We start from the raw sequence: 288,358 nt of genomic DNA on the forward strand, positions 1-288,358 counted from the left end.
CTTTTTCTCTATACAGTACTTTGGCTAGAAACCTGCAGCTCTTATCCCCATTATTGAGATTTTTTAAAAAGTTTTTTAAAACTGTTGCTCACTCTGTGGAAGCCATATATTATGCTCATGTTGGAGAACGCAGAGGAACAGATCAGGACTGTCTCAAAAAAAGATGAGCCTTAGGCATTGCACAAGTGTTCTGCAATTTCCCTTGCTGTGGTTCTGCTTTAACCCTATTAGCCAATTAGCATGTTTATAATTTGGTGACAGATCTTTAGTCTTCCTAGTGGCTTACATGCCTATTGGCTCACATTGGCAAGCCTCATACTTCTAATCCCCGGGGTCTTCTCTCCCAAGGCAGCTTTTCACCTTCTGCCTCTCTCCAAGTCTCTGGTTAACTGCAGGCAAATCATTATGCCCTTATTATCCTCTACACAGCCTTGTGCATGTTACAGTCGCATCCAGTATGGATGTGAGCAAAGTTCAGACACTGAGTATGGGTGAATAAGAAACTGAGCAGTAATTAGCTCCATATCTTGACAGCTTTGAGCCAGCAGGGAGAGTATATAGGTGCAAAGTTTTGCACAAAAAAGACAGTGCAAACCAACATGTTTTTTCAGCAATTGAGGTAAATCTGTATTTGGACTTCTTATGAGCATACTGTGAGACCGCTAGATCAAAAGGAAAGTTAGCTACTACTTCAGCTCTTTTTTTTTAAAGGGAAATATGGTTTACATTAAAAATTCTTCATTTCACCACTTACTTCATACAGACATGGGATTCTAAGAACAAAGGTTTGAAAACTGATCTGTAATATGTTGTCAGAAAATGCGTGGATTGCAAGGTTCTGTTCTAGAAATGCAAATGTCTTGGAGGATGCAAAACTTTGTTCTGAAGTGGAGCATCTACTACTTTACAAATATCAAAATACGCATACATTCTATTACGAATACTGTAGCTGGCTCTTGATATACCAGCAACAGTTGCACTGTGATATAAATTTTATGAATTCTCCTCCTCTTACTGCACATCCTGATGTCTGGGGACCATGATAATAAGAAATGTGAGCATTTTGTAATGGAAAGAAAAAAAACAAGACCAGGATATTAGAAATTTAGTGTTGCCAGGTAACAACAGGCAGTAAACATTCTCTTCATGTGACAGCAAACATTTTGTACTCAAGTCCTAGTCTGAGACCTACATCCTTTGTTCTTTTCGTTGAACAAGTACAGCAGATAAATTTCTGATAGAACCCTGTAGGATCTGCAGTGGAGGGAGCTACTGTACCTTCTTCTCTTCTACCCTCTCCTCATGTGCAAAGTCCTTGGCATTTAAGCAGTAAACCATGGAGATTGCCTCTCCTCCTGCACTGAAGCACAGCCAACCTGAACATCCTTTTATTTTGTTAGGGAGGGGAGTGAGGGACAAACTCTCATTGAAGTCAGAAGGTAATTCAGTTTTCAGGTCATGTTTTCTGTCCTTGGGATTTCATTGCTTGTAAAGCATCTGAAGTAACTGAAAATTTGGGAACGTGACTATACCTCAGCTGTCCAATCTAGCATTCTCAGCTTCAATGAAAATGTTATTGGAATAATTAATCTTTAAAAAAATTGTTTCACTTGTCTTGTTTAAAGGAATCTAATGTATTTTCATTGCTTGTAGTTCAGAGAGTAGCAATACAATTGGAATCAAAAATGTTAATGAAATTTTCTGATTCAGTTTCACTTCTAACATCTCAACTATTCCCTGGGAAAATATAGTAGGATACCACAATATTGTCTAATCTCAGTGATTTTTATTGAGCCTAGTAGATTTGTTCTTTCACTTAAATCCTAGCTCTTGTAGTCATGGTATTAAATGATGATCATATTTTTAAACAAGTAAGTGTGTAGTCCTTGGGACTACATAGGAAAAGAAAATCAAAAGGAGAGGAGACTCAAAACCAAAGGCAAACATTAGAAGGCTCAAATTGTAATGGTGTTGGAAGTGCCATTTTTAGTTAATTGTACACCATTCAAATCAGTCTCATAACTTCATGTATCTTCAATTGCCTACAATGGTGTTTCCTCACAGAAATGAGCTCTGACTCCTCAACTTTAATGGCAACAGTTTAGGATCTTGTATCCAAATGGCTATACAATTTTTATAGCATTGTCATATGGAGGAAAGCCAAATCTATGAGAATAACAATGACAAAAATATATATATTAAAAAAAAAAAAAAAAAGCAAAAGGAACTTTGATTTGCCCCTATGCTTTTCTTTCTTGGCTAGCTTCAAGATCATTCCCAGTGACTTAGAGAAGGGTCTGGATCTTGCTATCTAACCAGAGTCTCCCAGAAGATTGCCACAGCAGGACATTGTTGCAGCCCAAAACACCTAGTACTGAAGTGTGCCCAATCAAGCTACATGTAACCCTTGTAACATCAGTGAACATACTTGGCAAATTGGATGAGTTGACAGAACAGTCTGAAACAGCCCCATTTTCTGGAAGCAGTTTGTGACATAAGTGACATATAGTTTGGGGAACTGTATATTTATATATATAAATCTGCCAAGATTTTTCATTTTATGTCTCCTTGACACCTGTTTTAATTTCCAAAACATGCAGCTATTTGGCTTCTAAGTTACCTAAGCTACCATTAGGACAACAGTAAAAAAATTAGCTGCTTATTTCAATCTGTATTTAGTGCCTTCAGTCATACACCTGTGTCTTGTCACGTTTTTCCAGGCATATGTTGACAAGATACTTAGGAATCTAAAACAGAGATACAGGTGGTATTCTTGAAGGTATCTGAAGAAATTAGGCACCTGACACTTTCTGAAGTGGCCTTCTCTTACAGCTAGTGATATCACAGTAAAAACTTTCCATTTCTGGGCTGTAGGAAGGTGGAAGCCCAGAACAACAGGTGTTCTATGTGATGAAAAAAGGTGTCAACTGAGATACTTCAAATGGAAATATGGTAAAAATGGATTCTCATCAATAAAATCAGTTTGATGAATCTCTTCACTTTCCCTTGCAAATTCCAACCTGGTAAAAGGACAACCTAGATCTTAAGAATTCCACTTGTCCCACTGCCATGCTAATTTGTGCCATGCTTATTTGATTTCTTTCCTTTGGTCTCAGCTTGCATCCAGATCTAGAAACCTAATAACTATCTGTAATCAAAATGAACTGGAAACATATGGTTCACTGAATGTCTTAGTTTGGTTTCAGAATGTCTTGTTTACAGAATCAAAAGTACTTTTATGGCATAGGTCACATGATCAGTCTTAGAGACCATACCATTTTTTGTTCTTGAGAGCAACCAAAAAAACTTTCCAAAGTTGCATCTTCACCATGTTTCAGAGCAAAAAGTCTAAGAAAATCATCTGAGGTTGTGGGTTTTTTGTGTTTGGGTCTTTTTTTTCCTGTTTTATATATATACATATATATACACACACATATATAATGATGCTGTCTGAATTCATTCCAAATGAATTCTTTCATCAGTTTGGTCTTAATATAACAAATTCTTAAACTTTCAAAATCCTTCAAAGCAAATGTCTTAAAAGCTACTTCAGCACAGGCAGGAGCATAACCTAGACTTATCCTGCTCAGTTTTGAACATTACAAATCAAGTTATTATTTGATTTGAGATGCTGGTGCTGGTGATCTTGAAATGCTGAAGGCTATATCGTGGCTCTGGCTAAAAACTCTGCCATAATAGGAACTGTGTCTATTGAATTTGGCTCAATGATTTTACATTTTACAGGTTCTAGGAAGATAAATTCATATAGTCCTTGCATGTGACCAGCACAAACCTTCATTAAAACATTTCCCAGTACCAAAAGTCAAGGATGTATTTGCCAGAAATGCATCTTTGATATTTAGAGAAAAGCTGATATTTGTACTATCACTTGCTGAAGGCCAAAGTCAAGTTATACTTTGAAAGAGGCACCTAGTAACTTGGTAAATGCAAATTACATCATTTGCAAAACTGATCACTGAGTGTTAATAGTTTTCAGTTTTTCTACCAAGAAAAGCTTTTTTCAAGCATCTTTTACTAACCACTCATGTCTTGTATTAAACCTACTAAACACAAGATACTGGAACTTGTCTAATCAGTATTTAACATCTCCACTGATGTTGATGGAAACTGATAGTGAAGGACACCTAGCTCTTCACTATAATCAGAGAACTTTATCAACTTAATCAAATAACTTTATCACTCAAATTAATAAATTCAAGTTGCAGAATATTCTTGAATTGTAATTAAAAACAAGCAAATGCATACATCTTGTACACAGAAAGATCACACCAAATCATTGTTAAAGCTAGATATAAATGCTTTGAGTAGTATCATACAAGAATTCAGACCTGACATCAGAAAGATAAAATGCTTTTGATATCGATAACACTGAATAACACTTTTAAAAATCCTTTTATGTTAAAATTCTGAGTTGGAGTACAAGTTGCTGAATTCACTCTTCTTACATAGTATTTAAGCAGTATGATCCAATGGTTATCCCCATAGTTGTGCTTCTTAGATAAAATCATAAATAAGATGCTCTTTTTTTTTTCCCTTGAGAAATTGAGACTGCTGTATTCTGTTTTTATCTGAACAATCACAACTGGCAATTTTCTTCAGTTAAAAACACATATCACAGAAGATTAGTCCTATACCATCAACAGACTGACTTGGAAAACATAAATATATATTGTATTTATGAATAATGTGTATATATACACTTCATATTCACAATAAAGAATCAGAACAATTTTATTGAAATTACTTTTTTAGAAAGCCTTCTGTTGTGGCTTCATGTCCACATAAAGCATTGAGAATTTCCAACTGTACCATGTGAAAGAGGGTTTATTAAAACTAAAGAAAATATACTGGCAAAATACAGGGGAATATGCTTTTTTTTTTTTTTTAACATACATTTTGAGATCTGCAGTTTTCACCAGTTATAGCTTGCAAGTTACGAGAACTGAAATAATTATCTAGACTCGGTGTTTCCTCTCAGCAGGCTGCTGCAAGCAGAGTTCACTCCCAGAAGAAACTATTGGCAAATTATTCTCGAGGTGATGATTGATGAGATGACTTATGCTGTCAAAGACACGATCTTTTGTACGAACCTTCAAAAAAATGATGCAAGAAGATAGATTAAGCAGCAAAATACCTTTTCCCTTAACTTTACACCAAGTTCTCTAAGAATGAAATGGGACAACTGATCATGTGTTAGACACTGATTGCTCTTCCATCAGAAACAACAGAAGTCTCTGTTTTGTCTATGACACTTCTAGTCTCTATCTATGGGCCGGTATACTGTTATTACACCTGATGAAGAGGTCTGCTTGAAAAGTTTCTATACAACATTTTGCTTTGCTATAAGATGGACTTTTAGCTCAAGTTTTCTTCTTCAAGAAATTAAAGGCTCCTTTCAAGAGCTTTCACTTTTTTTTTTTCTTTTTTTTTTTTCTTCTTTTTTTTTCTGGCAACATCAGAATCTCTCTGTGCACTTTAGTATCTCCGCCTTTTTCCTCAACAAAGAAGGTACCAAAAAACACCGTTAGCTTCCACTGGAAAATTCCCTTTCCCTGAAGGTGACTAAACACTACTGCTATTTGACTTGGGCTTATATTCAAACCAAGATACTTTCAATCCTTCCAACTCAAATTAGAGCTTTCTCACCATCAGCAGCACACATCATCCTCACTAGTGTTCAAACTCTAATCCTAACCCAGTAGAAAGTTTGCAATCCTTACCTTTAGCATGCCTCATCTGAACAAGTGCTTTTTTTTTTGAGCTGGATCAGAATAGAAGCATCAGGACAGTTAACTCTGCTCTCAAAACAGACCTTGAGGGGTTGTAACATGCTGCTAGATAATCTGTGTGTGAAGTGGCTATTAGGCACACTTTGTATGAGCTAGCTTTTACAGATTATCACTCTGAGGCCATGCAGAGAAGCACAAGCTGAGGCCTGCCACACACAGGCATTTTATGGATGACTGTGACAAATCATAAACAAAGCTGCTAGGAGCTGTGTTGGGACCCCACAGTTCATACAGACAGCTCAACTAACCTAAATATAGTTCATTACTGAGTAGTGCCTCCCAGGTCAGCCATACCTGCCACAACGCAGAAGAAATACTTGGAGAGCCCTGCCAAGGTGTGCAGAAACCATCTCTGGCCTTGGTACTCCCTGCCAGCCACAGGAGTAACAGATACACAACTATCATCAGGCCTCCATCCCTCCTGGCTTCAAATCTCTGCACCTGCCACACCATATAGCAGCATATTCCTTGCAGAAAGTAGCCTATAGTGATTATTTTTAAGAAAGAATTAGGGGGTCCTACTGCAGGATTCAGACAGCACCTACCAACATTTTAAAGGAGGCTACTCCTACTGTTAAAGCCCAGGCCAGAAGCTGGCATATAAAAGCGTTAAAAACAGTCTTTGACTGCCCTCATGTGTCAAAAGTAAGTAAGTAGGCCAGAGAGTGCTATGGTTATTCTGGTTAGAGTCTACAAGACTCAAGCACAATTCTCTTGGGTCTTCCTTCTGCAAGTTTCTCAGCTGAAATGGATGCCAACAGGCCATCTCCTTCCCAGGAGTTTCTCATTTACTTTGTGGCTTTTAATGCTGTTCTTTATAGCATAAGAGGAGTTGCCAGTCACCAGCTACCAGGAGCCAAGATTAATGTACACCAGTGCTCACTGAAGCCTGCCTCAGCCTCCCTGGAAGTGCAACAGGACAGCTAGAGAAACAAGAAGTTCTTGGCACTCACTGTGCTGCTGCTGGGAGGCTTCATCAGTTAAAGGAGTCTGTGCAACAAAGTGATGGTGTAGTTTTGTTATCCCATCTGTCTCCTAGCTTTCAGAGTTGGAAAACTTCATGGGTTGGGGGACTTGGTCTTGGTCCTCAAAACTGCTGGCACAAAGACTGGTTAAACTTGCATGGCCACCAGCAGCTAGAAGATTAAATAAGGACTTAGCTACACTTTTGAGTAAGACAATACTGCAGTGGCCAAAGCTGGGTAACCTCATCCCTAGGCTTCCTGCAGTTTACTTAAGTCAAGCAGGATGTCTTCACCTACCCCTACAATGTGCAGAATTCATGCAGTAGATCTTCGCCTAGGCATTAGGAGAGAAATGGATGTAACTGGCACCTCCAGGAGCCTGTCATACAATCAGTTGCAAATAAGATTAAATACTCTGAGAAAATACAGTTAGAAACCTCCCGTATTACTGAGTCATACTTACAGTTCCTTCTGGATCCACTAAAAGAAGGTGTTTGGCTTGTCCATTTTGCATGCCTGTCAACACGTAAGAACCTGCATTTGTGGTACTCTTTCTCACAAGGAAGTCTCCACATTTCTTTAACAGCTGTTCAGCTTCTTTCCTACTCATCTCTCCTTGATACCATGGCTCTATACTCAGCTCTTCTGTTGTAGTCCAGTCAGCAGCTCTACATAAGAGAGGACTAGTACATTCAACAGAAGTCAATTTACTGAGCACAGGCTGAGATGTTTGGTTCTTGAGGGCATCTTCAAATGATTCTGGTTGTGGAAATAAAACAAGTGCAAGATTATTCAGAGGTAAATCATATTGCAAAACAATGATATTCCAGTCATTTTAAACTGTACTTATTTTGTGTTCCAGCAGCTTCTCTTTATCTTTAGGAAAAAAAAAAAAAGAGAGAGAGAGAGAGAGCTGTGGTGCTGGGCCTACTGATTTATGTCATATACTAAGACCAAGGAGTGTAATATGTTAAAATAGTATGTGACATGCAGAAAAATAGTGACAAAAATCAAGTGAACCTTGGCAGGAGCTTTTGAAACATACTGATTTTTTTCAGAAATGGCCATTGTCAACAGTTGTATTTATATAACCTGGTACAGAGCAAAGCTGTCCTTTTGCCTTACCAGTTACATCATTCAGTCTCATTTCAAATAAATTGCATAATACTGGTGCCCAAAGTCAATATAATCATATCTGTTCCATCATCAAGCAACATACCCATTTAACAGTTATCCATTACTGAGTCTCCAGCCTACTGGTATCTCTAGAAAGATTCAGTCACAATGATTACTCTGCCTCTTCCAAGCCTCAGCTTAGGGAGGGGACTTTGTGACACAGAGGCAGACTGGCACCTGTAGTGTGATTTACCTCAGTGAAATCAGCCTTTGAGAAACAATATTTTAAATTTCAGCTGAATCTTTAATCACAGAATCACAGAATCACAGAATTGTAGGGGTTGGAAAGGACCTCTAGAGATCATCGAGACCAACCCCCCTGCCAAAGCAGGTTCCCTACACCAGGTCGCACAGGTAGGCGTCCAGGCGAGACTTGAATATCTCCAGAGAAGGAGACTCCACAACCTCCCTGGGCAGCCTGTTCCAGTGCTCCGTCACCCTCACCGTGAAGAAGTTCTTACGCACATTCGTGTGAAACTTCCTATGCTGCAGCTTATGTCCGTTTCCCCTCGTCCTGTCTCCACTTACCACCGAAAAGAGACTGGCCTCAACACTATGGCCGCCACACCTCAGATATTTATAAACCTGGATCAGGTCCCCTCTCAGTCATCTTTTCTCAAGGCTAAACAGACCCAGTTCACTTAGCCTTTCTTCATAGGGGAGATGCTCCAGGCCCTCCACCATCTTTGTGGCCCTCTGCTGGACTCTTTCCAAGAGATCCCTGTCTTTTTTGTACTGGGGAGCCCAGAACTGGACACAGTACTCCAGATGAGGCCTTACCAGGGCAGAGTAGAGGGGGAGGACTACCTCCCTCGGCCTGCTGGACACGCCCTTCTTAATGCACCCCAGAATGCCATTGGCCTTTTTGGCTACGAGGGCACACTGCTGGCTCATGGCCAACCTGTCGTCCACCAGGACGCCCAGGTCCCTCTCTGCAGAGCTCCTCTCCAGCAGCTCATCCCCCAGCCTGTATTGGTGCATGCAATTATTCCTCCCTAGGTGTAAGACCCTACACTTGCTTTTGTTGAACCTCATCCGGTTTCTTACTGCCCAGCTCTCCAGCCTGTCCAGGTCTCGCTGAATGGCAGCACAGCCTTCAGGCGTGTCAGCCAATCCTCCCAACTTCATATCATCAGCAAACTTGCTGAGGGTGGCCACTATCCCCTCATCAAGGTCATTGATGAAGACGTTGAACAACACCGGACCCAGCACAGACCCCTGGGGGACACCACTGGTCACAGGTCTCCAGCCAGACTCTGCACCACCAACGACGACCCTCTGCGCTCTGCCAGTCAGCCAGTTCTCAACCCACCTCACTGTCCACTCATCTATCCCACACTTCCTCAGCTTTGTTATAAGGATGTCGTGGGAGACAATATCAAATGCCTTTCTAAAATCAAGGTAGACTACATCTACCGCTCTTCCCCCATCCACCCAGCATGTGACAGCATCATAGAAGGCCACCAAGTTGGTCAAGCACGACCTCCCCTTGGTGAACCCATGCTGACTACTCCTGATAACCTCCTTTTCTCCCAGTTGTCTGGAGATGGTATCCAGCACAAACTGTTCCATCACCTTTCCAGGGACAGAGGTGAGGCTGACAGGCCTATAATTACCCGGATCTTCCTTCTTGCCCTTTTTGAAGACCGGAGTGACACTGGCTATCCTCCAGTCTTCAGGGACCTCCCCTGTTATCCAAGACCTCTCAAAAATGACGAAGAGCGGTTCAGCAATGACCTCCGCCAGCTCCCTCAGCACACATGGATAGCTAGGTAGGAATTGTAGTCCTACCCAGAGGAAGAGATAACATACTCTTGTGATTTCCCACTCAGATTCCATGCTGCATACAGTTTTTGCTGTATACATTGGCTTTTTATTAACACATACTTAGGGCAGGCAAGGAGGTAGTTCTCCAGCCATTCACTCACTTTCTTGCATGACGAGGTCCATGACTAAATTTCCTTCTGACACAGATAGCCATGATGCTATGGACAACAAAAGTTTCAGCTCAGATTAACAAAGATCTAGTATAAACTAGCTTCAAGACTTTGGTCAACTGCATCTTTAATCATGTCAGATATGAAACCCCTGTGATTTCTAAAATTTATCTTAAGTTCTCTGGAACATTAAAATTCCATCTGGACAATTCTATAATTATTTGTATGCAGAATTAACGCAAAATATATTGATTTTCCTGTTAGAAAGGGAATGAAAAGAAAGGAAGCTTACTCATGTCGAACAGATCCTTTCCTGCGCTGCTCTCTTTGGTACTATCTGTGTTTCCACTGATGTCACTTTCAGCATCTGCCTGAAGTGCCAATAGTGTCTCCATATTTATATGCTGTGTGTTCACATATGTTGGCATCTCTGCTGTTGCGGTTGCTTCTGATTTCCCTTTTGGCATACTATAAATATCTAGGGATCCCAGAAAATTTAAGAGATTTTTTTTTTCTTCTTACTTTTTTTATTTTACAGAACAGTGTTGTTAGAAAGATCAGATGATAAAATCACAACCCATCATCATAGGTTTAAAATTCACTGGAATGGGAGCTGGAAAGATAGTAACTGATGCACCTTGTAGGAAAAATGCTGATGAGTGGACAGAACTGTGTTTCAATGAATTTAAATTATTCAAGAAGGAAGGGAATTCTTTGTAAATAAAGACTGTGAGCTTCAAAACTAATATTCAGCTGGGGACTTGTGAGGAAAGGAAATTAAACAAAATCCCCAAATTGCTGCACATTAACAGCAGATAACATATTCCAGCATTTGAAAACAGAGTCCCCAGAAACACCCCAAAGCTGTCACTTATGGATGGATGGGGTAAAATTTGATACAGACATTTTGATGTGATCTCCTTATAATTTACAGGCAACAGAAAATTACACAGTATTTGTTACTTTTAGAACACAAATCATGTGCAAACACATGCATTATTCCATATTTTAAAATAGCTGCTGACTTTAGGCCCTTCCTTTGGAAACTCCATCTTGCATATTCTCATGGATCAGATTTTCCAAAAAGACGAAACAGCCTGTCTTTAAATACTACACAGTTTAAGACATGGCAAGCCAGATAGCTGAAAGTTTGGGCCAAATCCATGTATGAGTTGTTCTGCAAAATATACATTTTTATAAAACTGTACATTAAATAATTTATCCAGAGGCATTTATCATATGCTTTACACTGATATCATCAATAAATTCTTATCAAAAGGAAGTCAGTGAGTGCATTTCATTGCCTTAAGGCTTCAAGGCATCAGACTGCCACATGTTTTGCACATCCAAGATGTCTTGCAGTATTAAAGATAAAACTAGCAAGTCTCACCTTGCTTAACAGTCTCCTGATGCCAGTCTTCATTGAATTTGTCTCCTAATTGACGATTCTGGTAATAGACTTTCTCTGTTCTCATTCCTGCTGCAAACTAGAATGGACACATGTGCAAAGAAAATCTTTAAAACACTGTGGTATATTATGAGTGGTTTGGACAATTCCCTCGGTTGTATTCTGTGTACTCCCATTCTTTATTTCTGATTTATTATTGTGCCAAAACATATATCTCAGAAATGTGTGTAGGAGTAAATATATTACTGGTGACCTTCATGAAAACTTCACTCCTTCCTGCTTTTATTAATTTCAAATGACGCTTCAGAGCATTTGCCTCCACAGGCAGCCCTAACATCCTATGTGAAAAGAAACTACACGTAGGATCAATGGACACCTCAAGCACTCTCCAAAGTTGAAAAACTCACATTGTTACTGGAGTACTCACTCAGGTATTGGTAGGAGAATCTTTTCTGAAGACAGGGCCCTTAGAGATTTCAGCAGAATTGGGCAGGATCTAAAACACTTACATAGCTATGTAGGTACTGCAGTTAAACTTCCAACCACAATGCTGGCAGAAATATCTTAGCTGGCTTCATTTCAGTGAAGATGAAAGATCTACGTATGAATCTGTCTGAATACTAACTGCTGCTGAGTTATTAACATAAGTAACTTAGCAATGACTACGCTAGACTGTTCAAAAGCCTCTGTATCATTATTTTTCCAGTTAGTGTGTACTCATTTCATATTGAGACAGATGTGGTGTTTACAAATACAGTAATCCTGAATGGGTTTATCTTCCTTGAACCTACATAATTTTTTAACACCACAAAGAATTAATCTCTCTTTGCCTTCAAAATGCCTAATCTGTTGTCTCCTAGATCTTCACTGATCATTCAAAATTGAACTAGCCACACATTTATGTACCCACTTTAAAAGACTTTTTTTCAGATCCATCTGTGAGAAAGCAGAGATGCAATTGCACTGACCTGAGCTGTGTCTGCAGCAGTGGGAATCTTTGCTTTGAGTCTGGCATCAATGAAGCCACCAGAAGGAGGCATTTTATTTGGGATATTATTATAATAGGGATGTTCTGCTGCTGCACTCTCTTCCTCCATCAATGGCTCATCAAAACTCTGCATCCTATAAGAAAATGAGTGCTTCATTTTATCCTTCACTCACAAAGCATTTACAGATACTTGCAGCATGTTAAAACTGCTTGTCAGGGAATCACTTCTGCATCTTATTTGGAAAACTCAGATACCATTATAAGTCAGGAAGGAATGATGGATTGTGCAGCAGACTCTTCCTTGGACAAATTTGCTTTAATTTTTTTAAAACTCCCTTTGCAATGGGTGAAATTCCTTAGTCTCAGTAAGCGATGTTTTTACTTACCTTCAACAATCAGTATAAACTGCATTAGCAAAATACATGATTTAATTTCAAATATCCTACGGTATCCTTTGTTGTATTATTACTTCATTGATTGACTAAGCTCTAAATCACTGTCTTTAATTTTACCTACTCTAGCACCAGTAAATCTTCAAAGTTATCCCAGTAACTCTGGAATAACTTCATGAAATCAAGAGATTGAATCTGTGATTTCAGTCGGAATTTAACATTTTTTACATCACTAGTCACACTGGAAGCCCAGCAACTCTAGTTCACTTCATCTAAATTGACAGAGTGACTATGAGAGTAACAACAATAAGGAAATGTCACAAATTACACTCATTTTTAGCCATCCAGATCTGTATATAAACAGAGAATACATGATCATTTTAGTTATTGTACTATGGAATCCAGATTTACCCCATTTTTTTAAAATGGTTGTGTTCCTTTCATATTAATTAGGCAAACCCTGATTTGCCAATTTAGCAGAACTCTATTTCTGAAGCATGTAAATCCTTTTCCTCTTCAGCTATTTTTTCTACAGCACATTTTAATAAATAAATAGAAAGTAGTAGATTCTTTAGCAGTCTTCTGTAATCATATTCACCTATTATGGAAAGTAGATATCTTAGAGGGGCACTGCAAGTATTGCTTAAATCGAAGCTCAAATGCTTGTCCAATGGTGCTGATAACATCCTGGGCAAGGCCATCACAGCATTCCAGTATATGGCAAGCTACAAGAAAAAGATTAACACATAGAAATTGTTACTTATATTAGAGTGCATGCAGTGCAGCAGGGATTCGCTGACCTGTGACAAAGCATCTACATGTCAGGCATAGTTGCCCTATTCATGGTATGCTTATTTCAATAAACCCTAAAGCAAGCACAGTGAATTTCACACAATGGAATATTTAAAGGTTAAATAAAATTACTATGGCTTATATCTGTAATAGGTGAGAGCACAAATCAGGTCCACAATGTTAACAGGTCCGTAAAGACTGTAAACCTCCTAAAAACTCATCTGTAATTACCTGAAGATAACTGCAAGAAAATTCTGAGGTTTAAGTTGAGTTTATATAGACATTAGTAAATATTAATAACAACACCAACTATAAAATACTTAACCACTCCATATTTCGTTTTCACTAATTTTATCTCACTTTAGTTTTATCCCAGACTCCCATGACTACAGTGTTGGAATGGAAGGATAAAGGCTTTTAAGGAAGGACAGGCAAGGGAGGTAAAGCGGAGGTGTCACACTCTATGTCAATGACAAGCTGGAGCACACAGAGTTCTGTCCAGGGATGAACGAGGAGCTGACTGAGAATTCATGGGTAAGAATTAAAAGGAAGAAAGGGTTGCTGACATTATACTGGGGGCCTGCTACAGGTCACCTGGCCAGGAGAAGCAAGCAAATGAAGCCTTCTACTAAGACAGTTAACCTCTCATTCACAAACCTTGTCTTCATGGGGGCCTTCAACAACTCTGATATCATTTGGAGGGACAAAACAGAAGGACCTAAGCAATCCAGGAGGTCTCCTAGAGTGTGTTGATGGTAAGTTTGTTTTCCAAGTGATAAAGGAATCAAAAAGGAGATGTGCTATGCTGGACCTCACTCTTGTCAATAAGAAGAAGCCTGTGGGGAATGTGAAGCTGAAAGGCAGCCTTGGCTGCAGTGACCATGAAATTCAAGACTTCAAGATCCTTAGAACAGTAAGGAGAGCACACAGTGAGCTCAGTATCCTGGACTTCAGCTGAGGAGACTTGGCCTTTTCAAGGATCTGCTTGGTTAAGTACTGTTGGGTACTTACTTCCCTCAAGGGTAGAGCCCTTGAAGGAAGAGGGGACCAAGAAAGCTGGCTAATATTCAATTATCATCTCTTCTCTATCCAAGAGCAATGTATCCCAGCAAAGAAGTCAGGCAAAATGCTAGGAGGACTGCATGAATGAACAAGGAGTTCCTAGCCAAATTCAAACACAAAAAGAGAGCCTACAGAGGATAGAAACAAGAATAGGTAACATGGGAAGAAAACAGAGATATTGTCCAAGCAGCCAGAAATTAAGTCAGGAAAGCTAAGGCCCAGACAGAATTGAATCTGGCCAGGGAATCAAGAGCAAAATGCAAGGATAGCAAGGCTATTCTAATAATATCTAATAATTTTTGTTCAATTGCAGCAATTGAGAGGAGTATCCAAAGACTGTGAAGAAGCAATCACTCCTATCTTAAAGAAGGATGAGAAGGATGACCCAGAGAACTAAAGGCCAGTCAGCCGCACCTTGGTCCCTGGGAAGATAATGGATCCAGTTAATTATGGAAATGACTTCCAGACACAGGAAGGAGAAGATTAGCAGTAATCAGCACAGATTCATCAAGAGGACACCACGTCTGGCCAAAATGCTAAGCTTCTAGTATAAAATCACAAGTCGGCTGGATGAGGGAGGAGGGGTACGTATTGTCTTCCTGGACTTCAGAAAGACTTTCAGCACTGTCCCATATAGTTTCTTCTCATAGAGAAGCTGTTGAAGTATGGGCTGGATGAGCAGGCAATGAAGCAGATTAAAAGCCGGCTGAACAGCTGGACACAGGTGGTAGTGGTCAGAGGTGCAAAATCTAGTTGGAGCACCCCAGGAGTCGATATTGGATCCAGTCCTGCTTAGTATCATCTTTAACAATCTGGACAATGGAGTAGAGTGCACCCTCAGTATGACCTCAAGGATGACACAAAACTGGTGACTGAGTAACTAAGTCAACAGAGGGGACAAGCAGTCATCCAGAGGGACCTTGATAGGATGAAAGGGTAGTCTGACAAGATAGGATGAAAGGGTAGTCTGACAAGAGCCTCAAAAAGTTCAACAAGTAAAGTACAGAGTCCTGCACATGGGGAGGAAGAGCCCCGTGCACTAGTACATGCTGGACACCACCCAGCTGGAAGGCTGGTAGAAGAGTAGTAACTATGATCCTGGACCCTGATATCCATGTAATACAAAGGAATGGAACATTTTCCAATGTATCTCTATGGAGTGAGACACTCCCAGCAAACTGCAGTGTCACTGGGGAGCACAGAACCAGGACCCCAGTTAATTCCATCCACGACATCTTTCGAGGTCTCTGTTACATAGGCGGTGAGGAGAGTGGCACAGAATTGTAGAACCACAGAATCACAGAGTTGGAAGGGACGTCTAGAAATAATCAAGTCCAGCCCTCTGCTACAGTATATTCCTCAGAACACAATACACAAGAAAGCATGCAGGTGGATTTTTAATATCTCCAGGGAAGGAGACTCCACAAACTCTCTGGGCAGCCTCATTCATTGCTCTGTCACCCTTAACAAAGTTTTTTCTCATGTTTATATGGAGCTTCCTGTGTTCCAGTTTATGCCCACTGCCCCTTGTTTTGTCACTGGGCATTGCTGAAAATAGACTGGCTCTATCCATTTGACTCTTACCCTTGAGCTACTCATTAAATATTGTTAAGATCTCCTTTCAGTCTTCTTTTGTCCAGACTGAATAGGTCTCTCAGCCTTTCCTCATAAAGGAGATGCACCAGGCCACTCGTCATCTTTGTGACCACCTCTCTCTCTCCAGAAGTTCATTGTCTTTCTTGAACTGAGGAGCCCATAACAGGACACAGTACTCTAGGATGTGGCCTCAACTTGCTCCACCTGACGGCCATGCTCTTTTTGATGCACCATGGAATACCACTGGCTTTCTTGTCCACAAGGGCACATTGCTAGTACATGGTCAAACTATTGGTTAGCAACACTAGCTTTGTTCCCAGAGGAGATCAAGAAACATCTATCAGCTGATTAAGCATGTAAGTCAGTCCTAGTCTCAGATAGGAGGATATCTCAGAGGTATCACCTTATGTGGCAACATAAATGAGTGAACTCACAAAGATTCCACTTAACAGACTAGGAATGTAGAAGAGCTGGAAGCAAAAGATCTGAACAAGCAACATCTCTCTAACATTATTAAAATCTCGAGCAAATTCATCTTCCATACTCAGTGCTGGACAGGAACAGTCTACTGGCTACAGTCTGGATTGGATTTGAGACTCTGGCTCTTTTCCAAGCACTCCATAGTACCATGAGATGTCCTACCTGGCTACTTTAATAATTTGAATATAAATTCTTTACTTGAAAAACTGTACTTTAGGGTATGCTCAGTTCCCAGCTCAGTGGAATCAAAAGCTTTGGATGCCAATGTCCTACAAACGCATGATCATGACAGTTTTGCATAAATCTAGTTAAAGCAATGTAGAGAGATTCAGAAAGTCTAACAACGGCTTCCCAGTGGCGGTCTGTTTGACAAACTTCATAAAAGACCAGATTAAAGAGTAAACAAACCTGCAGTCATGTGGATAAATGCTAAAGCTGTTGTAGCAGATTCTGAGCTCATCATGAGTGCTGCTCTGCTAAACAAATTCAGAGATGCAGTCTTCTCACCTTACAGCATTTGCTCTCTCTTCTAGCAGATTAAAGCAATACCTAATTCAGGGAAAATGGCCGTAACTTCACACTGAACATGGATCTGTCAGCCAAAACCAGGAACCTCCATGTATTCAAAGACAGAGTCTGATAAAGCTAGCATCAGGATATTTGCTCTTTATAGTCTCTGCAACAGTGCTAGTGATGGTGAACAATCAGCCCCAGATAAGCTGCAGACATATCTCCTTGAAAGTGGACTCAGAGTAGTTAAGTCAAAGAAAGCTACAATTTTTGCACTCTGTAAGTAGTAGCGCATTTAAAGAGCCCACACTGCTCACTGCTAAACCTGTCTGGAACTGAAATAAAGCATGAGTCACTAAGTAATTTCAGTGGGTGACACAATGAGTAACCTGTTTCCTTGGATACATGAATGGAGGTAGGAAATGTGCTTCTTATAAAAGAATGAGAAGGTTTGGGTCACACAGACATGATTTTTTGTGTATATTACAGTGGAAGACGAATAGACCTTAGCTAGCCAGATGCAGAATATAAAGCATGCAGAAAGCTTTTCCAGCCTTGGGAAGAAATTAGTTTAATGGACGTGCAAGCTGTGACACAGCACTAGCCCTAGTGTCAGTAAGAGGAGCAGTAACAATTTTGAGAGATACAGGAGTAAATTTGAACTCCTTTCTGAAGTGATTTGCAGACAACTCAAAGGCTGTCCAGTGATGGTGAAAGACAGCAACTTGGATCCCTTGCTAAATTATACTTTTTAAAAATGCTAAGCACATGCAAAGTCACTGATTTACAAGCTTCTAATGTATATATATATATACTGTTGGGGAAACCTCTTACAGAAGGCTGTAACTCAAAAGAGTTAAAGATCATAGAATCATGGAATTGTTCAGGTTGGAAAAGATCTTGAAGATCATCAAGTCCAACTGCAACCTAACCATACTACCATAAATCTAACAACCCATCACTAAATCATGTCCCTGAGCACCACATCCAAACGGTTTTTAAACCCCTCCAGGGATGGTGACTCAACTTCCTCCCTGGAGAGCCTATTGCAGTGCTTAACCACCCTTTTTGTAAAGAAGTTTTTCCTAATATCCAATCTAAACCTCCCCTGGCACAAGTTGAGGCCATTTCCCCTTGTCCTGTCACCTGTCACCAGTGAGAAGAGACCAACCCCGCTCTTGTTGGGTTACCTTTCAGGTATTTGAAGAGAGCAATAAGGTCTCCCCTCAGCCTCCTCATCCCCAGACTAAACAGCCCCAGTTCGTTCAGTCAGTCCTCATATGGTATATTCTTCAAGCACTTCCAAGCCTTGCTGCCCTTCTTTGGACCTACTCCAGCACCTCAATGTCCTTTCTGTACTGAGGTGCCCAAAACTGAACAAGAACTCAAGATCACTGCATGAAAGTATTTCACCTGAGATAACAGTGCTCCATGGCAGTGGAAAGGGCTAATTTAAAAGGGCTCTATTATAGATTGCTGAGACTAATACTAGACTACTCCAAAAAATAACAGATATCATCTACATTTTTAATATAAAGCAGAAAAGGAGGAACAAATTATTTGAAGGATGGAGGACATGAACAGCTGGGGACCTACAGAATCCATTCAGACAAATTTTTCCTGAAAATTGACAAGTGACTTGGTATAAATGCACTACAAGGAAACAATATCAGGTACTTTGATTATTTCTTAATCTAGAATAGACTAGCATAACACAACTATGACAGGAATTTAAGTGTAAATGCATTTGAGTTAGATATAAGGTCCAGAGTCCATAAAGCAGTTTTTATATAAAATCCATTCACAGAGGAAAACAGAATGCAGGTTTTCTCCAGACCCTACAGTGCACATATCTGTCCTTAGCATGGGAAATTACCAGGTAAACCATTACATTGCCTCTGAGATCTCTGGAACCAAGTTCAGCAGAACAGTACTGCTAAAGGAGAGAGAGTGAAGTCCTGCTGTGCATCATATAGCCTCCAGTCTGATGCCTGAGCCTTGCAACAGAGAGGTACACCAGATTAAAACATAACAAGCATGATGAGGAACTATCTCCCTACCTCCTACTCCTCCAAAGATGTCTGGGTTCTTCATTAATATTTAGCATATTTATGTTTTTAGCAGATGTACTGAGTTAATGCTGTCAAATCTGGACATTTCTGAACAAGGACACAACAGATTGCTGAAATATCTAGGATAAGTAAAGGTCACAAAATACGGAAGGTATCAAATTAGTTGTGCTGATGGTAGCAGTTCCAGAGCTGGAGTAAAAGTATCTAAATTCTGTAGAAATCCTGTTGAAAATCTTTGGACATGCTTTGGAGCTAGTCTTTTTCCTCTATGAATCTATGATAATAAATAGATTCTCAGGAACATTATACAATATTCTGCATCCAGCACTAAGACCTAGTGATGCCTTCTGCATTACAAACAGGAATGTTTTATGTATCTATTATTACACACTGTAATTCACACTTTTTATAATTTGCTATTATATTTGAGACTGTACCAGATCTCAGTCTTTGAACACAATCAGCAACAGGTTCTCTATTCCTGACTTTTCACTGACAAAGAAATAGAACCTGGAATCTGCATTAATAAAACTTCACAGAGAAAGAAGATTTACAGCCTCCAGCAAGCTGGTTCAAAAGCTCACACTTGGTAAAGATATCTGACTCTATCAGGAAGAATATGTCATATACTGAGCTCTGACAGATTCAGCCTCTTAATCACAAGAGTTAATCAGAGGACTGCTTCTTGCATCTTGATTGAGGCTAGGTATGAGTCAGCTGTTGACTAGAAGCTTGTGCAGACAGGCTTTTGATTTAAAAGATGAAGAAAATCTGAGTGAAATTTAGAAATAAACTACAGAAAAGGCCTGCTCCAGGTTTCAGAACCAACATGCATATGACTGTTCTTTATTGCTACACAATTGTTCCATTATTCTGTCCAAGGCAATGTTTTATTGGGCTACATTTTTTTCTGGGAACAAAAGAAGTCTGAATTACATAATAAATAGTCCATGTTTCTCCAGGGAAAATAGATGCCAAACAGACATTTCTAACTTACCTCTCCGATTAACAGGATCCTTAGCTACATATGCAACATAGTCAGTTGTATCCTGAAAAAAAGTTAGCAATATTGAATGCCAAAAAATTTGCACAGATTAAATCAAATTATCGCAGTCCAGAGTACATAATCCTGTGAGCATGAGCTCAATATGACATGTTTTGTTCTCCAGTTATGCACTACTTAAAATGAATAAAAACACTAAGTGTTTTGGTATGATGATCTATGCCAGCATAACTTAAAAATCTCTTTCAAGGTTCTTGAAAATCAATTAAACAAATCTAGTAAAATGTGGATAAGGGCTAATTTGGAGGGGAATAGAAATTTCAAGTCCTCATCTTTCAAGTACCCAGAGAGTTTGTTTCAGAATACGAATAAGCAATGGGGTCCGTGACAGAAAAAGTAGGACTGACGGCCCTCAGAAATATTGAGCAGTGTAGTTCATTCATGGGTAACAAGAGGGTGTATTTACATTAGTGGCTACAATTACATACAGCACAGAGGTGATCAACCATGGCTAGGCTGTCACAAGCAATCTTCCAGGACAGTCTCCTGCCCACAGGCAGTTCTTAACCATCCCCATTCCCACAAGCCAGGTGGATCTTCTGAAAAGAGTTCATGTCCTCTTTTAGGATATTTTTTCTGCACTCCTATCACCTTCACACACTGTATATCTTCACGCAGATGAAGGAGAAAGGACAGTGCTCCCAGGAAATGTGAGGTCTGCTGGCACATCTGGAAAATGCCAGGTATTCCTGATGTAATCAGGAAGTTTGGGTTAAATCCAGCATCTCCTAACATGCCTGGCTAGTGATGTATATCTAAAACTAATTGAGACATATATAGGATATATACTAATCCAATACAGTTGACTATTATACCAAGATCTTATGTCATAACAAACATCAATATACAATTAAATGACAGATTTCTTTAATTTAGCTCCCCCTGAAACAAGCACATATACACCCCTACCAAATCACTGCTACCTGTATATACAATTTCCTTCCTAAGGAGAGGATAGGGGAAACGATGAAGTACATTCATGGTTTTGATGACAGATGAATAGTCATATCACTTAATGCTCTATTGAAAGACACTCAGGCACAGTGCTAATGAAGTTGGTCTGTTAAAAAAAAAAAAAGAAGAACAGAAAAGTGCAGACCAGCCCTAGCATTTTTTCTAGTAATTTCTTAAGCACCCAGTGACACAGTGTCTGGGCAACAACTTGGAAGTAATGATGCATATTAGTCAGCAAGGGGGGAAGTAGTTAAGTCCATAATAGCAAAAAAAATAGGGACAAAGTAAAGGCCTGAGAGTTGTCTCACAGTTGCTCATATTTGCCTGCAGTGGTTTCCCATGCAATGCCCTGAAACTATTCAAAGGGACAGCACATGCTGGGCACCAATCCCAGAAGACCACTGGAAGGGAAGGGAGTAGATCTGCAGGTGCAAATTGCATTGTGCTGTTTGGTTTTGGGGTCTTAAAGCAGACCACAAGTCATTTTGTTTATTAATACAGACATAGTTAATAGACATATTTATGCCTGAGTAAATCTTAGATTTACCTCACAGCATTTCTGCGTGTGAGTATGAGAGACTGGAACCACCTACTCTTTATTTTTTCTAAAGCCTCTTCAGACACAAACTATGATGAACCAGTAAAGACAATAGGTGAGCACATTTAAAAGTGAATAAATTATAAGGGTCTCATCAAAAGGGTATGCTTTCAGAGGCATCAGCTGGGCAGAAACTGATAAACTGCTGTCCTCAAGACCTCTGACAGACTTGCCTCTGAAATCTCAACAGGCAACACCAAAGGCAAATGTCTTGTCTAGCAGTCTGGAAACAACCATCTGAATAAGTATGGATGAAAAAAGTTTACTGTATTATAAGGAGGGACTAAAGATCACTAAACCAGAACAAACACAGTTTTAGAAGTAAATGACTGACTCATTGCAAAGAGGAATATTGCAAATATGTATGTGGTATTCAAGAAGTTCTACAAGACCAAGGAACACATTATATAACACATATATTTTCAGTTATGAAGGTAATTAACACTTAGAGAGTAGAAGGAAAGTTGCAAAGGAAATAGCTAGGAAAAACGTGTGACAGAAAACCTGAGCAGAAAAAATGGATGGGTTGAGGAGTAGCGGCAAACTCACTTCTGGATAAATCAAACTTCAAAATTCAGTATAAGGGAAGTATTCCCTGGAGTAGTTCAGGCACAGATCTGAGCTTCTCATGTTTTGTGCAGTATGGCCTTTCTCCCTACATCTGAAATCTTATAGAATGAGACGAGTGTACGGACTAGGACTCAACTGCGCTTGGGGGATAAATTTTGTTGACAGCAATCTTCAAGCAAGTGGACATAATTAAAGGGCTGATGAAAGTTTTGTCTGAATAACTCACAGGTAGGTTAAATAAAGCCCCCCTTTATCACATCCCTAACATTCGCCTTCTCTCCCGTGCTCTCGTGACAAAGGAACCACCAAGAGTTGTCATGGGGTTATCCCTAGATATAAGTCCGTGACAGGGGGGCACAGGCCCCTGGAAAAAGGAAAAAAAAAAAAAGAAGGAAACTAACAGTTTGTCACGCGACCCTGCCTCCCCCGGCTGCGTGCGCTCTGGGAGAGGGGGAAGGGCAGAGAGCTTGTTAACAAAGAGAAAACACAATGGCAACGATCTGAGGAGGAACGGTAATTTACTAAATTAACCAAATCAAGCAAAATGAGAGCGACAAGAGCACCCAAAGCGCGAGTCAAACCACAAAACCACCGTGGTTTTTCCGCGGCAAGCTGAGACGGCTGATTGGGGGCCGGAAAGAGAAGCGGCCCCTGGCGTTCTCTGGAGCTCCACCTCACTTCCTCTTCCCACCAGGTCCTCCAGGGATGCCGCCCCTCCCCTCCCATCAGGATACTCGAAATGCCCATAAAAGGCAGTAAATAGGACCAAAACATTAACTCTTTAACTGCCACTGGTCCACATGATGTTCTGATGTGGAATACTGGCAACAAAATATCACCAAACCACAACATTTATGAGCCAGCTTTTGATTTAAAGTTGTGTCATATTCTAGCCCCCTGAGATGAGCCTGCACAGTGTCACACCTACCCCCTCCACCTCCAGAATGAGATCATATGAGTGGTCATACTGAGAAAGTAGTGTTACAATTTCACTGTCTCTCAAAGGCTCTCTCACACCGTACCATCCGATTTCTCTGGTAGCTCACTGACTCAGTAGTATGATTTTCTCTTCAAAACATTTGGAAGAGCTTGTTTACTCCAAATTCAGTCTCTACTGCTGTTCTCTTCTTCGGTAAATCACTCTATCAGTAGCAGTGTGCAACTTAGCATTTGAGATGGCAGATGGGGAGCAAAGAATCTTCTTATGGAGGCAGAGATCTGTGCTAATCACTCCTCTGCCCACTTCAGTAATTGTTCATTTACAGCATCCATTGCAATCTGTTGTATTTGAAAGCTGCTGTTAATCCATTTTTTGTTCCTCAAATTATTATGATATGGTGTCCTTTTCCTTCCTGGAACTTAACTGAGCTCAGCAGAGCTATTCAAAGATTGAAGTTTGCCCTTATGTTTACCAAGGATAGTAAAATGAACAGAGGAAATGTCACCAGTCTTCAACTTAACAGTTTAACTGAGAAATAACTTACAAAGGCAGGCTGTAAGTCACCTTACCTGTAATCTATGACAGATAAATTGTTTAAGATAATATGACAGAGCAAAAACTAGGTTCATACAGTTAGTCTAGGCTTAAAAGATCTCATATTCCTAAGGTTATGAAGAAAGCACCGTGCTCTTTTACAGTTCTTTCACTTCTTTGTAGATGAGAAATATCTTTAGAGCTCATTTATTATGCCTTCGGATGGGCCACTCATAAAGACAGGGTAAAGCACAACCAAAGTTTGCCCTTCGATCTAAAATGAATCAAATGCGTAGGTGTATCTGAAAACTGCAAAATTACAAAGAAAGTTCTAGCCTTTTCTAAAAGCCAGTCTTCAAACTGCCTGCGTGTAATGAGTATACCTGAAGGCACTACTTAACATACTCTTTTCACTGTATTCTTCAAGACAAGAAGGAAAAAAAACAAACGTACACCTGCAATATAACTGTATATTACTGCAAAGAAGACAAAATAAAAGACTTTCAGGATGAAAATTCACACAGTACCTATTTGCCTATCCTACAATGAAAAATGGAGCTCCACTTACCAGTTTTTATATGAATGCTTGCAGCCATTTAATACTTTTCCTTTCAGTCATTCAAAGTGCAGGATTTATGAGTGCCTGACAGTAGTTTCCCTCAAAAAGAGTTCGATGGCAACAATCAAGAAGAATTCATGAAACAAGAAGAGGGAGCTGTGGTGGTTGTATTTTTCTTTCAGAAAGCTATACAATAAATTTTGTCACACAGTTCTGAAAGCATTATCTGTGTGGGAGAAAGCTTTAAAATGAATGCTTACCGGATCACCTCCAGATGCAAAAGAGATAGACTGCATATGGTGATTTGCTATGATCTGTATCAAAAGATCAAAAGAATGAAGTGCAAGTCAGTAGGATTTTTTTACACAGTTTACCCTTTTTTGGGACTGAAAATCCAAAACCAAGATAAATATAAATAAAAATAAGCTGTGTTGTATCTACAAAGGAGTGCATCTGTAAAGTGAGAATGTAAACAAACTCAAGGTTGAATGTATTCATTCTGATATTCTTTGGAACCTGTCAGGGCACAGCAAAATTGTTAAATGTTCTTAGAACTCCAATAAATCATATGGATTTCTCATACAGAGCCTGCACGAGAATTTTTAATCTGCTAAAGTTCACTTTCTTTATCTTTAATGATGAATGGAGCAAAGGGTCCCTTTCATCAAAATATTTTCCTGCTGATGACATACTGGTGAAATTGATGACATCATGCCAACCTGCACATCAGCTAAAGTTCCTAATATTCCTTCCAATAGCTCTGTATCGTTTTATGTTGCAAACATAAATGTTTTAAATATGCAAACGGGATTTTCAATCTAGCTGCAATCTAGCATCATGGTCAAAATTTCAGGCATACTCCAGGGGTTTGAAATGACTAAATTCAATTTGTTTATGTACAATCTGAACTAATAAGATATTTCACTGAAGAGATGAATGTAGTGAACCTCTAATACGAGGATAACAGCTCTGCTGCACTGCTGTCCTGAGATTTAATTTATTAGATCTTTTAATATAAAATCATGTAAGAACCAAGAAAGAAAAGGTCATTTGAGAGAAATTTTCTCTTGGTCATTTTATTCATAGAATTCATACCAAAGTATTTCATACCAAAGTATTCATCTGTTTTAGGACAGGCCTCTTACTCAGTGCCTCGGACATTTAGATCCCTCAGTTGGAGAAGGAACCATAAATTTAAGAAAACCATTTTTGGTGTTTTTTTTGGGGGGGGAGGAGGGGAAGGGAGCAGGTAGAGGAGGTAGGGAAAGAATGACTCAGTAAAAAATATACTGTGATGTCTTTATTCATCCTGAATTTTAAAGATCTGAACTAGCAACCATCCTTCCTTAAAAAGAAAAACTCACCAAGTCAGATAGAATCAACACAGACAACTCAAAGTGCTTATTTCATACATAGAACATTACCTTTTTAATACTCCTCCTTTTGCACAGCAGCCTCAGGATATATTCTTAATTTTTAAGCTTTCAGTGCAGAACCACCACTCTGTATTCAGCGGTGAGAATTTCTATATCTTTTTTTTTCCATAAAAAGGAAGTGAACTTAACAATGAAAGTGAACTAATAGGTATTTTCTGCACCTGGTATTGTGCAAACATCTCATTCTACATCATTAAAAAGAAAAATTAAGATTGCCTCAAAAATATTTTTTCAAATTTTAAGGAAATGTAAGACTTTTTTTTTTTTCTTCAAATTCAATAGTTAAAACATTTTAGATTAGTTTGAGGCAAACTAAATTTTTTCCCCAGTAACAAAATATTGAAAGGAATGTCAAATAATTGGTATCTTGCCCTAATTTAAATGAAGGAGTTTGGCACATTGTTTGGAAAAACCTCAGCCTACCCAGATCTGCACTTTAAACAAATAGAATGAAACAAAAAAAAAAAAAACGAACAGGTTCCATATGCCTTTGCTTAGCATGGTCTTGTGCAGAGACATTCTTGTGCAGAGACATAAGTCACTGCTTGCCTGACACCCAAGAGCCTGCAACATCATTTTTCTTTCATTTCACCTCCTCTGGGAAAAAGATGCCCACAGCCATATTCCTGGGTGAAGCCTCCAAGGGCAGAGCCATGCTTATTTTCAAATCAAATGCTCAGCACAAACAAGAGGCAATAATTAAACTGGATCTCTGAGAAACCAGATGTTTCTCAGGCTGGGAGCATCCAGAACAGTAATGATGTGGGAGAAACAAAAAGTTTTGTCAACTCCTTTTTTTTTTTTTTAGCTCACTGGTTATCACTTCATCACTCACAGAGAAAAATCAAAGCATTTGGGGGAGGATCCTTTTCAGGGATATAACATTTAATTACATTTCTACTCTGATGTCGGCTGAAAACAAAGTCACTTTCAGGATCTGGACTTTTTTAATAGATGTAATATATTATAAAAAGGTAAATAGATGTAAAATAAATAGATCAAGTTCCCAAGTTCTGACTGTGGGCAACTGTCCTCATGAAAAACATCACTTTATCTATTGAATAATAAGGCTCCAAAATACTGCAAGCAACCATAACACTGCACTCATAGTCTCAGTGCTCGTTGTAGAAGATTACAATGCTTTTGAAATGGAGAATAAGAATCACTGAAAATATAATCACTGAAAATATAATAATGAACAGCAGGCTTTTTAACACACAATGTGTATATTCATTTTCTTCTATAATCCTGAAGCTCCTGAAGACAGCAAAAACATTTTTTCTCCCCCATCTGGGCAGAAAGTTGTGTGCCTTATCACAGTATGGGGCTCCCTGCAAATAGCATAGCAGAGACTACACAAGCCTGTCTGCTTTCTCTATACCCTGAGCAAGGATTTTTCTCATTTCATACATCATTCACGGACCAATGCAGTGATTCTCCAATGTCTGTAGGGTACCTTCAGCACAGAGAAGAAGAAATGGGCTGCCTGAAAAAGGTCTTTTGAAAAGACTAACATTTCACTGCACTGCAAAATACCTCCAGCTATATTTTTAGCAGCACTTCAGAAACAGATTGCCCTTCAAGGCTCTAAGAGGGAAGAATGAGAAAAAAAATCAGGGTTGCACATTCCGTCCTTTAGTGACCGCACCTCTCTGAACACTCTGAATGCTTTGAGTGCCTAACAAGAACTTCTATAGCCAGTGAATGTCTTTTCAAATTATAGGTCTGTTAAGAGCAAAACCTCAAGCATGGTAAGGAGAAAATCAAATCTGTGTTGAATGCTCCAGCATAATATGTCTCCTAATATGATTTATATTCTATTTTCATTCACTTTATTAACAATGTTGACTAATAACACCTTGATCCAGTACTTTGGTAGACTACGAACAACTGCACAATAGGCTGTTTGCCAAAAGACTCACAAATTAATATGCTACTTATACTCACCTGTTTCATATCGGGAGTCATAAGGTTTAAGCTTGCAGTAGAAATATTCAGCATTATGCTCACTCCTGCAAACTGAAGATTGCTCTTTCCCAAGATGCTGGACAGAACTTTGTTCGGTGTCTGTGGGAGGAGAAAAAGCATATTTTTGTTCTATTTACTTGGGCGACCTTTCTTGTAGATAGGGTTATCCCAAACAATAAAGTTTCTAAAAAGTCGCTAACCTTTGAAAGATCACTTCATCAGAACAGCTATTTTCCTCTCTAGATAGTATCTAATTTGTACTATTACTACTAATAGTGATTACAAGTTAGGTAGGTATACCCTGATGCCTGATCAAAGCGTAACCTAAGAGGTTATCTCAGAGCAGTTACATAGTTCACAAACTCCCCACCTCTGGCAGCTCACACAGCTTTCTTGTCTAGGTAGACGCAGCCTGAAAAGCAGGCTGCCCAGAAACAGCAGACCAAACCATGCACTCACTGCAGATATATAGCTGCACGTGCATGTTGGTAATAAGGTTATGAAAGCAGAGCTGTGACTGAAGGCAGTGTTCCTCTGCCAATGTATTTGACATACAGCGCCTGCAAGGTTGGTAAGCTTTGTCTCTACCAAACTGGCCAATTTTGTACTCTTCCTTAAAGCTTAAATTCATTGTCAACTTTTTCCTTTCTGTTTGATTGATTAAAAACACACTGACTACTTATTACTTACATGCAACATTTGTGCTTCATGGGTTTTAATTCATAATGTTACAGAGACAGTATTTTCACTAGAAGCTTTCTAAAACAAGCTCTTTTGGCTATTTTTATTTCTTTTTTAAACCCTTCCCAGCTAATGCCTGATGATCCCCACTTAACAGTGCCACTGTTCTCAAAAAGCCTCCCCAACCAAATCAGTAACCAGTAGAGGCAAAACCATGGAAGTTACACCCTGACAACAGATAACTTGTCTTTAACATTTTGCTGATATTCTGTTGCTGGGCAAAATTTCTTCTCAACCAGTAGATTTATTTTAAGAACAGTATTTCTTTTCCACAACTGATAAGTGACACTACTTACACTCACACTTGTAAGTGGCACTACTTCTAAACATAGCAAGTAAACAGCAAGGTGTCTCACTCGGCATGTAAGACTCTTATATTTTGCATGATAGAACACTTACAAAAAAGGCATTTTGCCTTTTTTGGTTTAGAAACAAAGGCTGGAGAACCTAAAACTGCCAGTGATATAAATTTCCTGGAGAAAACAAGAATCACAACTTCAATTCTGAGACAATTTCCAATTATGCTGTCACAGATGTGGTTCCATTGCCTTATTCTGGGAATATTCCCTAATGCAGAAGCAGAATTCAGTCTCTCTGTTCTGTGGGGACTGCACAGATGGCCAGGCAGTGGCAAGCAGGCAGACCTCGCTTTCACCTGCCTGTTCTGCATCCAGAAACACACACAAGTGTTACAATTAATTTCATTCTGCACTCTCTCCCTGAGGCTTAGCGTTGAATCCCAACTTTGCTCATGGGCGTGTAGAGGAGCGTTCGCTGCTGCAGGAGCCAAGTCGAAGCCTCCTCCATTCATTGTTTGCAGATCCTAATTCCTTCTACACACGTAAGAATTGAAGTATAGTAATCAGTGTGCTAGACCAATGCTGCTCAGGAAAGAGCATGTGAAACAGGAAATTGCTGGGCACATGCTTTCAATTTCCAGAAACCAGCAATTTTCAAACTCTTTAAATGTCACCAGAGGAGCTATGCTCCTTAAACAGAACTAGTCACTTTCAAAATAATGTATACTTTTGAACTCTTCTGTAGTTTCCAGTATGGACTTTCACAATTCACTCATGTATTGAATGAAAAGGCATCCCATTTTGTTTGGTTTTAATCTTTCACCTGCAAATCTACAAAAGAAAACACACACACAAAAATGGATTTTCTACAGTAGGAACAACCTTCAGTCAGTTTCTGAGATGTACTCCTACTTCAAGATTCCTGTAAAAGAAGATTCTGACAAAAAGAGAGAGGCAGCATACAATGTGTGAAAAGAGCAAATACTTTAAATGTTAATGATCTTCAATTCTCAAAGCTGCTTTAATTTTCCTGCCTGCTGTGCCTGGTCTCCTTGGTGTTGAACTAAGAAAAAACAGTCAACTTCATTACAAGAAGGGGAGAATACCTTTCGTTTCTTGGAGGCCCCTTTGGCACCAGGCACAGCTTCACAAACACGACTGATTGCTTCCCTGAAAAGACAGAAAAAAGGTTTATGGCAAATGAACATGTGGGTTTCTTCATTGTACTTCTGAAATGCACTAGAAAAGACAGTATCTCTGCTCACATGTGAGGACAGTTAGCGAGTCAGTGAGCTTTCCTCACCAATAACAGAGCCACTATTCTGATTTGGACCATTTCAGAGTAAACCAGAAGGCAACAAGCATCCAGCATTAATGCAAGGAGAAATGCAAGGAGAAAACTGCAAAGGATAAAAGTATTTTCTCACACTATTAAAAAGATCTTTCATCGCTTTAAATTAGAATATTTATTTTAATACTTTCTTCCATTTCTCATTTCCATATCTTACTAGGCCACGAGGAATCAGAACACAATACATGCATTTAATTAACGTTGCTTTACACCTTTATTTTAATACTTTCCTGTAAAACAAGGGTTAGTAACAATTCTTTATCTCACTACACACTTCTTCAGACACAGCAAAAAAACTTTTTTGGCTTCAGACAATACTGCAATATTCTTGGTAATACGCATGGTGTACAAAGTGTGTTTTGACACAATTTTAACTGATAATGTATTCAATATGCGCTAAGTAATTTATTTGTGACCATATTTTTGCTATTGTAATCAAAATTAGTGCCCTAAACACTTTTCCTCCATTTTCTTCATTCTTATCACCTTATACCGCATTAAGTGAAAGAAAATCATGTTGAAAATGAACTTGCATGAGGAGAGTAACCATGTACTAGTAATTTTTTTTCAAATTGTACAGCAACAACAAATCCTTTATATGCTTTCAGTACTTAACAAACAATTACAAAAATGGTCAATCATCTGGCTGTTGTTTAAAATGTGCTACTGTGCATATCCAGACATTTCTGTGACAATTATCTACAGTGCTAACTGTACTATTAATAGACCTGCACCACTGACACTGCAATACAGAATTGTTGCACGGAGTACAGTAAAGCTGACTGCAAATTTTGTCTATTTAAATATAAATTGGGAATAATAGTTCATTGTCTTTAGACCTAAAATCTTGCAAAAAGTGTGTATTTTATGCAAAAAATATATGGAACGAAATACAATTAACTGTGAAATAAAGAACAGTCAAAATACTCAAAGCATAGAAACACAATCTTGATAAGAATATGTATTATTTTAATTTTGTGCCATATGCAGGATGTTTTTTCAACAACACATTAAGTGAATGCATAGGATCAACAAGAGAGTCTAGAGAGAAACATCATATATGTTTCAGCATTCAATTTGTAACAGCTCAGCAAATGTCACAGATTTACCTATACATACTTAGTAATTAATATGTAGGTGTGCGTGGGTTGGTTTTACTTAGGGCAGGCCCAAAGTTCAAGTCATCTGAAAGAACTGCATGATATTTTGGGAGGAGAGTAGGTAGTAACAAGCCTTGCAGCAGGTTTAAAATCGTGCCATTCTGAAGCAAGATCTAATGAAACAAATAATCAAAAAGCTTTCAAATCCTTTCTTCAGGTCTAGAGGAGAGCTTGTGTTTTCTTCAGGTCTAGAGGAGAGCTTGTTTTTTCTCCCAGCTACATCTAATAAAATTGCCTCTCACTACAAATTCTGTCTTGTCTATGTCCTTATACCATCACAGCTGCAATAGCGCTCCATTTCACAGTACAGTACTCGTTCCTACATTCAACACAGCACTTCTTTGAACCCAAACAAATCTTTTAGTTAAAGTAGCTACTAACTTTTCTCACATGAAAGGTAAAAAAGTTTGTTTAAATAAGCAGCTCTGATATATCTTAGAAGTAGAGCACAGCAAGTATCACAAATGCTTATTGCCACAAGATACTCAGACGTAGGCTACTTCTGAAAATGTAATGACGAAAAATAAATTTTCTTCTTCTCTGCCAGAAAAGATTTTCTTAGTATTACACAAAACCAGCAGACATTATTTTATACAGAGGCCTTTATCTTGTTACCAAACTCAACATTGTTGTTTTCCATCTCCTTCTTATACTGTACTGGACCTTTTGAAGGCAATGTGGCAGGAAGCCCAAGACTCTCAGATCCACACCTCGTCCTTCTCCCACTGCAAACTGCTGTCACAGATGCACCACCAGAACTTCATCCTCTTTGTCCCCATCCTTACTGTTATCAATGGCACAATGGACACAGTGAGATTCCTCTTAAGTTTTGCCTATTACAAAAAGGCTTTGCATTTTAGATTCAGTGTGCTTGATAGATGAATTTGTCCATAATTTCCTTTCTCCTCCTATTGCCTCCCTCATTTTCTATCTTTTGCAGCAATGTGAAGTGAGCAGGAAGAAAAGGAAATTTTCTGGTCATTTTTTGGCCTGGCCAAAACTGTTTACAAGTGAATGCATAGGATCAACAACAACAACAAATCCTTTATATACTTTCAGTACTTAATAAACGATTACAAAAATGTGCTGGTGCAGGGTTGGGGTTTGTAATATTTCTGGTACTGCCTTTTGTGTTTGGCATCTCCAAGTTAACAGGCATAAAGCACATAACTCAACAGACCAATCTGACTCAAGGACCTTGTTGATCAAAACCATGGCTTGATTGTGCAACAGAAAATGAATCAGCTCTAGAGGGGCTGGAGACAGCAGGGCAGCCTTGGTTTCTGTGGACCAGTTGGGAAAGCATAGAACAGCTGAAAAGCCAGGGTACACATCCTCCTATTCAATAACAAAGCACTATAGATTTTACTGGAACAGTCCTTCCTTTCAGTAAAATACTTCAGTTTTATTGAACTCAGTGTTCCCAAATGCGTGAGTGCTGGAAGTGGAAGGAAGACCTCAGAAAGGTGACAGCACATTGAGATGCATGTCAGGTAAGCAAGTAATTTGAACTGAAATTTGACAATTTGTTTAAAGTCCATTTTTAAAAACACTGTGAATACTAAATCTACTCAAACAATTGCAAGGTTTGAGTTAATGCTTTTGGTAAAAATACTGGGAACTTCAGAAAATATATTATTAAATAAATTGCTTAGGTGAGATCAGTGAAGTGTGGCAACAGTCCTTTATGTACCTATAACAAAAGGTTCAGTACTTTTCTGCCAGGGTTACAGAGAAGTGTTACAGATGAAAACAAGAAGAAAAAGGGCAGGTGAATATCTGCCACGACATAGACATGCACTTTTCTGGGGGAGAGGGTGAAGGTTCCTGGATCTCTATTCAGAATATTCTAAATCATCTTTTGGGGTCTTTACACGGAAAGTCATCTAAAGACATCTTAAAGGCCTTCTTTTAGCTTACATTGCCAAGCAGTACAGGGGAGACAGTGTTCCTCTTTTAAGCTTAATAGATTTGCAAATGCCTAGCGTTAGTACCTGAACCACAAATATGCCCAGAAATAGAAACAGCTGCTAGGCTGAGAGTGCAATTAGCTGATGTGCATACAAATCCTTGCTTATGGAACGCAAAAGGAGAAATTCTGAATGCCTGGCTGAACAGCTACATGGACTTTGCAAAAGTTGGATGTGACTTGATTTTCCTTCTGGTAGGAGTTATTTGACAGAGGCAGACAATACATCTTTCTACGCCACATGCCATTTTAATCACTGGGCAGAGACTAACACCAGTGTTAATACTGATATCTTCTAAAATTAGCTACTGTGCTGTCTGCATGAGGAACCAAATGCTGAGCTCCAAATCTGTCCAAGGGTATTTCCTATTCTGCAGGTGGTCATACTGTGGAGTCACTTTCTTGGCACAAAACTTGTTTTGCATTTTGGAAATATTTTCAACATACAAATATATCCAGTGAAAAATTACCTGTGTGCATTTCCCCAGACTGACATATTCTACCTTGAAATGACTCAATATCTCTCTCAGAAAAAAAAAAAAACATTTTATAATGCTTATAATTAAAAAGGCTAATGCCCTGATATTTTTCATTGCTTTAGTAATATTTTTCTCTGACAGTCATACAAAATAGCCCATTCAGGCAGCTCAAATCTATTCCTCTGTTAAACACCATGTTTTAACCATGTTAAAATACCCTCCTGTCTTATGATTTGAATGATTTTTTTTTTGGCTGAGATGCTTGTTATTGTTGCTTTTATAATTAATACAATTTAATGAGTAAAAAAAAAAAACAAACACAACAATTCTGGAAATCGTAATTCAAGGAAATGATGGCACATAAAATTGAGCAGATTTTTCAACATATGCGGAAGAAGAAGAATAACCACCTCCAGTATTAAGCCTAACAACTTTGACTGGATTTTAGTCTGAAATATTTTTTATGACTAGACTAATAAACTACCAATATTCTCTCATTAATTTCATCTAGAATCTTTTAATTCCCAGCTTTATAATTGCCACCTCCAAAGGCTAGGGCTTCACAAGTTTAAAATTAGACATCAAAAGATGGGACTTATTTAATGCAAGCATGACATATCTTCGAGAACTGTACTTAAGGCTCCCAGTTATGTCTTCACAGTGTTACATTCCTGCCAATCTTCTTTTAATAATCTGTAAATCAGATGTACCAGTATCCGCTGAGGAGATACAAAGTCTATGCTAAATATAAAAATGACTTGCATCTGGAAGAAAAAAAAAAAACAGAGAGCAAAGAGCACTCTCAGAAATCTGTTTAATAATTGAAATATTACTTGTTTATTTGCAAAACAGGTAAAATGACTGAGTGCTGACTAAAGTAGCATAGGGGACAGGCACAGACTCTGAAGAGTAGACCAAGACATTACAGTTTACAGAACTTGAAATGCCAGCAGACGATAGGTGATGTAAGGCTGAAAAAGCAGCTAATGAAAACAGAGTGCAGAATACAAAACAAAGAACAGGGTTCAGGCACAGGGTGGATACCACAACTCATAGTATGGGGAGCACCCTCGGGGATCCACAGGACACAACTGCCACTCTAATGTGTCCCTGGTCACTGGTGGCACAAAGGCAGGAGGGTCTGGTTGAGTGAGATCAGGCTGGCCAAAAAGCTGCAGTCAAATGGTAGAGCAAGCAGCAAGCAATTTGCCCTCCTCTTCCCCTCAGTATGTTTCTTGAAATCAAGTCTTTTTACCTGCCGAAAATCCATGATGAGAAAATGAAAGAAAGCTGGTCAAATTCATTTTTATTACACTGGATAAAATTCATAGGCTGTCTTCAGCAACCATTACAGTACAGAATGTCGTTACATACACAGCATGCAACTTATCCAGTGGAAATTCAGGCAGGGCAACATGGCTATTGGTTATTTTAGTTCACCTACATCTTCACTGTGAGACTAACATTAATTTGCTAACAGAAGCTTTTTTTATGGTTTTAATGTAAAAAAAAAAAAAAAGTTATCCATCCATTTGCTTTATGACAGCATGCGTAATCTAACTTTAAGGGACATTTGAGGCAATTTTAATGCATTACCTTCTTCTATCACGTTTCAGAAACTTGCTCTGTTCCATTCATCACTAGCAGATATTCAACTGCTTTCGATGATATCTCCTAAGACAGTGGTTCTGAACAATGCCCTGGTTTTTAGAAAGGCACAGTGAAACTGCTTCTCCACACATCTTATCTCTTCACTCTGCATGCACACACTGTAAGCTTAGCGCTTAGAAAACTGGAGTAACCATTGTAATTTTTAACTTACAGTTTTGTCAAATGTATGTTACCAACAGGTGACACCAAAAAGGCTACTGAGAATATGGTCATATATAAGCAATTGAATATTGTTTTGTCTTTGATAATCTTGGTCCTAAATCTGGGGTACCTTTCAAAAAAAGCTCTCGAAACAGTTTACAGCTTCGAGAATATAAAAAACCTTGATTCTGAATGCATACCTACAAAAACCTTTCCTTTTCCACAACCTTCCATCTGGCAGGAATAAGACCAAAAAAAAAAAAGAGAAGAAAGAAAAAAGAGAAAAAGATGTACTTGGAGGCTTAAACTGTTAGATAGCTCCAATCCTTTCACTTTTGTGATCTCCAGGCCTTCTTCTATTCAACCTGGTCTCTAGCTGTTTATTCTGATAGTTGTCAGGGAGAGGGACAGGATCTGAGAAGGGATCACAATAACCTCCACACTGGCTCCAGCCAGGTCATTTAGCATAGCATCCTCTCAAAAAACAGCCTGTAGCAGACATTTCAAAGGAACGCATAGCAAGCCTTACAAAAATAAAATTTAAAAAATTGGTCTGAAGAATATTTTCCTTTGCTCCTAATTGGTTTGACATCTAAAACAGGATTTTGGAAATAAAAAAGGAGTCTTGGAAGATATCTATTAGAATATAAACATTCTAACATTGTGTTTTCATGCAATCATGCAATCTTATAAGATTTATGACATTTTACAAATATACAAGATGTATCTGCCTAAAAGGTCTACTTGATGTTGATGAAGTGTCGGGCATGACAAGACATGTCACTTGAAAGGCATAAATTTCTCTGTGTAATCAGACCACTTGGTGATATTAACAAAATTTGAGGGTATGTTAAGACACTCTGCTATAACTGTAACTGCTTCCTTGAACGTTTAGCTTCAGATTCTTCGGCTTTCCAATCATCTGAGGGCTCTTTCTCATGAAGGCAAGTGGAGAGGGAGAGCTCAATTAATTACTCTCACTCAGACTTTGCATTGCCATGCATTAGTCAAATGAATCCAAAAACCAGTTTTTCCCCAGAAGTAACACATCAAAATGAAAGATATAAATATTAGGCATACAGAACCCTTTTTATTCTAGTCTGCTTCTGTGCTGCTGACAACTAAAGAAGCAAATGTAAATTATTCCCTGACATATTCAGCCACTTCAGCCATCACTGCCTCCCTTAATGACCTGTTGTCTGAATTATAAGGATGACTCCTCCCACCTCCAGGAGTCCTGCTTCCAGGTAAAGCAGCAGTGGCCAGCAACCTTCCTTCCCAGGGCTTTGGCCCCACGGTAAATGTGCCCACAGAAAGCAGACCACTGTTGTTCCCAGCTCTGCCCTGTGAAGCCATGTACCCAGGATGCTGTGCTCTGTGTTTCCATGTAAACCAGCCCTTCACTACTGCCCCACACCCAGAGCCCAAACAGCAAAAAGGAGGGGCAGACGACATGCAACTTCTACACCAGAGGGCTTGATATCAAGAAAGCTGAGCTCAAAACTCTCTGAAGATGATACATGATAGCTACTGTCATCCAAAATCCAAGAAGAAAACTCTCTAACTCCTGTGTGGTGTTAGAAAGTGGCATTTCTTTATTCCTCACGATGCGCATCGGGCAACTTGACAAGAAAGCCTACGTTCTCAGAGTTCAGGTTCTATATTTATACAGTGAAGACATACATATGCAGTACTTTGGCATACATATTCACTCTTTTTCGAGAGCATATAGATACGTGCTAATGTCCCTTTGGGAATGCTCAGTAGTATTCAGGGTGGTCAAGTGCCCACCTACTTCTTCCCTTTTTTCACCATCAACTTCATCACTGAACCCTTTGACTCACTTTCATTCACTTTTCTCCAGTTTGGAAGATTTCCATTGCTTATTAGACCACAGTGAAACACTTTTTAAAAACAATGTATGTGGAACCTGAGGAAAAAATGTCCCTGCATGTTTTGAGGCGAAAGATAAAAGCATTCTATTGTGACTCCAGTACTTCTCATAAGGCAAAATCATTGAGGCAGAAAATAAGAAAATTCTATTATGTCCCCAGTGCAGAATTATTGAGGAAAAAACAAGACTGTTCACCCAATAAAGCTGAAATGGAAAGTTTTAGAATTATCACTTATGGATTCTTTTTGCTAAACTTAGTTTATATCGATTCTTAAACTAATGTACTAATCCATATTGCTATGCAAACCAACCTATGTCACTATCCATCCTCTGAAAACACAGTGGAAGCATCTTCCTTTCCAGTGTCATTTTTCACTGATGCTTGTTGATATCGAATTTCTGAAAGTACACAAATACATTTGAAGGAAACACTTTATGAACCGATTTTTATTCATGTGGTCTAGCATTGAACTCGAAACAAACTCAGAAATATGGATTTGCATTCTCACCACTTCAAAATATTGGGATACTGTCATCAATGACTTTGATTTTCACTCTTAATGAAGATGGGTTAATGCGCAAGATATGTGGAGGAATCTCTTCCAAACCATTCAGCACAACATAGCTGCAGAGAAGATAAGAATATGTTCAATGCTGGTATGAAATACTTCGCTCCCCTGTTCTACTTGTTATTGATACTGCTTGCAATTTATTTAGTATGCAATGTGTTTTGCACTGCAAGGACAGGCATAGTTTTCTGAAGCTGCATGCAAACCTAGCCAATTGCATTTGATTAGGTATCAGTGAACATGCAGCGTTGTAGCCCAGATATTGCTGTACAATAAACAGTGCATGCAACATTATTCTAATTCAATCCAGTGCATAATTACGCTCATGCAAATAACAAGCAGTGAAAACTTATTACACTATAACAGATTTAACAGTAAGCTTACAAATACTAGATGAATTGCGAATTCCTTACCTGATCTTTGCTTTCTAAAAAGCCTGAGGGAACAAATGGTGGGGTCACAAAAGCTTGAAGGCACAATGCACCTTTCTCTGTTGATGGTGACAGGTTTCAGATGAATGACTTCTTGACACCTGCACCTGTTAGCTGAGCATTCTCGCCTTTAAGTCCTCTTTTTTCCTCCTCTAGGTCTAAAATTAAATGCTTCTGTTCATCTTGTTCCTTAAGAAAGTCATCTTGACCTTACAAGTATTACAGGAATTGTCACCTGATTATTAATGATGTACCATGCAGATCCAGATGGCTTTTATTTTTCATTACGTTAAACTACTGACCCTTGGCTTGCACTTCCATTTATTTGCTCAAAAGTACATTACATTCATTATAGAAAAGAATGAATGCCGCACAACTTGTTAGTACACTATTCAAGCTTTCCCATAATTAAAGAATTTTAAAACTTTAAACATGCAGTGATAAAAAATATTTTATAAATTGTACTAAGCTATTCATTTTTCAAAATCCAAAATTAGGATGACCAATATGGGAACACGTGAGTACCTGGAGTGGCATGAGAGAGATAAGGTTGCATTCTTTGGCTCCCCGCCTCTCCCCTCCTCCCCTTTTCTGGGCCGTTGCTAGGAGGGGTGACTCAACCCTCCTCAGCATCCCTCACTGTAGCGCCTGTCATTCCCTTTGTTCGCTCTACACCCCCTTATCTAGTTCATAATTAAGTGAATGCTGTTCTGAAACAATTCTAAATAAATGTGTTCCACATCAATTCCCCCCTTTTCTCTAATCTAGCAATCTTCGCGTTGTTAGATGATACCATTCTCTCCTAAGGATTTATGAAAATACACCCTGCTTTCCATCTTTTAGCGAATTTTTTGCTGTTTCCTCGTCTCATAATTTTCACCTGGTTGTTTAGACATACACAAGAAACAACGTAACATATGAATATTCCAGAAAGAGTAGGACTATGCAAGTCATGAAGAGTTGCTTTAGCCAGGCAAAGTTCGGTAACCAACTGGTTAATTTGTTCCACAGTTCTGTAAATCCGAATTAAGTATCGTAGTTGTATACTGAATTTAGATCCCTTTTTTCCTATTGTCACAATCTTATTTGCACATCTACGCCTAACTCCTGCTCCACCCCATATGTCCAAATGATGGAGGGAATCCCATACTGAGGGAGTTCCATTCCTCCATCTCTTGGCAAGGCTGTAGATATCCAACAGTCAGTGAAGTTTAGGCTAGCCACAACTCCTTCAGTGATGTTTAAGTATGTATTTTCATACCAGGCTAAAGCAAATCGTATATAATACATGCAACTTATAAAACACATTCTAAACATATTGTCTCTTAATCCTTAGTTTCAGCGGTCTGGCCTTCTCAATAGTCCACTGGGATTGAGATGTCTTCTCAACTTGTGTGTAGCGGATCTATGATGCTTGTTCTTTTATCTTCACTATATATATGATGTTCTGGAACCCCAAATCTTGGTATTATCTCTTGTAACGATATTTTAGTTACTTCCTGCACTTTCTTTGTCCTGCAAGAGAAAGCCTCTGGCTAACCTGAAAAGGTGTCTTTTAATACCAGTATATGCCTATACCCCCTTTTCTTGGGAGTTCAGATAAATCAATTTGCCATTGTTGTTCAGGATAATTTCCCTTCCCTATTTGTCCCAATGGGACCCTGGGGCCCATTCTAGGATTAAACAAATCTCACATGCTGTGTTACCTGTTTAATGGTGGTGTATAAATGTATAAATTCTAAGCCACAATTTGTTGGCTCAGGTATTTATACAGGGCCTCCAGTGAGTTTTCCTTTGCTCAGCCATGATTATGGCCCATAACAGGGAGATGGGAACTATTATTTTGTTCTCAACCCTAACCCACCCTCCTTTTCCAACCTGCCCTCCTAAGTCCTTTATCAATTTTTGGTCCTCTCTTGAATATCTTGGTTTACCTTCAATTTGAATTTTTCTGTCTGGAACCAAAGCCTGCACCTCTTTGTCCTTCGCTTCTGCCACTCTTTGTTTCTCGCTCATCTAATGCATTGCCCATTTCTTTGGTTGTTTCTCCCTTCCGGTGGGCTTTACAATACATCATAGCCACCTTCTCAGGTAGTTGTACTGCTTCTAGTGCAACTGCTACTGTTCTTCCCAGTTTCTTTCTTTCATTACAATCCCTGTTTCTTTATACTCTCCAAGCCCCCTCAATTAATTTATCCAGGTCCTATATTTCGCTTCCTTTAATCTGTATTTCATTGGGAGGAAATAAAGACATTCTTACTCTGGTTAGCGAAAGACCTTGAGAGGTGTAAATAAGTTTGGCAGACATGGAGGAAGAAAATCGAAAGATTGTAACTATTTATGTCAGACAGTACCTCTTGACATAATCACCAGACATCTAGCTTGTACACCTGGCATGGGTGTGAGCAGATGCTATAAAGGTCAAACTGACCAGGGGCAAGCCCCAACAAACCTGAGGTTTCTGATAGAAGTGAGTGGCAAGGAACCATGGGTCCATGTGTGACAAAGGAGCAGAAGGCAGATTGCCAAATGATGAAAAACCCCATCAATTACGTATGGATCTCACTTTACGTCCCAGCCAGAAACAAACATGGGAGACAACCTGCGCAGAAGGAGGTGAGCAACAACACTGAGCTGCATTTCACACAGGAACGGTTCCATGGCAAGCTGGGAGTGGTGGGCGGCACATTGCTGAGTGGCTGCTGACAGAGTACTGCACCGAGATGGGAGTCCCTGTTGGCTCCTTCCTCATCAGGGAGAGTGAGACATTTGTTGGAGACTACGTTCTGTCCTTCTGGTGTAATGGAAGGGTGCAGCATTGCTGCATCCACTGGAGGCAGGACGCAGGCATCCCCAGGTTGTTCCTGACTGACAACTTGGTGTTTGACAGCCTGTTCAATCTCATCACCTATTACGAGGAGACACCACTGAGGTACAACAGGTTTAAAATGAGGCTGAAAGACCCAGTTCCTCAGTCTAACACCCACAACAGCAAAGACTGGTACCAACCTTACCAGAACCCAAGCTGAGCCTGTGCTGATGTGGGTGCCATAGGACGGCACAAAGGGGACGAGCCAAGCTCCAGCACCATCTCCTTCAGAGCAAGGTGGAAGATCCAGCACTGCTGCATGCAGCAGGAGAGTCATGTTTAATAAGGCACTTGAAGAAGTGCATATTGTTCAAGTTCATCACAAGCAATAAAAGTGTTCTGCACTAACAACAGAGTCGATGTCTAATTGCCACGGTTAAACCTTGTTCTTATTTGCCTTCCTCAACCTGTATGAGGATCTTTGGGCAGGATTTCAAAAGGGCATAGAGGGGTTTTACCAGTATTCCATAGTTGTATATCTATAGGCGGCACCACCTCATCATCCCTAGGAAAGTCTGGAGCTCCTTAGTTGTTTGAGGTTCCAGAGTCCGGCAAATTGCTTCCTTCCTTGTTGTTCCTAGGGTTCAGAATCCAGAAGCGATTTCATAATGCAGATAGGTTACTTGTGGTCATGCCCCCTAGGCTTTCTGTGGAGAAACGATAACCATTAAGTCTGAGAAAGTTTAGTAGACTAATTGTCCTTGTTGCACACCTCCTTTGTTTCAGTAGCTATCAGAAGGTCATTCACGTACTGTAACAGGGTTCCTTGTCCTGGGGCTGTATCCATTGCTCCAGGTCTTTGGCAACTTGGTTCCCAAAAAGAGTGGGGCTAATTTTGAACCCTTGGGGAATCAGGATTCTCACACACACAAGGCAGACATTAGCTGACTTTCGGGCCTCAATGGTAGACCAAAGAAGGCATCTTTTAGGACCAGAATGGTAAACCATGCCTATTCCCCTGATAATTTTGTGAGCAGCATATATGGGTTTGCTACCATTGGTTATAAATCCTCCACTATTCTATTGATAGTCCTTAAATCTTGTACTATCTAGTAGCTCCTGTCTGGTTTTCTAACTGGGAGGATGGGTGAGTTTTGACTCACATTCCACTAACAACCCAAATTTCTGAAAATGATCACTTATTGGTTGGATTCCTTTATTGTCTTTGCATTTGTGGGGGTACTGTTAATCCAAAACAGCTGGGCTCCCTGCTTTATTCTCATTGCTATTGGTGCTGTATTCTTAGGCCTATGTGGGTTTTTTACTGCCCACACCCCAGGATAAACTTGATTACTTGCTTCATCTGGGATTCTGGTCCCAGCAGGGGTAGTGATCAGTGCTAAACTAAGTATCTTTTTAAATTGATCTTCTTTTACCTTAAATTCCAATTTTCTTTTCCTAAACTTTAATTCAGCTTCCAGTTGTTCTAGTAGATCTTGCCCTAGTAAAGACTTTGGTGAATTTGGCATGTGCAAAATTTGTGTATCCCTACCTGTTTATCTATACTAAATTATAAAGGCTTAAGAAAGTAAGCCTTCTCACCTTGGACAATGGCTTCCTTTACGGTTACAAATTCATCACTTACTGAGTTAGAGAAGTATTTAACACTGAACAAGTTGCTCCAGTGTCTACTAAAAATTCCACACTTTGCTGCAATTCCTTCCCTAATTTAATTTTCTCCAATCTTAACTGTTATTGCATCTGTTTCCAAATCCAGTGCTGCTTTTTGCACTAACTGCTTTTCTGTTCAATAGGGGCGGAATGCTCCTGGGCCCTTCTAACCCCCCCCCCAAGCTCTTCTTGAGGACGTGTTTGGGTCCTAGAGCTCTGCCTTAGTGCAGCAACAGCAATAGCTACTATATCTCAACCCCTCCCCTCCAGAGGCTTCCCATGCTAACACTGGGATATCAAGTTTCCTCGGTCTCTGCAGGTGAAGGTGATTCTTGTTTCCTGTGTGTCCTGTGTCTCCTGCCTTTGCAAAAACAACCTTAACTGCAAAATGGTATTATAATTCAGAGTGCCATTTAAAGCCATTTTTCACCACCTCCCAGCCATTAATTACAATATTTAATTAAAGACTTCTTGCTCACAGGGCCCCTAGGCTCTCCAGCAATATCTTGAGTAGGGTTTGCCTGGGAACTTCCTTTCCCCATGCTCCCCTGTACTGAACTTTATTGATTCTTTGTTCCCAAAAGTCCACCCCCTATAGCTAGTATATTAGTTTGACCAAGTACATATTCCTCTTTAAAGGCCAGTCCACAACCCCAACCGAAATGCCAGTTTCCTCTATCCCACTGTAATTCCTGGACAGTATTACAGTCAACCCTCTGGTAATAATTACAGGATTGCAACCATTTTCAGGATGAAATAAACATCCAGTTATACTCGATACCCACATTCACACCACTCACACCTTTGATCAAATATTTAGCATTCACAGTATATGGCAGCTTCTTATAAAGTCTCCTTTGCTGGGAAATGGAGTCTGCCTATTTCCTCAGGGCACGGGAACACCGAATCACCGAATTCCCTGGAATTATATTGTAAATGGAATTCCACAAATAATTTTATAACAGAAACTAAACAATTACAAAGATAACAATGACAAACACAGTTGTTACTAAAACCAGTTTGAACACTTAACCCGTTACATAGGTCCTACCAGGCCCCCTCCTGGCAGCTAACTGCAAATGCCCCCCCACTGTCTGGTCACTTTAAACTACAGATCTGGCACATGTTTATGGTCACGTTTTTTCCAGAGTATTACAAAGCTTACATTCCCGAGCACATTATAGCCTCACTCTCGGGATGCCTCGTGAGTTATACATGAGAGTTCTCGGAATTCTCGAGATACCTCCCTAAGTGGGACCCCCTTCCCGACGGGTGTGCTCCCACACCGATCACGATCACTCAACTATTAGCAGTGGATCCACCCTCAGGGGGAGCACCCTCGCTCCTCTATTCCTGTTTAGGACGTCTCCTTACGACTTATGGGTCCTCTGCACCTGCAGTATACCTGGTCTGTGTCCAGGTTTCTTTCTCTGCTCCGCGGTGCCGGGTCCGGGTGAGGGAGCCTTTCTGAGAATCCTCGGGGCACACCTAAAGGGTCCCCGTCCCAGTCAGCCCTGCAGATTAGCCAACTCTTCTGGCTGGCTCATCAAATTGACTTGCGGAATCAAACTCTATAACCACAAAGTAGTTATATATCAGGTACATTTATTCAGCACTATGCACACACGCTGGGTGCAAGTGGGGTAGCCCCTTCTCGCCTGCACACCACAAAGTGACAGTTAAGGATGTTTATAGAGACAAGTTATACATATGCAAGAATAGGAGGGGATATTACAGTTGCTTCCAAGAAATTAATCATAGATTATTCTGATATTACAATTAGAATAGGAGGGGCTATTACAATTGATTCCAAAAAGTTAGGCATAGATTATTGTGATATTACTATTAGAATAGGAGTGGATATTACAATTGATTCCAAGAACTTATTATCATATTTTCCACTCCTAGCTGTTAAGCCCAATTGCTGACTTATCGTGACTTGCAGGTTTTATTTCCCCCTGTAGTGGAATTCCTAGGTCATAGCCTGAACCACCCTGAACCAATATATGAGCACATGAGGCCTGGAGCAGCATGAGAGAGATAAGGCTACATTCTTCGGCTCTCATTCTTTGGCTCCCCCCCCAGCTCCGCTTCTCCAAGCTGTAGCTAGGAAGGGTGAGTCAACCCCCCTCTATATCCCTCTCTATAGCGCCCATCATTGCCTTTGTTCGCTCTACATTCCCTTACCTAGTTCACAATTAAGCGAATGCCATTCTGAAACAATTCTCAAGAAATATTTTCCACGCAAGGATAAAAATACCTTTTGTCAGGCACCACCAAATTTGTAAAAAATCTCACGATGATGAGTATGACAAGTGAAAGTGTTTGCTCACTGCTTTCACACCAAGATAAATGTGTATCTACAAGTTTAACATTTTAATTTACAAAAAATGTGAAAACGTGGAAAAGAAAATCCAAGTCATAAGTTAGACACAACGGCACTAGATGTTATGGATTGGTGGTAACTGTAATTCACCCCATGATTATGACAGGAAAAAACCCTTATCTGTTGATACCTTGGCTTCAATCCTGTTCCTGGTGTTGAAATTACCATTTATGATTTGGCAAAATAGTCCATGCATTCATATTGACATGTATTCTCTCCTAATGTGTTAACTATAAAGGATGGAATTTTCAAAGTCATAAATACATCTTTTCTCATTTTCCTCCTATATAATATGGATGTCTAATCAATTAGCTAAGTGGAAATGGTAGCCAGATTTTTAATTAATTGCTAAATGTTCACCAGTGATGCAAGAGCCACATGACAAGCACTAATTCCCTTTTTCACAGAGTTATCAGGAAGTGAGACTAATGGTTCCCCAAAATAATGCCCAGTATTTGCAGAAGGGCCAGTGACTACACAACTCAATCACACAATGACTGAGCCAGTTTGGTTTTTTTTTTTCTATGAATTGGTGCTACTCATCTTTCCTAGAGGATCTGTTCCTGCTCTGAGCCAGCAGAAAGATAACTTGATATATAAAATATGATGTACAAAATAACCAAGAGATAGGGAGGGGAAAAAAAAAAAAAAGCAAATATAGGATTCTTAAAGATTGATGTCCTTTGCTGGAGTTCTGCAATACAGAGGAAGAGCAAAGACAAGAAAGCAAGCAGGTGCAGGTAGATGCTTCACCTGAGAGTGAGTGTTTTGTATATGTCAAGCACAATGCACACCAGTTAGGAAAAAGTATATCCAGGTTTCCACACACACCAGATAACTTGGGTTATCTTTTCTGAATTACTTTTACGCTGTTTGGCAAATAGTGCATGATACCAGAAATAAGATTGGCCCAACATGGATCAGTTTCCTCTGTGATTGGTTTTGCAAAGTCTAGGAAAAAAACAGCATTATATTGAACAGTTATGATAGAAGCTTATATCCATAAAGTAGGTTTGAATTATGAAGTAGTGGGTCAGAAAAGAATCAAAGCTGCTAGGAAGTCTCTTTCTCCAGATACTGAAAAAAGCACAGAGAATTTCACATCACCCCTCACACAGAGGGCCTCCTAGTGCAGCCGCAGGGAGCCGAGAACGCGTGGAGCCCAGTGATGCCCTGCCACAGCCATATCACAAGTGCAGCTCTTGGCTGGCAGCAGGCCACAGGGAAGGGCCTTCTACTTTGACAAGAACCAAGGGAATCATTCAGAGCAGTTAGTGCAGGCAGAGGTAAACTGAAACAATTATCACTCCCGAATAGAAGTAGCTTTCAGGTACTTCCACTTTATTTGTGATTAAAGGGTTGAACAGAGTTACAGGTGTCTCTTTGAGAGGGAACTGGTGCTTGTGATATGAAAATATCAGCTATAATAATTCAAAACATACCTTCAAACCTATGTTACGCTTCTTAGTGCACACAAGCAAGCCAGCTGGCAAATGTGAGTTTTAATAATTCCTTAATAGCAATTAGTATTAACTAATTAAAAAATAGGCTCGTGCATGAGATGCTACATGATAAATCCTGATCAGACTGTTTCCTGCAGGTACTTAAGACATGACATGAGGATTTCTGGAGCCAGAGGAATTAATTAAATGCAAGTTAAGGTGCTAGATTCTGATTCCAATTCCAACTAAAGATTCCAACTTTAAAATAAGTTTTAGCTAGGAATAGTATGATCAGAATGATGAATTAGAAAGTTCTTGTTATTTTATGAATCAGAAAATAGCAAATGCTAAACAAGAAGCAAACCATGAAAACAGAGCTTCCTGCTTGAAAAAATATCCTATGCACTAGATGTGGTCAAGGGAAGATAAGCCAACAGTATGTCCAGCATGTAGTCAAATATGCTGTAACATAACAGAAAAAAATGTGATTCAAAGTCTGTTTCACAATGAAAGCCAGAAAGTATTTTGTATTTAAAGAGTTGTAAGACACAATACTTTGTGCAAATGACACTGGGTTCAGGTCAACAGTATAATTAAGTTTATGCATAAGTATATGCTTAAGTATCAAAAGCAGAGTTGTGCCTATAAGCAAAATAATAAGAAAATTGGAATGCTGTTTCAATGGAGGCATAAAGTGTAAAGAGACTGTACAAAAAAAAAAAAAAAAGCTGAACTCCATCTTCAGTTATGAAATATAGAAAAATAACTGATCACAGTAAATCATCTAAATTCCAAGTGATCATCACAGATGTACCATAACATTGGAACTGTAAGTCTGCCTGGACATACAGTCATTTTAGAAGTTCACTGTTGCAAATAACACAGAAATGTACACTACGAGTTTAAAACAACACATAAGAAAATTCTCAGATGCCACCATTGTCTACATTGTCTGAAATTCAGAATTCTACCATTAATCTCTCCTTGTGTTTTTATGTTCCTCATCAAATCAGTGTCTTGACAAGTAAATAATAAAGATAAACTTAGCTACCTATAGTATGACCATGCTTTGTGAAAGACTGTCAGCAGCTGTGACTATGGTCATCTGAAATGTGATCCCAGTGCTAGAAGATGGCAACACTACAGTTCTCTGCATCAATGACCTCAGCTTTTCAAGTGAAAATATCTTAAAAATGCTATTTGCTACTATTCTCAAAATATATCTTAGAAATGAAGTGTTTTATGGTCACTTCTTAAGACACTATACTACCTTTAAAAAAATACCAGGATAGGTTTCAAAGAAGAATTGTAATGAGAGTCTAATATAATCTTGTTGTTTGTTACGTGTTGTCTGGAAAAGAATATGTCCATTCATTTTTTTTAGCTCCCTAGACTAATTTGGACAAATGCCTTGTAGACTTGTATACAGATTATAGACAAACACATTCTCATTCTTGCTAGCTTAAATGTTATGAAAGTGCTAGCTAGCTAAGTGCCTTTTGGGGCAGCATCTTTTAAAAAACAGACTAAAATTTTCTAAAGCACATAAAATTAAAAAAAATTAAAACAAAAAAGAGAAAGAAAAGGAATATATCCCTTAGACTCCACTGGAGCTGTATTAATACTAGGTGTGATGTTTGCTTTTTTGAAGGCAAAAAAAAAAAAAAGCAGATTTAAGATATCCATAAAATATTTACTATATGTCTTGTCTTGCTATTTTCATATCCCTTCCTCTCTGTGATCACAATTCACACTTTATTTTAAATATATACTTGTATAAAGTCTTACCTTGTAATTTGTGTTCTAGTATTGAAGTCAAGAGATCTCATTGAACGCAAGACTTCTATACACCCCAAGTACTGCAAGGAAAAAGAAACAGTTGAAAAACATGTAATTATTCTTCATTTCTAAGATAAAATACTCACTGAAAGGCACTGTATAATTTGTATTTTTTACATTCCGTGAATCCTACGTGTCAGGTAGATTTTTGTGATTATGCTCTTGTATAACACAGATTTATTCCATAAACACTTAATTTCACTTAAGTCTCAAGTCTGATTCAACATCTCTCTATAAGTTTAATTTAATGCCAATAATATATGTTGTTCGTAATGTGCTGACTTTTAGTTTTTCATTTTCCATGTTTTATTGTACATACAACGCTATTCAAATAAAAAATTACATTAACGAAAAAAGTAAGTGCAGAAAAACAAATTCAACTACTGTTAGTGGGGGAAAACAAAAAAAAATTGTGGCAGGGAGGTTGAGAACAGCATCAGCAATCCAAAGATTTCTTAATGATCACCTCAGGAATAGGTGGGGTTTTCCTTAGTATTTTCATTAATGGCAACAGTATAAAGATACAGGAAAATCTTAAGAAAATACACCAATAATAAATGCAGGGAGACGGCTTCAACAAAATTATTCTAGAGAGAAGGGATATGAAGGCCGGCTAATATTTAGGAAAAGACCAGACTTATTGGAGCACATTTCTGCCCTGCAACTCTTCAAAAAACAGGGAGTAAGTTGGAAAACATGTTCAAATGTAACAGTAACTGTTATAGGAGTGAGAAAATCTCAGGTGAATTCTGAACTTGCTTCCAAAAGCAGGGATAATTTGCACATGATAAAGCTTACAGCTACAGCTGCAGATCTCAACAGGTATTTAGTAGAATGGCTTTGTACAAATGAGTTTATAACAGGCATATCCAATGGCAGCATCACTGCATGTACTGTATGCACTGGCTTTTGAAAGTTAGGGGAAGCTGGGGTGAGTTTTTAGATAACTAACTTGATAATGCTATTCTAGCATATTTCCAATCTGCAGTGTAATCAAACCTATTTAGACACAAAACTGGTGCAAAAACCAAGTGAGGTCAGCATTTTGTGTCTACTTAGGACTTTTTCAGTCTACTGAAAAAAAAGGTTTTATTTTATTAGTAGGATCTTCAACAGTGCTTTTTCTATAGAAACATATATATTACAAAGTATTTACAAGCTGAGGAAATTACTTTTTTGTTTTCAGATGTCAATTATTATTTATTAAATGTTATGAAGTTGTTACAACACAAAATAAAACAAACTAGAATATCAAACAACTCACATTCATTAAATTGCTCAAATTTGGATTATAATTGCCTGCAGTTTCTGGGAAGGCTTATTTCAAGATCAATTTTATTATTATTATTACTATTCTGCAATATTATCCTAGGTTTTCACAAAGTTTCTAAAATCCTTGTGGAAAATATCTTCTTGATAGAGATATGGCACACAGAGCTTTCAAAATAAGGGTAATGCCCTCAGGCTTGTTAGACTTATCAATCTTGAAACAGTGAAAAAAAAGGTAACCTCCTGTATCTCACTGAAGTAGCTTCTTTTTTTAAGTAAATTTCTCCCTAAGCACTTAAAGCATCCAAAAATATTGTCATGTTCTGATGAGAGAAGTTAAGCTATTAATTCTATTTTTAAGTATCTCACAGGATTATTTGATTTTCTTGAAGATGAAGTTCATTATACATCAATTGAGATAATCAGCTGAAGTCAGTTAAGCCAATATACAGAAATTAATCATTTTGGTTTAGTTCTGTGATTCTTTTAAAGATAAATATTCCCAAGTATTTATTCCATACAGCATATTTTTTTAAAAATTAAGTATGTTGAAAACTGGTAAAACTATTCAAAGACATTACAGTGACTGTTCCTTACTAAAATACTTGTTTTTTTCAACACATTCCATTTAGGCCGCCTGATACCAAAAGACTCTTGAATTGTACTTGTTCCTTCACATGTTTGTATTTGCCACAAGTTTTTTTAAAGCTCAGGAATTGCAGAAATTTTGAGGACTAAGTCAAACACTTTAGAAGTAAACTCTGAAAGGTAGTTTCACAAGTACATGCAGGCGTGCAAATAAATACACGAACACATATTCACACATGTATTGAAATAAACACACAAGCAATTAGACAAATATCCATAAACAGAAGGCGTGCAGTTAGACTGCTTTTGAGTCATACTACCTGATCTGCATTAATGAAAGGAGAGACAAAACCAGACTGAAGGAAAGTCAGATGGAAAAATTATCTTGTACTTGTTTTATGTATAGCATGGAAACAGCTGAACACAACATAGTAAGGCTTGCAATTTTCCTGACTGATCAAGGCAAAGATGGCAATTGATTTTCTTGGATAAAAGATGTGAACACTTAATCACCTTGGCATGTTTTCAAGTAATAAAATTACTAAAAAAACTGACATTCAAAAGGCCCAAAGGCCAACTACAGGGACATATAACTCACCTACTGCTATGCTTCAATTATTCCCAAAGACCAACACTGTTCTCTAAAAATATCCATTTGAAGTACATCCTGACAAGGATCCACAGAAAGGAGACATACAACCAAGATAGCAAGTAAATAAATTATTCATTTATTTCAACAAATACATATCCTGTTTAAAAAGAAATGCTATCTTTTGTTTTAGGCATTCCATGAAACATTTAAAATATAGTTATAAAGCAGTCCACTTCTAAGAAAGCTCCTATTCACCCAACACTTAATGCACATTCTAACCAATTGGCTACTGTGCGTCATGATAGAATCCCACTAGCATCCTCCCTCTCATGCTCAATAAACAAATACACCAAATGCAGCTCACCTTGAAGTAGGAAAATTTGGGAGCACCAAGCTCTCTCAGATAATGTTCTGCCTTCTGTCTAGTTTCTCATATTTGAATGAGAATATTCCAGCTTGTATACCTTCACTGAATGGTACTGCAGCCTAAGGTGACATCCTTCAGAGGAATGAACGCCTCCCCATTCAGAGGTTTTAGAAGCATAACCAACACTCTGCATTCTAACCACTGCCTTGCAGGACAATGATGTAAATCCCATAGCATGGTGTCACATTTTCCTGGAATCATGTCTTCTACTACAGAGTTTCAAAAATCTTGGCTAGTCATCATTTTTTCAGGTAAGCATAATACATTCCAGGTTTTTAGTTTATCCCATCGGCAAAGATTTTTTCCAAATTCCCTGAAGTTTCTCTGTCTTCTCTATGTCACTCAGAAAATTCTTGTTTAACAACTAAATTTTTTTTTTCTGTACTCAGGGCAAGAAAGGGTACAGAGTTCTTCACCATGTGTCAGAAACAGACAGTTCAACAAATGAGGGTTGAGTGTGTTCATGTGCGTGCAATGAAGACGAAAGGCAAAAGAGCGAAGTCACCGTCAGAGTTATCTTTTTCCTAGAACATGAAATCTTGCTCAGTGTTTTCTCATAATGAGCTCATTCAAAACACCAATTTACAAGAAGAAATCTTTCACTTTTTGTGTCAGAAGCTAGGAGTAGCAACAGCAATAAACATTTTTATAAAAATACGGCAACACTTAGGCACATATAGCACTGCAGCAGTCCAGCCTGGGAACAACAAATGTTTAAATGGCAGGTGTATGGGTACCACTGACTAACAGATTAGTATCTGCCCAAAGGATGGGTAGCATTAAGATACACCTATCATCAGCTCTCAGACAAAATAAGAAAACCTGATCCCTGAACCTAAACTATCAGAATCTCATTAGTTCACCAAAGCTGCATACTTATTCACAGCAAATTAAAAATGGTTTCAAATCTGTGTTTCCAGCAACCTGCTATAAATCTGAGCAGCTCACAGCACTGCAGATTACACCTGCAACACACATGGCCTCGTGCAAGGTATATAAAGGATAACATGGTTATGTCAGCAAACAGACACACACTTGGCAGTTGGCCATAAATTAGCCAGTGCCTTCAAACAGTAAAGTATCTGAAATCTGTTCAAGCATTGCACAAATGCTGATAATAGGCTAGGGACCCAATGAAAAACAGAGGCATCACTCTGTGATTCTCCATGGTGTATATAGACCTAATTTTTGAAAATAGAAAGCTCTGAAACATATTGAAAGGTGCTACTCTGTAATAAGTTGGACAATTTGTCACCCTCGGGCTCAGATTGTGCATTTACTTGTGAAGTATACAAAAAAGAACACTTTTTTACTTGCCACATCTATTTCTCATGTGTATTTAGAGTAATATCCTGACATTTTCATGATTTTTTTTTTTACTTGTTAGGTGAAGTAATAACAAAAAAAAAAAGAAAAAAAAAGTAGCAGTTAAGAGCTGACTATTGCTAATTAAGCTCAGCTGATGACTCCTTATTTCAAAAGGATAGCTTTTATGTCAAATTCAGACTATCTTGCTTCAATTACAGCATACATTTATTTCTTCATCAAAACAACCAATTGTTGACATTTCAGGTGTTGTCATTAACAGCCTAATAGGTTTGGGAAAAGGACACTACGAGTTCCAAAATCTTCTATAAGATTTACAATTTATAAGCTTGCCTTCCTTCCTAAGCCCTATCAAGACTGAAATCTAGATGCACACTAACAAGCAGAGTATAATACAAAAATAGTGACAGTTTCAAGTTAATAAACTTGTCCATGCATAACTGAGAACTCATTCATAGATCTGTATTGCAAAAATTCATATTGATGCAAGAAAAGAAGAAAACCAAACAAAAACAAAAGCAATCCAGATCCTAAGTAGAGAGTTCAGAGTTAACCACTCTCAAAGTAATTTTTGTCTTTGGCAAAATAATAAGGAGGAATCAACTTGAATCCTTGTGACATCACTTTTTACCATGTTCCTAGCTTAACTGAATTTATAATACCTACGTATTAAATTAATGAAAAGAAAAAAAGGAATTGCAATCAAAAGGTCTTTCCATTAATACAATAATACTAAGTAAAAGAAGAAGTAATAAAACATCCAAAATACTTCATAACCTTTTAAAATTTTGCTTTAACTTAACATTTACTGCCTTGAGTACCTACTGATTGGAGTAAGGCACCTCAAATTGTTTGCACGAAGAGAGGATAGTTTATCATAATATACATTTGCACTTCCACTTCATAAGGACATTGTACCTTAGTTGCATGTATACCAACAAACTACACAGTACCCTATAGGAGAAAATCTACTAATTCTGTGAAGACAGTGGAATCTTAGAAGAAAATCCATAAAATAATAATCTTTACTGGCTGTTGCCTATCTTCTGAATGCTACATTTTACTCATCCACAGACAGAGGCAGCTGGAATCATCTGTCTGAAGGAACATGGGAGTAAAGCAGATCTTGCAATTTTTTTAAGGCAAAATGGATAGAGTTCTACCTAGCATTTGAAATACATAGTTGTGTGTTATGTTACCTAAAACAAAGTGGCACGTGGCAGGAGAACATATCCTACCACATCTGCAGGAGGAAAGTTAATTGCTCAGCATTTTTGAAGACAAATCTATCCAGTTCAGGCTGACTATTTAAGGACCCTTTGTACCCTTTGATTTGACATAGTGTTCACACTTCTGTGTCAGGCTAGGACATTGGAAAGGAGATACTGAAGATCTGGAAGCATGGTTCTATGCCCAGATAGCTAGGTTAATCTTCTTTTCAATATATGAAAGAGTGGTTCCTTCCTGATCACAACAAATAATCAATGCAAAGAAAAATGGATTTTCTGAGTTGGTTGTGGTGTTTCGTTTTTTTTTTAAATTTGTAATACTTATGAACCCCAAATTACCTTCACGTATTTGTAAAGCAAAATAAAAAGAAAGAAAGAAGAGTATGCTAAGAAACAGTGAAGATGAATTGCCCTCAAGCCCAGCAAAGTTCCCCAGGATCTTCCTCTTAAGCACAGTTATCTTAACTGAAATCATTTGCCAATGTATTTAGCTTTTAGCCACAGATAACATTGACAGGTATTTGTAGTTCTTACGTATATTTGGATAAAATTTTGTTTCTAATTTAATGATATATGGCACGCTTATATTGTAGCTTAAGAACCATAAACCTCTACCCAGTTAACAGAAAGAGCCATTCAAACCAGGTAAATAGTTCCTTTAGTTAGGTTAAGGGCGGGGGTAGCCTTTACTCAGTTTGAACAAAAGGATCACTTTAGAAGGAGGGTTTTTATGAAGATATCTCCACATAGATAGGCTGAAGCTGTGCCATAAATGTTTCAGCACTACTGCAGACAAAAGTTAGAATAAGAGCTGGCATAATAATCAATGATGAGTACTGAAAACCATGGAAAGCTCTTAAGGCTAAATTTATGCTTGAAAACTTTTAAAAACAGTGTTACTGCATTCATACTGAAGAAGAGTATATATATAGGGACTTCATCCACGTGATACTAGGAGCTCAGCAGCTGGGCTGGAGCCTTGGTCCCTGCAGGATCTGGACCCGGTCAGCTACTGCACTGAAGCATCAGACCTACTCTGAAACCAAACCAGAACACAGTATCATAAGGAAGTTTTCCTCTGTATCAGCAAAAAGCCAGCATTTTCTGAAGATCTGTACTCTCAATATGCAATAACCACTTTATTTAAAAACAAAAACAAACAAACAAAACTTTAGTGTCTGCTAAGAGGGTGTTTGCCAAACCTCAGGAAAACCTCCTTCTTGTAAGTGAAGAATAGGTGTGCACTGTCCTGCTACTGCCTTGTCCCAGTTCCAGCACCATGGATGTCTGCAGACACCCCTTTTCTGCAGTTGTTGCTGATAAAGCAAGGTGCCTCCTGGGAAATGGAGCTGCTTTTGGCAAACATGAGCTACCATCTTCTGAAGAGACAGCAGAGCAGTGAGAAGAAGGGCTCACAATGTACACAGCCATTCAGAGTTATGTCAGAGCATCTAGATATTTTAAGCAGAAGGGTGGAATAGAAGATTAGTTCTGTGATATTTCTAACATAGGGTGAGTTACAATATTAGAAAAAGCTGTGGGCAGAAGGAAAACTGAATAGAGAAAAATAAATTTGTGTGAGCAGCAGTTACAGAGCCTTCAAATCAGCTGTTGGAGATTTTCAGTTTCTCTGGAAGTTTGGGATATAAATATTTGTCTACAAATCCTCTACTTAGCTATCAATTAACACACATTAAAATCTTACCTAAGACTAATGTTATACTGTACATGCACATCATAAAGTAGCATAAATCAATCTTATAGTCTGTTATTTGAAATTTCATCAATCTTTTGTGTAAGAAGATACACTTATAGTGACACATTTCAGATATTCCTATATATATAGCCATTTTCTGAACTCCCAAACTAATCCTCTCCTGCAATTATCTCCAAAATCTAATGACTGCACTGAGCCTTAGGATGACCTCAGAGATGTACTGAGCCACATGTGCAGCTAGTGAGGGCTGAGGTCCCTTGTCCTTGCACTTCTGTGAAGCCCTGCCACACCTAGTGTTATTTTCTTCCCTTCCCCTATGGCAAGGCTCATTTTCAGAGCTGCCTCTGAGGGTACCTGGTGCCTGTCATCCACCAGCACATGTTGAGGAAAATGATCTGCATCACTGCCCTGCGCTTCCCACGTATCTGCATAATGGTGCACCTGCTTCCTGCAGAGCTCAGCAGTGTTGAAGAAATGATACATGGGCAGCATCACTCTGTATGAGGGAAAGGCCCTAAATGACATTGTCAGAATCTAACACTAAAAATGTGTCATAACATATGCTGCCATGAGAAATAGAGAAACGTTCTTCTAATTATCATAGTTGCAAAACACTTTCATAAGAGACTGCAGGGAAATAAAACTTTCTCTGTGTATCTGTGCCTTGATATATTTTGATTCACTGCCACCAAGCAGTAACAGTGTTTGTTTGGCATCTAGAATACAAAATAATAAAAAGGTCACATTTTAAAAATTTCACTGCATGACAATAAGTCACTGTGTATTTGCTAGATGCCTAGCTTTAATCATGTAAATCCCTTTACAAAGAGTTTCTTGACGACTTTCATAAAGACATTCAGTCATATAAGTAAGGGGATACTGACTTCCAGCAGGATTCTGAGATGAAAAACAGAACAATGTGCTTCACATTTAGTCAATACAGAGAGACTGTGAAACTTCATCTAAATAAATTCTTAAGTCTGATCTACTGCTAGATGTGCCAGCTTCTAAACAAAAGCAGGCAACTTTTTTTTTTGTTTCATATTTTTGCTTAAGTGTTATATAAAGATAAATGTTATATAAATATAATCCATCTTAACATATTAAAAAATCCTTTTAATTTATATGAGTGTATATATAGATGCACATAGAAATCCTATATATTGACTACATGTTTGCAGAAATATGCAATACCATTGTTCTTAAGAATATTTATCAAGTATCATTAAGTCTGAAAAAAACACTTTTTTTTCTCCTTTCTGAAAAACAGTTTATAGGTAAATGCCATTTTAATATTTTGTGGGCGGCTGCATAAATATACTAGCTTTTAGCATATTAGCTGTGTATATCTATATGTATATATCTGTATCTATGGTCTTGAATGTTTTTGTGTATTTGTCAACACTGAAAAAAATGGAAATTTGTTATCTTTCTCCCCCTACAGAGATTAAAAAAAAAAAAAAAAATCTGTAGAGGCCCTCCTTATTAGCTGGGGATTCACATAAACAGAGAGGCCTTGAAGAAAATATGAACACTCTGAATGTCTACAATTCTTTTTGAAAGTGAGTCACAGAGAGAGAGCACCATTTGGCAAAGAAATGGCACTTTTGTGCCACTATTATCAGGGCAGAAGGACAGAAGGTAGAACAGTACTGAGCAATTGATTCTACATTTGTTAACATAATTCCCAATGCATGGCTAAGATTTTATGTGATTAAAAATTATCACTTGCTGAGGGAAATGTTGTCTGAAGTTAATCTGTGCATCAATGTACAATATTTTCTCCATGCTTCCAAGTATAGTTTTCCTCTGTTCCTAAAATATATCTTCTCTTGATTTTAAGAAAATAAACTTTTCCTACCGATTTTTTTTGTACTATTCCTGTATCAGAGTTGTAGACATGAGTAGCCCTAGAAATCATCACGCAGCATTTTATCAATAATTAAAAAAACAAAAACAAAAGGCTATCTCCTAAATCTCTGTGCAAAAAAGAAAATCAATGCCAATCTGGATACATTCATAATTATCATAAGATATTAATAGTGGTTTACATTTGTCCCCCGTGAAGACATTCTGTCAGCATCTCACACTCAAGCCATAGGATAATGATTCAGAACTCCATTAAAAAAAGACTAAGGATTCAGCTAGGGAAAGAAAAATATATTTTATCTTATCTTGAAATGCAATTTCTTAAGTCAACTCTAAAGTCTCATTTCTTGCTAGTAAGGAGAAAAATAGCACAGGGAAGCACATTTTCCATCTGTTGACTTTCTAATTTCCATCTCAAACAGTACTGAAAACAACCATCTTCAAAAAAAAAAAACCTTTTTCTTATTTCTTACGAGTAATATACAAAAGAAGACTGCCAACATTTTGCTCAAAAATACTCATACAATGCAGATGCTAAATGGAATGGACTTTCACGAGATTCCACATTAAAAATATCAGTACTTTTATATGAACAATATTTCTTTTTGTTCGTATTTTGCAAACATACATTTTTGCATGCAAAAACTTGGAAATGCTAGAATCAGAAATGCATACATTAGGCATCTACCATTTTATACGTAAACATGTTTTGCATACTGCCAATTTTTTTTTTTTTGTATACTTTACAGGTTTTAGTGAAAAAAGAGGTTGCATGTAGTTTAGTTCTATACCTTTCAAATGTAACTTTCAAGGCACATAATAGAGAGAATGCAATTGCTGCAGTGTGACATTAACCAAAGTGAATGCCTGTAATATGCACAACAGTGTCACAAATGAAATGCTTCATTTTCTCAGGTACATACTGAAAATGAGTGAACACCTTCCAGACAGTTTACTTGCTACCTTGAATATTCACTAAGATGTCTTTCCTTTTAAATCTCCATGCAGATTAGCTCTAGCAGCTTGTGCTCTGCACCAAATTTCATCTAACACAAATGTGCAAAACTTCTGCAGCCAAAACTTTATGCTTCAAAACCTGAAAATTATAATTAGAACTTTAAAATCATAAATATGGAGACTGTAGATATATCCATGTTTTGAAGAACATACATCAGCTTAGACATTAAGTAGAACTGCTTGATGAATTCTACTTATTACAGCAAAGATCCAGAAGACGGGTGCATTTCCACTAAGCTGGATATAAATCTGAGATAAGATTCTGAAAAACTGCTATGTTTTCAAAATTGTATATTTGAAGGTGTGATTCCGGAAATATTCTTTATATTAATTCAAAATAGAGAGAGGGAGAGTCCTTTCTTATATAAATACTACAGGCTTTCATCACAGGAGTTAATATATGTTTTTCCTGAATCTTGGTCAATCTTCAGCTTTCTTGCATTTAATTTCTCGTGTTTCCTGAAAGAGTGCCCAAAATACGGCCCAGCATGCACAACAGAAAAGAGAAGGTTAGAGGTATCACAGACCAGACGTAAAGCACTATAAATCTCTATAGGCAGCAGGGAGGCCTTGAGGACTCCTGGAAAGCCAATGGGTATGATAAGTCCTGGCAGAGCAGAGCAGCGGCTGGAGGCCACCAGCCTTGCAAGGACACATTCCTACAGTCCCTCTGTGGCACAGAGCAGCCCTGCTCCTTCACAGGAGGATATATCCTAAAAGAGAGAGAGGGGATGATTCTATTTACTTACTGGTCTCTGACTATTTCATGACTATAAAATTAATTTAAAAAAATTTGAAAAATTAGTAAAAGCTATATCTTTCAACAATTGGGGTTTGAATTTTTTGTTCTAGAGTAGGGTTGCTATACATAACTATTGCTGTAACAAATGAATGTCAATAAACAGTGTAAAATCCACAAGTAATTTATACTACATCCCTAAAAGCATTCTAAATAGCCTCAACCTTCTCTTAGCTTGAAAAGTCTGTTGCGTCAACATCTACAGGCTGAGCAAGCCTGATCCATCAAAAAAACATCCATACAGAGTACCAACTCTGAGCATCTGAAATATGTATCTAATTTTTCTTTGAAACATTTTTAGTTATGTGTTTGATAGGAAATCCTTTCTTTCTTCCAGCTGTGTCAGGCACTATGTGCCAGGTGATCTTTTCTGACAATGATTACAAGGGTCACAGCGTCATAGCAGACAGACCACAGTGACTCAAATGCAAGGTCTGCATTCCTGGGCAAAGATGTATCTCTGTCTATCCAAAATTTTTACTATAATTACAGCCATAAATGTGCTCCATTTAAAAGAGCATTTGCCTACTCTTCTTGCTCAGCTAGGGATTTGGCAGCCTGGAAATCAGACTACCAAGGGTAGTTTATTTGCTTGCACCTGTACTTGACACTTGGAAATGAAGGATAGTCCCCATACTGCATGGTAATGGTGGCATTTCTAAAACATTTAAATTCTAGGAAAATTAAGGATACTTTTTCAATGCCCTGTGGATTACAAAAGAAACTTGTTTTTAAGCAAAGAGACAGCTCTGTTTCCAGCAATTTCTTCATCAGAATCACACTGTGTCAAATGCCACTCAGGATATTGGTGTCAGCGAGGCCTGTCCTCATATCATTTCAGTGCTAACAAGAGCTAAACATGGGAATAAAGGACAGTTAGTGCCACAGCAACTCCAGAAGGACATAAATGGTGCTGAGCAATCCCCTGGACACCGTATCTTCTTTTCAGTCTTGTCCCTGTTCTTTCTGGTATTAGTCAACTAGTGTAACTAATTTCAGGATCAGTTTTTTTTTTTTTTTTTTTTAAAGATCAAAATGGCTGTGCCAGTAAATATAATATGATGGTGCTCTGGGAAAAGAGGCCAGGCAGTTTTTTTTTTTTTCTATCTGCCTCATGTTATTTTCTTTCTATCTCCCTGCAATTTGTTTATCTTTACTTTTAAAAAAATTATTATTTCTGCTTGCTACCCTTCTCTAGTTTTGTTTGTCTTCTCTTCTACCCATATTTTAAAGCTTTCAGCTGCAACTTGACTTGTCTGAGTCAATCTTTTCAGGGCCCAAGGAAAATTTATTTGAAAAAAATCTATGGAATAAATATCACTTGTTAAGCAAACATGCTAGATTAGCCTTATGAAATTGTCCCCATCCTTCTCCATAAACACATGACACCTGGGATATGGCTGCATCCTTGTTGCCATTGCAATGGCCAGGTTCTGCCCCAGAGCAGCCCAGTACAGACAGGGACAGTGCTGCACTGAAAGCTATTGTAAGTGCACAGAATCACATAAAACAGGAGTACATCAGGACAGTCCAGAAACACAAGCAAGCAATGACTTTTTCTTCTATGACTATGGAATTTGCCTCCTTTGCTTGCTTCACACTGCCTCAGCATCTGCCTCCAGGAAAGTTGCCTGTCTGGGGCTGTCCCAGGGCAGATCTACACTTTTCCCATTGCAAACACGAAGAAAATCTAATACTAATACCTTGTGTACTCACTTGAACTTCCTACAATAATTGAAGCCAATCTGGAGCTGGTGTGCTAATGGAAACAACATTTCTTGATAGGTTACAAGGCTGGGGGACAAAAGAGTGCCCAGTAGCCAGGACAGGTGCCTTTCTATTAGCTGAAAAGAAAGGTGTGGATTTTCCCTGAAGATTCTGATTCATCCATGCGTTTTCTTTACAGAGGAAAATATTTAAATTGGGCACATGGTACTCTTAAAATAACCATTATTTGAAGATAAGTAAAGAAAACTACAATCCAACTTCTAAGGGAAAACAAAGAAAGAATTCTGTCTGTAGTTTTGCCTCCTAAAAGGATTAGGTAAGTTTATCTGTGGACTTTAAAACAGTATCAGTTTCATTTTAAAAAAGGATGTCATTCTCACTTAAACTATTGAAATCAAAATGAACAGTGGCCAAACTCTGTCCCTTACAAAACAACCTTAGGTGCAGAAATTATACCATTCTACAAATACCCCAGCTGTTCTGCAGACCAGATATTCTTTCAGTGTTGATTCTTTCACTACTGAAATCATCAGGTGCTTTCTCTGAAAGCTGCACAAAAGCAAAGAAATAATACTTGATTCATGTCATTAAAATAATAATATTGACTGTATGATTTCTGTTTGAGGGTTTGATTTAACTTCTGTGGGAAACTTTTCAAATCAGTTCACACTACAACAAAGCCAGATGTGGGAAGCTCAGCATGGGATTCTGGAGAGAATAACAGGCATCATTTTTCATAGTTCAAGCAACAGCAAAGCAAATGTGAAAGATACTAACTGATTGCAAAATAATATAACATGCTGGCAGGAATCAACTGCTAAAACCAGTACTGTCTTTATCACTTTTTTCTTCTTTCTCTCCTTACAAAATTCGTGCATGCAGCATTAACAGCCAAGAGACAAGCCGGTCTTGTAAGTCTTTGAGCTCTGGCTAGTACTGTTTGGGTACTACGTAGAGGAGAGCAGAATCTCAACTAAAGGGTCTTCATTCAGTGCTATTATCACAATTTGCCTGAAATGCAAAATCCACATTTTAAGTATGTAAACTGTTTGGGACTGTTTTCCTTGTTATTAGAATAATATGCACAAAATCCTACTGACTAGGATTTCAGGCCATAAAATATCAGTGATAAACTACTACAACTGCAACTTGACTGATAGAAGCAGAATTCAAAAATAAAAAAATGAAACAAAAAAACCATTTCATTAATTTTTCCGTAAGAAAGAATGATAAATCTAGCATCAATTAGAAAGGAAACTAAAAATCCTTGCTGTAACGTTAATGTTCTTAAAAAATGAATAAAAAGGTAAAATGAAAATTGTACATTTGGTTATAAATTTGACTTTATGTCTATTTAAAGGAGTAAGAGGAAACAATAAACCTTCTTCATTTTTTTTCTTATGGTACACAAAGTACCTTTCAAACAGGTAAAAGGAGACTACATGACAAAACCATGAAATACAGTATCTTACTGCTGCTGTAGGCCAGCAGCAAAACCCAATTCTTGTTAGAAAAGATGGAAGAAAAATGGCATGTATGTCACAGTTTCTGCCATGTAAGCTCCATGTAAGGTTGTACTGTGCAGACTGTGTTAGCCACTAAAGAAGAAAGTGATGTTGTAAACTTGGTACCTACTCACAGAGGACTGCTGAAAGTTATATTAGCCCTGCACATACGCTGAAGGGAATACTATAATGAAGTAGAAAAAGATGCAATAGATTCATATAACTCAGTAATTCACTTCATCCTTAAGCACACACTTTCAGCATAAGGAAGTAGTTATTTCAATGAGAATATTCTTTCAGGAATGTTAAGATGTAAATCACTGTTAACCCATCCCAAGACATGAAAGTGTTAAAATATTATAGAAATAATAATGTTAAAGAATAATACTGAGGCATTAAGTCTAGCTACTTTGTCTTAATAACCTAATTTGCTTTTCACTGAAATATTATTTGCAAGGTTTGTGTAGCTTCTTTAAGATGAAGTCCTTTCTCCTTCCTCCCTATTAGATATTACCTTTGCAACTCCTTTTTTTCAATATAAGATTTACCCACGCTTTTTCTATGCCACTATCTTGTTTTCAAGGCTCTTTCAGAAATATTAAACATAATTTTAACATCATATTTCAGTGTTTTGGCTCTATTTAGTTTTGAACTGCTGAAAAATGGAATTTTAAACTCATCATCACAGTTTTACTGCAATGTCCATCCACAAATTATCTAAAGGCAGATATATATTTGCCTCTTATCATGACTGTTGATTATACTCTTAGTTCAATCAACTAAAACCCAGAAAATCTATGCCATTAGTCAGTTAAACTCATCAGTAGATATTTGTCACTGGAAATAAATATATTTCGTTGAAACATTCAACTGTTGTTACATTTCAGAAGTTAACATTTTTTAATTTTACGTATTTGACTCTCTGACAACATGGACATTTAAAATCACTCTGTCAGTCTCCCTATGGAAAAAACAGTAAGCTTATCAATTAGTTTTATCATCACAAACTATTTTATTTTTTTCCATAAATCCATTATTTGTTAAACTGTTGAATGGTACTTTTAAGTAAAGTATCAGTACCTTACCACTTTATGTCTCTGGTTTTAGCTATGGACAAAGTCTGATTTGTTACACAAATGATTGTTTTTTCTTGAAGAAATTTTCCACTTAAATTAACGTACAAAAATTCAATGCAAAATCCACAGGAAGAAAAAATAAATAAATAGAGAATGTGCCACTAGTTCAATGGCAGAAAATAATTCCATTGCAGCAGACCATGGAAATCAGAACACAGTTCCTGTTTACCATAACTCTACACTCCTTTTCAAGAATTACCATTACACTGCCCATTTACAAAATGGCTAAGGAAAAACAGGAATGAGCATGCCAGAAAATGGTTGGAGAAAACAGAAGAAGGCTCTCCAGAAGTTTTGGAGAACAGAAACTTATCAAGAGAGTGTCATGAAAGTGTTACATTTGTCATACCTGCATGTAGTAATTTATTTCTCTTACTTCAAGAGATTCCAATATGATTTACCTAGCTGCCTAGCATTGATTATTTACCCTGTCCCACAGATTATTTTCACTGAATATGGAAAATGTAATCCAGTGTACATTTGCACAAAAAAAAAAAAAAAGATAAAAGCTTTGCTGGTTAACAACAAATCTAATTTTTGTCTCACTTAACTAATTGCATATGACTTTTGCTTCTGCAAAGCATATGACAATAATTAAACATGGTGCCCGTCCCCCAAATAATCAATATAGCCTTGAGATATCCAAGGAATGCTTCTCTTCAGTGTACATTATCTATCTATTGATTTGGTGGTCTGAATGCATAAAAGCCTTGGGAACTAACAGGGTTTATGATGCAGGAACTGCACTTCTTATCTATATGAATGCTGCAGTTGCTGAGAGAAATTCTGAGAAACTTAATGAACAGACAAATTATGGCTAAATGAGAACAGGTTTATTTTAATTCATTCATTAACCATTGATATTATGGCAAAGAGTACAAAATATAAAATATCACCCTGTTGTAATAGAAACAATATTTCATTAAAAATAGATTCTATAAATTCTAATGACAGGAAAAAAACACCAGTAGTGTAAGTTGTATAAAGTGCTAATGATTTATTTTGAAATTCTAATATTCATAATATTTAGAAATATACTTTCACATATTGGAAATCAGCTAATTAAAGTTCTTGTTCTAGTATCAGTACTAGATAGAGGTTGATGATTAAATGAAAGTTGGCTCACATATAACTGTAACTTTCTTTTCAACTCAAAACATAAATTCAATCAGTGAAAATCATAGAAAATAATAATGTGTTTGATTTCAGGTAAAATAAAAAGAAGCTGTGAATTCTCATAGTGACTGTCTGCCTACTTACAGTGCCCAAAGAAGAAAAAATAAATAAAACAGCTGAGTTTCCTGACCTAACCAGAGAACGTTAAACAATTTTGTGCCAACTAGAGTATTTCTTGTGCAGAAGGGTCTCCACAGAATTACATTAGGATTAATGGGACATTTTTATCGAGATGCTTTCAAACAGTAAGAGAGAAGCATTTTATAACCCAAAGGGTAACACTGTCTCTCTTTTCCTTTTGTAGTCGCTGTAAATGTCATAACAGTCAGGAAGTGCTATTTTAGATTACCAGTGCTCTGAATTGGCCAACTTACTTCATCTACCATTGCTTGCAAAACTTACCACTAGCAGAAAGACATGAAAGCTGCCTCCCAGTGTTCCAAAGGTTAAATATGCTTTTGATAATGAGACTTGAGAAATACTGTTAAGAGTTAAGTAACAAGGCTGTAATTCACTTTTAAAGCATCCTGATACAAAATCATGCTTTGTATAGCAAACAAAACATTTGCCCCCAAAATAAGGGGAGATTTGTAATCTTATTAACAGTCTGCTACAGTTTAACATCATGCAAAAGCCTCTCGGCAAAGAAGAGTGACTGAAGAGCGAATTGCAGATGTTATTTTTACACTTATGCTCGAAGGCATAACCTGTATCATACCTGACTGCAAAACTACACAGCACATAACCTATTCTCTGAGGATCTAATTTAACAGATCATTTCAAAATACTTTCAAAGCATACCAAAATATTACCCTGCAAACTTGTGATTTGCTGCTATTGACATGCAGTATCAGTGAACTGAAAAGAGCAATAACATTAAAAGTGACTGAATTCTCATTACATAAAACAAGCATTTTCCTGCTCTACCCATAACAGTATTTCTATTTGTGGAACATGATCAGAATTATGATCTGTGCCTTGTACTTTCACATTAAAAGCACACTTGCCTTTAAAGGTATTTTCAATCTGAAATATCGTGCAGGATAGATGGTTGTTCATACATCAGGGTGTATTTCTTTCCTACTGTAAATTGCACCAGATATGTTGGAAGCCTATGCATCCAAGATATATACAATATACTAGATAACTCTGAAAACCTAAATTAGGAAGATGGGTGGGAACAACCAACACAATAGTAAGAAAAACAGCTGTTTGCTTAAAAACAATATTTTTACCCAGCTGCAGAATGTTATCTGACAAGAAGTATATTTGCAGGTTTGAGCTGGTATAAGTAATTAACACTGCTTTCCAACACTGCCTTTCTGCATTTACATACCATGCATTATGCACAAAAAAAGGAGCATACAAATAGAGATCCTTTCAGCCCATCTAGCCTGCCATCAAACCAGCACAGAATTTTTCATTGATAAAAAGAAGAGAATGGAAGAAATCAGACCAACCTTCACAGTGTACGTCACACCAGGTCCCAGGATCTTCTCACTCCAGTGCAGCCATCCTTGAGAAGGTTTATCGACAATGCTGCTCCTTTGATTCCAGTCTTCATCTCCTGGGCGCATTTCCTCTGACTGTGTTTTTCTCCCCATATTCATCTTGCTCACGTCCTGCTGAGAACACGAAGTGGCAGAGACAAGGTTACATGTGTTGTCAAAAGCTTCTGCTGCTGAGCTAGAAGCACTCGAGCTTCCCTGTAACTTGGAGACCGCAAGCTCCTTCACTGCAGAGGACAGGTTTTTGATACCCAAAAGGCTGCCTGTATTGGAGAATTTCAAGTGGGACACTTTATGGATGAGGGTACACAGAGTGGTGGGTCCATCTTCTTGATCCTTGCGGAGAACCTCTGGAGTGACCAGGTACGAAGGTGCTGCTGAAGTTGTAGCAACTGCTGAGACCTTGCTGTTCATGGACAAATTGTGAATAAGATCATCAACTGATGTCACTGAATCATTCCTGAAGCGGTTATACTTGGTACGTTGAAGCATGCCCTTCTATCTAGTTTTCTGCATATGTTCTGGCAAATGTGATGCCAATGCAGGAGATGCCCGTGCTAACATAGCAGGCGATTCATAGCAACACAGGCAGAGAACAAGATTTTGAGGTAAAAAAGCAAACAATATAAGGAAGAACAAAAAATATATAATTTTAAGATATTTCTTGTGGTTCCACTTTAAGGTTAGGTGAAGTAACAGTTTTCTATAACAGAGATCACAGTCCTGCTTAGAGCTGCCAACTCGCTCACAGCAGAAGCATGACTCACACAAATGAGAAGGACCCTTTTCAACAAAAGGCTCAGTGAGCACTGCAAATCACTTCCTGTAGCAAAAAAAAAATAAAAATAAAAATAAATAAAAAAATAAAAAACCCACCCACTTACAGCACACTAGCACCAATCAATTCTCAAATTTCCTTATCCTCTCTTCTCAAACAGATATTTCCTTCTAACACTTTATTCCACCCTCCCCCCTCCACTCCTTTTCATACCAAAGGCAATTACCTTTAAAAAGAATTAACAGCCTTTATAAAACACCACACTTTATTCTTCTGTTTAACTGTTCTTTCACCTCACATATTTGTGAATCTATAAAGAAGATACAATTAGAAAGCAAATATCTAGATAATATATACACATATACATTCCCTTCTCTTTCCACAAGCAAAACACAGATACCTTAAAGGGTTTTCAGAATACCTTTAAGCATTTCAAAAACAGATGACAGAAATAAAGAAAATACACTATTTTCCTTCACAAAAAGCAGTCTAGCAGATTTTACAAGCTTTTGTGTCAATGCTATTTCTCACATAAATTCTCACTTCCAATTTTTTACAGAGAAAGCAATCCTTCTCCCCTACCTCACAGCAACCTTATGTTTTAATGCAGGATTATATAAAGTACCGATGTGTGAAGTGAGTATTTTTCTGATGTCCAATAACAGGCATAAGAGATGCTTTTTCTTTCATCACTGATATTCACTCTGAAGAAAAAATGTGAAATAGATATGCCATTCCCTAGAATATTTGCTGTAATTCCGAAAAACTGAGAAGTGCAAGGGGAATAGTCAAAAGTCCATGCATCATTTCACTATTGTCCTGCAGTGAAGAATATAAGAATACACCAATTCTTATTAAGCATAAATATCAACCACAAGCACTTGACCGGGGGAGGAGAAAAACATGAAGAAATCAGTTACTTCATTTTTCTCTCTTTTTTGTTCTTTTTAAAATGCAGAGTGTATACAGCATTGTGAAATACAGTGCTCACCACAAGCCACACAGCTCTTTTCTATAAACCGACCTTCTTTTCAAAACATCTTTTAGACATACAAAAATGCAGTATATAGCATTCTTCTTTGAACAGACGAATAACTGCAGAAAATTTTAAAGGAAAAGTCCTGCGGTATTCCTTCTCTCTCCCTTAATAAAGGCTACAGTATTCGAATACAACAAAACAGCTTAAATACAGTTACTTAATTACTATATTTATGCCATTAAATTAAATCAGCACCTCTTATCCCCGCAGTGATGAATAATGACAGTGTCAGTGTTTCTAGTGATCTGTGGAATAGCCTCTCACCATCACACTGCCAACCTGCTACAGCATCCTCACAGTATTTGTTCCTCTCTTCATCCTCCTAGCATAGCAACAGCAAATATGCATATCATAGCCTAATTTTACTTGTCTCAATTGCCCAGAAAACCCTATCACTCCCAAATGGCTCTCTTCATTAGAAGCCGCTAGCAAAACTGCAAAATGTGAATGAGAGTGTGTGAATGGAAGGGCTGGCTAGCAACCTCACATTTCTGTGAATGAAGCAAGGCCTCGCAGCCTCTACCAGGCAATCCCTTGGGTACTCACCAGGCCAGCCAATACCAGCCGGCTTTGATGACTCATTCAGCAAAGACTTGCTAAATAGTGGAAGATCCCATTGCGAACACAGGTGGCATCTTTCCTGCAGTAGCACGAGAAAACAAAGCTTTTGTCAAGAGTGAGTGACAGCACATTGTAAAGCCACTATAGGGGAGAGAGTGTCGCAGGAGAAATGCAAGGGTTATGTGGGATAGAGGTGGCAGGGGAGGAAAAATGAGGAGCCAGGGCTGGGGTCTTCCTGAGCTGTTGGTTTGGCTGATTCATTTGCATCCAGAGTGGGAACGTGAATGTGCACGTTTTGTTTGATGTTTAACTGCTCTGCCTGTGTGCCAGCAGATTCACAGATTTTAGAGGTCTGCATTCTTAAGTCTATAAGGAAAAAAAAAAATTGCTTGAAAAGAAAAAAATAAAATAATAGCAGATATTTATTTGCACTATTAGCACAGTAGATATTTTAAGATGTTGTGATTATCAGGCCAGTAAGAGAGAAGCAGAGGGAAGAGTTATTTCACTTCCCATACCCACAGCAGCAGGATGCAATTCTGACATTGTCATAGAAATGCTATTTAGATTTCCAACAGACTCTGAACTCTCCTGGAAATATGACATTTAATGCTGTTGCAGAACAGAGCAGTAATAGCTACTGACTCCCTAAGGGCTTGAAGTCTGATCTGATGGGAAATGGTTTCCTTTGAAAATCTGTCCCAAAACTAGAAAAAGTGAACATCTGAAAATTTAGGCTATAGTAATTCTTGGAACCAGAAAATGTAGAAGATGTTGCCTTGCAGGCAGCACACCCAAAACTCACTCAAGGAAAAAATAAAAGTAGGAGAACTCGTAATGGCCTTAAAATGCAATTAAAATTAGAATTCAGTCACTTCTTCTGTATTGTCAGGTCATTATAAGGTCTCTTCTGACTACATGCCCATAGTTTGCACACATATAATACCATGCTAGCCTGCAACCTTTATTATTATTATCATCATTACCAGAGCACTCGCAACAGTAAGGCATTCAGTGCACAATTTCCCTCTAATCCATCTGCAGCCATGGTAGGTCAGCTAGTAAAGTGAATCCAAGTTAAAACATGAGCCTTTTTGTTGTTCTGTTTGCAGGGATGCGAGCCAGACACTAGCACCAATGGCCATGGAACAGTGAGTCCATGGTGGACTCAGTAATAAAATGGCAAGTGGAACTTCAGTGTTGATAAATGCAAAATAATATACAGCCCTAGCAATATACACATAATAAGGGGAAGTAGCCACCTCTGACCAAGTACAGAATTTCTTAGGAACTACCATTAATTCTGGTATCTCTGATTGCTCCTTCTTGCAGTGCAGACACTGTTTCACATTGTTGTTTCTCTTTCCCTTTCAGACGGCTCTCAAATGCCGGTTTCTTCCTATATCTTAATGACCTCTACAGCCCGTATTTCAGAAGCAACAAAGAGGAGGGAAAAAAGATAATTTCAAAAATGAAAAGGGAGAAATTTCTTTTTCTTTTTTTTTTTTTTTTGTTTTTTTTTTGTTTCTATTGTTGGGTTAAGGCTTAAAGGATTACATTTCTCCAAATGCAAAGGAAGGAGGCACTGTTGATGCAGGAGATGTTGTGATCACCACAGAGGGAAGCACAGGCAGAACCAGAGTGTTCCACTACTTTCTGGTGGAAGCCCTCCTGAATGCAAAACAGTGACTTCCAGTGAGTGACCCATATTTAAAGAAACATTAATCATTTCAGAATGAGCAATAAAATCCTAGTACCACATTGTGGTAAATATGTACAGTAAGCAGCTAACTTGGGTGATGTTAAAATTGTGCGGAAAGGACATTTGCATTTCTGACCAGTGGTGGAAAAACTGATTTTGGACTAAATTTTAAAAATGATGTGCATGACAACGATTTTGGAGGAAACATACTCCGAAGTAATTTAGAGAAACACTGAGAATGTCAAACAACTTTGAATACAGATTTGCCATGAGTTTTGATTGCAACACCCACAAAGCAGACATGAGGGCTATTGTAGCTGATCTTCCTCTTTACAAAAAGTCCTAGATAATCAATGCTGTTATGTTGCAGCATTAAATCATCAGCATATAGGATTATATTTTTTCACCTTGTAATCTGGTAGGCACAAGGGTTAATGCTCTGTTTTAGTAAATCATCTTGCAGACTATTTAATATCACAAGTGATTGATTACTCACATTAAAACATAGCATTTCAACAGTCCAATGGTTTCTAATGTTCTGTGAGGATACTTAGTCTCCTGATTTGTTAATTGAGAGAGGAAAATACCAGCTTTCATCCTCTGAGCAAGATATTTTCCGGAAACATCTAACTGTATATTCACCAGGCTTTAAGCAGCTTTATATATGTGAGGGAAGCTGAGATGACATGGTTATAGACAAGCAAGTAACATTACAACAAGCAGCAGAGCATTATGATCTAAACTTCTTAAGTAGGTATGTAGCTATTATAGGTAAAGAAATGATTCTACTTAATTTTGATATATCTATTCTGTTTGTACATATTTAATACATCAGCAGCTGTCCTTCTCCCTATCTCTGGCATACCTGCATATAGAGGGTGATTTTAAGGAACACTTTCACAGAGCTGACAGGAATATCCAAAGGAACCAAAATTTTCATCGGCGTCATTAAAAAGAGCCATGACTGCTACAAAACAGTCTGCAGGAAAAGAAATAGTAAAGGCTCTTATCACTTTGAGTCTTTCACTTACTGGCTGTTTGAGGCAGACCTCAGCTTCTGTAAGACTATGCAAAAAAATAAAAATAAAAACAAACTGAACAGTCAAACAAACAAAGCATGAGGTCTATTGCAAAGTCTGCAGTTCTGCTGTAAAAAAAAAAAAAAAAAAAAAAGCAAGAACAACAAAACCCCCCAACAACTATTTTAAAAAATTCTAGTTGGTTTATTTCAACACAAACCACAACAAAAAATCAGTTTTGCTGTTTCTGTGGCAATCTTATTGCTAAGGATTAGCTGTGAGAGTAAATTAGAACATTATCTGCAGTTGTGCAAGTTATTTCTCTGGAAAACCTCATTGTTGGAAATATAACTGTTTAAAAGCAATGATTACTATTTACTAACATTCAACTTCTACCTTAATCTGAAATAGTCCAATTTAAATTAAGGTTCAACATATGCGAAAAATTTCTGTGCGAATGTGCAGGTTTGAAGCCAGAAGCTGACCCTAAACAAGATTGTTTTGGGTTGCTTGAAAATACTGGAACACTTTTGCCTTGAGACACTTTCATTCTGTGACATATGACATGGAATAGTTGGTAGAGAATGAAACTTGCAACTCTCCATGCTGCATCAGTGTGGCTCCTGTTGGCCTACAGCTGAAAGTCAGCACACAGTAAAAGTTCAGTATGAATCTGGATCTTATTACCAAATCTGACTGTGGTTCTATGGCTTCATGAGGCAGGGAAGTCCATCACAATCTGCAAATTAGCACTAGGTCAACCTTGTAACACTGAACCTGCTCTTAAGAACACAGATTTTTATAGTAAACTTTTTTCTATGCTGTCACCTGAGGTGAGAATGGAAATCAACTGCAGCAGTAGGGGCTGTGCCTTCTGAGCACAACCTCAAGTGCAGCTGTATCTATTTGGGCTATGAACAATGTGGATTCTCCTCTCTGCCTCCCCCATCTCACTTGTACCAAAGGACATTTCTACCCTCTCAACAACCTCTGTAGATCCATTGCTGCCAGTATTCATTTAAAAACTATCACTTGTTTTACTTCCAGTTGAGCTACAATACTTTTTTGCTATTCATTTTTTTCTTCTTTTTTTTCCTTTTCTTTCTCTCTTGCTGTACTTTGGCTGCTTCACAGGAAACTTCTAGACAACCTCATGCGAGTGTTTTACATGAAGCGATGTACCTGAACAGCCTCCCTCCCTCGACTAACCAAGCTGGAGGCACAAGGAGCTCTGCAGAATCATTTCAGACCAATGTTCCTACAGAGTGACTGCAGGGACTACAGACTGAGTTCATGTGCCACACTTCAGCTGAAACACCACACCAGACCTGGAGCCTGTCTCCCAGAGAAAGACCGCTCAGCCATGTTTTCTTCCACCTCCAAGAGCTACTGCATGGCTAACAAACTGTGTAGCCCTGTGCAAGATACCACGAGAGCCATAACTGTCTCTCTAATGCTGTGATGCTCCAGTATCGATGGAAATGACAGTTCTCTTTGGCATATACACGTAATCATTCAAGTATTTCTCCCTGCTGTTACAGGTGACACATGAATGAAAGATGAGAATAAGGATTGTATCATGTATGAAGATATGAAAGCTGTCGTTCAAATAAACGAAACCTGGAAGTTAGAAAGCAAGATGGCAGTTGTAACACTGAAATTTGCTGATGCTAATGATGCAATCCATTTATGAATCAGAAAATTAGATAAATCTTTATCTGTCTGAGGCAGGATTTTTATTTTAAACAATTAGGAAGATTCACAGGAAAAAGTAAACAGCAACATCTTTTACAAACAAATGATGCAAGAACTCCTACTGGTGAAGAATTATGTGAATATGGCATGTAGGCTCTTGTTCACTGCTGGCAAAACGCATAGCTAATGCTAGTGATTGCTGAAAAATACTGCTTTATAACTGAGAGCTTGTACTATCAAATAGAGCTATTGTGTTCTTTGAATCTGTTGTAATTTCCATAGAAATAAATAGGAGGCATTACATTTGGAGTGACCAACTTTTCACACATACAACATATAAAACAATCAAAGCACTAGCATAACTTACATAAAGGTCCTGACCCCAAAACTTTCTCCGTATAAACAGGTCCTCATATTTGTCTGAAATTGTTCAGTGAAAATCACACTGCTCCTTTTTGTATTCTTTGTATAAGTGGTAACTGCCTTGTCTTTGCTGGTAATTTTCCATTAAAAATGATGAACTTTCTTAATGCTGTGTGTTCCCCTCCTCTTACCAAAAAGATACAATCAAAATGATACGGACAGAAAAACAAGGAATAGTATAAACAAGTGCCTTTGCCTTGTATTGTACATCTGATCAAAATCCTGGAGGTTTGCATAGACATTTGGTAGCAGTTGCAAGAGCTGCTTAGCCTGCTTTCACACTTTTCATGGACTTGTCATCACCTTTGCTGTGTTGGCATAAAACATGTGCTATGACACCTGTCTGAAGAATTACACAGAAAAATACAGTTATTTTTTTCCAGACAGAACAAGATCTAGACATTGTTTCACTAATTGAAAACTGAAAATTTCACTAATTGAAAAACTGAACTGAGGGCAGAGCAAATCTAGGAATAAGTTGTGTGCAGTGCAGAGATGAAATGTACTAATTGCACAGGCCAGGACAAATGCCTGATTATCTATTCTCACCCTGAAATACAATTCACCAGCTTGTGCCATTGAATTATACAGGTTTTCTTGGCAAACAAGATGTTATGCAGTGTGCTGTATTTACCGTGAAGATATCACTGATCACTGCTTTTACTGAAAGAATTCTAACAGTTCTGAAGCAGAGAATAACCAGCAGTGGAGGGTTACTGGCAGCAGCACTCATCCCAGCAAATTGAGAATGTGGGATACTTCTGCATTATTTGTACAAAGCTGGTATGAGACGCTGTACCTTCTCACGATAATGCTTCTTGTTACCTGGCCTGAAGTGATTATAAAGTTCTTTCTGGATACAGTAATGTAGAAGAGGAAGCCATAGAAACATGTGTATGTGCACACGCGCACCTGTGTGGACACATGTACTTATGTCTTAAAGATGTATTTTCTCAGCTAGATTGTTCACCTTTTATATATTTAAGATTATTTATATAACAATGTGAATGAGAAATAGGGTGGCCAACCTGCAAAAGGTCTGAAGAATAACCAGGGGTGAATGGTAGAATTTAAACAGCTGAGAAGTGTTCAAAGGGTAATTTAAAGGAACTGAAGTTAAAAAACACTGCAGTAATGTGAGGAAAGACAGGAACTAGTAATGCAGCTGTGAATGGGAAGACTGAGAAACTCAGACTTAAGCCCCATGCGTTGAAGCAGACCAGACAGAAGGAAAGCATACTTCACTCTCTAAAGGACTCCAAGATTTAAAACGTTGAGAGTGGATGGAGATGAAAATGTGCATAGTGCTCTGCTATCTTCCCTAACATTTTATATATTTCTTTGGAGCAGCAAAAGTATACAGCGACTCTCTATCTAGGAATACTCAGAAAATCTATTTTGTATGCTCAAACAGTACAAGCCTCTGAGAACAATTAATGACATGAGAAAGGATGGAAGTTACTGGTATTCTTAGGCTCAGCAGCTCTCCAAGGGACCTTGGCTATATGAATAACAGAATCACAAAATCACAGAACAGTTTCAGTTGTAAGGAACCTTAAAGACCATTTAGCTCTAAGCTCTCTGCTGTGGGCTAGTGCCAAGATGAACAAAAGAGAAGTGCCACTGGCAGAGACACAGACTGCAGCCCCCACTTCCAGAAGAGAGAAAGAAAAAAGGGACACTGAAGATACCATATGGTCTAAGAAGGCTTGTAAGAGCAGTAAGTATAGCAGAAGGAAAACTGCTATACAATCAGACTTATTGCCTCCTGGAAGCAATAGAGCTGTTCTCTTTGAGTAGTTAAACCCATTGCAGCAGCAGCACATCTGAGTGTTTAACTGAACACTACTATTACAGTCAACATGTAGGCATTGCACAAATGTTGTCTGCTGTTGTTATTAATTTAACTGTGGCAGAAAAGAGTAAGGATGAAATTACTACATATCACTGAAGCAACCTGCTAGGTCTCTTCTATAATGGTTATTATTGGCCTCCATGAATGGCTGTTATCTTTAGTATGACTAGGAGCACTTCATCTCTCTAGCAACACCAAAGCAATGCCATAGCTATGCTTTGTTCTACCAGTGCTGCTTATCTAAGCAAGTGCAAGAAATTACCCAATAATGACACAATTTTTATATCATATTGTGTAAATACCAAAAGTCTGCTTTTGCACAGCATGTGATCAACATATGCCTGAACAGCTTATCTAAACTGCCAGAAATCTGTTGACTAGATGTAAGCATTAGAATTGTCATGTGGCTATGAAGTCTTTACAATTGAACTAAAAATTGGCATCAGATAATGATAAAATAAGTCAACTGCACAAAATTATGTATCAAAATAAATACACACGTCTACTTCCTGTGACTCAAATGTCACTGATCAGACCATCAGAGTGACAGTCAAATTAAAGAAAAGGAAGATTTTAGATGTTTTTAGTATAGTGATATGTATGCAGATGTTACAATTCATAGCTTGGCACGTTTTTTACCCTGCCGGTAACATTTTAATTTTGTTTTAACATTTTGGGGCAAAACAAAAGCTTTCAAAAAGAAGTAAAAGAAGATTCTACTAGAAAAAAAAAAATCTTCATGTATGCAAAAAAAAAAAAACCAAAAACACACACACAAAAACATCTATACTATGTCCTTGTAATACTTTGGCAGGCATAGAGCCTGTCATGTTCACGCAGAGTCATTCCCCATGATAAACATGAAACACCCGCCCTCTGCTGTCCAGGATGCAAAAGAAGCAGGAGGGTGCTTCTCCTTTCCACAGCACGCACAAACTCCTTAAGCGTTAGTACCCAAGATCAGCTAAATCAGCATCCTGAAAAGCACACCTAAAAGAGGATATTAGGAGAATGAAAATTTTACATCTAAGACCTGGAAAGGTCACGTAATAGCAGAAAGAATTGAGTGTGGTCCATCTGAAAGTAATCTTGTTTAAGACAGCAGCAATGTCCAGCCTTTCACGTCTGTTCAGCAGCATTTTGCACTGATGAGCACACATTATCTCTGCAGTAAATATATGAAACAGTATTGATTTCTGCTCAGATTTTCGTGCTTTTGAAAGAAAGCAGTCAGTCTATAAAATATCATCAACAGATAAAGTGGTATTCAGCCCAGAGGGGTTCCTCTGCAGCAGAAATGATCATAGAATCATTCAAGAAAAAGGAGCCAGACGTGATTCACAATAAAAAACTATGAGGCATAAGAAATGTAGAGAGAACCATATGATTCACCTTTATGTCATTTTAAATTATGTCTCCAAATTATCTTGTATCTATAACTCAGCAGAAAGGGTGCTGATAAATCAGCAAAACAAAAGGATGACTAAAAAAGAGGCATGCTCCTCGTAACACAGATTGTAAATGTCAAAAATACAGAGGCAAAAGAGCCTAACTTTCTATTCCCAACAACTGTTTTCCCATTTACAATTGAGTAATCTATACTTCAAGATAAAAATTCAAACTTCTCAGTACAGCAGAAGTCCAGAATCTTATGAATAAATAAACTGTACAGTGAAGTAGCAGAATATGGCAGCATCAGAGATCTTGCTGGAATTTAATAATATGGATATATTCCTCAAGAACAGTTAAGTATCTTTTGAGAAAGCTATTAATTTTCGAAATCATCATTTGCTTGTTTTGAAAAAAAAACTCTGGCCAGAGTAAATTAAAATTAGTTGCTAAAAACTAGCACAAAAATGTCCTTTAATTTTGAACAATCAAATCAAATTAACATCCAATATTTCTTAGCTTGCTTTCCAGTCTCTGGCTATCTTTGTAGCAATTCAGTAACTCTGTAAGTCTATCTGTGTTCAATCAACCATCAGCCAGTTTTAGCCAAGTACAACAAAGTGGACAAAGATGTCAGGTAATAACATATTCATAGAGTAGGCAGCCAGGGAAAAAGGGGACATTCTGCCCACTCCCACAGAGAAAAGCACATAGCGGTATGCGACAGCCCTATTCAGAATCAAAGTAAAAAAGTAAATTTTATATAATAAAATCTAAATAAATAATCAAACAAAATAAATTTAGATTATATGTAAGTAAGTAATTAAAATTATGTCTAGCTAGGAGACAGTCTTTTAGACAAACTACACAAGGGAGACTCTGTAAATGCCTCCGCTCATAGAAACAGCTTTAATTGAATGTTTAAAGCTATCTGCAAAGCCAGTCACAGGATCATCATAAAAACAGATACTCATCCAAAGAAGTAAAATATTTTTCCAAGGCCTGTTCTTCCACAACACCTTTCTTTTGTAGTTCATGCTTTTGATAAACACACTTTACATGTTTTTATGGGAAATTTATCAGTACTGTGAAGACTCACAGACTGTGCCCAAAATATTTGTAACATAAACATGTTAGCAACAGTTGTTTTGCAGTCACTGTGTTAGAGTAAAAAGACCTTGTATTATGCCACAAAGTTGTGTCTACACTTAGGAGTAAAAACTGATTTTATAATGTGAGTTTGGAGCTTCAGCTTTTTTTTTTTTTTCTTCCTGAAATCCTGAATTTGTTCAGATGCCCTTAAGCTATCTCACAAAGTAAAGCAACCTGCTTTTAACCCTTCTTGTAGATATTTATGAGGATCACTTGGCAGTACCTCAACATACCATTGTACTTCAGTACACTTGTTTTCATTATGGTTATTTTAATTAATATTCTTCATGCTAACACTCAAAAATTTAAAATCTGTGTTTGCCAAATTCCACATACTGAAATAATTAGAACTGGTTCAGTTCATCTGTCAAAGATCTATTCCATCATAATTATGATTACTATCTCTGATTAGAATACAAAACTCAGGATTTCTCAGAATTTTGGCAAATTCCAACCATTACTCCAGCTGTCCACGTGCCCATTTCAACAGCATTAAATATGACACCATAAAATTAGGAGTTTACCAATAGGCTTGAATAGTTACAGTCAATAATTCCTAGAACAAAGGCAAAAAGGAATCACCTAATACCTTCTCTGATCTTTCACATAAAACATCTTCACTGAGTTAGTTCTTTACTGTTACTGGACTACTGTGTATTTTCAAGAAAAATAGTTATTTTTGATGAATTCAAAGAATTGTCACAGCTCTGGGTAAGTTGCTACCATAATCAATTATTCAGTTGTTTACTGCTTGTAAGCAGAAACAAAAAAAACATGTCAAATTATACTTAGGAGTCTGTTCTTAGGGAGCGATATAAGGTCTGTATCAAGTTTAGATTTTCTGGGTAACTTTCAAGGCTAAATCATCCCGCCACTAGCTGCAAGTGCTGGGCACACTCCTACATAAAGCAAACTAATCATATATATAGATTTGCCTCTACCTGCAGTGGCTCATGCAGTCCAGCCAAATAATTTAACATTAACGTTATTCAACAGGGGGCTCAGTCTGGAGTCAAAAACACAAATTTCTCTGTGCTATTCTGGATCTTGATTATGGTCACCAGGACTAACCATATTTATTATTATAGCTTTTGATATGCAACTCTGGAAGCTCCACTTAAAGGAAAAATGAAAAAAAAAATTAAAGAATCTATGCAGGGTATTACTGCCAGTGAAAGTGGACGGTAGGGGACAAAACTTATTAATAAAAAAATGAGCTGCAGAGATGTGTCCTAATCTTGGCCTTACCAGCATCAGTTTCTAAAATGTTGTGTAACAAGTATTTTTTAGTAAAACAAATGTTCACATGCATAATAATTTTACTGTTGCTTTGATAATCTTCTTGCACCCAGGTCAAGTAAACAAACATATGTACACATATATATAAGTACATACACAAGCATAAACACACACTGTTTCTTCCTTGTTCTATGTACAACCAATATACAGAAGGAGTTTATTTTTAAGCCTCCTTTTCTATATTTATATATATTTATATAAAATAGACATGCTATTTGTACATTTTACATAATTCAAATGCTTTGCATAAAGATCAAGTAACAAAACTAGCAGACATCTCTAATTCTGTAATTCAGTTAGTTTGTCATCAGTGGGAAATAAAGTATGATGAGCAACAACACACATATTCTTTCATGTAAGTTTCTTTTTCTATTTCTTGACCACTATCACCTGAATATGCATTTTCATCACAGAATGAACTTATCAGTATTTACAGCACATAAAACTCCAGTCTTCAATAACTGTCTGCTAAAATGAGCAAGTACGTCAGATCACTTTTAAGTTCACCAAAGACTGTTAGATTTAAAAATATGTAGTATTTGGTCATGCCTTTTTTTCCTCTCTTAATTTTACTTCAGAACAGATTAGACTCCATGAGAAATTTGAGAGTACTTGATGTGGAAGATTGTTTTGGTATTTGCAGGGTTAATCTGCTGAGTCATGACTACTTGTAACTGTCAAATTCTCTCCAAGGATAAATAATTAAAGCTTCAAGAAGAATAAGCACTCAGGAAGTGGTGGAGATTGGATGTGGGTAGCTGTTGAGGGCATTCATTTTTATCCAATCACTGAATAAAAAGTACATTACTCCTGCAATTTTGTTCATTCACTGCTACGTGATCTGCACCACAATAGAAGACTGCAGCATCCAATGCTAAACTGAACTGATTAGAGGTAGGGAGAAGACAGCTCAACATACGGGAACAGAATGCCATGTTGTAGGTGACTACTTAGCCTTCAGTTAATGCTATAATTAAATGAGTTAAAGCTCTTATAACTAACATTGAAAAGACAAAAATATTGTTTCTCATAGATTTTTTTTCTTTGAAACAATAAAATCAGCAAATATACTTAAAGTAAAATGACTTTCATTTTCTCTTCAGCTTAGATAACTTGAGCAAGTTCTTACAATAAAAATCAAATAAAATAGAAAGCATTCATGATTAGCAAAGCAAAACAAACACAATGCAATTGCAACATCTGAGGTACAGAATTTATGATAACAAAATACTTCAATAAAGTGAACACTTTAAGGTGTAAAATCTACAGGAAAATAATCTTTGCAGTGAAAAATAAAAAACCTACATTAAAAAACAAAACAAAACAAAACAAACCCCACCCTGTTGTATATTCCTGATGTTTTTTTAAGATTGAGTGTATTATTTAAGATTGTTGTGTATACCTGATGTTTTTTCAGATGCCTTTGCCTTCACAATCCTATTTATGTTCCATGTTTACTTGATGTGGATTATCTCTTTGGCTTGATCTATTGTGTGTCTGTTAAAGACTCCTTTAAAGAAGTTGTTTACTTGCTTGAACATTTGTTCAGCATACATAAAAGGTGAAAGTCAAATAATATTCTAGTGAAAAAAATCTACAAATAAACATTGAAATGCTGTGTATCTATAATCCTTAGCTGAAGACTATGGTTATTGAAAAGCAAGGATCCTGCTAAAAGTTTTTCTGTCACCTTTGTCCACTATCTACTCACTATGGTAATTTTAAATACCAGCTCAGTTACATTACTCTTAGCAGCAAATGTTACTTTAATGAAGATTTTAACTCTCATCATGAAGCACAATCATTCTACAGAAAAGCTTGAAAGCTGAAGAATTGCATGTTGGCATATTTGGAGGTGCTGAAATGTTACTAAACTAATATTATTTTGACATAAAAGACATGAAAATACTGTCCAGCACATATTTAAAGCAGATAGGAACATGGCAAAGCCAGAAATGAAACAAATTTTAAAACAGTAAACACTGTAATTTAAGTATCTTTCCTAAGAAGGATAATGAAATGAGTAATCCATGGAGCAAATGGATGGAGATAAGTAATAGAATAAAAGTTCTAAACTACACATTAAGAGTAGGAAAAGAGAGACAGGCAATTAAGGGAAAAAAAAAAAAAAAAAGAGAGAGAAAGGAAGAGGGACAGAAAGGAAGAGGGAGAGAGAGAGAATAAGAAGAAACAAGCAAACAGTCCAGAAATATCTCTGAGGAATAATTTAGCAAGAGATCAAGCAGAAATTGGGAAATATATTAATGATTGTATTAGGACAATTTTAATTTAGAAATAACTGGTAAACTTAAAATACCCAAGTCCTCAAAGAAAAGTAGTTTTTTGTCTTGAAAGGAGCAACTATGTTTCTTAATAGAGACCTGAAAAAATTATCTGATTGAAAAACAAAAACAACAACAACAAAAAACTTAGTATGTTTCTAGTTAATACTTGTTGCTTACAAAGGATTTGTTCTCTGCTTACAGATTTCAGCAAAGCATTAAACAGTTTATTGGAGAAATTAATAAAACACAAGAAAATAATCATTATGCTGCTACACACAGAGAACGTGGAAAAGCTCTCATAGATTGGAATGGTCCTTTCAAAAGCACTGCTTTGATACAAATACACAGGTAGGAACCAGCATAAAAGTCTGGATAACAGGTCACTCTTCCTCCACCTGCAGTAATGCTGAGGATTGTGTTTCCAGAATGCGTAACAGCAAAATGAAGATGGTGAGATTTGTCCTCGATGCTTTTCCTTTAAATTCCTAGATAGTGGTTGACCAACGCAAATGCAGCTTTTCAGACATACAAATAAAAGTGATGAATGACACCTACAAATACTTGCTTGTAAACTTTAAACATGTTAATGAGAACTTAGTGTGTCTAAAATAGCCCCAGAAAGGCAACTCAAGTATGATAATTGCATTTCAGCAGAAATGCAATGTAACTGTAATAGCAGAACCATTTGTATCCTACCTATATATACTATATGTTTCTGACATTAATACCCAGGTTGGAAGTAGGATGTTGTGCTGATTTTGTAATTGAGTGGCATGTTCACTAAATCCATTTTCATCCATCTAATTTCAGTCATTTATTGGAAGGTCTTAAGTTAGTCATCTGAAATGCCCTAAACAGACTATTGAAAGAAACAGTCACCTGTACAAGGACTAATCAGAGTTTAATGCAGTTGAATTACATTTCGTGAATGTTCTACCTAGTCATTCAGACTGAAGCTAACTGAATTAACTGCTCATATATTTGAACAGCATTCAGAATAAACAAATTCTCCCTAATCGTTAAATGAGTTTTGTACTTCCCTCCCCTAGTTCAATATTCCCATGAGCTGTTTTTGTGAAAAGCAACTCAGCCTTTTAATCATTATTACTTCTGTATTTAGTATCTTCAAAAAAAAGATCATTCTTCCTCCTTTCACTACTTTTTTCTCTAGGTAGTAAATGAGAAGTTATTTATTATCTAGGAGACTAGCACAACAGTCTTTTGAGATTAAGGTGGATGAAGAGCTTGTAACTGCTTGGTATGCTTTAAAAACATCAGAAATTCCCAAATATTATGGCTGGTGTTCAAGGATCTTCTCTTCCCACAATCCAAACATCTTCTCTTCCAAACAAACTATTTTGTAAGATGAAGCCTGGGAAAGTCACATCACATTTGTCAGTTTTATTCCAAAAAGCTTAAGGCTTGAAAAAATAACTCCAACAAATAACTTGTTCATTGTTATAGTTAAATGACTTTTCCAAGACACATGATGATACAGTAAAAAGGAAAAATGAGGGCATTATTGGCTTTTCCATTTCAACCATCAACAAACTGGCAATATGAACACTGGAAGCTATCTACTAAGTGTATATAACATAAAAATACATATTCTAAACTAAATATATTTTGCTAAATAAGCACAAAAATATGGAGTGTAAATGAAAAATAGAAGCAAACAAATAGGAAAAAAAAACAACCCTACCTGGATTTTAAATATCTTTAGATGTATCATAGAATCATAGAATGGCCTGGGTTGAAAAGGACCACAATGATCATCTAGTTTCAACCCCCTGCTATGTGCAGGGTCACCAACAACCAGATCAGGCTGCACAGAGCCACATCCAGCCTGGCCTTGAATGCCTCCAGGGATGGGGCATCCACAACCTCCTTGGGCAACCTGTTCCAGGGCATCACCACCGTCTGTGTGAAAATCTTCCTTTTAATATCTAACCTAAACCTCCCCTGTCTCAGTTTAAAACCATTCCCCCTCGTCCTATCACTATCCACCCTTGTAAACAGTCTTTCCCCCTCCTGTTTATACACTCCCTTCAAGTATGGGAAGGCCACAATGAGGTCTCCCCGCAGCCTTTTCTTCTCCAAGCTAAACAATCCCAGTCCCCTCAACCTTTCCTTGTAGGAGAGGAGCTTCAGCCCTCTGATCATCTTAGTGGCCCTCCTCCGGTCCCGCTCCAAGAGCTCCACGTCCTTTCTGTATTGGGGGCCCCCAGGCCTGCACGCAGTACTCCAGGTGGGGCCTCACAAGAGCCGAGTAGAGGGGGATAGTCACCTCCCTCTCCCTGCTGGCCACCCCTTTTTTAATGCAGCCCAGAACACAGATGGCCTTCTGGGCTGCAAGCGCACACTGCCGGCTCATGTCCAGCTTCTCATCTACCAGGATCCTCAAGTCCGCAGGGCTCCCTCCTCTCAAGGAGATCTTCCTGCAGTTTGTATGAATACCTGGGATTGCTCCGGCCCAGGTGCAGCACCCTGCACTCGACCTTATTGAATCTCATTAGGTTTACATGGGCCCACTTCTCCGGCCTGTCCAGGTCTCTCTGGATGGCTTCCCTTCCTTCCAGTGTATTGTCTGCACTGCTCAGCATGGTGTCATCCTCAAACTTGCTGAGGGTGCACTCAGTGCCATCGTCTGTGTCATTGATGAAGATGTTGAAAAGCACTGGTCCCAAGACCAACCCCTGTGGGACACCGCTTGTGTCTGACCTCCAGCCTGACACAAAGCCATTGATAACAACCCTTTGGCTGCATTCAGCCAGCCAATTCATAATCCATTGAACAGTCCATCCTTCAAATTCACACCTCTCCAATTTGGAGAGAAGGATGTGGTGAAGGACCACATCAACAGTATTGCAGAAGTCCAGGTGGATGACATCCACTGCCCTTCCACCATCCACTGAAGTTTTCACTCCATCATAGACCAACCACCAGATTGGTCAGGCATGATCTGCCCTCAGTGAAGCCATGCTGGCTGTCTCGAATCACCTCTTTATCTCATATAGGCCTTAATATAGCTTCTAAGAGGATCTGCTCCATGATCTGCCCAGGCACAGAGGTGAGGATCACTAGACTATACTTCTCCAGGTCTTCCTTTCTCCCTTTCTTAAAAATGGGAGTAACGTTTCTCTTTTCCCAGGCACCGGGAACTTCACCAGACAGCCAGGGTTTTTCAAATATGACGGAGAGCTGCTCGGCAACCACAACAGCCATCTCTTTCAAAATCCTAGGATGGATATCACAGAATCACAGAATGGCTTGGGTTGGAAGGGACTTCAAGGATCATCAAACTCCAACCCATCTGCTGCAGGCAGGGCTACCAATCTCCATATTTAATACCAGGTTATCCAGAGGCCCATCCAACCTGGCCTTGAACGCCTCCAGTGACAGGGTATCCACAGTCTGTCTGGGCAGTCCATTCCAGCACTCACCACTCTGTTGGTAAAGAATTTCCCCCTGACATCCAACCTAAATCTTCCCTCCTTCAACTTAAAACCATTTCCCCTTGTCCAGCCATTATCTACCCTTTCAAAGAGTTGACTCCCCTCCTATTTGTAGGCTCCCTTTAGGTACTGAAAGGCTGCAATGAGGTCACCCCGCTGCCTTCTCTTCTCCAGGCTGAACAAGCCCAGCTCCCTCAGCCTGTCTTTGTAGGGGAGGATTCTTTGATTAAGAGTAAAGGGAAATCATATTGTCTTAGCACATTAAATGATATTTTTCTCTGTTAGCTTATGGCGAATTTGGGCTGATTTAGAAAATATCTAACTGCATGGGCCAGAAGTAGGCCTACTGGCAGCAAGACAGTTGTTGTTCCAAGCAGCTCCTGCAACACATCCATGTCTGTTTTCCTTATGAAAGACAATTATTGGGGGTTTTGTGAGTGAAGTGACAAGCTCAAAATGCTCATATTATAATTTCTAAATATCAGTATACTTCCTATATTTTCTGATGATGTAAGAGCTGTGCTTTCCGTGCTTCTGCAAGAAATCTTGAAGAACCTCACTGAGGGCACATGCCCAACACGCACACACACACACACACACACACTTGCCAGCTGTTCTCTACTTTCTGACCAGTAGACACTGCTCTCGTGATCCCACATTCCTTGTGCATTCAGATTTCCCAAAGAGCGGCAGGCTTCAGGGGAATGGGTAAGAAATAATAAATTTCAGTCATTTGATTTAAGTTTTCATGGGATACAAGAACAATGGTGTTTCAATGAACAGCAACAAATTTAACCAGAAAATTTTTTTCTATAAGGCAGTAATTACACAGAGCAACTCACTTCCATAGGATAGCAGTGGGGCCATCTATCAATTAATAAGCTAGATCTTTATAGCATAATGAAAATTATCTGCCACAACATGCAATTTTTATATGGGATAGAAGGTTAAGGCCATCAATTATTACATCTTCAGGTTATAAGCAGATACATATCATCCGGCCCTATGGACTAATACACATTCAATTTCATAAGGAGGACTTGGACTTGTTCCACTGTTACAGTGGGACAGAAACCCACATCCTCACCTAGAGGCTCATGGTTCTGGCAGATACAGGCAGCCTGGCCACTCATGAAGACTGAGGCGAAGCACTCATTCAGTACCTCATCTTTTTCTATGTCTGAGGAAGCCAGCTCCCCATTACTTTCATCAGAGGGAGAACACTCTCCTCAGTCTCTCTCTTCTTGCCTACGTACTTGTAGAACCCCTTCTTGTTATCTTTCACATCCCTCACCAAGTTCAGCTCCATCCACGCCTTGGGTTTCCTAATCCTATCTCCACACACATGGACAACAGCCCTGTATTTCTCCCTGCTTCCACTTTCTGTACGTTTCCCTCTTTTCTCTCAGTTTAAGCTGTGTGTCCTTGCAGAGCAACAACACTCACCTGCCTCCTCTGCTTGACTTCTTCTGCTGGGGGATGGAGAGCCGCTGCACTCTCAGAATAGAGTCCCTAAAGAGCTGCCCACGCACTTAAGGACAGTTTCCCAGGGTATCCCACTCAGCAGCTCCCTGAGCAGCTGGAAGTTTCCTCTCCTAAAGCACAGGTTCTAGCTCTGCTTTTTGCCAGGCCCACATTCTTCAGAAGGGAGTCTTTTATGACAACAGCCCTTCTTTTTTTTTCCTGACTGATGCTGTAGCAAAACAGGGAGCAGACTGACCAGCTTTGGGTAACCTCTCCTGCACAGATGGACTTTCACCAACATTCCCCAGCCCGTCCAGCTCCAGAGCCTCATACCTGTTATGTAAGGGCACCTGGGGAGGTGAGAGGCAGTCCTGAGAGGCAGTCCGCTCGTTGCCCCAAACAGGGACTTGTTTCCATCCCTCACTGTCTTTGAGGTCACCACTTCCCACCTGATTGTGAGACAGCAGATGATCCCCTACTGCTTCAGGAGCATCTCCCCCACATTCTTCCTGTAGGGATGGCAGAGGGCCATCGATCCCCTTCCCACAATCCTGGATGCTCCTCAGCCTTTCTACTTCCTCCTTTAGCTCTACCACCAGGCTGAGCAGATCATCCACCTGCTCACACTGCACACAGATGGTATCCCCGCTACCCTCCTGTAGGCAGTGACAGGGTCAGGCATTCTCTGCAGCCTGAGACCTGAACTGTGGCAAGGCCGTTCATACTCTCAGTCTGAGTCTCCACATCCCCGTTAGCAGCAGCTCGCCGCCATGTGGTGACCACGGTTGCACCTCCGTGTGTTCACGACCTGTGAAGTGACCTGTTAAGTGCTAAGTGCTAACCCCCTCCTACATACCAAGGCTCGCTGATCCGCGCGGGGTTTGCCCTGAAAATCACTCGTTTCACAGCGAGATAACAACCCGCCTCCCTGTGTAGTCGAGCGATTAGGTGGCTTATCGTTTCACCTTGTCTGAGCGGCCCACGTGATGTGATCCACACACCCTGATCCTCCTCTCTGTCTCTAGTGGGTAATGGTAAATGTAATTATCCTCTGATTGCTCAGTTAATAAACACTCAGTAAAAAACATTCTGGGAAAAAAAACCCAAAAACTTTATTTTCTGGCACAAGAAAGCATATCGGCAACAGCTTGAAGTCTACACGACACCATAGCTGCTTGGAAGATCGACCTATAAATCCTTCCTCAATATCAGTTTCTGCATTTTACAAACATCACACATAAGAAATATTAAGACTTTATTTTGTATATTAAAGAACCTGTCATATACACTAGATAGTAGTTTCTATTTGAAAACAAATGAGCAAACATACTACTTTATTTTTCTTCTTAAGAATCTAAGAGAAAATTTTGCAAAAAAATTTATAAGAGACTTTTCTACCTATTCAAGGCTGCACTACATTTATTGGGATTTACTGATTTACTGGGATTGCTGATAATACATTATCAGCACATTATAAACATTTCAGAAAAGGTACCATATTTCCTTATCTCCATTGTGAAAAGATTTGGAGATGAAAAAATGCATGAATTAATGAATAAAAGTGCATTTCATTCAATTATAAAATGGAGCAGTATTTCAGTTGTGCCATTAAATACTTTGCTATTCAGTACTTCCATTACGGAACATCTAAGAGAAGGATCAGAAGCAAACACATATTTCTCTTGCTTACAATACTATTGAAGAGCAAGTTAAGACCAGCAAAGCCTGTTAATTAGCAACAGTGTATAAACAGTGCAAGATTACAAGAGTCTTTCTCATTTGCTTTTGAATGTTTGTTTTAAACTCAGCACATTAGAATCTCTGCATTCTTATCTTTTTTGCTTCCTTGAATAAAGTCCACTTTTGTTCCCTTTTACCTCCATATAGCAGCTACGGCTCTCCCCTGTCTCTCCCCAGGAGCAGCAGTGCAGCTGTTTGCTCTATAACCTCATCTCCTCTTGTGCTACTGGACTTAAAGCTCTGTGTAAAACATTATGAAAGCCTCATCTTAAAAACAAAACTGGAACACTCCTACTATCATCTCCACTATTCATATTTCAGTGACACGTGTCATGGAACATAATATGATCACAAAAGACACCACGTGAAAACAAACCAACCAAGCAAACAAATAAAAACAAAGTGGAAACTGCATTCCAAGAAGATCTGATATAGAAGGGGGCTTCACACAGGACCAAACTGTCCCAGAAGATATCTGTGGAGAATGCAAATAAATACGTAAGTACGTATTCTGGCCTATGGACTGAAAAATATATTCTTATTCACTCTTACTAAGTGCACATACTTGCTTAGTACACCAGTGATGGAAATTCTTGGAGAACTAGAAGAAGGAAAGCAATTTAAGCAAGTAACCCACATGTATTCTGCCTCAAATCAACACTAGCACCAGAGAACATATGCTAATATGTCATGCATTCAGCAAAATCATCAATTAAAACTTCATGCAGACTGTAAAAGCAAGAATGTTACCATAGGACATATAGGAACAGAGTAGTGTTTTTTCCAGACTTAACTGGAGGCAGAAAATTGAATTCTCTGTTCAGTCATAGAAGATATACAAAGTTAAGTACATTGCTCACAGAAACTTCAACAGATACAATGAACACAATAATACTACATGATAGAGCAAATTCTCAACTACAATATATGATTTTTGAACACCGTTAGTTATCTATTTACACCAGCAATGAACAAGAGCCTGCACGCTGAGCTTCTAAAAATCTGCAAGCAGAGGTAACACAGCTGCTATGATGACGTTGTCAGTAAGAGAAGGTTGCCCACACAGTCCATCTGTCATTGGCCTGAACATACGGAAGTCGGAAGGCACCAAACACCAAAAATACAGTGAGTGAGATAGGACAGTCCAGCCAAGACTGCCTACGTGCTCCACTGTTTTAAAACTGATATGGGATCTAGCGCTATCGTGCTTGCAAGAGAAATGTTGTCTTCTTCTCTGGCCTGCTTCTGGCATATTGAGCTTTCAGCTTAGCCAGCGTCATAGGACCCACCTGGCACAAACTTTGAGATATTCTAATGTTGCCACCATTGACACTGATATTCAGCTCTCACACAGTTTCTGGTCACAACTGGATGAGCTGACTGAGACGCTCTTCATTATACAGTATGACAGCTGTGCATGGCCATTTGGAAAGTGACTTGTCTTTCACATCATTGTTCCCATTGCTGAAACACCCTCCACTGCACTGTGCTCACATTCACTGTTTGGACCGCATAAATGTTCAGAAAGTGTTGATGAACAACAATGGGTGTGTCATGGAGTTAACTAGATCAGTTTACGCCCGTGACGGGGGCAGGGAGGCAGTAGGCCCCTGCCCTCCCTCCCCCAGCCCACAAAATGGGAAGGAAGGAAGGGAGGAAAAAAAAAAAACAGCAACAATCTATGGAGGAAAACTTATTTTACTAACTATGATACTGGAATGCAAGATAACACAATATAATATAATCTAATTGAAATTGAAACTAATAAATCAAATAAGATAGGAGAGAGAGAGTTCCCGAGACCGAGTCAAACCTGAAAAGCTTGGAACGGCTAGGAAAGCACCCTCCAGTACCCACTGCTGTAACCACTCCCATAGAGCATTTGCCACCATCCATGAGTCAGTGTAAAGATAAAGCATTGGCCACCTCTGCCATTCAGCAGCATCTAATGCCAGTTGGACAGCCTTTACCTCTGCAAATTGGCTTGATTCTCCTTTTCCTTCAGTGGCCTCTGCAACTTGTCCTGTGGGACTCCACACAGCAGATTTCCATCTGCGATGCTTTTCCACAATACGACACGATCCATCTGTGAACAGGTGCAAGTTTTTCTGCATAGAGGAATTCAATGATACACCCTTACTTCAGTGAACCTTGCTTCATGCAACCTCAACCTCGCTTCATAAAGCCTCATCACCCAGCTCATCTCCTGGAAATACAATGAAATCCACATTTGGTACAGCATTCTGAAACAGGGTAGAGTCATATATTTTGGCTATATACAGATCAGATAAATGAGAGCACATGTTTAACTAACAGGCAATACATTACACTGTTTGCTTTAATTTATCATCAATCACACAGAATGTTTTTATAACAAGTTTATTTTAGCATTATTCCATTCCAAAATTCTTCACTCAAACCTTTTTTTTTTCCTTCCCATCCACCTGCTGATTAGAAAAATTTAGCAAAGTACCATGGCAATACTTGCAGTGCTATAAGACATACTCTATAATAACATTTTCAGACTGCTCAGGCTTAACAAAGATACAAAAAACAAACAAACAAACATTCCAAAGATACTATTTTTGGTGAATAGTATAGTTTTAGTATATTTTATATTAAAATATTTATAATAGACTGCAATAACAGTCTTTTCCTAATAAAGGCAATGAACTATTCTGTGGACTCAACACACTTCACAGTTTGAAATAAATTTCAAGCACTGTCAAAGTATGACCTGGCCATTTTGATGTCTAAATGTCACTGCCCAGCATCTAGCTACTGATGTGAATGATCAGTGTCACTAAGAGGCAAGTGATACTCACAAGGACTAACTTTGAGGCACAAGGGGTTAATCTCTCTAGACTTCCTTTCCAGTCAGATGGAAAAAAAAAACAACTCTTCCAGGAAAATTCAGAGAACAAAACAGTTTTCCCTTTATAAAGGTGTATCTTTGTCACAAAAAAGATACAGATGACTAGCTATACTATGATTAGATTGCCCTTGTGCCCTCAAAAATCAAAACAGTTGTGATCTTCATTGAGATCTCCTTTAAAATTAAACCAGTCCTGAACTTCATCGAGCAGCACAGATTAGTAACTAATGTGAAGAAGAAAACAGCATGATCAAACAATGGCTTTTACCTCTTATACAGTCTTCTATCTCATAAGAAAGAACACTGGTCTACATTACCTATACTGTGTTCATTTATTTCTCCCACCTGGAGCCTACCGAAGATGGGTCCACTTCTCAAGCCTGTCTAGGTCTCTCTGGATAATATCCTTTCCTCTTATTTTATCATCTGCACCATTCAGCTTATTGTCATCAGCAAACTTGCTGAGGTTGCACTCAATCCTACTGTATAGGTCATTGAAAAAGATGTAAAAGAGCACTGGTCCCAAGACATATCCCTTGGTGACACTACTTGTCATGGGCTTCCAACTGGACAACAACCTTCTGGCTGTGGCCTTCCGATCAGTTTGTATCCACTGAATAGTCCACTCTCCAAATCCATTTCTCTCCAACCTAGGGATAGGGATGTCAAGTGAGACCATGTTATAGGCCTTGCAGATGTCCAGGCAAACAACATCAGCTGTTCTTCCTTTGCCTACTGATGCTGTCATTCTATCATACAAAGATGACAGATTGGTGATCAGCTGATAATGCTGTAAAATATGACATTTTAGGCTTAGAGAACATTGATCAAGTCCAACTGCAAAACACTATAAAGTTTGTTTTGTTGTGTTTTGAATTTATAACTCTATCGATTGAAGATAGAGTTTAAAATATATTGCTATGTCTCTCAAATCCTCTATTGGAATTTGCCTTGCTTTTAACCCTATTCACTATTATTTCAACAGTCCTAATACTTTCAGACTTCACACCACCTTTCAATGCAGATTGGCTACCATAAAAAGAATAGCAAAATCCAAGAACAGCACAAGAGTAAGCTGACAGAACATTGAAGTCCAGTGTTTTCTGGGATGGCTCATAATACATATCAATTTTTCAATATTGGAATAAGATGTAAAAAATGTCTGACAACTATTAGGAAACAGAATATTTACATGCATTGTACTGTTCACCTAACATTCCAGTCCAAAATCTATTAAAATGGCCAAAGGCTTTTCACTTATTTCAGTGGAATCTCAATTAAGTCTGTAAGGATGGTTATCTTTAAAAAGTGGGAAGGGAAAATTCCAGTTTTGGCATGTCTGCAAGTTGGCAAAGTAAGACCTGACTCAGTATCCATGACAACCCTGCTGATGTGCTGCTATAAATAAGACAGAGACATGAAGACACTGGAATAGTTTGTCTGTTTCTATTCTTTGACTTTGATGAGATTTTGTGTTGTTTTTTGTTTGTTAGTAATTTAAAGTAAGTCTTTATACATATGTATGCTACAGCCAAGATTTCAGTCAAGGATATTCTTAATACAGCGGAAGGAAGGCATATTCTCTTTAAGTCTCTTTAAGGCAAGGTCTGTGAAGATAGGCACTCTCCTTAGATAGGAAGGTAAAGCTGGAAAAAAAACAGAGAAAGTTTCAAACTAAGCATGTTACCAACACGCATCTGTTTCAAAGTCATCCAAACAAGTAATTTTTTTAGTCAGATTCACAGTATGTCCCCGCAAGCAGCAAGAGTTCAGCAGAATTGAGCCTGGTTAATGTTTTTCAGTCTGATTGGTGGGAAAGAAGACCCAAGCAAAATTTATTTCAAGTCAGAATCTTCTGTACATCTATACTATAACTATTATTTTTTGTACAGACACTACACGGTAAAAGATAATGAGAGAATTTAATTTGTGGATATTTTTCTTTAGATGAACATCTTAAAAAAACTTATTTTTAGGACAACATGGGTGAAACACTAAGAAACTAAAAATGTGTAGCTAATCTCCTGTATCTCCTATAATGATTGTCCTCGTACCTAAAACGAAGAAGGAAGGAAGTCACCGGGAACACTGAAAGTTGGCAGATACAAACATGGATAAAAAAAGATAGAATTAGCTTGCAAAATGGAGGATTCAAAGTCACAGAAAGGAAAAGTAATTATTCATTGTAAGCGAACTGCTCTGAAATATATATAACAAAAAATTACCATGGGAAAACTATAAATTGGATGAGTTTCCATAAAATAATGCAAAAGAAGTCTTATTGAAATTCTGGAATAATATGTTGTATGGGAACTGTTGATTACAGCCTGAACCTCTGATTGACCACCTGAGGCAAGCAATGAGTCAGCCACAGGAGCAAAGCAGAAGGCAATTCACCTGTGCTACTGGAAGGGGTGGAGTCTGGCTCCACCTCTCCTAGACCCATTTAAGTGCTGACTGCCACTGGGGAAGGATCTTTTTCTGGAGATTGCTCCTTGTGGAGTTTACTGCAAGCCTACAACACCACTGAGCATTCCCATTTATTCTGATTTTCTTTCCACTGTGATAATCTTACTAAGCCTAACCTTTGTACAGCTACTGATTGTATGTATGTATTCACAGGAGCAGAAAAAATTATATAAGCCTATTTATTACTAATGAATCCACTCAAAGAACAGTGTAGTTTGTTCTGATTGTGCTTGCCCTACAGAAGAATGGTAAAATACTGCTGTGAACTCAAGCAAGATGTTCAATACTGAACATAATGAGTTTCACAGTGTTATTTTAAGGATATGTTAATAAGCTAACAATACAAGTTAGACTATATGAAAAAAAAGGAAAAACCCAGGCTGATTCATATTAGGAAAACAAAAAATAAGATTAGAATCTATAAATAGAACTGATTGTTCCTAAAGATTTTGTAAGTTGAAGTCAGTTTAACTGTATTGAAAACTGAGCGTAAAATTCCAAGAGAAACTGCCACCTATTAAACTCGTTCCCAACTCTACAAAGCAGTGCAGATACGCCACAGCCCTAGGTTCTACTCATCACTGACCCTTTAGTGCTAAGAGAAAAGAGGGGAAGGTCTGTCAAATAAGTGGGTGGCTCCCCAAAACAGGGAAACTCTGCTGCCTGATAGTATGACTTCTTAGATTTTTATGGTAAGGGAGTGGGAAATCTCATTCTTTTATGTGCATTCTATGACATTTAGATCCTCTTGTCTACCTAATCTTTGTAAATGTTCCTTTACCTTGACACAGGTATTAATCTCAAGAGTGTTGTTCTCTGAGATGAAAATATATGAGCTCTCTGAAAAAAAAATCTGGTATTATGAAGTCTTCTTAACTGTGTTTAATGCACAGTTAATATCATCTTAGTCAACAACTACAACTATTGGCTTTCAAAGAACACTTAGCACAAAATCACTGAGACCTCCAGTGGCTACTGTATTGTTATAATAAGCAGAAGAACAACTATTTGTATATACAGTTGACTCATATTCCATTCAATATCAATAGAATTCAGTCATCTGCTACTATTCTAATTAAATACTATCATAGCAACATATTAAAATGTCTTAACAATACTTGCAAACCTCACACATTTTCAACTTGGATACACTTCCTCTCCTTTGGCATTTGATGTTACAAAAATGACACATGATTACATGGCCAGGCACGTGTGGTTCAGACAGATCCTGCAATGTGTTGAAGATAACTTTCTGATGCATGTAGTGGAGGAAATGATGAGGCAGTGAGGTGTTACTAATAAGGATGGGCTTGTTAGGGAAGTAAAGGTTAGGGGTAGCTTAGGATATAGTGATCATGAGATGGTCGAGTTCAAGATCTTGAGTGGAAGAAGCAAACAAAAAGTAGGATTGCTACCCTGTACTTCCAGAGAAGTAATTTAGATCTCTTCTGGGAACTACTTTGAGCTACTTCGTGGGCTAGGGTGTTAGAGAGTAAGGGGGCCTGTGAGAGCTTCTTTCAAGCTCAGCATTGTTGAGTCTCTATGAGTAAGAAATCAGGGAGGGGTAACAGGAGACATGTGCAGATGAGCAAAGAGCTCATGCATAAATTCAAAGGGAAGAAGAACTATGAAATGTGGAAAAAGGATCTGACCACTTGGGAAGAATACAGAAATGTTGTCAGGGCCTTTAGGGATGTGGCCAGGAAGGCTAAAACCATCTGGAACTGAATCTGGCAAAGGTGATAAAGAATAATAAGAAAAGCTTTTTAAGTACATCAACAGTAAAAGGAAGACTAGGGAAAATGTAGGTCCCCTAATAAATGAGGGGGATGTTCTGGTAATGGGGGATGCTGAGAAGATGGAGATACTGAATGCCTTTTTTGCCTCTGTCTTCAATGGAAAGACTTTCCCTTGGGAATCCTGGACCCTTGAGATGAGTGAGAGAGTCTGGGGAATGGAAGGCTTGCCTTTGGTGAGAGAGGAAATGGTCTGAGATTGTCTAGGCAGCATCAATGTACATAAATCCCTGAGCCCCACTGGGATGCATCCATGTGGGCTGAAGGAGCTGGCAGAGGTGAATGCTGAACTGCTCTCTATCATCTTTGAGAAGTCTTGGAGAATGGGAGAAGTTACTGAAGACTGGAAGATAGCTAATGTCACTCTGGCCTTTAAAAAGACAAGAAGGTAGATCTGGGAAACTGTAGGCCCATCAGCCTCACCTCTGGCCCTGGAAAGGTGATGGAACAGCTTGTTCTATATGCCATCTCCAGGCAGTTGGAAGACAAGGTTATCAGGAGTAGTCGGCATGGGTTCACCAAGGGGAGGTCATGCCTGACCAATCTGGTAGTCTTCTACAATGTCATCACTGGCTGGGTGGATGGGAGGAGAGCAGTGGATGTAGTCTACCTGGATTTCAGCAAGGCATTTGATAATGTCTCCCACAACATCCTTATAATGAAGCTGAGGAAGTGTGCAATAGGTGAGTGGACGGAGGGGTGGGTTGAGAACTGGCTGACTGGCCAAGCTCAGAGGGCTGTGATTGGTGGTGCAGAGTCTAGTTGGAGGCCAGTATCTACAGATGTTCTCCAGGGGTTGGTGCTGGGACTGGTCTCATTCAACATCTTCATCGGGGACCTTGATAAAGGGTGTTGCGGTTTGGTGATTTTCGTGTTTTTTTGTTGTTGTTGTCAGTATTCCACATCAGAACATCATGTGGACCAGTGGCAGTTAAAGAGTTAATGTTCTGGTCCCCTTTACTGCCTTTTATGGGCATTTCAATTATCCTGATGGGAGGGGAGGGGCGGCATCCCTGGAGGACCTGGTGGGAAGAGGAAGTGAGGTGGAGCTCCAGAGAACCCCAGGGTCTGGCTCCAATTATTGTGGTTTGAATTGTGCTTTGGGTACTTTTGTGTCTCTCATTTTGTTTGATTTAGTTAATTTAGTAAATTAGCATTCCTCCTGAGATCGTTGCCATTGTGTTGTCTCTTTGTTACAACTGTCTGCTAGCTCTCCCAGGCATCTATACAGACTGGAAGGAGCGGTCCTTGAGAGCAGACCTGCAGAGAAGGACATGAGGGTCTTGATGGATAAAAAGCTTAACGTGAGCCAGCAGTGTGCTCTTGCAGCTCAAAAAGCAAATGGTATCCTGGGGTCCATCAGAAGAGGGGTGGCCAGCAGGGACAGGGAGGTGATTATCCCTGTCTGCTCTGCTCTTGTGAGGCCACATCTGGAGTACTGTGTTCAGGTCTGGAGCCCCCAGTACAAGAAGGACAGAGAGCTGTTGGAGAGGGTCCAGAGGAGAGCCACGAAGATGATCAGGGGACTGGAGCACCTTCCCTATGAAAACAGCTGAGGGAGCTGGGCTTGTTCAGCCTGGAGAAGAGAAGGCTGCAGGGTGACCTCATTGCAGCCTTTCATTACATAAAGGGAGCCTACAAACAGGCAGAGAATCAACTCTTTGAAAGGACTGATAACAGTAGGACAAGGGGAAATGGTTTTAAATTAAGGGAGGGAAGATTTAGGTTGGATGTCAGGGGGAAGTTCTCTACAGAGAGAGTGGTGAGGTGCTGGAACAGGTTGCCCAGAGAGGTTGTGGATGCCCCGTTCCTGAAGGTGTTCAAGGCCAGATTGGATGGGGCCCTGGGCAGCCTGGCCTAGTATTAAATGTGGAGGTTGATGGCCCTGCATGTGGGAGGGGGGTTGGAGATTCATGATCCTTGAGGTCCCTTCCAACCCTGGCCATTCTGTGATTCTCTCTGCCCATCCCCCTCTTCTGAAGTGTACATGACTGGGGCTGGCCAGGTCATGTGGCAAACCATTTGTACTTCTTTTTTTTTTCCTTTTTCTCGGGGTCTGTGCCCCATGTCATGAGCTTATATGTAGGGATAATCCCATGACAAGGGGATAGTGTCCACTCTCAGCAAGTTTGCTGATGATACAAAGCTAAGAGGAATGGCTGACAGACCAAAAGGCTGTACTGCCATTCAGAGATCTGGACAGGCTGGAGAGTTGGGCAGAGAGGACCCAGATGAGATTTAACAAAAGCAAGTGTAGTTTCTTGCACCAAGGGAGGAATACCAGCATGCACCTGTACAGGTTGGAGGATGACCTGCTGGAGAAGAGCTCTGCAGAGAGGGACCTGGGTGTCCTGGTGGACAACAGGTTGGCCATGAGCCAGCAGTGTGCCCTGGTGGCCAAGAAGGCCAATGGCATTCTGCAGTGCGTTAAAAGAGTGGCCAGCAGGTGAATGGAGGTGATCCTCCCTCTCTATTTTGTCCTGGTGAGGTCTCACCTGGAGTATTGTGTCCAGTTCTGGGTTCCTCAGTACAAAAAAGATCTCCTGGAAGCGCTACGAAGATGATAAAGGGTCTGGAGCACCTCTCTCAGGAGGAAAGGCTGAGCGACCTGGGTTTGTTCAGCCTTGAGAAAAGAAGACTCAGAGACGAAATCTAATCACTATCTAAAAATATCTAAGGTGTGGGAGGTAAAGGGACGTCACAGAGTTATACAGAGTTATCTCTAGATCTGTGTCTGCAGGGGACAGCAGGTACACATACCTGCCAGCTCCACCTCCCCCCCCCCGAAAAAAAAAAAAAAAAAAAGAGGGAAAAAAAAAGCGTCAACAGTTTACAGCTGGTCTGGCCTGGCCCTGCAATTAATGAGGCAGGGAAGTTGTGGACCTGTGCCCCAGGAGAGGGGTAAAGGGGGGAAGGGTAGGGAGACAGATGTATCCAAAAACAGAGCAGAGACAACAATATGAGGAGGAATGTTAATTTACTAAATATGATCTCAGAATGCGAGATAACAGAATACAATTGGAGTTGAGGCCAGTAAATCAAACACAAGGAGAGAGAGTGTCCAAAACCAAGGTCTTACTCTGTACTGCAGTGGTACTGTGCATTTGCCACCAGGAACAGAGAGAGATTTGTAACCTCCCAGGAGCTCCACCTTTCTTCCTCCCTGTACCAAGTGCTCTGGGGAATGCCACTCTTCTCCCCTCTAAGAACCAAATACCCAAAAAAAGGCAGTCCACAGAACCAGAACATTAACTCTTTAACTCCCATTGCTTTACATGATTTTATGATGTGGAATACAGACAACAAAAATCACAAAACCACAACAAAGCATGAGGCCAGACTCTTTTTAGCAGTGTATGGTGATGGGACAAGGGGAAACAGCCACAAACCAGAGCATAGGAAGTTCTGTACAAATCTACATAAGAATTTCTTCACAGTAAGGGTGACAGAGCACTGGAACAGGTTGCCCCGGGGAGTCATAGAGTCTCCTTCTCTGGAGATACTCAAGACCTGCCTGGATGGCCTATCTGTGCAACCTGGCCTAGGAAGCCTGCTTTGGCAGGGGAGTAGGACTAGATGATCTATCAAGGTCCCATCCAGCCCCTCCAATTCAATGATTCTGTGATTAAACATTTGAGCAATATTTTTCTGAGGGGAGAAAAAAAATCTATTGGGCTCAAATTCAAAATCCTAGTCTATAATGCACTTGTATGTGAATCCTAGAAACATCTGGAACAAAGAATACATTGTTCACAGGCTCCTGTGGTATAAGAACAAGGATGGGGCAGATATAATACAAACAAATTAAGGTGCCTTTGCTCACAAAGAAACTTGTTCAGCCATGGAACTTGTTGCTACAAGATATGATGGATGCAGGAAATTTACATAGGTCTGAACATGACTGTAAAACTGATTAAACAAAAAATGTTTGGGGGCTGTCACATCCTGGATCAGTAATCTCTAAAACCTAAGTGTAATCTGGGAAGATATGATCATGTACTTTTCCAACTCTTAAACTCTTCCCTAGTCATCCAATGCAGAAAGCTGCAGAGATGTGTTTGGATAAAATGGCTTTTTCTCAGATATAGCACTGACATTTTAATATTTAATATTTAATCATTCAATCACTGTCCCAAAAATATGCAGTAACCAAAAAAAAAAAAATCTGAGTGATTCCACTGCGATTTTTTTTCCATAGGTCTACTTTGAGATACTGTCACCTTGCACAGCCTACACGAAAAAATCTGAGCAGAACTGTGCCTCATCTAACAGTATTTTCCGGTACTTGATTCTCCAGACGTTATATGGTACCATCCTGAATTTGCCGAATGAACATTGGTTGCTATGGAAATAATTATCTCCTAATTTTAGCATTACTGATTTTGGTTAGTACGGGAATACTTGAGTGTGGCTCTTCAGATCGGAACTGTTCTCCTATGATAAGGTTCAAGACACTCTTTACAGGAAAACGTATAGGGAGAAAATGTAAGAGAATTAAATCTCCATTTAATGACATAGATCTATGTTTCTCCAAAAAGATTAGCCTGACCTCTGTGCGTGGGAAGATCATGGAGCAGATCCTCCTAGAAGCTGTGATGGCCTTCTAGAATGGAGTGATGGCGTTAGTAAACAAGGGAAAGGCAACAGATGTCATCTACCTTGACAACTGCAAAGCTTTTGAATGGACCCTTGCCACATCCTTCTCTCTAAACTGAAGAGGTATGGATTTCAAAGATGGACTGTTCAATGAATTAATAACTGGTTGATTGCAGCCACACGGTTGTGATCAATGGTTCTTTGTCTGGTCACAAGTTCCTCAGGGATCGGTCTTGGGACCAGTGCTCTTCAACATCTTCATCAATGACACAGACGATGGCACTTAGTGCACCCTCAGCAAGTTTGAAGATGACACCATGCTGAGCAGTGCAGTTGATACTTTAGAAGGAAGGGAAGCCATCCAGAGGAACCTGGACAGGCCAGAGAAGTGGGCCCATGTAAACCTAATGAGATTCAATAAGGTCGAGTGCAGGGTGCTGCACCTGGGCCGGAGCAATCCCAGGTATTCATACAAACTGCAGGAAGATCTCCTTGAGAGGAGGGAGCCCTGCGGACTTGAGGATCCTGGTAGATGAGAAGCTGGACATGAGCCGGCAGCGTGCACTTGCAGCCCAGAAGGCCATCTGTGTTCTGGGCTGCATTAAAAAACAGGTGGCCAGCAGGGAGAGGGAGGTGACTATCCCCCTCTATTCAGTTCTTGTGAGGCCCCACCTGGAGTACTGCGTCCAGGCTGGGGGCCCAACCACAAGAAAGACGTGGAACTCTTGGAACAGCTCCAGAGAAGGGCCACTAAGATGATCAGAGGGCTGAAGCGCCTCTTCTATGAAGAAAAGATGAGAGAATTGGGCTTGTTTAGCTTGGAGAAGGCTCCAGGGAGACCTCATTGTGGCCTTTCAGTACTTGAAGGGAACGTATAAACAGGAGGGGGAACGTGTTTACATGGATTGATAGTGATAGGACAAGGGGGAACAGTTTTAAACTGAGACGGGAAGTTTAGGTTAGATCTTAGGAGGAAGTTTTTCACTTAGAGGGTGATGATGCACTGGAACAAGCTGCCCAGAGAGGTTGGGTTGTAGGTGACTAATCCCTGGAGGCATTCAAGGCAAGGCTGGATGTAGCTCTGGGCAGCCTTGTCTAGTGGGTGGTAACCCTGCCCATTGCAGGGGGATTTAAACTAGATGATGGTCCTTTTCAACCCAAGCCATTCTATGATTCTATGATCAAAACCTGAGCCATTGTGTATCTCTTATTCTCACCCTGCAGGTTGGACTTCTTTATGACTTGGAATTAATTCATGCAAGAATGTCTACAAAAGACAGTTCTTGAATCAGTGCAGATAATGGAATAAGTATCCATAATTTGCTCTGTTTCTAAATTCAGTTTTACCTTTCTCTGATGGCAATGCACTGTAATTCATTTAGATTATTTCCAAAACTTGCACTAGCTTATTTAAAGATAGCTAAACCACCAAAACACAGCATCCTTATTTAGGGTCTCCAAGAAATAGTTCACAATCCCATGTGAAATGAAGAACAAAAGATAAATAATCAGTTTTCTTCAATTAACTGAAGAGAGGTTAATTAGCATACAAGTAACTCAATGCTTCTGAAAAGATATTTCAAATTGAGTTTGGCAATAAATCCAATTTTAAGTATCTAAAATCCGATAAACTAATTCTGAAAATCAAGTCTGCAAAGACAAATATTGTTAATTTTACACACACAGTCTGATTTAGGTCTATAGGCCAGTGTTTTGATGATTTCTAGAGCTGTGAAATACTAGGCAAATACCATGTGAAGCTACATGTACATCAAGTCAATGAAGAACAGTACCAAAGGAGACTGAATGGTACAGATTCATGGTTTGTGAATGGCATGTGCACCAAAGGCTAGCGGATATTTACAACAGAGGTATGCATATGTTTTTTCTTCCCATGCAGATTCTTGAGCGTCAAGTACGGTTTGAGTTTACTATAATGCCTTCTCTCATCAGAATATTTCTGCTGTGTTACCGTTGTTGGAAATATCCAAATAATTTTCTAGGTCTGTATCTCTGATAAAGCAGATTTTATTCGCATTTGCAATGGCGGGCGTCCCGCAAGCAGGAGGGCACCCAGAAAACAGAGTTACATCTTTCATTCCTATTCCCCGACGCTTATCTCTTTCTCCCCTTGTTCCTCATTGGCTGAGTACTTTAGGTTCACAATCTTCTCAATGCTTCACTAAATATGGAAATACTAGACAATTTTTGCTGCACAAGTGTAAATCTGTAGTTAATTAATTAATTTATTCCACACCTGATCATTATTTTGCGGATATCTGCTTGTCCTTCTTCTCACAAAGATAAGCTCGGGAGAAAGACAGAGGAGTATCTTGTTGCCTGCCTGTCACGTCCCAACCTTCTCACGGAGTGAGACAATTTGGCCTTGTGTAGAGGCCCTAACTTCTTTGATGTTTGCTAAATCTGTTCTTCTTTTGCTGGGAGTTTCTTATCCTAACAGAACAACTCTACAGTATGTTTTCTAATCCCTAACACTATACTTGCATTGTTTGGAACATTTAACAACTCTTACAGTTTTGCAAGAAAGAATTAATCACATAATTCAGTAATAATGTTTCTAAAACGGCGCTAACATATATAGTATTTTACTTCTTAGATCAACTATTTCTAAGGATAAGTTACAGAATACAAATATATTATGTTCTACTTCTTCAAACCAATTGCTCTTTTTAATATCAAATGCAGAAACAACATTCCATTCCCACACCATGGAATCTGCAATAATTTATTTATGAATATTTCTGTTATGCTTGAATGAAATTAACCAGTAATTCCGATCATGAATCAAATTCAACAGAAAGCATAACAGCTTGATCCTTGTTTTCAAATGGAACAGATTAAAAGTATAAACACACTGTTAATAGTTCATTAATATATATTATGAATGTGATATGCATGTGAATTATTCACAAATTATTAACTGCACATATGAGTATGACTCATTAAGACGGGACAAAGGATTCTTTGACTGTAATCTTGTTCTATTTAGGAGAACACATTCAAGACAGTGTCTTGGAAGAACATGTTTAAAAACAGAACTGTAGTAAAAGATTATTAAACTTCAATTTTTCAAATGTCTCACAGAACTCAACAGAAAATGCTGCAGAAAGTTATAATAAGAAATTGTTCTGAAGACCACAGATGGAAACTTTACAACTTCTCCTTCAGCTATAAGTCACAGAATTTTTTTTATCCACAGTAACTGAGTTCCTGAATTCTGTACATGCAATCGTAAGAAGAACATTATGTCTGTTCGCATTTCTCATAGCCCACGCAGTAAGCTTATTATATTTTTATGAAGTATTTTTACAAATGATATCCCTATTTTCAGTTTTTCATTTTAGGAAGATGTTAGCAGTGGAACTGAGCAACTTAATTGCACAGTTGTGGTACACCAATCTATCCAGTCTAGCAAGGGAAAAGAAACAATGAAAGAAGGAGCTGAAATGGCATTCCAATGCTAATAGAATATCTCCTAGTCTTAGATTACAACAAACAGCATGTTCATTATGTTATCTCTGCTGGTTGATTAACAAATACAGCTCTTCAGTCCTGAGGAACAAGTGTTTTCAAAATAATCTGAGGAATCTAAAGCAAAATTGAATGCCAGCCTTCCTAACAATTCATTTAATCCTCTTTAAAATTATTGTTTGGTATAATTGTGTTTGGAATGAAAGAAAAAGTTGCTCTAAAGAAACTCAGGCTTTTACTGTTGAGTGCACTCAAAGGAGACTTATACGTAGGCTGCCATTAAGGTCAATTTTCTCTCCTGTTCAGTATACATGAGAAAAGCTACATAGAGAAAACATCTTCAATGCAGCAGAATCCCTTTGTTGAAGTATTTTTCCATTTCCATCATTAAATAATGCCATTCCAAACTAAGTATTCTGGGTACACCTGCCTTAACTGTTAAAAAATAATCATTGTGCTGCCTGGAAAGTAAGCTAAAAAAAAAATATTATATTCAATTTAGCCAAAACTTTAGGAATCTTACAGGCGATTTGTACTTAATTATTACACTGGATTTTATATTTATGTTGAGTATCTTTGCTAACAAATGAATGTGAACAACTAACAGCACCCAGTACAAACATACTTGTTCCATTTTGCCTGTAAATGATCTGTGTAAATGTGCTCTCAGATTCAGTTCAGTTAAGAGAAAAATATTACTCTCAGATTATAACAAACACCAGCATGTACCATCCAAATCCTTGCTTAGGGTAATATTACCTGTTAGATAAACAAACTCATTTTAATGTTTATTCAGATTGTTTTAAACTTTAAGATTCAAGACTTCAGACTGCTTCCACTTTAAGGGTGCCCTGCTGCTGAAAACAGCAGCCTCTACCAAAGCCAATCTCAGCATGATAGCCTTGCATAGCTTCAAATTTCAAATAGCAAAAAGCTATTAGAACAGTTTCAGGAGAAGCATTAGATGACCAGAGTCAAAACATGCATTTCTGATAGCACTGTGAAAGCAGAAAATTAATCTAGGTTTCTCTTGAGAAACAACAGAGAGAACATAAAAGATATTTCAAAGAGAAAAGCAGCCTTTTGGACAACACAAAGCCTGTTTGATCTTCAAGGTCAACTGTACGCAGGAAATAACTCTGGAGGGGGAAAACACAGTATTCACTTTTTACATACTGAAAAATAACTCATATCTTACAACCTTTCCGATTCTGGGAACTTGCTGCTAGTATTTTATCATGAAAATATTTACTGTGTTGGTTTTCTGTGTAAGAAGGCTTACAAATTGGTACATGAATGCACCTGCACCTGATGTTTGTTACTGAACTCTGGGCCTGAGCTGCGAGCACTGTCCTCGAGGCCGAAACAGAAGCAACAAAGTGAAGAATGTAAGGGTGCCTCAGGAATTCCTTGTGCTGTAATAAAAACTTCCTGGAAATCCTTCATTTTCCTGTACAAGTAACATGCTGTACCATATACAGGAACAGTGACCTGGTAAGGCCAGGGAGCAGAGCATTTCACAGTCAAAAACAGAGTACAAAGTGATGTACCCTAAGGATCTGTTCCTCTTTAACATCTTTATCAATTACATAGATGATGGGGTTGAGTGCAGCTGTGAAGTGCAGTCTGCTCTTGCAGCCCAGAAAGCCAGCTCCATCCTGGGCTGCATCAAAAGAATGGTGAGAGAAGTGATTCTCCCCATCTACTTTGCCCTCATGAAGCCCATTCTGGAATATTAATGTCCAGATTTGGGGCACCCAGTACAGGAAAGATAAGCAGCTGTTGAAGCAGGTCCAGAGGAGGCTATGAAGTTGTTAAGAGGGCTTGTGCACCTTTGCACTTCTTGACAGGCTGAAGGAACTGGGCTTGTTTGGCCTGCAGAAGAGAAGGCTCTAAGGAGGCCTCATTACATCCTTCCAATATTTAATGGGAGATTTATAAAGAGAAGGGAGATCAACTTTTTACACAGGTTTATAGTCAAAGGAGAAGAGGAAATGGTTTTATGCTAAAAGGAAAGATTTAGATTAGATGCCAGGGGTACATTTTTCACAAGAGAGGGTGATGAGGTACTACCACAGGCTGCCCAGAAAAGCTGTGGATGCTCCGTCCCTGGGGGTGTTCAAGACCAAGCTGGATGGGGCTCTGGGAAGCCTGATCTAGGGCGTGATCTAGCGGATGGTAACTCTGCCTGTAGCAGGGGCTTGAACTAAGTTGTCTTTGAGGTCCCTTCCAACCCACCCCATTGTTTGATTCCATGATACAGGACACAGCACCTTCCAAACCCCGAGTGCGCTACACATTTAACTTAAACATGGAGGCGGTGGGAGGAGGCTGCACCCGTTGTCCGTCATAAGGAAGCTGCCCCCACACGCTCGGAGCTTAGCAGACAGCAGTCCACGAGACTAGCACGGGACTAGCAACCAACAACCGCCACAACTTCCTTACCCAATCCACTCCAGACCGTACTGGAACCGGCCAATCACTGCGCTGCTCCGGCGGCGCGCCCCGGCCCGGGCCCCGCCACTCCCCTCTCCCAGCTCTCTGCACTTTACTCTCCGTCTTCCAATGATTGGTGGGTCGGCGAGAGGGCGGGACATGAAAAGTGCCTGAGGGACGTAATTGGCTTTGCCAGCAGACCAATAGAAAATAGAGCCGATAGATTCAAACGGAGCGGGCTCGAGTCGGGCAGTTAGTCATTAGGGGGTTCGCGAGCAGATCGTGTCGTTCCTGGAATTCCTCTGCTTTTCGCTATGGCTCACAAGGATATCTACTATTCCGATAAGTACTTTGACGAGCAATACGAGTACCGGTAAGAAACAGCTTCGGAGCACGGGCTCAGGGAAGAGGGAGGGAGTCCTGCTGGCTGCCCTGAGGCCGTTGCCGGTCTCTTTCCCGGAGCGGCCTTGGGCAGCGCATAGCGCACGTTCTGGGCCGCGCAGGCGGGGTAGGCTATCACTGCAGCTCACCAGCTCAGAGTCCTTAGCGGCAACATTTCTTAGGTCTGTTTCGAAGTGTAGTGCTGATAGATGAACTCTGTGAAGTCCTTCAGACAGTACTCTACCTGCTGGTTTTCAAAGGTCTGCAACAGTACTAATTGGTTCTGTCGTTCATTTAACAGTACAGTTTACAGTCTTCTAGATTTTCTAGAACTACTGCAAACGAGTGTTTTTGCTACGTCGAGCCTGAGTACCTGCTTCCTGCTGACTCAATAGTCATTTGGCCTCAGAAACAAGATAGAATACTTCTTTTTATGATGAAGGAACTTGCAAATGTGGAAAGAGGGTCTTAGATTTCTTACCTCAGGCTCCAAAGTGGTATTAGTGCTTTGACTTTAAAAACTAGCACTGTAATCTCTATAGAGAATATATTCACTACAAAATACAAACAAGAGTGAGTTTCTCAATCTCTTAGAAATGTGTGGAGTCACTGTTTGTGTGTTTTTTAAGTTGTTTATATGATGGACTATTGCTAGTAACACATCCTTAAGTACAAGTACCATAATTAGAGCATGCAGGGGTATTAATCTCTTCTAGGATGTTTGCTGTCTCAATATGCAGTTGCACTGAAGATGTACATTTAAAATTGAATTTTGGAATTGATGTTCCATAATTGCTGGTATCCATGAGCACCCTAGGACTCTTTCTGGAATGGCCAGGGTTGGAAGGAACCTCAAGGATCATGAATCTCCAACCCCCCTGCCACAGGCACGGCCACCAACATCCCCATTTAATACCAGACCAGGCTGCCCAGGGCCCCATCCAATCTGGCCTTGAACACCTCTATGGACGGGACATCCACAACCTCTCTGGGCAGCCTGTTCCAGCACCTCACCACTCTCTCTGTAAAGAACTTTCTAGGGAATGCTGATAATCATGAATGGACTTGCTTAATATCTTTTAGCAGAGACCTGTGCAAGGTATCTAGGGTGTAATGTGTTAATTACTAATCTACAGGCATGTAATGCTGCCAAGAGAACTCTTAAAACGAATGCCAAAAGCTCATCTTCTGTCTGAAGAGGAATGGAGAAGCCTTGGAGTTCAGCAAAGTCTTGGATGGGTTCATTATATGATCCACGAACCAGGTAAATACAGATGAATATGACTGATAAAAAAGGAGTCTGAGATATATTTTAAAAAAAAAATTTAAAATATCATCTGAGACTGGTACTCAACTGAAGTATGAAGATGAATAGTTGCTCCTGCTGTTGAATTTGCTTCTAATTGTTTTAAGTGTTTTTGATTTCTTTTGTCAGCTCCTTGCTATTTAAGTTAGGTAGTAACATAAGCAACGCAGGAGATTTTTTTTGGTGTAAATTTCACCTCTGAATCTTGGAACTGATTGGAAAATGCTAGTTTTGTTCTAAGTTTATACTTTCTCTGTATACTGACAAATCAAAGTTGTAGAATACTTTAGAAGGGACCTTAAAGAGCATCTTGTTCAAACTTGTTTGTACCTCTGCAATAGGTTTTTTGTGACATCATACAAGTATGATGTTTGAATATCAGTGGCTGAGGAAAAATTTATATAGCAGCATATTTCTATGTCATGTACCTGGTACACCTATTTAGTAGAAAAACCCAGCGGATGCTCATGTAGACCACGTCCTGCATTAATGCTCTGAAAAATCCATGATATAGTTTTAGGTCTAGTAGTTGTCTATTAAATGCAGCCTTTCAATTAAAAGATGACAAAGATTTTAGACCTCTCCAATCACTGTGTACTAAAATAGCCATACCTGGTACTTGTTAATCAGGCTGAAGTAAAGCCAGCCTCATGAAATTCCAAGTTTCCAGAAAAAATGATGAAGAAACTAGTCTACATTTTCAAAATTGGATACCTTTGGTATTTTTGAATGGGATTTTTTGGAGGGGTTTGCACTTAAGTCAGGTCAATACTAACAGAAGCTAGCTATATTAACTGAAATGGTTTTTGTTGATGTTTGGCAGTATATGCCTCACAAGAACAGCATCAGCAGTTTCTTATACTTTTATACTCATATACGAGTAATTCAAATAATCTAATGCAGAGAGACAGAGTGTGTTAATTCCCATATTTGCTGTATTTCCTTCCTTTACAAGTTTATGATACTGTCAACCTTTGGTATAAATTTTAAAGCACATGCTTGTGACCTGTACGGTTATTGTAGAATTGGTTTGTAAATACTACACTTAAGGACAATTGTGGGCTTGATTTATTCATTTCTTATTCAGTAGTAGTGTTCAGGCTTTATTAAATTGATGAAATGCTCTCATCAAGGCTTAGAGGACAGACTGACACTTTGTTCAATTTTATTCCCACAGAGCCACACATTCTTCTCTTTAGAAGACCTCTTCCAAAAGATGATCCGAAATGAACCACTGTCTAGAAATATTCTCCTTAATCTTCTGGAACTTTGTGTATGCATGTATATATCTTGGTAGTATTCAGTGAATACTTTATGTACAAAACATACAGCTGTACCTGTGCATGAGCTGTATTATTCACAGCAACAAAGCTCAGTCAAATACAATTTCTATTAGGCTGCTATTCTTTCAAAGAGAAGTGGAATTTAACTTTTAGTGTCTCTTAGTCTGAAATTGGTTCTCTTTAATAAAGTTTACTATTGTATACTTTGAGTCTTTTTTTATCCTGCATGTAATAACTTTTGCACTCAGCTTTTCTGCTATAATGTTGCATGTGCAAACGCAGTTCATCACTAGGTGCAAAGAAATAAAGCCTGCTTGTCGTACTCTATGAAATCTAAACCTCTATAGAGTTCTAATTCACCAGACAAAGCAAATTACCTTATGGAGAAACTTTAACTAAGTGAATTACAGAACTGTAGAGTTTGGAAGGGGCTTCTGGAGGACATCTAGCCCCATCCCCTGCTAAGGCAGGTGCCCTACAGTACATTATGCATTAAAGCGTCCAGATGGTCTTCAATATTTCCACAGAAGGAGACACTGTAATCTCTCTGGGGAGCTCGTTCCCGTGCTCACTCATCCGCAAAGTAATTTTTTCTCACGTTCAGATGGAACCTCCTACATCCCCATTTGTCCCCGTGCGCGCCGTTGGACGGACGTCATCACGGCGCGCCGTAGGCCCGGCCGCGGCGTCGCGGGGCGAGCGGAGTGGTGGGACGAAGCGCTCGCCATGTTTGCGGAGAGGCGCTCTGGCCGAAGCAGGGAGGTAAGGGCGGCGCCACCCCCGCGTGTCCCCGGCCTGTTGCGTAATTTCGTGGAGTGGTCGCCCCAGTCCATGGCCCGCACCCACCCGCTTGAGGGGATCGCATGCCCGGCGCGTCAGCAGGGATGACTGAGGACCCGATGAGGCCTGGAGCCGGGAGGGGGACGAGGCGCGGCCCGGCAGATCGCCCGCCGCTCTGTGTTGGGTGCTGCGTGAGGGAAGTACCCGGCGGGGCCGGGCCGAGCGCATAGGCGGTGCGCCTCGGGGGCCTGGAGACGCACTGTTGCCCGGGGGCTGCGTCCCTGCCCGGAGATACTCGCAGTGGACGGGGCGAACCCCACCTGCGGCCGCGGCTTCCAAATAACCGATCCCAGATTCCTTCCTTGCTTACTTTCTGTATAGTTACACGCCTGTATGTTTGTTGCATGCTTAAACGTGTAGAATTCACACTCCGTTTCCCATTGTTGAAGTGGCCGCTCAGCGTGTAGTTGGAACTGTCGGTAGGTTCAGGAGTGGAGGAGTTTGCAGCTCCTTCTGTTCTCCTTTAGTCTGTCAGAGTTCCTTACATGTTTGTGATGAAATCAGTGCAGCAACCAGAGGGAGCAATGAGCCTACTATATATGCCTAAACATTGAAACTACTGTTCAAGTATTTTCAAGATTACTGTCTTATTTAGTTACTGAAATTGGCCTTGGCAAGTGAAAAGGACCTCAGTTTTCATACAGCATGCTGTTTAACCCAGAAATGCACTAGTGGCTAATGACCTGTTGCATTTATTGCAGTAAGGAAAAGCCGTGTGATGCTGTAATGGCAGTGAGTACATTGACCTTTATCTCAGTGCTGCTACATATGTATATATATCCAGTTTAAATCAGTGATACTTCAGAACAAATGGAATATCTACCATTTAAAAAATGAGAATGCTTTATACTTAAGCATTTTTTTCCACACAGATTAATTTCAAATACAAGTGTACACAAAGCCTTTATTATTAATATGTACTCCCACAGTCAGATGTTACGGCAGTGTTAGTCACACACTGTGAATTTTAGATCACGTTGTTTGAAGCTAAACTGAGAGTTTGTGTACTAGTGCTTACTGCATATTCTGTTACTCTGTGTAGATGACTTTTAGAGGTATTGCATGTTAGATGTGGATATTAAAGGAAATGGTTTTCCAGAGAAGCCATGTTTTGCTTAGGGTTCCTTGGTTTTGCTTCTCTTTATTTTTGGTGAGCTTTCTTTTTCATGTTCTGCTGGAAGAGAGCAAACTTTTCTATGAGGGTTGTGCTCACAGGGTAAGTATATTTTTCACTTAGAATATTAATCTCAAAAAGCATGTAGCCAAAAAACGTTTTGTTTCTCAGGGCATCAAGTTGTCAGCAGAGGTCAAACCATTTGTTCCAAAATATGCAGCGGTAACTGTGGCATGGTCAGAACCCTCAGCAGCATGTGTCTTTCCTAGGTACTTAACTACAGGCTACACATTTGTTCAGGAACCGTCTTTGGATAAGTATGTATATTTTCTGAATCTTATTTCTTGGGGGATTTTAACCTTCCAGTTTTGGACATTGATTACTCTCAGAAAGTCAAAGTTCTGATATGTTAATATTCTGACTAAATACATTCTTGTCCCTTGTCCTCAGGATTTAGATTTGTACATTTCTATTGTTTGGATGTATATCAGTATTTCACCTCTTGTTTCCAAAGGTCCATATTGCAGTGGACTATTAAAGTTAGCTTAATTGTAATGATTACTCTTGCCATTTTGTGCTTTCAAAAGAGCTGAATCTTGTTCTTCAGTGAAAGGATGCTTGTGTTATGACAGAGCTGAAGCAGACAGAATCAAGTAAGAAGGCAATCCTCCAGGAGTGTTTTTCCTACCATAAATGTCTGAGATTACTCCTCAATCTCCTTTTCACAATCTCCGTGTCCCAGGAAAGTAACTCTTAGTAAGAACATAGGAGGTTTCTTGAAATATTTTTCTAATGAAGCCTGAAAAGCTGGCATTCATAATAGATTTGTAATTGTATTGTTAAGCTCAGAGCAGCCTAGAAGAAAGCCTACATACTGGGATAGGAAATAATTGAATACTGTAATAATTTTTTGATGTGATTTAGTTCTCCAGTTGCTTCTCAGGTTAGTAGAACTCTGAACATTGAATTAATTTTGAAATTACTGCAAAATTACTGTTAAGTCCTTAAAAAGTTCAGGTAGAGCCTTAGAGAACATATTCGTTCTAGGCTTTCTTAGTATGTCAGCCATTTTATTTACAGGAATTCTGAGTACTTTTGCCCATTTTTATGTGTAGTATGTGTTTAGCAATGAGATGAGTATGGTCTCATTTATGGTATTTTTTAGTGTTGGAAAGATCAGGCACAGAAGCAGTATTCTCATGAATGTTTTGTCTTGTTGGGGCTGAGCTGTAGTTCTTATTGTGACTCAGATTTATTACTTTTTTTGTCTGATTATAAGAGTTGTTTTGACTACAGTCTATCAGAATTGCAGAAGCATCTTGTTCTGGTGGGACATTTTTCATTTTTTTATTACAGACCTGAGGTTGAGACGTTGTCCATTTTGTGCTGAACAACTCTGAATGCAGCTTTCTTTTTCCCTCACTTTTCTTCACTATTAATCTATCTTTATGTCAACCCACAGGTTTTACTTTTCTTTTCCTTGAATTCTTTCTCCATCCCATTGTGAGGAAGTGAATGAATAGCTGTGTGGTGCTGAGCTGTCTGCCAGGTCTCCCTTATCAAATCTGGATCTCAGTGTACAGTTTCTGTAGAAAGTATAGAGTGAAATTGGAAGGAAACTTTGAAGTATACAGTTGAAGGAAAGGCATGCCACAGACACATCACAAAAAACATGTTGTACTTTCATCAATGTTACGATTAACTGCAGTCCATTTACTGGCTGTCTAACAGTTTTGTATTGTATTTCACACATGCTTTATAGCCCCATAACATGCTGTACTCCTACTTTGTTGTTATGGCATCTTAAGATGGGTTTCACTGTTTAGTGTCTGTGGTTTTTTTTTAGTCAAACGCATAATGCATCTTATGCAGTGTGCTTTTGGTTTGTTTCACAAGAAAAAGCCTACCAAAAATAAGTGTGAAGAAAGCTGGCAACCTTAAACAGAAGTGAGGTCTATAACTCTCAAGCAGATTAGGTTTGCAACTTGAAGCATGTAACATCTGTATTTTTAAGTATTTGCTACAAACTGCATGTTTTATCCAAAACAAAATATATTATTTTTAAAGAACATATGGCAGTGAGTAAATAGTTGGTTGAAATAACATGCAATACTTTTCTTTTGGAATATAGCTTTCTTGTTAAACAAATTCTTCAGCCAAGGAATGGTATATTTATCTAGGCAATGAGTATATGCTGAAGATTTGCCTCGGGATGACCTCTCATCTCTTTCTCAATGTCCATCACATAGTGTTGTGGGAGATCCTGCATTAAATGAACACTCCAGCAGCTCTTGCTCACCTGATGTTGTTTCAAATACAAATCCAGTAGCTGCCTCACAGTATCATTCAAATGGGTCAACATACTGTAATGATTCCAGAATAGTCAGTGAATCTGCTGAACAAAAGTATCCAATCAGACAAGAAAGTAAGAGTCTTTTAAAGGTGAGCACACGAACTTTTTAAAAAATTGAATTCTTTCTTTAAAGTAGTCTGAATGCTTTGTTCATTTTTGAAATGACTAATCACTCTTTGTTTGTGTAGGAATAATGAGTGGTGCTTAAAGAGGATGATAGTATTAGTGAGGCCACCTACAGGTTTCAAAAAAGTTAATTACATTCTACAATTAGTACAGTTTTCCAAGCATGAAAGGAGTGTGTTGTTTTTCCTCATAAGGCAGCACCATAAAGCAGGAAAAAAAAACAAAACCATATTACATTTGTGAACCATGCTTTCCTTCATTCGCTGCTGGAGTTTGGTGCTTTTTCTGGAGCACAGTAGCAGCAGCCTCCACAAGCATAAATTGTAGAGAATTGATGGCTGTGATCAGTTGCATGGCCATGAAGTGATCGGACTGCATTTATTGTTCAAACATTTCCAAAGCCTGCTGCAGAAAAAATCCAAATGGAGCAGGAACATATTGGAGTGGAGAGGGAATAAAGGCTCACATAAGAAATACCCTCAGTCAAAAGTGAAAACAATATTCAACAAAAATCTTCAGTGATTTTTGGAGGGAAGGCAGTTCTGTAGTCTGAGTAAAGCTAGGCTCAGCTGGGTACTGTTCGATGGTCTTTTTGGCACTCGAAATTTACCTTCTGGGATCTTTAAGAGAGAAATAGAACTTAGTGGCTTTGCAATAATTTGGTCACATCTCCTGGGTCTTTAATAATATGGATTTCCAGGCCAGGGAGTATCCTCCCACTCCAGAAAACAGTGTTGCTCCTGAATGTACTTAGAATTTAATTCCAAATCCTCTGAACAGAGTTGAGCCATGCGTCTAGTTTGATGCAGCATAATTTGCATGGATGCATGTTACTTGCCTACCTCTCTAATTCTTCAGCCCAAGTCTGCCAAAGAATGTTCCTTGCAAGAATCATGAGGCTTCAGGACTTCTGTATAGTATAGGTGAATATTTGCTTTATTGGGAACATGTAGATATAGCTTTTCTAATTACACTCTGTTTGCTGCATATGTTTGGTGTGTTATTACAACAGTCTTGTCTTGTTTTGATCATAACGTAGCTTAGTCAAAAACTTGGAATGCTTTTAGAATTTTAGCTCTTTTCTAGAAGAAACTCAGTTGCAGTAAATAAGAATTGGACAATTTAAGACCAGCTGATTATAAACTATTCATAATGCTGTCATTAGTTTTAATAAGATCTTAAATGTGTAGTTGCATAGAAATGTGGAATGAGTGTATGTAATATGTGACACAGGTAGCACATTTAACAAGGAAAGTAAAATGCAATAACAAACCTTTAACTGACTATTCTGATTTTGTTGGTTATATGTGGCTGTGGTATAGAATTCATTATGTATCTTCAAACTCCAGATATGTAGTTAGTTGACTGTAGTGCATGGAATGCTTGAAGATTTTTACAGAGTTAAAGTAAAATTAACTAAATATATGACAAATACTTGCAGCAGAGGAAAGCAAAGGACAATGAGAAGAAACCAGACAAGAAAAAGCAAGATGGAGAGGATTCTTCTGTCAGAATTGTGAAAAGGGCTGCATTACAGACCTCTGCAGGCAGTGAAGATTCCGTGAAGCCAGGTACTATTGCTATTATAATGTATATAACTAATGTGCTATTTGGTTTGAAATATGTAGTGTGTCCATAAAGTAGTTGTCTGTACTGTAATTTCCAGTTTGTGGTAGTGTTTCTACATCTAGAATAGTTAAAAAACAGAATATTTTTTACTATGTGACTTTTTGACAATGGATGGTAACAGTAAATTGTTTGGTGGTTGCATGAGCAAAATTGAAACAAAAGTATCCTCAGAAAGTAGCTGAATTTACATTTGGTTGTCAATTTGGTGTTGTCTAAACACATTGGTTATAATCACTTGATTTTTTTGTTCTGTTTTTTTTTCTTTCATGTCAGGTATTTATACCAATAATTCTTGTGACTGTTGCTGTTACTGTCATTGGTGTGCTGTAAGACATATGCAGAAATGACTGCAAGCAAGTTTTATGTTTTAGACTTTACTTGCTTTATTCAGACAGGTTCAGTAAAACTGCAAGCAAGAAGTCAACTCAAGCTCCAAAAATAGAGTCTTCTCCTGCATTTGAAACTACTATTTTGGATTTCCACAAGTTGCAGAGTTTGGGAAGCAGTGAGATATTGAATGTGCATCATAAAAATGGACCAGCATGTTCAGTGGAAAGTAACATTATATGCCTTAGCCAACCACAGATGTCTCCTTTGTTGAACACAGAGGTTAGCTATGCTTTCATGTTGCAGAACTCATAGAAATTCTTTTTTTTTCAAAGCTCAAGAAACTGTTTTTGCATTCAGCATGTTAATACCTGCTTAAGTAGCTTGCAAGCAGGAAGTTTCATAGCTGCAGGTTTTATGCTGCTTCTTGTAGATGGAGGCATCAGTGCTTGCTCTCCCTTCTTTTCCTCACTATTTCTTCCTTCTCTGTGCTGCTAGCAGATATGGGAAAGCCGAGCTCTGTTACAGTTTAGTCTGGTACTGCTAAGGTCTAACTTCTGGCTTGTATATACAGAGCACATGTGTTCCCTGAGGTTTCTTGACTGCTTGTTTTTTCTCTCACCGATGTTTCCACTAAGAATAGTAACAAAAAAAAAGTGGGCTACAAAATTCTCTATGCCTTTGTCCATGTGGATTGAGGATTTTGTTATTTCTTCTTTTTAATGTTTAGCTTTCTTCAGGCAAATGCTTTTATTTGTACTGCTATGATACCTGACCCTCAATTTTACAGAAAGACGTTTCTGTGGAAAGCAAAGCCTCGTCAAAAACTTCAAAGGAAACAGTAGCAAGCTTAATTCCCTCTTCTTTTGATGGTAGAGGTAAGTACTGCTAATATAAATTGTTTCCTCATATTTGAACTGCTTGTATCTCATCAATTTGGAATAATAAAGTATTGTTAGGAGCTGCTGAACTCTCAAATATATATGAAATCAAAGAGAGAATTCATTGCAGAGTAAGAAAAATAAGTTTGTATCTATTTCTTCCAAATAAGATTATATTTTATGTAGGTTTTGTTAGTAGATCAAAACTGTAATTGTCCTCTTTCTTTTGTCTCATTGATGCCGAAGGACTAATGTTTCTGTGAATGCCTCCTGTGCTGTTTTTTAGGAGAGGAAATAATACATATTGATTATAGGAAGTCTGTTGAGGTGTTTTTTCAACAATAAATCTGAGCAAATATTTGATCAGTCTTGATAAGCAATTACAAAAAATAGCTGTCAGTCTAGAGTCTACTATGTACTTCTTTGTTCTTCCAAAATTTGTAAGAATTTTGCATTGTTATTCCAGTAACTGTGAAGTTATCTGATAACATTTTTTCCACAAGTAGAGTCTTCAGTTTGTACCCGATTGTAGAGCAAACTAAGGTGATGACAGAGCCTTTATTTGAGAAATAGGCACTATAGGAAAAGATATCAAAGAGGAATTAACTCATCCCTCCCAGTAACAGTTGGAGAAAGGGGCAAGCTGAGGAATGCATCCTTCTCCCGTTCGTGCTCTCGCACTGCCTGAGAAAGGCAGGAAAGGAAGGGGAACCCGTGCAGACTCAGAGAGAATAAGCACTCCCAGAAGCATGCCAAGACAGAAAGGCTCCCCCCCTGCTCCAGACAGTCATGTGCTCATGTATTGGTTCAGGCTGTGACCTTGGAATTCCACTACACCTATGAATAAAATAGCTGCTTTTGGTGGGTTAACCTCAGTTGTTAACCAGGCTGCACTTATCTTCCTTAAGAGGGCAGGGGGAAAAAATAAGATAAAAATACTTGTGAATCAAGGTAAAGACAGAGAGATTACTTACTGCTTACCATCATGGTAATTAAATACCATGGTCAGTTTAGAGTTAGTATATACTTTTTTATTCTGTGGCGTATCTTATTTCTTTACCATTATGGGTAAAACAGACCCAACTCAATGAAGATTTATTTATTGCTAATTGAAGTAGGATGGTCCAAAACATAGACAAAACTAAATACACCTTCCTCAACCTCACCTTCTTCACAGGCTCAGCTTCACTCCCAAGTCTTCTGCCTTCTCCCCACCCTGAGCAGCACAGCAAGATGTAGAATGGGAGCTGTGGTCTATTGATATCAATTTCACTTTGCCATACCTCCCTTGTTCCACTTTGTACTGGTCTAGCATGAAGAACCAAGGAATATGGTCCTTCAAGAATTGCGCCAGTGTGGGTCCTTGCCAGGCTGCAGTTCTTAAATAACTGCTCAAGTTTGGGTTCTCTCTATAGGGTAGAGTCCTTCATGGACAGACTGATGTGGTGTGTCCCACACGAGCTGCAGCTCCTGCCATTAGTAAGCTGAAGTGTGGGTTCCCCACAGGCTGCAGCTTCCTTTAGGACATGGCCACCCCTTGTACTGTGGGATCTTCCATAGGCAGCAAAGGAATTTACTACAGGCTGCAGGGAATGTCTACTCCAGCACTTGGAGCACCTCCACCTCTCCGTTTTCACTGACCTTGGTATCTGCAGGGCTGTTTTTCTCACAGTTTTCTCACCCAGTCTATCACAGTTGTTGCACAGCATTTTTATTTTTATTTATTTATTTATGTATTACCCTTTCTTAAAATACATTACCCTAGCTGGAACTATCTGTGGAGCAGTCCCTGACTTCTTCTCACAGAGACCATCTGTACAACCCCCCTGCTACCAAAACCTTGCCACATAATCCCAATAAACTTCTTTGATCTCTCATTGGCATGTTTTTTGTTTTTTTCTTTAAGATGTGTATTTATTATGTGTTGGGAATATTTACGGAATGGAATGAGTAATTCTTTCAGAACACTGGTTCCACCAAGTGGTGGTGGATGAAAGTGCTGTATGTTGTACTGTGAGGCACATAAGGAGACTTTTTAGCTTGTGTTTATGTATCTACAGGCTGGAAGCTTTTTAGAAAGTAGATGATATTGATATGACCCTGTATGCAAAAGCTATGTAAGTTACAGTAAAGGAATTTAATATATAAATGCAATAGAAGTTAATAATTTTAAAGAAAAATATGTTAGAGAATAAGCATAGACTTATGTAGGTTGTGTGATAGTATTTCAGATTATGATGTATGTATTAAATATATGCATGTAACACTGGGCAGTGGGTGGAATAGAATATAATGTGTAATTAAGCAACTTAATTTAGTTTTTCTCCAAAAAAAAATATATAGCTTTGCTCTGCATTTGCGAGTCCTTGATGAATCCTCTGTTGATCCTATGTCTTCTGAATATTTGAGAAATATTTTCTGACATCTTTGGATATCACTTGTTTTTTCCACATCAATTTCCTGAAACATTTACAGATGGCTCTGCTCAGCCACATGTGTCTTGGGCCACGGTTCTTTCACAGTCCCCAAAGAAAACCTTTTCATCACCAGCATCTGAATGTCTTCCCAGATACAAAGGGAAGCAGGATAGTCAAGCAAAGGTAATTGAGAACTGTGCGCTTGAAACTAATTTCTGTTACTGTTCAATACTGTTTCTTGATGTGAAACAATGCTACTTTTTCTTAGACTCTGTACTACTTCTAATGTTACTTTTAATAAGTTACCTTGTCATTATTATAGTTTTTCTTCTGTTGTGGCAAAAGAAAAAAGAATAAGATATCAAAAAGTCAATGTAATTCCTGCAACACAAACTTCCAAAATAGCTGATTTGAATTCACTTCATTTAGGCAAGACTTTGTTGAAATTTTCAATTTCTAAATCAGGCAAAAACATGGAAATCTTGTCCTTCCTGGATGAATATTGCCTAGTGAAATCTTGTATTATGTTCTGACAGTTACAGTACAGTGTGGTTCACATGAAGAGTTCTTGCAGTACCTCTGAATTTCTAAGAAATCTTGGATTTTCCTAGTTGCTTAATATCCTAGCATAGATTGATGCATGCTAACGAGGTGCATGTGTAAGTATGGTCCCTTGCAATTTTGTTGGCAGGTGATAATAAAATAAATAAATTTCTAATGGTCGTACCTCATGATTTTTGTCAACAGGCAGAAACAAAAAAATATGGTAGTGAAACTGAGCTTGAAGAAGGGTCAGAAAAGAAGAAGAAAAAGAAGAAAAAGAAAAAGAAGAGCAAGTCACCTACTAATGTAGAGAAGCCTTATAATGAATCTACTACAGTGCAGAAACCACCGAGGATTGAGGTACAGTAGTGAGGTTTTTGTTGAGGTGGTTTTGTTTTTTTAGCATGATGAGTGTGTACTGGAAGACCAGAAGCTTTCTACAAATTTAATATCACATGTTATTAGTAGAGGAGATTGGGTCAGGCTCATTTCAGTTACGATTCCTGTTAGAAATTAGAGATAGGAAACAGTTCTGCCTTTTAATTCATTAAGGATTGAATGAGTATGAATTCCTGCAGGAGAGACTGTTAAGTCTGGGTATTAACAGGTTCCAAAAAGGGACAGATTTTCCAAGTGAAAAATATTCTGTAGTAACGGTTTTGTAAAGCAAAGTGCACAAAGAATGGAAGTATACTGGATACCATAGGGTGCCAAAGTTTTAAATAATATGGTATTGGTAATACAGTGGAAGGAAGAGATACCATTCAGAGGGACCTCAAAAGACTTGAAAGGTGGGCCCAGGTTAATCTAATGAGGTTCACCAGAGCAAAGTGCAGTATTTTGCTCTTGGGTCGGAGAAATCCCAGGCATCTATACAGACTGGAAGGAGCGGTCCTTGAGAGCAGCCCTGCAGAGAAGGACCCTGGGGGTCCTGATGGATGAAAAATTGAACATGAGCCAGCAGTGTGCCCTTGCGGCTCGGAAAGCAAATGGTATCCTGGGCTCCATCAGAAGAGGGGTGGCCAGCAGGGACAGGGAGATGATTGTCCCTGTCTGCTCTGCTCTTGTGAGGCCACATCTGGAGTACTGTCTCTAGGTCTGGAGCCCCCAGTACAAGAAAGACAGGGAGCTATTGGAGAGGGTCCAGAGGAGAGCCACGAAGATGATCAGAGGACTGCAGCACTTCCCCTATGAAAACAGGCTGAGGGAGCTGGACTTGTTCAGCCTGGAGAAGAGAAGGCTGCAGGGTGACCTCATTGCAGCCTTTCAGTACCTTAAGTGAGCCTACAAACAGGCAGGGAATCAACTCTTTGAAAGGACTGATAATTGCAAGGACAAGGGGAAGTGGTTTTAAGTTGAGGGATAAAAGATTTAGGTTGGATGTCAGGGGGAAGTTCTCTACAGAGAGAGTGGTGAGGTGCTGGAACAGGTTGCCCAGAGAGGTTGTGGATGCCCCGTTCCTGAAGGTGTTCAAGGCCAGATTGGATGGGGCCCTGGGCAGCCTGGCCTAGTATTAAATGTGGAGGTTGATGGAGGTTGGAGGTTGGTTGGCCCTGCATGTGGGAGGGGGGTTGGAGATTCGTGATCCTTGAGATCCATTCCAACCCTGGCCATTCTGTGATTCTGTGATCTCAGTCTGGAAACAATTCATAAGAAATATAGATGTCACTGTTTATATTCCTGATTATTTATTCAAATCTTTCTCATATTCATGTAGCTGTAATATACACGTTAGTGTTTTGATGCTTTTGTTAGTCGGTTTCAAAAATGCTTTAGGCTCTCCCACCTTACAGAATTGTTGTGTGATCGTGATTTAACTGTGCTTCATTGTAACACCAGTGTTGAACAAGAATATGAGCATGTGTTGATTTTTGTATTTGATTTAGTGTACATAATGTCAGTCTGTGAAAATGCAGCATAAAGAAGCCATTCCTGGCTGGCTTCTGCTGTGTACATTTTAACTTGGACTGTTTAATTCATTGTGTAATTCATCGTCCTGAAAGGGGAATTCATTATTGAGTTGTGGATAGAATCAAGATATACAGGTTCTGTTCTACAAGATACCAGGTCTGTGAGTAACTTAGTACCTAAAGAGAAAGAACAGCAAGAATTGTAGAAGCTGTAGAAATGTCATGTCTTATTGAAGGCATAAGTGGAAAAAAATAAACATAGAATTATAAAACAGAGTATATACATTACATTGAAATCCATGATTTGGATGCAGCGTATGGGGGAGCAGTTGGGAACAGCTTACAGAGCCTCCTGGTTTGCTGGAAATGCTCATCAATATGAAAAATGTGTGACTTCCTTATGATGCTCATGAAACAGAAGAACATGAAAAGTCATAGATAACTTCTATGTCTCGGACTTAGAGAATTTAAGAATTGGGATTTTGTATTTGCAGCTGCTTACTGAATCAGTGTATTGGATTGCTAACTAGAGTTATAGAAGTCACTAATTTTAAGAACCTGCTAATAAGTGAAAAATAATGCATTTGCAGAAGAGAAATCCTGTACACAATGACTGGCTCTGAATTAGATATTTTTGCTGCAGGAAGAAATGAGAAGCTCTTACTGATAAGCAGGTCTGCTCTGTAGCACTGGTCCAACATGCAAACAGTGTTAGGAATCATTAGAAAAATATGAAATATAATTGAAAACATTATGACAATATACAAATTCAGGGCAGATCTGATCTAAATATAGCGTGGATTTTACTTTCTTATGTGCCAGCTCTCCTTAAAAAAATACACATATTTGAACTAAAAGAGATAGAGGAAAGGCTCCAAAAATGATCAAAGGGATGAAATAGTTCCTGTGGGAGGCAAAACTGAATAAAATAAGACTTCTCTGTCTGTAAAATAGATATTTTAGAGGGAATTGGAAGATAAAAAGGAAATTTTTTTGTTCGTTCTTGTTATTTTGCTTGATGTCCTCATTCCTGTAAGTGCCAAGTTAAGAACAACTAGAAGGAAGTATGAAGCCACACTGAGTGCTAGAATTTAACTATTCCCTTTGCTACAGGATGTTGCCAAATGACTGAAGTGTATGTGAGTTCAAGAAGTGATTTGGACAAACTGAAATAAATATTTGCTCTACTGAGGGCTATTTAAACCCGAAGATACTACTTCTGATTGAAAAAATCCATAAGATGGAAGAATGTATTTGTGAAACCTTCCCTTTCTTACAGTCTTCTTTTGACCTACTTACAAACTTTTTCAAAAATACTTTGTTTAGTTAGAAGTATCTGCTCAGACTGAACATGCCTGTTCTTAGGTGTCCTAGCTCAGGCTGTTTAAATCTAATCTTCCAGGCTTCAGAAGAAATAGTGGTATGCTTATTAGTATTGTAACTACTAGAAGCTTAACAAGCCCCCTTAGAAAGAGAGAGGAGAATCAAATGGATGAAAACCAGGCTGGTGGATCAGAGTCTTTCTCATTGAATTAGTGAGCTCTCCTCGACTTAAGGTGGCCAGCATAGAGAGAGCTCCAGCCTGTTAGTGTCTTAATTAATCTAGAATCTGGATAACATATTCTCTGCTAATAAAATATGCTTGTAACTAAGCCTACACAGCCCCTTCATTGATTTATCTGTTTATTTCCATACTGGTAGTCAAGATTTATTACCCTTTTGCCTGTCATTTTGATTTTCACCACTAACATGTTTAAGGTAGAGTTGCACAGCTGGAGACTGTACTGGAAGAAGAGGAGAGTTGTTTGCAAGGTTGTTAAATGACCTGAAAAACACTCCTTTAGGAGCCATTTACCTCTGATTATTTGTATCAGCTGAAAGCAATAACAAGCTACCATCGGAAGCCTTTCTTTCTAAGTTTGTTCTTTCAGCCTTGAATTAGCTACTACTGTATAAGTGACTTAACTACTGTAGAATTGATTATAGGTGGTGGTTCTGCACTCAGCTTTTGAATTTTGTACATAGAATCTTTTGAATGTTGGAAAAATCAGTTTTAGTAATATGAGCATAATAGTTCTTACAAATGCAATGTCCTGTTTCTTGCTTAGGATGCTGAGGAGTTTCCTGATCTGGCAGCTGCTTCTGATCAGAGAAACAGATTAGGATCTCAGAAAACAACATTTGTTCCTGCTGGCAGAAAGCAATCTGAAGTAAGTAATCTTATGAATGTAAGCCTGAATATTAAGAAAATAAGCAAGAAAAGACTACCTGTAGTCTGAACCAACGAGTTCAGACTCTTTGGTGTGTGTGAACTGTTGTCACAGAATCACGTGATGGCTTGGGTTTTAAGGGACCTTTAAGATCATTTAATTCCAAGCCCTCTGTCAGGGACAAAGTGGCCACCCACTCCCTTCAAGTATTAGAAGGCCACAGTGGGGTCTCCCCGTGGCCATAGATGATAATCGGTTGCTTTTCCTTTGTCCACTGATGCCGTCACTCAATCATAGAGAGCCACAGCTTGGTCAGTAGTGATCTTTCTGAGTAATCGCCTTGTCATGGAGTTATCTCTAGATCTGTCTGTATCCACGACAGGGAGACAGCAGGCCCACTGGCCCAAAAAAGGGAAGTGGGGGGAAGGGAACAAAGAGGGAAAGGAGTAAACAAAAGAAAACCAGTGGCAATGATTTGAGGAAGAAAGTTAATTTGCTGACTACAATACCAGAAATACAAGTTAATTGGGATTGAAGCTAATAAACCAAACAAATGAGTGTCCAAAACGGAAGGCCTACGTAATGCTGAAGGTGAGATGGCTAGGGAACACGCACTGCAGAGATGAGCAGTAAAAAGAAAAAAGGCAGTCTTGTGACTTGCAAACAGTTTTATTTTTCCCTCTAACTGGAAAATGGAAATGGAACAGTGGAAGTCTTCTGGGAGTTGTAGTTGTCCTTCTCTCCTGAGAACCAGGTTCCCAGAAATACTGACTGTCCACAGAACTTAACTCTTTAACTCCCAGTGCACTACATGATGTTATGATGTGGAATACCGATAACAAAAATCAGAAAATACATCAGAAAACATGACACACCTCCTTTTCTCATCTATGCCTTAACATAATTTCCAGGAGTTACCTGACTTTTAATTGGGATATAGTTGCTCATGCTGTAATTGTAAGACAAGTTAAAGTTAGTTGAGGTAAATTCTGTTAATACAGGTTATTGTCCTACAGGCAGTGTTATGGTTTGTTTCTGCATTTTATAAAAGGACAGAGAAATTATAGTAAGACTCTTATTCTGTAGCTTTTCCATTTGTGCATACAATTAAATTTCGTGGGCGTATTTGCTGGCAAACTGTACAAAAGTTAAGAACCTGGGTCTGGCTTTGATTTAAAGTCCAGGCTGATTTTTTTTTCATTATTGAAATGAATTAAGGATTCATTTTGAAATTAATTGAATTTGAGAATAAATCTCAAACATAAATTACAGGGATGCTCTTATAACAAATAATGAAGGGAAATGTCAGGTTTCTGTTTCTTTGAAACTTGTTTCGCTGCTAGAAATTTATGTCCTTAGCTTTATTTCTATGTAAGTACTAATAGTATTTAAATAAAACAGAACACTCTTGTTTGGTTTGTTGGAGGCAGTAAATTTCACTGAGGGTCAAAGGTAAACAGCAAAAGACAGTATGATTGCTGAAACCACATGTGAAGGAAATGCTTTGCAGACTTGCAGCTTAAATGAAAGAAACCTTCAAGTTTTTGTAAGCTTCAGTGGGATATTGCCTCTCAAAATATAACAGACTATAGAGGTATTACCATAAAGTAACTTATATTCCTCTGTAACAAGTATTTGAAAAGAAAAATGCCTTTCTTTTTATAATTCCGAATCAGAAAATGAGGAAATAACAAGTCCATTGAAATAGTGTGGCAGCAGATAATGAGGTAAATGACAGCATCCTCTTGTTTCAGAACATTCAGTAGTAATTACTGCTAACTCCCTATTTGTGTTGCAGTTTTTAGGGAGAAATGCTAGTAAGTGCATGTAAGTTTCGCTGTCAGGAGTTTTTCTTTCCAATTTTACTTGGTCATGACATAAATCTGATCCTCACTGATTGTCTTAAATTGAGAAGCTCTGGCAGAAGTGGTTCAGACAGATTAAGACATAGAGATCTGCTTAGCTGGGGCAAAGAGAGAAATACAAAAGTGAGGTCAGTGAGTAGGTTCTGTCCTAGCTCTGATGCAGGTAAAGTTGTGGTCTCAGAAAGAGGAGATTGTAGTATTTAGTTGTATTATAACAGGGGATGTGATTAAACTTCCAGAATATGTAGAGTGTCAGTGAATTATTTCCTTAACATGTTCTGGAGATACAATTTATTCTTTCCTAGTCTTTACTGAACTACATATTTGTAATCTTTTTGTATTTTGAATCATTACATGTAGTGCAGATATGGGACACCACTTTCAACTTCTCTTTAAAGCAGACAGAAAGACTACTGCTTATGAGGAAATATTGCTTAAAGGAAAAGTTGGTGACTTTTCCTTTATCAATCAAAAGGCATTGAAGACAATGATATATGTATATTGCAATTACATGCCCTATAGGAATCACAGTTTTTTTCACAGTATATTCATAAGTACTTTAAATTCTGACAAGCCTTTTTTCTTTTTCAAAGATAGGTGGTAGTTTGTCCGAACTGGGATACTGACACAAGGCACCTGCTTTAATAAAGACTCAATTTTATATGCTTTATTCTATTAGCTATTAAAAAGTAAAAATACATTTATTTGAACTGTTTTTGACTTTTTCTCATTCACATTAAAGGTAATTTGCGACTAAAGGTTAAAATAATTCAATAAATCCAAGGTAAAAAGGAGAAGTATTGTGAATTGAAGGAGCTTAGAGTATATTTCTGCATTCTGAAATGAAAAGCATTCCTAATCCGTATTGTATTTGTTCAGGAAACATCCAAGAGCAGTGGTAAGAAGAGTCAAATTCCTGTGCAGTTGGATTTAGGTGGCATGTTGGCAGTCTTGGAGCAGAAACAGCAAACAGAGAAGTCAAAACAATGTTCTAAACCTGTGGTTTTTTCAGGTATTGGTTATAATTAAATTTACTTTCTTTGTCTTTCATCTTCAGTTACAAGTATTCCAACTTCTAAATGCCTCCTGATTCTGATATGCAGTGATTTGTGAAGCAGGAGCACAGTTCAAACATGCCAGAGTCACATTGTGCTTTCTGCAGATCTTTGTTTTAAAAATAAAATAAAATCTGAATTGTTTGGAGGAAGACTTGGGAGAAGAAAAATTTTTAGAACAATGAGTTCTGAAAGAATACCTTGTGTAACTATTAGAAGTTAAAAAAATTGAGCTTTGAGGAAAACAGTGATTTAAATAAATAATTTTAAAGGTTTTTGCTTTGTCTGAAAATCTAAGTGTGGTGCTGTTGTGATTTTAACTCACAAGAAAGTTCTTTGTGATAATAAATGCCGTCTTAAATTCCAGTGATGCTAGAAGGTCTAGAGCTGAAACTTTAGCAAAAAAATATCCTTTGCAAACACAGGGGTCATACGGGAATCAGTCAGCCCAAGCCAAGAGATGAGTTCTGTTGTTCCTGATAATTGTGAAGTAATTGCTATTTAAAAAATGCTACATTTTGGTATTTTGGTGATAGAATTCATCAAACTTTGTTGATGTGTATTCAGGAAACAAATAGCTCTGTGTATTTTCTGTTGAAGGTGTAAATTTGGTCTTGATTGTGTTAGTGCCTTATATTTTTTAAAAAGAAATATGATGTTTGCTAGAGTTAATGACGCTAGAGTAAATACTAGAATTAAAGGTGAGTTAATTCTCACCTTATTTTGGTACTGTGGAAAAGGAGCATTAATCTCATAACGTTTAATATGATTTCTGTGAGTTTTTAAAAAAAGCTAAAAACACCAAGCCTCATTGAGACTTTGCTGAAAGATTTGTAAGAGTTTTTTTATTCTGCTCTTGATTTTTTTCCCACCATTTGAGCCAGTCAGTGCTGCAGAGGAGCTAGCAACCAGTTTTGATTGTATGTATTCATATAATGCAGGGACTGCAAAGCAGGTAATAAGGCATAAGTTTGTGGATCATAAGACTTGCTTTCTAATGTTGCGAATGTCTGAATTTGCTGCACAAGATAAATTAAGGTGTCATGTTGATATCCTGGAAGTATAAGGCAGACGTTATCTCACATTTGTATTTTGTTCTGTTATTACTCAGTGCTGTTAAATCAGCGTACACTAGAATGCTCAGCATTGTGCTGAGCTCTGTAGAAGAGAAGACGCACAGACAACAAGAAAGGCAAGGAATGCAACTGTGGAGGGAGTTTAGTATTTCATTCTGCTTGCTACTTCATTTAGAGAGTAATATATAATATAGATGGAAAAGCATAGCAAAGTACTAACCATTTCAATTTGAAAGTTCAATTTTGGAAATGCACCTGTCATTCAGAATGACAAACTGTTGAAGCCATCATGTTCAGTAACAATAAAAGAAGAAGTGAAGTACACAGTGAATGAAGTATTTGCTGTCTGCAGGATTTATACTTACATATTGCTACAAATCCAGCTTTAATTCTTGGCTCTGCCTGTGCTAGCACACAGCACTGCATTCTTGGCAGTGTTCTCAATTTGTCTTTGTTACACAGGACCCCAAAAAGAAAAATTGCAATGTACAGTTTTATGAAGTAAGCTGCTTATGCTAGTTATAGTATATGTGACATTGGAAGTTTAGTGTGTAAGTACTTTGGATGGCTGAAGGCAAATTGCCAGAAACTTTGTGCAGTTTTTAGTGGAATGACATTTTCTCAGGTGCAGAGATGTCAAACACATTCCACTGTTATTTATGTCATCCTGTTCATTTATGTGTAATGTAACCTGGTTTATATTACAGGTCCTGGAAGTTTGACAGAGTGCTGTCACCATTGTACAGCAGTTCTTAGTGATCAAGTTGCAGGTGGATTCTCGTTGTTATGTTGTGTTTTGACAGGTTCAAGTTCAGTCATTTAATCAGTCATTTAAAGCTCCTGTGCCCTGAGTCCTCAGAAGGTATACTAGGCATCCAAGGCCAGTGCTTGTTGAGCAAAAGAGATTTAGCAGTATTTTTACTTTGCTTATTACTTACTTGCAAATGAACTTCAACTAACATTAATTAGGAATGGTTGAATGGTTGGAGTGACTGTTCCGGATCACTTACAGCAATTAAATCTAAAAACTTTAATCCTAGAACTCAGTATTCGTATTAACACAATACAAAAGGTGAGCATGGAGAAAGAAATGCCACTACAGTGAAACCTGTAGACTCCTGAAGGTTTATTGAGTTGGAATGGTTTAGTACTAAAGGTAGCGTGGAGTGCAGTGATTTGCCAAATTCTGCTTTTGAGATACAGTTTGTGATTCCAGTAGCATAATGGTAGTAGGGGAAATGTCATTAACTGCTGGAAGTAAAGGAGTATCTTTATTGAAGAGCACTGTTTCATGATACAGGGTTGCCTATATGCATTTTTAATAGCAACACAGCACAAATGTAGTATGTGCGATGACTGCAGCAGGGCTGGTGTACTCTTGCATTAGATTTTGGCTTAGCTATTTTGTTACAGGTTCTGACGCAGACTTCTTTTTTATCTCAGTTGCTGGTACCATACCATTGCTTTCTAAAGAATCTGCTACAGCCACAAAAAATCACCGGTTAAACCAAGGAAAGATGCCTCATAATCCCTTGGATTCCAGTGCTCCTTTGGTGAAGAAAGGGAAGCAGAGAGAAGTCCCTAAAGCAAAGAGACCAACACCTCTTAAAAAGGTGCTGATGTTTTTACCTTAAATAGTATGTTACAGGCGAATGTGAATTTAGTATTGCTCAGAGTCAGTTAAATCTCGTAGTACAGAGATCTACATCTCAGCTTCCACTTGCCTAAATTCAGTTCTAACTTTCCTTTTAAGAAGAAATGATGTATACAGATTCACATCAAAATGACTCAATAGCTGAAGAACTGCCTGTACAAGTGTGTGCAAATGATTGTTGCAGGAGGATATTCAAATAAACTTTGGTTTAGACAGGATATGCTTATTTGCAGGACTGAGGAGAATGGAACAAGCAGTTATTAATTAATGTGTCTGTGTTCTTCTAAGCTGGAACTTCTGCTGACTCCAAAAGCTAGTGTTAGATCAGCCGGTGTGTTTTTCATTTCTTTCCTCTTTACCCATTCATATTTTTCATTGTCACGCCTTCTATACACCGATTTCATATCTAGCATTTTCCTTTCCTTATGTAGCACTCCATCACTAGTATATGCTTTGATCAGTAGTTATTCTGTGCTGCTTAGTTGAGTTTGAGAACGATACGGTATAAAATGGTAACAAACTCTTGGGGAATGACAGTAATTACTTTATGTCTTTGGCTGTTCTGTATTCAAATCATTTACTTTCCAAACTAGGTCTGAAAAGATAAAGATCTACTCTGTCTCTGTAATGTTTGTGTTTTGAGTATGGTAGGAAGCTTATTTTTATTCTTAATTCTTCCTTTCAAACACAAATGGATAAATTTATTTTGGCAATTAGCTTCCATTACAAACTTTGAGCATATGAGCTGAGCTAGTAGCCGTGTGTACATTAAGTGCTTCTTAGCCATCTACAAAGATAGAAAATGAGTTTTAAAAAGCATTTAGTTCTTTCACCTACAGCAGCATATTTGAATCAAGCAGGTCTTACCTTCCTTCTTCTGTGTACCATGCAGAGGGTTATGTCTAGTAATTTCTTGTCTTTTCCTTCATCCTGCAAGTTCAGAAACAGCAGTGCAATACAGACTGACTTAGGCTTTCTGACAGGGGAGCAAGTTGGCAAGGGTAGATTCTTAGTTAAGTGAACTATACTGCATGTGATACAATATGCGCAGGGCAAAGGGAGGCAGAGAGTGCTTGTTGCTGAGCTGTATAGCTACAAATTGACAGTCTACAGAAGAAAAGTAAAGAGGAAGACATTTCATTTGCTTAATTTTCTCTTTGCCAGCTAGGCAGATCACTAGAAATGCTTTTCTCTGCCCAAACACTGGTAGTCCAGGAAAAAGAATTCTTTGGATATAGATTTAATATTTTTCCTACTCTGTAATGGTGCTTTGAGGAACTACAGCATTTTTATGTAAATTAAAAAAATACATGTAAACTTTGAATGGTAGTACCAATTTTATTTTTGAGTGGCCTGTACGTAAGCACTTGGTAAGAGATACTGCTTAGTGATACTGATTTTTAATTTATTTTTGTTTTTTAGATTATTTTGAAAGAACGAGAACTGCGAAAACAGCAACACCTGTTAGAACAGACAGCAGTACCAAAAGATGGAGGTAATTCTTGTGTGTCTGCAGAAAATACTACTGAAGATGAAGCACTTCCACAGGATAGTCAAGCAGGTATTTTTCAAGAGAATGCTGTAATACAGTACATAGGTTGAGATCTGTGAGTGAGCACACTTGGTACTTTAAAAAATAGTGCTAAGTACTGTCAAACAAAACCTGTAACTTTAGAATTTTCAGTGGTTCAGCATGGGCTTATCTAGAGTTTAAAGTATGCCTAAATTGCTACTCTCTAAGTGAGAGGTATTAAGATTATCGCTTCACACTTAAATGCTTGATGGATTTATATGGCATCATGAGACTGTGTCTTTCTGGCAATCTGTTTTAAAAAGAGATACCAGAGAAAAAGAAAGCTAAATGACTTGTTTTCCTGTTATTACAGATTGCTGTGGTAGTACTGAAACAACTTCAGGAGATAGAAAATTTAGAAATCAGTCTCTTCACAGCACCTTTGTTTGTCTTTTTATTGAAGTATCTTTATTTGCATGATAGTTGTTCCTGTAATGCAAGTTGCAGAAGGGCTTCTGGAGAGCACAAAGATCAAGGAATCTACAGAAAGCTCTATGACTTCAAAGCAGTCAACATCTAATCTTCCAAAAATCCATAGTAGAAGATTTAGAGAGTAAGTATTGATTGTACTGATGCTTGCTTTTCCGCAATACCACAAATATAGCATTTTTTAACAACATATGTTAAATGCTTTCTGTGCAGCACTATTTGGATTAATGATTCTACATTTTTTTTCTGTTTTTTCTGTAAGCTGGCACACAAATGAAGAAATAATATCCAAAGAAACATGTCAGTACATTGTTGTAATTTTCACTTCAGAATACATGATCCTTGCAGGGAAAAAAAAAAAGAGAGAGAAATTTATGAGAGGCTAAGAAATGAAAAGGAGCTGCTGTTTAGTATGAGTGTGTTGCATTAATAGAGTTGCAAACAAACCAGTTTAATACTCAACAACTTATTTTTAGTGTGTAGTTTGGTTTTCTGCTACCAGGCCAAATGGCAAATAACGTAAAGTGTGTGACTAGTGAGATGACATTTTCATGTTGTAGCAAGGCAAGAAGGCTTGCTATTTATTTTATGCAGACACTTCAGTTTTGTTTAAATAGGTATGTGTACGCTTCCTTAGAAAAAAAGTAGTCCTTACTATGTGTGAAAAGGTCAGAGATCCAGTGTAGTAATTATGACTGGTTCTAACAACTGTTAAACAAATAGGTTTAACTTCTGATTTTCCTCCCTTAAGGGTAACATTGGCCTTCCTTATAATTGTTGTTATTGTAAATATTAATCTTGATACCGCTGTCATTTTATCTCCTGCCATGTATTAATTTAAGTTATTTGCTTGAAAAATTACTTAATTGATGCTTATGCGACAGTGTTTTACTGACTGCCCTGTTGGGGTTGAAAATGCACAAGGGGACTGTCCGCTACGAAGTGTAGAACATTCAGCTAAAAATACTTTGTATCTTTAGATTAGATTTTTCTAAGTTTTTCAGTATTTTAGTTGACGTTGAGACTTAATGAAAAAACTGGGAACAGTAAATAAAAAAAAAAAACTCTTAGAAGTTAAGTAGAAGTTTGTACGTCTTCAAGAGCCAGGACAGATCCTGCGTTTTCTTCTTGTAATGGTATGTGAATTTACCACCTGGCATCTTCTGTTGGGTGTGTAATTGAGATGTCTCTAGTTTTTTTCCTTGATATCCTTCCTTAGTGAATGATTGTGTAAAAGATGGAGAAAAATTAATATGGAACCTCATCTTTCCAAGGGAATACCAGAAGGATGGAGTACATCTCTTATCATCTTCTCCTTATGCAAAGTAGAAGGTTGTGGTTTGATAGCTATGATATGTGAAACAGGATGAAAGGCAAACAATATGAATCTGAGAGGAGAAATGAGTTTAAGATTTCCACCTTTATCATGCGTAGCAATATATTTAAAGAAAACTTGTAGTACTGTTTGTTGTACTGTCTGATTTAGATGTCAGAAAAAAATACAAAAACATTCATACAAATACATATATGGGTTTAGTGTGTTTATTTATATATACTGCATGTATGTTTTAGTGTAGTTTGTTAACTGTGGTATCTAAGAGTTTTCTAAAACTTTTCTCTTAAGTTCTTAGTTACTGAAAAAAATCCAAAGTAATTTTTTTTTTTTTGCTTTTATGTCACAAGTATGTGCGGACTGGGGGTAGAAAAAAGGCAAAGACATATTTGTAATTTCAGAGTTGTTAATGTTTAATTTGTTCTTTCTTCCAGTTATTGCAGCCAAATACTTAGTAAAGAAGTTGACAGTTGTGTCACAGATCTCTTAAAAGAACTGGTTCGGTTCCAAGATCGGTTGTATCAGAAAGACCCAGTAAAAGCGAAGATAAAACGCAGGCTTGTTATGGGCCTTAGAGAAGTTTTGAAACATCTGAAGCTGAAAAAACTGAAGTGTGTCATCATCTCTCCTAACTGCGAAAAGATTCAGTCAAAGGGTAAATAAGATAAAAAAAAAAAACACCTTGTGTTGTTTTTTTTTTTTAACAAAAAGGAAATGTAAAAAAGAAGACATGATACCTATTATTATTGGAAGGACTTACTTGAACGGCCTTTGAAATCCAGCCATATAGAGATGCCTTCCTTCTTCGCATTGTTTACTGTTGTGTTTATAGCTGATGTGTGAACTTAGGCAAGAATAAATATCAAGAATATCAGAGGTGGGGGAAGTTACTGAAACTGACACCACTATACTTACTGATTGCCAATTGCTCGAAAGATTGCACTGGCATAACTGATAAGTTATTGGTATCTTTTAAGCCACAGTTTAGCAGTAAGTTTTCAGTGATACTTTGTTTAAAATTTGTTTTACTACTTATTGTTATTTCTGTCTAATCACTTTTAAATAGTTTCTTAACGTTCAGGTTTTTTTTATAATTGACTTGTTTCTGTAGCAAATGCTATTCCTCTCATACAACGAAGTATGGAATAGTAGCAAACTAAGGATACTGCTAATTAAGAAAAAAGTGTCAAATTCTCCTAGCAGATCCATATATTCTTTCTTATAAATTCTTGTCATTTCTAGATGTTCCCATAATCCTGCAGCTTTTGTCATCTTTTGTCTTCTAGCTTGAATAGTGTCATGCATGGTTAATTTTGTTGTCTGCTCCAGGTGGATTGGATGAGACTCTTCATAACATTATCGACTGTGCCTGTGAGCAGAATATACCATTTGTTTTTGCTCTTAATCGCAAGGCCCTAGGTCGCTGTGTGAACAAAGCAGTGCCTGTGAGTGTAGTGGGAATTTTTAGCTATGATGGAGCTCAGGTGAGTTGAAAGATAAACTTCAGGCTTTTGTTTTGCTTTACTTAATTTTTACCTTTAGGAGAAAAAAATAATTCTGAGGTTTTATTTTGCTTTTGCACACCTATACTCTTAATCCCAAATTAGAGATTTCTATGTGAAGTTAATTATGAATGTATGACTACTCAGCATTTTCTTTTAAAAAAAAGTGATTTTGCTGTCTCTTCCTAACATCATTTCCACTTAGATCTCTTTTCAAACTGTCTGTTTCCAAAGACGTTATGTTTCTATTAATGCTTGTTTTGTTTTTCATACTTTGATAACAAGTTAGCTTGTGCAGAGCTGCAGCAGTTAGTCAACCAGTGGATGCTTTTAAACAGTCTTCTTGCAGGTGGGGGAAAAGCTAAGGTCAAAAGTGAAGTCGAGAGCATGGGGCCAGGCTCTTTTTGTGGTGCCCAGTGACAGAACAAGGGGCAGTGGGCACAAACTCGAACACAGGAAGTTTCATACGAACATGAGGAAGAACTTCTCTACTGTAAGGGTGACAGAGCGCTGGAACTGGCTGTCCAGAGTTGTTACACAGTCTCCTTCTCTGGAGATATTCAAGACCTATATAGAAGCTTTCCTGTGCAGCCTACCAAAGGGAACCTGCTTTAACAGTGGGTTGAACTCCATGATGACTCCGGAGGTCCCTTCTACCTCCTACAGTTCTGTGATTCTGTGAATATGGAGGGCAGTTTTAAACATCACCTTGTTCTGGTTAGCTGAATACGTGTGAATGAATCATCAAGATAAATTTGCCATGAAAATGGATGTAATATGGACAGCAGTTTTTTAAACTTGTGTGGGCAAGCTTCATTCGTTGTTTTTGAAAAAAATTTCATTCATGATATTGCAGTAAAATATCCATACTGTCTTACTAAAAAGACAGTTTATTGTTTGAACTTTATATATAAATATCCGTATGTTTTGAATAAGGGATGTCCATTACAGATTTCCATAAACATTTTAAAATTTTGTGTGATAAAAGTTTATACTAATATTTCCACAGGATCATTTTCACAGAATGGTACAACTGACAACAGAGGCTAGGAAAGCCTACAAAGAGATGGTAGCAGCTTTAGAGGAAGAAGCTGAAGGAAGTCAAACAGAAACTGAACTCAGCATCATAACCACTGAATTTGAAAAAAGCTGCTTATCAGAAACTGGTAAAGCTTCTCCCAGTGACCATGATGAGGATATACCAAATTACAGTGAGTATTTATTGACTTACTTTTGATTCAAGTTTTCAGTCTGCTTTACTGTTTTCACTGAAACTAATGGCACCTGGCATGTTAATGGTTAGTAATGAGGAACTATGCTTTTCTGTGGTATTTTTTTTTTTCTTCTCAGTTCTGTGAACATGAGGTCTGCCTGAGAAAGACAGAATTGCTTTGTGAAATCCTCTGATTTAGGTGAAATGCACTGCTTTGTCCAGGGAGGTTTTTACAGAATTCTTATTATGTACATTTCCTAGAAAATTTCTGTTTCTTTCCTAAACTGTATGCTCTGTAGTTACAGTAGACTCAAGTTTTATAAAGGTCTTCCTTTTCTGCTAACGCATTCCGCTGATGATAGTTATCACAAAACTCTAGGCAACCCTAAAATTTGACTGCTTTAGCCCCCTTCACAGTTAAGTGTCACCTAAGCAGATGGCTAGATCAAAGACCTAAGTGCATTCTTTCATGCCTGAAGTCTTCTTTCATGTGTCATCTGATGTTGAGTAGTGTATGCCGATGTGCCAAATTATCTTCACATTTGCTTTGAGGATGAGGAATTTGAGAGTCAATGGCTTTTCATTTGAAGTTTTTTCTTCAGTTATGCAGTAACTTGGAATTTTTTCATTTTCTTTTTTTGTTTTGTTCTAACATCCTCTAGTTAAAATCTGGAAGAAAAACCTTGAAGAAGAATATAACCCCTATGCACTGGAACTGGAAAAGACTGCAACTGCTGACATGATGGTTTTGAATTCAGAAGAGCATCACTAAATGCAGATCCTATTCTGCTGGGCTTTCAAGGTTTATTTTGTAATAGATCTACATATATTTTATCTAAAATTAAATATCCAGGTAGGAGAGTGGCAAAAAAAAAAAAAAAAAATTTAAGTCATATAAGTAAGCTGTTCTGAATCTCCTTACAGAAAATGCACACTGGAGTATATGAGACACTGGCTCATTCTTCTAAGTTCTGTGTGTACTTGGCTGATTACTGTAGCAGATGATAACAGCAAACAAGTTGTTTTAACCCAGAACAACCTGAACAAGTTTAGCATATTAGTAATCGTTTTATGGACTTAAATTTGTTAACAGTGCAATATACCGAAAGAATTTGTTAGCAAGATTGTTTGGGGAGAGATTCCATATGCTGGATATTTGGAGCTTTGGGGATTTGTTTTCTATTTCTAACTCTTGTTTAAGAATTCAAACTCTTTAAAAAAAATTTTTGTTGTTGCTTTTGTTTTGTTTTTCATAATCCTGCTCAGATGAGCAGGTTGACATAAGTGTCACTTTATACCCTTCAGCAGGAGGTGAATTCTGGGCAGGCAGCTAGTTGGAAACCAATTAAGGAAAACCGCAATGAAGAATTGAAGATTACCAGTTAGTTCTTCCCCTGTGATAATTTGTTGTTCTGGGAGTGTACTGCCGGTGTAAAGGAAAGAGTACAGACTATAATGGTCTGAAATTCGTGAAGTTTTCACTTTTCAGACCCTGTTTGGCAAGTTGATAGTCTGGACAGTAATAATGCTTTTGCTCTCTGATACTACTGCAATCAGTTCAGTACAGGTCCTGCTTTCAAGCTGGAGGACATAAGGTGGAACAGCTTGCTTTCCTGTCTGTAGCTTCCCATGCTGACAGATTCCTCATTCCTTTGTTTCAGGGTTATGCCAGTGTATATATGCAAGAGTTTTTAAGTCAATATCGGTTTGTATCTAAGATAGGGATAGTTTTTATCCTCTATATTAAGTAAATTTTGAAAACAAAATGTGCTCATAATGGTATGGTTGAGCACTTTCATGGGAATGTAGATATAAACACCTCTGCTTACAGCTTACAGATGTAAGAGGCCTAAGAAAGTCACTGGAGGAGGCACATATAACTGATCCACTGTTCTGAAAAAAAGATATAGATACCGTGTGCTGCAGCCAGCATCTCTGTCATGCATTTATAAATACTGGAACACTTTTAACAACAGTAGTGCTATACTTTGGAAAGTAGCTGCCTCATGAAGTCAGATGTGATACAGAAGTCTTTAAATTATTCTTAGGTGACATTGCACCTTCTTAAAAACAAGATATAAGAAAGAAAAATTATTTCAGATACTTCTGCTTAATGGATGCAGAAGGCCAAATCTCTGAACAGCACTACAATGAAACTGTGAAATAAGTAGGTCCACACATTTTCAAGCTTCAGTCATCCACTAGAAATAAATGAACTCAACACAAATGTAGTCTTGATATTCGCTCTCTTTGTAAGCTACCATAATTAACTCATTATGAAAGAATAACTTGGGTGTTTTGTGAGCCATCTGTATTTTGAGCATTAGTCAAAAATTCTTCATTTGGTACAGAAGCTTTATAACCAAAAGGCATATGTTTGAACAAATGAACTCGCTTATACAGGAAAAGAATGTTCTTCAGAATACTAGGAACTGAGTTGAAGGGTAAATGCTTGAAAAGGATGGAGGAGTGGAAGTGCCTTTGAAATAAAGTTATTCAAATCTTATTTATCAATCTCTAATTTACATGCCAAGAGCCTCAAGAGCAAAACAATTAGTTTGCTTAATCAACTCAGAATAGGAGGCATAGATCATGTTACATTGTTGGAGCTGCACAAGTCATACTAGGACCACTAGTCATTCTTTGTTGAGCTAAAATAAGCATCAGAAAAATAGATGGTTCCAGCATGGGGAAGTTGGCCTCTCATAGCACTGGCTACACACTGGTTCTTTGATGAGCAAGGATATCTGTTCTACCTCAAACTTCAGCAGATTTCTCCTGAACATTAGTTGTAATGCCAGCACTAACATTTGCAAATACCTTTTTGAAAGCTGTGATATTAAGAGTACCAGGCACTGATAAGTTGCATATGTTCCTCGTTCCAGTTTGTTTATTCCTTTGTACATGAGAGGCTGCTTTTCTTGTTGCAACTTCCCTGAAGGATAAAAAGAACAAGTTGTCAACATATCGTAAAAATAAAGTGGGGTTAAAAGATTACTTATACTGACTGTTATACATGCAGCAAGTACCTGCTGTATCCACAGCTATCAATTAATGCTTGGTGTAACAGTTGAAGAAAAACACTGAAAGCTAAGTAGGTGCTTGGGATTCTGTTTTGTTTTTGTTTTTAAATAAGGGTGGCTTTGATTAAACAATATCATTTACAAACTCCAGTAATGTATTGCAGACCAAAATCAACACATTAATGTGAAAACATCTGCTGTATTTGGTAAGCAGACTTTCTCTTTGGGGTAGGATGAGGACTACTTATTGATTTAGTATTTGATTAGTGCACTGTGGGAGCAAGCTGACATAACTGTATGTGATAGATGAAACAGATCATACTGTTGAGATGGTCAAGACTGACAGCGTGTACAGGAGCTCTGATCACTTTGTTACGTAAACCCATTCAGTTGCCAGTGGGTCATTGGCTATTTATAACTGCAAGACAAGTATGTCCTATAGAAAGCCATAGGAGAGATCAGTTTCAAAAATTCTTACCCATGTCTTCCTCCAGTTTTGCATCATCTTGTCATGTTCACTGATAGCAGTTCTCCAAGTATCAAATTCTCTGGTCCATCCATCCTTATCAACACTATCTGAAAATTGTACATTGGATGACTATGTAACTAAGTAGTGATCAAATAAGCTGACATCAACTCAGCCACAGTGCTTTTATTGAGGATTGGGCTCAAAGGAAGGCAAGGCAACGTATTATCTTCTCTTAGGTTACATGGAAATAAGTTCTGTACAAATGGTCTGGTCTTTTCCCCTCTGCAGCAAACTTTCCAACCTCTGATGTGAATGGACTGTCACACCAGAAGGTGCTGGTTATCTGTCAGTCTAAGTCTAGGAAAAAAAATCGCCTACTCACAGGCTTAAGCCATTTAGAAGTACAGGAAAGTTGCAGTTACATCATGCCAAGGATGAAGAAAAGAATATGATACAGCCGACTATCCAGTTTGTGATTTCCTCATTTTACAGTAATGTTATGTAGTGAGTTGTTCTTTTTTCCATATTTCATAGCATAAGATGGACTGTTTTACCACATCTGGATGAATTTTTAATCCAGTCTTGCCTACATTTTTTCATTGTAGTCCCTACCACTCTAGTGGTAGCAGCATACACAGATGTAATATTTAATCTGTCAAGATGGTCATGCTATAATGCTTTCAAAGCTTCCCTGCTTTACACTGATAGCAGTTTCACTGAGATGCTCCTCATTCTGTTTTCCTTTTCTACTGAAAAGGGCTATGCTGAGCTGTTCTTGACAGATTCACATTTGGCACTAATCAGGTAAATATATATATTTTTTCTTTTCCATATTAAAAAAAAAAAATCTTGTCACCTTTGTTGCTCCTGATGTTTTTTTTTCTTAGAGATTTATTCAGACTTTCTGCAGGTATGGGTAAGTTGCAAAACTTAGTTGCAAATAGTACTCAAGTTGTCCGTATCAATTCTGTTTGCATGAACATCTTACCCAAGTGCTCAGCTGAGCTGTTTGACCTCTGGCCCATGAGTGGCAAAACAAAAAAGCTGGAACTGCATCCACCTGACTACAGGCAATTCATAGATCACCCAATATTTAAATATCCCATATAGCAAGTATATAGTATGAAATAAACAATTACCTCTGACCAGTTTTTGGATAGCTCAAGAAGGTATTAGTCACAATCTAGTAGTAAGGAACGAATAGCTTATCCCGTTCCGAATATAAGGCTCACAGGAAAACTACCAGTAGAGACAATCTGTAAGTAGAAATACTTCTTCCTCAGCTGCCAGCCCTTAAGTGAGGTTAGGGAGGAGGGTGGACCCAGGTTGCACAAGAGAATTGCTTGCACCTGTGCTTCCAGGGCATGCCATGCCTTTTTATCATTTACTCAACTGGTTCAGGCCCATGTTCTGAGCACTTCTTTTTATCACTTCCTTAGAAGCAAAGGTTTTTGTCACCCTATGTAGTTCTTGCAGAGTGGTATTTTGTATTCTGTTTTCAGTACCCACATCGAATTGGTGTCCATTAGTTTAACAGTTTTGGTTTCATTACTACGGCATATTTGCTGATTTGCAGGTTAGTTCTATAGGAGGGTGACAAAGAAGCAATTTTCTGTGTCTGCAAAACCTTTGTTGGCAGAGCCAACAAAAAGAGCGTACAATCAGAGCCAGCCTACCTGTATCCTTCACTTTGATGAGCACTTCTGATGTTGTGTTCCCAATCTTTGAGATGAATGAACATTTATATTTTGTATTTCCTGATACTGAATCTTTCACCCAACTTAAGACATGCACTCTGCCATCAAACAGCCTGTGAGCCTGTTCAGTGATACATGCCTTCATTTCCTGTCCATTCTTCTTCCAGACAAAATGGGAGTCATCTGGACCTGTAGAAATGTCAGTCAACTTACTTGGGGAAACACATGCTGAATCTTTGAGGAAAAAAAAGCAAAAGTTTAGGACCTCAAGATTAGGCTCAAAGGCATAACAAGTTTGGTTTCAATGTTTCTTAGGTTTCTTCAGCTGAAATTCTAGGTACCAAAAAGCTGGGATAAAAAAAATATACCAATGATAATTTAGGTTTAAGCTGAAGTTGTAAATAAGTTCACAGGCAAAAAGAAGTTTTCTGTGCCTGTATTCTCACAGTGGAGAACTGGCCCACAACCGTGATAGATCAGAAAATGGAATCAATCTGTTGAAGAACCAGGCCGTGCTAATTAGTGCTGATGAAGCTCATGCCTGGTGAAAGGCTGAAGCCTTCTGAGATACTTTCCAACATTTGAAATAGAGGCCAGGAGTGGAATAAGTTCAAGAACTCAGTGTATGAAAGATGCCAGAAATAGTGAAAGGCAAAACTGAAAAAAGTGTAGGACCATTTGTCACAGCAGGCAATTAGACAAGACAGAGCAGCTTGGATCAAGAACAAAGAGCAATCTAATCTTTTACCCTTGTTGCTATTATTCTTAACATGTGAGGATAGCGTTTGAATAAATCAGAATTATTGATAGTAGCACAGAGGACAAAACAGCTGTTAGTGGAAAGTTAGCAAGATTGGATGAAGCACAATCTGTGTCCTTCCACTTAAGGGAAAGGCATCTGGGTCAAGCTAAGAACTTTGCAGCAATTCTTACTTAAAGTATAGAATCATAGAATGATAAAATGGCCTGGGTTGAAAAGGAACTCAAATATCATATAGTTTCATAGCCTGCCATGAGCAGCGTTGCCAGTCACCAGACCAGGCTGCCCAGAGCCACATCCAGTCTGGCCTTGAATGCCTCCAGGGATGGGGCATCCACAATCTCCTTGGACAACCTGTTCCAGTGCTTCACCACTCTCTGAGTGAAAAAATTCCTCCTAATATCTAACCTAAACCTCAGTTTAAAACCATTCCTCCTTATCCTATCACACTGAACCCGTGTAAACAGATGTTCCCCCTCCTGTTTGTATGTTCCCTTCAAGTACTGAAAAGCCACAGTGAGGTCTCCTTGGAGCCTTCTCGTCTCCAAGCTAAACAAGCCCAGTTCCCTCAACTTTTCTTCATAGAAGTGCTCTAAGCCTCTGATCTTATTGGCCCTTCCTCTGGACCAGTTCCAAGAATTCCATGTCTTGTGCTGGGGGCCCCAGGCCTGGACACAGTGCTCCAGGTGGGGCCTCACGAGCAGAGTAAAGGGGGACAGTCACCTCCCTCTCCCTGCTGGCCACTTCCCTTTTAATGCAGCCCAGAACACAGTTGGCCTTCTGGGCTGCAAGCGCAGTGCTGGCTCGTGTCCAGCTTCTCATCCACCAGGAATGGAGAAACAGATCTGTTTCTCCCTTAGGGCTTGGGATGCAGAACAGACTTAGAACACTGAGAAAAGGTGTAAAAAGAAAGCTGGATAAAAGGAAAATAAAGGATTCTTTGAAGTGGGTCTTGAGAGAACAGAACCTGCTACAGCAGTCAGATTTTGCTGGTTTTTTTTTATTATTCCAAACTGATACGGAATTTTCTTTAGAAAAATTTGTGATTCTAGGCCTGCTAACTAGTTACATTTCAGATTCCCCGATGTTGATTTTTTGTCTGCCTGCATAGCAGCCTTTACATCTGTCTGTGTGCTTTCTCAGCATATGGTAGATTTAGATTTAAATCATTTGGAAAGAAAGCTAGTATCCAACAAATATGGAGAAATAAATTTGTATTAAGTACAAGGATGAATAGCACAGAATGTGATCTAATTCCAAGGTGGTGGATTTTGCTTTGGAAGGAAGGAGGGGTGGAAAGGAGGCAGCACAGTCTCCAAAGGAATGACGACAGTTCTGTCAGAGTTGGGGGCAGGAAACGAGTGTAGAATGTTCTTTAAACAAAGTAAATTATGCTTTATAGATGACTGTCCTAGCCCTGTGATTAACTGAAGGTAGGTTACATGTAACTAAAAACATGGGAGACAGGAACAACGGACAAATTATTTCATTACTGAACAATAATGAAGTAATGAATTAATGGAGTACATTAATGAGAAGAGCTGTGAATTACAAGCGTAGCACCTGGGTAGAAGCAGTGAAATAATAAAAAAACAGGGTTTGGATTTATTCTTTGAAGAGTTGAGAGAGAACTGGATGGGAACTGTGAACAGTTGCCATGGATAAGTCAGTCCTTGGGTGAAGGCTAGAGAAGAAGCCTGTGGAAGTGTCAGAGGTCAGGCTGACTGGAGGCACTAGGACTGAGTCAACCATAGTGCAGATCAGAAGGCGCACACTGAAGCTATCAGTTATTGCTCAGCCATTGTAAACCATAAGCCAGGTGCTTGAGTACATGAGCCATGAACTCATCTGTTTAATAGCAGTACTTCAAACCCCTATGACATGACAATAGAGCAGGTTGTCACCTACAACCATGAGCTTGAAAAACACTTCTTTAGGACCGGGCAAGGAAATGGCATGGCATTCTCTAAATGCACTTCAAGTGCTCCATGTCACTGCTGACACCAAAGAACCTACTCTGTTTTCAGGTGCTAAAGGCAATGCGTATTCTGGAAACAGGACTGAATGCCCGCTCCAGAGACACATTCCTCCAAAAAAGTAAACAGTTTCCCAATACAAGGAGGGTTGCAGGATGTGTTGGTTTAGGTCCCCCCCGTGGGCTGCAGTGGCGTGGTTGCAGGCAGAGACTTTGCTTTTGCTGCCTTCAGCCTTGGTTCCAAGGGGCCATGCAGTATTTTCCCTTCTTTGATTTCCTTTTCAGAACTGAACAACAGAAAAACACGAAGAGTTACACTTGCAAAAACATGAAGTCACATTTCTTAGATTCAGATTTGCTACAGCCCTGGAGTATGATAAAAAGATAAATAAATCTTCATTCAAAGATGCAGTAGTTACAGATTTATCTTTTGAAGATAAATGACTGCGAGCAGACAGTCGCTATGGTAAAACCAATGACATATAATCTTTAAAACAGGAGCTAAAAAAAATTTATCTACTTACATTGCCATCCACCTTAAGAATGCTTGAAAGATTTAAGAAAATACTCATGTTAAAACACAATATTCAAGCAGAGAATTAAACAGCAAACCAGTTTGGATATGTAGACAGGTACTTTTAGGCAACAATGAATGATACTTCACATAGTTAATTTTGAAAACATTGCTTCATCATAGAAAATGCATTCATTACTCTTAACCTAATCCACAGTCTTAACTGTTTTTGAAGGAGACAGCTGATACTGTGCAGCAAAACAAATACGCCCTTTCTCTGTCCAGGCCATCCATAATGCCTAGTGGTGGTGTGACTGTTTGCTCATTTCCCAGGTGGGTGTCATCCTCTGTTGTTGCAGTGCCTCTACCCCTTGAGGTTCGCAGGAGCATCCCATCAGCCATACAGAGTGTTAACCTAACCTGCTTCAGTTGCCTGCAGCATTAAACTGTGTACCAACCCCGCAACTTTATTCACTAAGTGGGGTTTATGTTCCATTTTAGCTTATAATCAAGGATTATATCAGGATGTGAGGAATGGAGTAATACAGCTGTAGATGCAGAGCAGCATGCCAGGGACCCCTCTTGGTTGTCCCCAGTATCACATCTGCTATATAGGCATCAAATCCTAACAGGCATAAGCTTTCCGTTTAGATACCAATGTAAGAGTGGGTGATTATGGAGTGGGTGATTACAGATTATGGGTGGAGCTGATCAGATAAATTGGGGAGTGGGAGGGAGCTGGGGCCAGGCCAGTCCTGCTGGCAGTGCTGAGGTCTGCAGAGCTGCCCTGTGGGTCTGAGACACAATAGGGCTGTTCAGAGCAGGTGGCCCAACAGCTGCTGTCAGCAAGGAGTACCTGCACTTCTCTAACAGATGGAAAAGCCTTTCCAGCTGAGGAGAGCTGAGCCCAGTGCAGCAGAGCAAGTGCTGTCAGCATGGCCCAAGGCTCCAGCGGTTGGTAGCAGTGCAGTGTGTATGGCTGGCAGGTGCCTGCAGGGACTGCTTGGTGGGGCAGTAGGAGCTTGTCATGCACAGCTGTGATACAAGCACAGCATCACTACAGTGGCCGTCTACGGACGTGAGACGTCTTCCTCCAACACTAGCTTGTTGGTTCCTCAAAACTTTTCCAAACATCACTTGATCTTAAAAAAAAAAAAAAAAAAAGAATCTGGATTTAGCACTCAGTATAGAGCTGAACTGATCACTTGGACTTTCAGCATACCACAGGAAGCTCTTATTCAGAGCAGGGATTAAGTTTTAAAAGACACTCAAGAGATGAAAGCACAGGAAAGGTAATTGTGTCCTGAAGCACTGAACAGTTGCAGCCTGATGAGGCATGTGCATTGTCTGTTGGTGCTGAGAGCTGCGCAGCACCCAGTGGAGTTAGTGGTGGAGCTGGAGTGGGGAGGTCACTGAACTGTGATGGGGATCTCTGTAGCATTCTGAAACCAGTATGTTTGTTGGGCCTTCTGTGTTTGTACTTCAGTTAGCTGGGTTAGAAATTACGATCAATACATTACCATTCTAGAAAACAGTTAAAATAATATGACAATAATTGCCAACAAAGAATTTAACCTCAAACAGCTAACAGTTTGTCCTGAAACACAGCTTATGGTTTCTTAGCTGGCACTGATGCAACAGTGCTGCTGGCTGATATAGCCAGATCTGAGGCCACACCAGTGTGTGCACAGCACAGGCACAGCTGCACTACTCAGATGAAAAATGGCTGCCACCTATGGGCAGAACAGAGCTACAGTATAGCTGTCCTTGCTCCCCAGCATTCCCAGCTGCGCGGTAAGTGGAGCCAGAGCACAGCTGTGTGGTTGGAACCCAGGTAACTGCATCTTGAGAGTAATTAAGTGAAATGCAAAAAAACTGGAACTGCGGTCTGGCAACAAAGAATTGTTGCACCTTCAGCCTGAATGTGCCTGTTTTCCCTACCACACACACTCTGTCCACCATCTTACAGCTATGACGTTATCTTGTAAAATAAATGGAAAAAAACAGAGAACAAAAATACTTCTGACAGTAGAATGCCTTTTCAGTCTCTTCTCCAGAGCATACAAACTACAACCTCTGCTCAGCGATCAGTGGACAGACCCAGTAGTGACAGAGATAAGGGCTGAGATGGGCACCCACTGCTGACAAGGGTTAAAACAAAGCAACAGCTGCAAATCAGCTCCCATCTCGTCAGCCATTACACTTTCTGTTACATACAGTAGTAGATATACAACAGAAGCTGTCACAGATTCTGCAGTACACCTTTTATCTGTGTATTGAAGCCTCACATGCATTACATGCAGGAGGGAGGTGCACACAAAGGCCAGCACCAGTGCCATCTCCTACAAGTTCTCCTGTCCCGGGCTATCATCCGTGTCAGCAGGGGCAGCCACTGTCCTTGGCCCCAAGGGACCTTCTGACAGAGAACAGCCTATTTAGACAGCGCAGATGTTAACTGGAAGCTTCCAACAGTGCAATTTCAGGCGTTTGAGGAGTATCAACCTGCTGAATTTTCTGGGTGCTTTGCTGACATACGGTGCAGATGGTACAATTGGCAATGAATGCACCCGGGCACTCATAGAGCTGTTTCAGTACGACACACACAGGTGTTTCACAGTATATGACAGGCTATAACACGAATGTGGTTTGAGATGTTTTAATCTTAAAGCACATCACAACAGCAAAAATTACTGGCAGGCCACAACTATCCATTCTTACTAGAATGACTTCTTCATGGGGAAAAATATTTCAATTTCTTTTACATTCTAAGCATTGATAAAATTGCCAAAAGTCAAATAAGAAGAGATTTTCCAACTGCACCTTGTTGCTCACTGTGTTTCTTAGACTGGCCACAGGTTTCACACGTAAACGGAAACAAAAAATTCTATGCAATGTAAAATCTGCCGTTGATGCCAGAATTTAAAAACGCTGCATCCACATCATGGAACCTACTGTCACTAATTTCGGTTCGCTTGCAGATGTCACTGAGGAGCCACTGGAGGGCTGAAATGCTTCACGTTCTGAAACCAGAACTCCAACAGCCAGGGAGAGGAGCATGGCCTTACAGGGCCTGTAGGAAGGGTGGGAGGGTCTGCCAAGGAATGCAGTGACAGGGCAAGGGGAACAGCTACACCTGAAAGAGGGGAGATAGATTACATGTTAGGGGGAAACTTTTCATTCAGAGGGCGGTGAGGCACTGGCACAGGCTGCCCACAGAAGCCGAAGCCGTGTGTGCCCCATCCCTGGAAGTGCCCAGGTTGGATGGTGTCCTGAGCAACTCATGGCAGGGGGTTGGAACTGGGCAGGCTCCGAGTCCCTTTCAACCCTAACGCTGCAGGTATTCCTGCAAGGGCACTGCAATTCACCGTATCAAGATTACATACTTTCAGGATCTTTGACTTTTAGGCAGTATATAATTGATTCTCTAATCTTATTATAAAAGTTATAATACCTTTTAAGGCATTAACAGAACACTTAGAAGAGCAATCTTAACTTTTGAAGTTATCTCCTAGGTGCAGTTTAAATAACAAAGAATGTGGTATGCTGCAGATCTGTCTGAAGGAAAGGTTTTAGCTTACTAAGATGGCTTCAGGTAATGAATATGCACAGTCAAAGCAGGAATCACTGGAATAAACAGTATCATCCCACACGGGGCACTTCACTCCATCAGACTCTGGCAGCCACATATGCTATATGCTGACACTGACCTGCAGTCAGACTGCCATCAGCAGCACATCAGAGAAGCTGGTCTGTCAGGTGAGACACAGAGCCCTCAGCAAGGTGCTGGCACAGCAACACATGTGAAAGTAAAGACAAACCCAGCATTGATCAAAGCTAGGGCCACTGCTCCAGTGAAGCCTCACCACTAAATCTCAAAGTCCATTAGACTGGAACAGTGCAGGACGGCTTGCTTGCTTTAGGGGGCTGGCCTACAGCCAACGCCAGGTACTTGGCACAGCTTGGGCCCAGCACATGGCCACGTGTGGGTCCATCCCACATTCATGCTGCAGAAGCACTCCCTGAGGTTGAACTTGGTCTGCAGCAGTCTTCCCATTGCCCTCGCCCCAGCCTTCCCTTGCACACCTTCCTGTGTAATTCCAAGTGTTGCTGGAGAGTAAAAACTTTCTATGAAGCTCTTGTGACACTGACTTATGAGCGATGCACCTTCTCCCCCCATGAGGTGGGAAGCTCTCCTGCACTGCCTGTACACAGCATTGCTACAGTGCACAGCTTGCAGTCTGTAGGTGTGCATCAGGCACTCACCTCAGTGCCACTGCAGAACGGTTTGCAGAACTGTTATTTTCATATATGAGGGTTATTTTAATGAGACCAAAAAGCTACAGAACAGGTACAGAAAGCTTCTAACAGCTAAGGGAAGGAGTCAGGCTTCTGGAGGGCATAGAGTGGACAGAATCTATCTGCAGGGCAAAAGCACAACAATAACACAATGTTGCACACTGGTCATCTGCAAATGCACTGGAACTGTTGCTCAGCACACTCAGGACGTAGTAGGATATCACTTGCCTATAACAAGTCCAAGGATATACTGCATTGGACAATGGTGGTGCCTGTCTTAATGAAGCTTGAAACAGAACCAAACTAGGAACTACCCAGACTCCACCACACCAGAATTCAGTGCAGGTGTGCACATCACCAGCTCATGCTTGTCCTGTGCCCCAGACACAGCAGTGTTTCCCTAGTTACCAAATTGCTTAAATCTTTTGCAGTATTTACACCATTATTCCGTGTGTTTTTTTTTTTCATGGTGGACAGTAAAAGGTGTGTCACCAGTAGCAGTGAAAAAATTACTGCTACCCACCCGCACCCCACAGCTGGTTTCTAGCCATGAAAATACAAATCATATCTTTGGTAAGACCTGCTTTAATGAACATATCTGCATTTTGATCTGATTCCATGTAACATTTAACAAGCACAGACACACTAGTAAAAAACAATCCTACTTTAAAATTAACTCTAATTTTTAAAGTACAGAAATTACATTTTAAAACCTGTCTAGATGCATTAAATCTCACTTAACCAGGCAACTGCTGTCCAAACAAAAGCTAAAAGACAGATGTTTAATTTCTACAGGAAAAAAAAACAAAACAAAACAAAACAGCTTTGACTTGCTCCCATCGATCACAGACAGTATATTCCTCATAAAATGGAATTACTATTATTGTACATACTTTATCATCTGAAATAAGTAATAAGGGATAACTGACCAGATCCAAAATAAGAGCAAAGTTCAAATCCAAACAGTATTTTTTTAATTGCATACAACCTAACAATGAAGATATTTACCTACTACACATCCATATGCATGCATGTGCATCATTCAGCATCCAAATGAGCCTACTGAAGTCAACTGACTTTGCATACTTAAATAGGCTGCTAAACGAGAGAATTTTGCAGGACAGTGTTTGCAGTGCCCAATCTGCAGCAAAAGCATGTTCACAATACATTCCCAAATAGTTTTTTTCTTTCTTTCTTAAGCATCAAAAAAGAACATACACAGTACATGGCCACATATCCAAACCTTTAGTGAAGAAAATGCTAGTTCACGCAGGGCTCCTCCAACTTACCTGTGGCTTGGCAGAAGAGGTGGAACGGTCCCCGAGCACTAACATGCTGTGCCTGGTCATTTAGGAAAGGCTGCAACAACATGACCTTTAGGGGGTCTGTGCTAGACCAAACATCAGGCTTGATACTGGTGGGTGAAGGAGGTGGACCACATCCCACACAAGACAAAAAGGAAGTACCAGTAGGAGGGAAAGGTATAGGAGATGAGGCTGTGTGACAGAAGAGGACAGAAAAGAAAGAAAAAAAAAAATGGTACTAAGGAATAAAGTTACAAGAAATACATCACACATTGAAGAAATAATGCAAAAAGACAAATGAATTTTAGAAGGGTTATAAAAGGAAATATCCCCAGAGGCCTAGGAAAAAACACTTTTCTCCTTCACTCACGTCTTCTTCCATCCGTCCTATCGCCCAGAGGGTTACAACCCAAGTAAATAAAGCTGAGAAGAGAACCTGCTCCAAACTGGTGAGAGTTTTCTTTTTTTTTCCCCTTAAAGGAAGCCACAAGGAACATTAACACTTGCAGTATGTAAAGGATTGCAGGATTGCCATTATGTCAACTTTCATAAAAGTCAAAGTGTAATACAATTTATTTTAATATTTATTCTGTTATATGTACATAATTAAAAATAGAAAAATAAAACCGAACTGAATCTTATAAAATATAAACTGTTCACACTAAGATGGTTGAAATTAAAGTTTGCATGAAAGTTCAACATAGAGAAGCAGCCTAGGTACACTGCTATTTACCGTCAAGATGCACTCCTAGCAATATTTACAGAAAGATGCAGTGAGAGGGACAACTCTCTGTAGAACTGTACCACACTAAATGCTTTTAGAGACAAACAGTGCAGCTGTGAAGCAGGCTTAGAACAAATGCAGACACGATTCAAATGAACAGTTCAAATTACTGATTGTTTGAGGAGCTCCAGTTTCAGTCTCCAGTTGCATAAGAGATTGGAAGATGTCATCCAGAAAGGGTGACGCTGCAAAGATGTGTCACAGGAAAAGAAGTTACTTCTGAATCAGAAAAAAAAAACAAAAACAAACATCCCCAAAGTTTTCTTATCAGGCTGTATCCTAACAGTCCATTCCAGTGAGTTGCAAGATGAGTTACTGCAGGGAATTTTCAATTCCTTTTTCGCTTTCACAGTGCAAAAAACCTCTCAGTGTCACTGCGAAGTGACAGCTGCTTGCCTGTACTGATTTATTAAAAAAATAATCAAAAGGAAGTGGAAAAATCCAGTGGTGTACAGAAAAAAAAAACAGGTGACTATGTCCAGCTTGGTTAAGGAAAATAAAATGTTTCTAAATCTATCATTTGTTCTTTTCCCTTCTTACTCCAGTCCACAGGTTTTATACTGATACTGTTACCTAAATTTCTAGAAAGCAGCCAGAAAAAAAGCCTTTAAACAAGATTATCCCTGAGAATCTTACACAAATCAAGCCAACTATATATCCCCATACTCTTTAAAAGCTAAGTACTTAAAAGTTAATTAACTTTAACCAACTAAAGAAATCTAGCGTGCCAAAACACAAAGCATCAAATGAAAAATAATCACTAGAAGCAAAGAAAAAATGTCCCAATTTGGACAATAGTCTATAATTTACCAATCTGATAAACTAAACTTAATTTCCAATTTGGAATGCAAATTAAACTAGAACTTTTTTTAATGGCAGCTAAAAGATTTGCAGACTGAAGTACTTTTTAAAGCCAACTAAATTAGTTACTTTTATCCTAAGGAAGAAAACGGCCAAAAAGGAGCGGGCAGCTGTTCACCAGCGTTAAGTACTCCATGTGTGGGTAAGAACCAGGAATAAACAAATGGGGATCTGAAACTGGCCATTTAAAAAAACGTGATAGAACAATACAAGATGCTATGGTCTGCAGACAAGAACACTGCTTTTGTATCTGGTGAGATCTGAATGCGAATTGGCTTGCTGTGTAGATGAAGCACGTAAAGCTCGCCTATGGCTCAGTGGTCACAACCATGTTCTTGGTGCTCAAAAATAGCTGTAGTACCACAGTTAATTTCCAACACAAAACCAACGGTGTCCTTCAGTCTCCCTCCACATCTGAGTCAGCATACTTGAGCTCACACTTCACATCAAAAGGTTTGTCCTTGGCCTCCCTGGGCACCTGTGCATCCCTGTCCTGAAGCTGTCCGTTCCCACAGTCCGGCTCCGTCTCATAGCCGGTGTCATGCGCTGGCTTTGGCTGCTCCCCACTCTGGTGGCTGACGCTGCCTTGCTCCACCAGGGTTTCTTTCACGCTCTGTTCACAATCAGAAAAATCTGACTTTGTTTTTTTCTTGCCAAGCAACATGACTGAGCGAAATTTCAAGCACTGCCCTGGCAAATACCCTTTGTAACAATTGTAGGAAAGCAGGCACAAGAAGAGAATAAAAAAGAAGAGGAACAGGAACATCAACAGGAAGTTATCATTTGACTTCAGAAACATTGTCTTTTCAGGGACTGCGTCAGGAAGTGAATTGAAAAGCTCTATGTTGGAGGTTGCACTTGTTAGGACAGGGCCAATGGGTTTTGTTATTATCCTCGCAGTTGTTACTGGTACAATCTGAGTGGTTGAGGTTTGAGCAGTAGAGCCCTCAGTTGATACAGCTGAAACTTTTGGTACATCACTATTACCTTCTATTGGTGCAGCAGCCACAACGGGGCTTGTTGTAGTTTGCTGGACTTTCTTCAATTCCAAAACATGCTTAGCCAACACCTGAGAGAATTTCTTATTCTTCACTTTTTCTTCTGACAGACACTGGTAAACACCACTGTCTCCTTCTGATAAATTGAAGATGAGCAGTGCCTTTTCCAGTAGACGGTATTTGGGACTCTCCACTCTCAGTACGTCATCCCTGAATTTCCAAACTACCTGTGCCAGATTGGACTTCTGAGAACACTTGAGCTCTGCTGTGCTCCCATGCTTGAATGTATGCTGTAGCGAATTCTCTCTTACTTTATCTGGAACACCAAAATAAACGTGCAAAGTATCAGCAATGATTCCTGTTTGATCTACTCTGTAGTTTCATGAGACTGTGCTAGTCATAATAGAAACGCAAAGACTATGGTGTTAAGATTATCTCAAGACCAAGATAACAGCATGCAAGACTCTGTGAAATACTAAACTACAGGTGTGTACAGGACACCAAAAGAGATTACAAGATCAGACACCCTAAAACAGCTTCCACTTCCAGAAATGCAGGGGGAGACTTAGTTGATCCAAATTGAGTGTGCCTCTGATATAAGACATCATTTGAAAAAAGATGCTCAACTTCGTATAACTTTCAAACCAATCAGTATATTTTAAGTAACAACAAAATGTTCAAGAAGAAATTCAATTTTAAGAAATTTATGTATCAGTACTCAAACTCTCTTTTGAAAACATCAGTAACTATTGCATACCCACAATACAATACGATAAATGTGCGACATAACTAACAAGTCAAACTCTCATGGTTGCCCTAGATAAAAAAACAAAAGCAGAATAAATAGTGTACTCTTTACTGCAGTACAAATGTTGTCTAACACTAGTTTTCTTTAAGTTCTCCATAATCTGATGGCAGCGACACACACAAGAAAGAAAGGACCTGTGGTTACTTGTCTTAAAATACACCAGAGGGTACTTCAGCTGCTCTCCATGATGTACTGAGCCCCTCTCCCCTCTCATAATAAAAGCAGCTCTTTTCAGCATCATTTCATCTGATCCAGCAATAACAATCAAGCATTTAATCAAGACTCAGTAGAATGTCAAATGTTATTTTATCAGAGACAGAGACCTCTGTACTAGAGGTAGTTATGGTAAATAGTACTTTCATTCACGAGGTGCTGCTGAGGTACCCCCATTCATTTCAGAACTTTGCGCACCGCACACTGAAATGTACACAAATACAAACATTTTAAGACAAGATGAAGGCTGTATGGATGCTCAAATATGAAAAAAAAAACACAACAGAACTTCATACATATTAAAATTTAAATGAAAATCTAGATACAAGTTTTTCCTATTCCACCTAGATAAGTTAAGTAACTCTTCACAGAATGTAACTCACCAGAACAAGAAGATGCATCTCCACCTATGTTCTGAATCCAATTCCTGTAAAAGATAGTGCAAGTATGACAGCTTCGAATGTTATTCCCATGCCAATCCATCCTCTAATGTAAGATAAATTTTATCTCATCTAAATAGCACAAGCTGACATCTTTTATGTAGGCAATTAAAGGATAGGAAAAAGCATGTGTTTGAAAACGGTAAGTTAAAAAAAATCTTGTTAAGATAAGGTAAGACAGATACAAAACCAACTGCAACTATAGTCAAAGGCTGCCATTACCTTTCAGTTTCACTTTCTTGAAAAATATCAACGCAAGAACCCTCAAGAGGTTTCCAAGCACAGTAAGGATCCCTTGCTAAAACACAGTCAAAACAAGTGGTGTACATCTCACAAAATGCCACAGGAGATTGAACCACACCAGAATTTGAACCAGCGTAGAGGTATCTTCTGCTCTAAAAACAAAACCAAACAAAACAAACAAACAAAAAAACCTCACATAAATAAGCCTACACAATCAATCACATTCGTGAAGCAACTGAAAAATTATTAAAAGAGGTGCATACATACTTGTATGTTTGTAAAAAACATTTTTTTAAATATTTAGTGACATTTGAAGTGAAAATAAGTCAAAAGAACAGAAAATTACAATCAATACACTTTATAAGAAAGGAAAGTAACTGCCTAACTGTGGCTCTTATATATCAGTTTTTTTCCATAAATATGAATTCACTGATAGACTTCATGCAAGGAAAGACAAGCACGTGCTAATGACAAAACTGCAGTGGATACATCTATGAAATGGGAAGGTTTTCTATACTGCTCCTACATCTGTTAATCCAAAGCAACTCTTTGCCTACTAGTCAGGTCTCTGCAGCCCCAGTGTCAGCCTTGAATCTTGTAGTTGCTTACTCGCAGTTACCTCCTTGAATCCTCTGCAAGAAAGAACTGTGAATAGCATTCAAAGGAATGAATGTTGGCATAATGCTTAGCAAAAGGGGCATGTAAAGAGAAAACTGCTTTACCAATTGTTCCTGGGGATCTGTAAGCAACACTCACACTATGTACAACAAAAAAACATTCACACTTGTTCTGATCATCTTGGGCATAAATGATTGAAACAGATGAGTGAAATAGGCAAGTATATCCAAGTTCAGGGAAACTGATGACTGAAGGTACACTGTGAATTTACTCACCACTACACAAAGCCTTGGGAAATAGGTTTGCCCTGCAAAGAAACACCACAAGCAATCTACCATCTAGTATTTCTCAGAGACAGTGCATACAAAGCCAAATAGCACGCTCCACCTTGGCAATGGATTTACTTCCTCCTGAGTTGAGTACCAAATGTATCAGCACTCTACCGCAGTTGTCATGGCAGAGAAGTCAGGTCTAAGCAACAATTGGCTTTTTCTGTATTGAAGCTTTACAGATTTTCAGTATGTAGAAATGGCACTCGGGGGATGCCTTCTCAACTCTGGTAGGATGAACGCTGTCACAGAGCAGTAACAAATCAGAGCAAAAACCATCCTAGTAAAGCAAGATTCTTCCTAAACATCATACTCATGGTAAAGACTTGTTCTTGACATCAAGAACAACTTCAAGATACATGAACAAACAAAAACATGTAGGACTGAATTTAGATTTGGAGGCTTACTGTTATGTTTTTATTTAACTACATGAAGAGGTATTATCATGAGAACTTAGAAGAGGGTAGTCTCTTTTCTTTAATGCAATGAACACAAGAACATGTGTTCTTGAGTAAACTAACGAATGCTTCATTGTGGCTAACAGAATTCTCTAGAGGAAGATCAAGCACAAACTATTTTAGATCCCTCATGTGTGAATTTCAAGGAAAAACCTAACAAAAGACAAAACTGAATCAAAAAAGAAATGTACATTACTGGGAGACGGGACTTTCAATGAGAACTAAACTTCATAGATATACATTCAAATGCAGTCTTTCATACCAAAATCTAGCTTAACATTAGTCTATGCTGGAGTGTCCACATAAATAAATTTGCAGCATCAAAACATGTGGGCTTTCTAGGAAGAGCTTCCACTGGTTCAGTTCATTGCAGTTGGTCTGTCTTTCTAGTGTTCTGGTGGCTAACATCCAAGCCAATAGGGCAACACTGCATGAGGGTATCAGTGCCTTGACATGGTTCCCAGCTGGTACATTCAAGGAGTTCATAAAACAAGTGGAGAACTGAACAGACCATTGCAAAATCCAGACATCTTTCAGCCAAACAGGAGCTAGAGGATCAGCTGTAGGCTCATGTTACTGACAGCAACCCTCTGAGTAAGGTGAAGGTATATGAGAGTCCGAGGCCCACTATCAAGAACAGGAAGTATTGCTTTCCCTTTGTTAATCAGTTACTATGGTATGCCATACACGTATCAAATTACAACTGTAAGAATGACTTGCTCTAGGTGACCCTGCTAGAGCAGGGGTTGGACCAGATGGACCTACAGGTACCTTTCAACCTTAACTATTCTGTAATTCTACATCCTGGCCTGTGTGATGAATCACACAGAAAAACAATAGATTCCACTGAAATCTATGAAAAAGGAAGCTTTTAATCACACTGACTTTGACTTGTCTGTCAAGAGTATACTCTATTTTCACAATACTTCTTTCTGTTACATGGACTATTACACATGCAAGATGAGCTGGAAAGAATTGTGGCATGCAGCTCTTTTTTCCATGGAATTGATCATGTTGGAATAGCTGTAAGATATTGCAGCAATATTGTAAATCCCTAACATCAGAGCATTTACTGATTGCTGGTTACTTACTGAATGTCAGTAAGATTATCAGACACTTTTATTCTTTCCTTAAGAAGCTCAGAAATTTCACCACTTGAAGGGTTTGATGCTACAAGCTACCGCTTATGGTAATACTTTTGTAGACATTCATGGATCTGCATGTCAGAGTAAACAGAGCCAGAAGACCAGTGTACAAAATACACAAAATCATTATTCTCCAGCTGTTGAAAAATCACTCAACAATTACACTCAGTGATTGTTCAATAATGCAAAACATCACTGTGTTTGGAGCGAAGCTTGTGTCTTCCAGCTGTGGCTGAAGCCCTATCTGGCTGGCATGACCTCACCAGTAATCCTTTTCAGAGCATTACATTAGCAGCAGCACCAACATGCTTAGTCTCCTAATAAATCTCCCAGACAAAACTAGCCTGGTAACTCTGGAAAAGCAAAAATCAATTAAGCACAGAATCTTCAGTTTGTTAGAAAAGACTCTCTCCAGTAATGTCTGTTTCCTCAGAAGAATATTTTCACTCCTGTATTTATTTCCTGGGGATTTTTCCTGGCCTCAAGGGGTCAGGATTCTTACACCACTCCTAACCTAAAAACCTGTACCTCTGAATACATTACAGCTTTTAGCTCCTGTACAACCACAGTAAGACTGCACACCTGCGTTCCCATTTCACAACCATACACACTTTCCACAGATCTAGACAATCTCAAAAGCTTGAGATCTATCAGAAGCAACAGAAATTATAAGGGAAAATGCTGATACTACTGCAGACACTACTAGCTGCAGATTTCCACGGTCTGCATTGCTTCATTCTGATTATTTTACAAGACGGTACGTAAGTTTTATAGAACAGAAAAAAAAAGATGAACGCTGTGATGTTTGTAGCACCTACTTTTTTGGATGAAAGTATGAGTGTTTGAACTGGCTCAAAGTTTGGGAAAAGCTGTGTTTCTTCAATAATATGCATTCCATTTTCATAGCTGATAGCTTTGTGCAGGGCCCCTTGATCTGCAATAACATAGCAATGTATTTAAGTGAGATTCTTGAAAAAAAGGCAGGTAAAAATAAACACTTGTTACAGTTTGAATCATTTATCCAGCTGAGACTTCACATCAGCCTGTGCCAATGGTAAACATTATACCTGCCACTGCAAGGAGTTCTGGGAAAGGCCTTCTGAAATGAAGAATGGCTTTCAGGGAATTATCTCGTGTATGTTTAGGCAAAACACTACAGTTTTGCAGTTTGCAGAATGGCTTAGGTTGGAGGTGTCTTAAAGATAATCCATTCCAACCTCCTGCCCATGCCTGCACAGGGTGCCATCACACCCGACCTTGAATGCTTCCAGAGATGGGGCGTCAACAACTCCTCTGGGCAGCCTGTGCCAGTGCCTCACTGCCCTCTGAGTAAAATATTTCTGAGTAACATCTAGCCTAAAATCTCCCCTCTTGAGCTCAAAGCCTCTCCCCCTCATCCTGTCACTTTCAGATCAGGCGAAAAGTTGGTCCCCCTCCTGCTTGTAAGCTCCCTTTTAGAACTGGACTACGAACTCTTTACGGAGCTTTCTCTTCTCCAAGCTAACCAAGCTCAACTTCCTCAACTTTTCTTCATAGGAGAGGTGCTCCAGCCCTTTAAACATCTTCATGGCCGTTCTCTGAACCTGCTGATATAGCTTCACATTTTCCTTATACTTGGGCTCCCATACTTGGGCACTGTACTCTAGATAGCACATCAAGAGGGCACAGTAGAGGGAGACAATCACCCTCAAACTGCTGGCCACCCCTCTTTTGATACAGTCCAGAATACTGCTGGCCTTCCAGGCTGCAAGAACACACTGCATCAGACCCCTAAGTCCTTCTCCAATGAGTTCTCCCAGTTTGCACACATCTGGGATTGCCTCAACCCAAGTGCAGTATTTCGCATTTTGCTTTGTTAAACCTCATTAGATTCTCATCTGCCCACTTTCCAAGCCCACTCAGGTCCCTGTGGATGGCATCCCTCCACTTCTATTGTGTCAACTGTATCACTCAGCTTGGTGTCATCAGCGAACTTGCTGAGGTATACACTGAATCCACTGTCAATGTTGTTGATGAAGTTGTTTTTTTTCAGTTCTCCTCCTGCAGCAGCTCCTCAAAGCAAGCAAGGTTCTCCACATACTTATTGTGGCTCCCCATTTTTCTATGAAAATGCCACATACTGTAAAAATATTGTAAATATGTAAATATTTTGAATTTCTGTTACAGCACACTTCAGCCTGAAGAATAAGTACATTATTAAAAAGAATGTTGTGCAGAACTTACCTGTACTGATGAACATAACATCATATATTGTACCATTGAGTGCTCTGACTCTGTCTACTACAATCTGTGTATATTTCACATCTCGCTTTACAAGGCGGGGTCTGTCTCCCATTGGAGTCACTGAGTCATCCATTAGCGGATGGTCTTTAACAAACTGCAGCGTTTTGTCTGGTAAATTCAGAGAAGTCATGTAGTTCAGTGCTCTGGCTTCACTGTTTATACACTGTTATATAAAAATAGAAGAAAGAAATAATAGAGAGAAAAGCAAATTGTATCCCAGCAGCAGGTACATGCATTTTCTTCTGCATGTAAGGATATAACTGTACATTATACTCATCCTGGAAAGTACTCAAGTTCCACAGCACCTTGGTTTCAGCAATATGCTGATCTCTAAGCATGTTTCATATTACATTTTTATTTGGACCCAAAATATATTACAGGAAAATACTCTACGGATTCCTATGTTTCATAACTACCTTTAACCATAATCCTACTCATCAGTTGCAATAAAACAATTGCAAGAAAAGTGAGTGTGAAAGAGATCCAGGACTATGAGCGTTTTAACTTGCACAGCAATACCTGCTGGACCTAGTAAGACAATGCAACAATTTTTACACTTTTGTTCACTCGAACTAAAAAAATCTCTGATGCTCCCTAAGGCATACTATTATCTTTTTCACCACTAGAAATTTAGTAATGAAATAATGAAAATATAAAAACTGCAACTAACTGTACAGTATGTTTAAAAAAACACTCATTCCCAGATTCAAACTTTGGAATAAATCACTTGAAGTGTCTTTCAGGAAATCTCTATAATACAAAGTATCTATATCACAGCAATCTAATACTATGCTTTAGTAGGGCTTTTTTGTTTTTATTGCACTTTTTCTGTTTGTTTGCTTTTCTAGTTTCTTCACTCCTGTGCATCATATCCAAATTTACAGAAACTTACTGCACCAGGTCGAGGTTTAGGAATCTCCCCATTGTACCGTACCCACTTGGTATGGGACTGTTCTACTGTAGCACTCTGCATATACTTTCCTTTCGAGAAAACTTCTTCTACAGTAGACAAATTGTAGGCACACACGGCTGACAGTCCCACATTATTCCTGAAAATACAGGAATAAATAAATAAATAAATAAATCACAGGGGTAATTACTTGATTTAGCAACTAGCTGAGATCATAAGTACTCATCCAGGGAAACACTGTAATAGCACACTTACAGCTGTGGGGTAAAGACTCCATATATCACTGGTTCCTTCAAGGTTGGAGACTTCAGAATAAAAACATCATTGATAATATTGAAAATTAAATTCTTATCAGGAATGGTGCATATCAATCTGGCCTTGAGAAAAGAAGTCCATTTTTTCTGCAAAGTCCTTAATCCTCCTTGGTCCCTCTTTTGGCATTGGGAAAAAAAGAAAAGTGTCTATGAAGATAATTAGGCAGCAGTTTTGCACTTAAGAATCACAGCTACAAAGCTACCAAACTATTTTTTTTTAATCTATTTTCTAACTGTTTTTGAACTTTTCTAACTAATATACTTCTTTAACATTTCATCTACAGCAACATCAAAAACTGTTGATGTGCTAATATACAGAAAAGTAAGGAAGCCACAGAATTTATTTATTTAATTATCGGAGTCAACAGAAATAATACAGAATGGTTTTTGTCAGCATCTGGAAATAAGATGAGACACTGCACTTCTAAAAGAACTGTACTTCAGCATTTGAAAAACAGAGATGAGTAATGTACCTTTATAAAACACAAATGCTTATTAGAACAATTAAAATAAACATGGAGATATTATACACATCCTTTAACATAATCAGTAAAACTACATTTGTTCTCTGACATCCAAATCAGAAATGATTTATACTGCAATCTTGCAAGATGTACTTAACATGTCTGACATTAGCAATTCCACTAAGAAAAAAAATGCACCAAATGGCCTTATCCTGTGGGCAGTTATCACCTTTATGAAGAATCTGTAGTACTGAAAGATATATACTAGACTAAAAATATTTACTAGCTATTAGAATATTAGAAATATTTATTTTGTGAGTTGCAGCTCTGTTATTTCTTAACAAAAGCAGGCATATTTGGACAATACTAATAATTTTCGTTCATTATCCAGTGCTTTTACGTAAAGAATTGAAGAAAAAATTGAACATTTAAGTATATCTAAGTAAAACTGAAGTAAAAATCCCTTTAGAACTGCAATTTGCCATTGATTGCTTTTACTAACAAGCAGCAGCAATATATCTCTCATGTTCTGTGACAGCGATATATCTACCTCTGTTCTGAAGAGTGCACAAGCTGTTGGTGGGCAGAGGGCCATAATATTAAGTCCTGTGTAAATTTGCCTCCAGCTGCTTGTTTAGTGGAAATTTCAAGGGCACTAACTTGCTACTGATATTCTGACTTCCACATTTAAATATAGAAGAGTAAAGTCAAAATAAAACATTTCAACTTAATCAAAATGAAATGGCTAGGTAAGTTTCCTGTTGGAAAAAAAGTACTGAGGAAATTGATAACATTCCAACGAAAAGGGTATTTTGTACTGGAAAAATATCTTCTTCCATTAGCAAGATTTTTAACCAACACTACTTGACTGAACCAAAATAATTAAGGTTTTAATCACACTAAGTGTGGCAGAATCAGACTACTGGTGACTGTCTTGTTCATAGCTCTGGCAGCTCCACAGAAGTCCCATCAGCTATCAGTAGCTGTTACTACAGGAGAAAATGATTTTGCTTGCATGTGGCTGCCTGAGAATAACTTGAATCTTTGACAAACTTCCTATCTGTTCAACAGCAACTCAAGCGCTTTTTTTTTTTTTCTCCCCAGGGGACTGTAATTAAACTTCCAGTTTAAAAAATAAAACAGAAACCAGAATCCTTTTTTTGGTCATTGTTGTTGTTCTCCCAACACCCCCCAGGGGAGGACAGAACCCTCATATGTACTGAAATTTCAGCATTGATTAAATTGAGTCAAATATTAGTTTCCAAAGCAACAGTGAGACTTTGCCAGTTATAAGAAATTGGTTAGAACTGCTGTTTCAATGCGATGAAGTTAAACCATTTCCATTTAATTTACAATAAATGTCTTTTTTTTACTAAAAACAAAATCTACTGTAATTAGTAAAAGGCAATTGAACCATATCTCACCTTGCATACTCTAGCTATTCTTGGAATCATAAGTTTTCCAACAAACTCATATTCCACAGACACCTCAGTGAAAAAGAAGTATATCTTGTCATCTTCTCCATCTGTGCTGTTTTGATCTGCTCTTACAACATCAGCAAAAACAAAATTTGGCTCTACAAATATGAAGAGAAGAATTTTACATTATAAACAACTCTTTTAACTTCATTCTCTTAAAGACTCTCTAGGAATTTTCTTCTCCCAGACCTCACACTACATTTAAATGTTCTTCAGTTACTGATCTGCCTACACTGTTTGTTGTTGAGCCCATGATTAGCACTTCTAAAAAAGTACAATAGTGGAGGAAAAAAAACAGCTATTTAACATACCATACCTTAAAGATCTCTAATACCTCTTAGTCTGTTGTATCTCATTACTCCTCATTTTTCACCTATATTCAAACGTGATCTTCTGATAGGTCTGGATACCTGTGCTCCATTGCCCATCTCTCCTCCCTGATGCATACTTAAGACAAGGCATATGGTACATTTCTGTTCATTCATATTTAAGGATAGAATTAGCTAAAATTTACAAGCAATAATTTGCCAGGGTTGGTCAGCTACCAGCACCTACAAATCTAGCAGCTGGCTGGACACATATGAAGACCCACACAGTCCCACAGAAAAACTGTAACAAATCCAAAAATACTAACCATGCTCCCAAGCCCTACTGGTTTTCAAACATGCATGCTCTCATTGTTGTCATCCAGCCCTCATGCATGAAATTAGATATAAGATTTAGGTCAACTCCATCTTGTAAAACAACTTTATTTCAACTACATGTACACAATACCAGCCACTTAGTATTTATGCTGCTAACTGAAATACCAAATACAACAATAATAACAGGATATACTACAAACTCAGAATCCTCTTCTTTTTGGACACTGTGGTGTTTTTTTTGTTTTTTTTTGTTGTTTTGGGTTTTTTTTTGGTAATATGCTGACTTCGTTATTTTAGTCTTTTTCGGGTCCAAAGTCACAAAATTCTGAGAGTTCAGAAAACTTGGCCAGTAATGAAAGTCAAGAACTAAGATAATCAGGAACCAAGAACATACTGGCTTTAAAATATATATGTTGAGGACAAGGAATATTCTTCTTACTGCATCATATGTTGTGTCATAACAAAGATGAACAAATGGATATAAAATAAAACACAGCGCTTGTCGTTCAAAGCCTGTGCCTCTCTAAGCTGTTTTCATTGTTAGTGCTGATAAAAGTTCTGAAATTTTAAAGAGAAAAAAATTCTGCTAAGGGCACATACCAATATAACAAAAATCACCCTCTTTGAGACAGTGAACAACTGCTCCTTACCTCAAAAACGAAGCTCAAACTCTTTGTCCGAATTTGTGACACTGAAGGAAGAAAAAAAACTTGATCTGGTGTGCTCTCACACCCACTTACCATTAAGCCAAGGTATTGCATATTCTGTTCTCAGAGGACTCTGATGAGAGTTCCGTGAAATAATAGGTTCACTTCCCAAGAAATTGTAAGAAGTCCCAGAATAAAGCTCTTCATCTTTAAAACAAAAACAAATATTTTAAACTTTCTTGTGCACTGTATACCAAAAAACGTGCATAAATATTTCAAGAGACTATGTTAACTTAAACTTCTCACAAGAAAAGATAAACAAGAATTTCCTCTCAGTTGCTCCAGACGTGTCTTCTATGTCTATATTTCTACTGACCATTCTCAGAGCTAACACTTTTACACTTCATTTATTATTTCTCTAACACAAGCACCTGGCAAAAGTCAGCACTGTTGGTACTTTAACACGGTACTTTAACACTCCCTAAATAAACATTATGTTTATGTATCAAAATGTATCTAAGAAATGCCACAGAATTTTTGGAACTAATTGTTTTTCTCTCTTTATGTGCCACCATGATTGAAATAAAATAAACAACATAGTGATTGAGTTCTTTTTCGTTTCCTGCTTCACGTTACTTCAAGCTTCTTTTTTATGATCTTGTGACACCACGATACAGCTATCAACCTCTGGTTTTATCCATCAACATTTAGTCATCTAACTACATGGTAATATAGTTGCAACATATACCTCACTTTCCTATTTCGTTTCACCATGTGTCTTAAAGAAAGCTAAAAATTCTACTTGTTAAAATTATCTAAATGGCTGTAATTGGTACTATAGAGGCAAAGTACATTTAGATTACCCAGACTAAAGCACTTGAAAATTATTATATTGAAAGCTGTTGTTTTAAAAGTTGCTTCCAGAAAAGTTTTGCTATGTTCTGCTGACCTCGTGAGTATTTTTATGTCTACTTACATGCACAGTAAAGATTTAGAAACTATCTTAATAGTGAAAGACCAGAGAACAGAAGACTGAATATCTATACATCATAATGAGGTATGCAAAGACTGAACTTACCAACCATAACAGATGTGTAACTTTGAGCAGGATCAAATGGGCATCTGCCTTTACCATCTTCATTCTTACCTTCAAGCTCAAATAAAATTAAATTCTGCAAAAAATTAAGTTGAAAATCACAAGCTAACCATTTGTACTCTTTCTTTCAACCAACTGAATCATGCAAAGGTAACTAAAAACCAACCAGTAACAGACCAGTAACTTTCAGTGAAATGCCTATTTTCCCAAACACATACAAGTTTTCAGAAAATATGATCAAGTATAACAAAGAGAAAGAGCAAACTGAGGAAAGTAGCATTAAAGAATAGACAAAAAGTTAAATCCAGGCATAGAAGTAGAAAGACAGGAAACAGACATCTCCCAAAAAAATACACAATATGAAATTAGATGATGAAAGGCAAGAACTTGCAATTATTGAATTAGCCTGCACAAAAATCAGTTTTACAAACTAAGAAGGTTAGCAATTTTTGTACTGTTAAATTTGTTAGATGGGGTATAATCTAGCTGTATTTTTCGAAAACAACAACAGAATGATTGCAACTTTGTAAAACCATTAACAACCATGGGAATAAGGATCAGAAAGATGATCAAGAGCTGAAGCAACAATACTGGGAAAATAATCACTTATACTGTGTAATGAAGACACAGGAGGATGAGACAATATTCCAGGGCTAATGGCAGACAAACTTACAGGGAGGGGAGACAAAAAAGAAAGTTGAACATAATTACAACATCTCTGAATTTCAGAATCATTAAGAGACATAGTGAGAAGAACAGAAGAGTAAGCAATGAAAAAAGGGACGTTTGATTTTAAGCTAAGACTTCATTCTGAACCACTCAATTATCAAGCATTGCTAGAAGCAGAGACAAGTAAAGACAGGAATATTAGAAATTTCAGGAATATTCAGTACTGGATGGAAGTCACAAAGAATGTGACTTCCAGTTTCAGAGAGAACTTTTATGCTAATGTAAAATACACAGAGAACTACAAAAAGCAACGAAAGAGTAAATCTGCTGATAACTAAGCTGAATCAATAATTGAGGATTTAGTGAAAAGGGAACAGTACAGTGTATTTCTGTACCCTAATAATCATTGTGAGAGAGTATCATGAATATTTCAGAAACTATGACAAGCACTGAAATTGCAATACTATTTGGGAAAAAAAGATTAACTCATTGTTTAGATGAGCTGCTTTTTTGTTGAAGTTTTTCTGGGTCACAAAATCTACATATTCTTACCAGGTAATCACAAGTTGGCTGAAATGCATTAGTACCACACACGTAAAGAAAAGTGTCGTTTAGCTGTTGCAGGACACGCACATAGTTACGGCACTCAGTCTGTAATAAAGGATGAGAAAAAGATAGGTCTGATAAACCACAGCTCCACATTACAACATAAACAAATAAAGTTGTGCTGTCAATTCTGCTGTTGCTGCTATTCATGCACATTGTGACAATAAGGAGTTTGAACAAAGCTTTGAAAAAAGGATGCCATAAGGCAAGCACGTTCAATCTGTGGACTGCATGCAGTCCAGCACAGTTTGCTCTGCAGCCCGCACCCTGCTGCCACACCTTCATGGCATCAGCTCTGTCCCACCAACTGGTCCAGCACTGGGACACTGGCAGGGCACAGTGTAGCATTGAGAAATAATATACACTGTGCTTAATTTGCAAAGAAATTGTGTCAGTTTTTTAATATTACAATTTGAAAAGACATTATATCACAGAATCACAGAATCATCAAGGTTGAAAAAGACCTTCAAGATCATACATCTATCACCAATAGTGATAGTACCCACTAAACCATGTTCCTCAACACAAAATCCAAACGCTCCTTGAACACCTCCAGGGTCAGTGACTCCACCACCTCCCTGGGCAGCCCATTCCACTGCTTGACCACTTTCAGAAAAGCAATATTTCCTAATGTCTAGCCTAAATCTCCCCTGGCGCAGCTTGAAACCATTCCCTCTGTTTCTATCACCAGTTACATGAGAGAAGAGGCCGACCCCCAGCTCACTACAACCTCCCTTCAGGTAGTTACAGAGAGCAATGAGGTCTCCCCAGAGCCTCTTCTTCTCCAGACTGAACATTCCCAGATCCTTCAGCCGCTCCTCATAAGGCCTGTGCTCCAGACCCCTCACCAGCTTTGTTGCCCTTCTTTGAACCCGCTCCAGGGCCTCAATGTCTTTCTTGCAGTGAGAGGCCCAAAACTGGACACAGTATTCGAGGTGTGACTTTATCAGAGCTGAGTACAGGGGGACAATCACTTCCCTATTCCTGCTGGCAATGCTATTTCTGCTGCAAGCCAGGATGCCATGGGCCTTCTTGGCCACCTGAGCACACTGCTGGCTTGTATTCAGCTGAGCATCAATCAATACCCCCAGATCCATTTCATCTACGCAGTCTTTCAGCCACTCTGCCCCAAGCCTGTAGCATTGCCTGGCGTTGCTGTGGCCAAAGTGCAGGACCCGGCATTTTGTCTTGTTGAAACTAATCCCATTGGCTTCAGCACAGCCATCCAGTCTGTCCAGATCCCTCTGTAGGGCCTCACTACCTCCAGGCAAACTGACACTTCCAGCCAACTTGGTGTCATCTGCAAACTTACTGAGGGTGCACTCAGTGCCCTCATCCAGGTCATAAGTATCAATAAAGATACTGAAAAGGACAGGAACATGCAGAATGCAGAAACAGTGCCAAATTTCATGCATATCAAAGAAGGCATCACCAAGACAAAACAGTGGAACTGAAAGAAAGTCTATCACCTCAACCAAGTATTTTTTAGAAAGTCAAAACTCAAACTAGCTCTGTAATAAAAACTACTTAGGCGGTAGCAGATCTGACTGCAAAAAAAAAAAAATCAAAACCATTTCCTGATGGTGACTTTGTTGAGCAATGCATGGAAAGCATGGAAGATATAATGTGTCCTCATAAGAAAATGGATTTTAGAAAAATCAGTTTGCCTCACCAGACTGTAGGTAGGTGAATTGAAGAAACAGGAAAATATGCTGGAAGAAATTTAGAGTAAAGCCACTATTTCAAACTTCGTGTTTTGGCAACAGATGTAAGTACTGATGCTACACATATGACTCACCTTGCCATTTTCATTAGAAGTATCGATAACAAATATTAGTATCACTGAAAAAATGGCTTCTTTGCTGATATTAAAAGACACAGCTAAATCTCTTTACTTGTTTGAAGCAGTAAAAAAAAAAAAAAAAAATTAAAGCAATTTACTAAAATGAACATATCTGGTGCAGTTATGGTGGCATTCCAGCAATAGCTGGTGAAAAAAGAGGGACTTATAAAATTAATGGAAGATGATGCAATTGCCACTGACAACTCACATTTGATGTAACATCAGTGCATTGCACATCAAGAAAATGTATGTGAGAAAACTTTAAAAATTGATAGTATCTTGCAAATTATCATCAAAGCTGTGAAATTTCGTGACGTCCACAGGACTGAATCATCACTGATCCCAGGAGATCCTTAGAAGTATGGATGCTGATTATGGAGACATTATTTACTTTTCTGAAGGAAGGTGCCTAAGTTGGGGTAAGATGCTAAAAATAAAAATTTATTTGCAAAATAAAATCAAGTCCCTTATGGAATCAAAATTAAATTTGTGCCATAATGCTAAGATGAAAAATGGCTCACAGATATAGCATTTCTGGTAGACTTGTTTGCTTATTTAACTGAGTTAAACATGTGCCTTCAAGGTGAAAAATTGATTTATCTGTGGTATGTTTCAGACAGTAACAGTGTTTGAAATAAAACTTAAATTATGGCAAGCTCAAGTTATGGCAAATAATTTCATGCATTTTGATACACTGGCTGTGTCCTGTCCTGTGATCAGTGAAAAATATACAGCCATGCTTTGTTTTTAACTGTGCCATACACTTTATATGTGGCCCACAACAATTCCCATTTGCTCTCTGAGGCCCAGACAATCCAAAAGGTTGGATATCCATGCCGTAAGGATTCAGAACAACAAACACTGTAAACATGCACTCAGTGGAAGAAAAAGTAGTGTCATCAACATCCCTTAATCCTCTCTGCTACACAGCCAGATACCAACATTGTAGTGCAGTTCCATAAACTATTTAAACAAGTATAACCATTCTCCTTATTCTTCATTCTTCTGAGACAAACCAGGTATTTCTCTGACTGTGTGGTGGATCAGGTATGGAAGAAAACTGGAGACAAAAAGAACAAAACCACTTTTCTGCCAGATTAGTTCCTTGAACAGGTGTGTGGGTTTTTTTTTGCTAGCATTTGCATAGCGTAGTGATAATATGTGGGGGAGAAGACTCCCCATTTTAGTATAAGAAATAGCAGTGACTGTTTAATACTTTAAACACTTGAAACAACCGCACTTTGCAAAACATTATGACTATAGCTAATCACAGCTAGTAATAAATCCTGAGTACAATGGAGAAAAAGCACTGCTGGCAATAGGTCTAATACAGTAAAACTTGCTAATCTAGGGGCAGAAAAAAAATAGGAAGAACAGTCTGGAGTTCTGAGAGAGTTAAAAGCAAATTGCCTACTTACAGATTCTAACATCTTTTCCAATCACCATCAATAATCTCTGAAAAGGACTGGTGCATACCTAGACATGTCTGCAAAAGCATATGCAGGTGCATGAAAGATGAGCCACATCACATACACTCATCGTGACTGTATATAATTATTACTAGCAACCTCAGTCAAACCTGGAGAAGAAAGTAATCAGAATGCATCAAGAAGAGCCAAAGAGGAAGAGGAACCGGTCCTCAACAGCCCATCAGACCTCATATTAGGCAGGTGAATTGCCTTGATGGTTCTCAGTTCAAGCAAATGCAGAGTTGGGTAAAGGGAGGGTAACCCAGTTCACCTCAGATGAGTCCCTGGATGCACTTGCAACAAAGAAATTGGAGATGTGAGATGTCAAAATTCTCTAATTGGATAGTAGTACTAATTTTTGCACATGCAGCCTTCTGAACCCTACACTTTAAAAACTATGGTGAAAGTCTGACCATCAATCTTCCAAGTAAATCCCAGTCTGACATATTATTAAGCCAGTGGCACAACACAAGGGGAAAGGCACAACCACCAATGGCTAATCACCATAAGTAAACTACCTCTACAGAAAGGCAGAATGAGTAAGCCAGCCTGTGCCAGCAGTCCTGGAGGGGTCTATGGCTGCCAGAAACGCTGAGGGGGCCCACAGACTGGGCTGCCCGCACTGCCAAGCACGTAAGAGATTGGGCTGCTCATGCACTGGGGAGCTGTCTGAGCAGTCAGACCAGCAAGGAGGAGCACACCTGCTCAGCATCACAAAGATGTATGCAGTTGGTGAAAAATGCATTGCTGGAAAAACACTGGCCCAGAAAATAAACCCTACATCCTACATCTGGAAAACCAAATGCTGGTGAAGAATTAATGTACTAATAAAACATAGCAGCTGGTATCTATTAGCTCAGTGAAAGCAATATTGGTTTATTAATATAATGGAAAAAATGATAACACTAGGCACACGAGAACGTGCTCAGTTTCAAACAAGATCCGTAAGCAAGAAATAACGAACTCAGAATTACTAGCAAACGAACTGCAGTTTCCAAAGCTCGAGTTTATTAAATAATTTAGGTGATTTAAAGATTTTAATTTCAAATACTTAGAACCTTTCTTCTTTATCATTACTTCTCCTTAAAGGAGATGTCTTTCTCCAGATTCAATAGAAAAACATACCTGTTCTGATTTGCCCTTGACTGCACATTTGGTCCTTTTATCTTCAGTGACTTTCCAGTGCAACTAAATGAAAAACAAGCAAAAAAAGTTGTATTCAGAACACTTTAAGGCAAATGCAGTATTTTCAGACCTTGCATAATGCACAAAACAAGCAATTTTAATGTTAGTGGCTGCAGTATTTATAAATCATTTTGTAAGCAGCTTTCAAAGGTTTAAAGCCATTCTTTTCAGTAGAGGTGATTCTTTCAAATGAGTGGGACATAAGAGAGTGCAGAACCACTGCTAGCATCTTTTGGGTTCATTGTGATCCTTCTCCTCCAATTAATGAAATTCTCTATTAACATATTCATTTGAGAAATGCAAGTGTAAGTGCTTTAATTATTTCTTATTTAATTTGCACTAGAAAAAAACACAACAAAAATTATTGGACCAAGTTATACTTTATGTTAAAGAATAACTTTGACAGTTAAATCTACTCAATGCAGTAATGGAAAACCAAGTTTTATATACATGTGAAATTTCCTATCACCATCCCTAAACATTTTGTTTAGATTAAAAATCAAAGATTATCTTTCAAAACATCCTGGTTGGGGTTCCAACCATGTCTCTAAGCACCAGTCTGTGTTGTGGATGAGTAAGGAAGGAGCTTGAGAAGAACTTGGGATAACATGATCACATTAGCAGACTTCTACATGGGTCAGTCCACTCAGAGAAGAGTCAGTACAGCCAAAGTACTTCTGTAGGTAAGCTAATTCCAAATGAGCTGGATCATATCTCTTTGTACCATCACATAAATGTGCAGACATAACTCAAAACATTGAACAGAAGCAGAAACTTAAGAGGCAAGACCCTCATCTCAAACATGGTGCTACTGTTAACAGGAAATGAAGTGAAATTTGGAAGTACGATTTTTATATGGATGATAATGTATTTAAGTGCATACTCACCTCATGCTGTTTTTCAGCAATATTCACTGCATTTAATGCAAAGATGACTTCTCTGGCTCCTACGTATAGAACACCTCTGTCCTCACTTAACAGCAAGGTTGAATAGTTTGACACTCCAGGTTCATGAAAATGTATTAGTTGGACCTCTGTTGAAATGCAAAGAAAATAGCAGACATGGAGAAACATGATCACTTAGAGTCAAGTTTATGGGCCATTATTCTAAACTGTTTAGTCTTTGAGTAACTTTGAAAGCAATAAGGCTTACTCTGGAGAACACATTAACAGTTGGTATATATCCTTGGAAGGTTGGTTCAGCACAAACAACAGCTCCAGTTACTGATGTTAAAATCAATGGTCTCTACTTTCTAGTTCAATTTCAAATGCCGACGAATTTCCTCCTGCAATGATTCCTGGAACTCATGTCTTCCTTCATTTTCTCCAGTCACTAATTCTTTCTTTTCCTAACCTCCATTTTACACCTCTACTGTCAGTTCTTTCCTCACCTTCTCCTTTCCACATACCTACCTACTGTGGAAAATTAAATAATTCACCACGCGAATTTACCCTCCCTGCACAAATCTAACCAACAATCCTGCACCAAAAAGGAAGACATTTCAAGACATTACCCCAGCAGAAAGAAGATACAATCTAAAAAGGAACTATGTAGACAGTGTAAACAAGCTGATTTTCAAATGGAGACTGGAAGTAATTGCACACAACAGAAACGAATGAGGGAGAATCAAAATAAAAAGGAAGACGACAAAAAAAGGAGGGACACATGAGGGAAAGAGGCATTCTGGGACAGAATGGATTGGAGAAAGATGACAGAATTATTAATTATTAATAAACAAGAAAAATTTATTCTGCATGTGCAACTGTTATGGAAAAAATACTGAAATCTGTATGACAGACTTTGTAAAAGAGACTACTAAAAGTCTAATTTAGTTTCATTTTTAAGAGAGAGAGAGAAAACATACTACTACTCCCAGTTCTAACATAAAAAATTGCACCTTTTCATCTGTAGAACTTGGGAAACACTTATTTTAAATTAGATCCACAAACATGTATTTTAAAATCTTTCACTTTGCAGGAAGTGAAATGGATGAGTTCCGAATGGATGAGTTGGTTCAAACAATTCTAGATGTTCATTCCTCCAATGAACTAAAATTCCACTTCTATTCAAAGCTTCTCATACTTAAATGCAATAATATCAATAAACAGGAAAAACAGGAAAAGTATATCCTACAGACATCTCATAAATCAGCTATCTACGTTCTTAACCTCCATTTATCTTTTCCTGTGGTGTGACCCTCCAGCATTTAAAATTTTTACTTAAGGCTGCTTCTTCATGATACCCACATATTTGTTTGGTTACAGGATTCCAGGGTTGCTAATCTTAATCAATAATAAAAGCACAAGTCAAAAAATCTTTTAAATGTCAAAATACCCATGATAATTGAAAATGCAGGGGGAAAAAAAAAAAAAAAAAAAGTTCAACAACAGCAAGTAACTACTTTACAGCCTGTGCTCTAGAGCTCTCTTCAGATCCAGGCTGAACAATCAAACCAAAAGCCTACAGGAACTTCTGATCATTCATCGCTTCATCTGCCACCTCCAGCTAACCGTATCGGAAGGTTACAACTACTTGCCGCAAATTCCAAGTACAGCAAAAGAAGGTTCTGTGAAAAAGGCTACAAAGGTTCTACTAATCACAGAAAACTGCCAGAAGAGGACCAAATATTTCTTTAACTATGTTCAGGCCTAAAGTCAAAACAACTTATTGAAAACAAAATAGCTGTTGAGTTTTCCTCTTGCAGCTGAATCTTGCTCCAAGATCCTCCAGCTGAGAAATTTCAATCTGAAAATCCTCTTTTAAAAAGTGACATTTTCATAACTGTTAGAAGGATATGCAATCAGTCAATTCAGTGCCCAAGTGACTTCTGAATTTTCTGGTCCGAAGCACTACAGACAGGCTGAGCAAAACTACAAACTGACCAAACTTCCTGTAAGGAGGCTGGAAGAACATACAGACAAAATCCTGATGTTGCAATGCCCCATAATACACTAATGAAGTTTGTCTTCTTACCTCTGTGTTCCCAAGTGATTCTTGGTACAGGACCAAATGCCACTGCCAATTCCAGCAAAACAGCCCAAACTGAATAAAAAGCAAGCAGAGTCATCTTCAGTTCCCTTGCTCCTTGAGAATCTCCGGATAACTGCAGCAGGCAGTGTTTCTTTAGCAGAAGAAATGCAAATTCCAGGTAGTATCAGAAACCAGGTATTTCAGACTTTGAGAGCAGTGCAAAAGGATTGTTCCAGCCTGTCTTATAAGTATTTACTTTCGGCTTTCTAGATCGCTTCTTCAAGGGGACACACAGTTTCCAGGATGCTGAATGCAGACTACCCACACTCTCCACAGGCTGCAGAGCTGCTGAGAAGCGCTACTGAACGCATTCTTCAGTTTCATTGAAGAAATAAATGATGCTGCAGAGAGAGGAGGGGAGAAGAAGTAGAACAGAAAACAAACTGAGGATTGCCAAAAATAGCATATCACTGATCTTGCAGTACTTCTGCAACTGCCTACACTGATTAATTTGGATTAAGAGTGCATCTATTGGTGAAAATAAAACACCCCACACATTACATGGCAAAAAGGTAGTCAATGTAAGCAGTTGCTTCAATCTAGAATTTGTGATATGAATATTTTGAGCTGTCACTTATGTTTGATGCTCAAAATTTGACTTCAATGTACATATTATCTTACTTTAAATACTGAGTCAAAGAAAAATCACCTTCTATGATAAATAAACAAATAAAGATAAAAGAAACCAGTAGTACTAATTTCAGAAAGCAAACAACCTAAGAAGTGCAGCTTAATGCTAAATATAAACCAGCCCCATCTCCAATTCTTAGGATCTTACGAGAAGAAATGACATTTTTAGCAGTGTCTTTTTACGCACTCAGGGTGAATGGGGGTAGAAAGAAATTTAGCTAACAAAAAGCTAATGTTCTGCATACAAAAATAAAGGAGGAAAATGCTTAAATATTCAAAGTGTTCAGTAGTCACAGGGAAGTCAGTCTGTCTCCAAGCAGTTGTTCTCAAGCCCAGAAGAGCTCTGTCCTCAGTGATCACCCAAATCATTCCATTTCCAAAGACATCTTTCAGTAAGCCTTCACTTCTCCACTTTCCTGTGATCACTCCTTGGTAAAGGGTCTTGCAAGTATTTACCTTCAGTAGACTGGTGAGAGGGGAATGCATTTATCACCCACTAAATTACTGTATTTAGGTAACTGTTTGGAGTGTACACACTGTGGGTGGGAGGGTACAAAATGCAAGTTGCCCTTTGCAGCGGGGTACTGAGCATTTCAAAACCCTAAGCGCCGTTTTACAGGGCAGCACCCGAAGATGCCAGACATAAAAGCTAAGAAAAGCTGCAGTGAGAATATCTCTAGGGAGAGAGGGTGGTCTCTAGTGCCAACTTCCCTCCACAAGATAAACATCCCAGGTTTAAACAAGCAAAGGCTAAGAACCTCTGAAAACTGCAGAAAGGATTCACTGTGAACCTAGAAATAACACGATGGAGTAGAAAACATCAGAAGCTTTTACATTTGTTTTACTGAATGATTATAGAGAAGGTTAAAATAACTTTGTTCTTCCTACAAATCTTTTGCCTACTCAGAAGTAAAAATACAACTTGCTCGAGCAAAGCATTTTATTTTATTATTATCATTATTTAATTTTCAGTTTGGGTCAGATCTAACCATGGTAATGAAAAATATAAAAAAATTCGTTTTTCAAGTCACTGTAATTTCAGTTAATCTTACTAAGCTTTTTTGTCATGTACCTTTCCTGTTTTACACACAGTCAAGCAACTTTGTGCTTCGCTATCCAACACATTAAGAGCATGCATGCATCGGAGTTACAGAAATACCACGCACACTGTGATGCAGATAGTTATACAGGTAAGTATTTATAGAATAAACAGCAGTTAAATGATTACTTTCAAGGCAGCCTAATAATCTTATTTTAATGGAAAGGTCAGGGGAAAAACAGCAGTTAGAAGAAACAATTCTACAGCATTATTTCTATACTATACGTTCTTTTCAAACCACAATGAAAAGTCTCAAAGCAATAATCATTTCCCTTAAACGTTTTTTTCCCCCCAAAGAGTCAGAACAAAATAGTTCAGCACCAATCCCAACAATAAATGTCAGGTAATGTTTCCAGAGTAGCCTTCTGAATTCCTGTAAATTTTCAGGGCTTAAAAAATCTTCATTATGTACAATCCTGAGTCTTCCCAAAGCCCATGGTTATACTTCTAGCCTAGGTCACCTACTTACAGAAAAGCAAAATGGCAATAAAACACATAGTATTACCTTCTGAAGACGACAAAATACCTGTCTGAGTTAGTGCTTACTCTGCTGTGAGCCAGGGAATTCCTCAAAGCAGAAATATGTCCTTTCATGTACAAGTTTGCAAGACAGAGCCTTTTCATATTATTAAGTTTGACTGAGAGGAAATTATTTGTTGATCTTAGGTAAAGTTTTGCATATTAAAAAAGGGGTGTGACAGACCACAGTGAACGCTCAGTGCCGAATCATGCAAGATGTTCTTACTCTTGTTAGTTTAAATAATGACTAAAATGCACTCAGGACCCTGTCCTTTAATTTAGCTTTCAATTTAACTACTTCTCCTCCTCTCCTCCTTCCCTGCGCTGAAAAGTATCTGGAATAACTCCTTCATTCACATCCACTAGGAAGTCACCCACCATCTACCATGAAACTGTTTTTATGTAACATAAGGGGTAGAAGGAGCAAAAAAAAGCCCATACAATGGCCTGATTTCCAAATTAGCACACCTCCATAGTGTTCATTGTCTCTCATTCGAGTTGAGTGCCTTGTATTTTTGGAAAGTTTGCCTCATAATGCTTTAGTCTTTATAACAAAATATGGGCAGCAATTGCTTGAAAACAAGAACATTTATAAATGCAAAATTTATAATGCAAAAACAAACTTGAAAAGCTTAGTTAAATAATTAAATTCTAATTAAAGTGACCGCAAGTCTACTTTTCACTTTTCAGAAAAATTGCTGAAAATTTTCTGAGATAAATTTAAATGACTTAATTTCACTTAAACATTTTGCTCTCGTTTTTAAAACAACTTCTGATTAAGTGGAGTAAAATGTTTGTACTGGTAACTGAAAACAAGGCAACTGCAGTAAAAGAAACAATTAACAGAGCTCCTCTCAGTTTGGCAGAGCACAGCTATAAACAGAGAGCCGTGAACCTTCCTGTTGACACACACAATTAGTGCAAAGGCAGAGAAAAGGGAAGAGAAAAGCTCCTGCTCTCTCAAAGGATAGAAAATTGCAACTGTTAGAAAAATTTCAGGGTAAGGACCTACTAGCAGGGAACAAACAATGTGAAATACTAACATAAATTAGGAAAGCAGAGAGTTGCTATTTTAACTGTTTCTGAGACAGAAAAACATCCATCTCATATCAGTGGGCATCAAATGAATACTTGACAGATTTACTGGAAATAAAGTATTCTGGTCCACTTTCTGAAAACAACAACAACAACAAAAACAAACAACACAAAAAACACATCACAGAACACGCTCTGCAATGGGAGAATTTGAGTAACCATTATCAGGGAAAAAGACTGCTATCTTTTCGATCCTCCACAGAGAACACAAAAGCAAAGTACACCACAGAGTTGTATGTGGAAAATACTGTCATCTGTTACAGGTGCTAATTTCAGTAACTCTTATTACTACTGCATCATTTGACTAACGAAGTAATAAAATGCAATACCAAACAACAAGAAGTCCATGCATTCTCCCTAGCCAACACTGCAAAGCCACACTTCAGCGTGCAACCAATGCTTGGGATACCTGCACAATCCACATGAATTTTGGAACTTCCAAGACAGGAAATGCCCAATGTAGTAACCCTGATTTTGAATTTTCCTTTTTTTTTTTTTCTTTAATAAATACTTAGTTATGTTGTGCAATGCCTAAATTCTAATCAGTATTACTCAAAGTGCTAGGTGGATCTTTTATTTTCTTGACAAAGCCACAGACTGTATGGCAATGGGCAGAGGCACTAACAACACCAGCAAGACAGTTGGGAGCTCAAGATAGTTAGCAACACCATACCTACTCTGCCTGCAAAATGGGCACAGGCTCCCTGGTCTACTCACAGCTGTGCCAACACACCAAGTGCCCACAACATTTTACCCTAACTTCGTACAGCCCTGCACTCTCACTCAGGCCATCTTTTCTTGCCGTGCCATATTCTGTGCTTGTGCTCCCACCACTGCCTCCCAGGCGAGGTTCTCAGACCCTAATAAAGGATGAAAACGGCAATGTTGTAAGTTGCACCCAGTTATATTAACATAGGTGATGCAAGCCTTGGTGAGACTTGCAAGACAAATGACCACCTAACTCTGGCAAGGAAGAAGACCTTCTCATTTACAGTTCTCTGCCTCTCATCAAATTACTTCAACATCTCCTACAGCCCAGGCAAGGCAAAGGAGGAGTGGGCTTCCCATTAAGCAACGGCTGACAACCAGGCATCCCTAACCCACCAAAGCAAAACACACACAACTGTCCTGGACGACTTATCCCACTATTGTTAAGATGATGAATACAGAAATTTAATTATGTATTAGCAAAAGTTGTATGCTACTATGAGAAGGGATATATGAAATTCAATACAGGGAGACAAGCAAATTTACAAGCAATCTGCTTCTTCTGGCAAAAACCAGGGGTTAAACAAATCATCTGTCATGAGAGCATAAATTTTAAGTTCTCCCAAAATAATCCTCTTCAAAGGATTTAGAAAGCCTTAACAGAATACAGATCTTCTTCAATACTTACTGATGCCCACTTGATAACAATTTTTCAGGCTCCATACAAGAAAAAACAAACCACAGAACTATCAATGTGAGAATTCACTTAAACCTGATTTTTTTTTTTCAATTTGCTTAGTTATTTATTCCAAAAATAGAATGAAAAGTGAGCACTCTTGCATATCAAGCAATCAAAGAGATAGAAACATACAATTTACCTTTGACAACTGAGTTTTATTTACATAGTTCATTTATTTTAGACTGGTAAGGACAGGCTAGAAATATCCCTTGCTTTAGTTCTCATCCTTTCACAACTTCAAGCACAGTGCCATTTTTAAACTGCGTAACAGAAAACATCATTTCTACACTCTTTTCTTTTTTTCTTTATTATACAATATGTATAAACGCACTTTTTGCTGAGGTGACTTAAAATCTCAAATAATCCAGAGTCCCTTTATGGGTAATATAAATGTAGAGAAACTGAATTATTTACTTTTCAAACTCTGTTTTTAAAAATACCTTATAAATACTAGGCCTTATCCAGCTTCACCTTGAAAGTCTCAGGGATGGGGCATCAACCACATATCAATGGGTTTGTTCCATGTTTCAGGTTTGTTCCAGTGCCTCACCAACTCTCCGTAAAAGATTTTTTCCTCATACCTAACCCTGATCTATCACCACATATATACTAAAGAGTTTGTCCCCTTCTTTTCTGTAGCTCCCTGTTAGATACTGAAAGGCCGCTATCAGGTCACCTCGGAACCTTCTCAGCCTGCCTTCATAGGAGAGGTGTTCTATTCTGTGGATCATTTTTGTGGCCCTCCTCTGGATGTACTCCAACAGGTCTGCATCTCTTCTGTACTGAGGACTCCACAGTACTCCACGTGAGGCCTCACCAGCGTGGAGCAGAGGGGCAGGATCACCTTCTTTAAACTACTGGCCAAAATTCTTTTGATGCAGTCCACAATACAGTGGGCTTTCTTGGGGGAGGGGAGAAGGGCCTCCTGGACTTTCCTTTTCTGGTTAAAAGCCTTTCTTGTTCTTTTTGCCATCTTTGCCAAGTTCAGTTCAAACTGGGCCTTGGCTTTTTTGACCCATCCCTACCCAGCCTAGCAGCTTCCTTATACTCTTCCCACAGCACCTTCCCATTTCCACTGCCCGTGTATTTTCTTCTTGTTCTTCAGTTTGACCAGCATGTCCTGGTTCACTCATGCCAGTCTCTTCCCTTTCCTTTCTGACTTGCTACACACCTGACAATGGAGAGCTCTTATGCCCTGAGGAAAGCTTCCTTAAGCATGTGCCAGCTCTGCTTCACACCTTAGTTTCTCAGGCTGTTTAGCTGACTAATGCCCTGAAGAACTAGAATTTAGCTTTCCTAAAGTTCAGCTTCCTAATTTTACTCTTCATCTATCTTATACCCCTCTGAAACATGAACTCAACCACAGCACAGTCAAGAGAAGTGATCCTTCCCCTTTCCTGCACAATGCCAGGGCAATAAGCAATGGGCACAAACTGAAACAATAAAGGTTCCCTCTGAACATCAGAAAACACATTTTTACTGTGCAGTGGCACAGGTTGTCCAGAGGCTGTTAGAGTCTCCTCCCTGGAGATCTTCAAAAGCTACCTGGACATGGTCCTGGAAAACTACTTTTGGCAGTGCTGCTTGAGCAGGGACATTAGGCCAAGCTGGTTCCAGAAGTCTCTTCCAATTCAATAATTCCATAAAGTCAAGCAGAATATTTTCCTTATTCTGCATGATAAATACACAATTAAGATGTATTCAGGAAACTAATTATTGAGTTTAAAGCAGGGAATATCTACAATCTTTAGTGGAGTACCTGAGTCCTTTTGTTTAGAACCTACATTCCTGATCTTTTCTTAACTACTAAGCCAAGCAAAACAAAACAGGGAAAAACAAAAACCCAGAAAGACACAAGAAGACAAAAGGCAAGGATTACAACAAGACAAACTAAAATGTCAGGGGAAAAAAAAAAAAGAAACCAAAGGCTACAAAAGACAAATAAGAGATAATAAGTCTTATTTTCCAGATAACTCTAACTATACTGTCATTAGAACCTGACTCCAAAGATAACATTAAAGAATAAATGGGTTTGCCTCTTCTTACTTTATCTTCTTTTAAGAAAAAGAAAACTAACTTTGGCCTTGGGCAAGTCAAACTCTGAGACAGCACAGGCTGAGGGCATTGCTCGAGGCTATGTAAAAGAAAACTAAACAAATTATTAACGTAAAACAGCATGGATGTATATGTAAAAAACACTTTTCTGCTTCAGTGAATTCTGCTAGACATTGAACCTACGTTGTGACAGCGTCAATGCTACAGCAGGAACTGTTCAACCGACTAAGAAATAAGGCTGCTGAAACTTCATCTTCCCGTACCATTTAAACATATTCTTACGTTATCAGATATTGATCAGCTTCCTCATAATTTCTTTTTAGACTTATGGGTCTAAGTCAATCAATCAAAATTATTTAAAGATGTTAATGGCAACCAATGGTACTCTCAAAGGCACCTGAATGTCTGTATCAGCTGTTCTTGTTTGTTTTTTTTTAATAAAAACTATACAGGATGTCCAGCAGTGCTTTCAGTTCTCTCTGAAAGCAAGGCCACTATCTCTCTGACACATAATCTGCAATCCTGAACAGGACCTTTCAGTAACTAACACACAGGTTAGGATATATTTTGTTCTTAAGTGAAAAATGTCCCTTTTCCTATGAATTTCTTGAAAAACATTTCAATCTCAAATGGAACAGAATAATCAATCAAGCTTATTATAAAATAATTCATGTTTGCTATATAAAAGAAGACACTAGTCTTCCTGCTTTTGAGTACCTCATGAGTTTAAGATATGTAACAGCCACTAAGAATCACACCGCAATAGCAGGGAGGGGATAACCTGCATTTTACCATACCTGGCACTTCTTGGAAACTCCTGCTCAACTCTGGAACTGTGAAGTCATCCTAAATCCTTTTCTTCTGCAAGAGGTAATATACAGAATTTGACGTTAATACAACATAAACCCAAAGTGACATTTTTGCTATGAGAACTATAATAAAACCTCCCCCAGAATTTTGCTTTCATTTCCCATATTCTCTTTAAGAGACTGTTTCTGACAGAGACCAAAACTGATATATCTGTATCCAGATTGAGAGCCAAGATACTGATACTGCACTTAATATAAAACAACAACAAAACAACTACAAAGCTGTCTCAATAAAAAGCACATGCACCAGCCCTTTTCCAACTCAGTTTGTTCTCAAATCTCTCCCAAGTCTACCTGGACAAAATTGTTCAGCATTTGTTTGTGGTAGCAATTACTGATTCCGGTAACTACCTGGGACTAGTCTCTTACACTGCGACTGAATACATAAATAATGTTCTAGAAATTCAGACTCCAGCAATTAGAAAAACAATTGGCTTTATCAAATCCACACACAGCAATTTCAGTACTCTCCTGCATTACCAAACTACTCTTAACACAAGCTCAGAGCAAGACTATCTGGATACTTTTAATAAAAACTAGTGTGTTCACACTCGTAGGGTTAGTGTCCTTAAGTACTATTCACCACAGTTCTCATTTGGATTTTGAACACTGAAAGGGTTCTTGTCCATTTAAATGGAAAGGGAGCACAATTGGTAACAATTGCTGCTGTACATCTGAAAGCTCAATTCTGGATCCAGAAGATTACATTTCAAGGCAGACAATACAAAAGGCTCAAAAAGAAATAGACTAGACACAAAATTACAAGAAACTGAGATAAATATTACAGGTCTAAAAGGAATAGTGGCGCCTATACAATGTATCCTCAAAACTACAGTGTCTGCCCTGTCCTTCAACAGAGCAACAACATGTACTTGAGAGTACATTTTGTGATGAACTGTATGTTAGCAAATATCGAACAGCTACATCAAACCACCTACTTCTGCTAAGAAAAATGTCTTCTTTCAGCAATTCAAAATCTTTTTGGTTACAGAAAGGGAAATCTCTGATTCTTTCACTACAATATTTTTTTTAGACAAGACGTCCCATGGAAATCTCTTCCCTACCTATGCTATTACCCAGTAGATATTTTTCAAATGCAGTAGAAGCAAATAAGCAACTTTTCTGTTGCTGTAAATGCAACCGCCTACCTTTCATTCTGCTTGAGAAAAAAGAACAGCAACAGTGAATCATTCTGGAAATTATGAATCTTTTCATAAGCTAGCTTACATCTAATCATCACTCTGGCTGTACAGAAGTGAAGCTGAAATTTGTAAAAATGGCCACTTGCCACAGTGATTATTGTTAACTTTGATTTTCAGATCCCAGAGTGCTTCCTAACATCTTATTGTTTTGAGTGCAAACATACCCATTTCAGCTGTAGCTACATTAAAGGGGAAAGAAAATTCTCTTTTGTGCTCCTTAGAGATAACATCTAGTATTAGGTGGCTTTTGCAAACACTAACTTAATGTAGAACTCACATTTAAGTAAATAGTTACAAGTAGACGTCGAATTGCTCCAACAAATCTTTGCAGCAAATCAGATGATTAGTAGACTTCAGCAGCTCTTAAAATGGCTCATTAACAAGCAAGCAGCTCTAGGTTTCTGAGCTGAGATCAGTGACTATGGAGGAGCTGAAAGCCATACAGAGGATGTGGAAAGACCCCAGGCCAGGAAGCTCCCAGATCTCCATGGAGGTGGGAGAGGTGGTAAGAAGCTGTGAGGACGTGAAGGCTGCCGTGTCTCAGCTCCAAAACTCAGCCCCTCATGAACACTTTATTCCTCCTCAGGGCTTTCCCTCTTGAGAGGGGAGATAGAAGGGAGATAGAAGGAAATGCCTGCAACTAGTTATCTGGTGGGGGTCTGGTTTTTTTTTTATTGTTGTTTTTTAAATACAAAATCTGAAAAGCACAGATTCACGGTCTAGAGTGAGGGCAGCTGAATGCAGACATCTGCAGTACAAGTAGATTTGATCCTTCAGGTATCTGCTGGCTGCCTGTTTGGACACCTGCTGTCACACAACAAAATAAGTAACTTGTGACAGACCATGTCAAAAACCATATCATAATTACACATTTTAATTCAATCAATACTTGAATATAAAATTAGCATTCATGTAATTAATTTAAGTTTTCAGGAACTCTGCAGGTCTTCATTTACGACACCAAGCTGAGCGGTGTGGTAGACATTGGAAGGAAGGGAAGCCATCCAGAGGGACCTGGACAGGCTGCAGAAGTGGGCCCATGAAAACCTAGTGAGGTTCAATAAGGCCAAGTGCAGGGTGCTGCACTTGGGTCGAGGCAGTACAAATTGGGGGAAGATCTCCTTGAGAACAGCCCTGTGAAGAAGGACTTGGGGGTCCTGACAGACGAGAGGCTGGACGCAAGCCGGCAGTGTGCACCTGCAGCCCAGAAGGCCAACTGTGTTCTGGGTTGCATTAAAAAAAGAGTGGCCAGCAGGGAGAGGGAAGTGATTGTCACTTCTACTCAGCTCTTGTGAGGCCCCATCTGGAGTACTGCATCCAGGCCTGGAGCCCCCAGTACAGGAAGAACATGGAGCTCTTGAAGCAAGCCTAGAGGAGGGTCAATAAGATGATCAGAGGGCTGGAGTACCTCTCCTATGAGTAGAGATTGAGGGAATTGGGCTTGTCTAGCTTGGAGAAGAAAAGGCTCCGGGGAGACCCCATTGTGGCCTTCCAGTACTTGAAGGGAGCACATGAACAGGAAGGGGAACGGCTGTTTATATGAGGGTAGATAGTAATAGGACAAGGAGAAATGGTTTTAAACTGAGACAGGGGAGGTTTAGGTTAGATATTAGGAGGAAGTTTTTCACTCAGAGAGTGGTGACACACTGGAACAGGTTGCCCAAGGAGGTTGTGGATGCCCCATCCCTGAAGGCATTCAAGGCCAGGCTGGATATGGCTCTGGGCAGACTGGTCTGGTGGTTGGCAACTGCACATAGCAGGGGGTTGAAACTAGATGATCCTTGTGGTCCTTTTCAGCCCAGGCCATTCTATGATTTGACCAGATCTCTAGTATGATCTATTAGAACAGGTACTGAAAGAGCTCCCTAGCAACCCTAAACGTTGTCATGTTTTAAGAGTGAAAATGATATTTTAGTGTAAATTCGAGGAAAAGACTTGATTCTTTTAGTAATCATTACTTAAGGTTGGGAAAAAAGTACACGGACAACAAAAAAAGTTACACCATGAAATTTTTTTCAAATTCATATTTTGACAACTGTAACTAAATCCCTCAAGATTAAAGAAAACATCTACTGGATTATAAATGAAAGACAGCCTGGAATATATTAAGTAGAATAACATGACAGTCACTTTAAACAAAATTCACATAAAAGAGCTTCAATCTTTCATATGTCTATGCATATATATGTATACATATGTTCACACACTCACACATACATGTTTATTTCTTTGAGGATTTGTCAAATCTGTCAAACTCCAAAACACACTAACCTGTCGCAACATACTTCTGACTGTCACAGAAACCTGCACACAAAAAATAACTGGTACTATTTCCTTCTGTGTACCAGCTACCATCCAAATCAGAAGCATTTATTTAATCCTTTATTTGGGCTTACTCTTTAATGTCGTATGTAGGTACAAGACAAGCTAACTGAGAAAAAGAAGAAAGAAAACAGAAGAAAACTAGCTCATGAGCAAATTCTAAGCACTCAGAAAACTCACTGGAAGATCATGGAGGCAAATGTTAACTTTGGGAATGTTTGCATTATTACAACATCACTTACCCATCTTACCAAAATTGTTTCCAGATTAAGACCTTGGTGATTGTGAGTTAGCGTTTGTTTTTCATATCTCAAGTCAGCCACAACCTACTTGTACTCTAGGAGTCTTAGAAAACTATTTTTAATGGTTGTACAGAAGCCACAGGTTACACAGACAAGTAGCTACGAGTAATTACGTCCACACACACTGTTCACATACAGCATGCTAAAAATGTCCTTGTGGCTACTTTGTGTGACTTTAGAGTTTTAAAATAAAATAGTTACATGAAAGGATAAGTCAGATAACAAAATTTAAAAACTGTACCTATTCTTTCAGTAATTGGGTATTTGACACATTGAAACTCCTCTTATGTCTCAGTCATTTTAATTTAGCTGAAACTAGTCTGTGACAATCAACTTTCAGTTCTCCTCACTGTCCTAACTTCTTGAGTCTCACAAGTACTGTCAGCTTTCCCAGAGTTATAATCTTATGCAAACATTAACTCAGGACTACTTTAGTAAAATTTTAATCAAGAGCATACTGGTGGTTGTTAATCAGATGCCAGGGCACCAGAATTACAACTATGTAATACAGAAAGTCACAGAGCACTAGAGAAAGGAAAAGAGGAAGCACAACTGCACGTAGATAATAGCAGATTATGAGAATTTAGACTGAACTGTAGGCCATCACTTTATGGTGATGTAAAATTTATGTGTACTCACAACAAGGTAGATTTGCTTAGCAAAGCAGCATTAGAATATTTTAAATGGTCAATAAACTATGTACTCTTTGCAGAGGAAAGATCACTGGAAGCACATCAATCATGCTTGCAAAAAGATCAGAGTTTAAAAAATAAAATAAAAAAAACAAAACAAAAAAAGAAGCTACAACCTCTGCTTCATGGATGCCTTATGGAAGGTATCCATGTGGAAGTGCTTCCCAGTATTATTCAGAGAAGTGCCTGTCACTAGTTTCCATCCACTACAACAAAAAAGCTAAAATCAACATTCTTTAATTTAACACATAATTTTAATAGCTTAGATCATATATTCTGTCTCCTTTCAAATTAACCACTCTAACTACTCTCTAGTTCTAACCACTGGTTATAAGCTAAGTCTAAATATATTCAGGAGCCTGTATTACCTGAATATTGAGACCACAAAACACACAAGTGCTACTTTCACATTTTTCACTGAGCATTTTTCAACACTTCATGTTTTTTCTCTCCCTTCTCTTGAGAAATGCATGGATTCTTCAAAAACTAAAAATAAAAATGAAGGCAATAAGAAGATGAGTCTGAAAGGTGTAAAGAACAGAAGCATTTAAAACAATTCAACAAGTTTTGTGAATTACTTGAGATAGCTGCCAGACCCTGAATTTCTCTGGTTTTCAGAGGCAAACACCAAAGCCATCTTGTCAGCAGAGTGCAAGTTTTCAAGCATTCAAGTGTCATCAGTCCGCCTGCCCATTCATAATACCCAGCTGATAATGAACAGCTTCCTCAAGAGAAGCCTTAGTAAGTTACCCATAGGTTCTGAGTAAAGGTGTCAACGCTTAAAAAACAGCAACATCCATTCCAGGGAACTAGAAGCCACTTCCTAGGTTGTGCAAGTTACAGCGTGGCTTCCCCAAGGGCACTGAGCAAGACTGCTGAAGCAGGGAATTTGATCCAAGTTATTCTCAAAACAAAAGAGAAATAACAAAAACAAAGCTTAATTTTTCTTGGCTGTATGAAATTGAGAAGTTTAACCTCGTAGTAGGGTTCAGCTATTAAAAAACCTATTAAAATCCACAGGTGGAATTTACCCACTTTTTGTAAAAACAAACTAAAACCATTCATGTTCAAACAAAACCCTAGGAGATATCAAAAAAGGATTTCCTCAAGCTTTACAAGTTACGTAAGAACATCTTCAACTTACGAAAAATAGATAAAATCTGTTGTGCTTCTGAATATCTTTATCTTACTGATCATGCAGTACTACTCCCTTATCACACATGCCTTTAGAAGTATCTTCTCACATGTCCAACTGCATAATCATTTACATAACAAGACTGGTTAGAGTGGTACCTGTGTAAAAAACATGCTCTCTTAATAGCAGAACAACCATAATGAACTGTGGGAGACTTTCACAAATCCTTCCAAATTGTACTCCCAGTTTCATTTGAGACAAAGAGCTGTGAGACCCAGCTGGCAAACAAGCTTGCAGTAACAACCCAAACTCTACTTGCAAACGCAGAAGGCAATGTCCCTCCTATGCCTCACTTGCCATTCCAACTCAGCTGCCTTGCTACCCACTACACACACTACCTTTATGTCTGACATGACTCATGCTGGCTGAACTGGTAAAACTGTGCTATTTTTCCTTCATCAGCAAAGCCCTCTTTTGAAGTGCTAAACATTTTCTTGACTGAAAGAAATATCTCTTTATTTGCACAGAGCTGTTTGAAATGTCACCAAATGCTGTCATATTCCTTCTCAGGCACCCAGATGAAGCCAGTGCTGAAGAATTTGTTGAGCAGCAATTCACCTAGCAGTGGCTAGGAGTGAACACCTATGAAATGGGAAAAAGCAGCCCGGACTTTGTGAAAGCTGGCATAGATGCAGCGACTTCTCTTACTGCAGCTACTCCACGAGGTTACGGAGCATCAATCACATCTGCTCCTACACTGGTATAATCTTTGTGTTCACACTACAAATGCCAAGGTAATTCTGAGCATTATCTATAAATTGAGTATCACTCTGTACCACTATTACGCCTTCCTGCACATTCAAAAACATGAGTGCAAGTCTTTTATTATAAATGCATCAGATCTTACATCAAATTATGTGTGAGTATGTCAGTAACAGGATTAATAAAGGCTTTGCTTGCAGAACATTCTCATGAGCATTACTGGGATATTAACTCCTGCCAAGCCTAAAATTAAGCTTTTTCTTATGTTAAGTGAAATACAGCAGAGAGAGACATTATTACGCTCAAAGATTAACATGTATGAATCTTGTTTTCATCATCATTAAGGACATTATGAAAATACATGATGTGACAGTCACACACTATGCAGGTTCTGCCTCCAAGTTTGTTGAAGCAAAAATTACTGCGTATTTCCAGACAACAAAGCTTGATGTTTCAAATATTATAGAAAATCAGAACTATAAAATTACATGAAAGCACTAATCGGAAAAAATACAAAATTTATATGCTTCCTTATAGGGTTAGGGCTCGATAGTAAAACATAAAGCAAGAGCTCAGCAAAGCTGACCTCAAAATGCAACAGCAGCTATCCACAGACTAGCACCCCAAAGCTCTCAGCTCTCACAATTCAAATGTCACAGTGAAACATTAGGTTACATTCAGCCATATGCAAAAAATAATCACAGAGACATTTTTCAGAAAACCTGATAGCAATGAGCATTTTTAATTGTGAGATGGATTCTGCAGAGATGGTCAAACTGTGAACTGTTCCTCTTTATTCCATCATAACATCAAGTTCTGTATTTGCAGTAATTTAACACCAATGTGCAGCTCAGCACTGCCACATCACTCACTCGCTCCCCCTCCTCAGCAGAAGGAGAAGAAAACACAATATTAACAAAAAGCTTGTAGGTTGAGATAAGGACAGGGAAATAGCACACCAATCATGCCCAGGCAAAAGAGACATGGCATAAAGGAATTAAATAGAATTTACTGCCTATTGAAATCAGAAAAGAGCAGTGAGAACTAAAAGCAACCTAAAAGCACTTTCCCCCTCATCCACCTCCTTTTATCTCCTCCATCTGAGCATGGTAGGGAATAGAGAATAGATGCTGCGGTCAGTCCACAACACTTCGCCTCTGCTGTTCTTTCACGGTCACTCTCTGCCCTTGCTCTGCTATGGGTTCCTCTGTGGCTGCAGAGAGATCTACTTCGCAAAGTGGCCACAAACTGCAGGGGAACAACCCGCTCCTCCATGGGCTTCTCCTGGGCTGCATGGAGCTCTGTGTCTGGAGCTCATCCTGCCCTCCTCCTGCTCTGACCTGGGTGCATGTAGGGCCATTTCTCTCCCATTTCTCATTCCTATTTCCCAGTTGCAGTTGTGCAGCAGTTTTCCCTCTCTTACATCTAGTCCCCCAGAGAATACCCAGTGCCCCTCATGGCTCAACTCCGGCAGAGGTGGGTCCCTTTGGAGCAGCTGGAGTTGGCTCTGTTCTGACATGGGGCACTGACGGTTTTGCTTAAAGAGGCCCCCCCAGCTACACAAACCTTGCCATATTAATCCATTACAGTATCACACCATCAAAAGATATAGAAAGAATAAAGAGAAGATACTGAAGACAGCTAGGTCCACTTCTTGGCTGCATCTCAGGACAGCCAATGAACTCAAGAATGTACTGCCATCACCTTCGTTTCAATTGTCATTCCGCATCTCAGCATATGCTTCCCTTCTGAATTGCACCTCATTGAACAAAAAACAAATCTTATTTCCCCTATATCCTGCAAAACAACTGCCTGTTTCTGTAAAAATTGTTATTCCATCGTAACTCAAATCAATTAAATGTAAGTTCAAAATTCTCTGTGGATATATTCATTTTCTGCACTCCAAGTGTTATGTAGATGATCTCCTGAAGTAGTTCAATCAGATTTTTTTTGTTTGTTTTAAAATAATGGTAGATTTCACATAGCAAACAAAATAATGACTCTTACTAAGCATTAGTTTCCTCCTGGTTCTCTCTGCACGCTTCCCCCCAGTTTTCATTAATTGGGATGACAAGATTTAAAAGTACCTTAAAAGTGCATATCATCAAATCAAAACACTGTCTAATATTAAACTGTGAACTCAGCTAGTGTTAAGAACTAATTTCATTCATTTACAGGGAACTTTTATTTATTTATAGGGGAACTTCTCACAGACACTCTTCTTTCCAGCAGAACACTTATTTAGACTCAAAAGAATTTTTTTCAGAAATTCAAAAACAGTAAGTTTCCAAGAGAACATACAAGTTTACACTTAGAATAGTCAACTACCAATCAGCTTGCTTTTCTTAAATAGCTTTTGCAGATCTCTTAGAAGTCTTCCATGGTACCTAAGGGTAAATAGACCACAAGTTGAATATCATCAGCATTGCAGCTTAACAATATTGTACTAGCTGCTTTGCTACTGCTATTCTGCAGTGAAAGACCAAACTGCATTTTTCATTATTATTGTTGCTGTGAAAACAGCCTCTTGTTGGGAGTGTTTGCCCTTGGTCCTCATTTATTAAGATAGATTTTAAATAGCAAGCCTCTTTAAGGCTGCAGACATATTACTGATATGTAAAAACACTTAGCATCTTTAACATAAGATTCATTTTCAGTTTCCCCGCAATGATCTGAGAAGTCCACTGGCAAGGCCAGCAGACACTGCATGTCTCAACACAAAACACAATCAGCTCCTCACTGACCCCAAAATTACTGAGCTTTTATATTCAAACAACTTCTCTATCCTTCATATTTGAGACAGTAATCAAGCACTTTGCTGTTAGCTCCTTTGAACAAGGAAACTTAAAAATAACTGAGTGAGTTAAGTTTTTTAAATTCTAACCTGCTTTGAAAGATAAGTAGCACATCCAGTGTTTAAGTGACAGTCAACAGTTACGCAGTCGTACAACAACTCGTCCCTCAAGACACTATCACACTCTGGGTCATCTTGGATGATGTGAAGTGACATCATTTTTTCAGCAGGAAAACAGCCCTAGCTCCTGTATCTTTTCATTAGCATGAAACGAGGAATTCAAACATTAACTTTTGGAAACACTGGCTGAAATTAACCTTCTGCAAGACAATGACAAGAGGTAAGATAAAAGGTTTTTTCGTACTAGCGCTGTAACATACCTGAGATGTTTTATCTGTTGACATACACCTACATTCACTACATTACTTCTGATACTCAAGGAACCACTATCTCCAACCCGTTCTCAGGATATTAAAACAGGCTTCACTCTCCCTTCAAGCAGATATTTTGCAGGATTTCTTACAGGAGACCTTCTTATCTGACACCAGTGAGGTATCACAGGACACTTCCACGAGAAAGTCAGAGCTTGCCTGAGAAAAGTATGTCCTACCCTGGCCAAGATAAGCTGACTGGAACTTCTGACTAACAATTTCTCAATCCACTCCGTGGGTGACTGGTCTTTCCATTCCAGGCCCAGGACCCCTCAGCAGCATTTATTTCCTGCCTAAACTCTTAGGTGTATTTCCAGTTCTCACTGGCATATGTTATTAGAATTAACCTTCCTTAACACATCAGTGCAGTCATCGATTCCCTGCCCAAGAAAGACTGCAAAAGCACAGGTTCATCCCCGGAGGACGCAGTAACTACGAAAGCAGGAGAAAGTGAGAACATGTCTGTGCTGCTCCGCAGAGAGCTCCACCAGTTTTGTGGTACACTTGGCTTCTAGTAAGAGCTAGGCTCAGGAAGCCAAGTTTTATGGTGGGCTTTAACCAATGTGAAGCAAGGGCAAGAAGTCCCACCACCTGCTCACTCTTACACCACTGAAAGTACAACATATGTCCAGATGAGCAGCAAACCAATGCACAACAGGGCCTCAATCTACCACCTGGAGTGCTCGGCAGGGAACAATTTATTTCTGGGCAACAACAAGAAGGATTCTCAGCATCGCAGTTACTAACTGGGCCACAGGGTCTATTCTGGGACAGCTCCTGTCATTGGCAAAGATGTACAGTTTCAAAAAAATAAACACTGTCACCATCTGCCCTTCTAAGGCCCTATGTGGAGTACTGCATCCAAGCCTAGAACCCCCAGCACGAGAAAGACATTCCAAGCTGTTGGAAGGCATCCAAAGGAGGGCGACAAAGCTGGGGCACCTCTTCTGCAAAGGCAGGCTGAGAGAGTTAGGGTTATTCGGTCTGGAGAAGAAAAGACTGGGAAAACTTCACTTGTCTTCCAGTACTTACAAACTGGAGGGTAACTAACTTTTTACATGGTGTAATAGTGACAAGACAAGGGGGTACAGTTCAAAAATAAAAGAGGGGAGACTAAGGTTAGATGTTAGGAAGAAATTCTTCACTCAGAGGGTGATAAGGTACTGGCACAGGCTGTGTGGCACAGGCTGTGTGGAGAAGCTGTGAATACCTCATCCCTAGAGGCCTTCAAGGCCAGCAAGGCTCAGCCTGATCTGAGTGGGTGGCAGCCCTGCCCATTGCAGGGAGTTGGAACTAGGTGATCTTTAAGACCCTTTCCAAATCAAGCCATTCCATGATTCTAGGATCTCTTGGACCATCCTCCCTGCCTAGGCCCAAGGCACAACAAAAGCTACAGCTGGCCCATGTTCTCAGTATGAAAGCTTCATTAAATAATAATTAAAAAAAAAAAAAAAACACCAAAACAAACAAAAAAAAAAAAAACAAAAAGCAAAAAAAAAAACCAAAAAAAAACAAACCTACCTGCTGTCCCCTAACCTTTGCCTCAGTAGCTTTGAAATACAAACAAACAAGTTTACAAGATCTTTAAACCATCCATTAAAGTACATGAAGGAAAAATTTCAAAGCGTAACTGCAGCAACCTGAAACAGATGGCCACAACACAAATCCCACTTCTAGAACTGGAAGGTCATCAGAGCCATAGTGGACCATAGGGCTATTTCTGCTATCACAGCCAAATTTAAATGGAAAACACTAAATGAATATGAATACAGAACATCAATTTATTTAAAGTCCATTTCAATAATGTAAATTGTTTGTAGTCCAAAAGATTAAATTCTGTTACGTTAATACAAGTGATTCACCTACAGAAAAGCCACTCCGAAGATTACATTCACAGCACTGCCAAAGTCTACCCGGGGACAAGGCACACTAGCAAACAAGGCAAACTGGAGGGGATCAGCCAAGCCTTGCAGATAAGGCCACAGTCAAGCTCGTGTTTACGCAGGGGGACCTGCAGCACAGGTCCAGACATTCAGCCCATACAATGGATGTTGCTTTTCAAGAAGGACTTGAGGAGGACAGTGTAAAACTACTCAAATTTTCTGCCTGAGTGGTAAACAGCTCTTTGCTGATGAGCAGGATTTGTGCTCAAAACCAGGTCTAGAATCCAGCATCAGAGCCAGGCAACAAGCTCACATCAGGCAATATGCTAGGCACCATGGCAGCAGTGTGCAGTAGACAGGCATCATATGGCTGCTAAGGAATCCCATCTCATTCACAGAGAGCTACTTCAGGGAACAAACCTTCAGTCCAGGCAACCTACAGTTCCATCATAAAGATCTCATTTGAGGGAAGATGCAGCATCAGAGGAGGCAGAAAAAGGGAGGAATAGGACAAAGAGCACTAAGTTGTGGTCCCTGATTTCAGTATAATCTGAAGGCATAATTCAAGCCTGCATCCCCAAAGAGTTAGCCTTCCACCTGCATGTCGCTTTTTTTGGCAGCTCAGAGAAATGCAAAACTGTTCCTGTTTATGAGATGTAGAGCTGACAGCAGACTCTGAGCTGCAGGAACAAACACAAGAATGATGTTCTGATTTTCTTTGCTGCAGGTTAGGAAAGCTCTGGAAGCAAGGCAAGCAGTAACTTTGGCTGAGAATTACATTTACTCAGGTCTCAGTGGGCATTTTATCTTTTTTGTGCAAAAGCAAGGCACTAATACAATTCCGGGTTCAAGGAAGCTGATAATTTACTCAACCAGTACAGAAAAACATCACCAACAGCAAAAGATATTTTCACATGCTGACTATTATTTGGTCCAAACTGATGCTGAGTGAAAACGAGAAGTGTCCTGTCTGTGGTTCTTCTGAATGCAGTTTTTCCTTTTCTTGTTTATAATGGTTCTATTGCTGGAAAAAGGTAAACAACAAATGTGAAAGTGAAGGTTTTCTATAGGCCTAAACATCCTAAAATCATGGACTGCAAAGCTGTGATCATTTCTGCATTCATGGGAAAAATCCAGAGTCAGAATAAGCTGAGTGATTTTATTTAATCATAACCACATTAGGCTGTTCATCACTGTGGCAGAATGTCCCAGACTTCACAGCAAACATTTCTCTATGTGAACAAATAAAAACATTTGCTCACATAAGCTGGTTAAATGTCATTCTCCCCAGATGTCCGGATGGCTTAGCAGTCTTTGTTGTGAGATGTTTGCAAAACATCAAAAAAGAATAACAGACGCTAATACATGACAAAGTGCCTATACAGCAGATGTGCAATGCCTGGAATTCAACAAGACTATTTTTTGGTAACAGATACTGATAAAATTCATTTGTGTATCACAACTGTAATTATACAGCATTCGGTTCTTGTTGAAAGAAACAGTAAAAACAGTACAATTTGTTCTGTAATGGGAGTTGCTCATGAAGGTCCTCTCTTTCCCCACACAACACTGTTGCACCGATCAGCAACAAAGAACGGCAGCACAGTAATGAGCTCTATTAAATACTGCCAATCCTGAGTGTGCTGGAAAACACCTGAAGCAGCATGTAGAGGAGGGAAACTGTTGCACGTAAGCCTTGACACTGACATCAGGTTTGAGAGAAATGTACAAAAAAAAAAAAACTCTCACAAGTTTATCTTATGTATAGAGGCAGGTATTAGTTAACTAGGGTCAGAATTCTACTTACAGTGAGTCTACTTAACCTGATACTATAAAAAAAAAAAAACACTAATACTATTCTTCCTAATTCCATGTTCTGGAGAACACATATAAGGGATAACATTTTACAAGTATGTATTATAGGTGCATAAAACTCATTAGAAGTTGCAGAGAATAGCAAGAGCAAGGAAAAACTCGGAGCAGGGACAATATCATACCAGGAACTCAAATAAGGTCATTTTCTTCTCTCGCAATGAAATACATCGATTCTAATTAAGCACAAATTTTCCTGCAGCAATAGTTGTTTATATGTGTGGTTCAGACAGTTTCTGCAATGTATATATAAACTCCAAGTTTACCCTTAAAAAGCAGCTTGAGGGAAAAAAAAGAAAAAAAAAAAAAAAAAAAAAAAAAAAAAAGGATTTCTTCTACCATACAAATATATTTTTCTGTAAGTGCTCATATAGAAATTCCTACACAACCTTTACAGAGAAATATCTGCTTTAAGCAATAAAACAAACTGATCCAAATAAATACAAATAAAGGCTTCCCCTACCTATGGTGACCTCACAACAGCTGCATCTCAATGTCACTCGCCTGGATTACCTGCCGGAGGTCTCTTAGACTATCTTGCCAAAACTAGTCTGGCAGCTTGATTAGTACTCAAATTCTCCCCACGACACAGCATTTACCATTAGACAAACTTCAACAGAGAAGTTCAGGCTCCCCATCAGCAGACCCCACCAATTTCCTTCTGAAATTAGCTGCTACCTTAATTTGTAATATTGATACATTTCACAGGTGAAGGAATGTTCATGCAATCATCAATACCAATAAACTCCAATAACCCATAAAACACTGAATCTCTGAGTAACAAGAGCACCTGAAATGTGTATGCTAGACATCTATTTATAAAGGAGGAAACGTACATTTTAGACATCTCTTTCCTTCACAAGTTGTTTATAAACATTACTAGTTATAGATGCATATTTCATTAGTAAAAGAAAACTACAAGATTTTGTTGCAAAAAGGACTATATGTTGATTTTTGTGATCAAGAAGCAAAAAACCAAAACAAACAAACCCACCAACAAAGCAAACAAACAAAACCGACAACAACAAAAGAAACTAGCAGAGCTTTCCTTACCCAAGACTTAGAATATGACCAGAAAATATGATGACTAAATATTCAATTCAACCAGCTTACAGAACAGAAACTTCAACTCTGCCTTGTTTTTTGGATGCACTTGGACTGATCGCTTTACATAAAATAGTTCTATAAATAATATTACTACCTGCCACACATTTGAAATAGCAACATAAAAATAGTTTCTCTGGCCAATTTTCTTCCAAAAGGAAGCAACTGCTCTCCTCGGTCCTAAAGAGATTTTAATGAAGCCATCTGCTCGTGGTTGAGCATGCTCTAAAAACATCCTGCATTCTTTATGTTCCCTTTCACAGTTCAAAGCCTAGCATCTCAAGGCTATAACCTTTGCAAGAAGCAAAGCAAAGAGCAGAAACAGTACTAAAAATGCTTTTTTTGTTTATATAAACACTAAAGTATTTCTGTATCTGCACATACATTCTGTATCACTGACAAGAACTCTGGCAATATTTATGATTTTAAGGAGATAAAACAATAAATTGCAACATGCATACAAAATTGAATCTTGCAATGCTTGTTTTTGTTGTGATGCAGTATGTTATTTAGTAACCAAACATGTCAAATCAAGGAAGCTATTTAAACTGATCAACAATTTAAAATACCTCTCTGCTAAGATCTCGTATAAGCTTAACAAACAAATGAAGAACATTTGTTCCTTTTTCTCCAAAATCTCTTTCCAGTCCAACTGTAAAACACTGAAAGCCTAATGATACAGATGTAAAACAACCTTTCCCCAAGGAAAAGGCTCTTGTATGACTTAGTTGCTCCTTTCAGATGTTAGGATGTTTCTTGTCTTTTATAGATATATAGAACAGGAGTGCTGAAGAGGTGCATGCAGACAATCTGAGCACATGTCCTACATTAAGTTATTGCTCTTACAGAGAGATAAGATACATAACACACATCAATATCTCCATACTTACAAGTATATTTTTCCAATTTCTGGTCTGTGAGCAGTCATTTAACACCAGACTTTTCAAGGTGATAGACCACTGCAAAAGATTAAACTCTACTGCAACCAGCAGTATAACAAATATAAGCCAACTCAAAAATTACACCCATTACATACACTCAAAGCTTAAAAAGGAAAAAACTGTATTTTTAAGAGTCCGAAATTAACAGTTCTGCAGGTAATTTGGGGACAGAAAGTACATCCACCACAATACCAAACATAATGGAGCCGTCAATTTTGCCTGATGCTTCTAGATGATTTTTCTACACAACTAGTTATTGTGTACAGATAGAAAAAAAACATAGGACAAAGAGAGATGGTTTTAAACTAAGACAGAGGAGGTTTAGGTTAGATATTAGGAGGAAGTTTTTCACACAGAGGCTGGTGATGCACTGGAACAGGCTGCCAAAGGACATCCAAGGATGTGGATGCCCCATCCCTGGAGGCATTCAAGGCCAGGTTCTGTGCAGCTTGGTCTAGTAATTGGTGACCCTGCACATAGCAGGGGGGGTTGAAACTCGATGACCTTTGAGATCCTTTTAAACCCAGGCCATTCTATGATTCCCTGATCATCATTTAAAAAAAAAAAAAAAAAAAAAAATTTAAGAGCCATAATGGGGTGAATAAACAGAATTGTATTTGTAAGGGTTTAAAGGCAACAACTTGTCATCATCACACAGTATTCTAGGTTTCACAGTTTCTATCGTAGTATTTTTAAGAGCCAGAGGACAAAAAACAGAGAAGTATTCCCATTATGAATGGTCTTAATCATAACATTTCCAAAGGTCTACTTTCTCCATTGGTATTCTAACATATTAGACAGCCTATTCAAAATTTCAGTAATAACCTGGAGGTTGGGATAGTCAGAGCAGTAGCAGATGACAGGGAAAGTCAAAGTTAAACTGCTATACAATTACAACATAATTCCATACTGAAAGGTGAGCATGAATATCTACTTTGCTCTTGCAGCACTAAATGATAAGAACCCAGTTCTGTGATCATTCTTCAGAACATTTGTGTCAAATAGCTGTTCACAAACCTCCTCAAGCATTAAAAAAAAACAACACAAACTGAAACATAATCAGAATTTACCTTTTTTCTTCCAGATTTCTCAATAATAAAAACCAGTCCTCGTCTTGTACTTGTTAAAAAAAAAAAAAAAAAAAAAAAAAAAAACAGTGAATTCCAAATTTAGTCTTTTCACATTCACAGAGGAATGAAAGCAAGGGTGTTTTTTTATTTTATAGTAGTGAGAAGCAGAAGTAGAAATGGCACTGCAGAGACTAAGACATCATTTTTTATCCAGTGCCTGCCTGCACTGTCCAAAAGCAGCTATAGCTAACTTGTCTGAAACAACATCTGACTGAGACAACTCAACAACTAGACCAAGGTTACCAGACAGATTCAATCAACCCAAATTCCACGTGAAGCCAGTTCTCCAGTTGCAAATGGTATGGTTTTCTCATTTTGCACATGCTAAATCATTAAAACAAGAGATTAATGAAAACCAAAGCAAAAAAGCACAAGCATGTTGCCACAAGCATTGAAGGCACACAGCACTTTCTATTTGGAGAAGCAAAACTACTCCGTAATTCAAGGGAAATGGTGCAGGCAGGGTGTTCATGACAGCCGAGGATTTAAAACAGACAAATACACCTTTCCTCCTTGGTACTTGCACACTGAACTGTGCCCTGATTGCAATAACCAGCGTGCAACCTGGCCCACTGTGGAGGTAAATACATCACTGATCTCGATGCTAATCTCCTGGATCAGAGCTGCCCAGGCATTTGTCACATGCCCCCCCATTTCCATGAAGCTGTTTGTTATTCTTCCTGGTTTCAGGCTGAAAACTGCAGCCAAAACCACATCAAATCATTTCATGATAGAGAAGCAAAAGATGTTCCCACCAAAAGTGGCAAAGCAGGCTGTGAAAAGGCTGGTGGCCCTCTGGTGAACTGAAGGTTCAGAGGCATCTTCACCCAAACCCTTCTGCTCACATCATCCCCTTCACTGAAGTACCACGCAAACTCTGGCCAGACAAAGCTGGTTTCCTCTGCTATTGCGGCAAAAAGAACCACAGCTGCCTCTTTACTCTTCCCTTTGCTAACCAAGGTCTCAGCTAAAAGCAGAACACCAGGAACCTGTTGTTGAACATTCTGCTGCTTGTTCTAGCACCTCTTGGACCTGAGGAGATTGGCAGTTGATCTTTCTGGGATACATTAGTGAAAAACACACATTTTCTAGGCTACTGATAGAATCACATCTCTGCAGGCAAATTTCTACCCCTGTTGGCTGCTATTCGACACGAATTATCAGGAATTAATGTCATGAACTAACAAGCAACTGCTTGAACCTCAAGCAGAAGGGAAAGCCCCAAAGCTTTCTTGTTTCACTGTGGCAGGCGGGAGAAGGAAGAGAATTTGAACAAGTATTAGTAGAACATTAACGAAGATGCAGAGACTTTCCAATAGCAGACATGACCCCCTCCGCACTAGTACAGCTCAGGGCAGAACATTGTTGCTCACAGGACAGTGGTGAACAACAATCAGATTCGCAGAGAAACTCTTGGAAGACTCTGAACAACTACTGAGTTTGCAGCACCTAAAAGGACACTCCCCTAGCAGAAAACTCTCCACTCTCATGCCCGTGGAAGAGATGCAAAAAGCTGTGTATGCATAGCTGTCTTACTCTGTTCTAAGAGACAAACAAAAATACTAAATTTAAGAGTTTATGTTGGTTCAAAAATCTGTTCAGCTGAAATTGAGCCATTTGGTTTTCTGGACAAAAATGGAGGTTGAGATATTCGTCTCTGCTGGACTGACGTGTGCATGTAACTCATGTACTGCCAAACAAGGTTTAATATTAACAATGAAACAAGTAAGAACTCATTTAACCTGCAGATTTTCAAGAAGAATGTTCTCCCTCTCTTTAACTGTGCAGAACTACAGTTTTGGAGAGTGCTGAGGTTTTGACTGAAGTTCTGCTGATCAGAGAGACTAAGAGAGAAGCTACCAGATCAGCTGTAACAGAACAAAGTATCTTCACGTACTGAACCTGTTCCTTACAAGTTTGGTTCCTACTGACCCACCCGTCCTGCTCCCCGCACAAGGCCATGTCTGCAGCCCACTGCTCCGACACCCCTCAGACACAGAGGTTTGATGGGAAGCCAACACATGCCTCCATGAGTCAGTCCTCCCGTTGCTGACCAGCAAACATGATTCAAGCACAGCCTGTGCCTTCCGCCCACCCATGCTGAAGGGGCCCACAGTCTGCAGTGCTGCACAAAGGAGGAAGTGGGGCTCACAGAGCGCTGCAAAAGGGATGGAGAAGGACAAATGCCCCATATAGAAGTCTGCTTGCTGATTTGTATTCATCTTCTGACTTCACAGCAGTATAAACCATTTGAATGCTGGAAGATAGAGCAGATAAATCCCTGTACCACAAGTTCAGCAACTAAAACTTCTGCCACAGGTTGGTTTCACTACCCGGAAATCTCAAAAAAGCACTGTTTGCATATTTTAGCTTACCTGCCCCATGCTGGAGTCTGAGAATGTATCATAAAGGATCACTTACGAACCCCAAACATTTGGTGCAGCAGAAATGCAGTGCATGTTGCACAAAGTGCACAGCCCTCAGCTCCATGCAGCTTCAGGCAGCAGCACCACTAGCCTGCAACACCAACACCAGCTCTGGTCTCTGAGTAAACACACCGGAACAAACTTTAACCAAACACTGCCACCTGACTCTTTCCAAGTTAAACTGATATCCTCATCAGATGACGCAGAAACAGTGAAACCAGAAATTAAAGCCCACCCTCTTTAAATGAATGAGCAGTGACTGATCGACTACAACATGTGGCACAGATGCAACTGCCTGCAGCAGGCAGAAACTGCTGCTTTCTATCAAAGCCATGGCCAGAAAACTTTACAGATGCCAGAAGGAAGTTAACATACAACTACAAACTTCACACATGGGCATCTCATTATTGTTAACCATTGCTTTTCATGCTTTGCATTTCTTAGCAGTGTGGATGTATTATTTTATAAGTCTACCTCACTATAAATACACATTATCAGAGGCTCCCAGAGATAAAGCATTAAGATTGCTAAATGAACTTAGATGTGAGTGGTATCTGAAGACAAAGAAATGGTAGGTCTGTGATTAAAACCTGGTCTATATGGATTATGTCCACGCACATCCCCATTAGAAGATTTGGATGGTAAGCCTGTTCTCCAAAAAGGGGCTTCATAATGGCTAAATCAAAACTCCAGCCACGGGCTTCAGCCTAAACCGTCTATCAGCAGATTCCTGAGGCTGTGGCTCAGATGTCAGTCTGAAAGATTCTCAAGGCAGATGACTAAATCTCCACGTAAGTCAATGTACTGCAGAGCAAAGGGCCTGATTGCACAGTTCATATTTGCTGCAGTAACAGACTGTTCATTAATTAAAGCTGATGCTTTAATTAAAAGCTTCATTACCCATCAGGCAACAGCACATTCAGGAACAATCACATAATAAAACCACTGTTACTCTTTTCTTTACGTATTCAACTGCAGAACAAAAGGTAGTGGCTGTACAAGCAACAAGAATTTGAATTTCTGCAGGTAACATTTCTTCTCAGGAACAAACTCAGCAACATAAAGACCTTGCACTGAAAGAAGTGAAAACTTTTTAATATAAAACAAGGAAAACAAAAACCTACAGCTTTCACAGTTGTTTACGGAACAGCATCCTTCCATAAACACTGCCAGTCATTCTGACTTCAACATCGTATCACTTACTGATTATCATTAGTTAGAAAGACAGCACAAAATGTTTCCAAAGGAAGGGTAGTTTACTCTCCACCACTCTTCCCAGGTTCTCACATTTAGTGCTCACTTTTAAGTTTTCAAACCTACAAACAAAATAGGCAAGTGGACATCTGAATGTGACAGCTATGAGACAAACATCTCAATAAATTAGACTTTTTCCAAAACATTTGTGGTAAGACAGAGTTATCATTCAGTAAATATAAGAACAACATGCTGCAGAGCATTTAGCAGAACCAGATGCCCTGCATAAAGTAGCATAAAAAGGATTCTGAACTTGTGGAATTGGCTGTAAATTTCTACAACATATTTAAAAACAAAAGCCCATTCATATTGATTGTTTCTAAATAACATGTTTCATTAACCGCATTAACTACAAAAAGCAATTACAGTTAGCATAACATGAGGTCTAATTAAAAAGAACAAAATATTTTCATCATAGAATCATAGAATCACAGAATGGCTTAGCTTGGTAGAGACACTGAAGGTCATCTAGTTCCAACTTCCTGCCATGGACAGCACTGCCAAGCACCAGACCAGGCTGCCCAGGATCCCATCCCACCTTGCCTTGAATGCCTCCAGAGATGGGGAGTCAACAACTCTGGGCAGCCTATGCCAGTGCCTCGTTGCCCTCTGAGTAAAAAAAATTCTTCCTAGCTTCTAACTTAAATCTTCTCTCTTTTAGTTTAAAGTCATTCTCCCCTGTCCTGTCACTTTTAGACCATGTAAAAAGTTGGTCCTCCTTCTGCCGGTAAGCTACCCTCAAGTACTGGAAGGCCATAATGAGCTCTTTCCGGAGCCTTCTCTTCCCCAAGCTAAACAAGCCCAACTCCCTCAATCTTTCTTCATAAGAGAGATGCAGAGGAGCTCCAGACTTCCGATCGTCTTCATATCCCTTCTCTGTACCCACTCCAACATCCTTCCTACACTGGGGGCCCCAGGCCTGGATGTAAAACTCCAGATGCATCCTTGTGAGGGCAGAGTAGAGGACAATCACTTCCCTTGCCCTGCTAGCCACCCCTCTTTTGATGCAGCCCAGGATGCTGGCCTTCCAAGCTGCAAGCAGACGCTGCTGACTCATGTCCAGCTTTTTGTCCATCAGATCCCCAAGTCCTTCTCTGCCGGGTTCCTCTCAATGAGTTCTTCTCCCAGTCTACAAACACATCTGGGATTGCCTTGACCCAAGTGCAGCATCTTGTACTTGGCCTTGTTAAATTTCAGAGGATTCTCATTCGCCCTCTTTTCAAGTGTGTTCAGGTCCCCCTAGATGGCATCCCTACCTTCTGTTGTGTCAACTGCATCACTCAGCTTGGTGTCATCGGCAAACTTGCTGAGGGTACTCTTGATCACACTGTCTACGTTGTTGATAAAGATGTTGAAAAGCACCAGTCTCAAGACAGATCCCTGGGGAACACCACACGTGACTGGCCTCCACCAGGACATAAGAGTCACTGACAACAACCCTTGGCTACGTTGGTTGTCTATAACAATCCAACCAATTCTTTATCCACCAAACAGCCCAGCCTTCAAATCCATATCTCATCCCCATTTTCTGGAAAAGAGCAAGGGAGATGAGAAACAATGTCCAAAGGCACAAAGACAAGAAATATAAGGAACCCTTGAACAAAAAGTCATCACAGTGTAAGGCAGGTAATGGCAGTGATTTGTTTTATCACAACCTGTTAGTGTCACATTACATAACCAGCCCACATGAATTAAGAATTCATGTAGGAATAAAATGTTTTCAGTTAGCAATATGAATGTCCATTGGCTCATGTCAAGTGCCTGTGTTAATCTCAAGAAAATGACATATGGCAACTTTAAACAATAACTGAAAGTTCACTACTTCTTATGGCTTTATATTTAAGAAAGAATGCCTTAGTGCTATCTTCAGAATAAATAAACAAACAAAAATAAATAAAAGCATTGATGTAAGCTGTAATACTCCCTCCCTTCAGATTAGGATACAGACAAAATGACGTATGAAGCTGAAACACTGAGGTAGGTAACACATCAACTGTGAATGAGAGAGGTGTAAACCCTTGTAAACAATGAAATGAAACCACAAAGAACAATCCATATGCTAAACACTTGCACGATGGAAAATATGAAATAAATATGCAGCTACAAAGCCAGAAGTTGTCACTGAAACTTGGTTTGCCTTCCACAAATCAGAAATGCACACCATCACCAATTTGCCCTGGCTCAGACACTACACAAACAGGACCTACAAAAAACAGTAACATCAACAAATTTTCTTATGGGTCCTCTACAGTGGCTTTTAAATCTTTTTCATAAGACATTAAGAAAATGGCTGTCCAGGACCTAATCTTCTTCATGCAATCAAGTTCAGAGCCAGAAGTACTGAATCTGGAGTCCTCAAGACACATTACTCTTGTTTTGTAACACCAGGAATGCAGCTGAGGATCTCTCTTCATTTCCTTACCTCTTTTAAAGAACAACAAACAACAAACCAACCTCGGCTGTTATCTCAATGCACTCAAGTCTTTTATTAGTGATGCAAGTTCAGCCAGATCAGCTCAGAGAGTGTGCTGCTAGCATGGGGAAGCAAAAATTATGTTTTAGAGCACTTCTGCATTCTTTTTTTGACCAAAGATACACCTCTTTATGAGAGTAGAGAGCTGAGAGTAAAGAAACAGTTCTTTTGCCAATGTACATGCATAGGATAAGATACTGAGAGTAACAAAAGATTTCTGCAGGGACATAACCTTGACCATTTAATGAACCTCTCTTCCACTCGAATCCCATTTTCTTAAGCAAGTTTTAGCAACAGTAAGATAGGAAAAAGTAAAATTTAATAGAAGACTGTGTAAATGAGCTTAGTTAATAAAAAAAATATAATGGTGTGAGTCTCTGTTTGGAAGAAACAGGTAGCAGTTTGGTGTATCTCAGATTACACAGAAGAAAATCTTACTGGCATCATTAAAAGGGCACATACTTCACAGAAGCTGTTGAGAGGAAGAAGTTCCATCTCTTCAAGGCTGTAGGGAATCAAAGACGTCTGTTTCTTCCCTCTCTCTTTTGTACCAGGCTGAATATTTACCTGGACAAACACACCTGGCAAACCACCTATTTCTCCATTTCACCCAAACTGCACCTAGTTTGCAGGTGGCAGGACCATCTGTGCTGCTATTGTAAAGAAGCTACCAGTGAGTAAAAGAGCCAGAGGTAAGCATGCATGGGAGCAAAAAACACAAAAAGCAGCACACGTGACAGAAAATACAGCAACATTAAAAAAAAAAAAACAAAAAAACCCACAAAATAAGCAAAATCCATAAATCACTACAGAAGCCATTACTGCACTGGCGCAGAAGGGAGCTCAGGCAGGATGACACTTTTCTCAATCATTAACAAAGAGGGGGGGGGAATCCACATGCTTCCTGGTGATAGGTCAGGGCAGGTTTATAACTACCTCCTTCAACTTCAGCAATCCCAAACAAAAGAAAGCATTTCAGAGAGCAGGTACACCTGGCAGAGCCTCTCCCCAAGAGCAAGTGTCAGGCACAGTGCTGCACCAACAGGGAAAACACTGATGGATATGCATCCATCTACAACCACAGGTACCCTGCAAGGACATGAGGACCAGAAAGGCTCATACCCGTCTCTTGCTCTGGGTCACCACAATGCGATGGCCAGAATCCCTGCTAATCAGGCAGGACAAACTTGTCAGAAGCGCAGAATACAGGACTATCAGGTGGAAGGAACCAACACCAATCAGCAAGTCCAATTGGCAGACAGCTTCAGGGCTGACCCACAGTTAAACCACATAATCATGTAAGAGCATTATCCAAATGCCCTCTTTCAGACTTGGCTGAAGAAATGAAGGTGACATGTGAGCCTAGTGGTTAAAATTTACCATTAAGAATTATTCAAGGCACAGTACCAGAAGTTTTATTATTTCATAAAGTGCTTTGTTCAATGTTAAACCATACAACTGATTTATTGGAATCTTAGAGGTACCTTATCCATTCTAAACACATTAGCTGAGGAATTAGTTTGACATAAAGGTCAGCTCTCTTTTCCTGAGGCTGTCCACATTCACATCTCCTGGTTTTTGCCACCTAAAATCTTATCAACAAACACTTCTACTTTAAACTAGAATCCAAAAGCAAAGCAAAACAAACAAAAAAAACACAGAAAATTTACCTGTTCCAAGTTCTTGTGTACTCAGAAACTACACTCCTCTTCACACAAAGTAACACTGTGGAAAAGGAGATGGTCCACTGACCAAACAAAAGGAAATGCATCAAGGTCTGAGACATTCATTTTCATAAATTCTTTTGTGAGTGTTCCAGCTCCTGCAGTACCTGGATAGGGGGCTCTCAATATTCTTTTTTGACAGGAAGTAGCCATAGCTCATTCTCGCTCTTCAAAATTCAAATATACCAAGTTTAAATTCTGAAGGAAATAAATGCTTTCATTTTTCACTGTTAAAAACACACACATACACACACACACAAAACTACCAAAACCCCCACCACCACTTTTGTGAACAAAGTCGTGTCAGATAAGTCCTCACAAGTTTCAACATCTTCTCCCATTACTAAAAGTGATTCCACAGATTAACGCGTTATTTGAAATGAAGCCAGGTGGGAGAATACAAACCTGGCAAATTACAAATTTTAAGTGCTAGGTAAACACAGACTACTTGATTAGGTACAGTTGCTTCTCCAGGCACTCTCTAAGAAGCAAATTCAAGACTTATCATCCTTGTAGCTTCCTTTCCTTCAGGAAAATGATTGAAGAGAAGCTGCACACTGTTCTGTCTCCATGATGCAAATTTTGATAGGTTTCTGTGTACCTAAAAATAAAAACCTCGAATCAAAGAGGAATTTAAGACCACATTAAAACAGCTATGGCTTCCAAACATTTTTCTTAGATTTTTTTTCCACCAATCCAAAATAAATGGTGTTAGATAAGACACATTTGTGTAGTATATTATTCTGTGAAATGCCTATCAATCCACAGTGGTTACCCATTTTCAAATTCAAACAGTAATTTTTGCTTTTAGCCTTCTTACCTAATCAGTATTGTGGTACTCAATCAACTGGACCAACAAACATTGTGACAACTGTCACGTAGTGGTTACCTGAAGCCAGATAATTCTTTAAGAAAACACTGCCTACATTCTGCAAATCCTTACTGAATAACTATTTCCCACTAAAATCAGCAACTTGTGAAACATATTTAAAATATACATTGGAAGTATTGTATTAAATCTTGGGAAAACTACTTAAGCAGCAGAATGTGCATTACGAAAAAGCACCATCCACCAATAATAACACAAAGAAAATAATCCCCAGTTTGTCGGCAGCAAAGCAGTTAATCAAAGTGAGCTAGTCAACATTGGAAAACATACTCAAAAAACACACTGCGTCTACAGCGTATTACCCCAACTTTGCTCACCTTACAGACAACCCTCCTTTTATGAGAAAAGTCCATTTTTAAAACAAGACAGTCTGCAGAGCAAAGTGACACCTTCTGAGAGTATAGTAAAAAAAAAAAAACAAAAACAAAAAAAACACTGTGGAAATGTGGGCATGAACAACAGATTGTCAACTCAACATTAAAATTGAAGAGTAAACAAAACACACACAGTAAAGGTCTAAAAAAATGTCAACAGAAAAACATTATAGTGCCAGATGTCGTTACTAAACTAGGCTGGAGAAGTGGAAGCTGAGGAGCAGAGGAAAACACTGAGCTGAGAAGTAAAGACGGCAGCATCAAAAGGAGTAGATCATGTAAAAAGTCCTCTGCAATTCCATCCTAAAACTTGGAGGGAGAGAAAAGTTAGCTTGACAGCCTGCTGTCACAGAGATTATATCTGTCAATTTCAGGAAGAAGCACAGAATTAAAATAACCTTCTTTGGTTGCTGCCAAGGAACATGATCTGCAGTCAGTCAGTTCCACAATAGGTAAATAGCTTAAAGAAAGCCAGCAGCTATGAAATATTTTTACTGAAAGAAACTGTCACTTCAGTCAAGCCAGATTCAATCCTAATTTGTTGATGCCCATTTTTGTGCCACGGCTCATGGCAGCACCAATTCCACTGCAGTTTCACAGGCCCTCCACTCCCCACCAAAACCTGCAAAGCAGCTCTGCCCCCAAAGCAAAGCTGTAAGTCACTTGTAGGATGCACGGTCAGTGAACAGTGCTAAGGTCTCTCAGCACCTCACCTCCACATGTCTGATCCACCTCTGGGAAGGCTGCATGGAGCAAGGAGAAGGTTGAGGAAGAGCAGAAGCAGCTCAGGCTGACTCTTTGGAGATGGAAAGCATGGCATACTGATGGAGGGGAGCAGCAGACTCTCCAGACATTATAAATGCCACTTTAACCATTTTAAACCACCACCACTGCCACTGTTGGTTAGCTTGAAAAGTACCAGCAACTCAAAAATTGCATATTTACACATATATTCACAATAAAACATAGTTCACTGAAGCTTTCAAGCTACATGAAACAACACATACAATCACAGTGGAGAAAAAGGCAACTATTTCCACTGAGGACAGACAAGATGAAGACGCAGGCTTTGGGAACAACCAGACTGTCCTGCCAGCAGTACTCAAGCTCATGCTTTACTTGCCTCAAGCTGCACCTAGATGTGGTTTAGGAGGAAGGAGAGCACAGACACTGGTACGAGCCCAACAACATGGAAAGGTCACACACCCAAGCTACCACACCACTTTTTATTTCACTACTCTGGCAGCACCATTGTGCTGAGCCAGTGCTAACTGCACACATTCAAGGTCCTTCTCAGAAAGGCCCATCACTTTTGTGCCCCAAGAGCCATCAAACACAAAGACAGATCAGTTCTGAGGTTCACTGTAACATGGCAATCACCTACTCTTACCCTGAGGGATTTCTGTCTATCCCAACAGAGAGGCAAAGACTACAGACTGGCCTCAGCTCAGCCTGTTTGCCTTCAGCACAGTGCTGATACCCATCATCAGTATCTAAGTGTCAGTGTAAAAACCAGCAGTGCCTCTTCTGCATTTTCATGGATGTGTAACTAGCATGCACTATCAATTATCCCATGGCAAAGGGCACACTCTTTGCTGTAGCTGAAGTGTGTGAATACTGCTGGTAGACAAGAAACAACCTCCATCCTTAAGTAATATTTGTAAACAAAATGAGCCTCTTCTTTGCAGACTGTCTAGGTTCACACTGCTAATAAAAGACAAAACTAAGACAGCATTAAATACACGCGTAAGGAACATGCCTCAGCGCAATATATGGGTTGTTGAGAAGGAACATGAAACGTTTTTTTCAAAAATGTACTAAGTTTCTATGAGAAGGTGTACCTCTAACTGAACTTAAAATTAGGTCTCTCTCACAAACATGTGCGCTGGATTATAGATTTTTTTTCCTAAAATCAAGTTTCACGTTTGTGGAACAGATCCAAAGAGCTGGTTTCTATGCATTCCTGAGGGAGAAAGGCTATAGAAAAGCCTTTTTTTTTCCTGCGTGTATTTCCCAGGAGGCCTAACTAATGCAAAAAGAAACGTATCAGGCTTCTACAGTGGGGGAAGGGCAGGAGAGGATTAACATGTTTTATTTGCAGAGTGTGTGCAAGTGGGGAGGAATGAGCGCTTCAATACTAGCAATTAAGTGTATTTCTGCTGTAAACCTTATGGTAAGACAGCTAAAAAATCCTTTTTAATATAAAATCCTACTTGAGTAAATGTCAAGGAAAATTGTGATGAACTTGATCAAAAAAGCTGCTGTGACCCTTAGGAATACTTTAGATAATATACATACATCTCTTGAGAGTCACCAATATCAGCACATCAGCATCTTGAAATTAAGAGTATAAACACAGGAGTGCACGCTCACATTGCAAGTCATCATCACCCGCACAGTTTCACACACAAGTACTAGCAGTGTTTTCCTCCTCCTGAATTGATTTTATACATGCTTTTCTGCTAGGCTCTTCAAGAATTTGCTGAGGTCAACCCTGGGCTCAGAAACTCTTCAAACTGAAATCAAGTAAAAAAAAAAATAATGATAATAATAATTTTTTTAAAAAAAATCAACCAGTAGGGAACAGAGCAACAGACGTTATTCCAGTTTGAGTGTGAAATCACTCTTGGAGACCAGTCATAAGAGGTGCTCCCCAGGGGCTCGTGCTGGGGCCTGTCCTCTTCAATATCTTTATTGATGACCTGGATGAGAACACCGAATGCACCCTCAGTAAGTTTGCAGATGACACCAAGTTGAGAGAAAGCATCAATCTGCCTCAGGGTAGCAAGGCCCTACAGAGAGGGATCTGGACAGGCTCGATCACAGGATGAGTTTGCCAAATGTATGAGCTGCCTTGATTTCTACCAGAAGGAGAAGCAGCAGACCATGTGGCTGCAACCCATAGATTAGTACTTAATAGCACTTAATAGCATACGAATGAAAAAGTTTTCAAGTTTTGCTGCTCTTGCAGGTTCAGAAACTCCATCTTTTACTTAAACAGTGCTTTCATTTTTAATATAGTATGCAAGTAATATATAGTTGTTTTCATACAAAGTAAAAACAAGTTCATTCACAGAGTTATTTGGTATTAATATTAGTTACAGTTTAAAGAACCTAGGTTATTTAACAAGTTCTGTCAAATAATATCATCATCCAACCTTCTCCCCCTACCCACTTGCAGAAAAGTGAAAGAAGCCAAATTAGTTACTAACTTTAAAACAAATAATAAGGTTGTTTGTTCTTGGACTATGCTTTTAGGTAATGTACTACTTAGCATTGTATTTAAGACATTTAATAACAGGAACAAAAGCAACCAAGATTTATTGGTAACTTTCCTCAGCCATTTATTCTTTTCTATAATCTCATTTTACAATATTTTAAGACTTCCAGCTTTGCAACATTATATCTGGAATAATAACTTTACAAATGATAGAGATTTGTACACCTTTCTAAGTCAAGAGATCAACATTTTCAACAGTAAACTATCTGCTAAGGAACTGAAAAAATACTAAAGTCTTAGGACTATTATAACCTAGCAGATAATTTCTACAGTACAAGGTAATATTGAATAGTACAGTTTTTTATTTAATAAAATGGCTAGGAAGTGAAGATCAACATCAAAACATTGGAAATACTTGTACAGACTCTCAAGGAGCAGAGTAATTAATCCCACGAACTATGATGACACAGGAGATTTGCCATCATTAGGGAAAAAAAAAAAAGAGATGGAAGAGAGATCTATTTTCTGGATAAGAAAAGCAAGACTAGCATGTGACCATCGGCTTGGTATCAGAATTTCACCCAATAGCTTCAGATTTTGATGTTACTTAAGAGCTAAGGTAACAAGTTGCTTTCTTTCCACAGACTAATATAACAGTTCAGGTTGGCAGAGAGCCCTGGACCCATCTGGCCCAACTTTTCTCCAGCACAGACACCCAGAGCAGGGTGCTCAGGCAGGTTCTGGAGGTTTTCAAGACAGATCTCACAGCCTCTCTGAGCAACCTGTGCCAGGGCTTTTTCACTTACACGGTTAAAAAGTAATTGCTGATATTCAGTTGCACCTCCAAGGCACTACTGGGTTATATTTTTGTCAGGTTACCTTTTTAACTGAGACAATCTCAAACGCAACTTGTCTCGGGCAAGTGAGGGGAGCACTGAGGAATAGGCAGAATACCAGCTGATGTGGCTCTGGGACAGTATAAGCCAACTGTTTTCCAAAATGTCTGTCTGGTTTTAATCAAGCTGCTACCTTTAACACTTCAGCTGACAACATCTACAAGCATTGGCTTTAGGTACAAGATCCAGAAGCAATGAAAACTGCAGCAGTAGCATGCAAGTCACTCAAGTGTAACGCCACATGAGGGCAGTGACTCACTTAATTGCCGGCTTCTCTAAGTGCTACTATCTTCTCTTATCTTTCTTCTTGCACGCATCTCTGAGAGAGACAGCAAAGATCACGTCTTTTGGCTATGTTGAATGTATTTCTCTATTTTTCCACAAAGGTTTAATCATTACAGCAGCTGTTTGTTTTTTTTTTTTTTTTCCATTATGACTCTACCTAGTGCATCATCAAGATGTACCCTGTATCACTACACCTATGCATGCTTTCAAAACATAATATCTACTCAGAAGAGAGAAAGGCTCCACTCAGTCACCTATTTGAAAATCATTTTGAAAAAACTTCGTTTTTGCTGTTTAGTTACATACACATCTTGGAAAAATTCCATCTAAATTTCAAAAATGTCTCATTCATAAAGACATATTCCTTTACGTCTGCTCTTACTTGCCACTTCAGTAGAAGTTTTCCATATTAAGTCCTCCAAGCTCACGTAGCATAATTAAAAATGTTCTCTTTGTATATTTTTGCGTATTTAACTGGGAGACATTTCAAGCTAATGCAAAGGAAAAGTCTTAGTACACATTTATTTCATACATTATGCTTACCTGGCATTACACCATTTACTTCTCAATTTCCAGATAACTTCTAGCACACTGCAGATGTAATTTATAAACAGCAATTATAACACAATATGAATTACAACATAAGTACACTGAAAGAACATCAGCAAAAGGTAGTGTAGAGGGAACTCCTCATACTGCACACAATAATTGAAAGCCTTCACAAGAAATCCCACATGAACTAAAAATTAAAAATAAAAATAAAATCATAGCAGGCCAGGAAGGCTATAAAATTAAATTAATGGGAAGGTAAACTTCAGCCTCAAGATACTGTGTGTTCTACCTGCAAACCAGACCTCAAAAAACTTTCTCTTGAAACACGAAAACAAAATCTGAAGCTGTCTGGGGATAGTCTGGAGCAAAAAGAGAGCGGCAGTGGACGGTGTTTTGCCTACAGATGCAACATGACTTGAACTCATCATTGCTGGTACAACACATCACTGTCCATTATCATTATTATTCAGTATTATCATTCAGTACAGCATTTGCACTATTACTGCAGGTTGAGGGGTTACTGAACTGCGTGTTAAAAGAACACAGTAGCGGAAGTTTGGCTAACAGAACCCACCCCTATGGAAATGGCTCACAAACCTGGAAGCCAGCAGCATGCGCTGGCACAGCATAAGGATTTCTTCTTTCATTTCAGGTTTCCCCTGGCAGCATTTCCCTCCTCGACTGAAAATCTGCAACCCAGAGGCTAGTATAGACACACTACTGATATGTCCTTCAAGGTACCACCCAACAGCATACCAAATCTCAAGCCTTTTTAGTTGCCACAATCCCTGCAGGAAATAATGCATTCATGCCACAATAGCCAAACAGCTGGATTGGTCTGTATCCAGATAACTAGCCTCCCTTCTTTCCTACTTCTTAGAATATCTTGTCTGCTTCTATCACCCACAAATCTAATGCAGGAACAGAAGATCCTATAATAACAGCTATATAATCCTGAGCTTATAACTATAGCTTCCCAAATCAAAGAAACAGGTATAACTTGAAGAACCTCAAGAAGAAATAATATGCTTCCTCAGTATAACATCCGAACTTCAAGCAAACATGGCCCTTCAAGATCCTGTCCCTCCACCACATTTCGAGACAAGAAAATTTGTATTTACCTGATAAATATAATTACTATAATTACTTATAACAACATGTATCAGTATATATTATATGTTATATACAATAATATTACTAAAGTAAAATAATTACTGATAAAGAACATTTTAGGAAGGTACAGATTTTTAATTGGCTGGTGCCTTTAAAGTTTAAAGCAATACTTAGTACCAAAGGAGAGCACTTAAAAGGTATGAAGGTTACACACTTGTTTTATGTTGGTCATTCAGACAAATCTAAGCAACAACTTGAGAATTCTAAAAATTTTCCTCTAGCTGAAGCGTCAAAATGTAGGCTCAGGTAGCCTACAAAGCTTATTTACGTGATCAAAACAGTATCATCACTTCAAGTCCCAGGATCTTTAGATCTCATTTTGCATCCAGTCATACTGCAGCCTTCCCAGAGCCATGAACTCTCCCTTGCTTGCTGCCCCATCCGGCTCAGGAGGGTAACACAGCAGGCCAATACCATCAGCATGTGTTAACTGGGAACACCACGATGCAGAGCTCACACCCCTCATGCTGCCCCAGCAATGAGGAACTTAATTCCAAACATGTGTGGTGCTTTTAAAAATGATGGTAGGTTTCACAGCAGCTCTTCTGGATTTTATTTCACGCTGAGGCAATGGTCAGAAGAACAATAGCTGCTTTGTTTGTACAGTAAAACAATGTGATACTGCTCAGATCACTCTGAATCACCAAATTGTGAAGTTTTACTGCACTATGTGAAATAGCTAGACTACCAACCCAAACCATAAAGCATCAGATCCTAGAGATTTCCCTCTTCTATTTACCCATTTCCCCCTTGCATTCACTCTCTCAAAATAGATGTCAGCTCCTTCATTAACTACATTTCATTAACAAGAAAAGCATGCAGCCAGCTGATACAAACAGCAGCACTGCACTCCTACGGCTTTTGGCATGGAGACCACTGCCATGCTGTGGGCACCTCACTGCCCCTCACCACTCCTCTCTCTGCAGCCTGCTCCCCTGATGCCCAGATAGCCCCCGCAGCCACCAATATGGGGATCTGGGAGAGCACAGGCTGGGAGGGCTGGGCACAGGTGTCCAACAGCCCAGGGGTGGCAGTAGACAGGGGTGAGCAGAAACTCCTATCAGCCTCCAGTACAAAGCAGAAAGGAAAGCTAATTACAAGATGAAGAAGACATACAGGAGCAAAGGGAGAATGCTTTGTACTCAGTGCATTAATGATCCCTAGAAAGGACGCACTGTTCAAGGAGCACGGTCTCCACACCGTGATAGAGTACAAGGAGACAATGACAGGAGAAAGACACCAAAAACAGCATAAGTTGGACTGTTCCTCCAGCTGCTGCAGCCCCACAGGTGGCCCCACATCACAGCCACCCCTTCTAACCCATCTACAGCCAATCCAGCCCTCAGCCCTGCAGCCCATGGAATCTCCTAGAGTACCCTCCTCTTCACATGGCCTCATCTGCTGCCCACTCATTCACGTCCTGCAGAAACCTTCTTGACTGATTTCAACAAACAAACAAGCTAATTAAGCACTTAGACCCTGACCACAATAATGAAATAGTCCAAAAAAAAAAAAAAAAATATATATATATATATATATATGCATGTATATATCTGCTAATACTGCAAGGCAATCTTCTCAAAATGTTTAAAAATTTCCCTCTCCTTTTTGTTTGTTTGTTTTTTTCTGTTCCCTACTAAGAAAAAGAATCGATGTCTATAAAACATAACAGCAACCTCTCACTATTTAATACATTTTTGTTCCTGTGCAAAACAGAACTTTCAAAAACTGATTATTCTGATGTCTTCTAAAAGGCAGATTTGTTCCTTGTTTGCTAATGCTGCAAAGCAAAATGCAAAATACATCCTATCGATTATGGATCTGGAGGGAGTGAGTTGTTGTTTAATCAAGTAAGCTTTGGTGATGCTGATAAGCAAAGTACATTTAAAAATAAGCACAAATGGAAAAGCATTTACTAGTTATGCAACAGATATGCTGTCTTAGCAAAACCTAAAAGCATTAGCATGATTTAATAGCAATAACGTGAAAAACTAGTAGTACATTCTAGAGCGCAACCACAACTGAAGACTTTTTTCCCTTCATTTGTTCTTGTAATATCAGCATGACTATTCTTTGAAAACCATACTGATATTCAGCTGCTAGTTATTTATATAAACACAGATTGTTCTGTATATGCCAATATTGATCATTTCAAAGTCTGATGTCTTTGAAACATGTCTCAAGATACAAACTAAAATGTTGCTCATTGGCAGCATACACAAAGGGACAACCTGTACACAATTTACACAATGTAAGTATCAAAGAGTTAGGCATTATTCTTTTGTTGTTATTTTTTCTTATCCTAACTATATGGCAATAGAAACCATACAATATCTGAACACAACACACCAACAAAAAAGAAGGTTCCCAGGTGGTCCCATGATAGCAGCACTGAGGTCTGTGGGTGTTTCTGTTCACAGAGACTATACCACAACATGCGCAAGTATTCTGAAGCAAGTATTTCTGAAGGAAAGGTGTTGAATTCAGGCTCTGACAGAAATTAAGACAACTTGTTAGAGAAAAGCACATTTAAACGTAAGACCATTTACAATTAATCTCCATACAGGGAAAGTGACTCACAGTTGGATTGAAAAACTCAATCTGCTGAGTAATTCAAACAGCTTCATTGTTAGCTGTGATGGAATTAAATCAGTCAATCAACAGTGACAAAACTGTATAAACCTCTCAGATTTGGAGCCTGTACCACTAAACTTTACAAAACTGAAGCAATTGCTTTCTGCTGTTAATTATTCCTTTTTGTAACAATTTAGTTGAGAAGGAGACCTTTATCCTTTAAATAAGCTTTCAACTTCTGCTGAATAACCAAAAATTAATTTCTTACCTTCAACCCAGGCTGCATGGCTGTTCTCACAGCTCTGTCACAAAGACAGTAGGAAATGGTTGCTTTGAGCCGTAGGCAATGGCTTGGATTTTGTCATCAAGTAATGAGTCTGTCACAAAAATAATGACCACACAGCAGCAGCCTACTGGATATCAGTCCGTTCTCTGCTTGAAACTAGATTTTGGATCAATAGTAAAACAAACCAAACAGCCAAACTAAAAACCCCACAATACTGCCCAAAGAAGAGCAGCAAGAATTAAAACCGTCAGTGTTGGTCTCACTAACCAGACAGCAGGACACATATTAGCAATAAACAATCTTTTAAGCATATGTTAAAAGACAGACTATGAAACAGAACATTCAGCTGCACACACAGTCAGCCAACAGCCTTGAATACTTCACCATGCCAATGGTGAAAGCTTTCTAACAAGAGATCCCAAGACACAGAAAAATCAAAATAAATGCTCTGTGTTCCGTAAGCTCCCCCTCTTTCCCTGGCCCGGCTCTCCCTCCTTCTCCCCCAGGGCCCTGGTTGTTGGTTAGCATCTCTCTGGCTGGAAATAATTGCCTGCCTCCAAAAAGCATCTGGGATAGTGTTCACCCCTTAATCAGCAGAAAGACTGCTAAGCGACACAAGGCACTGCCACCTCCTCCCCAGAGTAATCGCACTGTCTCCGCAAGGCAGTACTTGTGCCATCCAGAATTAAAGTGAATTCAGATGTGTCGCTCTGCCCTAATGAGAACCATTTCCCTGCACAGCCCCCCTCCACAGGCCCACTTCACACCACTATACCAGCTGCCTATTAGGACGTTTCTTATCAATACAGCTACTGCCAAGGGTCAATTAGCCCAGCTGGCATACTGATCTCAGGGAAAATCAATCTGTAGAGATAAACTAGGCTTGTGGTATACCTCAGTACATACATGCCAGCATTAATCAACTGTGTTATCTCTAATTTTTTTTTTTTTTTTTTAATTACAGTATAAGCATGGTAACACACCATAGTATGCATTACTATAAATTTGCAAGTCCTCATGCCCTGGCAGAGGCAGGATTCCAATGAAACTACCCTAAATTTACAAATCATGGATGAATTTACAACAAAGGACACTTAAGCAGCTCTCTGCAGAAACAATTTAGAAAATAAAATTAGATATCTACTTCTCAGTAAACTGGGGGGGAGAGAGAGAAAAACCAATGCTTGTAGGATTTAATCAGTACACTTGCTGCAGGTATGCCAAGAAATAGACTGTATGAATCCAAGTAGCACCAGTCTCAGCAGCTGCTGTAGCTTCATTCTAGGATGTAATGTCAGCATCTAAAAAACTGCAAAGCCATGTTCCTTCAAAATGGTCACTTCTTTTTTCTGCACAGTTGGAAGATAAAAATCTGAACATGATGTTCAACATCCTCACTCTAAAAGAAGCACCAAAATCATCTTTTCTGGCAAGACGTGACATGCTTAAACCCAGTAATTGTTCCCTTTCATCCATGACTAATAATTTCTCATCGCGTGGTTTGTGAGACTGAGAGGAGGCCTCATGGTGGCTGCAGTTCCTCACAGGGAGGGAGGGGCAGCTCTGAGCTCTGCTCTCTGTGACAACGACAGAGTTCAAGGGAACAGCACAGAGCATCATCAGCGGAGGACCAGATTGAGAGTTACAGAAAAGGTTCTTCACCAGAGGGTGGTGGGCATGGGATAGGTTCCTCATGACAATGGGCACAGCCCCAAGTGCTAGAGCTCAAGGAGCATCTTGACAGCATTCTCAGACATAGGGTTTGAATTTTCGGTGGTCCTGTATGAAGCCAGAAGTCCTTCAGGGTCCCTTCAAGCTCAGGATATTCTATGACAGTCAGTTTTCTGTCCTTCGCATCAGTAGCCTTCTTAACACACTAAGAGCCAGAGCCCCTTTTCTACGCCATGCCTTTCACATCCATGTTTGCAGCACGATTTAGAGGAAAGACATAAGAGCTGACTGACATGATGTAGCCAGACCAGATAGCTCACCTTTAACCTGCTACAGCTCCACTGCTGCTCCTCCTGTAGGGCTTACCTGCTTCTTGGTTCAAAACTTGCCACAAACTTCCTCCAGAAGGGACTGTCTTTCCCACGTGTTTTCATCTATAAACACTCCATGGCCATTAAATGCTAACAGAGCACAACAGCTGTTCTGCTGCAGTAAAACAATCAATCACGACTGAATCTGATGGCTTCGGATAGTTACAGGAAATTGAAATCATTAGTTAAGGAAATGACAAACCATCCTTTCTCAGCCTTCAGAACTCTCCTCTGCACAAAAAGAACTACTTAATGGTTATATTACTGTTAGATCAATGGAATGGAAATTTCAAGTTTTGTAGAACCTCATCCATGGCCTCTCAGAGATTGCAGCAAACCTCAGCTTGTTGTTACATGAAAATTTTAACAGCTGATGTTTCTGTCAATTGGAGAAGATTAAACTACTGTTAGTCCAACCCATGTTAAAGACACACAGAAACCTTTAAGACTCTTCAAAAAACATCTGAAAAACAAGTGAGAGTGCACTTGGGTACTGAAAGTAATGAATTTTGAAAAGAGAAGAAGACATCCTTGCTCTCGGAGATCAGAAATAAAAAGTTTGACACGAAACAGAGGAAAACCCCATAAGAGTTTTCCTATGCCAAGCCCAGACCCACCGCTGCTATGCAGACACACTGTGCCTCTCACCATCTGGCACACACCCTGCTGCTGGGTCAATGCGACAAGCCTGGACAGCGCATGCCAATATGGGTGGCTATCTGCCGTACACAATTTTCAAGCAGCAAATGGATATGTAGATTTTTGTTGGACAGTACAGCATTAGGAATGCAAAGCAATAGCAATCCCTACATGCAATTCTGCTTTGTTCTAGGCATTAGAAATACTACTTTACTATCTAATTTACATGTCCTAGTAGCTGAAAGTGAAGTACCTACTTTGCTTACACATGTAAATTTCCAAACAGTTTGCTACTAAATTTGGATTAAAACAATTTCAAAGCAGTTTAATATTAAAGTTTAGATCTAAAGTGGTTTTAATTCTAACAAGGCCTGAATCCTAAGTCCTCTTGGATATAATTATCTTTATGAGTATCAGATCCTCTTTTTATCAACTGCTTTGAAAAAGAGGAAGTGAAACATAAAGAATTAAAAATAAATCGTATTTTAGCTACCACTTTTTTTTTCTTTGAATGAGCAGAAGTAATCATCTGACTTTATCACAATTTTCACTTTCACATTCTTATACTTGAGACAATCCAGGAAAGAATAAAGCGGTTTGTTCCAATACATACAGTACCTACCTGACCCATTTTTGATTCACAGCAGTACCAATAGTTCCACTGATACATTTTCAAAAATTGATTGGTAAAAAGAAATGCAGCAGCCTAAAACTCTCTATTTTTTCTTTGTGAATGTTGACTGCAATGATGCCTACTGATATCAATATCATAGCAATAAAACATTATTCTCACTTCTAAAGAGAATTCTAATGTATGCCAGTGTTAAAAAGAGAGGCCTGTGAAATGCTGATGAGTTTACTGTCAGCACCTGATTAATTTTAAATCCACCTAAAGGTATACCCCTGCAAAGGAAGGAAACTTCACAGGTGTTATTGTTTAAACAATTAACATAATCATAATGCCTGGATAATTAAATACAACATCTGAGTATCAATACCATATTTGCAATTCTGAACAATTCTGCCTCAAGTGTACATATTTGTTCCTGTTGAGCTCCAAGGATCTGCATGCTTCTATCACCAAGATTTTCCAAACATCATATTTCACACAAATTCAGAGATGCAGCAGCACCTTTCTAATTTCATGTGCACTTTCAGATTATGAAAAATTCAAGGGGATAAAGTTGTGCACATATAATATGAAACAAGCTCAAGACGCTTCAAACTGTTGGACAACTCAGTTCCCCATTTCCACAACTTTCTGTCTGGTTTTGAGGAAATGTCAAATAAACAATATCACTAGGAGCTTACTTGTCATTGTTCTCCATGCAAGGAAACAATTTACAGATGCAAACACTTTCAAAGCTGTGCACACTCAAGATGGTGCTTTCAAATCTTATGAAGTTGGATTTCAAGAGTCTAAAATACCAATTAAAATCTTAGCTGTGAATGTTACAGAAGCAAACTAGCGAACAGTTAATTAAACATAGCTGAACACCAGGAAAAAGCATCACGGTATGCATATTTTCTTAATTGCTACTGAGTAAAGTCAGGCACAAAAATATGGTTAGTAATTAGCATTTCTTTCCTCAAGCTTTTGTTTTTTGGTGATTAAGCACTACAACAAAATTACCTCAGAAATCACAAGTCTGTGATTCCAGCTTTTACTGAAAGCATTCTTTAATCACAACACAAATGACTACCCCCTTCAGAGGTGTAACTGGATACAGTCATGGAGTCTTTTATTCAGATGGAAAGGTAACTCGATCTGACACTTGCTTGAGCCTTAAATGCAATTGTTTAACTAGTTAAAAACAACAGTTGTCAAAACAACACCTCAGAAACTGAGAAAAAGCTCAGCAAAAGAAATCCAGAGATTTCGCATTCAGATGGGTTTTATTTTGTCAGTAACTAAATTCTGGGACTCATTTTCCAGTTAACTTACACTAGAGCCTTCCTCCTTGTAGAGCAGAGATTCCACTTGGCTGGTCCCAGGGGTCCTGTCAGACAGCACTTCCCTGGAGTACTGATCATGTGAAGCTCCAACCGAGCTTTCCCTGCCTCACCTGCACAGCAGTCAAGTCTCTGGCTGGGGATCAAGCCCCATGATTCCTAAGGAAAGCAATGGACATGAACCTCAGGGAACAGCAGCTTTGCTCTGTTGAGTCTTGCTTTCCCCACCATGAGCAGAGTGACCCCATGCAGGAACTCATGTGGTGCACAGCTGGAACACCAAACCTGTAGTTATGTTACTGCTGAACAAGCTGTCACCTCATCACATCTCACCACTACAAATCTTATGCATCAGCAGCACTTTAAGGCTTGTCCACCCAGTACATTTTAAGCCAAACATCTATAGAGACCCTGAACCAGCAACACTTATACATGAGGGAGGAACTCCTTAATGCCATTCTGGATGGGGTTTTGGGTATTTCAGTCTGGAGATGTCCTGCCCGTGGCAGGGAGTTGGACTAGGTAATCTGTACAGTCCATTCCAACTCAAGCTACTATGTGGTTCTGTCATTCTATGATCTAGCTCTGTCCAGTCTGCAACTAGAACACTCACCATATCAATACAAGAAGACACTCAGAAAATACTCAAGCACTGTAAACCTAGTATCCTTCAGCACAGCCCTTCGTCAGACTCTGGAGGATGCTCTTGCATGAACCAGCAGTGTCATTCAGCACAGCTCTTCAATCCACCCCCTCCTCCACACATCAGCCATAGTCATTCTCCTCCCCATAACACCAACACTTCTCCTGAGGGGAAACAGCATAAAGAGTAAGCAGGAACTTTTACAAGAAGCCACGTGAGCTGCAGAACGATGTAAAATGACGATAATGGTGTAAGATGATGTGTAAAACTGCAAATGAATAGTTACTGTAAAGGTAGGAAGGAAAAAAATAGAAGAAGAAAGTAAGACAAGGCTGCCCAAGGAGGTGGTTGAGTCACTACCACTGGAGCTGTTGAACATTTAGATGCTGAACTAAGGGGACATGATTTAGTAGGGAAATATTAGTGGTAGGACACTCAGAATAGATGATCTTGGAGGTCTTCTCCAATCTTGGTGATTCTATGATTCTAAGGCAAAAAATAAATAAATAAAATTACTGTGAAGCACACATCATCATCTAAGTCTGTACAACAAAAAACAGAGCTGAGTCCTCTTATGACTAGTAACATCCATACTCTCACAGTCCTAGTAAATGAGCAGTTCAATTATAAAATATGCACTAGATCACACACATTTTCATATACTATAAAAGGAAGCATAAGAAATGCAAAGTAACATATGGTACCAAACTGTTGACACTAGTACATACACATTTCAACACATGGGAACCCTTTGGCTGTTTCCTGAGATAGAGCTGCACAGGTTTCATTCTCTGAATACTCAGAAAGACAACTGACTAACTCTAAATCCATCCTCTGATTCACTAGAGTGGTGGGAAACGTCATAACTGTCAATAATCTGTCTGATGTATGGTCTTGACATCATAGAATTGCTCAGGTTGGAAAAGACCTTCAGGATCATCAAGTCCAACCACAACTTAGCCATACTACCTTAACAACCCTCTGCTAAATCACATCCCTGAGCAGCACATCCAAACGGTTTTTAAACACAACCAAGGATGGTGACTCAGCCACCTCTCTGGGAAGCCTATTCCAGTGCTTAACAACCCTTTCAGTTTTTCCTCATACCAACCTAAACCTTCCCTGGTGCAACTTGAGGCCATTTCCCCTCATTCTATCACCTGTCACCAGTGAGAAGAGACCAACCCTGCTCTCGCTGCAATCACCTTTCAGGTATTTGAAGAGAGCAATAAGGTCTTCCCTCAGCCTCCTCTTCTGCAAACTAAACAGCCCCAGTTCCTTCAGATACTCCTCATACGGCATATTCTCCAAGCCCTTCAGCATCCTTGTTGCCCTTCTTTGGACTTGCTCCAACACCTCGCTATCCTTTCTGTACTGAGGTGCCCAAAACTGCCCCACCAGTGCCAAGTACGGGGCAGAATTACTTTCCTAGTCCTGCTTACTACAGCATTCCTGATACAAGCCAGGATGCCATTGGCCTTCTTGGGCACCCTGCTGGCTCATATTAAGCCCACTGTCCATCAGTACACCAAGGTCCCTTTCTATCAGGCAGCTTTCCAGCCATTCCTCCCCAAGCCTGAAGGGCTGCCTGGGGTTGTTGTGACCAAAATGCAGGATCCAACACGTGGCTCTGCTGAAACTCATACAGTTTGGTCTATCAATCCAGTCTATCCAGGTCCCTCTGTAGTGCCTTTCTCTCCTCAGGCAGATCAATACTCATTCCCAGCTTGGTGTCGTCTGCAAACTTACTGAGGGTGCACTCAATCCTGCTGTCAAGATCATTAATAAAGATGTTAAATAGAAGCAGCCCCAGTACCAAGCCCTGGGGGACACCACTCATGACCAGCTGCCAACTGGATTTAACTCCATTGACCACAAATCTTTGGGGACAGCCATCCAGCCAGTGTTTCACCCAGAGGAGTGTATGCCCAGCATGCTCTGTGTATGCTGCTGTCTTTCAAAAGCAGATTTAGATCCCAAAACGTATGCTGAAGGCAACATGTTATCAAAAATCGTTTTTCTCTAATTACATAGCACAGCCAGAGGTACTTCCTCGTATCAGAACTCTTATGTAGTGTCTATTAACTTTCCACAGTAACCAAACAGGTTTTTCAATAATAAAAGCCTTCTTAAAGACTTCTTGTTCTAGGGACAAAGAACAGCACTAATGCTTCTCCATGGTCCCAAGAGAAGCAGCATAGCCTTATAAATCTGGAAAAAGCAGTTATCTGTAGCTGTTAAATTCTATGTTTCGGCACCCTTATCCATCCCCATCCATTGTTCCCATCCCCTACCCATCAGCAACTACCAGGCTTACCAGTGTCTATAAAACTCTGCCTGCTAAACATAAAAAGGTGATGTGACATGGGAGAAAAATTCAGCAGAGTCCTAGCAGAATAGCTCACTAGGTCTGTGATGTTCAGTCACTGCACCAGTCACCACCTTTATCTTCCCATATCATCACTATGGACTAGTCTGAAGCAAAACCAAATATCAGTGGCCCAAAGCAAAGGCACAGAAGAAATAAGAGCTTTTCTACATCCCTCTTCAGAGCTCCCATTTGGCTAGTCCTGAAATCAAGGCATAGCTTTCAATACCATGACTCTGGAGTCCGCTAACATATTCAGTATTTCTTCCATCTTCCCAGGAACGCATGAAAAACAGAGGCAGGTGAGAGGCAAGAAAGATTAAAAAGAAAACAGAAAAATATAACAAATTATTCCAGCAGTCAGAAACCTCCAGAAAACAATGTGCTGCACAGAAGCACTACACATGAGAACACCTGACCTACATGAAGAGTACTGCTGCTCCAGCATGGCTGTGGAGCACAAAATATCTGAAGAACATGTAAGTGGGGTAAGGAAGGAGGTGCACCAGGCGTTCAAATGCCCTTCCTTCTGCACAGCGCATATGCTGTTAGCCAGCCACCCTTCCTGCAGTCACAGCTAGCTCTCCCCTCTAGCACAAGGCTTTTGTGCATCACTGCAATCACTGCACAACTTCAGAGATTGTAATTTATGATCTATTTCATATTCCTTCCCTTTAGAACTCAGTTTATTCAACATAAAAATAGCGGTTTTCCTCAAACCTTTACCAGAACACAAATCTCCCTGCATAAGGGACTTCAAGTACAATTTTCATGCAAATTACAACATAAATAAACAGTAACTAAATTGGTGGAATTATGTCAGCTCAGCTATGATCAAAGTCAAACTGCTATCTTCAGAACATGATGCTTGCCCCAAAATGTCATCTCGAGGCCCATCAAATGGGGAAAGGGCAGCTGCACTCCATATAAAACCTTCACACTCCAAGGAATGTAAATAAGGGATATCGTTGAAACAAAAGTTTTAACAATAGTTAGTTAAAAGCTTTACGTTCGTAATGTTTAAAAGGTTCTCCCCTTTCTGTATCTTTAATCATAGGTTATAAATGTTTAAATGACGGCTGTCACCATGGATACGCGCAGTCCAGGCTCTCTCTGCGAGAACCTCAAAGCCTCATCACCACTGAGAGTTACACGATGGGGTCACGTTAATACCTCGGACTCCCAGAGCCATTTGTTGCGCAGAAATCAGTTCACCTCCTGCCGGCAAACATTAACTGCTACTGCTGACCCAGCGTCCTCCTGTATTCACCCCTTCCCCAAGGTGCCCTGACCCACCCCCTGCACCACTGCTTCTGGGCAGCACGCAGATCCCCAGCGCACACAACACTCACTGCAAACCCCAGCCTATCAGACACCTATCACCTGGACAAAAGCATTGTTCCATAATGTACTAAAAAACTATTGCTAACACTACTGCAATACAGCACATTTCCATCCTATTCTCCTATGATGAAGGCATAGCTATGAAAAAAAAACAAAGGCAAACATGCAGTGACAGGAACAGAACTCATATAAAAGCCAAAAAGTAAATTAAAGAACAGAAGACGGCTCTGAATAATGGTTACTGTTTTTCTCTGGCAACTGTCAGTACTAAAGCAGGAAAGAAAAGTTCAAAACCTTTGGGGAGGGAGGAGGAGAGAAAAAGAAATCAACCATTTGAAAATATTTACATACTGATATCTTCATACTGCAAGCAAACACTAATTCAAGCTTTAAATATAGATATTTAATTCACATACTGTTTATTATGAGTCAGATTTAATTCATACAACCTCACCAATTAAATGATGAATTCCTCAGACACATAAATACGTGTGAATCAAAATACACTGTTACTTCTTTTGAGCGTTTGGAAAAAATATATATTTCAGTAGCATTAACTCCTGGTTGAAAATACCTATTCAAATATCTTCAACAGCTAATATGCTGTAAATGTGTATATATGGATAGGGTTTTCTTCATTACTGTTTAATTCTTTTGGGAGATAGAATTGCACAGAGGAAACCTCTTACGCCTGTCTTACATATTTATCACAGAATCCCTCAAAACGAATTCCTGTGCAAAGGAAGTGAAATGAAAAGGCCGTTACGTGCCTCACTAACCTAGCAGATAATCAGGATGACCTTTCAAAGCAGTTTATCAATTCCAGTGACACCGAAACTAAAACTGCAGTCAGATTCAACTGAAGAGTGAATTTATCTCAGTAGGGGTAAGCATCTGGACTTGCAGTAGCAGATTTTTAACAACTCTAATAATTTCAAAGAGAGAATGCCTATCACCAAAATAAGACCAGATTTTAACAGGAAAAATAATATAATTCACACTCCTGATCAAAGGACAGATACTTTTCAGTGACTAATTTTTTTTTTAAACCACTTTTTATCAATGGCGTTAATTTTCTTTACACTCGCAGCTGTAATGGGCAATTCATTTTCTGACAGATGAATCCTTCAGGTAGAGTAGGTCTGAAGGACAAATAAGGAATGTGATCTGTGTATGCATACATTCGCATACTTAACAAACCCTTCATAATCACACAACTGCTGACTCAAAACCAGAATGCATAATATTTTGCCTCAGTCATTTTATGCCTTTTTTGATTAAAAAACAAACAAAACAACAAACAAGTGTGTGAGAGAAGGGATCTTCACCAGCACAACATCACTCCAGCAACTTCCACATCTATAATGGTACACCAGAGCATCTCCGATCCACCATCTCAGTGTTACTGCAATGCTTCAGGGAAGACAGGATGTCTACAGCTGCACAGATCCCGTGCGGGGTGGGAGCCACCCACAGCTAACTCCTGCCTGCAGCAGCCCCTCCATCTTTAGATGCTCTGCAGACACTCCTTGCTGCACCCAAATTAAACACAGACTTAGACAGAAATGTCTCACCACCCAGAATACAATGTCTGGCAACAATTACAGAGGCTACTAAAGAAATCCAAGCTGGGGCTTACAGAAAAGCACAGTAAATGCCATACTAGATTAAGCTGGAAAAAGGCTCAATGTCCAAAAGCATGCCTGCACTCCCATCCCTCTCCCAGCCATATCACCTGCACACAGAGAGGAACTTCCCCTGCCACAATCCATACCCTTCTGGCATCTAAGTGAGCAGGCCCAAGGGGAATCCAGAAAACTCATCTGGCCTTACCATGTGCTCTGCTCGTCTGAATGACTGGGGCCTTGTTTCTCACATGTGATCCAATACATAGTTTCTGAATTGCACACAGGCTCCTACAGATAAGGTAAGGATATGGAAGGGTACCTTAAAAATATGGCACTGACAGGTGTTCTCATCATTCCGGATTAAGTAATCAGAGGTCCCAAGAACTGAGCAGTGCTATCCATGTGCACTCCTGGCACAGGTTTATTCTTCCCGCGACTGTGAGTTACAACAACATGGTGGACAGAATTGAGTCCCCAAACTCCTGAGCCCTTTTATAGATCTCCAACAGGATAAAACAATTCTAAGCTCTGCAAGAAGCCAGCTCCTCCTGAAGCACTTTAAACCTGGGGGCTTTGCTACTACAAATCTGTGCAAACCCAAGCACAGTCTGTGGACCTGGTTCAAGGCAAAGTCATGGGATGCTTCTTTATAAAAAGAAGTGTGTATGGCTCCTAGATCTGCTGCCTACACCCCATATTGTTCTTGCAGTAACAGCCAACTGTAATACATTATCTCTCCCAATGCAAATGAGAACAAAGACATGCTAAAAAAAAAAGTTACTCTCCATTTTTCAGCATGTTCTTTTGTATAGACAATGACAAAGTTCATAGAGTATCATTTGTTTATGAAAAAAATAAATGAACTAGGCACAACTAAGCACGCATATATTTATATATATATATATATATGATTGCTTTATAAATATACATATTTTTATATATTTTTTTATATTTATTTATTTATTTATAAAGCAATCATTTGAGGCAAGAATAATGCCTGCTTTATATCAAGGGAAGGAGGAAGGACTCAAAAAAAGTGCAGCTAAAGCCTGCCTCTGGAAACTACTCCCAAACAAAGCAGGAACTGTAATCACTTTTCATGCTCTCTCATCCTACCCTGTTAACCATGCAGTGGGCAGTGACACAGGGACAGGCAGGCTTCTTCTCACCTTGCAGCACCACTGCAGCCCTAGCATGGAACCTGGGGTTTGCTAAGGCACTGCTTTCCTGCCCACAGTCTGCCAACCCCACATATTTCCCAGTCACCTCCATGAACATGCTCCACCAATAAGGCATCTGCTAGGTAAGCACAGAGGTGTGTAGGGGCACACCGATGGCGAGCCATCACCTTGCTCCCCACCAACCCATAACACATTACAGGGCTGAGAGCCAAACAGACCACCCATCCTTGCTGAGAGGCCACACTGGTTCTGCAACACAACGTTCAATCCTCTTTAGCCTCCTTCATATACAGGCTAATACTAATTTTTTAAGAGGATCAATGCAGAAAATGCCTACTGGATAATGAGTTCAGTGCTGCACATGAACAGAGGGAAAGGAAACATGGAAGAGGAGGTAGACAGCAAGATGCAAGATTCTGTATCATTAACAAACTTGAGCAAAACTCAATGCATGAGCCTCTTCATTTATTGTCCTCAGAACAGTTTATTGCATCCTCACAGCTACAATTCAAGTTTCCATTAATTTGCCACCTGTTTTGTTTCCCTGTATGTACTGTAAGCCTGCTGTTTCATGCTTTAACACTCTTATTGTCAGTATCCTCAGAACCACAGCACTGCCAACACACTTCTCTCACCATCCCCTCATTTAAAAAAAAAAAAAAAAAAAAAGCTAACAGGATCAAAACAACTTCCTATTTATGTATTCATGCCATTTACATAAGTCTGGTCCTGCTCTCAGCTCTGCCTGCTGCACTTCACAGGGCAGGAGAGCCCTCTGCATGGAAGCCACAGCAGCATCCCTGGGCCTCACAAGGCTCTGTGCATGTTGATGCCAACAGGCAGCTCTTCATCTACCCATCCCTGAGCACTGGACCTAGTGAAACCAGCAGGACTTTCCCACGCTTCTTAGTGAACATCCACCTGTCTGCCTAGACACACTTGATCATCATCAGAGAAACAGACAGGGGGAAAGCAGAGAGGCAGAGCTCCAGAGAGAACCAGATACAGCAGCCAGAGGTGCCATAAGCTCCATACATACCTCCAGATACCCAAATGCACATTCCCTTTCAGTTAACTAAGGACAACACACAGCATCAGGCACAACAACAAAGAGCAGCTACAAAGCATGCAACAACACTGCATCAGGAAGGATCTCAACCTTGTAACTGCCAGCAAAGAAATTTACCTGCTAAAATAAAATAAGACTCTCATCCATGACCACTGATGGGAAATGTTTTATTTTCTTAAAAACTAGAAAATCCCTCTTCCAGCATCAGTGGCATGAGATCCTATTTTTCTTGAAGACAGTAAGAAACTCAAAGAAAACATCTGGAGAGTTCAGAAATAATACAAAACTTGGGAGCCTTCCTGTCATAGTTACTGCCTGTGAAGATCCCACCTCTGGAAGACATCCTTAGAAGCAGAGCAAAGTGCCACTATTTACCCTTGCAAAATAGATGGCAGAAGGAAAAACTGAATCCAAGTATAGCAGTTCAGGTACACACCTGAGATAGACCTGCTCCAACTGCAGCTCCACATGGGATAGCCAAGCAACCTGGTTGTGTAGCCATGGGGCTGCAGACTTCCCCACAGTTCCCTTTATATCCGCAGAGGGCCATGCAGAGCCACCACACCACCGTCATGTGGCAGCCATGACGAAGCAGAAGGCACCATATTTCCCCTTCATCCTCATGGGACCCATATCATAGAATTACAGAATATCCTAAGTTGGAAGGGACCCATAAGGATCATCAAGTCCAACTTCAGAGAGGACTAGCCATGAAAAATAGAAAGCCCAGCTGTCTGGAAGTATAAAGCCACAATGTTTGGTGTCACACAGTTGCAGCCATGCAGTCCTACTGACAGAAGGTTTAAGACAGTAGCTGTTTACTCTGGGGGAGGAAAGAGTACTGAATCATAACACCAGCAGAGAAGGCAGCACAGCACATGAAAGGCCTTCTACAAACACAGCTCTACCTACATCGTCCAGAACAGCTATGAGACTGTTTCCCAGCCTTGAAACAATTCTCATTCTCAACAAACAGTGATCTCAAATGCTTAATTCACTGTGGAAGGAGCAGTCACTGTCGTCACCAGCTATAATGCCTTCTGTTTCTTTCTCAAGAAAAAAAAAAAAGGAAAAAAACTAGAGCAGCCTCATTTCAATGGGAGTGAGGGCACAGTGCATTCACCAGCCCCTCTACAGCTCCCTGAGCACTGCAAGGTGTGCAGAGAGATGGCTTTCCAGAAGCAGTCCCACTGGAGACAGACCTTACCCGCATGTGCAGAACCAGTTCCCTCCTCACAGCCAGTGTACATGCAGGAACCTGCTTCCTCGCTGCTCACCCCCTGTTAGCAGAACAGAGCCAACTGCACAACACCTGTGCTGTCTAAAAAATGCCCCTGAATATGATGGATCTGACTGCCGCACTGATATCCAGAGCCCACCAGAAATGATGGGGTGCAAGAGCTCAGAGATGGCTGTTGAGCTAAAAGCATCTGCAGAAACAAAAACAAGTTATAATGGAAGGCAGGAACATCATTCTGCCTCAGACCAGAAGCACATATAGAAAAAGCCTTCCAAGCCACAAAACAGCTGCCAAGCTCCTGCTCTCCTGGCAGCTGCCACAGAGCAGAAACAAGGGCATCACAGGGCCTGCTCCATCTCTCACACTCAGAACTCTGTGCTGCAGGTCTTCATACACTCAAAAACGTGTCCTGCCCAAAAGCCCATGGCCCTACAGCTCCACTTAAAACCAGCACTATAGTGATATACAGACAGGAAGTCCTGATGTCACTGTACCCATCTCCTGCACACTCAGCACGTCGGTTCAAACCTGATTTGAACTCCCCTGACAGCTGAGAAATGGAGCAACACGTAAGAGCCGTTCACGCACATGCGGCCGGTTCCCACGGCCAGCACCGCGCGTAATAAGGAGCGAGCTGCTGATCCGTAGGCCCCTCCGCCGGGCCGGCACGCGGCAGGGGTGGGAGGGGGCAACCCTGCAGACTCGGCCGCGCCTCGATCCCCGGGTCCTCAGCGCCGCTGCAGCAGCAGGTGCAGCGCCTGCCCGCAGGCCCACAAGCGGGGCAGACGGCCACGGCCCGTGACCGCTCCCAACCTTCCCAGCCCCACGCCTGCAAGCGTCCCGTCGTGCTCCGGGAACGCTCCGCAGGTACCGTGGCGTCGCGATCCCGCCCGCCGCCAGGCCGAGACACGCACCTTGGAGGCGCAGGGCCGCGGGGAGAGGAGAAGCGAAGCGCGGCGCAGCCCGGCGGTGGTGCGGTCGCTCTGCTCCGGCCCCTGCCTGCGACACTGCCTCCCCCTCCCCGAGCCCGTCCCTCAGCCCGACCGCGCACCTACCTGCGGCGGAAAGGTACCTCACCCGGCCCCCGCCCGCCTTGGCGCCTCCTCCTAGGAACCGTCCTCCCGCTCCGGGTGGGGACGGGGCGGGACGGGGATGAGCCGGGGAGAATGGGGGAGGAGAAGGGGGAGGGAGGAGGAGGAGAAGGGGGAGGGCCGTGCGCCGCGTGGAATGAAGTTGGGGTCGCCCTTCGCTATGGCGGGTGGAGCTGCAGCTTCCCCTGCTGTATGTGTTTGAGAAACACCATCAGAATGGTGTGACTCAGGAAATGCAGTCTCTTAAAAGCACAGGACTGTGATGGTAATCTCCGAGAAAGAAAGTTTTTATGAACGGCAAGACCCGGCCGTTGAGGTATTTCGAGGCTGTTAACAGAGTCATGATCATTGCGTGCCTTACACAGCAAAAGCCACTTCCTCTCACTGTCTCATTGCCTTCCCCGGGTGGTTCTACTTGGGCCCTGGGCTGTCGTCACACCAACATCCAGCACAGCCACATTGAATGGTGGTCTAGTGAAGCCAAGCAAACAACAAAGTAACTTGACACTCTGGTGAGTTATATCAAACAGATATTCCTTTTACTACAGTGCTGGGTTCGTGGGTATCACTCCACCAACACGCACACGGAGAAAAGCAGCAACTACATACTTAAAGGCCTAACGTATATTTATTCATTACGTTCCAAGGACATGGGCATAAATTTCAAGAAATAACTAACTTCTCTGGTGGCTGTGGGATGAAGGATGAAGTCATTCTCACTGTAAGTTTCCAACCGTTAAAGGGGGCAGGAGTAGCCCAAACTAGTTCCCACTGATGTTATGTTGAGCTGAGGCATCTGTTTTGCCATCATATCTTCAACAACAGGACATCTATTCTACTTTCTTACCTTCACTTGACAATAAGCTCCACAGCCTCCTCTGCATTCCGTTTTTGAGCTTACATTTATACAAGCCTCCATCCTTCAGTTTATAGCTGCTCAAGTTATGCAAATGGCTGTTCTCACAATATGGAAGAGCTGTTCTCGTGATTCAGTCCCTCCTTTTCAATATCCTACGCAGATTCTTTTGCCTGCCGTACCCCATTGTCTATTCTTGAAGTATTCAACTGTTTCCACCTGGTGGTTCATCAATGTCTTCCAGCTGGCATAATTGTCTAGGCCTTTCCAACAGCACAGAGAGAGCACTGTACAAGTATGCAAGTTAATACTACAAAGATAATTAGTATTATTATCATGCTACAAACAGTTGCTTTAGCCAAGTAAATTTAGAGACCCATTAATTCCATGTGTCTGTAAACCCAAATAAAGTATCATTCTGGGCCACTTGATGTAACAGGCTGCTCTTTTCCCACGTTGCTTGTATATCCATTTCTACCTCTTTTTCTTTATCGATATAGGAAAAACAACTAGAATTAATTAGTGCACATATAAGTCCTTTTGCTGGTAATAGATTTAGGGCTTGTCGGTTCTGTATCACTATCTTACTTAGGGATTAAACTTCTACTTGCAGATTTTCTAGGGCTTTTGCAGTTGCATTCTCTCTTTGTTCCATGGTGGCCAAAATATTGACAATCACCTTCTCCAATTCGCTAAGCTCGAGAGAGGGAATATACGACCTCACAAAACTTTGGAAAGCTGTTGGTCTTTCAATTAATGGATTCCTAACACTTCTCTTCCAATGGATCACCTGGAAAATTTTTGACATATACCTAATCCCCTGGATTAATATAATGGATTGGATGATCCAGTCCCCTGGCTTGAGTCCGAGGCCTGACCCTTATTCATAGGGTTATCTGTTGTTTAAGTAGGTGGTTCATCTTCTCTGCCTGACTGCTTGCTTAGGACCTATTAGGGATATGTAGTTGCCAATTGATTCTGAGGAGCTTCCTAATGTGTTGTTATACCTGTTTACAAAAATGAGTACCCTTATCCTTTGATATCATGTCAGGCACCCCAAGCCTAGGCATTATTTCTTTCAATAATATCTGTGAAACCTCCCTTGCCTTATCTGTTCTTTGAGGAAAGGCTTCTTGCCAACCTTAAGAAGGGTCTGTGAGCACCAGTAGGTACCAATAACCCCCTTTTCTAGAAAATTCTGATCTATTTACCATTGTTGACCTAGAAGGTTCCCTTTCTCAATTGGCCCCACCTGCACCCACTTCCTGGTACTAGGATTGTGCAATTACTGTGTTCAAATACTTATAAAGTGTCTATCCCCCCAGTGTGTTATACTATGTTCCGTTAGAATCAATTGCCATAAGATACTAAGGAGGACAACAGTGCATCCATCTGAGTATGCACCCATCTGTCAGCTTGCTCTCTTCCATTCTAAATCATTGATTAGATTCCTATCCTCTCTAGAATATTTCACAGATTCTGACACAGCAAGCAGAAATCTGAAGCTTAACGTCTGGAATTAAAGTCAGTTCACCAATTTCTTTCCGTTCAGCCGACTCTTTTACCACCTGACCTACCATCTTGTTTCCAATTTCCTGTACAGTGTTACCTTTCTGATGTCTTCTACAATGTATAACGGCCATGCTCTTTGGTAGATTTACATCATACTGAATTTGTTTTCCTTGTGTGTCAGCAATCTTCACTCTTTCCAGACAGTACTTTGACTGTTTACCACCCCAAATGCAAACTTAAAATCTGTCTATGTATTTAAGACTTTTGTCAAGGCAGTTATTTCAGCCTTTTGGGTGAAAGTTCCCACAGGAATGATTTTGCTTTGATTACCTTGTCAGTAGTAGCTACTGCATAACTTGCCTTACAGTTTCTTTGTCTCCAGAACTGCTTCTGTCAATGAATCCAGGAATCCTCAGCATTTTCCAATGTTTCCTACTTAGGTCTGGCCAATTGGCATAGATAGTCCCCAAGCAGTCACACACTGCTGGCTCAGAGGCAGCTTTGTGTCAGTGTTCTGGGCGTTTGGCAAATTGCTTCCTTCCATTTTGTTCCAAGTTCTCAATTGGGCTTTCTGTTGAGAAATTTGATAACCATTCAAACCAAGAAAATTCAGCACATTCGCAGTCCGTTCTACACAGTCCTCTTTTGTTACTGAGGCATCCATGTACTGCAGTAAAATTCTACTTTGGATGGAGGAACCCAAAACTTGGGCTCACAATCTGACTGGTTCTCAAAAATCGTTGGGCTGTGATTACAACCCTAGATAACACTGTCCAGCTTAACTGAGTCTTTTCTCCCCATAAGGAGGTTTTCCTACTCAAAGGAGACTTTTGTTGGCAAAACCAGGCAGAAAAAGCCGTTCTTCAAATCCAGAATGGTAAACCCCACCTACTCGTTCCTTAACTTGGTTAATGAAGTGTATGGATTTGCCATCACTAGGTGTATATCTTCAACAATTCTACTAATTGCCCTCAAATCTTGTACCAAACTATAGCTCTTGCCATCCAGTTTTCTACTGACAAGATTGGGGTGTTGTATTTGGGTTCACATTCAATTAATAATCCAAACTCCAGAAAGTTATCTATTATTTCTTTTATCCTTCTACAGTCTAGTATCCTCAAAGGGCACTACTTTACCCTGATTGGGCTGGCTCCTGTTTTTAACTTAATTTCTATTGGGGCTGCATTTTTGGCTCTGCCAGATATCCCTGATGCCCACATTCTCCTCTGGGCTGGCTGCAGGTATTGATACAGCAGTGAAACCTTCCTAGTAGGTAAGGCTAAGCAACTCCTGAGGGACATAGCTATGACATGATATTCCAAGGGAAGAAACAATGTTTCTTAACTTATTTTGCATTGTACAAATTCCAGGAGTTCTTAGAATACATGAGGAAAATCACAGGAGTTTGCCAGGCATTCCCGGGGAGCTTATAGTTTGTATGACCTGCCCAAAGCTCAGAGCAGCATCAAGGAGCCAGAGTGAAATCCAGCAGCCAGGCAGAAAGCCCATTGCTTTTGCTGTGCATACCTAGACTAGATCTCACCACTTTTATAAATCATACAATTCATTGTATAGCATGGTTTTCAGTCTCCAGTCTCAGTAAAACTTACAGTGTTTTGATACTTCTCGCAGATCGAAGGGCTGGAGGGAGAATAAGGACTGGTGTCTGGACTTTGTGCAAATAAGAGTATTTCAGTAGGGTTCAGGGTCTCCTTTCAAGTCAGCTGCATTACCTACAGTATTAAGACATTGAAAATGCTGTAGCAATTAGAAGCACAAAGCAAGTAACAAAAATGGCACCACTGAAAATTCCCATCAGTTCCTGTTACAAGTAACATCTTTCACAGTTTTTGAAAATGAATAGCCTTCAGACATGCTGTATTCAGTCTGGGAGGTTTTCCAGAGGTCTGTAACATTGGTCTGGTTTGTATGTGAACTGGTAGAGTAGGGCTAAAGTAATTTATCCTCACAGTTATTATAACTGGATTTGTTTTGCTAAAAATGATCATCATTCTTCAAATAATACATACTGCTGCAATGGGATCAGTAGTGAGTAACTATTGAGGAATGTCCACAGCAACTTTATAACTGGCATTCCAAATATATGCATGAAACATACTTCTTAAAGACTCCATTATAAGTATAATAATCTTCAAAAGAACATATAATATATGCAATGAAATAATAATATGTAATGAGTGCCTCAAACTCAAACACAGTATACCTAATTCTGAAATCACATTCAGGGGCATATGCACAGGGGCATTCAAAACCTGGGTAAACTGTATCAAAGCTGTGCTGGGGGAAAAAAAAAAAGAAAAAAAAGAAAAAAAAAAGAAAAAAAAAGCTATTAAGGAGAAGTTAAAGAGAGCTTTAGCAACAGACTACTCTTTAAGTCTTTAATTAACCTTAGGAAGAAACAAGTTGCAGAGCAGGAGAAAAGCAAGGTATGAAGGCAGACTGGAGCTGTCCAGGAAGCTAGGTCTGAAGCTGGGACAGAGAAATTCAAGAGTGTATGAGTAAACAGGTGATAGGTATTTAGTCAGGACAGGGACAGGGAAGTTTGCAGACCAAGATATAATGCACTGAATAGGTCAGCAGCAGAAGAAATAGCCATACAAAAGGCACTCAGAAGCACACAAAGACTGTCTAGTACATTCATGCTGCTTAATACTAACACTATTAAACTAATGGTGATACAGGAGTAAAATTATTTGCAGAATAGGAAAATATCTTTGTCATAGTGAGGAGGGTGATACACAAGAACTTGATTTATGCAAGATTATAGAGTAAGTCAGTAAAGATCCATAGACAGATAAAACCTTGACCTTCTACATCTGTATCTTCCCCATCAGGCAAAGAAAATGCACCACCATTCACTTTTGCAATTACAGAGGCAGTGGAACTAAATTATAATAGTCAAGGGGCATTATCTTCTGACACTGTGCATTGTTGTTTTTTGTTTAGTTGGTTTTTTGGTTTTGGTTGTTGGGTTTTTTTTTGCTGTTGCTGTTTTGGTCTAAACACTTCCTGTGTCATTATGGATAAACACAGCAATTATGTTTAAAGTTTAAGGTTTAAAAACTATCTCTGTATTTACCATGTGTCTTCTTGTATGTCTAAGACAGAAGGAGAGGGGGGGAAATATGTGCTGCACAGGCATCTGCAGTTAGATTGTGTGCTGCAGAGGAAGCGCGTGATTGGACGGCATGGGTGAGGAAGGTGTCATTGTCCTCTTTTCATGAGTATAGTGGCCAAGAGTACAGACCACAGGGAATAATTTCTTTTTTCATCTCTTTACTTCCTAATCTGCAAGAATCAAATCTCTTTACTTCCTAATCTGGTGGAGCTATGCTGTCAGTGTCCAGCCAAAGGGTAGTCTCCTTGAAGTCTGCCTGCAAAAGCCTGCAAAGTTTGCTGAAGGGATGGGGGATAGACTGATTTTAGCAAAAGGCTCCGAAGATTATAGGAATTCTCCTTGCTCTGATTCTGTGTAAAAGTCCCTAATTTATGAGGAGCACTGACTAGCAAGATGTAATACCAACATGCTTTGCTCACAGACAAAACAGCAACAGCTAAAACAAATAATAGTTTTCATGTATCAGTGTTCAAACTTTGAACCTTTAGTTCTTACTTAAGCAGCTAGTTCAGCCAAGTTACAATTAGGGGTAGAAAAGGAAGATTCTCACCTTAAGTGGTGACTGTGGCATTGAAAGAAGCAAGATCAACATGAGTGCTCAGTGGGTGTGATAAATGGATGATAAAAGGCACTTTATCCTCTATACACAGTGGAAAAAGTGCATGGGCTTGCAGGAGGAGGCATGATGTGTTTATTAATGAAAAAAACAATATAGAAGGTGTTAGCAGTGCCTATTAAACTATGGGTGTGGCTCAACTGTGCTAGTCATGAAGAAGTATGATGCTGGAGAAATAACAAAGACTTCATTTTTAGCACACGAAGAGCAAATATAAGGTATGACAGCAGTGGATCAAGGTGCTTGTAGATTTTACACAGTTTTCAGTATTCTTGCACAAGACGATTTTTATTACCTGCATTATTAATAATATTTTATGATTTGTTTATATTTTTCACAATTATTTCTATAAATTAATAACTTCATATCACAGTTCACAAAAAGAAATTAAGAAATGGAATTATCAGGGATTTGCCTGGTGCCTTGGTGGCTAATCAAAATGTAAAAATTACCACCACAGGCCTGTTATCTCTACTGTGTAGTGAGCAAAGAGTTCGCCAAAACCTACAAAATGGAATTAAGCAATGCGTACAATACAGTCAGCAATACACCAAGAGTGAAATGTGAAAGCAAACTCCTGTTCTCTCTTTCCATGCCCTCTTCATTTCCTCAGTGTTGGCATCCCCTGTGCTTCTCACTCCAAAAGAATGCAAGAACCTGATGTGATTTGCTGCCTGATCTAAGATGCTCTAATAACCACCCCTTTGCTATACTAAATCTTCACAGATGATGTTACAGGGACGTTTATTTCCCACCTTACAGTAAGGTTTTGCTTTCCACCAGTTGCTCCTATTAAATTTCTGTTACTTCATATAGAGAATAATGGCAAAAGATCCACTTGCCTCACTATTATAAATTAAATAAGAGGACACAGAGTTCAGGAATGGATGGGACTTTCTAAGATGGTATGTGTAATTTGCAGCTAACAGAAAAATCTTGGGAACACAGCTCTGTTCCAAAAAAAAGAAAAAAAGGTGGAAAAAAAAAAAAAGCAAATAAGGGATAGAGTAGAAGGGATCAAAAATCATCTTTGACAAGAGACTTATAAAGCCATAAAAGAATCACCTTAGGATGCAGAAGATAGGAACATTTTTTAGCTTTTCTTTGCCTCATGTAACAGTCTAAGTGAGTAAAATTGCAGAATGTCAAATTTTTTATCTGTAACTCCCTGTCCTGTTCCTGCAAAGGAATCAAGTGCGAAGGCTTTCGGTTACTGCATTTCATGTACACTGAGCAATCTGGCCAGTGCAAAAAATGTGCATCTTAGGTATCTAAACACCATCTAAGGTGTCTTCCTTAGAGGAGAAGAGGTATCAGAAGTCTTATTTTCGAGCAAGTTTGGAATTTTTTTATGTGATCATGGAAATTTGCCAGTGGTCAGCATCAAAACTGTCAGCTGTCACCCAGTCTGTTAGCTGGGCTATGGAGAGCTAACAGCCTGGCACTGATTTTCACCCCTCAATCCCCATTTCCTCAGTTGTACATACAAGCAGATGCCAGCCACGCAGCTGGATCTCTCTTCCTGCTGTCATCAGTAAGCTGCACCTTTGGGCATGTTTGCCAGAATGGAAGAGCTGCCCTAAGTCCTATGTCTCAAGAGTGCTCCTGATTTGGATTCTGCTCTGATGCTGATAGTATTACCTGCATCTGTCTCAATGTTCGCCCAAGAGTGGTAATGTCATAATATTTACTTTTTTTTAAAATGTGGTTAATGCTTTAAATTTCTAATTATTTTAAGCTAACAGAAATAAGAAAAAGGCTGAGAAAAATGTCAACAAAATAATACTAAGGACAGTATAAGATGATAATTGCCTCTGTTTTGGCTTTAGGAGTGAAAGTAAGTGGAGCGTCTAGTAGAAAGAAAGCATATCTACTAACAGAAAGCCAAGGAAAAAAAAAAAGAGATGGACCATAAAGGGTCAGATGAAAATTTAGAAAATTACAATGACTCAGCTAGGCCTGCTATTTATATGTTTCTCATATATAAAATACACTTTTGCACTGATAAAAGGAGAAAGGTAAAGAAAATTCTTTAATTAAGAGCAATTATAAAATAGGTCCCTGACTTTCTAGGGTTTTAAAGCTCTTTTTCAAGACCTGCTGTTTCTGATTATTATATATTTTCAGTGTTAGGACAGGCCTGGATTTTCCACCTTCTGCTATTCATTGCAGGAAATGCCTAGAGGCAGACATTTTAAAGGAACACTGGGGAAGTACATTGTTACTGTGTATTCAGCCTTTCTCTACTGTGTACATTCCTTTATTAAGAAGACACATGATCCTACCTCGTAGGATAAGAAAATAGAATTTATTATTGCTCTTCTTACTCAGTTTTCCTGGGATTTTGCACCTGAACAAATAACTTAATCAAAGTCTGAATGGATTTCTGGGATCACTATCACACCTGTTCCTGGCAGCTACTGTTGCACTACTCTCAGACCTGCCTGCTTTCTTTTTGGTATGAAGTCTGGCTGCTTGTATGAAGGCAAATACAGCCCTAACTCCCCATCCAATGGTACCCTCCATGAGCAGAGTCCAGCCTGGTTTGCTTCTCTGATGCTAGACATCCAAGGCTGGTCACTTGGACATACCTGTAGACCCAGCAGACAGGCATGTCTGATTGTCTGTTGCAATTAGGTAGTATGGCACAATTGAAGCAGCCAACAGCATCCAGAGGGCAGATAGTGATTTCCTCTGAAGCAAAGAGCAAACAAGCCACAGTTAGACATCTTCAGGCGTCAGGTATCTTTTCAAGAAAAATTTTCACAAATGTCAAGTCAGCAATCTCCCAAAGCAGATCTTAGCAACTGGCTTGGATTGCCCCTTTTTTGTAGTTCCTTACCAGTGATAGAACCCAAGGGGACAGCATGGAGATGCAACAAGGAAGGCTCCAGTTGGGTATCAGGAAAAGATTCTTCACCAGAGAATGGTTGAACAGGTTCCGCAGGGCAGTGATCATGGCACTGAGCTTGCTAGAGTTCAAGAAGCATCTAGACAGTGCTCCCAATCATGTGATCTGATTTTTTGGTTGTCGTGTGTGGAACCAAGGGTGGGATTCAGTGATTCTTATGGGTCCCTTCCAATTTGGGATATTTTATGATTCTAAAGGACCCCACGAAAAGGATCCTGATGATAATACAGTGATAAGGATGAGAAGCAACATTATCTCCAACTTAGACTGGTGACAAAATTCTCACTGGTACCATGTTTTTGTTCATGAGATATGGTTATTGAACAGGTGGGAATAATGGGATAACCAATAGCTGTCTCAGGGGATTTTAACCCCTGTAATACCAGTTGAAAGGTCTTATCTTTTCATGCATCCTTACTGAGTCTTGGGCAGTTAATTTGTTTTCAGTGAAACAGAGAAGGCAAGCAATAGCAACATTATGCTGACAATAGTATTTGGCGATCTCACTGACATGGACCCTCCGCTCTGTAGTCTTTGCATGCCAGCCTAGCCATCAGTTTTGGCAATATGGCCTCAACTACCTCCAGCTCTCTTAGCACTGACCATATCTGCATTTAGCAGTTGGTGCAGGACCACATGCCCTTGCTGCATTGGCTGGGCAGACCTGTACAGGGATGCATGGTATGGCTGGCCACATCCTCCCAGGCAAAAGCTATGGATGCAGAGGACAGCCCTTCCCTCTGGAGAGACCTTTTCTCACAGAATCATATAATCATAGAATCCCTAGACTTGGAAGGGATCTCTGAATGCCATCTAGTCCAACTGCCCTGCAATGAACAAGGACACCACAGCTAGATCAGATTACCCAGGCCTTATCCAGCCTTGCCTTAGAAGTTTCCAGGGACCACATCACTAGGCAGTCTTTTCCAGTGCCTCACAACTCTCACAGCAAAATATTTTTTCCTTACATCTAATCTAAATCTATCCTCTTTGAGTTTGAAACCATTTCCCCTTGTTCTATCACCACAGACCTGCTAAGAGTCTGTCCCCTTCTCTTCTGTAGTTCCCTGTTAGATACTGAAAGGCCGCTATCAAGCCACCACGGAACCTTGTCTTCTCCAGGCTGAAGACCCCAGCCTGCCTTCACAGGAGAGGTGTTCTGTTCTGTGGATCATTTTTGTGGTCCTTCTCTGTATGTCCAGCAGGTCTGCATCTCTCCACATACTCCACGTGAGGCCTCACCAGCTCAGAGTAGAGGGCCAGGATCATCTTCTTCTACCTTCTGGCCACACTTCTTTTGAGGTAGCTCAGAATACAGTTGGCTTTCTGGGCTGTGAGGGCACACTGCTGGTTCACATCCAAATTCCCATCCACCAGTATCCCCAGGTCTTTTATGGTAGGGCTGCTCTCAATCCTTTCACCTTCAGCATATATTGGTAAAGGAGATGGCCTTGACCCAGGTGCAAGATCTTCTATTTGAATTTGTTGAACCTCATGAGGTTCACTTGGGCCCGCTGCTGAAGCCTGTCTAGGTTTTTGGAGGACCAGTTAGTGATAAATTTGAACTTGTTTGTGCTAGTGAATATTCACTGACTTTAAAGCAGCAATAAAAATAGTAAATACATTGCTGTCACTAATGTATGGAGTAGTAGACTGGCAGGAGAAACAAAACAGGCTGTCCACATCTTCTGTGCTTGACAGCCCTTGCACAACTTGACGTCCTCAGTGCCTCCACCTTCCTCCTGTCTTCAGACATTCATTTGACCTTTATGGGGCTGGATTTCTGAAATGAATGAATGCAGTGCAGGTACCTGGTCAATAAGCATGTTTGTTATGCCTGTTTCATTATCTGAATGGAAGTCTGACATCCTCTCAGGCTCACGATACACCAAAACATACGCACCAGCCAGAACTAATTCACAATATGAATTAATTAGTGAGAAGTAGAAGTGAGAGTAGGAGAAAAATGATGTGACTTTTCACCATTTATTGTATAATGCTCCTCCCTGTTCTCAGGGAGAAGCTCAAAAGACGTTGCAGGAACTGTGATTTGCATAGCTTGGTCTTGTTTGTACATGTTGTTAAACCACTGTTCATGCTGGTTCAGTTACACCCAGTACAGACACCTAGAATAAATGCAGGGTTTTATGAGGTAGTTTAGGAAGTGCAGAGCCATGCGTACTGGGGCTTGTGCCATAGATAACAGAACAGCTCAGACCACAGTAAGTTACTCATTCCCCTCCTTCTATTCATAAATTTTGAGGATTAAGGAAGATTGATCATCCAGTCTCGCCCTTTGTGTCATAGAGGTCAGAGAATTTCAGCCAGGGATTGCTGCAGACGATAAGCAGAATGGGTTTTCCTAGAGCACAGAGTAGGTAATCTTATTTGAAGGCAGAATTAAGATGGCAGGATGCAGCTCTGTTCTCTGGTTCTGAACTGAACCGTGTTTTATGGTGTGGGAAGCTTGCCCAGCCGGTATTCAGAGTTCACGTAATTGCTTCTCACACTGCTGCTTTGAGGAAGAGAATGTTAGGTTTTCATGATTATCTGTCCAGCACAGTTCACAGACATGAAAGTTGCATACAAATGTATGCACATGGATATACATACCCACCATGCAAGACTGATAACTTGCTTTCAAAGTGCCAGAAAGCTCATGAAATGCTGTCCTGGTGTATATGGAGCTTAATAAACAAAACAGGATTGCACAGAGTAAAATAATTCAGCACAAAGCTCAAGGGGATGACAATTTGGTTGTTGGATTTTCTCCCACTCTGCCCTGGAACCTGTGAGTCTGAAAATGAAATACGTGTGGAAGTCATATAACGTATTTCCTGCATGCATGGTAGTTCTGCAAGAGGTGGTCTGACAGTAGTGCTGCTTGAGAGCTGACTGGCCCATCTGCAGGCTCTCAGCAGCGTGGGAGATCTGTTTAATCTGGGGGCACCAGCTAATGACCAACTGGTCACTTTCTCATGGCATGTCAGAAAATTGCAACAGCACTCACTGCATGACAGAGAGATCCTTCCCCCACAAAGCTGCAGGACCACAGGCTCTCATGCTCTTATGCTGGTGGTAGCAATAAACTCAGGCACCTTAGCCCCCTCCATGTAATTAAATAACTTGTTACAGTTTGGTTCACTCTGGTCAATGCCCTCAGTCTCCACGCGCAGAATTAATTTTCTTAAAAGCAACTGTGCTCAGAACTCAGCAATTACCATTCCTTGCCTCCTGCTGGCTTTTGTAGCAATAAAAGCCCTTATTTCCTTTCTTTTTCCATTAAATAAGACAAAATATCAATGCCTTAATGGTATTAGAAAGAAAGAACAATGTGTTTGGCTCCACCTTCACTGACAAAATTACCAGTCAGGCTTGAGAGAGCAGAGAAAAAAGGAAGGGGCACAGAAAACTCTTTAGGCTTGAAGCTGTAATTAGCGCTTGATGATTCACTGAGCCTGGGCACAAACACTTCTTCACTCGTGTAAATGCTATCACACTCCATGGCTGCTTCTTTGTCAGCCTCGCTGGCTGTCTGCTGGCACACAAACATGGCAAGTTTCTGTCCAGGGAGTTTCCAGGCCCTCAGATGCTCAGGGGTGAGGCCGCCAAGCTTTTGGTAACAGTCCCTGCACATGATATCTCTGTTCCTTTCTGCGTCCCCTGTCATCAGCTGTTTGTACCTGGTCCTTCCTGTGCACCACGCTTTCCTCAGCACAGCGTCTAGTTCTTACAGGTTTCATTTACCCCTTCATTGGGCTGTTTGATGGAGCAAACCTGGACAGTCTCAGCCCCAGGAGCAGGCAGCAGCATGGCCACCAAGCGCTCCATGTCATGAAACTGCAGCCTGAGCAATCATGCTTTTGTCTAAAATGACAGAAGTCATTTTAAATGACTAAATGAAATCTCCTAATTTCATTTTAGTGCAAACAAGACAGAACACATGAAAAAGATCAAGGGCTGTGATGATTAATGAGTTAATTAGGGAAGTTTGAAGCACAGAGCATCTTCCTGGTTCCTGAGCACAGAGCAGGGAGTAAGGAGGCCAGGAGGTGACAATGAGCATGACAGCTGTACCCTGCCAGTCTTCAGGGCTTAAACAGCCTCCTAGGAGACTCAGGCCTTCTCTTGGCGGGGCTGTGCTCCTCCAGCAGCCTTCCTACTTCACCTGCCCACAGCCCTCCTCTCTATGCATTTCTGGGAGCTTTATACTGCTCTGCAAGACTGGGTGGATCCTTATCAAGATGATCTCCCATCTTTCAGATGTTGTTCATCAGTAATGCACAAAAGTTTCTCATGCACTGCAGCCCTATGGCACTAGGTGTGACGCCACGCTCTGTTCCCTGCTAGTGTATCTGTCCACTGACAGGCTGCAGAAACATGTCCATTTACCAAGGGAGGTGCAGACTGAACTCAAAATTCAGTGCCTGCTGATACACGCATTGCTCCTTTGGTAGCTTGCTAGCATGAACCAGCATGGTGATAAATGAGGGGAAGTGATGCATGACTAGTTTTTTTGCAAAACACAGTTATGTTGCAGTACTGCTTATTATTTATGCAGCACCATTCAGTGGTAAGAGTGACTTATCCGCACACAAAGTATTTTGTTTAGTCTAATTGTACTCAGCTTGCATATGCATGCTATTATTGCTTGAACCACAGCATTACAGAAATCTGTTCATTGCTAACTTGCTATGATGGAGGCTGAAATATTTCCCTACAGGTTTATTAATATCTCTGATATTTCTTGATGAAAGAGTGATAAAGTTCTTACTTAAAATAAGCATTCTGCATGGTTTCATCTTTGTTTTCTTTACAAAATGTAAAGCTCCCATGCTATACATATGCTGCACACATCAAGTAGCTCCAAGCCCCAGTCCTCACTGGATTAAGTGCACAAATTGCTGGTAAAAGCACTTTAACCCTTCTAGAGAAGGCCTATATCTGCATTCCTTGTGAATGAGTATTATTATCCCCAGTAAATAATTGTACTTCTATTTTGTTACATGTTTAATGAGCCTAATGTCAATTTCAGAGGAGGATTTATTTTTTATATGAGCCTTAGGCTGTTAAAAAAAGGAGGTACTGATTCAAAAAATGCTGAACTTGGATTTTCCATGTTTTACAAATAAAAGGCTGTGGCAGAAACAATCTTCTCTTATAATTTAAAAAGTTTACATTTTGGTTTTGGGAGTTTTCTTTTTGGAAGAACAGTCCAATGCAGAAGCTTTGGACTTCCTCAGAGATGAGGTGTCAGACTGGTGACGTGCCCTCTCATTTGAGAAATTTGTTTCCTTCTTAGATAAAATAAGAAGGAAACATCTCCAAGACAGTTGTACACTACAGCATGCCATGGTGAGTCTGACTGCTATAGAATGGTGTTTGTAGTCTGTGAAGAATCATAGGAAGATTTCCTTATTTCCTCCAAAAACTTAATCTCTGTAAAATCAGGCCTTGGGATCAAATGTAATTTGTGACATTTCCTGTCTGTAGATTGCCCACAGAGATTGTCAAAATAGCTTTTTTTTCCATATAATCACAGAATCACAAGGTTGGAAATGAGGATCTACAAGATCATCTAGTCAACTGTCCTCCCATTACCACTGCTACCTCAAGCTACTAAACCATATCTCGTAGCTCCTCCACCAGACACCTCTTGAACACTTCCAGGGATGGCAACTCCACCACCTCCCTGGGCAGCCCATTCTGGAATGCCTGACCACCCTCTGAGAGAAAAAGTTTTTCCTTATGTCCAGTCTAAACCTCCTCTGGTACAACTTGTGGCCATTTCCTTGGGTCCTGTTTGTTGCCTGGGAGAAGAGGCCAAACCCCTCCTCACTACAACCTCCCTTTAGGAAGTTGTGGAGTGCAATGAAGTCTTCCCTGAGCCTTTTCTTCTCCAGACTAAACAATCCCAGCTCCCTCAGCCTCTCCTCATAAGATTTGTGCTCCAGACCCCTCACTAGTTTCGTTGCCCTTCTCTGGACACACTCCAGGGCCTCAATGTTTTTCTTGTAGTGAGGGGACCAAAACCGAACACAATACTCGAGTTGTGGTCTCACCAGTGCTGAGAACAGGGGGATGATTACCTCCCTGCTCCTGCTGGCCACATTATTTCTAATACAGGCCAGGATGGCATTAGCCTACCTTCAGGCAGATCAAAACTACCATCTTGGTGTCATCTGCAAACTTACTGAGGGTACACTCAATCCCCTCGTCCAGGTTGTCAATAAAGATATTAAAGAAGATAGGTGCCAGTACTGACCCCTGGGGGACACCACTTGTAACAGGTCGCCAGCTGGACTTAACTCCATTAACTACTTACTACTGTCAGGTATGGCCCTCTAGCCAGTACTTTACCCAAAGGAGGGTATACCTGTCCAGGCCATGATCAGCCAGTTCCCCCAGGGAATGCTGTGGGAGACCATCTTTGCTGAAGTCTAGGCAGACTACATCAATGGCCTTTTCCTCGTCTATCACTCTGGTCATTCAGTCGTAGAAGGAGATGGTCAAGCATGATCTGCCTTTCATGAACCTGTGCTGGCTGGGCCTGAAACCCCTGGATGCCATGCACGTGCTGTGTGACCTCACCCAACATGATTTGCTCCATAATTTTCCATGGTACTGAGGTCAGGCTGGCAGGCCTGTAGTTCCCCAGATCCTCCTTACAGCACTTCTTGTAGATGAGAGTCACATTGACAAGCCTCCAATCCTCTGGGACATCTCCAGATAACCAGGAACACTGATAGATGGCAGAAAGTGGCTCAGCAATCACCCCCACCAGCTTCCTCAGCACCCTAGGGTGGAGCGCATCTGGTCCCATGGACTTGTGACAGTTCAGATGGAGGAGGAGCTCCCTAACTGTCTCCACCTGAATCACCAGGGGTGTATTCCACATAACATCCCAGACTTCCAGATCAGGGGATAAAGTGCCCTGAGGATAACTGATCTGCCTATTAAAGGCAGATGTAAAGAAGGCATTGAGGACCTTAGCCTTCTCTTTATCCTCAGTGGTCACATTCCCCACTGCATCAAGTAAAGGATGGAAATTCTCCTTGGTTCTTCTCTTACCATTGATATATTTGTAAAAGGATTTCTTGTTCTCTTTTACTGCAGTGGCCAATCTGAGTTCAAGTTGGGCTTTTGCCCTTCTAACTTCCTCCCTGCATACCTTAGCAACTTCCTTGTAGTCTCCCCAAGTAGCCTGTCCCCTCTTCCAGAGGACATAGACTCTCTTTTTCTTCCGGAATTCCCAGTTCATCCATACGTCTTCTTCCCCTATGGATAGCCTTATGGTACTCAGGAACAGCCTAGTCTTGTACCTTTAAGATTTCCATCCTGAGGAGCATTCAGGCTTCCTGGACCCCTTTGCCCTTCAGGAGCAACTCTCAAGCGACCCCTGCAACAAATGTCCTGAACTGGTCAAAATCTGCCCTCTGGAAATTCAAGATAGCAGTTTTCCTAGTCACCCTTCTGACATCTCCCAGAATAAAGAATTCTACAATTTCATGGTTGCTCTGCCCAAGACAGTCCCCAGCCTTCACATCTCCCACCAGTCCTTCTCTGTCAGTGAGGAGCAGGTCGAGCAGGGCACCACCCTTGGTAGACTATTGTACCAGCTGTGTAAGGAAGCTATGTTCCATGCACTCTAGAAAACTCTTGGACTGCTTCCTCTGTGCTGTATTATATTTCCAACATATATCAGGGAAGTTGAAGTCTCCCATGAGAATGAGTGCTAGTAATCACGCAACTTCCATAAGCTGCTCATAGAATTCCTTATCCTTCTTTTCATCTTGATTAGGTAGTCTATAACAGATCCTTACCAAGATGTCACCCTACAGGTCTTCCCTCTGATCCTTATCCATAAACACTCAACTTTATCATTCCCAACCCCAAGCTCTTCAACATCAAAACACCCTTTAATATGAAGAGCCACGCCACCACCCTTCCTTCCTTTGTCTATCTCTTCAGCTTGTCCATCCATCACAGCACTCCACTCATGGGAGTGGTCCTACCATGTTTTGGTAATAGCAACTAGGTCATAGTTAGCCTGATGCACAGTTGCTTTCAGCTTCTCCTGCTTGTTGCTCATGCTGTGTGCATTGGTGTAGATGCACTTCAGCTGAGTCATCTGCCTCACCCCCAGCTCAAGCATCATTCCTCTAGGCTCATCTCTGGTGAGACCTGTTTTGTTCCCTTTTCCATCGTAGCTAGTTTAAAACTCTTTTGATAAGTCCTGCTAGCTCCTGCGCTAGGATTCGTTGCTCCCTTTGAGATAGGTGGGTTCCATGCATGGACAACAGGCCAGGGGCTGAATAAACTGCCCAGTGGTCAAAAAACCAAAGTTCCTGCCTCAACACCAGCCTCTGGGCCAATTATTCATCACATGTGCTTTCCAACCCCACTCCGTGTTCCTCAGTGCCCTTGAAGGTATAGAACAAAAGATCATTTGCGCTCCTGCTCCTTGAACTAAATGCCCTAAATGCCTGAAATCTCTTTTCATAGTTCACAGACTTCTCTGAGCAATTTCATCACTGCCCACCTGAACTATGAATAATGGAAAATAATCAGCGGACTGAATCAGCTTTGGGAGTTTTCTAGTTATGTCCCTGACCCGGGCCCCAGGAAGACAGCACACTTCCTGATGACTTGGGTAGGGTCTGCAAATGGGGCCCTCTGTTCCTGTGAGAAGGGAGTCGCCCACCACAACCACCTTTCTTTCTTTCCTGACGGAGGCAGTCTCAAGGTGTGAGGGTGACCGCCTCACCTTAGGCTCCCTCCTAGGCAGATCTTCTCTTACCTCCCCACTCACCTCCCCTTCAATTTCCAGCATCTCAAACCTATTGCTTAATGGGACCTGGGGAAGCAGGCTAGGCAGGCAGGGGGTATGCCCATGACAATGAGTCGGGACTCTCTTCCAATCCTCCTCATGTGTCAAGTCTGTCCAATTGTTACAGGACAGGGGGTCCACTACCTTCCTGGGGGTATCTCTCTGGCATCTTTCCCTCTGGCATGTCAGCAAGTCACTCCACCAATCAATCTCACCCTCACACTCCCTGATGTTCCTTAGTCTCTCCACCTCCTGCTTGAGCTCCACCATCAGGCTGAGCAGCTCATCCACCTGCTCACACCTCACACAGGTAGCATCCCTGCCATCCTCCCCAGGCAGCAGCAGGCTCCGGCACTCCCTGTAGCCTGAGATCTGAACAACTACATTTCTGGGCAGGCCCTCTCTCTGGGTCGCCACAATCTTCTTGGAGCAAGTCCATGGTCTGATGGAGACCATGCTTAAGTCTGTGGTCTCAGAGACCGCTGAAAGCCAGACTCCTGAGCAAAGAGGGACAACAACTTACACACCCTTCTACTTGACCCACCTCCCACACTCACAGCTGCAGCACCACATGGGCAGTGTGGGCTGTGCTCACTCACTGAACCTCCTTTTTCTCAGTGGGCAGTGACAGCAGTTACTCATCTGGTGTGCTTTTGTCCCCAAGGATGTATAAAGCTTATCACCAGGTGCCAAGGTCAAGGGCGAGTGGTGACATGTTCGTAGGGCATTTAAACCGTGCTGCTAATGTACCAGCTTCACCCCTGCTTGCTCAACAGCCTACCCACAAGCTGCCAGCCCCCCAGCACAAGCACAGTGCTGTTGCTGGCTTCAAAAAAGGCCTTAAGAAGTGCTCTTTTGTTGGCCTTTTTCACTGCAGATCCCTTGCCCAGTGCAGTTTTACCTGCTCTGTGCTAGTCTCCAAAGCAAAAAAAAAAAAGCACCTTTTATTAAATTTTGCTCTTTCTGAATATTGGAACCTTGGCTATGGTGTTGACTGCTTTCTAGGCGGGTAGTGTGGCACACACAGATGTTCTATCTGATGGTGGAGGGACAGCCACCTGCCTAACTCTGTCAGATCTCCTGCTGGTTTTTGGAGTGATCATGTAAAATCTATATCTCATTTTTAATGAGAGTTTTAGACTAGGCAATGTTATTGTGAGGGACCACATGGCCAGGAAGAATCTGACCGTCGCTTGCACTTGGAGTCCAGCAGCAAGGAATAACTGAAGTGAGTTGCAGTCATGTTGACATCGTCCTCACTCTGGGGGCTCTGTGTCCTTGCCTGAGTGATGTGGGCTGATGGCTGTGCACCTTTGCTGTGGGGCCTGGGGACACATGGGGTCCAAAGGGAGGCACAGAAAGGGTCAGCTAGGGTGGAGTCTGCTCTTATGCCAGACCAGGCAGGCTGTACTGTGCTGCTGCACAGCTGCCCACTGCCTGCTTTGGCTGTGCAGCCTGCACTGGCTGAGCAGTGTGAACTTTGCTTGTTCCCTTTTTGGAGGTAATTAACTGAAAAGCCTTCCTAGCTATATAAATGCTTTACTGTTGAGCTGAGGAGGAGGGATGGGGAAGAACTGTATTAGAAAAAATAGCAACTTAATGTTAATTAAATGCTTTGTCTAAAATTAACTGAAAGGTAAAATGGGAACTAACGCTATCAGATGTGAATACCTGTCTAATTGAGTTTAGTTACACTTAAAACAGTGTCGGCAGGTTGTGGGGATGCTAGTCACACCTAGCTAATGTGTGTTTTTCTCATTGCAGGAGCCACTGTGAATGCTGTCAACATGTAGGAGAAACCAAATACGGCTTACATCCATAAGCTCTGTGTTCCTTTACAAAAATCTCAGAAATGGATTCTCCTCACAGCAAGTCTCAACTGGTCTGAGTGTGTGTTAGCCTTGTGCAGGCTGACAGCTTTTTGATCTCAGAGGCTCTGTTTGTTTCCAAGCTGGCCTTTGAGTTCCATGGAGCAGTCATAAAAAACTGTCATGAGCAAAGAGGAATTTGAACTGCTGAGTGCAGCTATAGGCAAAAACACAAAGCATACAAAACCCAGAAAAATCCAGGGAGATTTCCTATAATGAATTGCACAAACCAAACGCCCTCTAGCTAGGGAAGTATCCACTGTGCTGATGAGTTACAAACCCACAAACATCACAGCAAAGATCCTATGCTAACTTCTGCTAATCATTACAAACTGGAGTGCAATTCCTGGGAAACACACCTACTGTTTAGAAACAAACAGAATACTGAAGTGGAGTACAAAACATCTCCTCACGTTAGCAGAATCTGCCTGAACAGGATGCCAAGCTAGGTGGGGGAAGAGAGGACCTGGTCCCGTCCCACCCTGGTCCTCAGTTGGTCCCCATCCCTGTGTACTGTTTATTTCCCAAATGTGTACTTCCTATCTGATTTATCACATCTTTCCTTTTTAGTTCTTTCTGGATGTTAGTCCTACCATCCTCTCAGGGGTATGCTTTATTTCTGCCTCCAAGTCTTCTTTTTCCTTTTTCTTTTTTTTGTCCCATTCTTCTTATTACTGATATCCTCTTTGTTTACTAAAAAAGTCCCACATTCTGAGCACTTTGTCTCACATTCTACTTGTTTCCTTTCATGAAGAGTCCCCCTGCCCACCAGTTTACTATCTGTCTCCCCATCTCCTTAGTATTTGATCTCTAGGATGATGCCCATAACCTTGTCCTCAAAGTAGTCCTGTATGTGCTTGCATCTTCAGACTTGCCTGTCCTCATGAACTATGATGTCTCTGTAAGGCTAAGGCTCTCTCTTTCTTCCTCTCTCAAATTATACAAATTCAGTAGATTGAACAATATATGTTCACAGAGATCCATCTACAGAAGGAAAGCATCTGAATGCTAGGTACAGGTCAAGTGACCACCAAATAATTTTATAAGTTACTAGAGCTAAAACACCTGTTCTTCATTTTTTTTCGCTTTTGTTTTGTTTTTTTTTCTATAGTAGGTAATAAATTTAACTGAGAACAAAATGTACCTCAGGCTGCCTTCCCTTATTAAAAGTCATTATTTTTCACCCACTCTTCTCCCTTAGTTTATCTGTAGAGCAGATGCAGACCTCTTTGCTTAAATCAAGGTTTGTGATTTACCGGCACATCAAAAGAGCAGCCCTGATCATGTCATTTTTATTATTTCGTCTTTTTTTCTGTGATCTGCACTGCATCCATGCTGCAAAAGAATGTCACTTTATTACTTCTCTTCCTTTCCTCCTGCTCTTTGTGGAATCTGACCTAGCAATCAGAATAATAATAATTTACCTCCAAGGGAATGTGAATGCAAGCCAAGTTCCTCTAGGAGGCAGAGAAATCAGTTTGGTATTGTTTACTTATCCCCCGTGGATTCACCAGATGGCATCAAACAGAACTATTTGGAGTCCCTGCTTAAGACTTAAGCAGCAGAACTGATGGTGAAATCTTAACAGGAACAGTTCAGATTTTTTTTGTTTGTTTGTTTGAGGATGTGGCCTGTCTTTTATATTGATTCTAAAACAGGCAAGGAAACAAAACATACTGTTGTGCACCTGGACTCCCAGTGTGTTGAGCAAACCATTCTGAATTCTGCCATTTGTGAGCAATTTTGTTTGCTCTCCTAATAGCTGCTTCTCTGCTGAGGATGATCTCCTTGGTCTGGCGTGAAGGTCCTGAGTAGGTCAGCAGAGGGGAGGCGATGGTAAATGAGACATTGCAGCTGTTCTCTTCAAAGCCAGCTCTGTGTGAACTCAGTAAATGGAGGATTTAGATTTCTGTTCTTTAAATATACCAAGGAGAAATTATTCACTCAAAATACATTTGTCAGGGAACAGTTGGGCAATATGCATAAACATGGTGATACCCTGGCTCATGAGTGGCCAAAGGGATGAGAGGTTTGGCACCATCACTGCAGTGCTGCATCACTATGGCAAATGGTGCAGATCTGCCTTTCTGGAAGCTGCTAATTATAGTGACAAGAGTGCCCATTGCCATCACACTCCCCACTCTGCCACCAAGGGCCAGCTCCAAGAGAGCACACATTTGTGTCCAGACTGGCCCAGAGAGGACCAACTGCGCTGTCATCCTATGGCTGACGGCAGCAATGGGCAACATGCCATGTCAGCAAATTGTGTGATCCAGAGCTGAGGGATGCCTGTGCGATGTACCTGATCTGTGCCCTCACTCATTGCTGAAGATGGAAAAAGCAAGTTTTTTTGCTGAATTACTTATCACAGAAGGCCCATAGGGCCACAGCTCTTTGTGGCAGCAGGATTGGAGTGTTGCAAAGCCCCATTCATCTCCCTGGGTATTTCTGAGTGCCGCCTGGCAGTGCCATGAAATGCCACATTCAGGCACTTCTTTCCCCTGCTTCCATATATCCACTTCTGACAGGAACAGCTGCCTGTGGTGCAGTGCAGCTGGGAATGCTTTCTCACACCTCTTCCCCTATGCAAATGTGCCTCCCAGCAGGAAGATCTGGAGAGGCAGGTAGCACAGGTATGTCCTCCTCCTCAGAAATTCCCTTTTTCAGCAGCCTCCAAGATTTTTTAGTACCATGTAAGAAATATTATCATCTTTCCTGTATTTTCTTTCTTCCTTTCTTTCTTCCTTTCTTTCTTTCTTTCTTTCTTTCTTTCTTTCTTGCTTGCTTGCTTTCTTGCTTTCTTGCTTTCTCTCTTTCTTGCTTTCTTTCTTTCTTGCTTTCTTTCTTTCTTTCTTTCTTTCTTTCTTTCTTTTTTTCTTTCTTTCTCTCTCTCTCTCTCTCTCTCTCTCTCTCTTCCTTCCTTCCTTCCTTCCTTCCTTCCTTTGAGGTTCCATTTTTTCACCCCATCTTTTACTGTTGTTACCCATAGTGATGTCCCACTGGCACATTAGACAAAGAGAGAGAAGAGGATTGGCCAGCTAATTTGTTCAATTACATTCTCATAACTGAAGAATTGCATGAAAATTAAAAAAGCTACACCATAAATACATTTACTGCTGTCCATTAGATCATCTTTCCACCAAAACTAAATGGTTAGCAGTAATCTGCTAGTCTACTGGTTTGGTGTGGGTATAAGTATCAGATCTGCCGTCAGGAAGACTTATCATCAGGGTTCACAATGCGCTTAATATGCTGTACTGGTTTTAATTACATGTACAATATTATACTGCCACTTCCGTCATCAGCAGAAATTAAATCAGCAAATATTTTGGGAAAGACAGCTTTATATGACCACTGTCTTAGGGGAATATTTGATTATGTATGCTTCTCAAAGTTTTCATACCCATGGAAGGAAGCACTGCCAGGCATCAGTGGTGGTCTGTATCTCATTATTGCAGGAACTCTATGGCCTTTCCCGTAATAAGACATGTCGTTATACACTTACTTCATTTATATCTAAAATCCAGAGACTTTTTGTTTGATATCAGCTGTGACAACCTTTATTTATAACTTCTAAAAGCATAACTTATGTATTTGTATATCTAGCATTGTGGTAAGCCTTACTAACAGTCAATAATCTGATCATCAGCAAAAAAGTTAATATCCAAGCCTGAAATCAGGAGAAAACCCACTCATCAGTTCAGGTTGGTGGTTTCAAGATTGTCTTAATTATTTCAGATCCGATCTGAAAAATTTCTGAGGGTTTTCATCTTATATTATAATCACTGAAAAGCAAGTGCTCAGGACTGTGCAAGAGTGGGCCTGAGAAAAGAACAATTTCAAGTGCTGGATGCCAAATCCATCACTACAGTGGCTCCTCAAGTGCTGAACCTGCTTGCACCATGCACTGGTATGGCTCCGAGGCAGCAAAGGTGGAAAGCTTGTCAAGGCAAAAGTATTCCAACATGCTATGTGAGAGAGTCCAAAGTGCAAGTTGAAACACATTGTTCTGGCTGCCAGGAGCCCTGCATGATTATTTGAGAGTGCTGTTGTGCAGTCTCACTAAACAGGTCTCTTTCATTTTACTTATTAAATGGCAAGTCCCATGACTATCTACTCACTGCTGCATAAAATGCAAGGCCTGTTTGTGAAATCTGATCTCTCCTCCTTGCCTCCTGACAACATCCTTTTCATATTCTGAAGCAATGATAGGTAGCTTATCCTGCATTATTTGTAATGCAGGACACTCACCTCTGTGGCTGCAGTACCACTTCCAGCTGACACTCCAATGGCTCACAGTACCTATCAGCAGACAGTGCTGTGCGGCTCTGTGGCATCCCCACAGTCTGTGCAGCAGACTTGTGCACCTGAAGGACACAATTCAGCTTCAGATCCATAAGCAGGCTGCTGCTGTTCTCCAGATGCACATAGCTCAGACACTTCTGTTTTCTTACAGACGGTGTTTTTTCCCCTCTCCCTCAATTTTGGATATTGCAATCAACTGACTTGACTGGGATGAAAAAGCAGTTATCTGTAGCAAAAATCATTTGGCATTAATATCCAAATATTTGGCATTAATATCCAAGAAGAGAGAGGGGGGACATAGCCTGGAAAGGAAAGTGTATGTCTCCAAATCCTGGTTTTCTGCTTCACATCTCATATGACAGATGGAAACAATCTCTGAAGCAAGATCTAGAACTCAGGTTTTCAGTCTCCTAGATTTTATTCCTCAAATTCAGTCTTGCATTGTTCACTGTCCTGTCGATGATCCCACCATGGCACTAAGAGGCGTGAGGATGGGGCGTTTTTCAGAAGGGGATTTTGGACAGTGGCTGCCCTGGGCAGCCCTGGCTCGGAGGACCCTCAATGGGATGGCATTGTGTGTGTACTTGGTGCTTCCTCTATGTGGCACATAGACATGCAGACATTTTGTTTTGCCAGTCCAAGGTGCCAAGGACTGCCAGCACACTGGATCAGTAGATACATAGCATTCATCCAAGAATCAGGTGTTTAAAGATCCATCTGGAATGTAACTTCTGTGCATGACTCAGCTAGCCCACCTAGCCCACAGCCAGATCTTTGGGAACTTACAGTTTGCAGACAGCTATTTCATTTGCTACATAAATGATTAAATGAAATATGAAGTGATCGCTACAGCTAGAACTGTTTGGCAAATGTAGCTGATTTGAAATGCACTTGAGAATAGTCTTGCTTTTCCGTAAGTGCCAATTTTGTAGTCTGCATAGGATCAGGTGCTTGCGTAGCACTGAGCGAAACCCAGCAGAGGATGTTCCCAGTGGCACAGCTCTGTTGGGATCCTGGGCTCTGCACTACTGCCACAGAGGGCAGATGTGTCCTGTTCAGACTGTTTAAATCCAGAAGTGTGTTATGAAGTTTGACATGTAATTCTTAGTAGTCTGCTAAGTCTTACATCACTGAAGCATGAACTGATAATTTTGAATTTACATCAAAGTATTAAAGGGAAAACTTACCCTCAAAGTTATCTGCTCCTAGCCTTAAGTATTTGTACTTTTTGTCCTTCCTAAATGTCTCAAGTGTGTGAAGAGAACTTTTGTTTCCCCTGTTATTTCATTTCTGGTGTTGTTCAGCAAAGTGTATTTTTCCTCAGCCCATGTTTTAGGAGGCCTGTTTCTGCCCAGGACACTGACAGCTTCCTGCCTGCAGGGCTGGTTATGATTGCTAGCTCCATCTTGGGGACTGTAGGGATACGTAGCACTGCAGTGCTCCAGTGCTCGCTGAGCACCAGGATGGCATCAGTGCAGACACAGTGACTCCAGAAGCAGCGTGGCACCCATCTCTTAACAGCCCCAGACTTTGGGCTGTTCTGCCACACTGCTTTGGAAATAGGCCTAAGCAGGCCCAAAATGAGAGTAACTAATAGTAAAACTTCCCTGTCTTTTGCAAGTAAGTTTGCTAAAATGATAGGCAGATGCTACTGGAAAATCTGTGGGTATCTGAGGGAGGGGGAGCGAGGGGCGTGTGGGTGTTTATTTAGAATCTCTCGATAGATTACCTGAATGTAAAAGCATTGATCTCACAGATCTTAACACTGAGAGAAAAACGAACATTAATTAGTGATTTCCTCTGTTTGCTGTTCACTGATCCATGTGGAATCGTGACTGGAATATGTCAGACCTGCTCGGCAGGCAGGTAGCCAGGACAGCTGATGACAAGACCCATTGCCACCTGTACCCCATGGTCTGGGTTGTGTGGGGCTTGTCCTGCACCAAGCAGTGCTGCCACAGAACATGGCTCACTCTTGGAGGCTGCTGAGATGCAGAGTGGAAGATCACTACCCAAATTTAGGGGTAACTTGCTGCTTGTGGGCAGTGGTGTTTGTAGCTTGGGAGAATCACGTTCAACAAGAAAGCTACTTCTTTCCTACAGGATTTTTTTCAAGCATATCTACATCTTGATGACAGACGGTGGGTCCATTCAAGGAGAAGTCTAGTTTCATCATTCATCATTTTAAAACCAGTGATTTGGGGGACAAACATTTCAGGGGAAGTAGGAACTGCCACGAAGGAGGAATACATATCAAATCCTATCTGAGGCTGCTGGTTTCTGGAGCCCAATTCCCAGCACACTGTGCAGTCTTGGTGTGCTGCTGTCTGTCTTTCTCTCTGAATCATGCTTCCTGTCTTCAGGCCATTCTGTCCCAGCTGACTGAGGAAGTGGCTCAACTGCAGCAAGGAGGAATCAGTATTCACCAAATACTTTGGAGCAGGGACTGCTGGAAAGGGAGGCTCGGGATCTCATCAGTGTCTATAAATAACTGAATGGAGGCTGCGGAGAGGAAGGAGCCAAGCTCTTTTCTGTGGTACCCAGTGCCAGAACAAGAGGCAACAGGCAAAAAACTGGAACACAGGTGATTCCCTCTGAACACTGGGAAGCGCTTCTGTGCTGTATGGCTGACAGAGTACTGACATTTGTTGCTCAGAGAGATTGCAGGGTTTCTGTCTTGGAGGTCTTCAGAAGCCACCTGGATGCATTCCTTGGCACCCTGCTCTGAGTGTCCCACATGGACCGAGAGGTCCCTGCCAACCTTCTTGCACCTTTTGACTCCGTGGTTCTGTGACCGCACTTCCCTCTACATGCAGCAGTTGGTGCAATGCTACACATCCCTTAACCAGCTCCTAGGATGACATCAAGGTAACCAGGAGAAATCCCAGCCCCGGAACAGAGTTCATGAGGGTCTCCACTTGCAGATTTGTGGTAATGGCAGAAACAGAGCTCTTCTTATTTTTGCATACAAAGATTGGTTAGGAGGGCTTGCAGCAGGGGAGGGATGTGCAGGAAAAAGTGCAAGAAAAAGTGAAATGAGCCAGTCTGTAGCTGCAGGACTTCAGGTGGCAGATTGCACGGGTCGCTTGTTGCCTAGGACAAGTGGCTGTGCAGGGACTAGGGATATGAAATTGCTGCTTCCTGAAAAAGAAACATCAGGATTTGACTGATGACTGAGAGATACAGTGCAATTACTTTCTATTCTGTTAGTGAGTGACTAGGGAGGATATTAAGTACAGATATTAAACTCAAACATTTGAAAATGTGGGATTGGATACCTTCCAGAAATTGTCCAAGGAGCTCACTTATCCATTAATGCTGACACAATGGAAAAAAAATATAAAAGGAACAGTAAAGAAATTGAAAAGGGTTGGAAGAAAGCCAATATTTTTAAAAAGCTAATGGGGTGACTGGGGCACTCAAGGCCTGTGAACGTGTCATCCATCATGGGGAGAGAATGGAGAATGGCTGATGCAGGTTTTAATTGGCAAGGAGCAAAAGGCCTCAGTCTCCATGACACTGGTTAAAAAACAGTGATAACCTGCACTACTCAGAATGGCTGCAGCTGAGAGAATGAAGAACTAGGTGTCTGGGGACTGCAAAGAGCAGCTATGTGCTGGGAGCTGTTGTCTGCAGGAAGTGTTTTGCAGAGAGTCTCAAGATCTAGGGGGACAGGTCAGTGGGGTCTTCCCATGCCGTGCTCTGCCAGAGCGCTGTGTGTGCATACCACGTGCGACACTTGTGTGCACTTACTGCCAGCTCTCACACATGAAGCAGAAAACTAGCACTGCCTCCCGCTGCTCTGTACGTAAGACTGTGTCTCATGCTTTTTTACCACTATTTCTCTATTATGTGATGCTAGTTGAGAGATGGTGTGAATTGGCTAAAAATGTTAAAAATTAGGTTAGGAGAGTAATTTGCTTATTCTCATTATGTTATTACTGTAGTAGATTCAAGAGCAACAAAAAACATAAAAATCAAAGCTGAGCAATCCTGCCTGTTACGCCTCAAAGTATGACTGAGACTGCTAGCGGCTTTCTTTGTATTTGCCTTTTGCTGTGCCATGAAGGCATGAAGACTCACTTCAAGGAGCACTGAGTTTGGGTTCCAGGTGGGTTGGTTACACCTGCTTTCTTCTTTCTGAGAAGCTCTCTCTCTTTGTCATGAGCATGATTTCCCTGTCTCAGTCTGTCCAAGCTGCTACAAAGTGATTAAGTCAAATTCTTGCAAATTATTTTCAGTTTTAGTATATACCTTGGACTGTCTGCAATTCTAGTTTAACAAAATCATTCAAATTCATTACAAGAAGATGAGCTGAAATGTTCCGTGAAGGCTCTTAAATCTGAGAGACAGTGAGCTCTGCTCACTGTGAAGTGACACTGGGGACCAGACTCCCAGCCCCAGGTTGCCTAAAATAAACTCAAAATCATCTCATGCATTCCTCATAATGGCTTCGAGACTCCCAGTGTGTTGGCAGCCTCCATCTTCTGTGCTGCAAGTGCTGGTTAGACATGTGGCTGGGGAATTCGACTGTCAGCACAGGACCCTGCTGCATACCGCCAGGGACCTTACACAGACACAGCTCTGGCACAGTAGCCAGCTCCAGCCCTGTGCTCCAGCACCCCCCCAGTACTGCCTGCAACCACAGATCCCTCCTGCAATGCAGCACCAACAGGGCCTTGTCCAGGTCACGTGGATCATCAAGTGTTTCCTGTCTTGTTGCTGGATCCTGTTCCCTTTGCTCTAAAAATGCAGGACAAAAGCACTAAACCTTTTCGTGTGGCAGCACACCTGAACTCAAGAATTAATTTAATTTCTCACAACCTTCTGTAAGTTCTTTTATGGAATAATGGTGTGAAAATTCCAGCATCATAACAGAATTATTTTGTGGGCATATACCAGCAGAGTTCCCTAGGACCTGCACAACTGCCAGTGTGGGCTCCAGTTCAAGTTGTAGCTCAGTAAATCATAGATTCATAGAATGCTTGGTTGGAAGAGACCTCTAAAGGTCATCTAGTCCAACTGCCCTGCAGTGAACAGGGACAAAGGGCTTATGCAGCCTGGACTTGAAAGTCTCCAGGGACAGAACATCCACCACCTCCCTGGGCAACATATTCCGGTGCCTCATCACACTCACTGTAAAAGATTTTTTCCTTGTGTTCAACCTAAATCTCCCCTCTTCTAGTTTGAAATCATTTTTCCTTGTTGTATCACCACAGACCCTGCTAACAACTCTGTCCCTTTCTCTCCAGCGCAGAGCAGAGGGGCAGGATCACCTCCCTTGTCCTGCTGGCCATGTTTTGTTTGATGCAGCCCAGGATACACTTGGTTTTCTGAGCTGCAAGGGCATGTTATGGCTTATGTCCTGCTTGCCATCCACCAGTACCCCCCATGTCCTCTTTGACAGGGCTGTGCTCCATCCATTCCTCCCTCAGCTTGTTGGTAGTGGGGATTGCTTCGACCCGGGTACAAGATCTTGCACTTGGCTTTGTTGAACCTCATGAGATTCTCCTGAGCTCACTGCTCAAGCCTGTCTAGCTCTCTCTGGATGACATTCTGTCCCTCCAGTGCATTGACCACACCCCCAACTTGGCGTCTAGATCCAGGCCGCCTTCTGTCACACAGACTGGGCTTTGGCTAGGAAGGGATGGCATCAAGTCTGCAAAAAATACCTTGTTTTACACCTGGTGAGCTCTGAGTGAGAAAACAGAACACAAATATTCACATCAAACTTCTTTTTCTTTCAGTCATGCCTCAGACTTCATTCTTGACTTACTGAGTGCTGATGTAAAGTCTTGTCACAGAGTTAGCTAGATCAATCTGTATTCATAACCCACTGACCCTAAAAGGGAAAGGGAAAGGGGGAGAGTAGGAAGATGGGAGATGGAATCTTGGCCCGGGGACAGAACAGTAGCAACAATCTGAGGAGGAAAGTTGATTTTACTAAATATGATGTTGGAATGCAAGATAACACAATATAATACAATATAATTGGAATTGAGGCTAATAAATCAAATAAAATGAGAGAGAAAGTGTCCAAAACCAAAGGATTTACTCTGAATTGAAGGTGAAATGGCTATGGAGCATACCCACACACTGCCATGCAGCGAGAGAGAGTGCAAGTGCCTTGACTTGTGCGTCTTATCTTCCCCTCTGAACACAAAGTCCTCTGGGGTATGTGAGAACCAGGTATCAGAAAACTGTCAATCCATGGAACTGGAGTATTAACTCTTTAATTCCCCACGCTTTACATGATGTTATGATGTGGAATACCAATAACAAAAATCATAAAACCATGACAAGTCTTTGTCTTGTACATGCTGTCTTAGTGGTGTATTGCCCAGCTGTTCATGCCTTTGAGAGCACAGGCATCCAGGCGGTGCATTTGCAGGGGAAGCTAGGAAGAGATTTGTTCTGTTTCACTGTGGAGTGGTCAGGAGCATGGTGACCCCTGGAAGAGGCTGCGACTGTGTACAGGGAGAGCTGTAGTCAGAGCAGAGTGGAAGAGCGGAGACCCCGGAGAGCACAGGCTGGAGGGGGTGGCTATAACATAGTGCAGAATGGGCCTCTCTCTGTCTTCCACTTCAAACACTGAAGATGCTGTTTGCTGGTTTATCATAATCATCTAACTGTTGTGTAAAATTACAAATACGTATTCTGCTTTTTTTATAGCATAATTGTAGCCAGACTTTGGGCTTGCAAATGAATGAAAACATAGAATGCCCAGACATTTTGCAACCAGAAATGCAATGATTACATCTAGTTGTAGAGATTTGAGACTGTCTGACTGGAAATGGATGCTATTAACCTCTTTGTGTCTGCTACAACTGTGTTAGGAAATTGGCAAGACAGAGCAAATCATACTTCAAGTCTGTATTACAGAACAAACAAACAAATCAGCAAGAATCTAACCTGTGCTTAGGCTAATGCACTGCGAACAGTTCCCTTGCAACAGTACTTTCAAGGTGCTTTCGTATATATAACAACCTACAAGCAGAAGTTGTTGCAGGAGTATCCTGAATAGTAAAACATAATATTCCTCATTACAATACATGCAGTATTTCAGGTACTAGAATGCTAGATGCATTTAAATCTAGGTTATGACAGTAGGATACTATGTAAATGGAGTGATGTTGCTTAATGACTCATTTACTGCCATAGCTGTAAATTGCTCTTTCCTCCCAAGTCATGCTTCCTGTATACTTTCTCATTTCAGAAGTAATACAACTTGCAGGTAGCTGTAGAGGTGTATTGGTATGTGGTGTTGGTATCAATACAGGCATTGCTCTCCCTGAAGGCCAAGGTCATTATAGGTGAAATGCAGAATTTGCTTCACTGTTTCCTCCTGTTATTCTAAAATATTGTTGCTAGGCTAAGATCCCTCTGTGCACAGCTCTGTGCACAGCTGTTATATTAGTAAGGATCAGTTCCCGTTTAAGTTCCTAAAGGGTTGACAAAAGGAGTACTGAAAACTACTCAAGTGTACTTGTGAAGTAGTGACCAATAGTGATCTGAGTACGTGCTCAGTCTTACAGTACCAAGAGACATGTTGATCCATCTGGTTGGGACTGTATGGGTGCTCACAGGTGGATTTCCAAAGGTTTTCAAAGACCAGAGAAGAAGCTGAGCTTAGAAGCTCTGCAAGAGCACAATCCATGGCTGACACCTCGTGAGCAGTCTCTGTCTTGGAGTTATTGATTAACAGGCACAGTAATCCCTGCAGGCTTTTCATTGTTGCCCAGATATTACTTGTCAAAAACCAGAAATTTTGTCCTGCTGTGCTGGCAGCACAGCCATGCTGCGGGGATGTGTCACCAGGACATGTGTTACAGTTATCTCTAGATCTATCTGTGTCCATGACAGAGAGATAGGCCAAAAAGGAAGGTGGAAAGGGAGAAAGGGAACAAAAAAAAAGGAAAAAAAAAAAACAACGAACAAACAGTGACAACAATCTGAGGAGGAAAATTAATTTACTAATTATAATAACAGAAATACAAGTTAATTGGAATTGAAACAAATAAATAAATGAAAAATTTTCTGAAAACCAAGGCTCTTACTCTGATCCCTCCTGCTCAGTTGCTGGTGGAGTTCAGAGTGCATCAATACCCTACAGTCCTATATGGATCCTGGTTTATCACATCTGAATTATTTTGGGGGTTTTTTTCCTCGTGTATTTCTTACTGCTTCTTAGCAAAATTTTGCTGACTAGTAAATCATATATAAAAGAGAAGTTGATAATGTAGTTATTTGAAGACAAAGCTGATGGCATGCGGCCAATGCAACACATAGCATTCAGGCTCCAGTGTTCAGTGTTTCCTTCTGCTGGAAAGATTAGACAAATGATGTTATTCCTGCCAGAAAGAACATTCATTTTGCTGAAACTTGACTGAAGGCTGAGAGACCTGGAACTTCTCAGCCTGGAGAAAGGACAGCTCTGGCGGACCCCATCGATGTCCATAAATACCCAAAGGAAGGATGCAAAGAGGATTGAGCCAGGCTATGTTCTGTGGTATGCAGAGCCAGGACAAAAGGCACCAGGCACAAACTGTCAAATAGTAGCTTCCCTTCAGAGGAACACCAAGAAGCAATTCTGTGATCTGCAGGTGGTGGAGCACTGGCACAGGCTGCCCAGAGAAATTGTGAAGTTTCCTCCTTGGAGATCTCCAGAAGCTGCCTGGACATGATATCCCTGCTGGAGCAGGAGTTGTTTCAGATGAACCCACAGTTCCCTGACAGCCTCGGGCTGTGGTTCTGTGAAAAGACACAAGAAAAGTCGCTGTTTCTGTTTCTATGCAACAGAATTTGATTTAATGTGTGGAGATTCAGAACTGGTCTTGAGGTTTAGGTCCCTTTTCCATGACCAACAGTGTTACAGAGTGGAAAACAACAAGCCACATTTCTTCTAACATACAAACAAAAGTACCCAAATCTCATATCTTCCTGAAAAGTGAATTATTTTTAATGTGGGATCATAATATCATTAAGTAGAGACAGTTTTAAGGCACACTTTTTCAATTTTTCAGAGGAAAACTAGATTTCAAGGAATGACTGCTTCTTTTTATGTGAGCTGGACTTAGTAAAAGCACTCCAAGCTTGACAGCCAACATCACATTATAACCTTGCTACTAAATAAAAATAAAATATATAAAGAAAGAAAAAGAATCCTAATTGACTCTCTCACTTTAACTTTCTTCTTCATGGATATAATTCACAATATCACCACACCTGAAAACGTCAGTTAAAAACAGGGCATCACCATGCAGGGGAATATCTGGTTTTATTGTAGGAGACCACCCCTGGCCTGAAGGTATGACCAACTAGATAGGGCCAAGAAATTTTGAGATATGCAGTATCATTGCAAACTCTTCAAACTCAAGTGACTTAAACAATAGATATACCAGGAAACAACAAAAAAGTTGTTTAGATTCGTTCAGGGAATGTGAGGTTGCTTTCAATTTGTGGATTATTATTGTTACTGTTTTGTTTCTTAATGTCAATCTTAACAAAGTTAACTGTAGTTAAGTATAGTTAAGTAAGTTAAGTGTTAAGTAAGTGTTGTTAAGTAGGTTAAGTGTAACTTAACAAAGTTAAAGTGTATTTGCTGATATATTTTTTTTCAAGCTGTGAAAGAAAGCTTTAATTAAAGAAAAGCTTCCCTTCGATAGTATAAATCAGAGAATTGAAGGTATTTAAAAGAGCAGAAAACTTGCAGAGAATCAGCCACTCTGTTAATCCTGTTTTACAGATGTGAAACCAGACAAGGCTTGGTCAGATTCACCATTCTGCCCAGGGTTACATATTATCTCGGACAGAGCTACATGCCCCTGACTCCACCTCATCAAACAAATCCTCTTCTGCAGAACTGAGAAGATCAAATTCTATAATCACAACTCAAAACAGAAGGTTACTTGGCTGACACCATCCCCAGGTTTGCCAACACATATCAAGCTGAACATCTAATTTCTGGACTTCTCTCCTTCAGTGATTTTTTTCAGGGGAGATTGTTGCAGCTGCTCTCCTATTTTGATCACCACACTTTGCACTTTCTATCTCATGCAGAGATAGAAAACCTCTGTTGCAAATTCAGTCTCGTTACTGTTATTTAAATATTGGTACTGGTGCCCCAGGATAACCAGTCTTGACTGGGCCACAGCCCCAAACCCATGTATCCTGAACACGGTATGACAGCACAGTCACCACAGCTAGTAAAAGAGATGTGTGTTTTCTTCCTGGTGTATCCACACGGACTGCAGCCAGGGGGGATTATATTTATAAAAATATTTTGCCATTCTTCAATTTGACATGTTCAGCTAGGACCCTGAGTAAAGAATTTTGGCAGAAGTGTGGGGCCTGTGAATCACAGAATCACAGAATGCCCCGGGTTGGAAGGGACCTCAAAGATCATGAATCTCCAACCCCCCTGCCACATGCAGAGCCAACCAACCTCCACATTTAATACTAGACCAGGCTGCCTAGAACCCCATCCAGTCTGGCCTTGAATACCTCCAGGAAAGGGCACCCACAACCTCTCTGGGCAGCTTGTTCCAGCACCTTGCCACTTTCACAGTAAAGAACTTCCCCCTGACATCCAACCTAAATCTTTCCTCCCTCAACTTATAAACATTTCCCCTTGTCCTGCTGTTACCTATCCTTTCAAAGAGTTGATTCCATTCCTCTTTGTAGGCTCCCTTTAGGTACTGAAAGGCTGCAATGAGGTCACCCCACAGCCTTCTTTTCTTCAGGCTGAACAAGCCCAGCTCCCTCAGCCTGTCTTCATAGGAAAGGTGCTCCAGCCCCCTGACAATCTTCGTGGCTCTCCTCTGGACCCTCTCCAACAGCTCCCTGTCTTTCTTGTACTGGGGGCTCCAGACCTGGACACAGTTACTACTCCAGATGGGGCCTCACAAGAGCAGAGTAGAGAGGGACAATCACCTCCCTGCCCCTGCTGGCCGCCCCTCTTCTGATGGAGCCCAGGATACCATTTGCTTTTTGAGCTGCAAGAGCACACTGCTGGCTTATGTTCATCAGGTCATGTTCATCAGGTCCATCAGGACCCCTAGGACCTTCTCTGCAGGGCTACTCACAAGGACCACTCCTTCCAGCCTGTATAAATGCCTGGGATTCCTCTGGCCCAAGAGCAAAATCTTGCACTTTTCTACGTTGAACCTCATTAAGATCACACAAGCCCACCTTTCAAGTCTATTGAGGTTCCTCTGAATGCATCTCTTCCTTCCACTGTGTCAACCGCACCACTCAGCTTGGTGTCATCAGCAAACTTGCTGAGGGTGCACTCAATTCCATTGTCGATGTCATTGATAAAGGCGTTAAAGAGCACCGGTCCCAAGACAGACCCCCGGGGGATGCTGCTTGTTATCAGCCTCCACCTGGACATGGAGCCATTAATCACCACCCTCTGTCTGCAGCCTTTCAACCTTTATCCCTCGAGTGCTCTGCCCATCAAATCCACATCCCTACAATTTGGAAATAAGGATGTGGTGGGGGACCATGTCAAAGGCCTTGTTCAAGTGCAGGTAAATGACATCAGTCTCCTTCCCTTTCTCCACCAATGCCGTCACTCCATCGTAGAAGGCCACCAGATTGGTTAAGCATGACCTTCCCCTGGTGAAGCCATGCTGGTTGTCTCGGATCACATGCTCATTCCTCATGTGATCAAGCATGTCATCCAGGAGGATCTGCTCCATGATCTTTTCAGGCACAGAGGTGAGACTCACCAGCCTGTAGTTCGCCGGGTCCTCCTTCCTCCATTTCTTGTAAATGGGAGTGACGTGACCCTTCCTCCAGTCATCGGGGACCTCACCTGACAGCTACGACTTTTCAAATATGATGGAGAGCGGCTCGGCAACCACCTCAGCCAGCTCTTTCAGAACCCTGGGATGCACACCATCTGGCCCCATAGGTAACCAATTGAACACATTCAGTCTCACGAGGCGATCTCAGAACTTGTTCTGCTCTTACAGTGGTGGGGGGTATTTACTGCGCTGGTCCCCACCTAGAGATTTAGGGATGCAGGGCTCAGGGACGTGAGAAATAGTAGAATCCTGGCTGCCAGAGAAGACCAAGGTAAAGAACTCATTCAGTACCTCAGCCTTCTCTTTGTCCATCGAAGCCAGTTCTCCTTTTACATTTACCAAAGGAGGTACACTCGCTTTGGCCTGTCTCTTCTGGCCAATGTACCCGTAGAATGTCTTCCTATTGTTTTTCACATCCCTCGCCAACTTCAGTTCTGCCTGCCCCTTGGCTTTCCTGATCCCACGTCTGCAAGTCCACACAGCATCCCTGTATTCTTCCCAGCTGACACACCCTTGTTTCCAGAGCTTGTATGCACCTTCCACCTTCCTTTGCCCTCAGTATGCCCAGCAGGTTCTTTGCTGAGCCATGTTGGTTTCCGGCCTCCTCTGCCCGCTTTCTTATTCAGAGGGATGGAGGGCTCTTGTGCTCTCAGAAGAGCTTGAAGAATAGCCAGCTCTCCTCAACATCTTTGTCCTTAAGGACAGTGTCCCAGGGAATCTTGGCCAACAATTCCTTCAACTGCTTAAAGTTCGCTCTTCCAAAGTTTAGGGTCCTGATCCCACTCTTTGCCAGGCCCACATTCCTCGAGATCACATACTCGACCAGGGCATGATCACTGCAGCCCAGGCTGCCTCCAATCTTAAGCCTTTAACAATCTCCACACTGGTGAGCAGCAGGTCCAGCAACGTTTCACCTCTTGTTGGTCTGTCCATTACCTGAACCAGAAATTTATCCTCAGTGGATTCCAGGAGCCTCCTGAACATCATGCAGCTCACGTCTGACAAAATGCCCACTTTAACCACTAGAGGTCTGTTTTACACAAATCCTTTGCAGTGAACAGAAAAGATCGTATATGAGTTCCCAAAGTTTAAGCTCTTGAATATAGGCAAAAAAAAAAATCTAAACTATTTTGCTTTAAGAAACTGGTATGAGAAAGCCACCCTAAATAATAGGGTGTATTTTTTCTTTTCTCATAAACATGTTTTCCAGCAGCAGGTGTTCTTCGTTTCTTTTAATGTTCATCCAGTAAATTTCTAAACAAGAGATTAGATCAGTGTGTATATGCCAGCATTTTTAATCATTTCTTCCCCTAAATACAGGGGATGAAATCACTGTTCAAAATAATTAAGGAAAGCTCACTTTAGTTCCTTATCTTGTTCTCAGGAATTTTGGAGGCACAGAAAACTTTGCTAGTGACTGCCTCCCTTTCACTGTTAGACAAATTACAGCACCAAAGCTGCACTGAGGGAAATGAGATACTTCAAACTAAAATGAATTATCCACATGGAGTCATGAGGAGAAAAGTCAGTGCTCAGTAAACTTATCCAGGACTTTCCAGAACCATTGCCTTCCCAGCTAAAGATTTGAGTTATGGCTTTGGGTAAACAGCTACAAAAAGACTTCAAGGACGGAGATATGCTGGATGTAAAATGAAAAAATTACTAATCCTGCAGCCTCCGCATCTGCACACTCACATTTTACTGGAGATGGTCTCAAAGATGTTCTTTTGTCCGCATTAATGTTTAGAACAATACCAAACCTTCAGTGCTGCTTCCCTGTAGCTAAGCCACATCTGCCCTGTGAAGCCAAGTCCACGTGAATAGCCATGCTGTCCCAGCTGGGCCTTGCATCCCATTGCTGCTCTGCCAGCAAGACTAGGTTGATGCTGGCATAGCCACTGCCACCACTTTTGCAGTTGGGCAGAAAATGCTCCATAGCCTCCTGTGGGCTGATTTCCTGTACCAAGCTGCCTGGGAATGTCTCCAGTTGAAAATACATGATACACAAGCATTGGTAGTCTATATCCTCTTTCTCTCTTTCTCTGTCAATATAAGTACACAGTGGATAGTTTCACTCTCCACCAAAGCCCAAATTATCCTGGCCTTGAGCAGATCCAGAAACTCCAGTATATTCTGGTCAACACATCCTTCACTTCAAGCTGTTTATTACAAACACTGTACATGAGTCTCAGAATGTGTCACAGACTGGACACTGTTCAGAGCTGGTGGAGCTCATGCGGTTGGTGTTGGATTTTTAATCATTAGTAAAAGCATTTACCAGTGCTACTGTGCTGCCCCTCTGCCATATTTAAGGTCATTCACAAACTGTGTAAAGTCAGAGAGATTTCAGGTATCTGCATTTTCTGGAAATAGAGATCAGAACACATGCTTAACAGGAAGGCTACCTCCTCCTGATCACTAAACCATGTCCCTCAACACAAAATCCAAATGTTCCTTGAACACCTCCAGGGTAGGTGACTCCACTACCTCCCTAGGCAGCCTCTCTGCTATATCTGTCTGTGGCTCCCTGCAGCAGACAAACTCCTCATTTGGAGGGAATTTCATTATTTTTGTGTTTGGTCCAAAGCTCCACATGGAGTGATGGGACAATAGGGCCACAGGAGAAAATGACAAGAAACCGATAGGAACAAGAGAAGGCTAAAATGCAAAAAGCAACAGACCAGCAATGAAAACTTGGCCAGCTGGCATACAAACGTTTCAGTGAAATTCATTAAAACTATACCAGTGCATGCCAAGATTTACTAAACTCTTCACTAGTAAACAGCCAAGATAAACTGTCCTAGTCTAGTAATGTCAAAATCAATTCCTGCTATCTAGGGTCCCATTTAGCATTATACTGCACCTAAATGTTGGGTTATACTTAGGCACACTTATTAATGGTCACTGCTCTCTTTTTGTAAACCTATCCATCAAAGAGTGCAATTTTAGGGGGTGGATATTCAGGGTGCACTTCTCACTCTGGCCATTGTGCAGCAGCTCTTTAGAGAGAGGAAAAAAAAAAAAAAGACTTGTTTTGGGTGAGTTGAAAGGGAAAGAGAAGAAAACCTAATCACTTTCTAGATGCTAATTCCTGTGTTACAGTTGCAAAGATGGGATGAAGCAAATTTTCTGCTTTGTTAAGTCTCCTAATCAGAGAAAAGCCACAGCTGTAGAAGTATCTTGTGATCAGTAAAGATTTTTGCTTTTCTTACATTTCTATTTGTGAAAGGAAGGATGAATTAAGCCCTCCCCCATCAGCCACTTGTCTAATCTGTTTAGATATAGGACAGATTCACTGTATTTTTTGAAGGCTGGAAAATACAGGAGAAATCAGAGTGGCACACCTAAGATCTGAGTTGATCATTCAAGTTTTCCTTCTCAGTTTGTCTATCTGCTACACCCATGACTGAGGACACAAAGGGGCTAATGAAGGAGCAGACTGTTTTGCTCAGTCAGGCACAATAGAATTTCCACAATAAAAGTTTCATTAGACAGTTACAGGCTGAGACCTAAAACTGCATAGTGGATGTAGGTAACACATCTGCCTTCTGTGTGGAACACATTTCATGCTGTAGAATTACCAATGAAATAAATGTCAGCATCTGAGCTGAGGAAAGCCTATTCTCTCTTTATTGTATCATACAGACAGCTGCTCAGAGAACTCCTTCAGTAATTATTTTTGGCTTTCATTGTCATCCTTATGAAAGTTCAGCATAAAACACAATAAAAATCAGATTATTTAATATGATACTGTTCAAGTTACATTCAGCTGTTCAGAAATTCCTTTTGGAATTGCATGGAGCAATTGACAGTGTGAAAGCTGATGTCATCGGCGTGGTCTCTAATGGCAGTTCCTAATGGGGAGCCAGCAATGCTGTGTTGTTCAGTAGCTTTGCACTGCTGAAAGAGAGGGGCCCCGTGCAGCAAATTAAGAGCAGAAGAAACATGTTAAGGAGTTAGGGGAAGTGCAGACGGAAAACAGCTATACCACAAGAAATTCCCGAGTTTACTTGCAACTGAAGCTTGCTTGAGACTATTATTGGTGGAGACCAGAGGGATTTTTGATGCTCTGTTCTTCTGGCGTAGATTATTAGTAAGTGCTATTTTTAGTATCACTTATTACAATAAGTGTCTGTCTGAAGCCACCCTCAGAGCAATGTTTCTAGGCATTTCTGGACAATGGTATGTGTTCAGGGATACTAAACCTGTCACTTTCTGGCAAGCAAGCATGCATGAACATGCATGCACAATCTGTCCAATTCGGCTTTAAAATGTAGGTTTTCTGAGCTGGATGTTATACAACCATGTTGCACATGGGCTGTGAATGTGTCTCAGATTTCCAGTCACACAGCAGCCAGCCAGAGCTGCTATGAATGCACAATAAGGTTTCAGTTGTTAGACCTACAGACACACGGTAATCCCAGGAGAGGGCCCTGCAAAATTTGGCCTGAGAAAACTGTGATTGGGAAGAAAGAAGGCACAGTCAAGAAAACCTAGAACCCAGTAATTCTTAATGAACAATAAAACATTGCAAGACTATAAAAAAACAAACAGACAAACAAACAAACAAACAAACAAAAAAAAACCACTAAGAAATGAAACAAACAGGGAAAAAGAAAAAGAAAAAGAAAAAGGAAAAGGAAAAGAAAAAGAAAAAGAAAAAGAAAAAGAAAAAGAAAAAGAAAAAGAAAAAGAAAAAGAAAAAGAAAAAGAAAAAGAAAAAGAAAAAGAAAAAGAAAAAGAAAAAGAAAAAGAAAAAGAAAAAGAAAAAGTGATGCCTAGTACTGCTTTGAAGAAGCTCCTGCTGGTAGTAGAGCTGCAGCAGCCTGTCCCCCCATGCTTTCAGCCATCCCCATAGCTATTCCATGCCTTCCTGCTCCCCGTGGGTGTTGATTAGAGAGATTTTGGCACAGGAGGGCAGTCTGCCCCAGACATATAAACTTTGCATACTCAGCACTGTCTGAATACAGAATGTGTAATACAAGACTGTGAGTTTTTGCATTTTCGTCTCTTTGAAGAAGCACTCTATAGTCAGTTCTCAGCGTAGCACTGAGATTTGAAGATGAAAAGGAAAGCCTTTTCTGTCTGCAGCTCCATTAGTGACTTCCGGTGGTCAGAAATAGGAATGAGATGTATGGTCTTGTTTAGAATACACAACACAAATATGCAATGCTGTTTCAGACAGTGTATGTGACTATCTTTAATTGAAACATCCCATGGTCAGATAAGTGCAGTACAGGAATGTAGGCAACTGCATAAAGAAACCATTTGTGAAGGTGAAAAAGTGCTTGAACTTGTCAATGAAGGTAAATCTGAAGGGGAGAATAACACCCTGTTTTGGAGTGGGAAGGAAGTGAAGGAGCCTTTCAGAGCCAGTTCCAAGGACAGCCAGTGTGCCCTGACCCTAGACAGCACAGTGTAGTGAGCAGTGATGTCTGTTTGTGCCAGAAGGTAGGGGCTGCTCCCTACCTGCAGCAAACCTCAGCAGGATGTGCGGAGAGGCCCCAGCATACTGCTAGGCATAGCATTTCTCTCCTTCACTTGGCCTCTGCTGAGCTCAGCACTTCCTCACAGAGGGCTCTTGCTGATCCAAGTCTGCATTTTCAAAATTAGCTCCTTCAACATCCCACCTATATAAGAGGAAATAGACAACTAAAACTAGCCATACTCCATAAAACCTCTAAAGCAAGGTTCTTTTCATAGATCAGGGAAGAAACTTTCATCTATTATTGGAAAGATGCTTCTATGTCATTAAAACAGCATTTCTGGTTTCTTGCTTTATTTCAAGAATAGCATATGTAAGAGAAATACAGGTTCACACTTGTGTTGTGAACTCAGCAACAACAGCAAAAAAAACTCTCCTGACTACACGCAGACACTTGATGCAGCATGCCATTGTCTACAGAAAAAAATGCCAACAACCAAAATTAATGCAAAGGCCACTTCTGTCTTTTTTATTTTATTTTATTTTATTTTTAGCCCAAAGACTGAAAAGATATCCAAATTGAGGGCTTTGTACTGAGCTGCAGTACAGCCTATAATGATCGGGTCTGTGCAGCCAATGGAGTGGTGCCCATCCTACAGCACTTCAGCCATATTTGTGGGAATGCTCCATTTTTTAACAGAACACTTAACTTAGTTGAATGATACTTTTATTTTCACAGCAGCGTTTTCAGCCAAAACTTATAACATGAAGCTTTATTGCTATTTTTTAGAAAAGAAGATACTACAAAAGCCTTACTCCACTCGTTTCTCATTAGGTTAAACGCCTGCAAATCACTTCTGTTTTGTTTTGGAAGCTGAAGTGCCACTGAGCATAGTGTCAGCAGAGGGAGCCGTCTGCTTGGCTCCCAAGGCTCGCGGGTTGACAGGGGAATTTGGTTTTCTGGTTTGTGAAATGCAGTACCTCGAGAAAAAGGCTTACAGGGTGAGGACAGAAGGGCTGAGCAGGGAAAGAGCAGTTTGTTAGCAGGTATTCAGGAGTGCGACCTATATGCAGTTCAGTCTGCTTTTTCCTGCTGCACTCTGCCATTGTTGTAACTGAACAGATACCTCTTTCCCCATTACTCTGCGCCTAACTTATAAGATTCGGGAGCTGTTTTAAGGGCTTTCTTCAAGCAGAGAATACTATTTTATTTTCCCCTCTAGGCTTTCACGAAAAACACTCGTGATACGAGAACGGGCACGGCGTCCAGGTGTGAGCCCGGCCGCTTGTTGCAGCCCTAATATTTCCGATGTCCAGCAGAGGTCAGGGTTTTTCTGTGGATGCGACACCACCCCGGGCTGAGCGGTGCTCGGCCGTGTGCTGACTGACAGGTAACGCAAGGATGCAGGGTGGCCTCCCGTGCTCCGAAGTGGGACTGCTACTGTAGCGGGAGGCCAATTTAATGGCAAGATGTGCTTCTTCGTGCCTGAGTGGTGCTGCTATGTGTTGGGTCCACCACCCTGATACAGGATGGCCTGAAGCACTCAGCAGCGGAGCTACCCAGGACCTGGTGCTGTCAGTTCTCTAACAGACACATAGAACAAAGCCTGCAGAATCTGTGGCACTGAGTTCTGTTGGAGACTGCGGCTGCAATGCACTGGGCTGGTGGGCAGAAATGGGAGTTTGCGTGTAAAAGGTTCGTGGCTGCACACGTGGGCTGCTCTAAAAGTAATGCTCCTACTTTACTATGTCAGCCCATGACATCAGAAGTGGAAGGTATGGCAGCAGAGGTTGAACCTTCCCACCAACATTCCACTGTATTTTGTTGCTTTGTGACAGCAGAGGGGCAGTCTGACAGAATAGTGTCTGACGTGAAAGTGTGTACGGAGCAAAGCTCTGTCACTGAATTCCTCCATGCAAAAAAAAAATGGCACCCACTGACATTCATAGATGCTTGCTGAACATTTAGTGACTGAACAGTGGATGTGAGCACAGTAAGGCAGCAGGCAGTGTGTTTCAGCAGTGGTGACAGTGTCAGGTGGGTCATCTATCATAAAATCATAGAACGGTTTGAGCTGGAAGGGATCACATAAGCCATCCAGTTTCAATCCCATGGCCAGGTTGTCACCCACCAGATCAGGCTGCCCAGGGTCCCACCCAGCTTGGCCTGGGACGCCTTCAAGGATGGGGCATCCAAACTTTCTCTGTCCACTGGTGCAGATGCTTATGAACATGGGATGCAAGCTTTTGTTCACTGCTGGTGAAAATGCAGAGCTATGCACGCAGAGTGGTGACTGTTAAAAACATGTGTTTTGAAGCTGAGAATTTGCTCCATCAAATGGTACTACTGCACTCTTTGTTGTAGTTTCTATGGAAACAAACAGGAGGCATTATTTTCGGAGCGACCTATGTGCCCAATAAATAGATTAAGGTGATGCGCACCGGTCCCTATAGCAGCAGCTCAAGTCAATCCATTTTAGGGAGCGCAGCAGATCGCAGTGCAGGCTTTCAAGCTGAGAATGCCTTTGAGCATTCATATAATCATAACGGTTGGAAAACACCTCTGAGATCACCAAGTCCAACTGCCAACCCACCCCCATCATGTGCACTAACCCACGTCCCTCAGTGCTACAGTCACACGATTAGTGAACACCGCCAGGGACAGTGACTCCCCCACCTCCCTGAGCAGCCTCACCACTCCTTCCAAGGAGGAACTGTCTGTCCCTAATACCCCGGCATCCCCAAGGCAGTAGCTCCACGCTATACAGCCGCTGCGGGCTCCGTCTCGGCACACTCCCGCCCCGTGCCTTTCTCCCCGCCCCTCCGCCCGCGGAGCACAGCGCCCACCCGCCGCTGTCGCCCCCCTCCCTCCACCACCACGTGGCCTCCCGGCACGAGCCACCCCCCACCTCCCGCCTCGCGGCGCCCGGCGCGCGTCGATTAGCATGACAAAGCGACCTCCCCCCGCTCCCCGCCAGCCAATGGAAGTGCACCGGCCGCCGCCAGCTGCCAGCGCCGCAGGCTTAAATACAGCAGGCGCCGGCAGAGCTGCGGGAGGGTGTGGGGATTGGGGTGACTGGCGGAGCTGGATACGATCGGTGAGAACAGCGCTTTACGACACGGTGCTATGACTCTGGAAGAGACGCAGGGACAGCAGCCGGTGCCCGCGAGCGAGGACTGGTAGGTGCCGGCGGCGGTTGGCTGGGAGTGGGGTGGCCGTTGTCCGGGCGCTGGCGCCGTGCTGATCGGATCGTTCTTTCTTTCCTGCTTGCAGGATGCAGGGCGCCGGCAAGGCCCTCCACGAGCTGCTGGTATCGGCGCAGCGCCGCGGCTGCCTCACCGCCGGCGTCTACGAGTCGGCCAAGCTTATGAACGTGTGAGTAGCGGGGAGGGCAGCGGGAGTGGGGCGAGGGGCCAGTCAAACCTGCCGGGGCCTAACGGCTCTCGCCACCCGCAGAGACCCAGATAACGTGGCGTTCTGCGTGTTGGCGGCCGATGAGGAGGATGAGGGGGACATCGCCCTGCAGATCCACTTCACCCTCATCCAAGCCTTCTGCTGCGAGAACGACATCGACATCGTGCGTGTGAGTGATCTACCCAAGCTGGCCGCTGCCGTGGGATCCAGCGAGGAGTCTGGCGAGCCCAGAGACCTGCACTGCATCCTCATCACGGTGCGTGGCTGGGACTGGGAGGGATGGAGCTCCATGAGCTGGCACGGCTCAGCCCTTAGGGTGCAGAACTGCTGAGCTACAGTGGGCAGTGCTTCTGTAACGAGGGTTTTGCTTCCACCCACTGTGGTGACAGCTCAGCTTCCTGCTCTTTGTGCCTGAAAATACTTTGCTTTCTAATAATGCTTCAGTGAAATAATACTGTGACTTCATGCACTCATGGTGTGTGATGCTTTTCTGGCAGAACCCAAATGAAGATGCCTGGAAGGACCCAGCTCTAGAGAAGCTGAACTCTTTCTGTGAAGAAAGCCGGAACATCAATGAGTGGGTGCCAACTATTGCTTTACCTGAGTGACCATGACCTGACATATTGGGGAGGCTGAAACCTTTGTTGCGTTCTCAACGTGGTGTTGGTTCACTAAAGTGTGCAACAAGCTGCTGATTCCTTGGATTAGCCCGGTCAAAGGACTGAATTGCGGTCACTCAGACTGGCATGGTGTGGGCTCTTACAGAGGAGAAAGGAAAAGCTCACCTCACCAGTGAGCTTCAGTAGACTGCAGCTGTGTGGAAGATAACATACTATGGAACTGAAACAAGTATTGCAAGTTTCCTGGTCATGCGGAACAGTTTCAGAAGGCAGAGAAAGTTAGGGGAAGTGGCCCAAAACTTCACAGGATTAAATAGAATACTGTGACTAGAAACTCTTGGCACTATCTACAAAATATGAAGAGAAGCAAACTTCAGTAATGGACTTTTAGAGACTTATTACCAGGGCAGATACAGAGATTCTTAAAGCAGACAGACTTCAACAGGCCTTTAGGCCATGCTGCTGGTTTAATAATGCAATAGTTTTTAATACTTGCTGCTATGAAAGCTTCTTTCATAATAAACTTTTGACATTTAAGTTCTAGGAGTGTCTGGTTTACTGGGTTGGGGAGCGTGTCATTGCAATACCATTGATGTTTTGTCCATGTCCTGTAGCAAAAGGTATACTCAACAATAATAGGGGTGTTGCTCACATACTTTCTCCCTGGGACCAGCTAGATCACAGATGTGCTTTCCAAGTTGATAATTCAATTTTTCACTCTCTGCAACAGCTGCTTATTTCAACAACTTGCAAGACTAAAGAGCTACATTCTTAATGAGCTCATTATTGTAATAGGTTGTCTTTCTGGTCTGTTAAGAGATCACAATCCATGCTAGAAACATAGATTCTGGGAACACGGGTTTCCAGTAAATAGCATCATTACTTGTTAAATACGAGTTACTCATTTGAAGTTACAGAGTTCCTACTTGACAGAAGCAGCTTAAATGTGATGGTGGCCTGAAGATCTCCTTAGATGTCAAATACATTCAGTACTTACTTTGACTGGAATGACATAGTTAGACCAAAAACTAGCTAATAGTGAATAAACTAGAGAAATCAGATCTGCCACAAGCCGCTCTCTGATTTCCATATGTTCCAACAATGGAAGCTGTCACTCCAGAACACAATTTTGTGAAGATAATTTGCATGACAATACCAAATTGGGTCCCAAACAATTTAAGGATGGGTGTGGCCTTTTTCAGAAATGCTGTCATGAAGAATTAATATGGTGGACTCGTTTTGTGCTACGTGAAAAAGAAAAGACATCATCCCACTTCTGTGTAGTTGTGCTTCAGTGTTCTGCGTAATGGTATGTACTGGTATACATACATTGCATGCTGGCCCTGTCTCCAGAGAACACAAAAGCTGAATTATTCACTTCTTCTTTGGGTGCTAAAAATGTTCAGTTATTGGAACTATATTTCCCCTAGCCTGGCTGTCAGTGATTACAGTAGCACTTGCTGAAAAGTGGTCATTTCTGAGTGGTGTCTGTGAACAGTTGAGATTTCTGGGAAGCTGCTTGCTTTTGGTTTCATTGTTTCTGACAAGGGAAGTTCAAGTCTAGCATTTGTAGAAGATGATCCTCTTTATGTGAGGTATTTAGTGCTGCTTGGCATTTGTCACTGTGTCATGAGGGACTGCATGACAACATCAGAACCGGAAGTTAGGCTGCAGCAAAATCTGTGAAGGACCCTGGCCCTGACAATTTTGTTCTTTGGGGACTTCTACTTAAAGTATTTGCAGTCCATGAAAGTCTCAAGCAGTTTAAATAAGGAGCCCTAGCAGTTAGGATTAAAGAAAGTTCTCTAGCACATGTAACAAAGTGTAGCAAGAAAAGTGTGCCCGCTTTGCTGTCTCACCGCAGGTACAGACAGTTGTACTGAGTAGGAAGTTTAGCCTCCAGTTTTTATGGAAGAAACACACTGCGCAACAAGCAATGAAATTGATGGAGCAACACTTGTGAGATGCTGCCCTTGGTGCTTTAGAGGATGAGGGGGTGACTTTGCCCCTTCCATTGTCCTTTGCAATTATGAACTGTGTCTCCTGAGACATATACAATTTCTCCCATAAAATTTCCTAAAATCTCTCCTGGCTCAGTGCAGAGCTTAGCACAAATTACTATTAAGCTCAGGTTAGCTTGGAAATCTTATTATTATTGTATTATATAATACAACCAAAGGCATCTGTGGCTGGAAGTTATGTGCTGTTACAAATATCCCTAATAATATAGCAAAAATTCAGCAGATGGTATCTGGTAAAAGTGGGCTTCATCTTTACATGCTCTGCTGTATAACCGCACAGGGAACAGAGAAACAGTTGCAGCAGGTTTGGGATGAGTCACTGGGTGCCCCTCCTGTGCAGGGGCAGAAACATCAGGTGCCTGGGATCACTTTGCTTGCACCTCTTGCTCAGAAGATGAGAGTGGCTGGGACAAAGGCACTGAGGGCCTGCAGGTCTGGCAGCCTTGCCACAGGCCTGTAAGAAGGGCTGGCTCACCCAGGTAGGTGTCATGGGCTGACGTCACGGGTCTCTGAGGTTAATCATTGTTATTAATAGAGAGGGTGCAGAAGTGACGTTACAGGGTGACAGAGCTTCTGGCTCTTCTTTGGGAACCCTGTCTTTTGTCAAGCTGCTCACCTTTGTGCCACCACTTCATCATCGCTGCAGTCATACACATTTGTCTTACACAGTCAATACTTCTGGAATACAGTTTCTTTTGCACAGTGATAAGTAAAGTTTTATTTTAAATTTCTTGAGTGATGGGTTTATGTTTCTTTGTCTGGGTATCTTTTTCACCATCAGTTAGCACTGATTGACAGGAATTCTCCCTCATATCCTCTCTGTTTCCTTCTCTTAACTCTTGTTTTTCTTCCTGCTGTGTACCACTCTACTTTTCTCTCTTCTGGTGATAGATGGTGATCTTCTCACTAGGTGCCAATTCTTTTTCTGTGCGCTGTACTGAGTTAGTTGTCTTATTACTTCATTGTACAGCACACAACAGTAAACAACACCTTCTCTTTGTTGCTGAATAGAAAATACAAAGTTGCAGCTAGTAAAAACTATATTAGAAAGAGGCAGGCAAACTTCTGCAAAGAGTGTTTGCTAAGATTTGTGCAGATGCTAGAAAAAAGTATTTAGACACAAGATGTTCAGGGAAGAAGAGTCCCTGTCACAGGCGTAGAGCTCTGCAGGCTGGTCAAGTTTCAATCAGAAGCAGGGTGGGGGCTCTTTGCTTAACATATGTTCTGCAAGGAGCTAGTCTGTGTAAATCCCTAAATACAAGAACATGCCCTGGCCCCACTGTCAGGCACGTAAGGGTGATTTGTGTCAGCAGATCCTTATCCCAGTTTGCAGATCCCCTGTCCTTGGGAGGAAAGAGCACTACATGTCCAGGTCACCCTGTGTCAAGCACACAAAATATTTTACTTGTGAAAGCAAAGACCTTTGCATTTGTGGCCAAGAGAGATGCATGGAGGAGGAAATGTGAATGTTACAGTCCTTGTGGGACAAATATGGCAGCCAACTGTGCTTATGACTGTACATCCATAAGATCAAAATTTGTTGTAAAGCAGCAGTGGCAAAATCTGCATTTGGTGAAGACAGGGAGTGAGGCAGAGTGTTCCTGGACAGGTCCTTCCTTCTACAGGGTTTCATGAAAACAGCTTTTGATTCCTGCTCATTTCTAATCCATTCCATCACAGCTCTGTGTTGCTTTACCGCACTTGGAGGTAGAAGCAGCAGAAACGTTGTCAGGTCAGTCCAAGGCAGCCACCACACAGAACAAAGCCATACACTGTGCACTGTTGATGAGGTACACAGTTGGCTGGCCTTGCTACGCCTTCCCCTTCATTGCTAATAACTTACTGCATTGTGTTGTTCATAGCAAATGGCAGAGTATTAACAATAATAACAAGCCCATGCAGGCCAGATCCAGGAGGGCCCTGAAGAGAATGTGCTGGAGATCGTGCTGCTCCAGAGGTTCTGACTTCACCCCTCAGGCCTCAGCTGGTTGAGGGTATTTTGCAAAAGCTGGTTGCCTCCCTTCCAAACTGTGTTTCTCCTCACTGCTGCCTCTGCAGTGCCACAGGTCCAGGCCAAGAATTATGGGGTTCCCATGGTCCAGCTGGCTCATCTTGGCTAGGCCAACCACTTGCCAGTGGAACACAGCACATGGGCACATTCCCAAGACTTGCCTTGCAGCCCTGTGGAAAGAAGGAGATGGGGGAAAATTTAAGAAGTTGCAGTTCTTGCCACAATCTGGAGATAAATATTTCCTTCTCTGGTGAGTGCAGAAGAAAAAAGCCACTGGATGCAGCTCTGCAGAAAAATATTGCATGGCCATATTGTTTACCAAAAGAAAAACTTTATATAGCCTGCAATTGAAGTTACCAAATACACTTAGAGGTGACCAGAAAGCTTCTTAGAGCAACACACTTCAGCGAGTGAGACAGCTACTAGAAACTAAGGTTTCTTTGTTTTTTAGCAGCTGGTGATTTCCTCTCCTCAGGCAATTATGCAGCCTAATTGCCTGTAATAATCATCCCTGTTAAAAATGTGTTGTAGGCAGCCTTCTTTGTTTTTGAAGTGTCTTCCTATCAACTTCTTGCTTCCAGAAATGGGCTTCATGACTTTAGAAATCACGAGTAACACTGGGGAATCCAGCATTTGATTACTTGAATCCATTTCTTTATGCTGTTCTTGGTACATAAGTGCATATTTTAAAAAATATAAAAAAAAAGAAAAAAAATAATGTTATTTTTGAAGGGTGACCTGTTCTTAAAAGATTAATTTCTCTCTTACTATTCAGAGTTGGATTTGGTGCATTTTAGCTTTTAGTTTTTTAACAATCTTTTGTGTTTATTTTTTTCTCTAAGATACTGATTAGATATGCTTACACTAGAACATGCTGTGCTGCACTACAACAATATTGAAAAATAAGCTGGAAAAGTAAAAAAAAAAAAAAAATGATTGAGTATATTGTACACTGGCAGGATGAAGTAGGTAATATTACACAACGTTATACAACATCCCTATTAATTACTTTTGTGATTTTGTTTAGGCATTATCTGTGTTTTCATTCTAGTCCATTGTTGTTGCAATGCATAATCATTCAATAATATGTTTTATAACATTTGCACATGAAAACAATCGGGAACATCCCTTGACTTTTGATTAAGTTCAGCAAAATATATGCAAACAATTCAGGACCAGAAACTGGTCCTGTAAGGCCCTGGACAGAAAGGTCCATTAAGACTAATATCCTTATTTTTTCAGTAACCATGATAAGGTGTATAGAGAATTGTTTCACTATCCCTGGGCACCTAGAGATTCTTCCTATAGGTGACAATCTGAAGAAACTTGCACTCCTGGGACTTTGTGTGCCTGGCACTCTCTCTAATATGTATTTTCGAGGCAAGGTGCAGTGCAGAGGCCAAATGCTTAAAATTCACGTGTAATCAGTTGCTACGCTGCAATGCATAGGCAGGTCAAAAGCATGTGAAGGTCACTGACGAAAGAGTGGACCCTCAGAATTTTACGGAAAGAGAATTTCCAACAGCTTATTTGTAAAATGTATACAGATATCAGAGAAGGACATTATTCAGCTCTTCACAGACTCTGGAAGTAGTTTTCAACATGCAGGTCAGAAAGAGATAATTTGTGGTGTAACTGAACAGGATGAGTGAGCCCTTTGTGAGCAGCTGCATGCTGTCACCAGATTGTCACTGTGCTCAAAGAAGAGGTCTAGGTTCTTTACAGTCTGGAAATTCAAACAAAAAATAAGAGATGCTACATCTTGAGTGGTCAACATTTCTTTCTGCTCCTGGGAAGGGACTTTCCTGTTCTGCCCCTTTTTGTCTAACATGGTGACAAGCCAATCCAGACACCTTCCGGGTAATCTCATCAGCTGGAGGCTTGTACTAATTTATAGTATCTCAGGGATGCAAGCTTTAAACTGCCCAAAAGCCACACTGACATACTAGGAACTAGGCTGGCCCTCAATCTGTTTTGTCCGGTGAGCTATCATCTTTACATAACTGTATCCAGACAAGGACCTAGACCTCCAACAGTGACAGGGCAGAGGTCAGGAAAGGCCTTAAAGGCAGTGACTGACTTGTTTCCTGAATTTTGGACTGAATCCATGTAGCTGAGGAAATACACAGGAAGGCAGCCATTTCTTTGTGCCTGAAGCCAAAACTGAGTTACCTACAGCAAAGTGCCATCTCTATTGGTTCCCAAAAGGTGCTGCTGTCTGCACATGTTTGGCTAAGACAGTTCAATTTTATACAAGTGACATGCTGACAAGGAAGAAGGGAGACCTGTGTATTCAGAAGTCCTGCACTGAGGGCCAAACAGCCAGTGGAGTCATGCCACATAAAGCTGGCTGAACCTGAAGAGTTTTTCCTCTCATGCAAGTCATGCAAGAGAAGCAAGGTTATTTTGGGCCCTATCACTTTACACATATGTAAACATTAGCCATATTAGTCATCTCTATGCTCCTTAAAGAGAGATTTGGATGAAAATGCACAAGAGGTAACACTATATAGGTTCTTTTTATGAGAAATTTAAGCCTCTTGCAGTCACACATTCTCTCAAAAAGGAACAGTCTTGCACTTTCTGCAGAGAAATTTAATCACTTGACCATTGCTTTTCAACAGAGCAAATTTGGCTGTTGAAACTACTGACTTCTACAGTTCTTAGGAAAATCAGAAACTGAGCCCTGGTTAGCAGAACATTCTTTCTGCACGTGGTGCTGCCAGTTATAAGGAACATGCAGTGACACTGGAGAAATACTTCTTGCAAAGGCTGAAGAAGATTTGAGGTCTCTGCTTATGGATATGTTTACATAGTGGGGTATAGTTACATAGTTACATAATTTGCAGAGAAAGTGCTTTTCTGCTGTTAAAGGATTGATGCTGTGCTGAGCTGCAATAGGAAGCTGTAAACATTGGGCCACACTATCGTGATTGTAGCTCTGTCCATTTCAATAGAATTAGATGAGAACTAAATATGGCATCTTGTGGCTGCCTCTCATGGCACAGATGCCTAGGAGTCCTGTGGGATTTATCCCACCCCCGATTTTCCCTGCTGTTTGAGGGGTAATGAGAATGGTGACCTCCAGACTTTATAGACATCATACCCATGCAGCCTGTGCCACCGAGGCACTCAGTACCTACCCTGCATCAAACACCTTTTTGCAGGTTATGCATATAGTGTAACCAAGATGCATCATGTTTGATGAGTAGGAGCAGAATAAAGTGCACAGGATGCTACTTTATGGTTTAGCTATCTTCATTTCTGCCTACCTGCTTTTCCTTCTGGAAGCTGCCTCTGTTTACATTTACTATGTATTTTTAGTTAGAGACAACACCTTGTCCTTAACGTTGAAATATTATATTCCCCTATGGAAACATTACACCCAGCTCACTTAACAAAACAAAACAAAACAAAACAAAAACAACACCAAAGATACAAAATGAACAAACAAAACAAAACTCCTTCTTAGCCTCACTGGTTTTCCTATGCAACAGAAAACAGGGAAGCGAGCTTCCAATACTGCAACACAAACCTTTTTGCAGGGAGACGGATGCTGCTGTGCCAAACTGTGTCTGACTGCCTTATCTGAATAAGGAAAGCACTGCTCTTAAAGCTTTTTGAGCTTGCATGGGGTGCTGAAACACTGCATGGCAGCTGCGCTGGGCACTGTATTCCTGCACAGTTGCCTTAACCATTTCCTCTCTTTCTTCTCTGATAGAATGATTCACCAACAAGTGCATCTATCTTACAAGCACGTGGTTGTCACTCCAGCTATTCACACTCACCCACACGAGGAGTCAAACAGGCTAGAAGAGACAAAGGCATTTTTTGCTGTGGCAGTAATGCAGCCAAAATTAAAAAGGAAAGAGTGAAGAGAGATACAACTGAATCACAGCCATTGTGCATGCCATTGCAATTCACAATTTCCTTCAGAGAGTTTGCAAGCTTTTTAATAGATGTGACCCCTGCAAGATTCCCTACTACTAAAACAATTATTGAGCTTGGGAAGTTATAAAGGAATTGCTTTCTCTTTACAAAAGGGAAGTCAAGGCAGATTTTTAGTGGAAATTCTGTGCTTAGCTTCTGGGCTTTTCATAGCTGTCTGTGCAGCAAAGAATTTTTTCAGTTATTTATCATAGGTCTCTTATTAGACACACTTCTTTTGTCATTTTCTTAGTTGTTCTTGCCTTGCAGTCATGCCAGGTCATTCACTCCTTGAAGATCTGCATGCTGCTTATACACATAGGTTGCTTAGACAGTGTTGATCACTTTGACATTGGCCCATGTATTTGTACAGATAGAATGCCTTACAGTGCAGATGTGTTCATCTAAGTTTTGAATTCTAGGGCCCTGATTGGACTTGTTTCATCTTTTCACATCTGGACAAATGCTTTTATTAGATTACATGTTTGCCTATGTTGAACTTTCAGGGAGAGTTGTAGCTTGAGAAATTCTGCCATTTCACGTGCAAAATTAGAGGAAAAATGCATTTTTAGACTTTCTAGAGTCATTCACCAACAAAATTTGTCTCTACTCTGAAGTTGACCTTTGTGAATGGGCAGCAGGGAGGTGTTGGTTTCAGATGTTCTTCTGGCCTCTCTGGAAACCTTTGCCAAGTGACCAGCTTTCCAACATAACTTCTCTGGATTCTCCAGAGCAGGAAATTGAGAATTTTTCCTGGCTGGCATGCCTGTTTGCCAGCATGATAGCAACAGGAGGCAGAAACAGTTAGCAGGGCAGGCACCCACCTGCCTGCCTCCTTGGATGGCCCTAAGGCTGGTGGAGGGCTTCTCTCTGCTGAGAGAAATCTGGAATTAGGGAAACAGTGAGTGACTTCCACCTTATGTACTGAATAACTAACTGTTTACTGTATCCTTCCTGGGCATCTGTTATCTGTTTATGTATATGTGGCTTTATGTATATGCGGCTCTTTAGGCAGTGGATCTTCTTTGTGCATTCAGGACCAAATATAGATTTCTGGCAGTATGACTAAGAATATCAGACTCCCAGGTATCCCTTTTTTATCTTTCCAGGCAATGATGTACAACTGTGGAAAAGATGGAAAATGACGGAAAAGATGTCAAATGTAGAAATATTATGCTTAATGCGCATGGAAGGGCATGGAAGCAACTGATTAGCATAGTACCTTGCCTGTGCTTTTTCCCTCTGCAAGACTGCTCCTCTTAAGAAAAATGTACAGGAATACTACAAGACATACATAGATTAACTCTCCAAATTTAGTCCATCTCCTACTGTAACACAAATTATATGTGGAATCTGATTCCCAAAGGCAAAGGCAAAAGTATTCACTTCTGCAGAAGAGGCGCATTGAGAAATAGTTGTCCTCTTGTGTATCCAAGACAGATTTAATCAGTATGGACAAAATCAATTTAGGACCAATAACAGCACAGTTGTGGTTGGATGACAGTGAGTTCAGATTGGTTCAGATGATGGATGGCACAAAGATTGGCATCTCTCTTGTTGCTTTGGCACCTCTCACTGATGTTGCAGATGTTTCTGGTGCAGACTTGACCTGCATGTCTTTTTCAGCACAAGCTTTGGGTTCTCAGAATAAAAGCAGCTTGAGGGATGACAAGGGCAGTATGCAGAGTGTGTCTGCCAGTGTGCGCTGCTTGGCTGTGAGGTGAGCCTCCTCTGTGTGAGCCCCTTTTACTTTTCTCTTAAAAACGGGGCAGGGTGGAAGAGTTTGCACAGTTGATTATTATTATTTGTCCCTCACCCAGAATTTGGCCCTTGTTGGATTTACCAGCTATATACAGAGGGATAGTTTACACATATAAAAAAAGGACTTTGTTCTCCAAAGGTTTTACAGGAACTGGAAAGAAGGCAACATCTTGGCAAGACTTAGTTAAATGTAGATAGTCTTAATTACAACATTGTGTTTTCCCTAAGAATATTTCTGTATCTTTTTCCCATGAAAGACTGGATATAGTGTGTTTCTCTGGTGCCTCAGAAGACAACTGCAGTAAGTGGCATTTGTACCTAGCTTGCTCAAATAGAATGGACGCTGCAAGATCTCCTGCATGCAGGTTTGGATTTCTAAGCACTCCCAATATGTTCCGGGGTCAATGCAAACTTTTCTTTAGAAATGGAGTTTTGTAGGCCAGAAACACTGGCCGTAATCTCCGAAGTTAAGGAGACCTTTTTTACAAAACTTGTTGCTTAGTGGTTGCTGCTTGCAGGTCAAGGTCTGGAGCTCACAGTACTTTTTCAAACTCTCTGGGTTTGAAACCTCAGCTAAGTTGGAGACAGGACTGCAGAGCAAAAGTGTCCTTGCAGAGCTTGATATCCTTCAGTAGCTGTACTCTGTGAAGCAGGGAGTCAAATTAAGACTTTGTTCTTAAAGAAGGGAGTGGTGGGTTTGCAGATATTTTAAGGATAGGCCTTATATTGTCACAGGATTTTTTTTAAGGGTTCACTTCACATTAGAGAAAGCCAAATTTAGTTCCAAAACACTTATCTCTAACATTGCAGCCCTATAGTATCTACAGTATTTCTTAAGTATTTCACAGCACAAATAAATGGAAATCATGAGGGAACATCTAAAGAGAAGAAAGTTGCTAACAAATGAGAGCCTATAAAACTAACTGTGCAGCACTGGAAGAAATCAGCCAACTAAAACCATTTCTGCTCTTGCAACGCCTCAAAGGTAGTGAACAATGACTTTTTGTTTCTAAAAGGAGAAATTCCTAAGGAAGATTTTCAGTATCAAAATGGGAGTACAGAAAAGGAGAAGACAGACTCTTTAGCAGGGTCTCGGGCAATAGAACAGGGGGAAATGCCTTCAACCTCATGGAAGAAAAATTTAGGAATTTAGGAAAAATCTTTTACAGTGAGGATGGTGGGGCATTGGAACAGGTTACTCAGTGTTGTGGGTTGATGCCCTGTCCCTGAAGAGTCTCAAGGCAAGACTGGATAAGGCCCTGGGCAACCTGATCTAGCCGTGGATGTCCCAGTTCATTGCAGAGGAGTTGGACTAAATGGTTCTCAGAGGTCCTTTCCAACTCTAAGGTTTTTATGATTCTATGATTCTATGGATCATCTGTTAACAACAGTGAGATTTAGCATCAGGTATTTGACATTTCCATTATTTCCATAAGGGCAAGAGAAAATCACATCAGAAAGCTAAATCTACGGGATTGTACAGGATGACCTGTTTCACAGGTGTAATATTTGTCTAGCAACTATTTTCCAGGATTACCTAGAAAATATTTTTCAGAAACAGGAACATAAGGAGGCCCAAAATTTTCAGCTCTTCCCTTATATATAAATGGACGTGCTTCAGTATCAGACGTTTACTGTGATAAGAGTCTGTTTCCACTGCAAAGCTTTTGCTTTGCCTGTTGTTAAGTATTTCAGCTGTCCAACAAAAACTGTGTAATGGCTCAAGCACTATGTTGTTTCTACCAATATGTTTGTTGCAGTCTAAATTTAAGGCTAGAATGCCAATAACTAGGTAAGTCATACCCAGCTAAGGAAGATAGTTCATCTTCTAGTTATCTCCTTGCCTTCTAACAAGGTGATTTTTTAACCTTATAGAATGTCACAAAGCCTTTCTCCAGAGACATGTAAAGCAGGCTGGACCAGGTTCTGAGCAGCCTGATCTGGCTGTGGATGTCCCTGTTCATTGCAGGGGAGTTGGACTAGATGACCTTTAAGGATCCCTTCCAACTCTAAGGATTCTATAATTCTATTATTTTAATTCTGTGTGTAGTGAAAAATATTCAAAGAATAAGAATTCAATTTCTAAAATTAAAAACAAATATTTTCTAAAAAATTTTTACTAGTAAAAATTGTATTAATCAGAAAACCACTAACAATGAACACTCTGTGAATATGCCAGAATTGGATCAAAAAATATTCACTTGGAAAAAAATCATCAACACATTTCTAGGAAAGTTCTGTAAGGAGTATTTTTTGTGAGTTAGGAAAGTAATTCCATTATGTGAAAATTTCTCTATCTTCTGCCTTCAAACACTTTGGGGCAGGTCCACAGTTCCTACACACTGTAGGGATGTATGAAGCCAACAGAAGAGGTGCAGCTGGTCTGACTTGCACCGGCTTTTCTCCCAGCCCTCATTGGTGGATGTTGGGGTAGGGGCACTCATGGAGCCCAAGGAGTGGAGTGGCTTTCACCCAGGAGGGTAGCAATGCCATTCAGGGCCAGCCAGCAAATACCCCAGCAAAAGTCATTGTAAAACCTCCATTTTGGGTGAAACGGTTCTGTGCAACAGCAAGAGCTGGGACTGCCCAGATGAAGCAGCAGCTCTGCAGTAAAGGTGGCAAGGATCCTATCAACCAGCAGGCAAAATATGCCTGGGTCTGTGAAGTCGAGAGGACAGCCAGCATCTCTGGGATAGGAGTTTTCTCCCTCCCAGGGGCTGCATCTGGAGCCCTGTGAGACACTGGCCTACCAGAGTAAAGCCAGGCAGCGAGGGCCAGACCACTTCATCTGCTACTGTTGTCAGCTCCCTAACCGTAGCTGGGGGGAAGGAGCCAAGTTCCTAGGAGGAACTCATATGTTGAAAGGACACAGGTCTGGTGTAAGGTGCGTGTTAGTGAGCCCTGTTTTAGCAGCAGAAAGAGCTGGATGGCTTTTAGCCACCTTTACCAGTCTAAATGATTCTATTATTGTTTAGGTTGGATATCAGGAAAAACTTCTTTTTAGAAAGGGTTGTTAAGCACTGGAATGGGCTCCCCAGGGAGGTGGTTGAGCCACCATCCCT

General features: G+C 40.1%; 5 protein-coding genes, 1 long non-coding RNA gene and 1 pseudogene across 17 annotated transcripts; 3 read left to right on the plus strand and 4 right to left on the minus strand.

Moving 5' to 3' along the window:
* Positions 1 to 4,727: 4,727 nt before the first annotated feature.
* On the minus strand, positions 4,728 to 87,600 carry SHC3 (SHC adaptor protein 3). 2 transcript variants are annotated; one of them, XM_085212841.1, is made up of 14 exons: positions 87,521 to 87,600; positions 68,912 to 69,005; positions 66,501 to 66,665; positions 48,612 to 48,682; positions 29,957 to 30,020; positions 27,790 to 27,909; positions 24,667 to 24,720; positions 20,186 to 20,237; positions 13,275 to 13,401; positions 12,265 to 12,418; positions 11,279 to 11,375; positions 10,181 to 10,366; positions 7,239 to 7,534; positions 4,728 to 5,111 (listed from the first exon to the last, which is right to left on the minus strand). In XM_085212841.1, exons 2-14 carry the CDS (start codon positions 68,945 to 68,947, stop codon positions 4,977 to 4,979), a joined length of 1,557 nt encoding a protein of 518 aa, XP_085068967.1. In that variant the 5' UTR covers positions 68,948 to 69,005; positions 87,521 to 87,600; the 3' UTR covers positions 4,728 to 4,976. The 2 variants fall into 2 exon arrangements, with proteins under 2 accessions (XP_085068967.1, XP_085068966.1); XM_085212840.1 differs by lacking the exons at positions 68,912 to 69,005; positions 87,521 to 87,600 and having other exon boundaries at positions 66,501 to 67,463.
* Positions 34,355 to 38,361, minus strand: LOC146542235 (uncharacterized). Its single transcript, XR_014880341.1, has 3 exons — positions 38,025 to 38,361; positions 37,827 to 37,914; positions 34,355 to 35,064 (listed from the first exon to the last, which is right to left on the minus strand). It is a non-coding gene; the product is annotated as an uncharacterized LOC146542235 (long non-coding RNA).
* Positions 87,601 to 106,277: 18,677 nt separating the features above from the next.
* Positions 106,278 to 109,239, plus strand: CKS2 (CDC28 protein kinase regulatory subunit 2). Its single transcript, XM_003213588.5, has 3 exons — positions 106,278 to 106,441; positions 107,586 to 107,713; positions 108,933 to 109,239. Exons 1-3 carry the CDS (start codon positions 106,383 to 106,385, stop codon positions 108,983 to 108,985), a joined length of 240 nt encoding a protein of 79 aa, XP_003213636.1. The 5' UTR covers positions 106,278 to 106,382; the 3' UTR covers positions 108,986 to 109,239.
* A 289-nt stretch (positions 109,240 to 109,528) lies between these two features.
* On the plus strand, positions 109,529 to 137,594 carry SECISBP2 (SECIS binding protein 2). Of its 3 annotated transcripts, none has more exons than XM_019610559.3 (17): positions 109,529 to 109,800; positions 111,262 to 111,309; positions 113,242 to 113,434; positions 114,913 to 115,042; positions 115,492 to 115,709; positions 116,218 to 116,305; positions 118,784 to 118,908; positions 119,473 to 119,628; positions 123,287 to 123,388; positions 126,133 to 126,265; positions 128,828 to 128,997; positions 130,461 to 130,599; positions 131,035 to 131,164; positions 132,808 to 133,028; positions 133,703 to 133,857; positions 134,885 to 135,086; positions 135,751 to 137,594. In XM_019610559.3, the coding sequence occupies exons 1-17, from the start codon at positions 109,544 to 109,546 to the stop codon at positions 135,858 to 135,860; spliced, it is 2,577 nt and encodes an 858-aa protein (XP_019466104.1). In that variant the 5' UTR covers positions 109,529 to 109,543; the 3' UTR covers positions 135,861 to 137,594. The 3 variants fall into 3 exon arrangements, with proteins under 3 accessions (XP_019466104.1, XP_019466105.1, XP_031413197.1); XM_031557337.2 differs by having other exon boundaries at positions 109,655 to 109,800; positions 111,164 to 111,309; XM_019610560.3 differs by lacking the exon at positions 111,262 to 111,309.
* Positions 137,595 to 137,884: 290 nt separating this feature from the next.
* SEMA4D (semaphorin 4D) lies at positions 137,885 to 230,349 on the minus strand. 9 transcript variants are annotated; one of them, XM_085214320.1, is made up of 19 exons: positions 230,234 to 230,348; positions 180,304 to 180,367; positions 172,605 to 173,002; positions 170,519 to 170,664; positions 169,572 to 169,634; positions 165,081 to 165,179; positions 163,842 to 163,935; positions 162,857 to 162,970; positions 161,419 to 161,570; positions 159,472 to 159,647; positions 159,199 to 159,355; positions 158,247 to 158,469; positions 156,842 to 156,957; positions 153,453 to 153,625; positions 153,174 to 153,217; positions 151,759 to 152,085; positions 140,257 to 140,466; positions 138,590 to 138,687; positions 137,885 to 138,023 (listed from the first exon to the last, which is right to left on the minus strand). In XM_085214320.1, exons 3-19 carry the CDS (start codon positions 172,696 to 172,698, stop codon positions 137,979 to 137,981), a joined length of 2,331 nt encoding a protein of 776 aa, XP_085070446.1. In that variant the 5' UTR covers positions 172,699 to 173,002; positions 180,304 to 180,367; positions 230,234 to 230,348; the 3' UTR covers positions 137,885 to 137,978. The 9 variants fall into 9 exon arrangements, with proteins under 9 accessions (XP_085070446.1, XP_085070440.1, XP_085070441.1 ...); XM_085214314.1 differs by lacking the exons at positions 137,885 to 138,023; positions 138,590 to 138,687; positions 140,257 to 140,466 and adding exons at positions 204,769 to 204,845; positions 204,930 to 205,020; positions 205,228 to 205,423 and having other exon boundaries at positions 149,682 to 152,085; positions 230,234 to 230,342; XM_085214315.1 differs by lacking the exons at positions 137,885 to 138,023; positions 138,590 to 138,687; positions 140,257 to 140,466 and adding an exon at positions 205,228 to 205,423 and having other exon boundaries at positions 149,682 to 152,085; positions 230,234 to 230,342.
* A 17,164-nt stretch (positions 230,350 to 247,513) lies between these two features.
* LOC146542236 (uncharacterized) lies at positions 247,514 to 248,505 on the minus strand (annotated as a pseudogene).
* Positions 248,506 to 274,566: 26,061 nt separating this feature from the next.
* GADD45G (growth arrest and DNA damage inducible gamma) lies at positions 274,567 to 276,113 on the plus strand. Its single transcript, XM_010725853.4, has 4 exons — positions 274,567 to 274,721; positions 274,816 to 274,917; positions 274,999 to 275,212; positions 275,454 to 276,113. Exons 1-4 carry the CDS (start codon positions 274,669 to 274,671, stop codon positions 275,562 to 275,564), a joined length of 480 nt encoding a protein of 159 aa, XP_010724155.1. The 5' UTR covers positions 274,567 to 274,668; the 3' UTR covers positions 275,565 to 276,113.
* Positions 276,114 to 288,358: the final 12,245 nt, after the last annotated feature.

This window comes from Meleagris gallopavo, chromosome Z, assembly GCF_905368555.1.
Source record: "Meleagris gallopavo chromosome Z, MGAL_WU_HG_1.1, whole genome shotgun sequence".
NCBI lineage: Eukaryota > Metazoa > Chordata > Aves > Galliformes > Phasianidae > Meleagris > Meleagris gallopavo.

Excerpts from the sequence above, each read along its gene's own strand:
- GADD45G (XM_010725853.4), top strand. The coding sequence starts at position 274,669 with ATGACTCTGGAAGAGACGCAGGGACAGCAGCCGGTGCCCGCGAGCGAG. Across the intron at positions 274,722-274,815 it reads GTGCCCGCGAGCGAGGACTG|GATGCAGGGCGCCGGCAAGG; the intron begins GTAGGTGCCGGC and ends TCCTGCTTGCAG. Across the intron at positions 275,213-275,453 it reads TGCACTGCATCCTCATCACG|AACCCAAATGAAGATGCCTG; the intron begins GTGCGTGGCTGG and ends CTTTTCTGGCAG.
- SEMA4D (XM_031557418.2), bottom strand. The coding sequence starts at position 172,698 with ATGACTCTGCTTGCTTTTTATTCAGTTTGGGCTGTTTTGCTGGAATTG. Across the intron at positions 163,936-165,080 it reads AGCCAACTTGTGATTACCTG|AATTTAATTTTATTTGAGCT; the intron begins GTAAGAATATGT and ends AATTTTTTGCAG. Across the intron at positions 159,648-161,418 it reads GAATAGCTAGAGTATGCAAG|AGGGACCAAGGAGGATTAAG; the intron begins GTGAGATATGGT and ends CAATGCCAAAAG.
- SECISBP2 (XM_019610559.3), top strand. The coding sequence starts at position 109,544 with ATGGTCTTCAATATTTCCACAGAAGGAGACACTGTAATCTCTCTGGGG. Across the intron at positions 130,600-131,034 it reads TCCACAGGATAGTCAAGCAG|TTGTTCCTGTAATGCAAGTT; the intron begins GTATTTTTCAAG and ends TTTGCATGATAG. Across the intron at positions 133,858-134,884 it reads TTAGCTATGATGGAGCTCAG|GATCATTTTCACAGAATGGT; the intron begins GTGAGTTGAAAG and ends ATATTTCCACAG.
- CKS2 (XM_003213588.5), top strand. The coding sequence starts at position 106,383 with ATGGCTCACAAGGATATCTACTATTCCGATAAGTACTTTGACGAGCAA. Across the intron at positions 106,442-107,585 it reads GACGAGCAATACGAGTACCG|GCATGTAATGCTGCCAAGAG; the intron begins GTAAGAAACAGC and ends ACTAATCTACAG. Across the intron at positions 107,714-108,932 it reads TTATATGATCCACGAACCAG|AGCCACACATTCTTCTCTTT; the intron begins GTAAATACAGAT and ends TTATTCCCACAG.
- SHC3 (XM_085212840.1), bottom strand. The coding sequence starts at position 67,040 with ATGCTTCAACGTACCAAGTATAACCGCTTCAGGAATGATTCAGTGACA. Across the intron at positions 24,721-27,789 it reads TGACTCCCGATATGAAACAG|ATCATAGCAAATCACCATAT; the intron begins GTGAGTATAAGT and ends CTTTTGATACAG. Across the intron at positions 10,367-11,278 it reads TCAGGAGACTGTTAAGCAAG|ATATTTATAGTATGCCAAAA; the intron begins GTGAGACTTGCT and ends TGGGATCCCTAG.